Below are 228776 nucleotides of genomic sequence, written 5' to 3'. Positions count from 1 at the left end.
TACTTTGTTGCGCACGCTTCATGCTTAAGTTAGTTTGTAGATCTATATCAATAATAGAAAACATAATCAATAAATAAATTAGGATACATTATTATAGGTTAAACTACCCATCAGCAGATAAAGTAGTTAAAATTAGCTCCAACTTTACCAGCTGCAACATCATTTACTTTTGGCTCTTTTAGTATATTTTGATGCTAATATAGCATCATCAAAGTATTTCTACTAGTTCGTGTTTGGAGGGGAAACTCCCTGGGAACAGCTTCAACAGTAAAACGATGCTTGTGCACTTTTGCATCAGCATTAACCATCTAATAATAATGATGTAACACACATCAATGAGTGACAAGGGTATTTTTTCTGCAGGTAAAAAAATTACTTGATACTTTACATTTTGCTGATGATACTGTGCACCACTGGTGACAGTAAAACCTCAGGCTGTTTGCCTGTGTCCTAATTTCGTTCTGGCTACAGGTAGGTCACGCTGACAGACATGCTTATATGCAAATTTAATAGGACATCTCTGAGGCTCTCTTCTTGGACCTGTATTTTTATCACAGCAAATCCAACCTGACAGGAGATCAAGTGAAATATGGCTTTAATATTGCATTCGTTTGCTTGATTTGTCTGTCATTGAACCCCTGACATGCTTAACTATGACTGTATCAATTAATTTGTTTGGTGTTTTGAAGCACTCAAGCTGCCCCGTCTCCCGTCTGATTTTTTCCCTCATTAATGTGCAAATGTATTCAATGAGGTCCTCTAGAATCTAATCAGGCCATCGCCTCTAACGGGTCACCTGTGGCGTGAGTACAAAGCTTCCATTATGAGTTCTTATTGAGTAATTTTGCTCATAAGATTGCATGTGTACACACACACACACACACGTATGAAGTAGCATGGAGGGTGGCAGTACATAAAAAAAATCTGGGTCTGAAACTATTTAAGGAAAGTCTGGGTGATAATGTCACTGCATTGACGTCATCTGAGGTGTTGTTCTGGGGCGAGAGGAGATTTTCAGGTCAGTTTGTCTTGAAATATCAAAGACTCAGAGTTCTCAAATTAAGAGCTATGGGAGCTGGACTTGTCACCTGCTATATAGTTTCCCTTGAGTGCTTTTCATTTTTGCATCGACCCCAGACAGCAGCCACCTGAGAGGGTTTGAGGGGTCACATTTGACCAGGCAGGGTTACTCTATAACTGACTATGCCGCAGTTTGGCTGATAAAAAAAAAGAAAAAAAAAAAAAAGAAAAAGAAACACAAAGTTAAGATCCTTCAAACACCATCTCACTGAGCTGCTCTTCTCCAGAGGGCAGTTACAAATGAGATTAAACAAGCTGCTGCAAACCTGGCTTTGGAAACCACTGTGAAACATTTTTGAAGTTTTGTGAAAGGGAGAGAAGAGCGACATCTGCTGGCCACAGAGGTACATCAGACACTAAACTACAGATTAAGGACAGCTGAAGTAGAGGTTATCACTAATTTACATTGATTTTTTTAAAAAGGGATTTTTAAAAAATAATTCCCCAAAGCCTGATTTACTAGTGTCTGTCTAAAGAGTTCATCTTGATAGTTTGCACCTGACTTTCAAGCCCTTGTGGTTCAGATCTGAGTTTCCTGTGGCTTTATCAGCCAGAAACCACATCACCTCTGATGTTTCACACAGCGGATATATCATGTACATGAACTGAAACAAAGAGAAAATAAGCATCTTCATATATAATTTTAATATAATGTCAGAAAACATGGTTCACTGTGAAAGATCTTACATGTAATCTTTCACTATATCACCTGAAAACACATTAAAATAAGATAAAAGAACAGATGACAAAAAGAAGTCAATTCATTAATTTGTATTTATTTTTAGAAAAATAGAAAAATAATCTGAATAAAAATAGAGACAACTGTGAGGATAAATTATAGCTTGCCCCCACACCACTGATTCTGCTTGGCTCTGAAGTCAGCTTCAGCTATGAAGTGAAGCGTTTCTAGCCTGGGCTTCGTCTTTGATCTTGATGATGTTCTTTACCCACTCCGTGGACGGGTTGGCACAGAGTTTCGCACGATTCAACATGGTAAAGCTAAAAAAGAGACAAAGTTTGTTGTCAGTGTTGAGAGTCTGTTTCCGATAAATGTATTTTCATTTGTGAACTTCTGTAGATGCTGTGTGTTTGTTACCATTTGTTGTTTTTATGTAGTCTGTTTTCGTACTTACATGCCTACATTATGTTTACACCTGTTTAATTTTGTGCAGCTTTGTTGTTTAGCTTTTATTAAGCTTTATGTGTATGAAAACATCGAAAGGTAGTAAAAATATGTCAAATTGATTCTGATTTTAATTCTGAGATTAGACACTCACAGCACACCCTCCATTGGACACAGCTTGTCTGTGTACTTGTAGCTCACCACCCTCTTCTTAGGCAGGGGATGGGAGATGAAATTAAAGCAGCATTCATCTGGACCAAAGACGCCTGTGAAGCCAAGATACAGACAAACAAAAAAGAGAGAATTTAACACAAAGCCACTGAGTTAAAATAATTTTTTAAAAAATTGTTTTCCCTAGTCTTAAAAAAAAAAAGATATGAGAAGATAACACTTGATTGTTCCCCAAGAGAGAAATTAAGTAACACGATTTGTCTTTTAATTACTAAAGAAAAAAAAAGTAAAGTGCGGTCAGCTTACTCTGAGATGCCATGACAGTGAGGGATGACAAAAGCAGCATGCAGGCCACCAGAACGATAGGATTCTTCATCATCATCATCATCTTGTCCGGATGTTTTTCTGTCAGCGTCTGTCTTCTTTCTGTCCGTCTCTCCCTCAACCCCTCACTTTTATTATGCTGCTAGTCACTCGTGTGTGTGTGTGTGTGTGTGTGTGTGTGTGTGTGTGTGTGTGTGTGTGTGAGCAGAATACGTTCCATGACAAAAATACCCACCATAACCTGAAACTACACAGTCTGCAAACATCCTGCGGTCACGTGGTCAACGCTTCTCAGTAAATTGGGGAAATTAAGGGGGGGGCAGGGGGTGGAGGAGGACAAAGGACTTTGTGGCTGAGAGCACTTTTGTATTTCACAGTGCAATTGTGCATGAGCGTGTATGTGTTTGTGCAGTGTGCAGATGCGCTGTGGTCTTTAGCACCGCCCTGATGCTGCTTCATGTGTTTCATGGTTTCAAAGGATAAAACACGAGAGATGAAATCTTCAGTAATGAGTGTACACACCTTGACAAAAAAAGGTGCAGAGACCTACATTTATACATATCTCACAGGTATTTTATGAAAATCTAAGGCCATTTTTCACTATATTCAAATTCAGTTAATACTGACTACATTATTTTTCTTTTGAAAGCTTTGACCACATGGAGAATTGAAGGTAAAGGTTAGTGCCGCAGGGTTGAAAAGGATAAGTAGGTTTTTGGTCATCTGAAAAGCACAGGAGCTGACAACAATTAAAACACACTGTCATAGAGACTTTTAACAGTACAGTGATGACAGGAAATGAGGGGACAGACATGAGGAAGGCCCTGGATTGTTGTAGGTGGAGGCTGTGGTTCATGGTCATCACCTTACTCCCCTAAGCCACAAGTATGCCATCACCTACCTCCTACACACCATACGACCCAGTTGTAATCCACTAGAAATTGTTTCATTTTCTCAACCACATGGTTCAACCTGCATAGCATGACCACATAGTTGGTCAATATAGAAGATGCAAAGAGTGGTTAGTAAGTGAAATCACTTTCACATGAGAAATAATTAAATAATGAAAGTCGATTGAGGTAGGAAGGAAATTTTTGATTGACTTCACTGCATAGTTGTATCGGCAGCAGTTTAATTCTTACCCAAATGTTTATCGATTATACATCTGCTTCATTTCAAACTGTGGACCGAGTCTGTGTCTGCGCTGCTTGTTTGCTCAGTTCAGATGTTACATGGTTCTGCAACTAAAATGTTGAGAACAATCACTTTTCTTCTGGTTACGAGTCATTGAAAGTATAAAGACAAGCCGCCATAGTGATCAATTTAACCGACAGATACACACCGACGCAAAACCCCAAAGGCTGACTACAGCAGAAATCCACCATGTGCTAACTCAAACGGAAACTTGTGGTTTGTGACAGAGTCGGGGTACAACAAGACTGCACAAACATGGACGTGTGAAAACCAGTAGAGTAAAAAAAATCTCCCTCAGTAAGAGAATTTCACTCATTTATATTTACATACACTGATATTAGCACAGATAAAATCATTTTGGTGTGATTAACCAGAAGTACAGTAGATTAAAAACTTATTCTTTACAACTAGAAAAGATCTACACTTCACTTTTGTGAAATTTAACATGAATAGTGAATGAATTACTGGTTGTTATAAATTCAAATCAAAGATATTCATGTATGTCAAAACCATTCCAATCAGTTGGATCACTGATCTTTGGCAGTGGAGCTAAAAATGTGAATAATAATTAGCTTTTAACCGTATAAAGCCTTAAACCATTCAGGAAGCAACTTACATCACTTGGGTAAGTTTAAGGTTTGGTTTGGAAAATTCCAACCAACCCCCGCTCAGGGTTTGGGTTCCTACCAACCTGCTTAGGGGAGAAACCAACCCCTGAGCGGAGGCTGGTCGGAATTTACCAAGGTAATCAAATTGTTTTATTGGTCGTCTTGTTCAGTGTTGAAAATATCAACCTAACAGGTGTAATCATCTTAGTAAGTACCGTGTGCCGACCAACGCAGTCCAAACACAAATTAGTCACAGCAATTGTGTAGTTTTGACCTGTCTACTGACAGCTGTCATCCTCTACTTCACCTTCTTGTACTTAGTCCAATAAGTATTAATGCTCTCTTGATGAAAACATGTCTTCACTTGCTGATCCAAAATCCTGAATGCTTCTCTGTGAAGGTGAAACGATGACGCAACCATCCTGGATCACGGCATGATGGTTAGCACTTGCCACACAGTAAGAGTGAGTAAGTTTATCCAGGCCCCCTGTGCTCCTAAGCAAGTTAGGAGGCCTGGAGAATCCGAACAGTAAAACAGGTAAAACAGACTGTTTTTCATTTTGACTTACTTGTAAATATAGTTGAGATCCACATTACAAATTATGATTTTCTATTTATTACACAGCAAGCAATACATTGATCAGTCTGTTCATTTCAAGATGGTTTGTAGTTTTACCTGATGTCTTAGAGTGGATGGGGATGAGTGAAACTGGGATACAGAGATCTGTAAACACAGATCATAGGTCAGATTCCTTTCCTATTTCCTACCCCTAGGCCTCCAGTGCCTTTGCTCCAATCAAACCCACCTTCAAACTTGGCCTTCATTTTGATCTCAGTTACACAGTTGTTAAGTTTTGTGACTGTGTCTTGCACAGCTGTGGCACTATCGAAGGCTAAAAAAGAAAAATCTGTCCACAGACAGAAAGACAGACACACATATAAACAACTCTATTCAAAACCTCTGCCTCTGTGGTAGGTGTCTCTAGGACCATGTTTTACCATAATGACACACACACATACAGACACAAACTCAGAAGTTGAAAGCAACGCCAGCGACACTGTTGTAGCTGGTAATCATCTACAACCAGGAAGACTGATTATACGTCTCACTGCCTTTAACCTCATCACGTAACAAAGGCACATGTCTCAGGGTCAGACTCTCAGGATGCTGCAGTAAGCAAAGCAATGGAGCAAAAAAACAAGGTTCACACAACAAAAACAATGTGATGTTTTCAACCAATTAACACCATTTGTGACATGAAGCTAGAAATGTTACAGTGACTGCTGACTGACCACTGGGCGGCAGCAGAGTCATATGGAGAGCAGAGGAGAAGAACACCCTGGGTCCATGTTTCTCTTTTCTTTCTGTTTATTCCAATCACAGCTCAGTGATGAATTTGTTTGTGTACATGTATTTGTATTAGATCTGACACCAGAAAATTCGGTAGATTAGGCTGATCTGAACAGAGAAATTGCGTCTTAGACAAATTATAGAGGGAAATGTGAAAGCTCGGATATTTTCACTCAGAAACGGATGAGAGTGAAAGTGCTTTTGTAATTTTTTTTTAATCAATCATCTTCAAAACCACAGTCATTCATGTGGGTCCTGTGCTTTCATTAGCAGTGTGTGTTTATATTTAAGGTCTGTGTTTTCTGTGAACACATCCTGTTCGTCAGTTAAAGAGGAAAATGTTTAGAAAACAATGTCCACCATCCCCTCTCTGCACATCCTCTCCTCATCCTGGCCCTTGACCAGCGCAGATAACAGACGCTCATTCATCAAGTGATACAGCGTTTGCTTGGTTTTCAATCAGAGTCCTGGTTCACCGGGACAACTAACCTGCCCGCAGGAAAAATGCAGGACAGTTACGCACACACAGACTGCAAACCAAAATAAGAGACAATTACAGCACAACAAGTCCATATATTAAGCAATAAAAGTCTCACCAATGGTGAAAAATGGTCCAAACAAGAATCTGGATATAAGAAGTGAAATGGCACATTCAAAAGACTGAAAGAACACAGAATGAACTAGTGAATTAACAATAAGAAAAACAGTGGATGTGTGGACTTTAAATAAAGGAATTATTTTACAACTGTTGGACTGTGTAACTCCTGCCTCAAATGCATGTGAGTGAAATATCACCTTAAAATCCACTGAAGCTGCACTCACATGTTTAATTTTGAAACATACTCATAACAGTACATGGATGACTAACTTGAATAGAAATGATAGTAATGATTAGTTACTGTCCACGCCTGAGTCAGTCTGGTGCCTGTTCTCCCTAAAAAAAACACAATGTACTCTGATAACATATCAGAGAATTCCTCATTCGGACAAGTCTTACATAACAATGATGAAAACATAGTTCACACACACACCCACACACATGCACGCACACACGTAAAAAAAAAAAAAAAACATGAAAATCAGCAAACTTTGGATGATCTGAACAGGAGGGGGCTTCAAAACACATATATTCATTAATACCTATTAGCATAGAAATGTGATTAGCACAAGAATAACACCTCCTCCTCCTCTGCTCAACTATTACGTGATGATGACTGACTGAAAAGACACAGTACAGTGTGAATTTTAACATTAAAATCAACTTCTTGAATTGGCATTTGGCCCAAAGCAAAGAGTGACTCTCATAGGACTTACTGATGAAAACAAATGATTAAAAAAATCTAATCTAAAATTATCATACAGCAACATCCTGGAGGTTACTTTTCATGTCACTCAGGTGGAAACCGTAATACATGGGGGAAATATTGGATCACAATAGTGAGATATGTTGTCTTATCGTTCTGTGGAACAAGAATGTGAAATATTGTTGTGTTGTTTTCTTTCCCAGGGATACTGTATCTCCACACAGGCTGTTACACAACTGATGCTTCTGAATGAAGCTGATGTGATGCTTTGTAAGAGACTTTAGAAGGTGATCATGGAAGACTTTCTTAATTTAACATAACAATGGACTTTATTTGTCCATCCCAGAAAAGACACCGTCACTGTCACAGTTTTAAAAGTTTAGTTAAATATATTCCCTCTCCAAAGGTATAAAGGTTAGTCCTGATATGCTTTCCTGGTTTCCAAAGAATAATGCTTGTTATTCCAAGGGTCAAAAGGTCAGACTTGTTTGGCAAGAGTTACAAAAGAGAGCTGAGATGGGCATGTAGCATTCAAATAAGTGGGCTCAGTGAATCCACCATGACTGCGCTTGTGCCAGTGTTTCTGTGCATGCACATGTTCGTTCGTTTCCATCGGATGCTGACCTCGTCCATGGCCTCTGCTTAAGCCAGGAAGAGGTTCAAGGAATGGCCACCAGGACCTGGGGTTACTTTTAACACACAGACAGACACACTAATTGTTTCCTTCAGTCACAGGATACAAACATGGCAGAGACATGTGACCTGATACCGATTCAAACAACATGTGCAGTGTCACTCATTGTCTTTATTTTGGATCCTTTGTCACAGGATTTCAGTTACCTACCCTCAGCTCAATCAAATTTTTGTATTTGCAGGACACGGTTGTAGTTATCACCAAATACAGTTTATCCACCTTTGTAATTACTATTAGATTCATTACTGGGATGTAAAAATATCTGTCACTGATTGAATTCTTCACACACGCTCAGTAGGAACAATGTTGTTGTTGTTGTTGCCAGTGCTGATATATGAGAAAAGTCACCTCCATGCCTTTAAGTTAGATGAAACAGAACACCCCAGCAGCCATAAACTTTCAAGTCAGACCTGTGTCTAATTTTTTAAATTAAATTTGTCTCCTGCTTTGTTTACCATGCCCTGCTCTCACTCTTTGTGTCACCATGGAGACAGAGGGCCATTAACAGCAGGGTGCCAACCTTGTGACCACTCCACCCTCAAGCACACACTCACTCGTTGAAGCAGCGATGAGTTGTGACCCGGGGAGAGTCGTCAGTGGATGTATCAGTGTCCTCTGCCGCCGTGGTCTGAGCCTAGTTCAGTCAACAAACAAGACCAACAGTTTTTGGGAGTGGGAAGCTGGTGAGGGATCAATTCACTGTCGCTGCACGACAGAGTTCTCTTGTTTGGGGGAGCTGCCTGCTCAGCGGGACCGGTATGGTGGGGAGGACGGTATAAAGTTAGAGCTGAACGATTTTAGGAAATTATCTAATTTAGATTTTTCTGGCAGATATTGTAATTTCGCTTTGTCTTCAAATTAAGCTTCAGTGCAATATTCACAATGTACAGTAACATTTACAAACATGGCAGAGAATTACATCATACCATTAAAACATTAAATGCCCTTACTCTAATGCAAGAATTTAAACTAAAGTTAAGAATTTATTTCAAACATATTTAAGAAACGTGCATGTACATTCTATGAAGTCCTTGACCAACGGCAGTTATTTTACTATTTTCGCTAAACTTTTCACCGGACTTTTTCGTCGTGCAAATACCTGTGGTGATTTTTTAAGTGTCGGTATAAATTGGTTGCGTTCCCGCTGGATGTTGCAACTTTAGCACGACAGGTTTTGCACAGTACCTGTTTCTGGTGCACGACTGCAGCCACAAACCCGAAACACTCCCAAATGACCGACGTGATGTTTTAACTGAGGATTTAATGCTGTAACTCAGCGTCTGATCCACCTGAAGCCATTTCAGTAATTAAGCAGCAGGTGCAGCAGGTTACACTGATTGCGTTAGCGCGACCTGTCCACGAGCAGTAATGCCGCTTCTGATTGGTGAGCTTGGCAGGTAGGGCGACAGCATGTATGTGTAAAATAGTTAACACAGCAGATCCTGGGTCAGTTAGGAGCACTGCAAAAAAACCGCAGCTTTGGCGAAAATGATAAATCGCTCAGCCTTACTCCTAGTCACTGAATGTTCTCCTGGTGAAGCTCATCGCTGGCAGGTGAAGCGAAGCAGATGATGACTAACTGTTAGAGGTCACACACGTCAGTGTGCAGGCCATCTCAGGCCAGACTGCAGTGCTTTAGAAGTGAACAGAACTGGAGATGATAAACAGGAAAAATGGTGTGTTTAGGGGGAAATATCTCACTTTTACCTGACAGACAGAAGAGTTCATCAGTTTAACATGTGTAGGCCTTTCAGGCCCAAGTTTGAATTCATTTTAAAATGAAGCAGATCTGTGGAAAAAAATACATTAAGCACACAAGAAACATTAAAGTTATATATTGTGTGCAATGTTGTTTTAAGTTCATAATGTGCATGTACCAGTGAACACTTTGTGGTCTCTAACACATGCACTTACATAAAGAACCTCTGCTGTACTAAAGGATGTAGTATATTAGCACATGTCATGAATGCAGTTACATGTCATATGCAGTGGTTACTGAATGTCACACAGTATTGGAGTTAAAATAGTTTTGTCAAACTTTCCGTTCTTTCTCTATTTCTCCTTTTCTGACTTGTAGTTGTGCTATGACATTAGCCTGTGTTTACAACAGTCATGACAGTAGTGTGTGTGTGTGTGTGTGTGCTTGGGTGTGTGTGAGAGAGCAGCATCCCCACCCGGTGTTCTGACATACCCATTCCCTTGGGTGTCTGGGTGTATACATTTAATCCTGATATATAGCTTCCTCATGCATGCCTCTCCACCAGACAAACACACACATCCATCACATACATTCACTGCTCGCAAACACACACACGCACACACAGTTCAAGATATACTGTTTCCCCCCAAAATGATAAGATACCAACCAAAAACAGAAACAAACATGTTTCAGCTGTTTTTGACTCGAAATTCTTTTTCCTCTCTCCATCGTTCTGTCACATTTCTCCACAATCTCCAGGAAAGACAAAAATACTTTACTTAAAATAGTTAACAGTTTTTCCCCTATCACTTATTTAATTTAAGGGGGGGGGGGGGGGGGGGGGTTGTGTCTGTTTTATGATCAAGGGACAGGCCCTGAACAATGACCACTGCCATGCCAAGTTATACATAGTTGCTTGTACAGTCTCTGATCTTTTTTTAAGTTATCTTCCAAATCACTAAGATCTGTGAATACAGCTTTGTAATCACGTTTGTATCATTGAAAACTGCACTGCTACTGCTGAAACTGCTCGAGGTCTTTTAGTTAAATACGACTAATGCTAAATTAAAGATGACACTTATGAGACAGATCAATGTACATCAAAATATCAACATTAATATATAGTGGAGGATGCGTGGGTTGAGTTAGTGTGTATCTCTGTGTGTGTGCTGTGTGTGTGTGAGGGTCAAGGTGGGACAGACAGGAAATGGTGGACAAGAACAGAACTTCCTGTGTGAGAGGAGAGAGTTCTGCATCTTCCCTGCATGTGAGTGTGTGAATGTTAAAGGGGTCTTTGTGTCACAGGCCATGGGGATGCTTTGACTTCCTGTCTCACACACAAACACACATATGCACAGATGTGCGACTAACATACATACAATACTTGCTTGCATTTTCTTACTTACACATTCATACTGTAGTGAAAGAACCAATAACTCTCATTTACTTACTATCACAGATAGAAAATCTTCTTAACTGAATTCAAGATAAGGATGAACCTCTTGAAAAAGATCATCCACCCTATTTTTCTTTAGATGGAGCTATAATGTATAACCCCTGAAAATCATTAATAAATATGTTTGATTTTCTATATAAATATATTGTGCATTTTTTTGTTGTTTGTTTTTAGGGTTCTCTAGAGACACAGAAAAAAAAATGTCTCATTCTAATTATAGTCATCTCTTAGCACACAGTATTTAGTAGACAGCTTACAACAAGCATCAAACAGTTCTGTGTGTCTTATACAGGGAAAAGCATGACCAAGCACTTTTCTAAAAAATAAAATCCATTATATTTTCTTTGTTTATTGTTGTTAGTAAAGTTGTCTAATTTGAATCTCATGACTTGCTCATAAGATGAATTATTTCAGATTGTTTAGGCTTCTGGAGTGACTTTACTGTAATTTCATTAAAATAATTAAGAATATAATCAAATTTTCAAACCTTTGCCTCATTATTGAGTTAGTATTCCTGTTTGTCAGACAAGACATCATGTTACAGTGGAAAATCATTATACGAACCAATAGTCATTTCATTCAACACTTACATTGCTCCTGACAAAAACAACAATAGAGCGGCGAGTTGAGTAAATGAATTTTATTATGCTTTTAGACTGTTTATGTAGACAGGAAAGCAGTGACATACAGATTAAGCAATGAACCACCCACCATCTCAAAAACAGACAAAATATAACACCAGTGTTTCCACTTAGCATATTTACCAGTAGACAGGATTTCATGTTGCAATCCGTCAGGATATGAAACCAACATGCCAGATTCAAGGACTTTGCTTTGCAGAGAATCCATATTCAACACGCACATATTTTACTGCCTGATCTGGGTCGTCGATGAAATATGAGCTAGTGATGAATAAAGCACACAAGATGATGAGGATGATTTCCAAAGCTGTGTTCATGGAATGCAAGCAGCCGACTTATGTACATCAGATTCACAGTAATCGCACAGGGAGGGGCATCAACGGCCACAAACTGGAAACATTTCAGTTAAATTCGAAAGCTCAAAATAAGTAAATACTGTCTCACTCCCAACACACTGGTGAACATTTCTTATCATATGGGAATCCAATTTTAGTTAGTTTACTTTCACCTTATGATAGAGACTCATTAAAACTACGGTCCTAACATGAAATATACATACATATACTGGCATAATGCTACAGCAATACATCAGAAACATTGTGAAGAAGAATTACATTTATTACATGTGTACAATTTAAATATATGGAAGAGAAAGCCAATTTTTTTTTTCTTCAAAAACAAAGAGAAAAAACAGTTTGAAAAATGTGTTGATTAGTGTTTGTTATCATCACAAAGTAAGAAAAAAAGCTGTGTGTGTTGGACTCTGGACTGCAAGGTTGGGTTAGTGAACAAGAACTGGTTCATCAATTTTCAATCAATAACCCCCTGGAATAACCCCAACTCAGTAGCCTGTGTATTGCTTAAGACTTAAAACATACACATTACATAAAATAACAGTTACACATGTTCATATGCATACATAGAACAGTCAGGATGTGCCCACACAGAACCATGAACGTCTGCACATTCAACATTCAAAGTCCTCACAATACATTTATACTGAGAATGTCAGCACACTGTGTCCAAACAAAACCCATACTATAGTTTCATATTATAGTCACAGTATTTTTCAAACATGTAAATGAGATTCAGAGCTATTTAAAAATCCTTGAAGAGACAAACCACTTAACATTCTTAGCTTCTCCCCTGCTTGTTTCCCCAGCAAGGAAACATTTGCTCCTCCACTGCGAAATGTCCTCTTAAGGTCCATCCCACAATAAGCGATGGTGATGTCTTAAACTCCATCCCACACACAAATACCAACATCAGCACATCACATTTTAAAAAGTTAGTAACTGATTTAGACTATTTTCTTTTTGTGTTAACTCGAGGTGTGACACAGCAAAGTGCTCTACTCTCTCATGGTCAAAATCCAAACCGAGAATGGTGTTCATTTTCTGTTTGTGTGTCTGTGTGTGCTTTTACACACTGGTATGTTTGTGTGTATTCTCAAGCCATTTGACAGGAAACCTTTGTAGCTGTTTAATATGTCGCCATGAAACAAAAGCCAGAATACTCAGCAGTGCCAGGAGACCAAAAATAATGCAGGACCTAGAGACGCGAGAGCTGTGAAATGTTTTGGTTGTCGTGTGAAATACTGCAGTCGAACATGAGTTTACTGTGCTGATCAGAAACAATAATATAATAATACTTTGTATTATAGATAAAGTTTTAATGGGAATAACCCGTTTATTTGCATTTTTATACCCATCCTCCACAGTAATCCTTCCAACAAAATGTTCTTTCTTCCTTCTTTTTGTCGTCACGTTGTTGCATCTCTCCCATTTTCTTACAGTAGTTTCTTGTTTTAGACTTTTAATTTGTTTTTCTTTACTAACCAGAGTTATCAGTTGTCCAAACATCTCTAACGCTACCTACCTAACAACTCTTCTCGTGCAGATCCAGTTTTTCTACCCTGGTAAAAGCACTGCAGAGATGTTGCATTTGAATCCAGAAGTTACTAGAACATGTTACCCTGTTGACACGTCAAATCCTGCAGAGTTCTGTGTAAAAAAGCATTACAAAGTCACACAAAGGTTTACAGTCAATTAAGATTCATTAACTTGACTATATTCTAATTCAACTATTTATTCTAATATTTGCCTCTTGAAGGTAAGGAAAGACTGCAGATGTGGGTATGAGGCAGCAGGGCAGGTTGAGAGTTAGAAATGCGGTCTAATCTTTCAATTTGAAGTTTTTTTTTGCTATAATGCTACAATAAACTTCCTCTTTTAATGGGAATAATTTTTCTCCAGGGTTGGGGGTGGGGTTTAGTTACAGCTTTTGGAGCAGGGGTGCTGGGGTAATCTTACATTTACTCTGGTATTTTCCTCTTAGATGGGGGCACCAGGTGTGCAGGCAGGTCTGAGGGAAGTTCATGTCCTTCCAGTTTCACTTTTATCAGGTGATTAGCCAATGCAAACTCCTCATCATCCAGCATGCCATCCTTATCAATATCTGCCAGCTTCCAGATCTTTCCCAGCACTGTATTGGGCAGTTTTGACTTCACCATCTCCTTCTTGGCATTGGCTCCTGTCACCTTTCCATTGACAGGAGATAATGTGTAGAAAATCTCATCGTAAGCCGGTTTGTCACGGGCAACGACCCACTCTGCTTCATCTATGCCCTCACCGGCTCCTTCGCCATACCCATGGCCGAACGGGCCGTCCAAAGTGCCATCAAACGCACCGCCCTTCACAACTGGGTTAGGGCGCTGTGTTTCTTCTTGACGGACCAGGACCATTAGGCTAGCAATGTCGTTGGCTAGCATGTCGTCAACTGCCTCCAGGAGTTTGGGCTTCAGAGGCTGGAATTTGGTGAGATCCTGAGCCAGGAGTTGGTCCTGGAAGACAGGAAACAAAACAACCACAAGTTTTAAGTCTCATCTGTCTGAACCTTTATCTATTAATCTACATTGCTTCACTCTTTCCTCTTTACCTGCATCTTCTTCAGATTTGGGAAATCTCCGGGTGATATCTGATGCTCTCTTTCAATGCGTTTGTAGATATCTCCCAGACTGCCGATTAGTTCTTTCTTCTTGTTCTCCTTCCCGAACACAGAAGGCATCTCCTTCTTCAGTGAGCTGATGATGTAGGCATGGACCTGCACATGGGAAGTAAAACAGCCCCATGTACTCAGCAGAAATTCACTGGGACAGTGACTAAACTGGCCTCCATAAAGTTTTATAGATTTCAGTTCCAGTTGATTTGGTGACACCTGATAATAAAAGACCCACATATCATCTAAAATATATTTTATCATATATTTATCACAAATTAAAAACACTTCATGTTGTTGATGTGGTGATTTGTGTGTGTGTGTGTGTCCCTGAATCCATCTTGTGCCCTTGAGGCTCATCACTGCACACATACACACACCCTATCAGCTGTGAAACAGGAAAAATGCACTCACACCGTTTGAGTGTGTGCACATGTACATCCTCTGTTTCCTCAAACTACAACAGGCGGCGGGGCTGTCGCCTCTCATACCTGACTTCCTGTCTAGAGAGGAAACAGGAAATAATTCACTCAGAGGAGAACAACCACATTTGTCTGGTTCTATTGGTTCTGTGACAGCGACAGGCCTTTTCTGTCAAGGTTAACAGCCGGACAGGGTGGAGAAGGTGAGTGAGTGATAGGAAGAATAAATAGGAAACACACATACACACACCTGTGCTGAGAACTGAAACATGTCCCTGTCAGACGACAGCAGGAGGTCCATTATTTTTGCTTATTACAAACATGTCAAACTCCTAATCCTTCTCTAGAAGCAGGAAAGGTTGGTTACAGATATGTACCAGTGCTTATGATCCACTATTAATTACATCCCAGGACCCAGAATCTCCTATAACTACTGTAGCTACAACTGTGCCACAGCCAGATTCTCTGAGTGGAGTGGGTGTGGGTCTGTTTCTTCCCCTCCCCATGTGCCTTACCTTGGCTAGTCTTGCCCTCTTGATCAGATCGTTGAGTTTTCTAAGAGCTGCATTTCTTGGTAAGGACTGAATGTCCTTAAATAAGTCCTGCTCCTCCGCCTCAAACAGCTTCCTGTTGTCAGGGATCAACAGAGGGTGGGACCAAAATGAACCGATGTAGACGCGGATCACCTGCCAGTGAGGGAGCCAAAGAGGAAATTAACAGCAAGACCAAAAAAGGATAAAAAAGGACAAAAAAAGGACCAATCCAGCCAAAAGCATCAAATTGTTGGCAATTTTAGGCAATGAGTAAGTGTCCATGTTGATCAGTTTGTTAGTAAATAACCAATAATACACATGAGTTTAATACTGGCAAGTGACAGGCCAATATTGGATGGAAACAACAGACTGGCTCCAAGAAAATTTTTTATCAAAGGGAAAAATCTAAACAAAATAAAAAGGCAATTTTTTCACAAGGAATTTTAGAGACCAATTTAAAAAATTTATGAGAGGGAAAAATGTTCCAGGATGAAGATAATTAGGCAGAAACAATAGTACATTATATCCAAAAGGAGCTTGAGCTCAACCAGTGTGGTGATGAAGCTTTATCAATAAAGCCTAAGGAGGCTGTGATTCCAGTGTTCGGGTAGTTTTTTGAAAGCAATGTCATTTCTCTTTTTTATTCAGCATCAGTTGCACGAGGGTTTTGTGGGTGTGAACTACACTTGCTTAATGACACTTTTTCTTTTTTAAACAGTTCATGCTTACTTTACCTCAGGTGTGTTGACTATTTTCCCCAGCGACCACATCAGAGCACCGTAGACCCTCATCAACTGCTGGGTCTCTATCTGGTCCGCTTTGTTCAGCACAACCCTGAACAAAACAATCGGAGAGAACAGCTGTGACATTCACAACCAATTCTTACATTAATATTACTCACGTAAGGTTTATGCACATATACTACTACTTTGTGTACACTTAAAGATGTCTTTATGTTGAGCAGTTCTAGGTTACCTGATCTTGTCTTCGTGGTTCTTCAGGGCCTTTATCACCTCGGAGAACTCATCTGAGATGTCCAGTTTGTGGGCGTCGAACAGTAATATGATCCTGTCCACTCGCTCCGCAAACCACTCCAGGACAGCCGCAAAGTCATAGCCTGAGAAGGGGAGGAGGAAGAAGAGGAGGGAGGAACACGAGAATGGAAACAAACAAACATACAAAAAAAAAAAAAAAAAAAAAGACATTGGGGTATGAAATAAAAGGTGGAATGAAGGTTTCAGATAAGGTGATGGGAGGGTTGTGATAAAAAGAGAAGTAAGAAGAGAGAATTAATTGTGTATTCTTCCTTTCATTCTTCCTCTCTCTCATCTCCTTTCTCCCATCCCATACTGCTGTCAACATAGGCATTTGAACTGGTCGTATTATAAACCAGAATTTAAAGACTGAGACAGTTAATGCTACTTTTTAGGTTCAGGACATCACAACAAGTTCTTATGCTGATGATCAATGTTATCTGTTACCCAAGAACTGCAAACATCAACTGTGATGTTGCAACACTCCAGAGAGAAAACCATTACAATGGCTTCAGGTCACAGAGGAGGCAATAAGAAGGACGCCCACATTACAACATGTTGAGAGAAAAGAACGTCTGTTTACTAATGGAGATGGTGCTGCCAAGGTTCAAACTATGTGGCTTTTAAAACGAAATAATGAGGGGGAAAACCGCAAACTCCATAAACTTTTAACAATTTACTTTGCATCATAAACTACACGTTTGTTTTTTTTTTTTTACTTTTAGAACCCTTCATGTTATACGAGAGCAATGCAATCATGGCCTTTTGAATGAATTAATGCATGACTGAGTCAATGAACGAGCCAATGCCTCCATAAAATTAATGCTTAAATAAATGAGTCATTGACTGAGTCTGTCAGCAGGAGTCCATCATCGACTGCTTTGACTTTCTATCCTGCTCAAGGACTCGTACCTGGAGAAATTCCACAGGATATGAGAGGAGAACAAAGAACAAAGAACAGAATGAAGGATTAGTGATCTAAAATTTCTAAACCAACACCGAAGAATACGTAAGAGATGCAGAGTAAACCTGTTACAGTAGAGATTATAGGATAGCAACTAGGAGGCATTTGCTGTCAGTTGGTAGTGGGTAGTAGTTTTATGTTAACACAGTGAAAGTCAGATGGATTTTTTTGAAGAGCTATGTTTGTGAGTCATTTTCTCCCTTCAAGCTGCAAAGTAAATCTACAGGTTTTATATATGTTATCACTTAGAACATATCGAATTCTGATCTGCACTCTTCCTCCTCACAAGGAGGTAAACTCACTATACAGACATAGCTGTGATAGTAAAAATCCTTCTTTTTAAAATATAGTGAACTGCTGCTATTGCTACTGCACCTCTGCTCCTCCCAGTAGTAGAACAGTTTTCACACAGGGTGAATGATTTCTACAACAGCCTAGCAATAAGCATGTAAAACATGGTATCTGGTGTCTTTTTGTCTCTTACGAGCTCAGCTGAGAGGAGACAGAGGGCACACTGCTGCTTGAGCAAAGCTGTAGAGTTCCAAAAAAAAAAAAAAAAAAAAGTGAGATACCTTGATATATTGAATTTTACTGGCTTGTTCTTCACAGAGTGCACTTTTCACATGGAGTGGGGAGAAACAAGACTAAGTCAAAAGCTCTGGTTGGACCTTATAAACACTGCAATTTCACAGCACAGCACAAACAATTCACTTTAAAATTTATCTTTGAGTTTATGAATACCTACAATGAATTTTACAAAGCTGACATTTTAATCTCAAAGTGGCAATAATGCATGGAGTATTAAAAAATAGAGAGGAGAACATAAATTTACTTCAAAATTTGATCTTTCAGTGCAAGCTGAAATTTTCAAGCACTGCAGAGGAACACTCTGGGCCAAAAACCTTAGGATTAATCCTCTGTGGAACATGAGCACCCCTCCCTAAAAAGTAACTGTAGAAATATCTCACTCTAATGTTGTTGGAGATATCAGCTGTCGTCACCATTACAGGGCAGACAAAAAAAAACACTAAATTTTCAGAGAAATCTCTTATGAGTAAAACCAAGAGAACGAAACAGTGACTCGAATTAAAATATCCAAGTGGCTACCTAACAAGGTAAACTCAGGGACCAACATATAACATTTTTCCCCAAACCATGTGATAAGAGTTCTGTGAAGAACATGTAACAGTCCACAAATTCTTTAAAATCAAGATATCATTTTGTTTAGCCTTTTTGCAACTAGTTGATTCCCAGATTTATTTTCAACAGTACCTCCATAAGGACATCTATGTAGGCAGCTATAGCCTGACAACTCCTCATCTAGACACACACACCCACACACACACAAATGAGACAACAGATAAAAAAAGCAATCAAAGCAACGAATGAGACACAAAGCATACTAATGTTGTACATACAAATGAAACATGAAAATATATTTGCACTAAACAAGTGGATGGAGAAGGATGAGTAGAAAATGAACACACACACACAAACACCACATTACACACACAGATTTTGTCCCCAGAGAAAACACAGCTGTGCTGACTCAGTAAAGGTTAACTTTAGCCTGTATTTTTTTTGTTGCATCTATCAGACAATAACGGCAGGGTCACACCTCGCTGTGCAGTGTATTTGGTTTGACAACATATTCAAGGAACAGTTGGAGCAAAAAAAAAACAGAAAAGAGCAAAGAGCTGATGTGGGTTTGTTTCAATTAAACTACCTCCAAATATAAACAAAGTCTGAAATTCTGTTTGTGCTGACAAAGCATTTGTTCTCTGGTATTTCTCAAGAGAACAGATGCACACAACAACGCTCTGATGACAAAACTGTTTCCATGTTCAAGCTCTGTGGAAAAAAAAAACAAAAAAAACCCCAAAAAACCAAACCCTACTATGAAGTAATGTGCTGAACCCAATGACCATGATTTGTTCCTTGTTTTTATTTAGACTCTGAAACTGCATATGTGCGCTTGCATATTGCATCATGTTGACACATGATGAAAACAAGAAGATCATAATCTGAGTACTGATCATTTATACTTACAAATGAAGGTAATTAAATACATACAAGATTTCTATTCCAACAGCATCTGCTCTCAGTCAGGCCCTTTATAGACCAAGTATTAATATATTTAACCTGTTATTTTATACTGATATAAGCACTGTTACAACAGATTTAGAAGCAAGCATGAAAGCTTGCTCATTACCATCTCTTTTCTTGTGATACTGTGAAGTGCGACTGATTATAAATGTACTGTGATGACAGTCAAAACTACAAAGACCCACAGAGCCTGAGGAATTACTTGATATAAAAAAACATTAAACAGCAGCGCAAAATTAGCACTGGCTGCTTTTAACAGAGAAAAAAAAACAAAAGGAGGGAATGGACAGAGGGGGAAAAAACAGAAATTCAAAGATGGACAGAGAAAGCCGGAGTGAGGGAATGTGTGAAAGAATAAATTATAGCTGTCTTTAATTATCCAAGTTCTTTTGTTAATGTTAGCCGTTGGTATGGCAATGCCAGCTTTTAGCTTTGGGAATGCTAGCCATGCCAGACACATATCAACCTGGAAGAAAGCCGGGGAGATCTCTTGTAAGCCTTTCAGGCCTAAACTTCTCTTCACACTCTAGTCTCTCGCTCTCTCTCTGCATTTTAGTTCAACACCACAGCTGGGATCTGTCCCCTATTGGTTCAATTCAGTTCAAAATGTAGATAAGTAAAATTTTAAAGTCAATTAGTTTCCAAATTTGGATAGAAGAGTGTTTTACTTGCCAAAAAAAAAGTGTGAACTAGAGAAAATTCCCATGAACTGACCTGGGTGTCAAGACATAAACACCAGTGGGTAAGAAAAATGAAGCATGCAAATGTAAATACGTGGGATGAATCAAGAAAAAAATGATCTAATTAAATGTCCATGTGACAAAATTTTACATTAATTTCGCTTGGCCCTTAGCTTGCAGCTTCAGCACATTGTGTCATGTTTGTTTATATGAAGATATTAGATTTAATTTGATTGCAAAGAACAAGTAATAAAAAACATCTGTAGTTCCCTTGGTTAGCCAAAACTTAAACATATGTAACTACTTCTAACTAAACTGCAAGTCCTATTATATCTGCAGCTGTTGATATTATAGAAGTTCAATGAATGAAAGTATCTGAACACTGTTTTAAATTCAGTACAGAACTGTGCAGTATTGAAAATGTTAAACCTGAATTGTGTGCATACAGTAAATGTGTGTGTGAGAGTGAGGGAGCATTCACAGCTGACCTTTTTTGTCGCTGCTTCCTGTTCTTTGAAATGAATGAAGCATAATCCTCCTGATAGCTACTAAAAGCTAAAATAAACACACTCACACGCGTGCGGCCAAAGGAAATGCTGACATTGTTGTTCAGAGCTCAGTGGAACCAGGGGGCTGCAGCTGAATGGGTCCAGTGAACGAACACAGACACACACACACACACACTCTCTCTCTAATATAAACAGTGGAGGATGAAAGTGTGAGCGTCTCGAGTGTGGTGTCTTACCTCGACTGATTCTTTGTTTCTCCCCAGACAGAATCCCTGGTGTGTCGATCACACTAATGCTTTCCAGTACTGGGTTAGGCAGCTGGGCGCACACAAACCTACACACATGAGGAGAGGACAGGAGAGGAGACATAAAAGTTTCAGGACAGAAGTGTAAAACATTTTAACAACAAACATCATCCACACCAGACCTCTAAGTTTCCCTTCTCTCCTTCTTCTCCTCTAACTCTGCTGCTCTCCCTCTCTCTCCAGCTGAATAAATACAAACAGGTCAGCAGCCGTCCTCACTGTGAACCCCCCTCCAATCCCCACTGACAGTCAGTGCTGTCTCCTTTCAGCAGCGGTGGGCCCTCACAGTGAGGACACTACCGCAAGAGTAAGGAGTTTTTGGCAGTTTCCTTTTTCCAGAAGGATGACTCTGCAGATATGACTGGCTGTGTGTGTGTGTGTCTCACTCTCTGTCTGTCTCTCTCACACAGCCATTAACAGAGGAAAGCCTGACCAGTGAGCAGAGGGAAATTCAATCACACAGGAATGTAGAGCTGTGGTGTGGATTCTCACTCTCACTTTCTTCGCCAGACTCTTCCTCAGTCTTTCATTCCACATTCACGTACTTCACCTTGGGATAACATTTTGTCTTTTCAGTGCACACTCCTAAGATATCTAATAACATCTGCCATCAGTACTTTAAGAACATGTGTAATAGGGTTGAACGATCTTAGGAAAAAAAATCTAATTTCAATTTTTCTGGCAGATATTGACAGAAAATTACATCATACTATTAAAACATTAAATGCCATGACTCTGATGCAAGAATGAAAACTAAAGTTAAGAATTGTTTTCAAATGTATTTAAGAAACGTGCATTAACAGTCTATGAAGTCCTTGACCAATGGCATTTATTTTTTTTATTTTCGCTAAACTTTTCACCTAAACTTTTTCGTCGTGCAAATACCTGTGGTGATTTTTCAAGTTTCGGTATAAATTGGTTGTGTTTCCGTTGAATACTGCAACTTTAGCACGACAGGTTTTGCACAGTACCTGTTTCTGGTGCACGTCTGCAGCCTCAAACCCGAAACACTCCCAAATGACCGACGTGATGGTTTAACTGAGGATCTAATGCTGTAACTCAGCGTCTGGTCCAGCTGAAGCCATTTCAGTAATTAAGCAGCAGGTGCAGCAGGTTACACTGATTGCGTTAGCGCGACCTGTCCACGAGCAGCAATGCCGCTTCTGATTGGTCAGCTTGGCAGGTAGGGAGACGGCATGTATGTGTAAAATAGTTAACACAGCAGATCCTGGGTGAGTTAGGAGCATTGCAAAAAAAACCGCAGCTTTGGCGATCACATGATCGCGTTGTCTGAAATCGCACTTTCGATCAGAAAACGAGAACTCGTTCAGCCCTAATGTGTGAATGTGTATGTGTGGGCACTTACCTGTTGAGGAATGCATTTCCAAATGCGTTCAGCTTTCTGAAGGGCTTCTTGGGGTCAACCACCAAAGCATTTCCAGGAACGACTCCTTCTGTGTCGCCGTGCATCACCGCGATGAAGGAATCCGTGGTGGGCTCCGGGCCAATCCGCATTCCAGGAAAATCTTGCTCCAACAGGTAGCTGGAGGCGAGATAACACGACATGGTGTTAAAATAAACAAGACGACAAGAGACGAGATGTTTTCGATAATCTATACACGGTGTAAGGATAAGTCAACCGAAGAGGTCTTTTTGTTATGCAGAGATCGTTCTACCTGAGACACTGAACAACAGTGCAGAAGACAATGTGTAGCATAAGGAGACATTAGAGGATTTTAAAATAACTTTATGAAATATTAGCATTAGGATTACATTCGTTTTTTAAGTGTGTAAGATAGGGAATTTATGCATCCCTTATAACTTTTATATCATTCATATTACTGTTGAATCCCTACATTCATCTGGAGGCAACAGGACAGATGTGGGCTCTTATTTGAAAGAAGAACAGCATGCCTTTCCACAGTGATTAAGCTGAAAGGAAATTGGTCTGGATGGTACGAGCGCAATTCAAAAATCACCAGAAAACTGGTCTGTCTCGAATTAAGAGCCGCTGGAGCAAAGATTAGGGGAGCTTTACAACATCATAGGCTGGACAGTTGCCATGAACTGCCTCCAAAATAAGCAGAATGAAGTTTGTTGCTAACCAGGAAAAGTCCCTCTGGAGGACAGTTACTTGATCAGGTGAGACAAAGACAGGGGACGCCTGTCAGTCAACGCCCCTGAAAACTTATTTTTCATCAGTCAGCTCCTTACTATGAGGGATGGGATCCTACATGGACATGACATTTTCTCAAGTCAACATATTGAAGAAGAAAGAATTAATCAATATTCTGCAGCATGATCTCAAACCTCGGACAGACCAGTGCTGGCATTCCCAAAGAAGAAGAATTTGGTTCAGCTCTTCCTACTTTGACAAGACAAATGGTCAAACTTACTGGCTTGCCACAGGCTTGTTTTCTCAGTGATGATAAAAAACAGCTGACTGGAGTGAAAAAAGTTTAAGGGTCACACAGTCTGAATTTATGCAATTTTGGGTTTTGACTGAGCACATTTTTCAGGAGACCTTCAATATATTTCTCAAATTTGTGAATGTGTTTTACAGCAAATAAATATTATTTCCAACTTAAAACCGATGCTAACATTTGACCTCATCTGTAACTTCTGCCATGGCAATTCAGTTGAGTTACATCTCACATGTTTTAAGTGTTAATATGGTGACAACACACATTACAAATGAAGATTAGGGTGTTTCTGTTGAGTTTCACAACCCCAACAATGTGAACACAGGCCGTAAGAGCGAGATTTAGGCAAGAGATTTACAGCTAAAAGGGCCATAAATTTCCAAGTGTGAGTGGGGGATACGTATGCATTTTAACTGCTACCAGATGTAAAGATGGGTCTCTTATACATCTTCTCCACAAACACACACACAGACACCTTGTCAGAGGAGCCAGCAGTGCCTGGTAGAGCCATCTCTCTGTGTATCTCTCTGTGCTGTCTGTGGGGAGGCTGAACATATGTGCATCTATCAGACTGCATGTTTGACTGCATGGAAAGTGTGTGTGTGTGTGTGTGTGTGTGGAATTCACATACAACTCAGCTCACATGCATACCATTTCTCACATTCTGTGCAGTTTGTTTCCTGTCAGGGAGATAAAACTGAAAATTCACAGGCACAGACTTCACCAACCCACAACCTCAAAGTTACAGTTTATGAAATTTAAAGCACTGAAGCACCTTATAAATCTACCTGTGATTACAGAGAACAGAAGACTGCAAGGCCGGCCTGAATAACATTTGTCACCACAACAGTATTTTACTTTATGACATTCCTGCTGCACAATAAAATGTGTGCAGTCCCCTACAAGGAAAACTTGTACTTGGGACAAAAGTGAAAAATCAATAATTTCATCCCAAAAATGACGACAGGCTCAGATTACTGACCTCTGAATCACTGCCAAAGAAGACGACTATATTTCTCTCCATTAGCGTCTCTTCATCCATATCTCCTTCTTTTAGATATACATTAACATTTTAACATTTTTAAAATTAACATCAATCCAATATAAAGTCAATACTATCATTATTGTTACTTCTCTTGTTAAAATAAATGCACAGACCTCATTTTTTTTTCGCAGGAGAGTCATGAGCCCAGCTTATCTGAGCACAATTGATTCTAACCTGCTGACAAAGTACAAAACAGCCCTCACTTGTAGTTTAGGTGAGATAAACAAAACTGACAGAGCAGTCAGCCACATCCTTAAGACCTGCACTGCTCCCAGATCCACAGTGAGAGCATGTGATATGTGAAATGAAAGAGATGCTGTCACTGCAGCAGCTCTGACCGAGGGTTACTCAGCAATTTGTACATTCTTCATCTTACTGTTACAATGCCAGCGGTGAAGGGTCAGGCTGCTGAGTGGTGGGGAAAAAGCAAAAAAGAAAGGGGGTGGGGGGGGGGGGGCACTCGCAGACAGAAGAGGAAGAAGAGAAAGCTGGGATGTCTGCTCTGTCCCATCTTAAAGCAGGAAGTCACTAACAGCATCCTCTCTCTGGCTTTCAACTAATTACTTACAAGGCTCTGCAAGCGTTTGTGTATTTGTAGCTGTGCATGAGTGCTTGTGTGCGTGTGTGTGTGTGTGTGTGTGTGAGAAAGGCAAGATGTCAGCAGCAGTCCAGCAGTTCAAAAGAGGCCTAACACCCAGCTGCTAATATCTCTCTCTCTGTCACACACACACACACAGACACACATCCTCTATGACAGTTTGATTCATTTATTCATAGAAAAAAGATAAAATCCAAGTTTGTGTACTTTATTTCCCACTCATTAGAACAAGGACTAGGAGAGGGATCCTCAAGACCTCCTGCACCTCGGGGCCCGGCAGCTCTGCATGGGGTCAGAAGTCGGGCTCCTGCGTCCACTCAGTACTACAGTGATTAGCAAGAAAATCTTACGGGGCTGTTTCTGGTGACTCCTCAGACTAAACACACGCAGTTCATGAACATTTATTTAGAATAAAGAATTCCTTTTATTTTCAACACATCCTGATCTATGCGATTATCTGTCAGTGAGTGTGATCATCCATACACAAACACACACACCTCGTCAGGGAAGGCTGCAGGCAGTGCCAGACAGTGCTGCCTCCATATGCATCACGTTTGTGTGTGTTATGTTGGCTGTCATGTAAAGTTTTTATGGATTCAATAAAGCTTGCAGAGGTGTGGCTTCAAGCAGTTGGGTAGTTTTTTTTATGTGTGTGAAAGGTAATCTCTTTTCCTTCTTCTTTTCAAATTCTTTTTTTTTTCATTTTCTATAGCAATTCTGTTTTGTTCAAATTAACTTTATGGTGTAACCACTGCACTCCTCCTCTTCAGTCTTGCTGTCAAACTGCTTCACTGCTAAAGCTGAGAGAGGAAAAAGAGTCAGTTTGGGTGTGTCAGCCTCTCCCTTTCTATCTTTCTGGTGGCCTCTGCCTCACGTTTGTGTGAGTCCTTTTTCCATATGAAGCTCATCATATGCATGTATGACTGCATGTGCTGCGTTCTCACCGTATGAAGCTCGTCTTGCCAGTGGAGTACTGTCCCACCAGTAAGACCATGGGCTTGTTGTCAAAGTCAGCATCCTCCAGAGCCGGGGAGTGGAACTCGTGGAACTTGTAGCTTTCCTCCAGTGGTAGGAGTTTGGTTTTGTAAAGCTTCTTCAGACCTTCACTGACAGTCTGAAAGACTTCTGGCTCCTTCTTCCTCCTGTCGTCGGTTCCAAGCCAGCTGAACATGGTTGCCGGTTGCCTATTATTGGACTAGTAAATCCTTCAATTTGTACAACTAGTCAAAGTTGTTGTCTGCAAATTTGTTGTGTCCTTGAGGGATTGGATGTTTGTCAGCCGGAGATTTCCCCACATATGAAATAAAAAGAATTCCAAATTAAAAGGCTGTTTCAAAATTTCTTATGGATTAAAAAACAAATAACTTAAGGGCCCAAAGTGGTTAGCGACAATTTCTCTTTTAAAAGACAGAAAATGTTTGCAGAGATAATTTATCTCACATCTGTCCCAGAAAAAATATGTATAATGTATAGATGATAGAAATAGTCTCTGTTCTGCTATCCTAAATGGGTGGTGACAGTTGGTTCTTGATAGTGATACTGAGGTTTGGCCTGATTTTATATTCGGCTCAGTCGGGCTGATTAAGGGTTTGGTCTCTGGTAGTGTCTACAACCAAAAGAAATCCAAATTGTTGTGTCTATTTATCAGAATCTTAAACCCTTCAAATGCACTCTCATCGGTCCATCGGTCCTCCTAACTCCAGGCCACTTGCGCTCCTGGGCCGTAAAAACACTACATTCAGTGAGTTTGATTTTGTTTACCAGTCTATTTCGGCAAATAAAACACTCCCCAAGAAGATCCTAAATCGATCTGCTCATGCACAACATCACGTTACCGCTATTGAATTTCGTCCCAGAGCTAACAGAGGAATCCCAAAAATGATGCACCGAGCTGCTGTCAGCGCGCAACCACCGTTATTGTTCAACCGCTGCCGCTCGTCTGTCAACAAAACAACCCCGAACCTCCTCAGGGTCAACTATTATTTCTGTCGTTTCCGAGTCAAGAATGAAAAAAAAAAAAAGAAATAAGAGCGATCTGTTTTGCAAGCGCCGAGGGTTATTTTCTGTCACAGCACTGCGCTGAATGTAGCAGCAGCTGATGTCCTGCAGCTCAATTTAAATGCCGAGTCGAAGGAAACCCGAGCCCGCCGGAAGTGCCCAACGGCTGGCAGTCCGACCCACCGCGGTCCCCGCCCCAGTGATGCGGGAGCTGAAGCCGGCCGGGACGACGCCATGATGGATGAGGGAGACATGGAGGACCTGCCGTTGAAACACAGCGCGCCACCTAGAGGTTATGAGATGCTTTATGTTTAGCTCTGTTCTATTACTTATACTTTACTACTTCACAGGGGTACATGTTATTCATAATATTCACAGTATAAATAGTAAATCGTTTTGTCAGGAGATGATACCAGGTTCAAAGTATTACTCTGCAAAGACAGAGCAATTTTAAATGTGAAAAGAAGTGTCCTTGCTTTTGCTCTTACAGTAAATTTCATGATGCCTGTTTGCAGCGTGGCCAGCAGATGTCTCTGGTTACTCACCAATTTCAACTTGTAGAGGCAGATGTCAGAAATGAAAGTTAAACATTAAGCATGTTAATATTTTACAGCTGTAAATTCATCCTGACAATATGCAAAGCTGACAATGGTACAAACCTCTAAGGAGATAAGGGAATACTGGTAAAAGAATAAGTGGTCTTTATCTTTATAAACAGAACAGAACAGAATTGATGTAACAAGTTTTTTATTTTTTATTTTGAACTTACAATAATTTTGTTTTGCAACATACAAACTTATGACAAAAATATCCTTTTTTAAAAAATTTCCCAGAGTAAAACAATTTCAACAAAATGGATATAACTTCATGCACAAAATAAATCAAACTTATCATCACACTGCAGATAAGCTGAATGGTTTCAGAAATCCCTCTTCCTGTGGCTTTGGATACATGCAGGTTACCAGACAGGAAGAGATTTTACGGTAATTTCCAATGTCAGACTATGAGACAGCACAATGCTGATAAGAGATGGTTAGAACATAGCATGTTTACAACATCCTTCACTCATCATTTTGAGCAGTTATAAAAATTTGTGAACAAGACTACAAACAATGACACGTAGAAAGAGGAACAACATTAACAAAAAAAAAACCATTGTGATTTGCTTCATTGCTACGTGGTGGAACATCATCTATGTGGCATTCTTCTGGATGACAAAGGTACAAAAGTAAAGTGAAAGTATGTACCATGTGTCAATCATTACAGATTCTTAATTATTATTTTAAGTTCACGGTGGTAGTAATGGAATGCAGAAGTGACAGTAGCAAATAATAAAGTCGGATAACCTGTAGAAAAACTAGATGACGAAGTGAAGCTGTTAATTTTTTTTTCTGCAGACAGGAGTATGTTCCTGAGCTTTAGAGAAGAAACAAAAGATAATAATATTGATTGATTGTCCCTTTTATCAGTATAAAGAGAGAAAATTGAGGCACACTGTGGGTCAGACAGCTTCATTATTTATAAAAAACTTGAATTAGTTAAAAGAATAGAGAGTAAAGTGCTAGAGCTCTGCCTTCATCATATATCAGCACATTAATCAATAAAAAAGGAATTCATTACATTATTATTAAGCCCAATTTACACCAACATACAAACAAATACTGTCCAAAGGTGTTTAACAAGAACAGTTTAAGTCAGGGGTGTCTAAACTGTTCCACTGTGCAGCTGTGTGGCTGCAGGTTTCTGTTCCAACCAATGAAGAGCACACAGTTTGACCAATCAACTGAAGACTGAGATCAGTTGATTAAATGAGTGAAGTCTGGTGTGCTGGTGCTTGGTTGGAACACAAACCTGCAGCCACACAGCCCTTTGTGGAACAGTTTGGACACCTCTGGTTTAAGTGCTTTACCTGGAACTAAAACAGGGACAGACAACACATAAATGCATATAGAGTTTCTTGATAGGGTTTTTGTACTACCCAAAATCACAGAAACAGCATAATGTAACAAAAGATTTTCAGGTTTTCAAAACCATTCACAAAAAAAAAAAAAAAAAAAAAAAAAAAAAAAAAAAAAAAAAAAGAAAATCCACCATTTGTTATTTTGAAGCTGGTTTTAGAGGACCAGTCCAGAACAGTCCATCAGTGCTACATTAGGTTGAGATATGATACAGTGCTGATCGTGGTGTACATGGTTTCAATCAGGTAAAAGGCAGAAGAATACAACTACAAATCATAACAGATTAACAATAATACAAATAAGAACACATATAATAGTTTACCCAAAACTGAGGTGATTATCGGTTGGTTACTTCATTAGTATTAACATTGATTAGTGTGATTTGTTAATCAGTAAACTGTACGCCATGATGACAACAAAGCACATTCAGAGATGCAAAGGTAACCCTACAACAGTACTAAGTGCTCCTAAAATTTTGATATTATTACAAGTGCCTAAAAAATGAAACTGATAGGTTATGATTTTGTATAGCAATATATTCATGATTTTTTTTCTCCATCATGATATGGCATTAAGGTGGATAAGTGCAGAAGAAGAGCATTTTTGTGATAATGGAGTTAATATAGTGATGAATATCATCTACTCGTCCACTGAAATTACCAAGTTCCATTTGCTCAAAATATCATTCGCCTCCCATCCTGTTTCCCCACCTCTCTCTGTCTCTCTCTGTGCCTCTGTCTCTTCCTCGGACGCTTGTCTGACAAACACATTTTCCAACTTCAGTTCCCCCTTCACGGCATTCACCTCCTCCTCCTCTCCCCCCATCCTGTCCTCGCTCCCTTCCTTTCGCTGTATCAACCCATCCAAGCCTCCATTCTCGTTAAATTCCATCGCCATCTCTGAAAGCACTAGTTTCCTAGTTTCAGGATCCCAATTAACACAAATAGTTCCTTCTTCCTGCTCCTCCCCCTCATCACCCTCTTCCTCTATACTGTGTGCTGTAGCTAGACTCAAAACACCATAGTCATCTGGTAAGAAATCTGACTGGTCAGTGTTAGAGGTAGGTATGTCTGGGAAGTTTTGGGAGGCATAAGGAGAAAGAAGGGATACTTTCTCACTCTCTCTCCCTTCCTCTACGGCTCCATCTGTCTTCTCATCATCTGTTCTATCCATCTCTTCCCATTTCCCTACATGCTTCTTTGTTTGTAGATTTAAAGGAACATGGAAGAGGCCAGTTTGGTTTTTCTTGTTTAGAAATAAACCTGGACACTCTCCATCTTCCTCCTCTCTGTCCACCTCTCCCTTAGTTGCTCCCTGAAAAGACAGTAATGATCCCTGGGTTTGTGTCAGTAAAACTGATTTTGACTGTGAAAATGCCTGCGCCTGTAAAAGTGTGCTCATCTCTGTCTGTGAGTGTATCGGCAGGTGTGTTTGCATGCATGTGCGGGTTGACCTCTGTGAGAGGAAGGACTTTGCCTGAGAAGCGTAAACTCCAGCAAAACCATCCTCAACTCTCAACGCTTTCTGCTCGTAACTTTCTCCTGCTGTGCATTTCTGGCATTTACCTCTCAGATTATTCCCATCTTCTTCTCTATCATGCCTCCTCTCTCCTGGTCCCTCCTCTCCTCCGACATTCATTTTAGAAGCTACTACTACTCCGTAGTCAACGGACAAATCATCAGGCTCTGAGGGTGTTTCGGGCCTCTGGGGGGAGTATGCCGGTGGTGGATTTACAATGCGTTGCTGCCACGCAGGGAATTCAGGGTCTGAAATGGCGCTGTCAGTGTCGGATGGCGACTCGTCTTTGATGACACTGATGAAGATGAAGTTGAGTTCCTCAGGTGGGAACGGTTGATGGGAAGGTTGAAAAAAAGTTGGGCTCTGGAGGTTGAAGGAGAAGGAGTGCGTGATTCAAAGACTGACTATTAGCTTTTGAAATTTTTGTAATTGTTCAACTGTAACCGTAATTGTAACATAATCAAATTTAGAGTAAATATTATTTATCATATACTGTATCGATTCAACACTAAAATGAAATCACTTCTTAAAGGGTCCCTCCAGGGATTTATTACTGCAAAAAGCTGTATCAACAGAGTCCAATATATCCTGAGCACGGGTCAAGGTCTGCAAACACTGTATCCTACATTTGCTATAATGTACCTGTACAGTGTCTTTTGTTAGACTCTTTTTGTGCCTGGTAAATTCCCACATCTTTCAAATTCTACCGCCCAGTTTGTAACACAAGCTTTCCCCCTTAATAAAGGAGTTCTTCGTATCCAAGCTGAGATAAACAGTTATTTTCTCAGGCTTGACGCTGCCCCTCCAGGGGCACAAAAGACATTTTCACAAGCTTCTCTATGACAAGTAAACTGATCCTCATGCACTTTTAAACCTTTTAACACACCCCCACCCTGGAGACACCATATTTTCAAAGTTTTACTTGCATACTCTGCATTGTACCTGAATTAATTTTTTTGACAGGGTGTTCATTTAGAAAATGGAACAATAAGTATGAAAAGGTTAATAATCCACGCTGACAAGTTTTCATTACCTTAAGGACAAAACGTAGGCAAAAAATTTGTTTAGGGTGCTAGGGTGTGTATTAGTGCATTTGTGTGTTTACATTACCAGTGTATCAGGGCTCTTCTGTCCATTGCCCATAAGGTAGTTACGGAGAAAGTAGCCAATCACCATAAGTGCACATATGCACAAAGATGGAACAACAATACCCCAAACCACCCTCTGCAGGTGACCAGTCATAGGGTCTGGAAGGAGACAGGAATCAGGAACATGTCACACAAATACATACGTGTGTGTACAGATTCATGAAGAGAAGCTCAGTCACAAAAATTAAGCTCTCTTTTGCTTCGTTATCATGCTTAGTCACATTCCTTTCTACCTGTCAAACAAGGAGCTAAATATTCTTCTGTCTCACACATTTGCATTGTGGTTTTACCTTGAGGTGTGGTTATGCAGTGCCATGCTGAGGACTGGCATTGGACGGGCATGGAGAGAAACCTTGTTTTGGCAGAGAAGCAATACTCTGTTTCATAGTCCATCAGCTGATGTTTGTACAGACCGGAGACCACTGGAATATGATGCTACAAAACACACAAATAAGAGATTACTCAGTTACTTGTTCTATGGTACAGAATAACTTCAGGGGTGCTTGATCTAATGCCCTGTACATGCCAGGAGGGTGGGAGAACCTAGGATTTGTATATATTTCTACTCACTGTCTGGCCACGACGGGCATTGTGGATGGAGAGGTTGTAAGTCATCTGGGGGTATACTGTCGCCAGGGAAACCACTGGGGTGTGGTTGTCAGGCTGATATCTCATTGGCCCCGTGAGAGTGATGACGGCATCATTGCCCTCAATTTCCACGGTAACCAGTGGAGGGCCAAAAGTAACTATACGAAGAGTCAAAAATATCTCATTTTGGAAGATTTAAAATATTGGAATTTCATATGTCAATTCTAAGTTACCAAAAGGATTAAATAATTTACCGTCCAACTTTGGGTCAAATCTTCTATGTGTCAGGGCCCATTTGGAAGATGCTCTCCCGAATGCAGCACGAACTCTGGCGTGGTATCCCTGCTCAAGATCCCACGTCTCATTGCTCAGGTCGCACCAGCTCCGCACTATGTCCGTACACCGTCTCACCGCCCTCCAGTTCACCCGTCTTCCTTTACTTCCTTCCACACTGTCCCCGTAGCTGGGAAAGACATAGTAGGCTCACAGATAAAAAGGATGACTGGTCTGAATCTCTAATAAAAACCGGCCTTTTAAATTCTCCCTGAAGCAAGGAACTTCGGGTTATATAGGCTGCTTGTTAGTTCAGGCTACGTTTGTCTTTTGCTTCTACCGTCCTTTCCTTTCTCAGCTTGTCTTTGAATGTGTTTGAAAACAAAATTATAAATTTTATGGGCAACACTGTATACATACATGTTATACACTGCTCAAAGAAACACTTTTTAATCAGAGTATAGCATCAAGTCAGTTAAACTTCTGGGATATTGATCTGGTCAGATAAGTTGCAGAGGGGGTTGTTAATCAGTTTCAGCTGCTTTGGTGTTGATGAAATTAACAACAGGTGCACTAGAGGGGCAACAGTGAGACAACCCCCAAAACAGGAATGGGTTTACAGGTGGAGGCCACTGACATTTTTTTCCCTCCTAATCTTTTCCGTTTGTTTTTCACTAGTTTAGCATTTGGCTAGGGCAGGGGTTGGCAACCTTAAATACTCAAAGAGCCATTTGGACCGTCTCCCACAAGAAAAGAAAACACCCGGAGCCACAAAACCCTCTTGACATCTAAAATGAGGATAATACTGTATATATCGTGTTTTTTTTTTGGTTGTTTTTTTTACCTGTATGCTATGTATAAAAAATATGAAATCAAAATGAACTGCTACAGAGAACACGAAATTTTATTTCTGTATGTAACAAAAGCATTTTGAACTCCGTACAAAAGACGCTTGGTTGATGCTAACTTTCAAATAAAATACTCTTTATGAAATAAAAAATCCAGACTTTATCGCGTGTACTGGAACGTGCACTCCGCTGTCAACCTGTTGCCGCCAGGTGTCGCGACCTCCACGCTCGCCTGACCTAAATCCAATAGAACATCTCTGGGACATTATGTTTTGGTCCAGCCGGCGCCGCCAGGTTGCACCTCAGACTGTCCAGGAGCTCTGTGATGCTCTGGTCCAGATCTGGGAGGAAATACCCCAGGACACCATCTGTCATCTCATTAGGAGCATGCCCCGACATTTTCAGGCATGCATACAAGCACGTGACGGTCATACAAACTGCTGAGTACCATTCTGAGTTGCTGCAATGAAATTTCAGCAAAATAGACCAGCCTGCTGCATCATTTCTTTGAATTCTTTGAATTCAGCCCTCTGTAGGTTGATAATTTTCATTTCCATCAACGATGCGGTATCCTTTTGTTCCTAACACATTACCCAGTCCATATCAGTAGAGATATCTGGCATGATTTTTTTCCCCATTAAGATCGATGTGTTTTCGAAGTGTTTTTTTTTTTTAACTTACATGGCATACTGCACTGTAAAGTTTGTGTCCTCAGGCGTATCATTTCCTGGGGACCAATGCAGTATATTTCTGAGATTCACTGAGGAGAAGACAACGTTGATGGGGCTGGGAAGAGAGGAGGAGACTGAGGAGAAATAGATCAGAAGTTTGAGAGAGAGAGAGAGAGGGGGGGGGGGGGGGGGGGGGGGGGGAGACATACATTTAGTACGAACTCATGTTTGTCATTAGAATGGCAGCTGGTTATGCAATACTTTTGGAGAACTTTCCTGTATTTACAGTAACACACAAATACTTGTAAATGCCTCAAATAAAAAGTGATGACTACTGCTGTTATCCATTGTTTCTCCAACACACTGAATGTATAAGAATGTGTGCTTTGATAGGCTCATCATTAAACATATTCATTGGATGCCAATTGGTTTTAGTACTTTTTACGTAATCCTGCTGACAAATAAGGAAACCAACAAACAGACACAGTAACAATCATAAAATCACAACTTCCTTGGCAGAGGTAATAAAAAAAGAGAACTGTAGTAAACTGAACATGAAGTGGAGCTTGACACGCTACAAATGTGTACACAACCAAATGACTGCAGGTTGCTGTTACTAAACAGTTTTATTATGAGGGCCTACTTCATTTGGATAAATATTTAAAAAAAAAATGAATTGGACCAAAGGAGATTCCTTGTTATTTTAACTTAATAAATATTAAATCATATCTGCTCCACTGTGAGTTTCCTATTAGATTTCAAATCACATCTGAATTTCACTCTTATGAATCTGCAGCACATTTCGCCATATTCAAAAGAGCGTGTAGGCTACCCTGCAATTAGAATTTTCAATAATTAATCACTGCAGTGATAGTCTAGATTATTTTTTTTTATTTTTACAACACACACACACACGTGGTTTCGTCAATCATTAACGGAAACAAAACAGCTTGAAGTAGCCTACCGAACTATAATACATGCATACTATAACAGCTGCTGCTTGTCATAATGGGAATAAGCCTAACGTCCCCTATAAGATAAGTGAGAAGAATACCGATCATCCTCGTGCTGTTTGTTTAATGCTGTCCTACCTGTACAGTGCAGAAGCCCCAGGTTCAGAAAAACGAACACTGTCCACATCTCTGTATGGAGTGGTCATGTTTTCACAGGAAACATTTTCAGCCTGCGGCAGCCTCTCAGCTACTCCACCGGCTGGCCCGTCGGGTCTGTGGGGTCCGTCACCTGTAACAGTACAGCACACCTGTCCGTAGCCCGATGTGTCTCCAAGCGATTAAAAGAAATTTGGTTAAATAACACAAACACACAAAGAGGAAGTAAAAAAGAAAAAAGAAGTGCGGTTTAAGTCGGGGTGGTTGGAGAGCCCATTTGTGACCAACCGACCGGTAAAACCTCGATGGTTTACTGTTAAGTAAAGCAAACAGTCCCGACAGGTTTCCGTCAATAAGGAAGGAATGTGACCACACTTGTTTGTGCACATTACACCTGTGCAGTCTCTCTCTCTCTCTCTCTCTCTCTCTCTCTCTCTCTCTCTCTCTCTCTCTCTCTCTCTCTCTCTCTCTCTCTGTGTGTGTGTGTGGTGGTAGATACCAGCAACAACAGGTATCTACAACATTACAAAAACTAAGCCTGTTAATCATTAATGGATGAAGTAGCATTAAAAAAGTCTGATATTTTTCTACCAAATGTTTTGAAATACAGGTATAAAATAAGTGAACTGCGTAAATTTAGGTACTTTCTATCACCTAGGCTCACTAAAGCTATAAAATATGAAACTATGACACACTTCCAATTAAAACAGTCCATTTAATTCACTATAAATTTCATACACTACCTGGTCTGACATTCTTGTTTTTTTTTTTTTTTTTTTTGTTTTGTTTTTTTTACATTTTAAATGACCATTAGGAAGTAAATTTCCAATGGTTTGGTCAGGTCACTTTTTTTCATCTAGAATCTAGATGTGATATCTTTTTCTGGGACAGGCCCAAGATGCAGGCAATTAAACTATCTGAACAATCCTGCTGAATAAAAACATGTTCCACAACTGCTTTGCGGGTTACATTGAAATCTCAGCTCTGCACCACGCCTTAATTACGATTAATTTCAGTGGCTATGCTAAAGTGCAAAACACAAAACATGACAAGACCAAACCCCCCGCAAAAAAAAAAAAACAAAACAAAAAACAAAACAAAACAGACAGCAAGTGCTCACATTAACACTCTCTGTAGGCGCATCTGGTGACAAACATGTGCCGCCACTGCCATTGTCTGCAATTCACATAGCCTAACACGAAGGTTAGACATTTGAGCAATATGATACATGTTTGTGAAAACTATAGTTATCATACACTGTAAGTGCAGAGAAGTCGGAGTTACACATAATGACGACTAAGCGGAACTGTGCAGCTTCTGCCACTGATGTGTCTCCGGATTGTTTTTGCTGTTGCGCGTCTCGCGGCGCATTCTTTCCGGCGCCTGTTAGCATTTAGCTTGTTGACAGGATTGTCTGCGCTCGATGAAAGGAGTAACGGGGTTGATTTGTGTGATGGTGTGATTAAAAAATTGACCCAGTTTTGATGCAGACATGGCGCTTTCGATGGAGACACAGCTCCAGAGCATATTTGAAGATGTTGTGGTAATTTACATCTTTATGAGCTGGTTTTAAGGCTAACACTTTTAGCTTCTCCGGCAGCGTTAGCTTATTTCATTAACTCATGGTGGTTTTGCTAATAAAGACTCCCAACAGCGTCTCTAGAGTTTGTTTGTATGAACAGTTACGTTGTCCAGCGTGCTAAAAGTGTAACAGCTGAGAATATAGCGTTTTCATCACTAATGTTTGGCTAACATTTCAAAAACAATGAAGGCTTTAGACTTTGTGCATTGTGTCTACAAGCTCTTCAAGTTAATGTCTGAATTCAGGTTCTTAATAGTCATTCATCGCGTTATTTTTTAATACGAGGATATACTCACGTTTACAAATGAAGCTAATTCTGATGGCATGTTACATTTGAAAAATTGTTTTCATTTTCAAGCCAACTTTGAATTTTGTCGTGGTTCTTGCTGACAGTGATATTGAAGTGGGCATCTACCATTCACATCCTTTAAATATTATCCAAACTTCAATTTATTATGCTATTTTTTGGCAATTGACATGCCTGTTGAGTGTGAAAAGAATCATTGAGACAGGGGAGTATCACTAGATAAAGGATCTAGAATTGCCTGTTGACTGTTGTTTTGTTTAATAGCCTCCCACATGATATTTTCTCTGTTTTTTCTCTTTTCTCTTCTCCTCTTAGAAAACTGAGATGATAGAAGAGGCCTTTGCTGGGTAAGATGACTCTAAACACACAGACACACCCCTCCTGATGCTCTGTTGTCATTTAGTTCAGAGTTTGATTCGTTGAAGATATTTGTTTTATTGTCTTTCCATAAAACTGAAAATGTACAGACTGAAAAACAGCTTTGTTGTGGTTTAGGATGTTTATGGACACTCCAGAGGATGAGAGGACTAAACTGATCAGTTGTCTTGGAGCCTTCAGACAGTACTGGGGAACACTACCACAGGTCTCTGCTAACACAGAAACAGACACACGTTTGCACATAAGCTGATGAAGCTCGTGGATTTTTATTTTTAACCACCTCTATGTCTCTCTGCAGGAGTCCCATGAACAATGTGTACAGTGGATAGTTCGGTTTATACACAGCCAACACAGTCCCAAGAGAATCTCCTTCCTCTATGACTGTCTCGCAATGGCTGTGGAGACCAGCCTGTTACCGCCTAGGTAGAGACACACTCATAGACACACCCACAAACTCTTTACAGGTGTTTGTCTGTGAAGTTACACTCAGGGTCTATGCAGATATATTTTGTGAAGGCAGCAGTATCACTTTCAGCTGTTTCTTCAAGATATAATTAACACAGATGAATGATCCTTATGGTTTATTACATTACTAAAAACGTAAAGTATAAGTATTCATTCATATAATATAAAAATAAAAATCTCATTAACATGTATCTGCATTCATCTGTTTAAAGCTGTGAGATAACACAAACACATTGTGTTGGACCTCTTATGTATTATCCTGTCTGTTTGTCCTAATTATCCATTTAATGAATCTCATTGTCTCTCTCTAGGATGGGTGTGTGTAGCTCTGATAAGCTCAGACAGTTTGGGAGTGGGAGAGGACTCAGCTGTGGGCGTTAACGTTCAAATTGATCCGCAAGATCATTGGAGGAGTTGACTACAAGGTCTCTGAACACACTCACACATGCGAGCACAGCTGAGATGAGTTAATCAACGAGCTCAGTGATGAAGTCCTTGAAATAAGATGTTTGTCCAGATACAACAGAGTTTGTTCACTCTTTGGAGGCTGTTGTTGACAGAGAGATCAGGCTTCTAGGAAATTGCAACCTATGTCAAACATTTAGAAGTGGTTTAAGCTTGTACAACGTAATCTCAAAATTCCAGTATCTAATCCCAGAACTTTCTAAAGGCTCAGTTCCTTTATCAGGCATCACAAAAAATGTCAATAAATTTTCTCTTTGCATGTGGGGCCTTCTGAAAAGACAATTTTTAAAATTGAAATCTTAAGTCACTCAAAATGTTTTAATCTAAGGTGTGTGTGTTTGTGTGTTTAAGGGTGTCCGGGACCTGTTGAAAGCTGTTCTGGATAAAATTCAAACCATTCCTACCACTGTCAGCTCAGCTATAGTCCAGCAGCTTCTTGCTGCCAGAGAGGTACCTGTCATTCCATCTTTTACTTTTTCATTCATTTCATTTATTGGAGTTTCTTTCTGTTTCTGTGGCTTGTTAGAATAATTTTCTGTAAACACACCAAATCTTTCAGTTTAGTGTTTAAGTTTACATGAATGTTAATGTGTATTTTAGGTAGTAGAGTATATCCTGGACAGAAATGCCTGCCTCCTGCCAGCCTACTTTGCTATCACAGAAATCAGAAAACTTTATCCAGAGGGACAGCTGTCACACTGGGTGAGTGCATCTCTCTTGTGCGTTGTGTGCATGTGTGCAGCCATATTTGTGTGTTTCTAACACTTCCTCTCTAATTGTGTCGTCTGCCCTTTCTTTTTTCTCTCGTTTGTAGGTCCTAGGCAGTTTGATATCAGACTTTGTGGACAGTTTCAGACCCACAGCCAGAATCAACTCTATCTGTGGTAAGAAACACATAAACACACACACACACATACACACTGGAATCTTACAAAATATAGATCAAAAAAATATAAAGTTTTCAGATTGATGTTTTTCTCAAGGGTTCTTGTTTTTTTGGGAATCTGATTGTTGTGCTGAAGTTTTAATGAAGTCCATTCCTTTTTGAAGCCAAAGTATGATCTAAGGGGGAAAAGCCAAAATTAACAACTTTAAAGACACAAATACAGATTTAGGCAGTTTCTATTGAGCAGTGTGTGGCTTACTCAACTCTTGCATGTTTGCCACTTACCACAGACTTGTGAATACAACTCATGTGATATATACCTGTTAAGTCATTTGAAGTGTGAATGTGTGTCCCTGCAGGACGATGCAGCCTGTTACCAGTAGTGAATAACAGCGGGGCCATCTGTAACTCCTGGAAATTAGACCCCACTACTCTTCGCTTCCCCCTGAGAGGCATGCTGCCCTTTGACAAGGTAACATAAGGTTATACACACACTTCACACACCTAAGCACACATTCCCAGAAGCATTAACAATGTTTATATATGTGTTTAATTTCATTTCTTTTTTTTTTTGGATTTAGGACCTGTTTGAGCCACAGACAGGCTTGCTGCGCTATGTGCTAGAACAGCCGTACTCAAGAGAGATGGTGTGCAACATGTTAGGACTCAACAAACAGGTAAAACAATCTCTCCTTCTCCCTTTGCTTCCACAGCATACCAGGCCGCCCCCGCCTGCTGTCACATTTCCTGTCCCTTTCACTTTCTTTATTGACTCTCCCCATTCTTAATCGTTTTTGCCATCCCAAACTCTCTGCTCTCTGCGATTCCTTTTCTGCTTTTTCATTCTTGTCTCACTTCAGCTTCTCCTTGTCTGTTGTTCTTTTTCCTCTCTTTCTCATCTGGTTCACATCTTAGTTTGTCCTATTTCTTATTCTGCAGTTTCTGTTTTTGTTCATATTGACCTGTTTTTTTTTTTTTCATCATATGTCCGTCTCTTTTTACTTATCCTCCACTCCCCAACCTGTTCTCGCTTGAACCTCTCTCCTCCCTTGTTGCTCTGGTAACACAGCTATAAAAGACCATATGTAAAGCAAGCCAATGCTGTGAGCTTGACCCATAATGCACTGGTGTTAGTTTGCCCTGTTGGGTTCGTGCAGTTTCAACTCAGCCCGTCTCAGTCATCAACACAGTTTTGTTGCTCACACAAAACTATATTCAAGGCCGTATATTGGATTTTTCTCTATATTTTAACCATCAACAAATAACCCAGAATCCGGTTTGCATGTGTGACTTGGCTGAGTTGACGCCAACTGTGCTGAACGGACAGTGAACAACCTAGCTCCTTAGTCACCACTTTCTCTCTCTGTCTCTCCTTTTTTTCTTCTCTGTTTCTCCTTCTGTCTTTGTTTCTCTCCCTTTCCTCTCTCTTTTGTCCTCTGGTTGTGTGTTGTGTTTGTCTGTCTCTCTGCCATGCGCTCTCTAGACTCTGAACATTGCCCAGGTATGTTGTTGTTCCTCTTCCTGGTCACCTGACCTGCCAACTAACCAGCCCATTGGATGCTTAGCTTTTGAGGCATAATGATGTCCCACAAGTGGAAATGTGGACCAAAAAAAAAGAAAGATAAAAGAAAAGAAAACTTGAAATGGAGTAAAGGGGAAATGCCACAGAGCTTGAAATGGTCACAGCAGGGCTTCATAGAGGTGTACTGAGTAGAAAGAGACAGATGTGGCCAGGTAAATACTGGGTCGGTAGACAAACAGGTAGATAAGCTATCGTAGAGAAGCAGCAGCAGGTTCCGTTAATAACATGATGCAAGTAAATTGTTTCCTGTCACATTTCCTTATCTCTGCTTTTAATACAGCTGCACTAAAATATATTGACTGAAGCCACAGATGGCCAAATATTTTCTGTGAATATTCAGTGTCACTATATTAGATGATATTCTTGGCAAAACAAGGAGTTCCTCCTGGGCTTTTATATATTACCTATTTTTTTATATATGAAAATATTAGGCATTATAAGGTATTAAAATAAATCATCCAACCCTGGATTGCGTAAGATAGCTGACACTGATGATAGTGTGCATGCCAGACTGAGACAGCTGTGGATTCTCTGGACTGCGGTTTGTGTGTGTTTAGTCTCATCGTATTTACTCTCAGCCATTTTCTACAGGCTGTGATTCCACCTGATAATCTGACATTAAGTATTTCTGACTTCAAACCCTGCTGTTGACATTTCAAGTCCTGCTGCACTGCATGTGTGGATGTAGTCTGGTCCGTGCCTGTTGTTAGCGAGGTCCTCTCGTGTCTGACCTAATGCTGCTGCTTTCTGTTGCACTGACCTGGGCAAAACTACACTGTGTTGAGTAAGTAGTGGTCTTGACTTGGGCAGCAGTATATGTTAATATAGTGTAATCACATTAATTAGTTGAAATCAGTCTTGCAAATCAAGAGACTTTGTCAGAGATCTTGCCAGCCTACCATATAACAAAATTAAACAAGTACAGTGCAATGGCTAGACGGCAGTAACAGGTAGTTTGTGCACCCCTTACAGTTCAGAAAAAATATCCAAAAGTCCACTGATCACTCTTATTATTATCAAATTATTAATTCATTTATAGTAATGCACAGGACAGACTGGTTGTGTTCGTTTTTACATAGCAGTCAGCTGTAATGAGTTGGATTACATTCTTAATTGTAAATTGATGGATCTTAAAAATGATTTTGTCTCACAGTCATGTCTTCTACTTTCAGCCTAAACTAACTTGTGATGCTTTTGTTGTTGCAGTATGTCAGCACACCTAATTCTAATGCAAACTGTGCCATCCAGTGTGAAGCTTGTCATTTGTAAAGGTCATGCTTTGATAACTCCACTCCTTCATAAACTCATTTATTCTCCAAAGAAAACCTCTTGTCTCCCCAGTTTAGAGATGGGATGATATTTTTGTTATGAAAAAGTTCTGAGCTTTGATATCAGCATATGAATTTAAAAAAAAAAAAAAAGAAGAAGACATGGCAAAGTGTGAGAGACAAAGCGAAATTCTCTTCCTCACACTCAGTTCTCACTCAGTTTTCTTGTATTTTGTATGTTTAATCTCGGTTTTGCCCAGGTCGGCTGACGAGTGATTCTGATTGGCTGTCTGACTGGATGAGTGGACTCTGACTTGTGTTGCATGATGTTCACTGGTTAATGATGTGCATTAATGACAGATGGTCAAGGCTTGTTTGGGCTTTTTGCTTCAGTTTGTACCTTGATGATTGTCACTGAGCCACGTCACCAACTGCAAGTCGCATCCAGTGGGACTGAAAACATGGAGGAGAAGCTTTTTATGTCAGTCACGAACGCTCCTCCTGTGGTGATTAATAAGATTACATGTTGACACGAATGCTGATGAAGTACCTGCAGTTCACTCAGAAATGGCAGCATTTTAACAAACCAAACGCAGCAGCAATCGACAAACATGTCATGTTGTTCTGAGTTTCTGTCATAATGGTGTTACATAAATAGACGTAGGATAATTTTTTTATCTACAGAAAGAGCTACTTAGAGGGGCGGTGCAGGTCACGATGGTTTATTGTAATTGCAGAATTTTTGTTTATTATCAATAGTTCACAGACTAAAATGATATTTTTCATCCAAACACCCAGGTGTTATCCAAAATGTAAGTACACATCTGTGTGTGGCTGATGACTGAGTTGCCACCTGACAAAGCCTTGCATCTACGAGTAGGGCTGTGATTAGAGTCAGACACTGACTGTCAGTGGCAGACAGATGGCATTTTTATTTGCGTTGCAAGCGATTACAGGCAGTGATTGCGATCGGTGGCTGGCTGACACTCATTTGGAGAAAAATGATTATTGTTGTGAAAGTTCACCTAAATTGTATTTTGGCGTAGATTCGCTGGTGTTTTTCTGGCTTGTTAGGAATTTGAATAAATAAAGAGCATCCTGCCAAACCAGGCTGCCATTAGTTGATATGATGGTAGGTGATAGGTGATAGATTATAGACCAGCCGCCTGTATGGTTTCACTGCTGGCAGGACACTGGTGTTTGACTTTAACTAGGTGAAAGCCGTTTGGTTGAATTTCTTTGTAGATGTGGACCCCTCTCACTCTCTCTCCGTCTCTCTCTTGCCCTCTTTCTCTTTATGTGGGTGTGTTTTGGGGCAGGGGAAGAGGAGTGACAGTCAGCCTCACAGTTCTTCTTCTTCTTCTTCCCCATCACCCCACCCTCCCAAACCTGTTAGCCTGCATGCAGGAATGCGTCGCACTGTTTAGTTCGATTTGGTGTTTCGTGTTGTGCCGTGCTGTTCTGTGCCGTATTGTGCTGCTCCGTGCCGTGCTGTGCCGTGCTGTTTGGTCCCTTGCTATGCTGTGTTCCAGTTCTGTGGGAGGGGCTCTGTGAAGTCCCACAGGTCAGAGATCCTCAGTCCTGCTCTGTCACTGTCGAGTGAAGTTAGAAGAAGTTTCTTCATGAAATTCACACATAGCTGAGGCATCAGTCCAGCACTGTTTTATAGTGCCATGTCTACACAGTCTTACACATGGTATGCCAACTCTAGCCCACGCAAAAGAATGCACTTGGCCCACATTTGAACATGTACTGTGTTTACTACATGGACTTAGGGCTTTAATATCTCATTAACCTGCCTTCACATCACTCTCTACCTCCCCTGTCTCTTCTTCTCTCCAGCCATTTTTCCAACTTTCTCCTCATTCCCTTCCCCTTTTCCCTTTCTCCTCCTGTCTTTCATTGATGGTCTCTTTACATGGAACAGTGCTAGTTCATATATGCCAGTGAGGTTCACATTACTAGAACATCTGGAGGTAAAGGTAAACGTGGAAAAGAGGTCACAGCCAGGTTTACCCAGCTGACAGAAGCAGGAAGGAGACGCAGTCCTGCATGCAAGGGATGGGAAAAGGTTTTTTAAGTCAGTTTCTAACAATGGCTTGAGCATCTATTAACATATTTTTTTATGTGTATATAAAGTATATTGATGATAACCTTCCTCTCATTCTCTCCCTCCCTCTGTCTTTCTTTCTTTCTTCTCCCCTCCTTTCCCTCTGTCCTTACATGTTTCCTTCACCCTTCTTTCTCTCTTGGACGTCTTTCCCTCCCTTTCTCTGTTTAACCTCCTCTCTCCTCTCCTGCCCGCCATTTCCTTTACCCTCTAACACTCCCCTCCTGCCCCCCTGCCAGCATAAGCAGCGTTGCCCGGTGCTAGAGGAGCAGCTGGTGGACCTGGTGGTGTACGCCATGGAGCGCTCCGAGACGGAGGAGCACTTCGACGCCGACATCGGAGGAACGAGCCAGCTGCTGTGGCAGCACCTCTCCTCCCAGCTCATCTTCTTTGTGTTGTTTCAGTTTGCAAGCTTCCCACACATGGTGCTGTCGTTACATCAAAAGGTGAGGAGGAAGATCGGAGGCAGGGAGTCTTAATGAGCCCAAGAATAAATGACTGAAGTCACACAGATGAACAACACATGCAGTATGTGTCACTTTAAAGCCACCACAGAGGATGGCGTGTCGAAGCAAATTATTAGTAGTGCGATTGTGCAGCAGATGTGATAAAATGGATTATGTGCACTGCAGTTTGCAGGCAGCTCAGGCACTTACATAACTGTCAAAAACAAATTGTTAGAATTTCTAATATTCAGTGAAGAGTTGTGTTTACTCCTGTCACATACGAACAACCCATCAGTTAAGTAAATACTGCACCAGCTCTGTAGACTTTCTGCCTCCTGGGCAATGTATGTAAAAACTAAACAAAGCGGAATATTCAAGGCCAGAGAGTACAATAGTATTTATTAGGGCTGAACGATTTCTCGTTTTCTGATCGAAATTGTGATTTCAGACAACGCGATCGCAAAGCTGCGGTGTTGTTGTTTTTTTTGTTTTTTGTTTTGCAGTGCTCCTAACTGACCCAGGATCTGCTGTGCCAACTATTTTACACATGCATGCCGTCTCCCTATCTGCCAGGCTCGTTAATTAGAAGCGGCATTGCTGCTCGTGGACAGGTCAGGCTAACGCAATCAGTGTAACCTGCTGCACCTGCGCCTTAATTACTGAAATGGCTTCAGCTGGACCAGACGCTGAGTTACAGCATTAAATCCCCATTAAACACAGCACGTCGGTCATTTGGGAGTGTTTCGGGTTTGAGGCTGCAGACGTGCACCAGAAAAAAAGTACTGTGCAAAACCTGTCGCGCTAAAGTTGCAACATCCAGCGGGAACGCAACCAATTTATATCGGCGCTTGAAAAATCACCACAGGTATTTGCACGACGAAAAAGTTTAGGTGAAAAGTTTAGCGAAAATAGTAAAATAACTGCCGTTGCTCAAGGACTTCATAGAATGTACATGTACGTTTCTTAAATAATTTGAAAAAAATTCTTTAGTTTTCATTCTTGCATTAGAGTAATGGCATTTAATGTTTTAATGGTATGATGTAATTTTGTCATGTTTGTAAATGTTACTGTGCATTGTGAATATTGCACTAATATCACTTTTTTTTAATCACGTTTTTCTTTTCTTTTCTTTTTTTTCCTCTCTGTCCTTTCTCTTGCAGCTTGCAGGCAGAGGTCTTATTAAAGGGAGAGATCACCTGATGTGGGTTTTGCTTCAGTTCATATCAGGGAGCATTCAGAAGAACGCCTTGGCTGACTTCCTGCCTGTCATGAAGCTCTTTGACCTCCTTTATCCAGAAAAAGAGGTACACATCTGCCAAGAATTTGCTTTGGTTTAATACGGTTGTTATTCCTATTGCCCCACTATATCTTGTTTCATGTGTTTTCTATCTAGCAGTTGGGTGTTTTTATTGGCAGTGTTATAGTTGCAGCTGTGGAAGTGGTGGTGCCAGGGATCATAATTTTATCTTATTTCCAACTTAATAGGTTGTACCATCAGATTAATCTGTTTTTTTTTTTTTCTCCCTCTTCAGTGCATCCCAGTTCCTGACATTAACAAGCCTCAGTCGACTCACTCCTTTGCCATGACCTGCATCTGGATCCACCTTAACCGCAAAGCTCAGAGTGACAACTCCAAACTACAGATACCCATACCACACTCTCTGAAACTACACCATGAGTATTTATCTTTAAAATACTAAATACCGTGAAATGTGTGCTTTGCTTTAGTATTTTTAAAACTGTGCTCTGCCATAAGTGTGTATTTCCAAAGTGTACCACAGATGGACCCTAAATAGTGAAATAAAACCCAAGCTTACCATGAAACTCCTACCATAATCCACGCAGACCCTGTGTGTAACATGATGACCCTGCCTCTGTCCCTCCTGTCTGTTAGGTTTCTCCAGCAGTCGCTGCGAAACAAAACCCTGGGCATGTCCGACTATAAGATCGCCCTGCTGTGTAACGCCTACAGCACAAACTCTGAGTGCTTCACTCTGCCGATGGGCGTTCTAGTAGAGACCATCTATGGAAACGGATCTATGAGGATCAACCTGCCCGGCACCAACTGTATGGCATCAGGATCAGTCACCCCGCTGCCCATGAACCTGCTGGATTCACTCACAGTACATGCAAAGATGAGGTATGGAGAATGGAGATGAGATGCTTCATTGTATGAATCGATACTGTTTACAAGGACAGTGAGTTTGACAGAAAGGTACTCAGGTGGTTTCTTAAAGACATTTCACTGTCTATCTCTGCATCTTTGTAAGTCTCAGTCTGCCTGTCCGTCTCCAGTCTGATCCACAGCATTGCCACACGGGTGATAAAGCTGGCTCATGCCAAATCCAGCATTGCCCTGGCCCCTGCACTGGTGGAAACATACAGCAGACTGTTGGTCTACATGGAGATTGAGTCGTTGGGCATCAAAGGGTTCATCAGTGAGTACAGTTTATATGTTGGCTGTGCTGAAAAGTGTCAGGTGCAGACATCACAAATGGTAATATTTGACCTCATTCTAGTATCACATCATTTTTTTTTTTTTTTTTTTTCCTTAGAGAATAATGGTTCTTTTTGACAGTGTTCAGCACACAAAGCATAAACACACACTTCTCATACTTTTTAGAAGCACTGATTATCAAGCAGTGTGAGGACGAAGCAAGAAAAATATGACCATTTGTTTAACTTGTCTTGTTTAGACTTAGGCTTCTTGTCTTTAACCAGTGTGAAGCACATTAAAGTTAAAATGATTCTCATTTGAATCAGTTTAGATCAAAGCCAAGATTTGAAAGAACGCTACACATCTGTTCTGTAAATATAAAATAATACAGACAAATCAACTAACCTTTATTAACAATAGTGTCTGTGTGTTTAAGGTCCTAGGTTGCATTGATTATCTCATAATGTTTCATAATGTTGATACCTATGAATTGATTTAGAGATCCTTCCCCTCTGTGAGTGAGTGAGTGAGAGAGACAGGTTTAAAGGCAGCAAGTTAACCTCAGCCAAGTCTCTCATGTCCCATCCATTCACAAATTTCTGTTGTGAACTTGACCATGACTGAGTAATCTAAAAATGAATGAATAAATAAAAGTTGAAATCCTTCTGCGTGTGTTTTCAGAATTTGTAAACGTGTCCAGTGTCTCCCAGCTCAGTTGGTATTCAGTCAGTAGTTCTTGAGCAGACTGGCTCAGAACTGTTGTTTGTCTCTTTGAGCCGACAGACACAAGCTGAATAATGTGACTCTTTCTTGTTCAGGCCAGTTGTTGCCCAACGTGTTCAAGTCTCACGCTTGGGGAATCCTGCACACCTTGCTGGAGATGTTCAGCTACAGGATGCACCACATCCAGCCGCACTACAGAGTCCAGCTGCTGAGTCACCTGCACAGTCTGGCTGCTGTACCACAGACCAACCAGAACCAGCTGCATCTGTGGTAATGTGCACGCACACATTCATGTATATACAACACACTCACTGTAACTCCCTACAGAATTAGATTCTATCACTGTTGATCTACTGTTATTACTAAAACCTCACAGCACACAAGATTGTATAAGTAAAGAAGTACTCCAGCACTGCAGCAGCTTAAGCTTAAGGTGTTGGTGATGACAGGAATTTATAAGCAATACTTGCTTATAAATTCAGTGGACTTGGATTTAAATTTTATTGCCTCTGGATTAATGTCATCATCTGCAGAGTAAAACTGTGAGAAAGATAACAGAGCTCTAGGCTTTAAGATTTTATTGTAACTATTATAAACTACATTGTTTAATTATGACAGTAAAGCCTGATTTGATATTATAATTATGCTGGTAGAGAATTATTGGCCTAACTCTTAACTTAATTACAGGTGGTTTGCATGTTAACCTCACAAGACAATGTGATGCCATACAGAAACACCCCAGACCACCCAGAAAATACCACTCATTTAAGCAAACACCTTGCATGTTTTATTTTTTATTTTTTTATTTTATTTTATTTTTATTATTTATTATTTATTTATTATTTATTATTTTATTATTATTTTTTTAATTTTTAATTTTTAATTTTTTATTTTTTTTTATTATTAGTTTTTTAATTTATTTTTGATGTTTGTTTGTTTGTTTGTTTTATTTATTTATTTATTTAGTGTGTGTGTGTGTGTGTGTGTGTGTGTGTGTGTGTGTGTGTGTGTGTGTGTGTGTGTGTGTGTGTGTGTGTGTGTGTGTGTGTGTGTGTGTGTCTCTCTTTCTTTAGTGTTGAGAGCACAGCTCTGCGGCTCATCACAGCGTTGGGGAGTTCGGAGGTGCAGCCTCAGTTCACCCGCTTCCTAAACGACCCAAAGACGGTTCTGTCAGCTGAGTCCGAGGAACTGAACCGAGCCCTGATCCTCACCTTGGCCAGAGCCACACACGTCACCGGTAGCACTCACCCTGGATTTATTTTTTATTTTATTTATTTATTTATTTATTTATTTATTTATTTTTTCTTCTTTTGTTCATCTGTTGGTTGCTCTGTCTTTCCTTTACTCTTTCCTTTCATGTTATTTTTTTCTGTTTCTGTCAATCATCTTGAAGTTTAATTGACTTGTCTGTCCCAGTTTTCCATGATGCATGGTCAACCTCTTTGTCTGTGTGCAGATTTTTTCACAGGGTCCGACTCCATCCATGGGACTTGGTGTAAAGACATTCTCCAGACCATCATGACCTTCACGCCTCACAACTGGGCCTCACACACTCTGTCCTGCTTCCCTGCTCCACTACAGGTGCACATATGGTCGCTTAGGCATGGATGACACTGATGCAAACTTTTTTTTTTTTTTTCTCAAATCAAATAATTTAATCCTGTTGTAATGACTCCAACCCCTCTCTTACCTTCAGGCGTTCTTCAAGCAGAACAACGTTCCTCAGGAGTCTCGTTTTAACCTGAAGAAGAATGTGGAAGAAGAGTACAGGAAGTGGAAGTCTATGGCCAATGAGAACGACATCATTACCCACTTCTCCATGCAGGGCTCGCCCCCACTCTTCCTCTGTCTGCTGTGGAAGATGCTGCTGGAGACAGACCACATTAACCAGATAGGCTTCAGGTGGGCTGTCATTATTTTGTCCCTGTTATTTAGACCCAGAAGTTACACTTTTACTTACTATATAGAGTAACTTCTACACAAATTGTGCCTACAGTGTTTTATTTTTTTTCACAACACTGAACACCAGTGAAAGTAATGAGGGTTGGTACTTATCACATTTCCATGTGTGGTGTGTATTACATGTGGTAATGATGCATCTCACCACTGATGTTGAGGCATTTTAAATTCACCACTAATTGGCAGGGGTGGGGGGGGGGGGGTCTCTGAGTAACATCTGTAGCTAATTGATCCAGTGGGAGACTACAGATGTTGTGGTGTTGTGCGATGATGACCTAACTTTAGCCTGACTTTGTGTCCCTCAGGGTGCTGGAGCGTATTGGCGCTCGTGCGCTTGTGGCTCACGTGCGCACATTCGCAGACTTCCTGGTCTATGAGTTCTCGACCTCAGCTGGAGGACAGCAGCTCAACAAGTGCATCGAAATACTCAATGACATGGTCTGGAAGTACAACATAGTCACACTGGACAGACTGATTCTGTGTCTGGTAAGGACAAACTCATGTACAGAGACATATACATCTCCTATAAGTGTGACAAGGATGATGTGTCATTCTGCTTTTCTCTCCTCCCTCCAGGCGATGCGTAGCCACGAGGGAAACGAGGCTCAGGTTTGCTACTTCATAATCCAGCTGCTGCTGCTGAAGCCCAACGACTTCAGAAACCGAGTTAACGACTTTGTCAAGGAGAATGCTCCCGAGCACTGGCTGCAGAGCGACTGGCACAACAAGCACATGAGCTACCACAAGGTAGGCATGGTTCAAAAAAAACAAACAAAAAAAACAAAACACACACAAAGTTTTAGACCAAAAAAAGTGTAATGAATTCTCAAGACAGCAAGGACAGATCTGATTTAAAAGCACAAAATTCAAGTTGTAAATTTACTGTGATGTTGTTCTCCTGCCAGAAATACCCAGAGAAGTTGTACTTTGAGGGTCTTGCAGACCAAGTCAACCCTCCCATGCAGCTCCAGCCTCAGTACCTGCCAATCTACTTTGGCAACGTGTGTCTGCGCTTCCTGCCAGTCTTTGACATCGTCATCCACCGCTTTCTGGAGCTTCTTCCTGTCTCCAAGTCTCTGGAGACACTGCTGGATCATCTGGGAGGGCTGTACAAGTTCCACGGTGAGTAGAGCTGTCTGAAAATGCGCAGCTGTGTAGATGAAAGTTGAGCAATAAATACATGGATTAAACATGACAAAGGGGGAAAAGGCGCCACCTGCTGGCATTCGTCTTTGGTTGTCCTAACTGGTTTGTGTTTACTGTTTATGTGCAGACCGTCCAGTCACCTACTTGTACAACACACTGCACTACTACGAACGCCACCTGAGAGACCGAACCAACCTGAAGAGAAAACTGGTGCACGCCATCATGTCTTCACTGAAGGTATGCACAGGAAAGGAGCATACATGGACCCATGTTCTAACAATGTGTTATTTATTAAAACCATACATTGTGTGTATTTTATATGTATTATTATTTATTGATTATTGACTTTTTTTCTTCTTCTCCTTCTTCTTCTCCTTCTTCTTCTCCTTCTTCTTCTCCTTCTTCTTCTCCTTCTTCTCCTCCTCCTCCTCCTCCTCCTCCTCCCCCTCCCTCTCCCCCTCCCAATGGTGTAATATTGTGACAGGACAACCGTACCCCGGGTTGGTGCCTTAGTGAGACCTATCTGAAGTTTGGCATGAACCCCAGAGAGGACAACGTGTGGATCCCTGATGACACCTACTACTGCAAGCTGATTGGACGCCTGGTGGACAATATCCTTCATTAATCTTGTCCTGTTGGTGGTGGACAGATCTGTCACTGTTCTCTGTAACAAAGTTACCCTGATTCTGGCTAGCAGAAAATCACAGGCCCCTGGGGAACCTGAATAATAGATTTACCTAACTGCCAATACTTCCAGTCTCCCTCGATGCATCTTGGCTTTAATGTGAGACAGTAATTGTACATCTGCAGTTAATTTAATCTCAGTTTATTTTAGTGCCGCCAGTGGGGTTGTTAAAATAGAGGAGAGTTATTGAAAACAAAGTGGAATCTGTGGAAGTGGTCCATGGACACATAATGCTTCCCTGTCACTATTAAACCTTGTTACCTCCTCATGTGATATTTACCCTCCTTAACTCTTTCTCACCCATGGCGGGAAAGTCACCTGGCCCTTTCCCCAACTGTGACTGGAGGTTCAACGAGTTCCCCAACCCTGCGGCCCACGCCCTGCACGTCACCTGCGTGGAGCTGATGGCTTTGGCCGTGCCGGGGAAAGATGTCGGCAACGCTCTGCTGAATGTTGTGTTGAAGAGGTATGATTCACAAACAGCACGTAAAATTAAATTTGTGTGTTAGGAGATGGTAAATATGCTTTTTAGTTTGTGTGGGCTGCAGATTCATAGAGCATTTCAATTGTCCATAAAATTATTAATTTATGTTCTCCTTTTAGCCAACCCCTGGTTCCCAGAGAGAACATCACAGCTTGGATGAATGCAATTGGACTTGTGATCACTGCACTTCCTGTAAGAAAAAACACTCAAAGGTCTTCACAGTGAAGTTGCATCGAGTTTGTCCACCATAACCACGTCTGCTCTCCTTTCCTCAGGAGCCCTACTGGATCGTTCTCCATGACCGCATCGTGTCTGTGATCAGCTCTCCGGCCCTGACGTCCGAGACCGAGTGGGCAGGTTATCCCTTCGCCTTGCTGGACTTCACAGCCTGCCACCAGAGCTACAGCGAAATGAACTGCAGCTACGTGCTTGCGTTAGCACATGCCGTGTGGCATCACTCATCCATCGGACAGCTGTCTCTGATTCCAAAGTAAGGAAGCCATAGTCGGTCTCCTGGTTTTTTTTTTTTTTTGCTTGCTTTTTTTTGCTTGCTTTTTTTGCTTGCTTGTTTTGCTTTGCTTTTTTTGCTTTTTTTACTTTGCTTTTTTTGCTTTTTTGCTTTTTTTGCTTGTTTTTGCTTTGCTTTTTTTTGCTTTTTTTTTTGCTTTTTTGCTTTTTTTGCTTTTTTTGCTTTGCTTTTTTTGCTTTGCTTTTTTTTTGCTTTGCTTTTTTTGCTTTTTTTTTTGCTTTGCTTTTTTTGCTTTTTTTACTTTGCTTTTTTCGCTTTTTTGCTTTTTTTGCTTGTTTTTGCTTTGCTTTTTTTTGCTTTTTTTTTGCTTTTTTGCTTTTTTTGCTTTTTTTGCTTTTTTTTGCTTTGCTTTTTTTTTGCTTTTTTTTTGCTTTTTTTGCTTTTTTTTTGCTTTTTTTGCTTTTTTTTTGCTTTGCTGCTTTTTTTTTTGCTTTTTTTTGCTTTTTTTTTGCGCTTTTTTTTGCTTTTTTTTTTGCTTTTTTTTTGCTTTGCTGCTTTTTTTTTTTTTGCTTTGCTGCTTTTTTTTTGCTTTTTTGCTGCTTTTTTTTTTTTTTTGCTGTTTTTTTGTTTTTTTTTTGTCCTCTTAATACTTTTTAGCCTATGTAGCATTTATGACTGTCATGTCATCATAAATGTATGTGTGTGTATAGATTCCTGTCAGAGACTCTGAAGCCCATAGTCCAGACAGAGTTCCAGTTACTCTACGTGTATCACCTGGTGGGGCCGTTCCTGCAGCGCTTCCAGCAGGAGAGGACCCGATGCATGTTGGAGGTACACACAGGAGTTTGACACAGATGTTTTAGATAACAAACTCAACTAAAAAGTATATATATATATATATATATATATATATAAAAGCAATTTTGCACTATAATGTTTTTCTATATGGCTGTGTTTCAGATTGGTGTGGCCTTCTACGAGATGCTCCAGGCGGTCGACCAACACTGCCAACATCTCAGCTACATGGACCCAATATGTGACTTCCTCTATCACATTAAATACATGTACACTGGAGACAGTGTGAAGGAGCAGGTAAGTTTTTACATTTCATTGTCTATTTTATTCACTACACAAACATGGTTTTCTAAACTGAACAGTAGTTATAATACAAGATAGTAATAATACAAGAGTACAACAAAAAATAATTGATTAAAGATACTAAGAACTGAGACAAGTGGAGACCTTAGTCACCCAGCTTTCAAGTAAGATTACATCTGTGAATTTGCTGCTCCTCAGGACACCGGTTTGTGTTCCCATTTTCCATTTTTAGTTTGAATCTGTCACCCTCCTGTGCATCAAGACAAATCCCCACCAGTGTCCAGGACTGACACAGAATTAATTAGAGGAGATGAAACTGAAGCTTTACTCTGGGCTTGAGGCTTAGATGTAGTGTCTACTTTTCAGATCACTGATTTAATGGACAAAGCCACTGCTGGACACTGAGAGTAGTATTTACTCAAGCTGTATGTGTTGCAATTTTGGGGGCTGTGATTCAAAACAAGTGGTGTTATGTAAATGAATGTTTTGAACTGGCAATTTCATTGTATCTTCATTGTACAACTGCTTTAGATAAATAACTGTACAGGTCAGTTTAAACCCAAACCATGTCTGTGGCATTTATTATTTATCCCTATTGGTCATTATTTACCTCATTATATCAAATTAGCCTCGTGTTGTCTGTGTATTTATCTCTGTACATCTTACTCTAGGTGGAGAAAATCATCATGACTCTGCGTCCGGCCATGAAGCTGCGTCTGCGCTTCATCACACACAGCAGCAAGATAGAGACTTCATCATCAGCTGCTGCTGCCGCCGCCACCTCCACTTCCACCTCCTCCTCCACCCCGCAGCCCCCTCCCTCCTCACTCTCGTCATCCTCTGCTGCTGCCTCGCCCTCCTCCACACAGCATACACACACGCCTTTGTAGGCGGCCTAGGTAAACACAGAAACAGTTACAATCATGACCATGGATGTTTACACACAGCACAGTTAAATATTTTGAGTTTTTGCAAATATTTTTACAGCAGCTTTTCTTAATTAGGATCATCAAGTAGCAATCATACAGGTTTATTGTACCTTAATAAACATGAACTGTGTAGAGCAGGTTGTCTTGATCATGAATTTTGTGTATAAAAACCATTTTATTTCCAAAAACTCAACTTGTTGCCAAGTGGGGAAAAAAAAGAAATGGTGGCTGAGGTAAAGGATCTGTCAGCAAACTGTACAGTAATATCCAGTTCTCATTACAGATGGTTATGAGAAAAGTTATAATTTTTTTTATTTTTCTGTCTGCAGTCATTTTTATATTGTACATTGATTACTTCATTAAAAAAAGATTTTGGTATTCTGGTCTCAGCTTTTTATTTGTTCTTCCTTCTACAACTTGTCTGTGTGGTTTAAGTCTTTTATGCACAAATGCAAAAGGAAGTTACAGAAAATCAGGCCCGATATAATGTCACCCAAAACAGCTTTTTTTTTTTTTTTAAATGCTGTTTTGTTTCTGGTGCCCTGATAACTTCAGCCTGCGGTTTGGCTGGATGTGAAAACCACACTGTCTATGCCATTTCCAGCTAACCTCCATCTCTCACACTCTGAAGAAACACCTTTTCTTTAGGTGAGTCACACTCAGGCAGGTCATGGCCTAGGCAACCCAGTTTCTGAGGGTGCTGTGCTGATCGACTGTGCCACAAAAAAGAAAATATACTAACCTGACACCAGCAGGGGGAGTCCGGCGTTTGCGGCTCCCTTCAGTCATTTCCTCTCAGTCATACCCAGTCACAGCATAGAGAGAGGAAGAGAGACATTAGAGACCCTATTAGAGGCCCCATTAGAATTTTTTTCCCTGTCTCTCTGCCAGAGGGATATCTCAAAAACATCTGAACAGATATCCTTTAAATTTGGTGGGAAGCACAGCTTTGAGCTTGGATTTTGGCAATGTGTTGGATCTGGGATTTTTGCCATTTTGACAACTGGCAATGAAACTAATGGTGAGAGAAAGACTTGATTCCAAATCCTGGGGGTATATTTGTTGGGTCAGTAAATCAAATTATAATTAAAGTGCTGCCTTTGGGTGTCCAGCAAGCTGGACAAGAGAAGCACTGATGATGCTTGCAGTCTCATTTCGCCATTTAAAGTTGGTATTCAATTATACATTTTTGCTCAAGCAGCTGTCTTTGTAGCAGCAAGAATGACATATGTATCATGAGGAAAAAAAAAATCAGACCTTTAAAGCAGCATTTAACATCAAAATACCAAAAAAAGATTTCTTTACTTTCCTCACTGGTTGAAAGTTTCAAGTTTCACCTCTGAGCATCATTGATGGGTGTGGTTGGGTGCGGTCCCACTGACCTTCACTTCCACTCCTTTACAGCTGGGTATACGAAACTGCACCTGCCACACACAACAAAACATGACAAACTGAAATTTTGACCTTATGATGGCGCTAAAAGAATCCACTCAAACCACAACACTAATGTGGCTAAAACACAGACTATTAAACACATTTTACATGGTTTTGCCCTCCAGTTATGTGACAGGCGGAGCCACTGTTGTGCCTATAAACCACACCCCAGAGTGCATGTGTACATCATCATCATCATCATGTTAGGTTGTGCTTCAAGCTTTAACACCATCAATCACTGAGATGTAGACTGTATGTAGGGGTCAGTGACAGGTCAAAGGCCTGTTTCGTGTTTTCTGAAGTGGCAAGATAAGACTTGTTTACTGCATCTTGGTGCCAGGACTAGTGACTAATTTGATAAGTGCGAACACTTTCCCCACTCCCTTCCTGATCAAGTCCAAAGTGCCAAGGTTGGAAGGATCCTTACACGGTCTGAAGTGTCACTCTGAGCCCGTTGTCCTCCGCTGAAGAGCGTCCTCATTCCCCTCAGCACAGTATTTAAATCTTGACAAAACCTGTTTACGCAGAAGAAAAATAAGACTAAGATCAGTCATAAATCCTACTCATCCGTGCTCAATCACATTACATCTTCACCAGGTCAGCTGTAACCGAATTACATGAACATTATGCAATCTGATGATCATTACATTAGAGACCTGAGCGTCTCTGGTGATTCTCATCGCGATGATGGAGCATATTCAACTCTTAGGTCGTCCTCGCTTTTGGCTTTGGTGGGAAGTGGCTCCATGTTGAGAAATATTGATTTTTAGTTTTCCAGACATGAAGCCTGATATCATCATTCCTCTTCATTAAAGTTTCATGTATACTAGGTCAACCATGACTTAATCACATGGCTACTAATGCTATGTTCTCTGGGCGTTTAATCCCATTCTTCTTTCTGTGCGCGCGTGTGTGTGTGTATGAGTCATCACGTGATCTCTGTATAAGGCCTGAGATATAGGTCAGGGTACATGCTGTTGGGCCTGCGGCTCACCCATTAAACTCTGGCCCTAAATGTAGCCTGGCAACATGCAGGTCTGTGGGATGTGGACACCATGGTCCGATAAAGCTGTTGTTACATATGTGTGTTTCTGTTTCAGTTCAGCTTGTGTTGCGTGGGAAACCCTGGTTTAAATTTAGTACAGCAGTATATAAGGGTTGTGAGCTATGTGTCATCATCTATTGATTCTGGACATGTAATTTAATTCTGCTTTATTCCTAAAACTGCATCCCTAGTAATCCTAGTTACTGTTTATGTTTTAGTATCAGTACTCTGATTTTAGAACTGAACATTTCAGGAAAGCAGCACATACATATACATATACATATACATATACATATACATATACATATACATATACATATAATAAATGATTATCCATTAGCAGGATGTTTGCATGATGTTCACATGATCCACCTGAATGATTACAAAACAAAAACAAGCGTTTCAGTTTGAGGAAATGATTGGTGAACTCAATGAGCTCTATCTACTCCAGTAAGAGGCAGATTACACTGCTTCCCACTCACTGCTAAAATACGTGCTGAGTGTCGAGCGTTCTCTCACAAACTCATAAGTTTGCTTGCAATCCAGCGGGTAATATTTTGTAAGGATAACTGGTAGGATTTATCACACCACACTGATAAAGTAGGTGGATATGCAGTAGAGTGTGTCACAAGCCCAACATGCAGGATGTAAAGGCATGTGACACACAACATAATACTAAGCATTTTCTATTAGACAAAAAAAAAAAAAAACTACTGACATTCAGAATGAAGTTTACTGCCTTTGGTGATCCCCTGGACATGACCACATCAAATTCACATCACATATAAGTTAATTTTGGCAATTCTATAACAAGCATAATAAGCAATCAGTCATACAAGTCATCACTTCTATTCATCTTTCCAGCATGTTTATAGTAATACTGTTCTCTGGTAAAAAAGACACACACACAAGTTACAGCTGTGAAACGTTGCCCTTTTTTGTTTCTCATCCTTTAAAAGGACACAAAAAGCCAAACACACACACACACACACACGCACAGCCTTGTAAATTCAATACCACAGTCACAAACAGTATGCACACTCAAGTCTTTCCTCCAGTCTTCCTCCTTCACATTCAATTATTGCTAAATGAGAAGCTCGGAGCTAAACACACATGCACAAACACAGAGCACTCCATTTCCTCATCTGGGGTTGCCATGGTAACCGGGTGCATCTGGGGGAAACTGAGCATGTCCCCAGCTTGCTTGCCTCTGACTGGAGGTATATATGAGAGAGGGAGACTCTCTCTCTCTCTCTCTCTCTCTCTCTCTCTCTCTCTCTCTCTCTCTCTCTCTCTCTCTCTCTCTCTCTCTCTCTCTCTCTCTCTCTCTCTCTCTCTGTGCGTGTGTGTGTGTGATGTTCTAACACTATCACTCTGAATCTTGTCTGACAATCTTATTTCTTTGACAGAGGTGAGAAGGGAAGGGGAGAGAAGTGGAGAAGGGTGATAGATTGACAAAAGTGACAGGAGAAGTTTGGGTGCTGATTGTTCTCCTTCCTGACACACAACTGAAAAAAAAAAAAAAAATGTGACCTGATCCATGACTGAAGTCAGAGCTGCAATCAGGCTGGGATGGGATTCATCATGCTTATGTGTGTATTTGAAGAATATAGTGCGGAGTACAATGGTGCCAAAGAGGAAGCAATTACTGACATAATTATCGTTTAGTGAACAGTAATTAGGCTCACTGTGGAGGACGGAGGCAGATGGACAAAGAGGGAACGTCACATTAGTTTATGAGTTTTACTGCACACCGTGGACAGTGTCCTTAAAAAGACAATATCCTAAATAAACAGATAAAAAAAATAACCAACCTGTGGGATGAGACCTCTTGTGGTGAGTCAAGAAAAGTTAAACAAAATGATGATGTTTTTCTCTATCTCCTTGCATTTTTTTTTCCTGTTAACTACTGGATACCTCCAAATTTCTAGGCCTCTTGAAATCAAGTACTACAGAATAAGAAACCATGATCCTAAAGCATAACTCTTCATGTACGGATTGTAAATACCTACAAGCTTAGCAGCCATGGAAGCCACGGCCAAGAAACTTTATAGTTGTTTTGATCATTTTGCTTACCGTTGCTCTTTGAGGAGTGTTGTCTGACTGTCCTTCGACTTGTTCGTGGACTCCCATCTCTGTGAAGGTCTAGGGCCCCCAGGTAATGATGTTCGTCAAAGGACACTACAAACATAAAAATTCAATAAACATGACCATTACAGATCCCATGTTGCTGTTTGTGAAATAAAAACACTACATATGCAAATCAGAAAACAAAATCTACCATTTCCATACAAATGCACTTCAGCTGCAGCTGTACTTTAAACCGCTTTGTGCTCTGCAGATTGCTGATTGCCAGCAGCCTGTTTCCAGATGATTGGAGCTGCTGTTTTCCAAAACTTTAAAACCATTATACAGAACAACTTTGGTGCAGTTATCAGTGCACTGATGCTGCTAAAAAAAAAAAAAAAAAAAATTGCCCATTAAACGATTTTAAATGAAATGTTCTCCAATTATGAATCTTAGGGACAGAGATTAAAGAACAAAAGGAAAGCTTTATTTTGGACAGACGCAATGACCAGGGCCTTAATCATCACGCTGCACATTTCCATCTGGGCACACACACACACACACTGCTCAGCAGATAATGAAAGAGAATTTCAAATGTTTTATTCTAAATACTTAGTCAGGCCTCACTCAAATAAGAGCTGGTGACTAATTTCTGTGACTGTGAATCATTTTAAATTCACTTTGAAGTCCCACCTGCTCAGCAGCATGTGCATGTGTGGCCAGATGGTAATCTGTATTGTGACGATGAAGGGAGGGGACAGCATCCTCATCTTCATCACTGATGATTAAGGGAGTGGAAAACAAGTGATCCTCTGTTGCTAGGTTTAGGTTGAAAGCTGCCCGAGGACAAAGTGAACATTCGGAACAATAGAAATCAGCGACATTGATTTGAAGAAATGGTGATTATTAGGCAGAATGAAGAGGTGGGGACTGACAAAGACAGTGCGATAAACATCATGATGTGACAAATCTGCTCCTGGTGCGTCCTGAGAGTTTTATCTTCTTTGCTGCTGAGCCTCTCTCTGGCCAAAACAAAGCTTGAACATATTTCACAGCCTGAGTCGGGTGTGTTTGTCTGTTCAGAGGAGATTTGGGTCTGTTGGTGTCTCAGCTGGTATGTGTGTGTGTGTGTGTGTGTGTGTGTGTGTGTGTGTGTGTGTGTGTGTGTGTGTGTGTGTGTGTGTGTGTGTGTGAGAAGCAGCCTGGACTCTGGTAAACACTTCTTTGTGGGTGCACCCTTGCCCATTTGTGGCTTTGGAAGTTTCTTCTACAGCGTCAGCAGTTAGACAGCAGCTTATATTTACTGATACTTTGTGAGTGTGTGTGTGTGCGTGCACTGCGTGGGTGGAAATGTTTGGGTACATTTGCAAGCGTGTATCTTGCTAATAAGGAGCAAATCTTTGAGCAGCTTTTATCAATCTGTAAATTCTAGTCACAGTGAGTTTTTCTTGACTGAGCAGGGAGGGTTGTTATTTCAGAGCCATCTTTCATGTCTGTGTAAAGTCAAACAAATATAATGTGGTTCAAACTGTTTTTAAGGCTGCATGTACAAAAAAAACAACAACAAAAAAAATCAGACCTCTAAAATAAAACCAGGTCTCAATTAAAATGAAGAATAATCATTTTTATGTCTGGTACACGATACAGCTATTCTTGCTCTCTGTGTTTGTTTTAATTTGCGGCGTTTCTGCTGCTCGTTCACACACGCACTCACACCCAGTCACCCACAGACATGCCTGGTCAGTAACAAAACACACTCAGAGGATGTTCACAGAGCAATTTGCTAGTGACATTTCTCTGCAGTGTAAATTACAGTGGTTATTAACACAGAGTCAACATAAATCTCAGTTGGAGGCTGGCAAGACAAAGGCGAGGCTGTCAGATACACAATCTTTGACAGATGACAAGAGACGAAAGCGATTCATCAATAAATCTTCAGCTTCCTCTTTGTATGTCACCATCTTCCCATTTCTAAGGACAGAGAGTGCAGATCCCATAAAATCACAACTTTTATGTTAAAACTGATTTTTTTTTTAACCTCCTGAAGTTGACTTCACTCAAAGTTTAAATGTATTTTGGATAATTTAAAGTAAATCACATACTTTACATCACTGCCAACCATTTTCCAAAGCATGGTGCAGGGTTTTGATGGTTTTCCTACCTTCCAGGCAACACAGTGAAAATTACCTTGCAGTTTTGAAACTTGCTTCAAATAAGCAATCCATCACAGTGAACACAGAGCATTTTAATTATTCTGTCAGTGTTACAGAATTATAATTTGATGATGTAGCCACAGGGGACTGCTTCAAAACACTGTCTTGGTGGATTTAGTGCTTGTAGGACACTCAAATACTCAAGACATGAAAGCTGTTGGCTGCTGACCAACATTTTTTGTAAATAGAGGAATCTATCAGATTCACAGCATTTGCTTGAGGTTTGTTGATGCCATAGATCATGAACGAATTTTGGCAGCTACCACAGAAACGGTGAATGTCAGAGCTTCCTGTGAGCTGAACACATCACCAGGGAAGTGTTGCTGCAAAACTATAATTTTGGTCAAAATCGAGGCACTCTGATCGATTATATCTGTGTCTTCCACAAGTTTCAAGTGTCTGCAAGTTGATGTTAATGTTTTACTTCCATGGACTGAAGCCAAGGCAGCACTAAGGGTAGAAAATCAATTGAGTGATAGTGAGTCATACTTAATTTGTAGTTAATGGGCTAAAACAAAAACTTCATTATGGTCCTTTAAATCTGTTCTTGTGGCTCAGGGAGAAACCACATGGGGTCTTTATTTTGCTCAGGATGTTTACATATGCTCTATACACAGACTTAATAAATGCCATAATGGTACCTCATTCTGGTTATCAAATTAAACAAAAAATTTTTATCGGTGTATTTTGTATAGCTGATACAGAAGAGTCAGTCTATCAGTTGATTGTCATTTAACCCAAACCTGATTTCATTCTGCTTACGAGTGTATTTACACACAAAAGACAGGCTGACACAGAAACTCAGATTACTTATTAACAACAGCTGCATGACTACATTAAATTATATTAAATTTAAATGAAAGATTTCAGTCCTGGCTGATTTGGCACCAATTGTAGTCAGCCAGCATGTTTTAATCATTACAGGTTGTAGTGTTCAGTTCAAAGCAAACACTCCGTGTGCACCAGTTAACTATGTCCTTTGATGGGAGGATAATGAACTCATAACTGAATTTTGTCTTCCACGTTAGATGAAATGCGTTGATGATTTTCTCTTCTGCATTACATCTAGCATGTGCAAGCACATGCTTGTGTAGGTATACAGATTTTAATTTCTCAATTGAACCAACAAACTCGCCAAGCCAAAGCTAAATAACCCTTTAATATCTACTGTGATTGATTTAATTTTTTATAACAGGAGTGACAGAATCAGTACAAGTGGTGTTTTCGATTCAGGGATTAGTGATCATTGTCCTATTAGTATTAGGAACACACACCTGAAGAGAACCGAATCACAAATTACAGTTGAGTGACATGAGAAATTTTAATGAACACCCTCTATGATCGTAACATTCACCTTAGGTCCGGAATTCATCATGCTAAATTAGCTTTAGATTTTTTTGTTTTTACAAAAACATTTTTCTGCTCTGAATAAGCATCATCTTAAAAAAAAAAAAAAAAAAAAAAGATCAGAGTGGAAATAGTCCATGTTTTTCCCTGCAAACTATCAATTATTATTCTTTACTAGAAACAAAACTTGGTCCCTCACTAAACGCACTAAAGAGGCATCCCACTGGGCTTCATTTAGAAAGATTAGGAATAAACCAACGTCCCTTGTGAGAAAAGCTAAATTAGATTATTACTTGAACTTGGTCTCCAGCTCTTATTCACACCCTGCAAAATTCTGGAGGCTGGTAAAATCTTATAATAGCAGTTCTGCTGCCTCCCTACCTACTCACATTACGCTTGATGATTGTTTAGTATGCGATCATAGTGAGATCTCTTCTGCTCAGATCATGTTCTTTAACAGACATTTTTGAGGATGAGGATAATAGATCCCCTCCTTCAAACACTGACCATCTTTTTATTAATCATGACTATGTTGCTGTTTCAGCTTACTCTTTGCTCTGTCTCTCTCAGCGTAGTTATTAATGCTCTTCATACTTTTGGATCCCAAGAATCTATTGGTGAGGACATTGTGGATCCCTTTAGCTTCATCCTTCTGTTCTACTAATTGCTGAGTAAGCAGCTTACATTTTTAACCTTTCTATTTCTACCGGCATTGTTCCCAGAGCTTGGAAAAATGCTCATGTTGTTCTCTTGCTTAATGGAGGGGATAGAAGTGATACAAATAAGTATAGGCCAATGTCCAAATTGCCCTGTTTAGCCAACATTCTAGAGTCACTTGCAAATTGTCAGCTCAAGGAATTTCTCACCACAAACTGTACTAAGCCCACATCAATCCAGGTTCGGGCCTACGCACAGCACTGTTTCTGCCATCACTTTAGTTGTGAATGATACTGTCAGTGCCTTGGATGAGAAAAAACACTGTGCTGCCATCTTTGTGAACTCCTCCAAGGCTACTGATCTTGGGAGGTCTGCTTTTAGTCTCTATGCATCAACCACTCTTAACAAAGCACCCCAAAATATTAAATCCATGATCAGAAATCTTACAGTTTCTGTTTGCTTTAACTTATTCATATCATCATTGTTAATGAGGGCCACTCCTCACTGACTGTTATATATAGGCGATTGCAAATATCTTGAATGGAATGAGGTATTAAGTATTATAGCTTTAGGGGGGCTGAAGAAGCTCATCAATGTAATCTGACAAAAAAGTATTTTTTTTTTTAATATAAAGATAACCTTGGGCTTGAATTTAACTTCCTAATATCCTGCTGAGTAAGGTTGGTCAGCCAGTTGTTGGGGAAATAAGTAACTGCTTTAAAGATTCATGTGCCTGTATTCAGAACCAAAACACAAAAAAACCCATACTTATTTAGAAAATAAAACAACCACCACCGACATTCTTTGGTAACACACAAGAACAATTCACTAAAAGGGACTTTTAACGCCCATCGTGTCTTTAAACAAACCCTCACAAAGACCTTCCTCAGACAGATAACCAAAGAAATTCAGTCCAAACATCCTCCTCCAGCCGTCACTGAGAGCATCCTCGCATTCTCTGTAACAGTTTGAAACAGCTCAGACAAGCAAACTCCTGATCCCTCTCACCCAGCTCATTCCTTTATTTGCTACCCTCTCCTCTCCTCTACAGTGCAGCTCCCTGCCCACTCACACAACCTGCTTCAAAAAAAAAAACAGCCTTTTCCCACTGCTGTATGGAAATTCAATTCATTAAAATGAATGCTGCCTGTCAATACCCACGTTTATGCACTCTGACCTACTGCTGTGCTTTTATATGCTTAATTTATTGTGTGTGTATATGTATAATGGACTGCTGATGTGTATCATCTGCTTGTTGCACTCAGTCTGTGATGGAGGACGAGCTGATTGCCAGTCTGCACCGAGAGAAAACCGCACCAGCTGCGTCTCTGTCATCACTAAACCTGAACTTAAATTGTGCTGCCAAGTGAAACCACAGTTACCTCCACAGAGAAAATAACACTGATTCTCTGAAGGGAGGAGCTCGGGATTTTCGATGTGTACATGCAGCCTGGGTGATAGGTTATAGCTTAACAACATATATTCTCCACAGTCTGATTGACCAGGCCACGTCTGCTGTGAGTGGAAAACCAGCAAGTATAAATCAAGCAAGAGTCAAGAGGCTCAGATGGAGGTGACATGATCAGAATGTTTTCAAACCAATTACCAGACTTTTATTTGACTTGCCTGGCACTGTGACTCGTGCTACCCACACTTACTATACAGATCAAATATTTGCCTTATTCCCAAAACATTACTTTAAGTGTGAACTACAAACCATGAATCAGTGTTTGTGTGTTACTCGCCAGCTGACAGCAGGTGTTTATCATGGCAAATTAACAGAAAATTGGCTTTTGCAAAGTGTTATTACAGTTTCTCAGGGATTGCAAAGCGTGTTAGGTGACAGAGAAGTCATTCACAGCTGCAGGTGGAGGACAAATTGTTCAGCTGTAAAACACTTTGTCTTTACTAACATTCCTTAGCTTTTAGACAAGCAAACAGCATACCACAACGTACAAATGCTCTATTACAAGTAAATATCCTGCGTTTGAAATGTTTGTCAGGTAAAAATATACAAATATTATGGCAAAAAAAGTAAAATGTGGAAGTATGAAAAGTGCTCATTATGCAGGAGAAGGCTTGTGGTTGTGTAAATATGGATCATTAGGGATACATTCATGTGTGAGAAGTATTTTAATGATGTATCTGGTTGAGGGGGAGTTCATATAACTACTTCATACTGTATACTGATGGCTAATTTAACCAATACAATGCATCATTAGAAGAAGCATAAAATGGAAATACTCAAGTAGAGTACAATTAAATCCAAATAACCACTAACCACTTTACACACAACATTACTGAGAAAATGTTTTGGAAAACCATTTCGTAAATTTTAAATCTAAAAGGCACTGGGCAGGAGAAACAGAATTTTCTTAAGACATTAGAGTGTCTGTTTGGTCTGCTAATATTTCTTTGTGTTTATTTCAGTGTTGAAATGGGATTTTTATTAAAACACTTTAAAAAAAAAAAAAAAATTCGTCAAGCGGGAAACACCTATTTCTTAGATGAATGGTTTTAAGTTGCGTATACAAATCCAAAAATTCCACTATCACTCAGGCTCTAATTATTGTATTATATCAACTGTGTAGCCATTTCTTCAGAAGACAAAAAAAAAAAAAAACAGTGCGTTCCTACTGGCGTTACAAGAGCTGTAATTTGTACTTTCCTTTGTGTATGACACAGAGAGAGAGAGGAAAGAGAGAGAGAGAGTGAGAGAGAATCATTTTTCCAAATAGATTCTGTGTATCTGTATGTGGGTGATGGGGGGGGGGGGGGGGTTTGCTTGTTCATATTCCAGTCATGTTTGAGTCACCTTCCAGTCCAGGCTCTTCACCACAAATAATTGCTCACTCTCTCCCTCCCCCTCCCTCTGCCTGCCCTTCAATTTCTTAAAATTATTATTGTGATAATTGCCAGCTTTCAGCCCACACCCTCACTGAGATGGATTCTATTTTCATGATTTTATTATTATGACAGTATATGTGTGTGTATTGTGTGTATTTGGCACACACTGTATGGTGTTGTCGATCGAAAGAGGAGAAAAAAAGTGAGATCTGTGAGGTGATAAGTATAGTAAACCTGCCAGACACACATATACAGTATTGAGCCACTGCACACACACACACACACACACACACACACACACACACACACACACACACACACACACACACACACACACACACACACACACACACACAAATGTGTTTAGTAAGGCAGATGGTGCTATGAACTGAGCCTAAAATAGAAAGAGAAAAGAGGGTAAAAAGAAAAAAAAAGGATGATATTTTGTCTTTCAGAGCAAAAGCAGAGAACAACCCTGTGGGCTTCACAGAGCACACGCGCAGACACACACATACACACACCAACACGCATACAAACTGCACAACACATCAAAAGTGCACAGTTGTACATGAACACTGGCCAAGTTTTGCTATTTTCTTGAATTTCTTTTTCCTTTTTTCCCTTTTAAAAAGTTTGAAATAATCCCATTACTTGGTCTGAATTTTTACAGCCAGCCACCATGTACTACACCATGTCCTGTCTAATTTTACTTTCCTTCAGATGAAACAGTGTGTTTGCTTCTTCTGGCCCAGCAGCTGTCATGACAGTGTATGATTACAGTAACTAAAAAACTGGTATGATAAAAGTAAACTTTAAAACAGAAATAAGTTCTTGTGCTGTCTGAGTATCAGCCTGTGTGCATATAAAAAGGGTATCACACCTCCAAACTTTCCACGAGTGCAACTCATTAGTGTCTCAAAACTGAGAAAACCCTGATCACAGAGCTACAGAAGACATTATACAACTGTACTTACAGGCTGAGTAGTACTTCTTATTGTTGGGCCCCTGTGGACTCCCACTATAACCCCACTTCTATTATTTCTCCAGGCACCCAGAAACCCACCAGTACTCTACAGCTGAACTAATTAACACCCAAACTGATTCTCCAGTCCTGAAAACATTTTTAGAATCGGAATAATGCCTCCTATCTCTATTAGTCACCTGCTGATGAGATGAAATTCATCTGCAGCAGTAAATTTGAATCACCAATATCTACTCAGTTTTTTGCTTTAATTTTCTTAGCCTTATGGTTACTACCCACTACATTTCACTACAGCTTTTGAGATATGCTGCCTGCAAAACAAGACAAACTGATGAAAGCAGAAGAATCTGAATCCCCAAGTAGAGCGTTGTCTTTGTCATGAAATCTGTTGTAAATTTTATGGTTGAAATCTAATATATGCCAACATGAGTGAACCAGAACAAATGTCCACACGTATGGAAGGATGTGACTCAGAGAGGGACTGTAAACGGGCGACGGCTGGGGGAGTAAATCCCAAAAAGACACGCTTAAGACGCTGCTATCTATCCTCAGATCCTTTCAGTCATGTTGGACAGGTGATTACGCATTTGCCCTCCATCCATCCTCCAGCCCTGTCTCTAGCTAAATCACGATGCCTTTGAAAGTCACAGTCGCAAAGCTGTTAACTCTCCACAAGTTCTGATTAATCGCACTGAATCTGCACCCTTCACAGCTCTGTGTCACACACAGGTCAGCCGATGACTAAATCACAGTATCAGACATGCGGCATTACTCCATGTGATTCAGTAGATTCTCACATTATGAGAGAAGCTGTGAAATAAAAGAGCTTGCACATTGGTAACACCCTGATGACCCCGTTTCACAGAGCTCACGCTGACTTTTTTTTCCATTTACTTAAAAAGGTCATCTTGATATAAGAAAGGAAGCTCAAGGAAAGATACACTTTGCTTTTCACTTTTTATGTGCTTTGTGTTTACTTGCCGTGATTTCAGTACTGCTAGTCCAACAGCTACGAGGGCGCCTTCTTCACCTCTGCTTTACACCTCCTAAATGTCAACAGAAGGAAGACAGCGGTCATTACCATTTGTCAAATGGCTCATTATCCTGAAATCAGCTGCTGTTATTCTGCCTGTATGAAACCCTGCATTATTTCTGTGCACTTGCTTTTACTGTCTATGCTTTTGTTTTAATTTCTAGATGTAAAACAGCTCATGGATCCAAACCATCCAAACAATTCATCCCTCACTGTCCACCTATCTGTCTCCTGCTGGTCATTGGGAGTCATGACATTACCTACAGATGTCCTGCTACAACAAGTTCATTAACTCACCTCCTGATGCTTTCTGTGTGGGGAGCTTCATATGATTCTGCCCTTGTTTCTTACTTCTTCTACCACTAGGGGAAAAAAAACAGTTCACAGATCCTTCATATATTTTTGTTTGTTGTCACATTGCACACAGGCACACAAAGACACACACACACTTACAGGTGACACTCACTCAAGTGGAATCACCTGTGTGTGCAGCTCTGAGCTCTGTACACCCAGATCTCTGCTGGGCAGAGCTAAGAAATGTGTAAAGTCGTCAAAGTAAGTGTACTAATAAAAAAGTGACCTGAACAAACAATGTTCCATTTCCACAACACTAAATCAATTCCTAAAACAACATAGCCATGTCTTATTCACCTGTCCTCTCCTCTGTCTTTCTCTTTTCAACAGAAACACCAGTTTAATTCACTCATTAATCACAGAGGTGCCACCTGTGTCACTGCACACTGCGCTAAGGTCAATGATGCTCACCGACTTCCTGCAGAAATTTCAAATTAAAAGGGTGAACATGAAAGAAGTGTTTTTTGCTTCAACCAATTATAAATGAAAGCCTAACACAAGCAACACAAACAGAGGCAGCATTCTCTCTTTTTACATGCCACAGAGCATGATGGGATGTTAATTGCTTAACTGTACAATGCAGTGGAAGCATTTGCAAACATGAAGAAAGTGGAAACAGTTTAGTTTTTCTAAATGGAGTTGAATGTTCTTTATTTAGTTTTATTACAAAATGGGATTTTTAGCATGTGCACCCTCTCTTTCATTGGCATTTAAGTACTGTGCATTGTTGTTAAGTGTTGCAGTTATAAACAGTTCATTTTGAGGACAATAATTGTATTTTTTCAAATACTGCCTCTTCCATTGAAGGAGCTGTTTTCCCCCCAAATGAATATGACATTTAAAAAAAACTAATGCCTTTCTTTTTTTGCCAGTTTTCCTTTCAGCTTTTGCATATTTCAAAAAACATTTGTAAGCCCATCAATTGAAAAGTTTTAGACATGTTTTACAAAGCCTAGAATACTGTGTTAGAAGACATATGAGGGCAACAAAGCATTTATTATTGCAATATATGGAAAACTTGATTTCTGTCTTGATGCAAACATACTGTAGATACACTGCACACACACACAATCTGTGGACCTACAACCACTGAGGAAACTACATGTACACCCAGACTGAAATCAGGAGACAGAGAGAAGGATATTGGTTTTGAATCTCATATCCTGTTTTATTGTTCAAATATGGCAGAACAAGATATACGACACAGTACAAACAACACACCCACGCACGCGCAGACACACATACACACACGCACACAGACAAAGGGAAAGACAAACAGAAAAGACAAATATGCAGAGACGTTCACACGCACAGCTCCGAGTTGTCATGATTGATAGTGACAAGAACTTCTCTGGGGAACCACTGATCAAACATCCCGCAGGTACTTTGTGAGCTCACACACACCAACACACACACACACATGCTCAGAGACAGATGAAACAACAGAATAACCATACAGACCAACAGGACAACTTGTGTATTAAAGGGGATTTTAAGGAGATTAAGGTTCCGGTGACAGTAGAAGATCAAAACAAAAACGTTCAAAGTCCACCTTAAGACAGAATTCACCTTTGTTATTGATGTTTCAATGAGCCCACAGTGACAGGACTTAAGTGGATTTCACAGGGATGAGAGCGCATTTTCCAGCTCACACCTGTTCGCACTAGAGGGAAATAAACCTCATATGGCTGAAAATCTGAGCTCGCAAACCGAGTCTCTCTTTCTCTGTGTCCATGTACACAGAAATTGATTTACCTCATAATAGAAATAACATGAATTCTGTCTTTTGGGTTTCTTTTTTTTTTTTTACATTTAACTCAAGAATCCAACTCTTTTCGCCACAGGTTAACATTTAAGAGACTTTATCAAATCTCACAGCAAAATGAGCCATCATCACCTACTCATTCACGCTGGCTAAAAATGTTACCTATGCAATGTCACCTTAAGCACTTACAGTTAAACAAAAATCACATCAATTTGTTTTAGTGACTGAAGGCCACTTTGAACAGAGGTGGTTTGATTCCACAGCATGAACATACTGTAATTACCTGCCGTCTGAAAACGAGACAATTAAAAACAGAAAATTATTTTGTACTTTGTACATAAGTGTCCATAATTTTGTGCTTTTTTTCACCTTCAAATGTAAACTGATTGCTCTTTCTCTCAGTTCAACATAAAATAGCTTTTCACTTTTTCCACATGAAAGTTCATCCTTCTAACAGGGAAGCCAGCTATTCCGCTGCAACAGCAAAGCAAATAAATAAAATAATTAAAAAGAATAAAAATAATATATTTAATGTCAGAGTGGACCAACTGCCTTTATCACAGCAGTATCATCATCACTTTGCTGTCAGTCGAAAACTTCATTTCTCAAGAAGTTTTTTAAAAAATTAAGACAATCTCCCTTAATTTCACAAAGAAGCCTGTGTATTTCTGAATGGATTTTATGAGCTGCGGGGTCAAACGCAGTGCACGAAAAAAACTATTTCACTCTCACATTTAACCATGAAAAAAAAAAAAGATATATGTGGATGGAAGACACTGAAATTAAGAGCCGGAGGGTTTTCAGCTGACAGCAGCGATTGTCTGAGTTAACCTCCCCCGACATCAGCATCACCATCTGAATAACTGCTTGGCTGTAACTGCTCTTACGTGTACAGTACTACAGGATAAAAAGCGCCTCGCATCAGCACAAATACTCCCAGTGAACACTGAGCCTTAAACAGCCAGGCTTCGGTCTGTGTTACAGACTTTAACCCAAACAATTTATGAATGGATTTAAAAGACAAGTAGATAATAAATCTTGCTTCAGATTCATTTCAGGAAAAAAAATGACAATATAGTGTGTGAACACAAAATAATTACATGTATATATTATATGATGACAGGAAGCTGAGCAATGAAATTAATGCCTGTGTCTAATAGTAATAACAACCTGCCATGTACAAAAAAATAGTTGTAGTTTTCATTGAGACAAGCACTCGGGTCATTAGTGAAGGTTTTGGCATTAATGGAGTAAAAATGCATTCTTGGCAGCTTGTAGTGTGTTATTTTTTAGCATCCCTAAATTAGAGTCTCCATTCCACCTGACGTGTTCTGTGAAATTAGCGTTATTAGAGGAGATCGAAATTCGTGTGATAGAGCGATATCAGATTTACGCACAGTCTGAATGTGCAGTGTTTCCCAGAGTGTTCATGGACCCGACAGAGGAGTCCAGATTGGGTTTTAAAAAGCTGGTATCGCTTAGTTACTGTTTTGAAAAATGAATCCAGAGTTTACAACGGACTTTATCTTAACTTAATGATTGTCTCAGTGCAGCCTCGGCAGGACCACGGTAATATATAATACTTAAAGCATAGCTGGGGCCACTTTCTTTTAACAACTTAGAATAAAGACAAAACTGCAGTTTGGTTTGCAGACAGACATCTCATGTGAAACATAAAATGAAATGCTGGAAGTTTAAAGAAGATTCATTTCCTGAAGCGGATAAATTGAAAGTGCTTTGAACCCAGACTTAGCGCAAAATACAATAACAAAAAAAAACAAAAAAACTTGCACAGACCAAAGTCCAACATACTGTACTTCACACTTAAGTTTGAAGAATCCAACCAGTCATAACATCGTCAGTCAAACCAGGCCTTTTCACATTTCCTCCTCAGAACGAGCAGATGAGTAATCCCTTGTCTATGAAGACAGCACTGATTTTGTTTTGTATTTTTTAAAGAAAACATATGCTCAAAAAAAAGTAAAATATTTTCTTCACCTGAAGGAAAAAGGAGGGTTTTAGTTAGAGGGGAGAAGAGGACGTTGAGTCATTTTTTTAAGTGCAGGTGATGGTAAACTGAGCTGTCTACAAAACATGATTTATCTTATTCTAAAAGGGCAGTTTGTGAGTGACAGGTCACAGTGTCACACTACGTGTGAATGTGTGTCTCTAGAGGAGTGCTTCACATATGATTTCTGGGTTTGATGTGCAAACACAGACCCACAGCAGAGTAAGGATCGAGGGGGCGGTATCCTCACTGTTAGATGTTAGTGAGTTAACTTACAGGCTTTGCTAGCTGGCCTGTTTGGACGGTCACCTAGTAGCACTGATCTTAAGCTACATTATCTATTTAACTAGCATTGTGCCAAGCTAGGTCAGGAGGGCAGGTAGCTGGCATGACTGGCTAGCCGTTATGGTTGGCTAGCTGGTTTAGTTAGACAGCAAACTGGGCTGACTGGTTGGCTGGTTCAGGCTTTCTGCCCAGAGCTTAATGACTCTGCCCCTGGTTAGCCAGGCCTGGCTGATGTTTTCTGGGCGGCTGGTTTTGCAGTCTCTGTACCGCAGTCCAATGATGTCACTTCCTGTTGTCTGTGGTGGAGTTAGCTGTAGTGTCTGTCTTTGTGGCAGTTTCCTCAGTGTTTCCAGGGAGCTGCACGGCCGTGGCATTAGGCCCACCCCCATTTTGAAGTGTCTCCTGTTTGTACTGTTGCAAGGCGCGATTGACAGCATCCTCAACCAATCTCCTGCTGACCCTCAGTAGCTCTGCCTCGTCGGGCTCGGACCGGCGACGCCCACCTGGGTAGAACAAACACAGCACAAGCATAGGTTAAATGTTTTTCATAATCAATCACAAACACATTCTGTACATGATCATACACAAATATAACTGCTTTGAAAGCAGAAAGTAACTATTAATCTGACAATAATAAATGACTATACAGTCGCTCATCGTAGAGTGAATCCAGCAACAACAGACTGGATATGGCAACAACAGAAAAGATGTGACAGTTAGGGCGCTGATGATAACAGATGAGGCAAACAGGCATCTAACAGCTCTCCTATACATGCATTTTGAATTTAATCTGCCTCCTGCGGTGTTTGAAAAGATAATTAATTCAACATGTAAACCTCCTCTCAGCACTGCTGGTTCTGCTCTTGCTATGGACAAAATGGCAGATAAGAAGAAAGAGAGACAGAGGTAGTCAGGCAGACATAAAGTCAGGGGGGGAAAAAAAAGTAGAAAATCAATAATTCATGTAGAAAGACAGTTGGGCAGGCAGGCTGTAAGATGGACAGCCAGCACTAAGCCATTCAGAAAAAGAGTAATAGAAAATCACTCAAGCATCCAGTCTGTCTGGAAACACACACACACACACACACACATTACTGCAGTGGTTCAAAAACACACTATAACCACCTCAGCATTTGATTACTGAGGCCAAACATAAAATCCCCAAGATAATCTTCTATACCACAAAATCCCACCGGGCCCAAAGGTTTGTTTATACTTGAAAGCAATGTGCTGTTATTCATTATAGAAACAGACAGAAGACAGAGCAGCAGTGAGACAGCGATTGAGGATAATAAAAGTTTGCTGAGGTCAGAATCTCATCCACAGAGTAATACAGATTATTTTTTTCCCATTCTGTAATAGTTTTCTTACTGTCAATGCTTGCTTCTCATTTTTGAGTTCTTTTTTGGCATATTATCCTTCCCCCTTAGAGGTGCACTGTGGGGTTTTTAACCCCTAGTAGCACAATGGACCAATGTTTTTCTGAGTGCGTCCAAGTTTGGCTTGGACCCACTCGACAGACATTCCTGAAACATGTGTTTTGGTGAGTAACACTGAATAAAAACAACAACACTGCTTATCAGAAAACTCCACACACACAAAGCATCACTGACAACTGCCTCTTAAAGGAATACAGCCATATACCATACATGAACCAGCTCTGCAGGTGTCTGCAGGTGATTGTTGGCACATTCTTGCTTCTATTTTACCAAATGTATCCCGTCTCTCACCCTCCAGGTCTTTTTCTGGGTTGAGATCTATTATGCAGACCACTGGAATAAATCACAGCCACTGTCACATGCATGTCACAGCAACATTTCACCACCACTACCAGCCTGTTCTGTTGACACATGCATTATGCATCCACGGATTTGTGTTATTTAAGCCAGAAATTCAGCATGCCGAACACAAACAAGTATTCGTCAGACCAGGGGGAGGCATATGTCGACTCATCCAATTACAGTCACCACGTGCTCACATCAGCTTTACTTGCTTACTTTTTGCTAAACTGATTTGTACCTAACATGATGTTCTGTTGTATTACATCTAACTCATGGTTTATTGAGTTGTGTTTTGTGAGGGGCCCTGTTGTTGCACTGAGATGGTATTTGATTACCTGTGGCCTTCCTGTCAGTTAGAATGACTCACACCTCTGACCGTGGTTTGATGAGGTATTTTTACCCTCAGGGCTGCAGCAGACTGAATTTATTCTAAATCTGCCTTTCTTAGTAAACTGCACTCTCTAATATGGTGAATTCCACAGATGCCGGCCATTTCTGAGTAACTGAAGCTGGAGCATTAGCACTAATGATCAAATCACGATCAGTCATTTAAATCACGTGACCAAACCCTTCCACAGGCTTTACATGGTATCTTAATGATCTCTCGTTCACGGCCACAAACCTTCGTGTAGTTCATTAGTGATGATTGGCTCCTAGTCTTCATATATAACAAATATTTTTTTGTTCAGGAAAAATATTCTTCAAAAAACATCAACATTTATGCAGGGTAATTTCCCCCATCTCTGGGAATGCTGTCAAGATATGTGTGGATTACATTTCAAAATAAAGAATTCAAAACTTTTAGGGGCCGTAGACACAAGCTAATTGATTTAGTTTATTATTATTAAAGATGCAGATATTATACAGATACCCCTATAGACTGCCTTGCTCAAGGAAACTACAGCTTTGTAGCTGTTAATGGACAGTCTCTCTCATCACTTGCTGCTCTGCTGCTGCAAAGCAGACCAACAGAAGCTGCTTTCAGTGAACTGAATTTAAACCAACATGGAAAGTAAAAATGCAGGAAATGCTAACAGGTACCATTTCATTGATTAAAATTCTGATTGTTATGAAAATTGCTCCTTTCTGAGAGCATTTCACAAAGTAATCATATATGAGTAAAGAAACTGATAATGATCATTTGGAATTTAAGTGTCATTATGATTACACATGTTCCAAGTGATCACTGAAAAAAAGACATTTACATTGTGTGTATCAAAACGATCAGTGGTAATCCAGAAGTTGCTGAAAGTAATCACATCATGACTCATCCTGAGTTTGATTGTTCTGAGGGATTACATTATGGAGAGCAATTTTAGCCCATAATCAGACGTAGATTATCCTAACTCTGATTGTGGACATACGACAAAAGGACGACATACTTGAGCGTTTGGCATGGAGCGGACTCTGAACCAAATCTGCAACACAAGCACAAACATCAAATATTAAAGAAAGACACACACATTCAACAAAAAAAAAAAAAAAAAAAAAAGATATTTCAGTGTCTCGTGGACTTCATGCACTCACGAAGCAGTACAGTTATAAAAGCCTCTTTGTCCATTAACATAAGGGAGATACTCTTAGTGCAAGACAGCAGTGATTTTAAAGATTAGGTTCTGACCCCTGGGCTACATGAAGACTACATGAGGACTTAAATGGATGCACAAATATACTGAAGAGATACTGTTAACCAAATCCACTGACTGTCATACTACCAAAAGCTGCAAGACTCTGCAGGGTAAAAATAGGGTGCAGGTGTGCACTTTCTGGGGCTGGGCACAGAGCTAGAAAGCCAGTCAACAGAGCATAATTTATTACACAGGTCTGCACATTGTAAAAATAACTTTAATAAAAAATGAGTGAACTGGAAAAAAAAAACCTTAGTCAGGTGCTGGAACCTTTTAATTCAAAGATGGAAGAAATGCAAACATGGAAAATCGTTAGTGTGTTTCAGATGAGGCAGCATTTTAGAGAATAAATTGATGAGATGATTTTAAAATATGAAGATTAGCAGAATATAGGAACAAAATCCTTCATTTTGCCTCCTCTCTCATTCAGATTGTTTCCTGCTGTCGTTATCAACATCCCAAAAATAGTAGCTTGCAATTTCGACCCTACAAAAACAGACTTCTACTTGACCTTAGCTTTACTTAGAACCTTGTCAAAGGTCTGTTTAAAGTGCGTGTTCGTGAGTAAGTCTTTTTTTTATCTGCCTGTTCAATTTCACCCTGACAAAATGAAGACCTTTATGATGGGGCAGTAAAGGTGCCCTCTGTACCTGCTAACACGTGCAACACACACACACACACACACACACACACACACACGCACACACACACACACACCTTTCTCAATGTGGATAAACTGATTCCACAACAACAAGACACACACAAGGATCTTTCTTTCTCAATTATATCACACACAAATACATAAGTTCAACAGTATCTTACACACACACTCACACAGTACACCCTCACACAATATCTTAAAGCACATATCCTCACTCACACTCCTTTGTTTCTGTATCCTCTACTCTCCATCTTGCATACTCCCTCCATCTCTACCACTCTGCCTCCAACCTCTTCTCATCTTTGCTTTTCCTAACCTCTCTCTCTTTATCTAAACCTTTTTTCCCACTCTCTCTCTCTACCTTTTTTTTTTTTTTTGTGCTGGCCGTGTTGTCATGGTGACGGGATGAGAACCAGACAGGCACTTCAACTTTTAACAACAAAGGAGGCTGTACTGACTTCCATCTGTTTTTTGGCAGGTTTCACTCTCTCTCATCTTTAACGGTCCTGTTCCCTCACCGTTTTTGTCCTCTTCTCTGTCTCTGTCTTTCTTTTTTCCTTTGCCTCACCACCTTTCTCCTCTGATTTCAATGAATGAAAAAGAGATGCAGAATTATAATATGCATTCCTTGCTTCACAGCCGCCGCCTCTTTCAGTGCGATGCTAATTCATATACAGCCAGACTAAACCTCTTAGTGCATATGGTACAAACCAAGCCAATTAGTGTCTTTAAATGTCTAAGCAGCAGTAACGAGGTCAGTTTAATGTGGAAATTGTTGTCTTGCCTGGGTAGATTCTGGTTAAACCTGTAGCGGAAATGAGATTAGTCCAGGAAATGATCTTCTCTCTGTCTTAAACCTTTAGCCATACTAGCAACATGGTCTGTCGGTCGGTCGACCATCTTGGTCCAACCTGAAATATTTCGACTAGGCCTGTAACTAACAAGAATTTTCCTTATTGTTTAATGTGATTAATTGATCATATACTTCTTTCATCCATCACCATTTTCCAGAAACCAAGCCGATGTCTTCAAGTGTCTTGTTTTGGCTGATAACTCATCCTAATCCAGAAACATTTACAATGAAAACTGGAAAAGCAGCTAATTCTCACATGAGTAGCTGAAACCAAATTAAAGGTAGCCCTGTGAGGCTACATGTAGCCAATTCAGCTAAGAAACTTGTTTGGCTATGTAAAGCCTCATAGGACTACAGGTATGGCTGTGGACTAAATTATGTTGAAACTTTAAGTGAATTTATCAGTTAGTAAATAATAATTAGTCTCAGTTGACTGTCCAAATGTTATGCCACTATGAGTTTGTTATTCTGGCATGCATCTCCTTTCTCCTTCCACTTTGTTGCTCTTTCTCACCGTCTCCTCTTCCCTCTCTGTCTCTAACGTGTACTGGTTTGTAGTCACTCAGACAGACAGAAAGGTTGTTGGTGTACAGATGCTTGCATGTTTTTGGGATTATGACTGTACACTTTCACCAAGCTGTGAGTCTGTACAGTGTCAAGTGACAACTACTGTGTGTCTGCTTTGCTTTTATTTCATTCCCAGCATCACCGCTCTGCCCTGTTTTACTTGGCCCTTCTCTCTTCTCCAGGGCACCACTCTGCTGTGATTTATTTTGTGCTATGTAAGAACCTTTTAATACCATTACTCCAAACTTCCTTAACACACCTATTTATCTTGCTCTGTAGCAGCTTCTTCCCCCAAATAACTTATAGAGTCCACTTCCTGGTTGGATCAGAGCTGACATTCTGCCGAAGTCTGCCAAAAACCTTTAGCCAGGCGCTTTCAGCACTTTCCATGATGGAGGTAGCACTTCGTAATGTTCTCTTCCAGCTGACAGTAGCTACTCTGGTGATGATACCCATACACAAGCACTTCACATCTACATGCACTATCAAAGGGACCCATAATAATCCCATTAAAGACCTGAATCAAATTCACTGGATACAGCAGGCTAACTGATTATGTTTACATCCAGCTTAATAATCTGCTGCTATGACTAATTTCCTCGTACTTCGAATCAGATGATTTCCTGAACGCTCTCGAACTGGTCTAAGCAGAAATTTAATGCAGCATTTGTGGTGAGAGGAGGAGGATAAATGAAGAAAAACTGGGCAGATGAGAGGGAGGAGGGAAAGAGGGGGACAAAGAGGAGGAGGAAGACTACAGTACAGTACGTGATGTGAGGAAGGGGGGGGGGGGGGGGGGGGTGAGCATATCTGAGCAACGCAAGGACCTCCTGATGTTCGATTGAGAAATGAAAAAGCAGAGCAAGAGGAAAAAAATGAAAGGGAGCGGGTGCATTTGAGGACAGAGGAGGAGGACGAGAAAGAGGGGAAATGAGGAAGAGCAGACCTTGAATATGGAGTGAAGGACGAGAACAGTGGGGATATATAGAGGCTGTGGAGCTGCAGGGTAGGTGGGGGTATAGAGCCCTGATGTCGGAGTGGTTTCCTCAGGAAATACCAGAGACTCTCTCAGACACGAGATACCGACTGCAGCCCAGTTCAAAAAATCTATATTTACACAGTATTCTACATGGCATGTATTCGACCTATCGACTATAAGCTGTTAATGAATTATTATTACTCAACGCCAGGTAGACTGTTTGTTACAAAATGCAAACACAAATGCCTAAATACATGCAGAATGACATCAGAAACACACCTACTGAAGATTAATCCAGTTAATTAAACATTTGGCTGGAGGCAGAAAGTCAGATCAATAAACCCAAGCTGTTATCCTTTGACTGGGGAATGGCTGATACACACTACAGTGCCCAAATGTCCTCATCACATGGCCTTTGAGGGAGGAACTAATCCCATAAATGCCCCAAAGACACTGCTCTGAAGACACTGCGAATGCATGTAAAATAAAAATTTAGAGAAAGCAAAAGATAAAAAAAACACTAGTAGGAGATGCTAGGATTAAAAGTCTGCAGCTCTGTTTATTTCTCAGCAACATTTCTTAAATGTGGCCTGATTTGCCTGCATTTTAGTGAGTTCAACGATAGAGAAAATTTTTTATATTTCTGACAATCTCTCCCTTGTGGCTGGCGTCAGTTCCTCTCTACTAGTGCGATAATCGACAATTCCATGGCTGATAAATTCCCTCTAATTGAGAAGGTGAACGGCATCAAAGCTCTATTTTCACACTCACACCTTTAAAACAATGTAATAAGGAGGAAGAAGACTTAAAGAGAGACTGAGGCTGGATGTGAAACAACATATGCAGGCGATGTGCTACCTGATGCCGTACCTTCATATGATCCTGAAAGAAACAACAACAGGATAAACTAATTTGGCAATAATGAGAACTGCTGGTAAAATTAGTTCATTTTCATTTTGTCCCCCTAATTTGAACATAATGACAAAAGGCAAACTGCCACCACTCCAGGAAAAGAGCCGTCGCATTAGGCCACACATTAAGAACAAGACAGTGGAAAAAACAGTAGAGCATAAACCAATTATGTTTGTGATTTGGCCTAAACACAACCATAAACACTGATGGAAATATCATTAGTTTTGCAGGAATTTGGCCATAAACTAAAATAATGGACACAATCAAAAGTCAGAGGATCATCAAATTGTGTATGATCCATGACTCTCAACTGAAAAGTCAGGGGATGACCAGAGAGGAAAGGACACATGCTAACCGGAGAAAACACATACTACGCTTTGATTTGACACCTTTCAGTTCTGTAGCCTGGTTTCATAGCACACCTGAGCACAAACTAGTGTGTGAGCTAACTTACAGCTCTTGGCTCTATCAGCTCAGCACAGCCCCACTGTGACTAAATGTGATATAGTGTGGTTTCTGCAGGGGGTTCGGTGGTATAAACCATGACATTATTATACACTTCAGATCAAAGCAACACAAGGAATCACATGCCTCTGCCTCTCAGGATCTCCCCTCCGTCCACGCCTTGTTTTTGACACAAGAGTGATTTCTACCACCTAAGTCCACAGATGTTACCCACTGTGGCTTTATTATGTGCTCGACGCATTTATAAAGAGAATGGAGTGTCTGGCCTGGTTCTGAAACATGTCTAGCTTAAACTTTGTCTGGCCAAACAGAGATTGGCTGTGATCCAGTCAGCCCTCAGCACAATCAAAAAGGGGGAGAAAAAGGATTGAAAGAGTGAACATTTCTTATTGATTACACCTTAAAAAAAAAAAAAGCAAGGGGTCAGTCGGTATTCAGGGATGGCTTTTTCTGCTCAGTGACCCGGCTCACGGAGCTGTCGTTGCCTGTCAGACTCACACTTATACACACACTCTCCCGCAGACCTCGGGAATTTTACAGCACGGCCAGTGAATGTGGAAATTTCAGTGTTTTCACGTTTCTTGGAAAAAGAGACTGGTGCTGTAGTGGAGCAAGAAAGAGTTAACGCAGCGAGGCACCGGAATGAAAGAAGAAAACTTGGCAGAGAGGAATGAATGGGAGGAAAAATAATGGGATGAATTAAGCAGTGCTGCACACATCTCTTTCCCTCTCTCTGCTCCCTACGCTACCAGCACTTTTTTCTCTTTGTGCATCACTCTCCTTTGTGAAAGGTTCATAAATACCACCGCGTAGCTGAATTTTTAACCGTCTTTATTTTATGATTTCACGGCTGTGCAAAGCTTGACAGCTAAAAGAAAAAAAAAACATACTTCCTCATGTCTGTTCTGTTGTTACACTGTTAATGCAGGTGAACAGCTCATGAAGTGGCCAACCAGAGGCTGAGCCACCCTCCGCTCGCTTATTCCAAGAAAGCCGAGTCCATCCGTGAGGAGCAACGCTGCCTTTATCTGACTCTTATTACACAGAAACCATATATAATGATAAGGGTGGAAATAAAAGTTAAGTGCAAATCAGATCAGTGCTGAAGGGAGTGGTGCTGTTTGGCTGTGCACACTATCCACGTGCATTAGTACAAAGAAATAGCTGCCTTAAAGCAAACTGTTTGAAATATTAGCTGAATTTATTCAGACACCTGTCAACCTGCTCACTAAGGTAATATGAAGTGTGTATAACAAGAAAAGAGAAGTGGCATAAACAATCGCTGCCTCTCAAAGAGTGAAAAGACAACTGCTTATTACAGTACAATTTAGTGACTGCTCTTTTTTTTATGCAGCTTTATGATGCAACAGATTCAGTTGTGTTTGTCACTTTGACACTTGGCAGGAAATCTCTTTGACATTTCAATGAGAACTGGTGGAAACTAAGACTATAGGCCACGGGAGGACTGATCTGATGCTGACTGCACCTTCGTGTAGCCGTTTATAAAGAACTGTATGGTTTTCCCTGACTGACAGAAAATCGATCAGCAGAAAGATTTACAATGAATAAATCATTACAGCTGTTCAATGAGGCTGAAATGGTAAGGATTCAGTCATTTCAGCTTCTCAGATGCTGAGATCTGCTGCTTTTGTGCGTTCTTTATGAATATAAATTGAACATTCTTGGGTTCTTCAGCTTATGATCAGACAAAATAAGACATCTGAAGATGAAGATCTTGGACTCTCAGAGCCTATGACTGACAGTATTCTCTATTTTTCTGACATTTTACATATTTAACTGAGAAAATAATCAACACAAAATAATTAATAATGGTAATAGCAGTTAGTTCCTTAGTTAATTCCTTGGTCCCTACTTACTTACTGCATCCCAACAAATGTTTTTTTACAGTCATCCAATCTTCAATTAACTTGCCACATATATCGATCCTTCTAAAAGCTAATTATTTATTTGTTTTTCTGTAAGTTTGTCATTGGCTTGACTTGGCAACTTCTGTCATAGTGCCAATAAAGTTAGCGTAACTTGACAATAACATATTAACTGTGATTAATGCTGCAAAGCATGCTGTGATAGGCCGAGCTATAACAGCAGCATACATTTAGATGGCTATACTGTAACTAGGTGGTCATGAGTCACACCTGACATTTTGCACAATTCATTCTCACACAGAGCTCTAATATTCCCAGGATATAAGTACCGTCTTCAATACTTCTGACAGCGATAACAATTACAAACGAATAAAATGAATAGAACTATAACGTCTCACACAGCTTTTCTTAAGCTAGACAATAAACACTATGATTGCCTGTATTTCTTACGATAATTAAGTGCGTTTCATACAAAGAAATTAATTCATCTGTGGGGATTTGTGTTTGCACATACATATCTAGTACTTTGTTGTGAGAGGTAGTGAGTAGTGGTGAGGTGTGAGTTGAGTCTGTGTTGAGTTTTTTTTTTTGTGTACTTTAAACAATGGCGCCTCAAATTGAGCGGATCACATTGGAGCTAATACAACAGTTACTTTTAGTGAAATGACTGCACTACAGAAAAGACAGAAGATGTCAGCAGAGATGGCGTGTCTGATTGAGGAGGGTGTATTTTCTGTTACATGTACGCCTGCTCAAAGACTTTCTACCAAGTGGACCAATCACAGTCGTTGCTATCGGCATCACCACACTGTGTAGTTACATTTCTAGGAAGCTTCACGTCAGGCTACGCCGCTGATTTTATGCAGAAGTATACTCTGGCCTTAATACCACTGTGTGACACATTGTCAAACTGGTCATGGTTGACTGAACACACAGACGCACTGCAAGCACACATACACACACGTGCACGTGTACTTGCTGTGCTCACGAGGGTTACTGTCACCACATCACAGGGGTAGCATCTGACCTACAGTACACACACTCCCCTTCTTTGTCTGCCTCCCTCTTCTTGCCTCCGCCTTTGTCTCAATATCACCATTTCTCTTTAAGCCCATTCCTCCTTTTCCCTTCATTAATCTTCATTCCCTGCATCACTCTTTCCCCCTCTCCCTCCATCTCTCTCCACTCAGAAGTAGGGCACAGTGGCTCGACTGTTTATAGCAATGCAGCTGCAAGCGGGGAGAGAGACAGAGAGAAAGAGAGAGACATAAGAGAAAACACAGGAGGGAGGAAGAGAAACAGAGAGAAGCAGGAAGAAAGAACACACAATAATATGTGTACATACAGCCCAGTATAACATTTCTGTCTTTACCAGATTAGTGCTTGCACAGAGCACACGTGTGCCCACATACACACCACCTATTTTCAAAATCTCCATTTCAGCCAGTGTCAAAGTCTGCGTTTATGACAGCATGATCAGTATAATCAGCATGACCGAGATCTTACATACAGCACGCACACACAGAGACACACACACACACACACACACACAACGAACAGGCCACAAATGACCGGACCATTTTATTGCTTTGTATCACTGTTTAACCATTAATCCAGAGGACAGCAGCTATATCAATATGAAGTTACTGCAATTTTCCTACTTTAACTCATAGAAAAGGAGGAAACTAAAACGTGAGGCGAAAACTACAAAATTGCAGTTTAAAAAAAAAAATCTTTCCTGGCAGTTGTAAGGGTGGTGGATTTTCTATTAGTTTAAGAATCTAAATAAGATCAATGTCAGTTTCTTGCACTAGAATGAAAACTAGGACAAACAAGTAACTGATCCAATTTACTCCCCCAAACACTACAGGGAAAACTGAATTCCAGCTCTATCGTCTGTCACCACAATCAATCTATACCACACTTGCTAAAAACAGACTGTCAGTTCAGTTTAATACAGCACATGTTGTGTATTGCAGTAAAACAAATTAGTCTGATACTTTTATAATGAAATAAGTTACTTGTAATGAACATTTGTAAAATGCCATACTGAAAGGAGAAATTGTGTATCTTTTATGCTAATAATAATAGAGCAGTAAGTAAGTAATAACAGAGAAGCAAGACTAGTTCTACACCTAAAACACGTAGTAGCACCAAAACTGAGGTGTACGTTCAACCAAAACCTAAATTAACCCTGATACAGCTGCTACAGAACAATGAGAGAGAAATCGCTGCTTAAAGCTGTAATCAAACCACAAGCTGGATCAGTAATTATCCTCTAGAGCTGATTTCATTCCATATGAGCTTAAGCAGAGCAGACAGTTTCCACTCTGTATCTCTGTCATCTAGTGGAAAATTTGTGCCTTTACTTTGGTTCCTTTATTTATCCATTTTAATTTTCGTTTAACTGACCACTGATGTTGTGTAACGACATACTTTGTTAGATAACATCAGTTATAGAGATGAGGAGATTCCTGGCTAATCTGTGCCACATGTTCATGTACGACAGGAGGGTGCTCATTTCAAAGTTACTTTAAATTCCCCCCCCTTTCACTCAAAAAACATTTCTTGCTTAGTGTTGCGTCACTGTCATGTTTGAGCTTCACTGTACAGAATGATCAGTGTGCAGATTTTGACTGTAGAAGACTGTAGTTTTCACATTCCTGTGTTTCTCCGAGTTCACCTTAAATCTCATGTTTAATACACGTACGCACAAAATTATTTTGTGAATTCACAACTAGTATGGAAGCCAACCATGGTCCGGTATGCAGCTTGCACAAGATGTGTGATGTGGAAACTTGAGACCTCTTGCACACATATACTGACACTTCAGTGAAGTGGGAGATACTTTGTGTCCAGGAGTTAAACTTTGCATATTGATAGAAACTGCACTTTTCTATGAGGGAGACGGAGTAGATTTAAATTCAAGAATTTTTTACAAAGTTACTGAATGTTTTTGTGAAAAATATATAACAGACAAATTATTATCAGCTATTATTATACAGCTTTTATATGTCTTAAAACCTGTCAGGAGGGCTCTTTAAGCTTTCACGCCATTCAGTGTATATGTTGAATCAATACAGCAAGAATGAAAAATAAAGAAAAAGAAAGCAGTTCCCCAAACATACAAAAGTAAGCTGATGATGGTGACAAAAAATCACAAAAAAGTTATTTTCCAGCTCCCCTTGTTCAGTTCTCCATTAATCATTTTTCTTTAAAGACCACTGATGTATGATTTAGGTACCATGAGGTGTTTTGACCACTAGTAGCGCTATGAAGCGATGCTTTTACAAGTGAGTCCCTGTTTTGTTTGTATCGTGCAGACAATTACACGATTCACAACTTGTGGGTCTCATGCCATTCCACTTATCGACAGCTGGGCACAAAGACGCGCAACAATGCATCAAATAAGGCAGTGAAGAAGAAAACTGCAGGCTAGCAGACATGGATGTAAAGAAATATGTGGTTTAGAATATTTTTTTAAAAATTAGCTTTGCTGACATTTAATGAGGAAGGAAATTGATTCAGCAGGTTTTTTTTTTTTACCTCAAGGATGCTTAGGGGATTTGGTGAGAAACACTGAATGTAAACATAACTTTTGTTTGTTAACAATATAACTCGACACAGCACCTTTAAGTTTTCATTGTCTGCAGTCAGCCAGAACTAATCAGCACAAGGTTTAGGAGCATCCTTTGACTTTATTACTCACAGTCGATATTTGCAGTAGGAGGACTGTGAGAAGACTTATCAGTAACTCTTAACTATTTCATCTGGTTGAAGAGGCTCAATACCAGACTGCACACAAAGCAAACTGCATGGTCACACTCTCTTACACACATGCACTCCTTGTCCATTTGTAGGTTGCACACAATCATGGATGTAGCTGTGCACACAGACAGCTGGCACAAAGCGACACACACACACACACACACACACACAGTGTACATTATATTCCTACATTACATGCACACAGTCTCTCCCACAACACACACCCACGCATGGAGACAGGACCAGGAGACACTTACTGATTTTCTCCTCGGCTTGGGAGAAAGGGAAGCAGCACAGCTGACCCATGGCGCCACCTTCCCTCTCCTCCTGTTCCCCTCTCCCCGCTGTTACCCCTCTTTTTCCTTTTCCCCTTGTTCTAAGACAGACAGATGGAGCGAGAGTCCAGCTTCTTCCCCTGTCTCTCCCACTCTTTATCTCCCTGTCTTCTCCTTTCTGTGTCACTCTTCCTCCCCCCCCTCGAACGACAGGCGACCCTGGTGGGGATGCAGGCAACAATGAAACCCTCCCTTTCCTTCTGTGCAGCCCCGCAGAAGACGGAGCAAGGCAGGAGACGAGGGAAAAAAATGAACGAGTGGCTCCTTGCTCTCGCTCTACTTTGCACTGACACAGGGAGGAGGGGTGTGTGAGTGTGTGTATCAGAGAGAGAGGGAGGGAGAGAGAAAAGAGTGGGAGAGGGAGGGAGAAAGAGAGAGAATGGGTCGAGCTGGAGTGTGTGTGAGTAGGAGACAAAAAAGAGTGTAATTTTTTTATGTGTGAAGTGGGGGAAAGCGGCGGGGAGGCGTGTATATATACATATAAGATAAAAAGTGTGTGTGTTTAACTAGACAGGGGACAGAGGAGGAGGGGTGTGTCGTGTCAGCAAGCTTGAGTAAGTGTGTATTCAAGAAAGAGACAGAGGGAGCACGCTTAGGAGTGTGACAAGTGTGCGAACAAGGAAAAGGGAGCGGTATATATGAGGAGACAGCAGACACTACTGTCTGTGTGTGAGTGTGTGTGTGTGTGTGTGTGTGTGTGTGTGTGTGTGTGTGTGTGTGTGTGTGTGTGTGTGTGTGTGTGTAGAGGGGGAGGGGGGCTACAGGCTCCACCTACACTGTAGCTTGAATAATGGTTGTTGAATAGCCAGCAGCTGCAGCCTGCTACTGCATCTATCTGTGTAATTTATGAGACCTATAATGGTATTTTGAGGAGGTCAAATATCCTCAAAGAATAGAAAAAGCTATTGAAATTCGTTGTCAAAAATAGGTCAGTTCCAAGGTTAAGTATGGATTACGATTAAGGCGGTGGTCAGGGGTAATGGTAGACAAAGTGAGGGTCAAGGGAATATGGGGACACGCAGAGATTATCTGCAGCTTCCTGTGTATATTCAATTTAGTTCATATTATCTCGTACGCTGCAGTCCTTCAAAAATGCTGCGAATGTAATGAATAATAGATACTGACAGTGTGGTAGAGCTTGGATTTACATCCTGAACCTAACTGAGTCTGACCCGATGGAGTCGGTCCAGTTCAGACTGTTTCTTTAATTCCACCTGCCTTGGATGAGCTCGGGCTTCAGTTTACTCTCCTGCATAATGAGTAATGCTCCTATAACAGCCTGACTGTGGTTTTCGACTTCTTAGTTTGCTGCCAAAGCCTGAAAATAAAGGCAATTACACTTAAGAAAAATGCCATTCTGATAGAAATGTAGGGGTTATTTTTAATGCCGAAATGATTGGTTGATTGGAACAAAATTTTGCAGCAACACTTCATGACTGAGAGTCATTTAGCAAGCTCAAATGCCAAATATTTGCTTGCCTTGCTTGTGTTTTAAAGTTGAGGATATTTAAAACATCGTAAACTGCATCATTACACAACCTATGATGGCCTTTTTCCCAATTTTTCTTTCATTTTAAAGACTAGCTGGTTTATTGTTAATGACAATAATTATTAGATACAGCCTTCATTACTTTAAGTGTATTTATAAAAAATATTAATGTTTTTTTTTCTATTATCTGCTGACAGGTCATGATTAGTTAATTCTAGTGTTGTGTTTGAACTTCAGAATAAGGGATTACTTTATTTAGGAGATGTCTTTCACTTGTTGATCCTTGTTTGCTCTGGGTTCGCCGCCTGTCAAACAGGCTCCATGACACTTTGTGAAAACACACAGTGGAACAGCACAGCATTACAAGCGTGCAAACAGCAAGTGACTCAGTCTTTCCTTGCAGCCAAACATCAGTCCACAGATAAGTATTCCTGATCAGTTTCTCTCTCGCCTCACTAATACGTGTTAACATGATGCAGTCGATACTTAATCCCGCTGCACAGCGTTGGCAGTACCGCCTGAATAGTTGCATAATGCGAGTAGCTGAGCAATTTAGATGTAATATATGTTGTTGTGCCTAAAAAGGCCAACATTCCCGCTCACACCCGGCTCAGCACTGCACTCTGATGTAATGATCTCAAACGAGCGCTCGCAGTCGGAGCTCAGTGTAGTCTGGCAGCATGAGTTGCTCGAGCTGATTGAAAGCTCTACCCTGGCAGAGGAAAGCAAAGAAGGATGAAAAATGTTTAACTTTATCCTGCTGGTGCATTAGGCATTATTGTACTACTGGTGAAATGGAGTTACAGTTTAATGACCGCTACCTGACAACGCAGAGCCAAAACAGATGTCTGACGTTTCTGCACTGATCCTTAAATGTACACCTAGAAGTACAATTTATCCAAAAAAGTGACTTAAGCATCCTTTTTTCTTAAATGGCTATTTACAAGATACTGCTTTACATGATTTTGTTGATTTGTGTAGCTGCATGAAGAGATGAGGATGCAGGTTCCAGGGTGATTAGACGCACTGATTTCCAACCAGCGGTTGGTTCAAGTCCTTTCAACAGCCCCCTTTCATCAGCTCTGCTGATGAGTCCTTCAGTAGAACAATGGATCTCCACCAGTTGCAGAGATGCTTATTCTATGGCTCCATGTGCAAAAATCGGCACAGAGGGTCTAGTTAAAAGCACATCACTACTCCGCAGGGTTAATGGGGAACTGCAAACAAGAGGTAAGGGGATGTGAGTGTGAAGAGCGAGGGGAATGCTAATGCAAATAACCACACACACACACAACCACATCACGTACATTGTAGTGCATGATGCACATTATGCACTGAGCTCAGCTGTGCGAGTAGACAGTGGAGCCCTGTCTCCAACAGCAGCATTCAGCTCACAGCTGCCACGTTACACACAAACACTCGCTCCATCACACACGCACACACAAACCGTGATGACTGCTATTTGTGGGGCTTAAGTGTTGTCATTGACGAGGCCCGACTGCTATTGAACGTCATATGTATTGTACCCATATATGTCAATGAACACACGCTGATCACTGTAAACACACAGGCATAATCTAAACGAATTCTGAAAAGGCTTTTTATAAACAGCCTGCAATTTGTGGATAATTTAACTCTCCTGAACACATTTCTTTTCTGAAAGTTCAACAATGAAACTACTTAGGAGCTATTCAGCTGAGTAGAAAATCATGTTACATGCTGTAATGTAGAAATTTGTCAGTACCTGTTTAAGAGCCATGTTAAACATGCTTTCATTTGTGCAGAGAGAGAGAGAGAGAGAGAGAGAGAGAGAGAGAGAGAGAGAGAGAGAGAGAGAGAGAGAGAGAGAGAGAGAGACGGCTGACGAAAACACTGCAACAGTGTTGACTTTGTTTAGCTGAAGGTCAGCTCTTAGTGTCTCAGTACTTAGTCACAAGACAGGTTATGCACACAAAAAGACAACTGCATGCTGCAGATAACAGGGGCCTGGTGATAAGGCTTACTGTTCATCATAACACTTGTGTGAATAATTAACTCTAGACATGCTAACATTCACACACACACACACACACACAGACAAGACAAGCGACGCACACATAATAACGTGTGTATGTCATGAATAATGTTGAGGGTGTGTGAGACACGCCTGGTATTTTAGCGTTTATACTAGAAATGTTTTTAGACATGGCACACAGGTATATTCAGAAAGTACTGCATGTCCAACAGTCAGTGTCTATGTTTGCTACATATAATATTTATTTCACTATTGTGTATCTGTCCATTGTCACTATATACACACTGCAAGTCATTCTGATTGCTGCTATGATAAACTACACGTGTGTTTGCAGCTACAGGGAACTCACAATGTTGTCACAACTACTAATCACTCATCCCTGCAGCTCCTTTACTTCCCTCTGTTTATATTTATTTCTTGGATCAAATGTTCGCTTGTGGTTCGTCGATTATTTGTCACAGAGGTGCAAATTTTCCATATAGATTACTGTTCTTCTCATGTTGCTGCGCAGAGCACGAGCCTGCCATTTGGCTGGCTTTATCAACGCACAAATTCTTGGACATCTAATCCGAATGACAAAGAAAAAGATTATTTATGTGCATCACGCATTTCAGCCAGGATTTAACACGCTGCAGTGTGTGATGTGGTGGTTCCATTGATGGTGTTTTGTGGAGCTCAGCAACAGGTGAGTTTTTCCAACTGGATAATGAATTGGCTCTGACATTTACCTTTCAATACCCCCAGACACCTACATGTAGATAAAGTGGCAAGATCTTCATCTAAGTTACAGTTTTGAACAAGCAAAATCAATCACTGAGTCCATATGGAATGCATCCTTAAAACATGAATGGTGCGGGCTGAAAAAAGTATGTCAATCCCCTGGCTAATGACTTCAACAAAAGCTAATTGGATTCAGGAGTTAGCAAACACAGAGTTCAATCAATGAAACACACTGGAGGTATGGGCTAAAGCTACTTTGATGTGTAAAAAACACATTCTGAGTTTGCTATTTGCAAGAAGCATCTGCTGATGTGAACCATGTCTTATAAAAGAGAGATCTCAGAAGACCTACCATCAAGATTTGTTGATTTGGATGAAGCTGGAAAGGGTTACAAAATAATTTCAAAGAGTTTAAATATGAAAATATGAAAACTGAAAACTCTGGACAACAGCTGATGGCTTAAAGGAATCATTGTTTAAGGGTTGAATTGAAAACTAAGGTCAAATGTATGGTGTAAAAACTGAAAACATCATCCCATCTATGAATTAAGGTGAAGGGAGCATCATGATCTGGGGCTGCTTTGCTGCCTCTGGATCTGGACAGCCCATCATCATTGAGTGTCTATCAAGGAACGCTACGTTATGGGTAATGCAGCAGGACAGTGACCTAAACATCAAAGCAAATCTATAAAAGAATGACTTCAAGCAAAGGAAATCCACCTCTCAGAGTGGCCTAGTCGGAGCCAAAACCTTAAACCAACAGAGATGCTGTGGAATGACCTCAAGAGAGCCATTCACACCAGACAGCCTGAGAACCTGACTGAGCTGAAGCACTTCTGTCAGGAAATATAGTCCCAAATTCCTCCTGAATGTTGTGCAAGTCTGATCCGCAGCTACAGGAAGCATTTGTTTGAGGATATTGCTGCCAAAGGAGCTTCAACCGCTTATTAAATCCAACGGATCACTTACTTTTTCCACCAGTACTGTGAATGTTTAATGCATCTGTTGAATAAAGACAGGTAATTCCAGGAAAACTAAGTACTTCCAAAGGTTCACATACTTTTTCTTGCCACTTTCGCTGTAGCTTTAGGTGGAAAATTATCACTTAAAAGCAGGTATGTGCCTCTAAATTAACATATCCCCTCACTCTCAAACAGAGGAAACCACAGGCTTTGTTCGTGTGTTCACTGGTTTACTGTGTTGAATTGATTTGGTAAACTTAATGTAAAACTGCATGTTTCACATGCATTCATGCTCAGTCAGCATTCACTCACACCCCACTGAACAAACTGACCATTCAGGCTCTTGCTGGGCTGAATGTGGCTGCACTGTGGTATTTTTATTTATTTATTTATTTATTTATTTATTTATTTGCTCGTCAGGTTGTTAAAGCTTCTGACTCAGCTGCACAGTATGTGGCGGTGGTATTTTTCTTTTACCGTCCATGCTGTGGGTTTGTATTTCTATGACATTTTGAGGTTGTTTGCATTATTTACACAACCTCTGTGCAAATAGAAACATTTCTATCATTGAAGCAATTACATTTGAATCAGAAAAGAGTACACTATGGTAATTTGGGGCTGTCTGTAAGATTTTCAACTTCTATTTTGCAAATAACCCAACACAGGACAATTCTCCTTTTCTGAAACCCCTATCTAATCTTCCTCTGTCTGTCACCGTACTCTGCTATTATTCCTCTCCCTTTCTTTCCATCGCGCCATCAGACTTATTCTTCGCTTGACCCATGGCGCCCTCCTTCAACCTCCCTTTAATATCAAACTTCAATTTGCTCGTCTGTTTAATGTCACCTTCACTCAGGCTCTCAATTTTCCCTCGTCGTCTGTCTGGCCACGCTATCTGCTCTTCTCATCCTTGCTATCTATTTAATTCTACTGCTTCTGCAAGCCTGTTCTCCCCTCCTCTGTCTCTCCTTTCTCTTCCCATCCTCATTTATCATTCTTGTTTAATCTCCCTTATTCCTTGCTCTATCCTCTTCAAACTCCCTCACTCATCCTTCCATACTATCTACTCAGTAGCTGATGCTTTTATTTGCTGCTTTCTCCTTCTTCTCTAGTCCACCTCTATCTCACTTCAGCCCTGTCTTCTCTAATCTGATTAATCTCACTCCAGCCCTGCTGCTATCCTCTTAACATTCACTATTGAAAGCCGTAAGTTGTCAGGTGCTTACCGTTTGCTGCGCCCAATGCAGACTTAGATACCAACATGAGATAACATATGAGGATACTATGTGTAAGCTTTTATGTTCTTGCTTTACTAATATTTGAAAATTACTAGCAGGGCCTTGTTGCTACTTGTAGCATCTCTGAGACCCTACAGATGCTGTCTCAATCAAGTTCTCTTAATCATATAGTCAGAAATTCTTGCCATGATTTGAACCAGAGACATGGGCCGCTAGCCTATTTAAACAGCCTAAATTAGTAGCGTTGGCAGTGGTATGTATTTGCAGTTTCATTACCCAGACACAGAGTATAGCTCCTTTTAAATGACCTGAATCGATTGTATTAGTGGTGTAGATGTACAAGCCAATGATGGTAGATTCACAGCCATTTTCCAGCTGTTTGTTTACACTTCAATAAGTTCTGCGTGTCTGACAACAAAGAGGCTGACGCTAATGGTTTTTCTCACTCTGCTGATCATAATTAAGGCCTAAACATTATGACGTGAATGCCACCCTACATCAGGCCCACCAGTCCCACCGCTGAGAGTTCTTCTCTCGCAATGTACATTTAATCAAGGCTTTTTAATTTCTATCTAACAACAAGCTTTCTAGCTGTTGGATTACCATTAATATTTCCTCCCCTCAAAAAGTACTTTCCTCCACTGTATAATTATGTCCTACGGAGCTTTTCAGGACATGAAATTACTTAGCCTTAATCGTGTTAGAATGTTATGCTGCGATCACCAAACAAACTTTGGCAATGCTCCTGTGGTCTGAGATGGATATACACAACGCAATACTACAACAAAGACCTTATTCAGTTGCTCCCTGTAACGAATTAGAAATTCAGATGCTCTCTCACTCTAATGAATTAGAAGAGAGAGGGAGGGAAAGGGAGAGGGGTGAGGGAGTTTTAGAGTCTATTCAATACCATTAATTATTAGAAACAGAGCCAGTAGTGATGCCAATCTTTCCACAGTGGGTGCCTTAAAGCAGGAACGCAGATAGAGCTTTCAATATACTTATGTACAACAAAGCTGTTGTACTTCCTTCTACTAGAAAAATAGGGAGAAAACGCAAATGAGCTGCTGAGTCCCAAGAAACAACTGGTCTCTACATAAAGCTTGAACTTGAAATACTGTTTTTTTTTAATGGATCTTTCATGCAGATGTTTGTATAATTGTTTTTTTGATCCAATTTTGCCATGTCACGGCGAAAAACCAAAAAACCAAACAAGCTCCAGTTTAATAACGTTACACTGCTTTTTACATTTAAGGCATCAATAATCGCTACAAACAACACTTAACTGCTCAATTCTAGTCCTTCAGATGTTGCAGTCTCCTGATTCACTATTTCTGCAGAGAGAAATTAGCCCACTTACATGCAAATTAGAAAATTGCATCAGCTGGCACTCACGGCTGGCGACCGGAAAATGAACACTGCCAAAGACTCGTTTTATTGGAAAAAGCCACGCAGCACAGTCTGTACAGAAGTGCCTGACCTTATCTGAATAAAATACCAAAAGGTCACAGAGCAAAAATCCACCTTCATCTGTCCTTCAGCGTCTGCTGTTTGAGTGCTATGCATTTGTAATGGCGTGTATTTGTGTCTGTGGGCTTCTGCATGTATATATTAGTGTCTTGACATATATATGTTTCTGCATGTAAAGCAGTGGGAGTGAGTTTTTATAATGTTGTAACAAAAGGTCACAACAGGCGCTACAGCGTAACTGACAGTCTGCTGAAAGGACATTATCTCCACTTCATACATCACACTGACCATTTGTTTATGTAAGAACACAAACATGTAAAGATGAGTGTTTCTAAAGCCACGACATTTTGGAACTGCCCTCTCATTTCTTTGGCCTGCATATTACCAAATGCTCACTTGCTACAAACATATTTTCAGACCAAACCAAAAGGAAAACTAAACATTTCTATATCTTCTTAAGTAACATGGTGGGTGATGAGCATGCAATGGACATGTCATCTCTCTCGCATATACAAACCCTTGTTGATTTATCTTCAATCTTTTGCTTACGTTAACATCACATTCCAACAGAGCAGTGTGTGGAACGAGAAAGAGGCTAAAGACTTAAGTGTTTTTACAGCAACTGAGTTATTAACTTTCATCCATCTGTCAAAACAGAAGTGGACCAGGCAACTCAACATTTCACGACCTTTCCCCTTTAGTATACAGACTAGAGAGGAAAACAGAAGATATGACATGAAAGCAGGAATGAGTTGTAATCCTAATTCACAACAACTGTTATGAATATACTGCACTTTCAAGTATCAATCCTGAAAAGTGGATATAATCAATATTTTTATAATACCAACGCATGTTAAAACAGTGTGACAGTACAAAATCCCTTTTTGTCGTTTCACCCCTTCTTCTCTCACGGACTGTATATTCTGGCCTCCTCCCTCCTCTCCACACACAACACACCCTGCTGAGCTGTGTATCATTTAGGGCTGAACGATTTCTCGTTTTCTGATCATGTGATCGCCAAAGCTGCAGTTGGTTTTTTGCAGTGCTCCTAACTGACCCAGGATCTGCTGTGTCAACTATTTTATACATGCATTCTGTCTCCCTACCTGCCAAGCTGACCAATCAGAAGCGGCATTGCTGCTCGTGGACAGGTCGCGCTAACGCAATCAGTGTAACCTGCTGCACCTGCTGCTTAATTACTGAAATGGCTTCAGCTGGACCAGAAGCAGAGTTAGGGGATTTAATCAATAAAACCAATAAAAACAGCACGTTGGTCATTTGGTGTTTCGGGTTTGAGGCTGCAGACGTGCACCAGAAACAGGTACTGTGCAAAACCTGTCTCAAGTTGCAACATGCAGTGAAATTGCAATTTCTGTCAGAAAAATCGAAAGAGAGATGTTTTCCTAAAATCGTTCAGCCCTAGTATCATTGGGCTTTCTGTGGATTATGTTGTACTGTGCATTATGGGACTAACATACAGACACATGCAATCAGACGCTGACCACTGTGCACCACCAGAAAAAGCACACTGAACCTCAGTGGCACACTGTGAGGAACAAGGATCTAGAGGAGGATAAACCCACCAAGAATCAGTTTAACCAGTAGGCATTTGCTTTCTCTGTAATTTACACAGTTTGATGGGAAGGTATCATGTAAGCGGCAATATCAGACTCAGTGGAGTACCACAGATGATACATGGACCTATTTCTTTCAAGTCTCCCAACCACATAAGGTCCATATTTCACGATGACTATGACTAACATTATTTTGATGCAATAATTTATAAGTAATTTCGGTGTCAGAATTTACTGAAAATTAACAGTATTCAGTGCAGCTGCCCTGTAATTTCAGTCATTCATGTTATTAGCCATTTCTCTGTCAAATCTGTTGAATTGTGAGATGAGGAGTCAATGATTTATTCCCTGCTGCATCTTTGTCTTCAGTGAGCAATAAGACTGCTGTTTTCTGGCTGAGTAATTGCTTTCCAATGGTGACAGTGTGCCATCACTCTCTGCTCAACATGTGTTTTTGGCTGTTGTTTAAATGACACAGACTTAAAGCTCGAGTGTGGATGCTGGCCACTGTCAACACACGCGTCTTTAGATGGATTGACTGTGTTTTTCTACCTTCAGCGTAGTGGCCACCGCAGGTGTGTCTGTGTGCATGAGAATGCAATTTATCCTAAGTAACCCTTCTAACTTTATCCTGTATTGATTTAATAGCATGCTGTGTGTAACGCCAATGCCTCAGAGGAGCTAATTTTATTATTTCAGCTCGACAATAACCAGCAACCAGCACGCGCCTTAATGAAGATCTCGGTTCAAAAAACACAAACTTTTCTCTGCAAAACACCATGTCAGTATTGTTAATTAATTTTCCTTAATTTAATGAATGTCCCGGTGGTGATTTTGAGAGTTGTCATTCTATTAAGAAGTGATTAAAGCTGAAAGAGAAGCAGGTTTAAACCATGCAGACAGTGTAGCTACACAAGTAGAAACTGCAGGATGAGCTCACGCAGAATTTCCTTTCATTTCCCAAGGTTCTCTGGAGTCAGTTGCTTTAAATACACCATCATGTGATCTGACGGAGAGAGTGGGATGGGAACGCATGCAGATAACAACAATCTCCTGGTGATGTGCAGTAAGTTTGCCTTCCTCTACTTTGTCATTAATTAATGAAAAAATCTGGGACATGTTAAAACATATTGTCAAAGTAGCACAAACTGTTAGCTCACTAATGTCAGTTACATACAAATATCTATTTAACACTAGCCACCCTAAGCTACTAGACCAAAGAGGTTGTAATGGAAAAACCACTTCTTCTTCTTATGAATTCAACTTGTCATTTATAAGAAAACGACTGTGATATTTTTTCTTTTGAAATTTACATAGACTTGATTTAAGAAGCCCGTTTAACTTATAAGCTCAAGGGTGACAGGCACTTAATTCCTCTCACTTCCTCCACAGACAGCAAGCATTATAACTTTGTATTTAAACCCTCCGCACTGCAACACTCTGGTGTAGACATTAAACTATAATATCAGGGAACTGGATGTGGTGCTCATTTTTACCTCTCGTGCATTTTAAATATGTATGTATTGTTGTGGAAAAACACTTGACAAAAACACAAGCTTTTTGATGATGAGAAGTGTGAAGTAAACATCCCCCTCCTCTGTCTCTCACTCCCACACACACACACATTGTCGCTCTTTGTCTCTCTCAGACAACCCAGTGATCCACAAAACATTGTGACAGCCTAGTTCCACTCATGCTGACAGCTCACACACACACACACACACACACACACACGCACGCACGCACGCACGCACGCACGCACGCACGCACGCACACGCACACACACACACACACCAATTAGTGTAGCTACTTGACAGTGGGACTTGGGGAGTCCCTGTCAATCCATTACATACTGTACCCTGTATACAGAGATTTGCATGTGCTTATGTTTACCCAGAGGTATACATTAATCCTGTTGCCTCCATGGTAACAGTGATCATTTATTCATATATTTATGTGGCTACTGGTGATCCTGAAAAACAAATAAGCATAAACACGTTTTCCTAAATATGTTCTTAAAATGATTAACGATTAACGATTAACGAAATCTTCTGCATAACCCATGTCTACGGATTTAAGGTACTCCAGTTACAGGATATTAAGCTAATTTTAAGCTATAATGGTGAAGTATCAAGCTACAGCTGGCATAAAAAAACATGTTCTGGTTTATCTGTCAGTTTACATGGTTGTGATTGTCATATCACTGGTTTTAATATAACCACAGACCGTGTTAGTTAGCAGTTCAAAGCAGGGATTCTCTAGACAGGCTTTTTGGGGGGCAGATACAGTCACTGCTTTCATGCCATTGCATTCAACTCAAAATAGATGCCATGGTTCCTGTTGTTTAACATTTTTACAAAAAAACAAACAGGCCCCGAAAAGCTGCCTCCAATCTAAGTGCACCATGTTGTACGACTGGTTTCACTGGGAGCAAAGATTCATTATGTTTTATAATCTGTTACTGTACAACCTCTGAAATTGGCTGTGCATCATTAATACCTTCAAAATTCTACCTAGGCTTTTTTTTTAAGCTGCATGCCTCTTTGAATCATAACAAGGCAGTTTAAATGATTAAATGGCATTGCTAACATTGATTTTTACATTTGTTTCAGACACGTGCCGTTAGGAAAGAGGAGACAGTGAATTTGCCATTATCCTTGCTAATCAATCTTGGCTCATAGCAGCCACAAAGCTCCACACTTGTTGCATCTTAAATCTGTGCTTGGGGTGTTGTTTTAGCTGGAGCAAAACGGGGTCAGATGATGTTTAACACAAAGTGTCTTCTCAAACTGTGATTACGACAAGTTGCTTTATCTGTGGCCATACAAAACAGATACACCCATAAAATAATCCTCTAAAAGTTTGTTTCAGAGATCTAATTCCCTGTTAGCTACTAAAATGCTGGTACAAGGCTCCAGCACTGGCTAGACACTAAGAGCACAAAGATACAGCCTGTCTGGCTACAAGTCCCACAGTGGTCAACAGCACCATCTCTAGTTTATGTGGGGCTGCACAGTAACATAATGTAAACTGCTCCATAAAAGGTCTTTTACAAGCTCGACATCAAAGGAGCACAAAAGACGCAACACAGAAATCTGCTGATTTAATTCTGCAACATACTGATACAATCTATGCCACATTTGATCCCATTTTATCCCATCCCACTGAACTGAGCACTTCTGTTCATTTAAAAACTCCAACTCCAGACCAAGTATGTGAGTACTGCTGCCAACACAGTCATAGCACAGCCCTTGAGTTTGATTAGGCCTGTTTGCCTTTCTTTTAGTTTCTGCTGAGCACACGAAGTTTGATAGTGTTACATAAACCTGTGCAAAAATATGCCACCCAGTCAAAAATCCAGAGATTCCATTTTTTTTTTTTAAACCGGTATGAAAAATACCACTTATACCAATCATTGCCACACAAACAACCTTTTGAAAATCTTTTATAAATTCAGTTTCAGGCATCTTACTGAATGACAGAGACACAAACAGAATGGAATGAATACGCGACTCCCCTTCAGGCTCAATGACAGGGATTAAAAATAAAACAAACAATTAAAAACTGTTGCAATTTTCTACCCCAAAAATCAGCTGCTACTGTGAGCAACTCCGCCCTGCCATCACAGGAAAGCTCACTGTCTTGTTAGCAAACAGCTCCCTCTAGTGGCTCAATGTTGTACCTGACAGGCAGATTTGCCACAGATGTCTGTACATCTATCTTTGTGAGGACACTCCTTGACATACTGCATCCCCTAACATTAACCATCAAAGATGAAAGCCAAACCCTATTTTATTCTAATTCTAACCCTAAAACCAGGCGTTAACCCTCTAACAGCCATTTTAATGTGTCAGAAAATGAGGACTCGTCAAAATGCACTAACCAAGATGTAGAGAAGTTTCAGTGTGGTAATATCCATCTTGTTGCTTCTTTTTCAACATGGAACAAAGATCCACCCGCTCCACTGTCTGGTCTCCAAAAAACCTGAGTGTTTCAGTGACAGGGACAAAGAGAGTATTAGGAAGTGTAAGACAGAGAAGAGAGTGTTGATGCCTTCAGCAGATAGTACAGACAGATGTCAATCATTATGGCCACTTTACAGCTGCACAATCACTCAAATTAAAACTGGCAACCAAAAACTACAGAAGTGGAAACAAAATTATGCAGTGTGGTCTGGTATGCACTTGAAATTCAAAGGAAATTGTAAGATCATGATAAATTTTAAGACACCAGTGAGTCACAAAATTGCCATAAACTTGCAACTGGACTTGTGGAAAAAGAGATTAGCGTCTTTCTTTCCTATTACTATGCATATATTGACTACAATGTGCTGCTTACATCTATAGCAAGCCTGCAGTGCAGACACAAAGCATTACACAACATCTCACTGCAGCGTACTGACCCTGGAAAATTTGTCTGTGTACTTGGCTGCCCCAATACGCTGCTAGTTATATGAAAAACCAAGCACCTACTTGTTACTATAGTCGGAGTAAAGGGCTGGATCCACGCGCTTTATACCCTGAGAAACACAAAGAAAAAGCTGTTTGTGTCATGTTATTCACACATTTTAGGACATGCAGATTCATTCTTGACACACACTCAAAGCTATACACATACACACACACACAGACTGGGGGAGGACAAGAATGCCGCTCATCAGGCGCCAGGCAGGATAAGATGTCATCAGGTGTCAAGGGAAAACAGAAGATAGATGCTGTCCTTCCTCTGTCTCTCACCTCCTGACCACTGCTCATCTCTGTTTATCCGTGCGTCCTCTCCACCCTTCCCCCCTTTATTCCCTCTTGTTTATATCTTTTTCAATTTCATAACCATTCCCCCAATCACTCCACCATTTTCTCTCTCCCTCATACTTTATCCTCATCAATCCCAATATAGTAGTTGGCTCTTAGCCTGACACCATAAACTATGACATTACGTACACTCACATTTCTTTCAAAATGCCACAGCAGACGTGTTATTCCCACTAGTAGTTTTGGCTGGAGAAATAACTTGGCATCTAACTACTGGATGACACATTTTACAGCCGCTGAGAGGTGAGGGGAATAAAAAGGACGGCTGGGGACAGAGAAGTAACACTGCAGCTGTTTGGCATTTCTCTCAGTTTGCTAAAAGACAGCAAGCTAATGTGGCACTGCGCATGAAAGCATGAAAACACATCATGCATAAAAATGCTTCAGCAAAGGATGAAAATGTAACAGTTTTTGTTTTTTTTTTTTTGGAGCAAGGGAAAGTATTCTCACTTTATCTGTTAAAACCAAAATGTGAAAGTGCGTGTAAGCTCACGTGTGCGTACCTGGGATCGTAGTTTTGATGCTCTGGACAGCTTCATAATGGTGAGGTGGGGTTCAAACCCTCGACTGTCTCCTTGCAGAAGACCCTGCTCCTCAAAACGCCTCCGCAACAACTCTGCAACAAACATATGCAAAGTTTCATAAACACCAAAAGTTATATAAGCAACCATTAATGATTAAAGCCAAAGAGGAAGGTTGTAATTCGACATAATGCAAAATGTTACCATATGGAGAAAGGACGGATGTGGCAGATGACCCCACAACATCATGTGTATGCCATACATCCACTTCCTCCCAATTAAATATCTCAAATCCTCTTTATGGACTTTTATATAAGCACTAATGGAAGACACAAATAGACGCTGATGGCTGAGAATGTGTGTCAGGGGATGGGAAAAAAAAAAAAGCTTTTTGCTGGAGTATCATTTTACCACGCAGACAAAGACAGTTACACTAACAACGGGCACAAACACACAGGCAACCTCCAAGGACAGACACACACACGGACAAAGACGCACACAACGATTGATGAGGTTTAAAGGGAAACCAAAGAGGTATTTTTAGAAGAGGGGCTGTACAGGGAGAGAAAGGTTAGTATATAATCAATAATAGAGGACGAGAGAGTCCGACTTCCTGCCTCATCCTAATTTTACTCTTCCAACAACAACAGCATGTGGACTGAACCCTAACCCTGTTTGTGATCTTTTCCAGTCGCTGTTTTGTTTTTCACTTCACAACTGTACATAGAAGTTTGTGAAAGGATCCATGTTAAAATCTAACTTGTAAATTTTCCAATGGCGTGGATTTACGATGAGCTGAAGTCTACATCTGCAGCACATACATGGAAATTTTAGTGTGCATACTGTGGACTGATGTTTCTATACATTAAAATAAATGTTTTATACACAGGTATATCAACGTGACTTCTGTTGTAATGTTATTTTGTTATGGTAACTTGTGTTTCATTATTTCATAGACAACAACACATACATATATTGCAAGTGACCTGTTGCCTCTGTTTAGCAGCTCGAGGGCGCGTTCTGACCAAAAGAGCTGCTGCATGAGCTGAGCATGCTTTTTTTTTAAAATGCCAAGCTCATGCCATACTTCACGTGATGCACTAATGGTAAAATTAATTTCCTAAACATCAAGATTAAAGGAGTACTTAAGCAGAACTGTTTCTATTAATACTTTTGTGACACACTTCAGGCTCTCTGCAGCACTAACTCAATCACTCAAGGGTCAGGGTTGGTTGAGTTTGACTGGGTCAATTATGGAGGGTCTGCCTCTTATGTCTGCTGAGAGGCACAGAAAGTTTGATGGAGAAGCGTAAATCCAATTAGAGGCCGCAAATTACAAGTTTTTAAGTAGGAGGACACACCCACCTCTACCGCAACCCTCTCTGGCAATTTGGTATGAAAAGTTAATCACAGCCTCTGTACCTGATCACCAGTGAAAAATGTCCATCTCTAAATGATTCATTCATTACATTTCCTATGTTATATCAAGCAGAGATGAAATGCCTTTTGGGTTTGTCTCAGCTTGGCCATTACTAATATGCCAAATGTAGCATTTGCTTGGATCTGGGCAGCTGCATGAGCAGCTACGAAATCCACATGAAAGCAGAATCTTAACATGCTGCTCCAATACTGCATGTTCAGTTAATTTAATATATATTTATAAAGACCATCAACTCACCCAGAGCCAGACACAAAGTACCAACACCTTATTTTCTGTTGTGAGAGTGTACACAAATGCAAGTGTCTACTATTAAAACAAATCACTGCATATTTCCATTTTAGCTGGTATTTCAGAGTGGAAATGGACAGCATTAAGCAACTGTGAGCTCATTTACTCTGTCTACACGTGTGTGTGTGAGTGTGTGTGTGTGTGTGTGTTTGTGTGTGTGTGTGTGTGTGTGTGTGTGTGTGTGTTTACAGAGTGAGAATCCTCTTAGAAATGTTGGCTTAATGTTGTTGCCTAAGGCACAACCCAAAAACATACACGCAAATGCTTCTGCATTTAGTCCCACTCAAGTACAATCATGTAAACGGACAAATGTAAGAAGACAAGTAGATGTATCACACACACACACACACACACACACACACACACACACAAAGTGAAAAGCGACAGAGAATAGACCACAGATATAACGTTATTTCACCAAATCCACTTATTCTGGTTTTAGAAAGAGGATGTAGTTACAATGGATAACAAATCAGTGCATGTGGTTGACTTACAATGACTAGAGTTTACATGCATCAGCACACTGTATGTTTTATTTTCCATTTAAGCCTCAAACTGGGCCCTGGCCTAGTTAAGCCTCATTTTCAGATACTTAGGGTATTTGCTTATTTCAGAGATTCTAATGTTTTAACCTGATCTCCAGGTCAGTCCAGGATAAAAGTCAGGCTTAGACCACCAATGAACTTAGCCTCATAGCCTAAAGCTGTCTAATTTGTGACCTCCCATAGCAAAGCCCCCATGACAGCAAAAAGCCACCCCATTCAAGCGTCCTTAAGAAAGAAAATAAACCCTACAACCGTCTGCCGAGCTCCTCAGCTGACCCCAAGTTCAGACCTCCCTCCACAGGGACACAAAAAACTCAAGTGATGTATCCCAGTAAAATTCAATAATGCAATTCATGTTCTAGCAAAACCCATCACAAAAAACACTTACAAAACAAAATGTAATTCAGTATTTACAGCCTATACATCAATGTGACAGACTTACAGAGGCGACAGACGATGACAGGGGAGTGAAAGGCTAAATGTTTGCCACTGACCTGCCAGGCTATCCAGTGTGTCTCTGTGTTGTCCGGGGGCCAGCCCAACAAACACCACCTCCTTCCTGAAATGACCGATGCCTGAGAAGGGCAGCACCAGATCCCGCCCACCCAGCAGCTCAGCCAATGACGGCTCGACCTGTGCCAGCACGGTTGCTGCTCTGAAAGGAAATATACACATGAATATACACACAACACACACTGACACACGCGCACACGCATGCCAATTCACAACTTAATCCTCTCTCTTCCTGCTTCTCACATTACATAACAAGAGAATCTAGTGATTATTAATGACACAATCTTCTACTTGATGTAGATTAAGCATCAGTATCATCACATAACATGGTTCCATCATTTCCAGCATTTCTCTTATGAAATGTTAGAATTATAACTTTACTCTGAAATGTTCATTTTTGTGCACAGTGTATTAGCATGCAGAGTGATTAATATGTATTTCCTAAAATCACATACTTGCGGGATTTTTCCACACTGATAGCACAGTTGTGTTACCAATATGTGTCTAACTGATGCATTTGACTATTGATTTTTAGTTGGAATAAAAAGCTCAGTCTACAAAAGCAGTAGCCTCAGTGACTGTCCTTCCTAAAACTCTCTTCAACAATATTTTCAAGGCTCATTACAGGAATCTAAAGCTGAAAAATGTATAGACCTATTGTACAGTTTTCCTGGAACTGCTGTGAGGAAGAGATAAAACAGAAGCTGTATCTAATGTGGCGCGCTGGTAATTAGTCACTGCAGAACACTGCATCCCTGTCTTCAAAGCACTGACTTCAGTCTGTCCATTCACTACTGCAACAAGACTGCGTTTGGCTATCTGATCTGTGATGTTATGATAATGTACAGAATCATAGGGAATGAATGGACTGGCATGGGAAAACATGACTGTGGCTAATTTGAGTGGGACTCTGTCTGCCTGAACTTCAGTCATTTTATTCTAAGTCATAGATCAGACACAAGGCATAACAATCAGTCAGTGTAGAAAAATAATGTACAGCATGGGTCAGTCAATCAGCTGATCAGTAATCATCTGACTGGATAAGTGGGTGCATTAGGGGAGGCACAAATCAATAATGAAATATATTTTAACACTGTGACATCATGTATTGCAATCAATTTTACCGATATACTGGCAGCAACATTGGAATCTGATTTGTTTGAACATTTGAACACTGAACTGTACATTCTGGTAGCCCAGCTTTTGCCAGCTAATTGGCTGTTTGACATTTAAGTAATGACTCATGTCCAAGTCCCTGTTTCTGCATTACATACAGTATGGATCCAGTTCAATGCAATATGGTCCACGTTCTTTCATTTCGGCTATTTTAGAAATCTGTAAAACTGAAAGCTTTTCTAAAAAAAAAAAAAAAAAAAAAATTAAGCCCATTATGGAATATATTTCTCTCTGAAGTTACACAGATAGATGTATGTTAGTGTATATGTTGGCATACGTTTACATCCACTCACAGGTCTATTTGCTCCTGATTGGCGAGATGGGTGACTAACAGAGTGATGTGGAGAGTTGGGACGGGGATCATGGCCTTGGCCAACTGGGGCTCCTGCTGAAGCATCGACTCTTGGACTTCAGTCACTGCTGAGCTTATCTGTCATTGGACAAATTCACTTTCAATGATCAGCAGTTACCAGTAACCACATGCAGTAACAGTTTGTCATTCCCCATGACCATCCCTCCTCATCTTCCAAGAATTTGCTTTGTAGGAAAAACCAGAAGGAAGGTGGGAGGAAGAGATTAATAGAGGAACAGAAGGGCAGCTTCTGCAGTTCAACATTACAGATGAGGGGTCAATACATGATGACCATGAGGGTCAATCAATGTGCCCTTCAGAGGAGCCTTTTGGTCAATACACAATAAGATTTCAGTGTCATCAGCAGTCAGGTAATTGAATGTTTTTTGTCAAACATGGAATTCGTCAATGATCTGGAGAGAACAGATAAGTCAGTAAGAATCAGATTCTCCTTGTTGGGAGGAGAATTCAAAGGGTTTCTGAAACAGCTTCTCTCCTCTTTACTATTATTGGTAACCCAGGACAAGATAAGGTAGTTTTGGGTCATAATAACAGAAAGTGGCAGATGCTAAAAAACTGATTAATTTTATTAGCTTCACAAAAACAACAAAAAAACAAAAAAACAAAAACAGAAACAAAGCAACTGGTCAAGAGAGGACAGCCATAATACTATCACTCTTATTGTAGCATGAAAAAGATAGGAATTGGATGAAGTATCAGAGTGATGTTTACATATGTTTAAGTCCATTTACTATAAATCTTTATCAATGTCTAATACTGCCAACTGTTGTCCAAAGCATAGTGTGAGCTGAAAGAAGCAAACGATTAACCAAAAAGTGAATCAAGTGACGATCAGCTGGCAAAGTGTTTTGATAGAAGTAGCTGTAATTTTGCTATAAACAGGGTAAAAGGTGTGCAGACTCCAGCATGATCCTTAAAGTATTCAAGTATGTGAACAGCACAGTAATTCCTTACCTGTGTGTTAGTAATAGGGATGGAGACAAAGTAGTTGGGTCGTTGGCTCTCTTTCTTTTTTTTCTTCTTGTCTCCGTCCTCCTCACTGTCCACTCGACCTCCACTGTCTCCTCTCTTCCTCTTTCTCTTTTTCTGGGTTGACTCAGGGTTGGGGACTACAGAGGATGGTCATTAGTTCAAACTGAAATCACACTCAGGTAGTCAATAATACCGTCAGCTGCGAGGTTGCAGCACGACTTTGTTAGTAAGTAAATCAGACCTTCCAGCCTTTAGCTTTCAAATGATTAACAAGAAAATCAAACTTTTAATTCAAAAAATAATTAAAATATGACACTAATGTACATACATCCTAGCTCTTTCCATGTGGTGGGGCTGGTCAGAGCAAATGGTAGCTCTGACATCAAACTGTCCAAAGCATCAGCTGAGTTGAGCTTTTTCTTCATAAGCTTCTTCCTCTCCCTCCTCATCTTCCTCTTTGTCTTCTTCTCATTTGATCCTGCAGCAGCTGGCAAGAACAAAAAAAATTGCAATACAACAAACTCACACACTGTATATGTATGAATATGGATACAAAAGCTCACTCGTGCACAGGCGATGAGCATGGTTCAAGACTACACTGAACCTTCTTCTGCACAGCTCAGTGGCACAATATATTGATTGGTATGTTCCCCAAAAGGAAAACAACTATGAGGACAGTTTTGAATATTAAGTTTTGAATATTACAGTGAATATTAAGTGAAAGACTGTACTGAAAATGGTGTAGTAAACCTATGGGTGTATCTGTTCATTGTAAACAATATTACAAATCAAGAAGCAGGACTGATTTGTTGTATGTTTAATTATTTTTAAATTTAAGTCTAGTTAGTCGTTCATTAACAACTTTATTTGACTTTGCAGAAATTTTTATACATGACAATATTAACTTATAAGATAAGATGTCATGATATAAAATTACACGTATCATGTAGGGCTGAACATTTATCATTTTCTGATCGAAACTGCGATTTCAGACAACGCGATCATGTGATCGCCAAAGCTGCGGTTTTTTGCACTGCTCCCTACCTGCCAAGCTCACCAATCAGAGGCGACACTGCTGCTCGTGGACAGGTCGCGCTAAAGCAATCAGTATAACCTGCTGCACCTGCTGCTTAATTTCTGATATGGCTTCAGATGGATCAAAAGCGGAGTTACAGGATTTAATCCCCAATAAGAACAGCACGTCGGTCCTTTGGGAGTGTTTCGGGTGTGAGACTGCAGACGTGCACCAGAAACAGGTACTGTGCAAAACTTGTCGCGCTAAAGTTGCAACATCCAGCGGAAACGCAACCAATCTTGCATTAGAGTAAGGGCATTTAATGTTTTAATGGTATGATGTAATTTTCTGTCATGTTTGTAAATGTTACTGTACATTGTGAATATTGCACTGAAGCTTGATTTGAAGAAAATTGTGAATCAAATCGAAATATCTCCCAGAAAAGTTGAAATTAGATATTTTCCTAAAATCGTTCAGCCCAAGTATCATGTTAGAGGATCGGAGAGGTTCAGTCATACTGAAGTAGTTTGGGCAACATGTTAAACCACTATCCATTAAGCTGCATGCAAATGTTAATCAAGCTACACTGAAGTTGTATTCAGGTTACAAGCACTTGTAAAGACAGTTTGATCTCATCATATGATTTCATCTGAATATGAACGTGTCAGACCACGCAAAGGATGTGTTTACTAGTCTCTACTGTTTACCAAGCCATTGGCGCACCTGATATTTGTTTGCCACATAAGCAGCATGTGTCACTTTGCATGCTGATTTTAAATTATGTGGAAACGCTGTCCATCCAGCACAGTGTGGCACTGCCTCAGCTGGATTTTTTTGAGCATACCCAATCAGGGGGTTCACTCTGTACTGTGTAGCAATTTTTGGCGAACGCAGACATTATCTCAGACAGTCAGTACTACTCACTAGACACAGTGGAGGCTCCAGCGTCAGCCGCCCCTTGGTGGACTTCCATGCTGACGGCATCCACCTGGCCTGGAGTCATCATTTTCTTCTTCAATCCCTCACCTTCTATCCCTCTCTCCTGTTCTACTACATCTTTGCCTTCACCACCTTCTTCACTATCTGAGGCGATCCTAGTGGTGTCTTTGCCATAGGAGATACTGATTGGTTGCATGTCACACACTTTTGGCTGATACAGACAGGTCTGTGCTAGAGCCTAAAACAGAGAAGAGGGATGTAAGCAGTTTTTGCTGACTGAAGTGAGGAGAGCATGAGTGTTTTTTCTACCAGGACTTCCATGTCATTACCTTAGGTCCGAACCGGTGTGCAGGTGGCTTAAGTTTGCAGTGATTGGAGTGTATGTGATGCAGCCTCGGAACTGATACTTCATTGACAGCAAAAATCCTCTGTAAGCAAACGCTTTCTGAACACAGCGACCTGAGGCTCAACAGGACGCGACCGAGGAGCATGACACGAGTGTGACAAACTTTAACTAACGTGCAAACTGACGTTGACAGTCAGCTTGTTGAACACACTTCAGTTAACTGTAGCTAGCCTAAACGCAAAAAAGAAAATATTAGCCTTCAGCTCTCTTCAGGACGGTTACAGATGAGAAGCCTCTGGAGAGAGAGACTTTCTCTCTTTGTCGCTAACACCTGTTGAATTAAATCAAACTGCCACGCTGAAGTTAGACCGAGCTAGCCAGCTGTTAGCTAACTGTCTCTAACGGAGTTGTGCTGCTGATTAGCAAAACTAACCTGAATAATATTTTTGACAACTTGGTCTTATATAGTTGGTGCAGAAAGCCAGTCGATGGCAGTCTTTCTAAGAAAATAAGTCAAATCAATTAAAGGGCAATAACATTTAAGCACACGCGCTAATTTAGGGCACAAGCCGGAAGCGGCTTCTGTTTGTAAACAGTGTCAAACTTCCGGTCTGATATTTCAGAGCAAAATTGCTTTTCTCTTTTCAAAATAAAAGCCCCTAGCAGTTGAATTATTAAAAAAAAAAAAAAAAAACAACACTTTTGCACAAAAGGAATTAACTTAAAGAATTTAGTTAAGTATGTTGAGTATAGGTGTATGATAAACCACTTCATTAGACTGAATTATTTAAACAAGTTCAATTCTGAATGTGATATACTACAAGTCAAAACTGTCCATCTGTATTTTGGCAACTTTTAGCCCAGTTATCATTGTGGGCACTAGAAATCAGCCATACTTTAAAACTTTACTGTATGTACGAAAGTAAATTTACTACACGTTATGTGAAGAGAGGTAAAACATGTAAATATTTACAAATCTCAAAGCCTTTAATGAGCAGAGTTGATTTTTGTGTTTGTTTTTAAATGGTAGCCTCTACATGGTTTATGTAGTTTATGGTGTTTGGTCATACATATGATACCATCAGAAAAAAGTATATTTAGTAGATAAAAAGTGAGGAATCATTCAGTCATTGTAACCATGCTCATAATTGAAGTTTATTGAAAGTATTGCACCTAACAATCACACATTTTACATGCTTTCTGAGACATTCAGCTACAGCAAAAATTAAAGCAAATATTCAGTTTTCGATTTGTATCTGTATTTTCCCTTTATTTGTGTATCTATTTATTGATTTGGCTCTCTTAGATCAATACACAAAGTTGTCTGGTCACTGGACTGTTTAATCTCTCAATCGTACATTCAAGTCTCACCATACAGTATATAAAAACTGTTAGCCTTATGGTACTGTTTCTTTAAAACAAGTTTAGTTGTATTTGTTGTATTGGTCCATTGGCTTACAGAGCAAACAGCAGCACAGCTCTATTGCACAGCCATTGCACATTATCAGCAGTATAAAGCCTTGCTTCCTTTTGAGCATATTTCAAAACGGCCCTTTCCATAAGCTCAAATGCACTGAAAATTTTAAGTTCAATTGCAGGTCAAAAGTTCAATGTAATGTACTGCATCAAAACGCTTACAGGAGTTATTATATTATCATTGTCTAAATGAGTAAAAATGTCCAAAAGCACTGAAGTCTAACATGTAAAATCTGATGAGGTTTGATTGATAATACAGTGTTGACATGTTGCATGTGCATAGACACAACACACTACATGGTGGTAGCTTTAGAAATGTAACAGTCTATGTGAAAAAAAGAGCCTTGGTATCCTGTACTCTGACATTTTATATTTATACCAATTATTAGCATACTGACATACACAAGTCAAGATCCATCAAAGATTTGGATTCTCAGTGTTTTTTGTTTCTAATGTTGATACATGATCATCATGATTTATGATTTATTGTCAGATTTGGAAACCATGATGACACGCTGGTAGGCATTCTGAATAAACCCCCACTGTTGGGAGCCAGCTCAGCTCCAGGCGAAGCACTAACACCACAGTGCTTCAGTAATTCCTTTCGTATTTCTGAGGCAGCTGCATCGTTTTGTTCACACTTTAATAACCCATTTTTTGTCTCATGGTAGAAAACATTGACCTGCGACACAACGTGAGTACCGTCAGTCCATGTTCTCCTAGAGGTTGTGCACTTGGGATCACGTGTATGATGCATTAACACCAGAATGACAGGTTTATCATCTGTGGACAGCAAAAGAGAGTAAGGAGCATGGGACAGTTAGAATGGAAAACTACAAGCTCAAAAATGTACGCTAGTGAAAGAGTTGAATGCAATTCTGAGACACTGACCAGAAATGATAATCAAGAGATCTATATTTTTTGTGTAATGGTAAATACCATAAAAGCCTCTTATACCAGTATATCAGCATGTTGGTAACTTAACATTGATCAAATAGGTCAGAACGTACTTTGTAATTCCAACCAAATGGTAAACAAATGACTGTTTATTCAGCTTCCTGTTCAATATCAGTGGGCTGAAGAAACACTTTTCCTTACCTTTAACACAAGTCATCGCTGCCTCAACATCCGACCCAATGCGTGAAACGACGGGGCAGAAGACAATAACAATCTTGCAATCCTGACTGCTTTCAGTAAACTGAACCTTATCTTGACCCTTATATTGACCCTTCACTTGTTCCATCAGCTGCAGATGGGCATCAAAGGTTTTACCACTGACAATCATCTGGTACTTCACTGTGGCGAGAGAAAGAAAAATGGTTGTGGAGCTAAAACAGATGTTTACATTTACAAGAACTGAGTGAACCTCAGTAGAATAAAATGATTCTTAAAATCTCTTGTGCTATGTAGGTCCTCCATCCAAATCCAGAGAAAAAAATATAAAGCTTTAAAAGTTGTTTTTAGAAACTACAAAGTAATGTTCATTATGCCAGTTAATTGATAAATTTAAGCTTGTTTCATACAAACAATAACAATATCTCATAAGGCCCAGTTAGCCTTGTGTTCCACTTCTGCTACTAGTATGATCTTCATTTCTAGTTATAATGGAAAATAATGGAATGTAGTTATAAAGTACTCATTAAACCTGTCACAAGAGTAAGAGAATGAGATCTACACTCAAGATTTACAATCAAGGACAACAATATGTTCCTCAGCGTGGGGAAAACCAAAGAAATTGTTGTAGACTTCAGGAGAGGACCTCTGCAACACCCCTCACTGACCATCAACGGTGCTGCTGTGGAGAGGGTGAGCAGCACCAGGTTCTGGACCAGGTTCTGGACCAACACCACCACATCACTGGCCAAGAAAGCTCAAACACGCCTCTACTTCCTCCACAAACTGAAGAGAGCAAGAGTCCCACCCCCCATCATGTACTCCTCCTACAGAGGGACCATTGAGAGCATTCTCACTGGCTGCATCACTGTGTGGTATGGAGGCTGCACTGCCTCCTGCTGAAAAACCCTGCAACGCATAGTGAATACAGCTAGCAAGATCATCAGTGGTCCCCTGCCATCCATCATGGACATTTTCCACACCCGCCTCACCCGCAGAGCCATCAGCATTTCTGGTGACACCTCCCTCCCCTTACACACCCTCTTCAGCCTCCTGCCATCAGGGAGAAGGTACCAGAGTCTCCGGGCCTGCTCCACAAGACTGTCATACAGCTTCATCCACCAGGCTGTCAGGAAGCTGAACTCCTTCCATTACCTCCCTCCTCTTCCCCCAGCCCCTGGACCAAAATCCAACTTTTCATCTGCTGCTAAGTAACCATCTCCTGTGGACTACTTTATTTATTTTGCACTTTATTCACTAAATGGCACTACTGCTAACTATGCTGCTGCCACACTGCACACTCTGTATTGTACATATGTTTTTCTTCTCTTTATTCTATTTTATTTATACCAGAATATTATCTGTACATAGGTTTTACTATTCTAGCTTTTTTTTTTGCTAATGGCACTTCTCACTTGGTGAAGGAGAAACAGTTTGATTTGCCTGTATGTCCTGCACATATAGCGAATTGACAATAAAGAATCTTTGAATCTTTACCTTGTGCTTCTTGGTTACTGGGGGCCAGTGGATGACAGATGTCTGAGTCGCTTGCACCTGCCAAAGAATCTGTTGGGCACAATGACACAATGCACTTACTGACTCCAGATCTTATTAAAAAAAAAAAAAAAACCCTCTGGCCTAAACCACATAGAACTGATTCACCTAACACCAATATGTGTTAGGGTAAATTAAATTAAACTGGTGCAGGCTGGAAAGATGTTTTCTCTGCAACCAGAAGGCTGCGGTCTGTGATATAATATTGTAAACCCATAGTTCACTGTATACACACACACACACACACACAGACACATACACACATATGTGTTACTAAATTTTAATTAGTATCATAGTATTTTAACACATAACGCGTGTGTGTGTATGTGTTAAGATACTATGATACTAAATTAAAATTAAAACTTCATTCTAACCATTGTCAGGTTGTGGATCTGCCTGATTTTTCCAGATGTCCTCCAGGTGATCAATATGAGCATTCATGCAGCACAGCACATTCTCCATTTGAGTCTTCGCATCCTTCAGAACATGGATGTAATCAGCCAAGAGCTCCCTATTAGTTGGAGCCATAGCTGGAACAGGTAGAGTAACAGGTTGTGTGTGTTAGAGTTTGGATGACGATGTACTAAACATTGCCTCCATCAACATGGTCTAAAAACAAAAAAAAACATGGCAAAGTGAAAGTAACTAGAAATGCTGTACATACACCTCAACAGTTCATTTAGAAAGGGCCCTTCCGGTTCTTTTTGGAGCACATTCTGAAACAGAAACAACACAGCACAGAATGATAATAACTAAGAATTTTACCTGTTTATTGTGCAGCTCCTGATAACTATTCACTATCCATATTATTTGTCTCTATTTGCACCTTTCTCTGATCAGACCTACACACTCGTTAGCTCCTTACCTTTTTGTGTATGATATCGAAGATTTCCCTTCTCAGTCTGAGGTTCTCAACTCCAGGAAACAGCTCGTTCAGGTCTGCTCGATTCAGGGACTGGATATCTGAGTCACTGACAAAGCCCGCATCTGCAGAGGTGCAGGTGTGTTGCTGAGTCAGCTTTTCTTTTCTTTCTTTTCTTTTTTCTTTTTTTTTTCTTTCTTTCTTTCTTTTTTTTTTTTGGCGGATTATAACAGAGTGATTCAAATTCAGCTCATCACATTTCGTTTTCAGTGGTTTAAACACTCATCTGTGCTAGTAAAATGAACATACATCACGGTTTGCTTGCAGTCCCTGCAAACATGGTGACTTACGTTGGAGTACAGTAGCTGCTCCGTGATATGAGTGCTTTATTTTCACCAGTAAAGTTGACATGACTTCACCTGCAGAAAAAGAAAGCACAGAAACTGAGGGGAGAAAACAGATCGGAGATATATCACATAGATCTTTCTGCAGAATTAAAACCTGTCACTGATCGGTGTGGACTGCGCGTTCTTTAAGCTGACCTTAAACTCGATCGGATCTCACGATAGATGACTGACTCCAGCTGTCAAAGTGTCAGTAACAACAAGTGTTACTCAAGTTAGCAGTCAGTTATTTCTTCAGAGAAAACGAAAATCCAAATCGTATTTTTTCATCAAGTTCCTAACTGCAAACACAATCTTTCCGTCTATTTTCAAGAGAAAGTGAAACTTACGTCGCGCCGTAAAAGGTCCCGCCCTGTCTGAGGTTGTTGTCTAAACCGGACATGTGAAAAGAGAAATGTGATTAACAAATGTGTTGATATTCATTGTAAAGTACTGTGACATGTAACTTTAGTTATTACATATAAATTGAAGCATGTGTCTGTAACATGTTCCATAAACATAGGGTCAGGATAAAAATCAAGATGCAGAGTAAAACATAATTCTTATTATCTATAATAGAAAAAGTGGCAGTGGTAACACACTCACACTTGGGAGTTGCATGCAGTTTTTTCTAATCTATTTCCTGCCAGGTTGACCAGGATTTCCCTGATTGGATCAGTCCAGTCCTTATGACCTCCAGTACAGAACAGAAACACAGTATCTTCACATGTAGTGTAAAACCAGCAGGGTGCAGCACTGTACAAGTTTTATCATTGCACTGCAACATTTTAACCTGCTCCAAAAAAAATTAGAGCCACAACTGCTGCATTTTGTTTTAACCATTTGTAAAATTATATTCACCATTTTCTATACATGTATCAATATATAGATGCAGTGGGAAGCCACTGCATCTATATATTGAAAACCTGTTCACGGTTCAAGGCTTTTGGGTAGAAGTATATTTATTGTGGTGCTGTACATGAACATGTGCCTTCTTCACAGTTAGCCTAGGCTACTGTCAGCTCATTGAACTTTGTCTTACTCCACAGACTGACACTGTACAGCATATTGTGTGTGTGTGTGTGTGCTTGCGTGCGCGTGTGTGTTCAGACGGTGTGACCTTATTTGTTTCTGACGCAGTGACACAAACAGCAAAGTAATTCAGTTTTTGGAATTTGGATTAAGTCCTTTACTCAGACAAGCTGCTGTGTTCGAGATGAAGTGAAAACAAAGGCAGACTTTTTTTTCCCCCTTTTTTGTTAAGTCCAGTGTCATTCACCAGTGTGTCTGCAGGTGTTGGAAGCCGAGTCTCTTCCTGGAGCCCTTTTGGCAGACACTGACAGTAGGTGAAGTGTTTTTCTCTCCTGTGTCAGACTCTCTGCAGGTGGTGAGGCAGCTCCTGGTGATTCTGCTTAGTCTCCCTCATGTATGATGGTGGAATGAAAGGCAGCTTTGCGTGGATCGTCCCATGTAACATAGCGCTCTCTATATAATGACATGCAAAGTCTGTTTGAGACAGTGGAAATGTGTGACTCCTCCTCCAACAGCTCAGCATTGGCTGCTGAGAGTTTTGACATTAGATTCAGTCTTCGAAGCCTCTTCAGTGGCATCTTGGAACAAAACACAAACATTAAGGATGCCAACAGAGGGATTAAAGCTTTATTTGCAATGAGTACAACTGACGTTTTTTGATGTTTTCAGTCTTTTTGGAATTTGATGAATGAATAATTGAAAATATTGGTTACTTAACCACATGTTTAGCTGCCAAGTCTGTTCAGCAGTCTTCATCTTTTACAAGCAGTGGCAAACTTTGGCCAGAAGATGGTAATTGGGTATCTGGAGTCCATCTGTTTGATCCAGCAAATGCAGGAAACTTAATGGAGAAGTTTAAGGGCTGATTTGGCCTCCAGCCTAACTTTTAGATCAAACCAAGTCTGCAGTGCACCAGCTGATTTTAGGATGTTAACACACACAGATGTCTCAGTCTTATTTGCTGGTCTCATTTATGACTATCAAGATTAAATAAAACATGTTTGATTCTAAGAGAGTACGTCAAGGTTTATTGAGCACTTTTCAAAACAAAAGTATCTCATAATGAAGGCACCCAGCACAAAATGTCAAGAAGGCAGGAAGACAGCAAACATCAGATCAACAAAATTTTAAAAAATGTAAATAACATCAAACAAAAAAACTGAAGGAGTCTAGACAATCTTTTTAAAATACGATTATACAATAGTAAGAGATAAACCATTACAAAATTTATAATAATATGTAATATATATACATAAGATGAAAGTCTGTTAAACTTTCTCTGTGTCTTTACAACTTAAATAAATTGAGTTTAGAGATGTTTCTTTAAAAAAGAAAAAGCATAAAGTTTTGTGGTGTGCTGATAAAAAGTTTCTACTGTATATTCGGCCATGACTCAGAAATGTACCCGTTAGCTTCCCTGTAGAGTCTGCGAGCTGATCATTAAAACGGTTAAGACTCACATTCATTCAGATTTGAGAAGTGTCATCAGAAGTGACATAAATAGCAGCGTACATCTGAAAGCATAGATCTTCTAGCAAAACTGCTCTCGTTTCAGACCACAGTTTGTTTGTTCAGTTATTATCACGCCCTCCGCCTGCTCCGTCGCCTGTTCTGTGCTGTTCAGGATTGACTTTGGATGCTGGAACACAAAGGCGAATGAAAGCAAACTTGACACTGGCAGAAATGTTTGCAGATGAGCTTAGACTCCTGTGAAATGATCAGAATTATCAGACTCTTGTTTAGTTTGGATTGATTCATGATAAAAGGGATTACATGCATTGCGAAGTCCCTTGTGTGCACTTCAGTTACTTTACTAAATAGCAGTGGAGTGGAGACAGTAGTATCTTGGCAAATAATGTAATAATGTGTGGGAATGTTTTTCCATGACAATCCTCAATTCATGCAAAAAGTCTTTTGGCAACACAAAATGAGAGTAGACTGACGTTTACCTAATAATATTCGTTCAGGGAGGTGGAATTGATTTGCAAGACAAGAAGGAATAAAGGATCAGATTGACAAGTCTTGCACCGTACCAGTGGCCCTACTGAAGGAATCGCATAAAATCCATCTGATTTGGAAAAATAATTGAAGAAAAGTCTATAATTCTACCATAACAGTCAATTAAATTCAAAAGATAATCAAAAATGTGTCTCATGACTAACAATTTTTGCCATTCTCTACAGAGAATGCTCTGCAATTTCCTTGTACAGCAGCCACAAAAAGAAAAAAAGGAAGCAACAGCTGCAGAAAAAAAATTATCTTGATGTCTGTGCATACTGGATAGAGTAGATGTTAACCTTTGGATGCTGTACACAAGGAATGGATGTGGAAAGACAATGTCAAGTGGAGACAAGAAAATCTTATGCATTCAGTCCTTTGATGTGAGATAAGGAAAGATGAGACGCTGCTGTAAAACACGGAACCAATGATGCAGCTCATGCTCCTTCACACCAGGAGTCTGATCTTTTCCTCTTAACACGCTCAATTATCGCAAAATGTGATTTTCTCTCATCCAGGCAGAAGCAACATGTTAGATTAAAAGTCAAGGCTTTGAAGACACAAATTCTCGCACGCACACACACACACACGTGCACACACTTGCTCACAGTCACAGACACTGCCCTCAGTTATTATGCATTCATAAATCAAAAGGTTGTGACGGGAATTAATCTAAAACGATGGCGAGTGTAAGTCACCGGATGCAAATATGACAGCTTTATTAGAAAACTAGATTGCTTGGATTTGTCTGAATTAATGTGACACTTTTTTTGATTAAATAGAACACCCCCCCCCCTCCCTCCCCTCACTCACTGAGTTTGGCTGAGGGGGGCAGTTAGGCAACAACCGAACAACAGAGGTGGCTCATTTTGGTTACCTCTGTTGTCTGTTCCCAGGGTAACAGACAATACAGCAGTACTTTTTAATGATGTCTAACTATGTTTATAGAATGAGCATGGACTTCACTGTGAATAAATCCAAACCGCGGACTGTCTATGATCCAGAGAAAATGAGAAAATTGATGAGAGTGAATTGTTTTTCATGTTAAATGCTTGACATGCTCATTTCAGCGCCTCGTAGCTCTTCACCTGAAGTCAAATTCTCTGTCAGAGTTTCAAGTGGATGGGCGGGATGTTGACTAAAAATACTGGTTCTGAGGCTGAAATGATTTGCCAATTAATTTGTCAATAGTCTATCGACAGAAAATTGATGCACAACAATTTTTCAAACAGATGAATCGCTTCAATTCATTTTTCAGGCAGCCCACAGTCAGGCTGGTGGCTCTGTGAGCCTGTTTTGCACTCTGGTGCTTTCTGCCAAGTGCTGACATCAGCATGGCAACATGCTCCCAATGACAATGCTAACATACCAGTGTTTGCCATGTTCACCATCTTAGTGTGCGGGAATGCATGAATGTCTGCACAAAATTTTGTGACAATCCATTCTGTGCTAGCTTTTCTATGAACCACTTGTGCACAAGTTGGTGGAACAACATCAAACTGCTCAGTCTCTCTAGTCTATCTAGTCTATCTTACTCAATGTCTTTCTTTACTGTCTCAATGTTGCTCTTCCTCATTATCTCTCTCTCTCTCATGCTTTTTCCTATTCTCTTTGGTGCTCACTCACCCTGCAGCATCCTCTATTTTCTTCTGATAAAGGTTGCCAGGAAGGAAGGAAGGAACATGAATAATTTTTCAGATGAAGAGTTAAATCCCTTCAATCTGACCTGTCAATTCAATTTGATCTCTTTTACAACAAACACAATCCTTAAATTATCCCCTCTCCCACATGCATTTACGCAAAACATGAGAAGCAGGAAGCAGAAAGGATCAGAACGGGCAAAATCTATTTTAAAAAATGAGAGGAAGTCACCTCTGTGAGTCAGAGGTGACGTGATGTATTTGTTGAAGAGACAGGTTTTTGGGTTATGGTGGATAATAGGGAGTGACTCTGCTGATCTGACTGGAGTAAAGTCATTCCACCTTTCAGAGAGGAGGAGGCGTGGGGGCAGGGTGGGGGTTGATAACCAGCCTGCTGCAGGGAGAGGAGAGCTAAGTGGCAGGTAACGACAGAATGCAGATCACAGGCCGACGTGCACAACTAGACTGTGGCCTGGAGGTTTGAGCACCGGAGTTTTGTATTCGATACAAACAGCCTTGTGATGCCAGAGGTGGGACTGCGGGATGTGTGTGTGTGTGTGTGTGTTTGGGGAAGAAATCTGGATGTAAGGGCTAAAGAGTGCTTTGGGAGTCGAGCCAGGAGGGATGTTGCAGCAGCTCAGCCAGGGTGAAAAAAGCATGAAAGGAGGGTTGGTTAGAGTCCCTCGCGAGGGGGGTGGGGGTGGGGGTTTGGTACAGTGGATGGCGTAGACTGCAAACCTGCAGCAGCGCATCTATGATGAACAGTGGGTACAGTACATCTTAAGAACAAATATCTGTGCATCGCTGCAGGTAGAAAAAGCCCACTAAAAACCCACCAAAACACAACCACCTTCAGTACGAGTTTCATATTTTCTAGGGCTTAGCTGCAGCTTTCAGATCATTCAAACGTCTCTCTGGTGAATAAAATCCTTCTGCCTTCAAAAATCCTGCATTGGTAGACACACACACTGAATATTTCAGACTGTCAACCATGTTGGAGCCACAGCGTGAGCCATTTCTTCATTTATTTCAAGTAAAAGAAATCAAAAGCAACATTACAGTTACAGGTCTTTGTGTAGTTGTCATTAAACATCTCATAGCACTGTGTTAAATGTGGGATTGTTACAAAGCATCTCATATATTAGAAAATCAAACTATTTTTCTCTCTCTCTGCAATCTCAAAGGGTGTGGGAGCGTCAACTGATGACTTACTCTCTTGTTGGATTCTGCTGTGCAGCTGCTTTGAGTATTAGTGCGTGTATGTTCTTCTGTGTGTACACGTGTGTGTGTGTGTGTGTGTGTGTGTGTGTGTGAGTGTGTGTGTGTGCGTCCATTCTCCCACTGCTGTCTTCACAGCAGGAGCCAAGCTTCTTAAAGAAAACACAGAACATCAAGCGACAGAGAGATTTGGTTTGTGCGTGTGGATGTAAGTCGCTGCATTTGTGCTTTTGTACTGTAAGTCCACGTGAATGCACATGTATAGTATTTGTGTCTGTGTGTTGTACTTTTGTATGCCAGTAGGTGTGTATGCCGGCGCGCGTGTCCGCATGCCTGCTTTGTGTCTTTGCGTGCGCCCGTGTGGGTTGTTGTGTGTGATAGTCATGGGAGTGTGATTCCTCTGATCACGACAGCAGCATGGAGAAACAGATTACCTTTCACTGCTGCGATGACAGAAAAGTGCTCTCAGGTTGACAAACCTCACCAGCAAATTTAATATCCTCCTCATTTCACTGACAAACACTGGGCTACAGAACTTGTATGTGAAGTCAGATTGAATTTGTTTGTGAGCATAATGCTAAATAATGTCACAATATCTTATTATTCCATTTCTGGGAAAAAAAAAAAGGTGAACACAGTGTTGTGCTGAGCTGCAGAGGGCTGTGTTGTGCTTTTAAACAGATTGCACCACTGTGCCAAATTCAGCTGTGAGAAGATTAAAATGGATCTCCAAAGTATTGATATAGCAGAAGGATTTCTGGCTGGGAAATTATAATTTACAGCAGAGATGCTGGTTGTGTGGTACTACCAAAGCATTGCCAGTGCTTTCAAATTAAAATAACATGCTGCACTACATGAACAGATGACATAGTTTGAATTAGAGTTGCACAGGGGCCAGTTGGAACAAAGAAAACTTACTTTTAAAGAGAGATTTACAGGCATTGCTTTTCTGTGCTTCTAGTCACTGCATGTGCAGTGCAGTGTCTGCCATGCTTGTCTGTGCTTTGATAGATTGTTATTTTCATTATTGTATTCATTGCATTCCCATGGTGTGCTGTGTTTTACTAGAAAGTCATTAATTCTGCTGTCTTAAAATATGGTGAAATATACACCCTTCTCCCACACACATGCACTCTCACACACAAATGAATGCATTCGTTAGCAGAAGTTGTGCTCTTCCTAAAAGTAGTACCCTCTGTTTTACCTCACATCACCTCTTCAGTGTCAGGTCCTCTTAAAATGCTAGTTTTCCCCACACAGCTCTGTCCCTTTAAAGAAATAGTTTGACATTTTGGGGAGATGCGCTTATTTGCTCTCATGCTGAGAGTTAGATGAGAAGATTGTTGGCAGTCTCGTAACTGTACAGTCAAATACAGAGCTGGAGCCAACAGCCAGTTATCTTAGCTTAGCAGAAAGACTAGAAAGGGGGCAAACAGCTAGCCATGGCTTTGTTTGAAAGCGCCTGCACATCCAAAACTTGCTAATTAACACAGTATATTTTATCTGTACAAAAACCAAAGTGTAAAATGACATGATTTTACAGAAGTATAAATGCCGCCTATACATATAAGTAAAGGTTTAACATTTTTTGTGCAGTAACCTGGGCAAGGCCATATTCGAATTTGAAAAGCCCACAAATTTCCTGCTGGGACAGTAATAACAGTAGCAGCAGTATGGTACTGTAACACTGGCCACTCATAATCCAGTCAAATGTTGGCTTTTGTGCTTAGCACTGTGTTGTGTGTAATATTACCATCTAAAGAGTTATTAACGATGGGGATACGACGGTGCATGTACAGTAAACAGCTTATTGTGAATAAGAACTCAGCGGGATCAGGGGCAACTAACCAGAGTGCTGTAAACACCGTCTGTAAACACACTCTAGACTTTTGGCAACATGAAACTCATCATGGAGAGAGCGTGATCAAAGGCTGGTGGCACTGCTGATCCTGAAATCTGTTTTGGATTTAGAAGAAGCCCCGGGAAGAAGACATCAGACATTAAAAAGGCTGCTGTCTCAAATCAAAACAGAACTAGAGCCAGAGACCTGTGAGGCTGCATTATACGTACTGTATGTAAATACATTCTATTTCATGTACGTGAAGAGGACGAAAGGTCCTGAATAATTTATCACAAAGCAACGCAAGTGCAAAATTTAGACAGTTGTGTTGTTATGTGTCAAGCAGAGAGTTCAGCAGAGTTCAGTGATGACTCTGCCACACACACACACACACACACACACACACACACACACACACACACACACACACACATATATATGCACACTCAGATACCCACACATTTCCTCATACATTAAACTGAAACTGATTCTGAACCAACCCAAATCAGAAGCGAGCAACCTCTGCCACATGCTACACAGCTGTAATGACAGTCTGGACCTGGCAACCCAACCAGCCCTCAACAGCTGCTCATGTCTGATCTTGTTGGCATGGAGGAGGGGTCAGGATCTAAATCTGGTAACCCGAAAGAAATAGAGGAGGAAGTGTGCTCCATGTTTTTGGATCATTAGTACAGCTTTCATCAGAGTTTTGTAACTCGCTCTTCCTGCAGCTGCCAATTATGGTCCTGTACACACTGTACACATCCTTCCTTGACTTAACAGCCTTTTTGGTTTAACAACGTTTATCCATTTTTGTATAGTCATTGTAAAAAAACTGGACATTTTAGATCAGTGTTGCATTCTGACACTGAAAAAAATACAGCTGCCCTTTCAGATTCAGTGTTCCCCTTAAAAACTGTGGTTTCTTGGAAAAATATTTAGAATTTGGAAGTGACAACCTGCAAGCTGCATTTAGCCAAAATACGCTGCACACTACACACCACCATCAGCACCATCAGCTCTTGCGATGTTGCGATCAGAAGGTTGTAGGTTCTAATCCTCAGGTCCTCTTTGCTCAGCCTGTATGAGGCACACCTTCTTCCTTATAAACACTTCATGTTTACTTGAGCATGGTGAGCACGTGTGTGCGCGCGTGTGTGTGTGTGTGTGTGTGTGTGTGTGTGTGTGTGTGTGTGTGTGTGTGTGTGTGTGTGTGTGTGTGTGAACATTCGACCCTGAATCTCATCATGTAACCACTACAACCTGACTGCAGCTGTGAAAAGAAACGAGTCAATACTCCATTCTCTCTCTTTTTTTCTTTTTTTTGGAAATGAAACACATCAAGGTTAAAAATTAAGCACTGAAAAACACTCCTCTTGGAGACTGACGGTGACATCTGTTATCACTTTTATTGAATATTTAACACTAACACTGTTTCTTGGTGAAGGTGTGAGACAGACAGATTATGTCTGAAATTGAAAGACATAGAAGAATACATGTCGTACATGGTGTAGATGTGTGTGTATGTGTCATTTGCACTTTATCATTTTATCATACCTGTCTGTGTACACGTGTGATCTCCCCCCCAGTGTGGTTCAGCTCTGTGTTATACACCCAGCCCCCGGGCTAGGGTTGCCAGGTTGTGTAAATAAATTAAAGCAACAAATTATGTTTAAAAGCTTCTCCCTCAGGCCAGGGAAATCTAAGATCCATTATTCATGGCTTTACTGGAAACTAAAGGCAGGTGTGTGTGTGTGTGTGTGTGTGTGTGTGTGTGTGTGTGTGTGTGTGTGTGTGTGTGTGTGTGTGTGTGTGTGTGTGTGTGTGTATCAGTATTTTTTTTTCCTTTTGTCAATTATTCAAAGATTAACTGCCCTTATCCCATCACATTATCTTGGTGATGAGACTGAATACCATTTACATTTTGATACCAGTAATGAAAACCACAACAATGGATGCTGATCTTCAGTTTCTTTGTGCAGTAAATGGAGAGATCCTGGTCACCATCTAAAGTAAGAAATCTTCAAAAACTATGACGTAGCACTTTTCCTATGCATCGACAAAAACGCTGCTTATCAAAACTGCTTATTGAAATTGTTTCTTGTAGAAAATATTTCAAAGCATTAAAAAAAACATGATAAATGTGTTTTGAAATATTTTATTTTATTTGAAGGTTAAATGCTTTGTTGAATTTCTGAGGAAAAAAAATAACATGAATCTAAGAAGTAAAACTACAGAGAAGCACTACACAGGCAGCAGTCTTTTCCAGGTCAGATGAGTTATAAGTCTGCCAACACATCCTGGCCAGTACACAGATCTGCCCCAGCATGTAGTCTGTGCAGAAACCTCCGCTAAGAGGAACCTTCTTTGTACAAAACCAGACCATCCTGTCTTTTTTTCTTCTCTATTATGAGTCTGTGTTGGATCAAATACAGAAATAAAATGTTCATGCATGGTTAAACACTGCAAAGAAAAAAACAAAAAACAAAAAAAACCTCCCTAATTACTGTAATGTCAGTTATTTAACACAAAAACTACAGTGAAAAAAACGACACATTGTGATGATGAGACATGGACTTGGCCAAGACATAGTCTGGCACCTAATCCCTGTAACACAGAGTGTCATTTTTTATATTTTTACACTTATAACACATGAGTGAATGAGCCTTAAAGGTGCCAGTAGGTGGATTTTATTACCTCTGGACAGAGCCAGGCTGACTGTCTCTCCCTGTTTTCAGTCTACATGCTGAGCTAATGAGCTTCATAGTTACTTTACAGACACAAGACTATTGGTATCAATAGTCTAATCTAACTCTCATCAAGAACGTCCAGATGTCTATTTCCCAGAATGTCAAACTATTCCTCTGAGTTACAGAACAGTAATCATTACAGTATATAATTGCAATCCCATTCCCCACAGTATATTCCCCTTTTTTATTTGGTTTGTACAATCAAGTGTAATTAAAAGTATTTCATCAGTTTACCTATAATTCTGCACTCAGCCATCGTCTGGAAGCTGCTCAGCTCCCAAGCAAACCATCACCAGAGCCGAAGAGGTGTTCATTTGTTGTTGATTTACTTAAACTGCGATGAGAGTGCGTGAGTGTGTATTGGAGACGATGGAGTGTTTACTTCCACAAATCAAAGGCCCCCTTTTTCATTAGCATCTCCACAGAGAGTCATAAGCTTATGTAAGTGAATTCATCTTCACATCCGAGTTGTTGTATATTTTCCGACAAGGTTTTCCGTCGTGTTGTCTGACCACTCAGGCTGTGTCAAGAAATATAGAGAAATTTGTTTTTCTTGATTGGAGGTTAATATATATTTTTTCTTTTACCTTTTACGAGCAGTCCATTGTATCGGGAGACGTCTCTTGTATTATGAAAAATTGCCTGAAATGATTTCAGTCAACAAAATCTTGCTAAACAGAGTCTCAACAAATGCTGATGCATAATGTAATGTATTTACATTATATAACAATGTAATTTATTGAATCTACTCCCTGTACAGTCATAGAGATTATCTGCTGCACTGATACATTCACCACAGTGTGGTTAAGATCCATTAGAGGCACAATAAAGTTAGGATTTCACTGGAATTTCATTTTAGTTTTATGATAATTTCATTATACCAGAAACACAGTCATACAATGCTGATTGCAAGCCGGCTCGTTTTAATTAAAAATGAACGTACCCTATTTACATTTTGTAAATGATAAAAAATGCATCCATTTATGGCTGCAGGCGACAGCGAAGATGATCTGAAAAGAAGGGGCAGAAGCAGAATATATTTGTCCAGAAAACACAGAGAGTACTTGACCAAGTGCTTAACTCAAACTTTTACCAAACAATTCGTTGGTGTTATCATCCCTTTCTATTTCCAGTCATGAAAAGATGAAAATATGCAACTGTGTGAGAAAAATCACTTTGAAATGTTGGTAGTAAAAATCTAAAAATCTTTCTCCTCTGTCTTCTTTGCTATGCCTTTGCTTGCATTTGTTTCTCTCGCAGAAGTGATTTGGAAAGGCGGCCGAGTTAGAACACCTTCAATATCAAGAAGGGGATTTCTTTTCTAATAATTATTGACATTGATTGACAACATCGCTGATGTTTTTGTGGAAGAGCAGCAATCATCTGTTAGGCTGAGCTGAGTCAGGATGGCTTTGTCCTTTTCTTGATTGATTTGGTGCTGTGTTTCCATCAGTGTGTGGATGCAGCCGGAAAAGGTGAAACTCATGTGATTTGGTTTTGCACACAGAAGACTTGATGTAACATATGCAACTTATGCTTTTACATTAGTTTTCATCTTACATGTCAATGCATCAATAGCAATGATCCAGTAACAGTGACAGGGACCATTTTGATACTCTAAGTACGTTTTGCTGATTCTACTTCTGAGCAGTTTTGAATGCAGGACAATTTACATGTAACTGATGTATTTTTATATATTGAGGTGTGGCTGTGTTTAATTAAGTGAATGATCTCAGGCTCAGTGGCTCAGTGAACACAGTCGTTGGTCAAATCTCATAACTCTGCACTCACCCTCCCTGCTTGGAGTCTGTTCTCTCTCTGTTTGTTTGGGTTTCACTAAGATGCTCCATTTTATTTATTTTATTTATTTTTTGCCACAGTCCACAAACATCCAGGTTATGCGAGCTGGAAAATCTTCATCTAAATCATTTGTATTTCTTATTTCTGGTTTTGCAGTGGTTGCATGTTGAATTGCTGTTCTCATATGAGGCAGTATCAGCTGCTCATATATCTTGCTGGTGATCTCATGCTCAGGCTTACACTTCATTTTTCTTATTTCTTCACCTGTTTTATTCAGTCCTGTTTTTGTTTTTAACTGCAGGTATTGCAGTCCTCCTTATCTCAAGAAGAATTATGAATTTGCAGTTTAGTGTTTTTTCTTTGCCGCCCACCATCAACCACTTCTCATGTTTTAACTCCCTGCTGAAGTTACGCTGTCTGATACTGGAGGAGCCCAGTACAGGGAAGGTGGTCCTTATCTGCACCATGTCTGCTTCACAAGCGTTGGGTTGTCAGGCTGTTGCTGTTACCTTAGAACTTGCCTGATGTCGACTTGGGGTCTTGTTAGTCAGAGGTCACATCGGACCGATGATTAAACCAAATCCAGAAACTCCAGAAAACAGTGCAGAACAATAACATGGAGAATACTATAATGATGTTCGAGCCATACAGAGAAAAGGAACCAGAACCCAGGAACTTAAATTAGCAGTTTTTATTCATCGAATTCCAGTTAACACCAGACAGACAGAAAGAAATATTGCTGTGATATACTGTACATCCTCCTCCTCTGTCCATGTCTCCATGTTTCTCTCTTTCGTCGCTTGTTGCTGCCTCGAACTCTCTCCAGCTCTTCATACATCTGTTTTTGTCCTTTCTCCACAACCTTCTCTTTCAGAGCTCCTCAGAATGAAAAGCTGAAGGAAAATTAGACATTCATCAGTCCCAGTTTTTCATCAGTCGCACTTATTGCAGGTATAAATATCAGTGGAGGAAGACTGATGCACATGCAAACTACTGACTGTAACAATTTTTCACAGAAAACATGCTCCTTACACGTAGTCATTTCCTTGGCCAATATTACTGAACTTATCAAGTAATAAATATTAGGCTGCCTGTGTAAAGGAGCATGGAAGTGCCCCAGTTCAAGTTTTTAATTACATTAAATTGACAGTATTTTTAATGGAACGCTGGTTTTGATAATTGAATAAAGAAGATAGGATGGAAAGTTTGTTTTCTGCCTAATCTATTCCCACAATTTTGCAGGATGAAAGGGCATCATATTCATTATAACTCTGTTAGTCACCGAGTGATTACTCTCTGACAGCTCCATCATTACTATTATCTGCACGGCCCAGGTTATCAAGATTGAGCGTCGACAGTAAAAACATCTGGTTTTAGCATTTACATGAGGACACGATGTTTGAGACAGTTTGCTTTTTAGTACATTTACATGCAGATTAATAGTCCTTCTACACTCAGAATATTAAAAATGTTTCATTCATGATTTGGTGCGTGCAAATGTCATGTCCTGAGCAAGATGTTAAGTAGGGTAAGCATGGATGGATTATGAAACAACAGGCCCCAGGGCACAAAAATGTAAAAGGCCCCCCACCCACCACACTCTACATAGGAGCAAGACTCGCAGACGGAATACATTATGCTGACTTTGTGGTCATTTTGCATCTCTTTGTAGAATTTCAACTGACTTTCCAACAAGAAATGTTAACAGCCACTTAAGCTCCCAACCCCTCGGGCCCCTGGGCCTGTGCCTGGCAGGTCTGTTCAAGTAATCCATCCATGACGGGGACGCATCTTATTCAAGATATTTATGATGAATCATCTTTGTTATTAGATGGTTTATTAGCATGAGCTGATGTTTTCTTACATGTGAGGGTTTCAGTTAGCTGGTGAATACCTTCCTCCTCATCATCAGGAGCTACCAAACTGGCTGCAAACGTCCAAATCATCTCCAACCAATCGGCGCTCTCCTGAGCTGCGACATCACCAGGGACTCCAGCAGGGCTTGATTTAATTGGACGAACAACACCTGAATAAAATAGAATAAATAAATACACCAACAGAAAACAAAAGAACAAAATCTTGTGAAAACAAAACAAACAAACAAAAAAAGTGAGTGTTACAGTACAAGCAGTATATACAGCATATAAGAAACACAGTAAACTTCACTAAGATACTATCTGTTAAATGGTGTATACATACTGCATATGTATATACATGTATATATAAAATGGACATGTAGGTATCTATGTTAGTTTCTCTACCCCATGCAGCTGCTAGAGCTCACACACACTGGCATGATTCATTTTGTGTTTATTATAAGTCTCAGTTCGGTCACAGCAGGTTTCCAGAGAGAGCAATATTGTACGTTGTTAGATATATTTAAACTTAGTATGAGGGAGTGAATGTGAATATGAAATGTATGACGGCTCAGAAGTTTCTGCTTGCCTCTAGCCTTCAAACCTCTCTTGGCGATGGCAGGAGGAGGAGGGAGACCTGACAGGGAGAGACACATGAACACAACATAAACAGAGACAGTGTCGTGTGAAGTGTAGATTACAGGTTGCATAAAGAAAAAAAAGGAAAAAGGGAGAGTGGGAGAGTGACACAAAAAAAAAACAAGAAAAAAATTCACAGAGCTGTAAAGTCGTACAGAAGAACAGCGATCAGCGGCCTTCATCCCACTGCATGTTTCATGTCTTCAACTCTTCACAGCCACATGCTGCTTTAGATTCATACCCTCATTACAATAATACCACAAACATGAAAAAAAAAAAATCACACACGAAACAAAGTTTTCATCATGCAGAACATGCAAGGACACCGCAAGACACAGCGACAACACGACAAGCGTTCCAGCAGCATTTGAACATTTCCAACACATTTCTAATCTAATATTTCCACCGCTGACATTGTCTGTCCTCACATGAAGCAATGTCACCTATTAGCTTTTGGTTTCTGTTCCAGCAGTGTGAAAATAGCACTTCAACATCAGAATAAATACACTGGTACCACTTTGTAAAGGGTTTGTAAGTTGCAACTAATGACTTTATTAACGCCTAATAAATTCGCTAACGCTTTAGAGCAGCTTTTCATTTTGTCAGGTTGGTTAACATTAACATTGCAGACTTTTGTATAACTATACAAATACTTATTTTAATTATTAAACAATTTATGAAATATGACCGACCGACATTTATAATTGTAAATAAATGACAGTCTCAGCTTGTTGAACAGTGAGAAACCTGTGACGCTTTTTGATCACTTATTAAAAGCACTAACAACTGCAGGCTTGACAGCTAATTAGAAAGCTACACTCATTACCTTTTAGTGATGATTTCATTAATAACTTGACAATCAATGTCTCACCAGACAAGGGGATTTTTAACAAACTGGCAACTCAGAAGTTGTTCTTTTTGATGCTTTTACAACTTACCCCTAACACATGATTCATGATGATTCATTAACCAATAATAATTAGATATAGATTTATAAAGAATGTCTTATGAGAGAGTGGTACCAACATATTGGCTTATACATGGTTGTTATTGTCTGTTTTGTAGGATCATTCCTTCCACAGCTAATTTTGCCCACTCATTACTGAACACAGGTGTTGAACACACTGCAGGAGACAGGTGAAGTCAAGGTTCACCGGTTAACAAAGTCATAGCAGGCAAATGAGGCATTTTAAAGCCTTTCAGCTTGACAATTAAAACAAAAAATGATCATCATTATGTTCCGTTTTAGTCAGTCTTTTGTACTTTGACCCCTCTGAGCTCTCCACAGTGGATTTGTCCCAGCAGCTGCTCTGAGTGCTTCCGAAAGCCATTTTTTCTCATTTGCTTGAAACTTCTGGCTGTGTGTCACAGCTTCTTGAGCAATTTATTAAAAAGTAATTGCTGTGGCATCTGTTTCATGTTGTATTGAATTTCAGAAGTGTTTTGATTTTATATTCAGTCGATACAGTGTTCACACGGTATGGTATATAGGACGACTTGCTGCTGAGGGACTGTGCGGCCCAAATGTTTAGCTGCACCTCTGTATCTGTAATAAGCCAGGTACAGAGGATAATACTACAGAGGATGATACTCATACTTTGGTGCAAGCTGCTCTGGCCACGGAAATAATGAGTCTGTTCTCACGGTCGTGTTCTGGTTGGTGGCATTAAAACAAACTGTGATTGTATAGCTGCCGCTGCAGTGCAGGTGCTTTGCATTTTGTCTCTCTGAGGAAAGGTGGGAATTAGCACATTCATCGCTTCTCTGTGGGTATTATGATGACTCTTGGCTCTAAAGTGCTAAATGCATTGTTTTGGTTGTCTCTGTGGATCTGTTTAATTTCCCTATCCCAGCTTTATGCCCGTTTGTTCCCCCGTGTGGAGGAGTCATATAATGGATCCTCATAAACAACTGATTAATGCACTGACATTCCTTTGATTGGCACTTCAGACTCAGTGCCAGAGACTCCAGGAATAGAAGGCCAGACCCCCACCCGTCCCGGCTCCTGTCCCCCCCCCACCCAAACCTTCTACCCTCTGTCTTTCTTTCTCTCCATCTCTAATTCATTCATGTCCCTTTTCTTCTCTCTTCTCTCTTTAAATCTATTTTCTCTCACTTCAGTCTCACTTTCATGTCGTCTCATCCAGTGTCTCTCTCTTCTTCTCCTTACTTCCTCCCTACCTTTCTGCCTTTGTTTTTTTTTTTCCGTTTAGCAGCCACATCAAAATGATAAAACTCAAAGTAAAGAGATGAAAAATACAAATTGCGCAGCAGAGATGAAAAAAAAATAAACAAACAACAACAACAAAAAAGAAACCCAAGGGGCTCTGAAAAGCCTCTCAGAAGAAAAGAGCATAAAGTAGCTGGAGGAGACACATCTGAGCTGGATAAGAAAAGCTAAATGATACAGAGATTTGTTTGTTCTTTCCTTCTTCCCTCCTTCCTTCCTCTATTTTTCCTTCTTGTTGCTCTTTCTCCCTGTCTTTCTTTCCTTCCTCATTTCTTGCTCCCCTTCTTTCTTTCCTTCTTGCAGTGTCATTGTCCCTGACATGACAGTGAATGATATTGTGGACATGTGGCATGTGTCAGTTTTAGGCTCCATCAGTAATGTCTGAGCCGGAACATAAATCCTGCGTGTTCCTCTTGTAACGTTTCCATCTGTCTCAATCTAAGTAGTTTTCCTTTTCAAATTTGAGCCTCTGTCTCTCTGTCAGAGGAAGAAAGAACAAGGGTCTGATAAGGTGACTGTCTCCAGTGCTGCATCTTTGTCTCTCCTCCACCTCCTTTATTCCTCTGGCAGCTCTGCATTTTTTTATCCTGCAGCTTTCTATGCAGTCTGCTTTTATCTCTTCTGAATTACTGTATTTTTCTATACAGTATATCTATGTATGTCTTCCCATTTCTATATCTGTATCATTTTCTGGTGTAACTTTGCTTGTCTGTTCTCTACACACACACACACACACACACACACACACACACACACACACACACACACACACACACACACACACACACACACACACACACACACACACAAACTCTATCTCTGCTTTTTTCATGACAGGGAGAATTGCATTTCTTCTTAATTGTCCAAAAATGTCTCCTGCTGTTTCATTTACACACTCTGGCCTTTATTGAAATGTCATGGTGGAAGAAAAGCCTTGTGATTAAAAATGCAGCCCAGCATTTTGTCATTGTCAGCTTGCAAATATTTGCTTCAGGAAATGGAAGATAACTACAATGTACGGGGGACACTTCTTTGTGTGCTTTTCCTCCTCCGTTCAGGTCTATCCTTAGCCCTGGGAGAAATGTTTCTTGGAGAAAGGATTTGTAAATTTTATTGATAACTCTGCGTGAGATGTCGGTGATAAATGAATCAGTCTCATTTGGGGAGTCTGTGTTCCGTTTTCTCTGTTTAAGTTTTCTTGGATTATCATGTTAGCCACATCAGCTTGAACATATTTGTCAATGTCAGCGGTCACAAGACAATAAATCTGCAAAACTGCACAAACAATTCAATCTGAAATCCCTATAGGCCAGCACATTTACAGTTGTCATGAGACACTATTGTCATACCCAATACCTAGATGTCTATTTTAAGCCTCAGGAGCACACAACTTCTTTGTCACTGAGAACTGTTAGCAGGTCCAGAGAAACAGCACACACGTTGTGTTATCATGCACTTTAAGCTTGGAATAGAAAATACACGGACTGATGACAAATTAAATACAAACCCCAATAAATGAGTGAAACATAGCAAATGCAGATTCATCCATACGGGCACAAATGATCACTGAGGGGTTTGATCATTTCATAAAAATGTTGTAAAGCATATGCTTGGCCTTCCTTGTCACCAGATCTCAAATAACATAGTTGTACACCTATTCAAAGTTCTGTGTTTTGTGTTAGACAGCACTCTCCACTTATCAGAAAAAATAAAATGAGGGAGAACCTTACTGAAGAATGCTGTTCATTCCTGGAGAAGCAATTCAGAGACTTGTAGAATCAAAAGCACTGGAGCTGTTCTGGAGGCCTGTGGCAGCCAAACACCTCTCTAAACTTAATGTTGTTTTTCCATTAATTTGCCATCCATCTGTAGCCAAGAGGCTTATTAAACACAGGCTGTTTGCACCTGACAGCAGACCACAACAAGAAAACAATCTAGTGAAAAAGCAAATTAGGGAAAGTTTCATATCAGGAAACAATTGTCTAAGGGCAAATCAACACTGAATCACTTACTCTAGCATGGTCAGCTAGTAACACCAAGGTCAGCAGTGGTCTTTCCATGTTCAAAACAGAGGATTACTACAAGCGTCAGGTCACCCAAATGTCTCTTTTCAGAAAAACAAAACAGAACAGAAACATTAAAATTTCTTGGTAATATCAATTAATTCCAATGAAATCACTGTAACCAATGGACTTTTTCACATTTAATGCAGCTTTAGCAAATATTGATCCATGAATTTGCATTTTTGACCAAAAGCAAGTCTTGACAGTGTCGACCTTTGAGAGAATGAAATCTCTCAAATCAGTGGTATCATGGGTCTCTGCAGAAGTTTAGCTTTTGAAAGTTGGTGTAAAACCCTAGCTATTCAAAGGTTTCAGCAAATGGAGAGTGCTGAGTTCTGTCCAGATTTAGTGTTGATTTACCCTTGAAAAGGTCAGAGCCTCACAATTTCAAACACTGGACACACACTGGATAAGGATCATCTCAAGTCTCACTGCTCTGTCACAGGCATTGTAGCAGTCTAGTGCAAGCAAGCGGCGCAGTTAAACTGTTAGTGGTTTTGTTGTTGTTTTTACCAGGAGATAAACACACGGGGTCGTCACAGTATGATGTGTACTCTTTGGATGAGATGGCACGTGATTGACAGCATGAGGATGGAGAAGAGATGAGGTGGGGGGGGGTGAAGAAAGGAGGAGAGTGCGGAGAAGTGTTAAAGATGAGTGTGTTGGATGTGTGAGCCAGGACTATCATTACACTGTAGGATAGTCCAAGTACATGGCGATGTGTAGTAATTGTGGGAGTGATAAAGAACAGATACGAGTAGAACTGATAGAACGGTCGTTATTACAGTACATTAACTAAGCACTGAAATACACCTGCTTTGTGACAAAATCAAAGGGATTGATTTTCTTTTGTGTTTGGAAGATCGGCAGCAGTTTGACCTTTGTGTGTCAGATCTGTTTAGACCTACAGTGCTTGCTGCTTTCCCGTTATACTTACCGTTAAAGGTTACACAAGAAATTACAAATTATTTAATTGGAAGTGTAAACATTTTTCTTTCTGAAAGATCATCACATCAAAAGATGCACGGTTATAACAGAAATACTTGTAGTTGAGGCGAAACTGCAACCCACCGCCCTTTCACATACTGGTAAACACATTAATTTGTGATGATGTTGCCATCAAACATAACTGTTTTCAAGGTGAAATTAATACTTTTACTGAACTCTGTCATCTGTGTTCAAGCTCTACATCTGAATCAGTGGTAAAGGATTTCCCCCCCCCCCCCCCCCCCCCCCCACAAGTCTGTCTTAAAACAAAACCTTGCATATGTACATTGAAAGAGCTGTTGGTGTCTGTGATTGTTCCTCCTGTCCATCCGTACAGCTACCAATAACCTTTTCAATGCACATGCATTTTTTAAGGTACTCTTTAAAAATTGTGAACCAATCCTTGAAATTCCAAATCAGTTATAAATAATCTACTTTAAGTTCACTTTGTGAACATTAACATGCATACTAATAATTTGATCCCATTGTAATATCTCAGTTAAAGCTATAAATTAATGGTTGGAACTGTCATTGAAATTTACAGTAATAATCTCATTGCAGCTCCTTAGTCTGGGTAATTAAAGTATTTAATAGCTGCAGCAAATTCACATTAGCACAGCTACGTTTATTTTTCGGTCTTCTGATTTCTGGGGGAATCAACCCCGATGCTCTGTTTACAGAAATAAAACAATATGCTGAAGCGCAGCATGGAGGAATCTGACAGCGCCGCTGCTGCTCTTTCTCCTTCATCCTGTTATGCTGCAATCAGACGTTTCTCATTATCTCAAGATATAACTTAATGGGTTTGTAGTGCTTTGTAAGCCTGATCACGGTGCCAGTGAGCAGACGGTCTTAAGCAGAGCTGAAAATGTTTGAAGGAGAGATCTTGACTGCTGCATTTACTTTAATCAATCAGTAACCTAGTTGCGATCTTTGGGAAATTCATTTTCTGTTATCTCATGACAATGAAGTAATTAAAGCGTGATCACAGAAAATGAAATTTGATCACTCAAGACAATTAAGTCATGCGCTGGAGATAACAGGATTAAAAATATACGAGGAAGCAAAGTCACTCTCAGCTTCTGTGGAGCAGCAACTGTCAATGTATAGAATTTAAAAAAAAAAAAAAAAAGTCCATGTGAGATGAATCATTTAACTTTAATCTACTTAATGTTTTAATCAAAATGAGGACTGATTACCCCCTGAGACTGTGTTATTAGTATGCATGTTCACACCAGGAAGTGCTCTTCCAACCCATTCTTTCAGTGTGTGAGTCAGACATTTAAGTGAAAATGAAGAGGAGTGGATAGACCTCAGTATGTACACAGGTGTATCACTACACTGGTACATAAACTGTCAAGTGTTAGCGCCTAAGTGAGTGTGAGAATGCCCTCCGAAAAACAGTGTGTGTCATTTTCAGCACATTTGTCTGTCAAGTGACTGGAAAAACACACCATGTGTAACTTTAAACACAACCAGTGTTCAGCACAGATGCTGGAGACATTATGATGTTATTAGCATGTGCTGAAAAGAAAAATGAGATGGTGTGTGTCCCCGTTATTTGACACAAGGACATTGCTGAAAATGACAACCTTGGCGAGAGCGCGTCCACTTTTGAAGTTTGCTTCAAAAATGTCTGAAAGGCTGTTGAACAATGCTCAGATGAAAAATGGATGTGTGGATGAAATGTGAAAAATGGGTGATGCATGAGTGGAAGGAAAGTGTCACTTAGGCACTGTAAATGATTACAAGCACAATACAGTTACATTTTTATGGACGCATAATCACTGAGAAATGGTTAAAAATTATAATTAAAAAAATTCTAATAAATAGGAAAGTGCAAAAAAAGAAATCTATTAAGATATGTTACCTGTGAGAGTCTTATAATCGAGTAGATCAAACAGGACGATGGCTACCCCCGACCATGTGATGATCAGAGCCACCACCAGCAGCCACGCCATCGGTGAACTAAAGGTCAAAATGACATCATCTAGAAACGTCCTCTGATGGTTCCGAGCTGAAGGGCCCGCCTCCCTGCTGCTGGTCTGACTGCTCATTGGTGAAGAGAGCTGGGGGACGGGGAGGGAGGGAAGAAAGGAAGAGAGACAGATGGTAAAGTTTTTGGAAGAAGAGTGGAAAAGGTTCAGTGTGTGGATGACTAAATGAAATACTTTTCAATTTTCAACAAAATAAAAAGGAAAACCGGATTCCACAGATAGTTTAGGTATCAGACACAGTGTGTTTACCGTATTGACATTTAATTAAAACCACAATCTTCCCTGAACCCTAACCAAAGTGCTCTTGGTGCTTGAACCTTATCGCATGCAGGACTCAGGACACAAAACACCAATCTAAAGGGACAAAGTCACTTTGTAAACTTTCCCTCTAGCTCGACCACCTCTCTGTGCCTTGCGTGTCGTATGAAAATGCAGCATTCAAAATCCAGACAGCAAGATCATTTCCCATCACAACATAACGGGGTAAACAAATTAGTATTTCATAAACAGAATTTCTAGGAGACGTGGTGCTTTTCAGTGCAGGGTGAGTAGTGCTCTCCCACGATAACTAAGCTGACCTTTATGCGTCGCTATCCATTTAAAATTTTGGGAATACATGCGACAGTGAGTACCCATCAGCTTTTGACAACATGCCCTTTTAACTTTAATTACATCATCTTGTCCCCGTTGTAGAAGAAAAGACACAGATCCCACAGTGTAACATTTTTTTTGATGAACCAGTACTTGTCTTCAGGTCTCTGTGATTGCTAATTGAGGCAGTGCTTAATGGCGACACGTTGTCTGGATGTCTGTCCCATAAGGACACATTGCAACTGCAGCAATAGCTTGGTTTTAATGTTTTAATGCTGTTTTCTGTAGTTAAGTTTTCTCTAGTTGACACTGATAGCTGCAGATACCATGTGAGTGTTGAGGCAGTGGAAGGTCCACTTCACCTTTGGGCCAGAACTGAGTACAGCACAAGGTTTTAGGCTGTGGTGCTGTTTCATTCTAAAAGCACAGCATGAAATTTACATTTTCCCACCATGCATTCACCCAATTTCTGTAACTTTAATCATTATATGAGTAATATCTACAGCATGTGTGACAGCGTGTCTTTTCCATTCATGTTACCAGTTCTTTTGATTAATGCACCCAGCAGAAGTTTATTCACACAAGTGTCAGTGAATCATTCAAGTATGCTCTGTTTTCTTTTTTTTTTGTGTGAGGATGAGAGATATAAAGAGGAGAGACGAGCAGGAGAGGAAAGAGTGGGAGAGAGAGCAAGGAGAGAAAGACAGGCAGAGATTACCCGAGGTGACGAGGAGATTAAATTCCATCTCACTTTGAAAAATCTGCTCTACAGGACAAATGACTTCTCTAAAGAAAGTTTTCATCATTTTACGACAGTGGGGCTGCGCGCCGTAACATGATTACGTTCCCGTGTTAGGTTGTTTGTGTTCATTACGTGGCGTGAAGTGATGAACGCCTGAGATGATTTATTTCTTCCTTCTGTTTCCCTGCCTGCCTCTCACACAGCTTATCTGCGAATGTGAAGTGATAGTTACTCCGGTGTGGAGTTCTGAATTAAAACAGGAATGACTCATCTGGATGAAATATGTCCTTCTTAAGATTATTAATGAGGCCCTGAAGGATGATGATCCACATGAGTCCTGAATGCTCTGTGCTGGTCCAGCTGTAGTATTTAACACCATTCATTATGATAGACTGGTTGACAGAATTAGGCAGTGATTTGGCTTCTAATGATCTTCATCCTCACTGCCAATCAATGGAAACTCAGCGTAGATCTGTGACATTGCTCCTCTGTCTTCTCATGACCTCATACCTCCAGGTACAATTCGGGCTACAATTTTCCTCACTATATATGCTACTGCTTATGAGTGAAACACTTCAGTAAATTAGCCATATTATAGCCTATTATATGCAGCCTGTGAATTCAAAAACAAAAGAAGGTATGCTCGACTGCAGACAACAGCAAAAAAAAGCAAGAACCCTTTGGCATGGCTGGATTAACCTGCCACAGATGGTAGCATCATTATATGCCCAGAGATCAGCACTCCCATTCTAGATGCTACCTGGCCGCGGTTTATTGACGTGTAAATTAGTTTGTGGTTTGTGTAGTTTGTAATTAAACACCACTTTATTTCAGGAAAATTAACCATATCAGCAGAATCAACTGGGTCTATCTCTCTATCTCTCTATCTCTCTCTCTCTCTCTCTCTCTCTCTCTCTCTCTCTCTCTCTATCTATCTATCTATCTATCTATCTATCTATCCCAGGATGCTTGTATAATGTGAAGAATTGACGTGTTTTGATTCAGTAGCCGGTCTCAGACTGACCTTTCTGTTGCCACATTCAGATAACAAACTACAAAATCAATTTAACATAATTCTGTCCACACACTCTTGAATGTGCTCTTGTGTGTGCGTCCGCTTCAAGAAAGCTAACCATTGATCTGGTGAACGACCACTGGTGGTGTGTGTGTCAATTAAGAAGCAGAGCCAAGAGCGCTTCTGTGCGTGTGCGTGTGTGATATAAAAGCCATTGATCTAGTGAAGCCCAGGCAACGGCTGGTCAGGCCAACATATTGATCCACAGCAGGTAAAACAGTCACGATGTTACAATGACAGAAGGCTGGAGCACAGTGGAAATGTCCCACAGTGGACTGGAAAGGGAAAGCAGCACTGCGAAATCATCCATTTCACCATTCTTCTCCAAACCATGTAATTATAGTATAGTCGTCTTATGTAGCCCGTGTTTTATCACAGTGAAGTGAGTCACAGTCTGCAAACAGTTTTACCTCAGGTGTCTGTCCCTCTTTTCAAAGCCAGATGACCCAGCCCACCTGTTGTTACCACACGCACACACACACACACAAGGACACCAACTGCTGCTGCTGCCTCCTCCACACCGAAGGAATGAACAGAATTAGAACGATGTGGGTGCAGGCTACTGACCGGCATTTGAGGGCAAATGGAAGGTGACAAAGGCACGGTTAAAGGAGTGAGTCATTTAATGTGTCCGTGTTTGTTAGCAGCAGTACACCAACTTTCTGACACAATAAGCATGGTACTGCTTATTAAATAATCCTGTTGGATATCACCACCAGTATTAGAGAGTACTGAGTAATTTTACACAAGTACTTAAGTTGAGTTTTACTTAACTTTCCTGATTATTTTCAGTTTTTCTGCTGCGCTACATTTCAGTGGGAAATATTACACTTTATAGTTTTTCTGGCAGCTACAGTTGATGTAAGATTTTACATTAAAAATAAATATAATAAGCTAATAAAATACAGTACATTGTACAAAGTTTGTACTGGTACAAACTTGGTTGCATTTTGGCAATTACTTGATGATGTCAAACAAAAAAAAGGGGGAAAAAAAGATAGTTGATCATCTCAACATCAGAGAGAATATTTTCAAATGCAATTGTTCCCAACCTGGGGGTAGGGATACCAAGACACTGAGATCTGAGAGATCCCAAGATGATATGAGGTAAAAGAAAGAAAACATTTTTTTTTTCTTGTGAATTACTGGAAGCTTTCAACTTTTCAAGCTTCCAAAAATCATGGGGGACAACTAGATATTGCTTCAGTCAAAGGGTTCACAAGCCAAAAAGGGATGGGAATCACTGGTTTAACAGATTTGTAGGAGAATGAGGTGTGAACTGTAAGGTTCAGGAAAGGGTCTGTGGGTGAAATGTTGCTTTTTCGATACATTTAGTACAGACAGTGGGTGAAAGTTGACCACCTTTTTAACAGATCATTTTAACACGTGGTAGGAAAAGGAAATGATGTAATAATAACAGGAGCTATTGGCTCATCCTGTACCTTATCTTTAATATAGACTATGGCACATTATTTTGGTTTATTTGGCCAAAACATTAACATTCCTTAAACACCATATAAAGTACTTTCAGTTCTCAACCATATAAAGTTATTTTAAATGACAGTGAGAAAGAATAACTGTGTTGTCTGTGCATTGACCTCCAGCATTCAGTACCGCCAGTATCAGATCATTATTATAAAGTTCAGCCAGAGTGAAATGGATTTTAGCGTACCTTGGACGTGCTGGATGTTCAATGATAACCTTCAGTCCTTCAAAGGCTCAGGGAAAAGCAGTGTTACCATAGAAACAAGCATGAAACTCCTTCGTTAAATCCCTTTTGGCCCCAGTCGAACGTGAGAAAAGATGATGGAGGCAACACTCGAATCCGGCAGCAAAAAGCGCACAGCAATTGTGTTAAGCTGGATCACACCGGGGTCCAAAAATACACTAAAACCTCCCCCACGGGAGAAAATGGAAGGAAATCCAGCGAGCACTCTCTCAGTTTATATTGTTCTTGGTTTTTTCAAAGTTGTTCTTGAAGGTTTCAATTTGTGTCCAATAAATTATTGAGTCAAAGTTTCTGAGATTCTGTTTCTAGCCTGTTAAGTTGCTGGAGAGAGTGAGACAGAAACAGAGAGAGACAGCTAGAGAGCAGCAGGGGGAAGGGGGCTGACCCACTGAGACTCACCCTGCCCCCTCTGAGGGTCCAAAATAGAGAGATCAAGAAATGGAGGGGAGGGAGGAGGGGAGGAAAACAGGGTGTAAAGGAGCAAAAGATCAAGGGACAGAGAGGAGAAAGAGAAAGGAGGAAAGAATAAAAGCGAGGAGATAAAGGTCAAAAAGTCTCCTGCGCTATGTGTCTCAGAAACACAGAGCTTATTAATCATGTTATAATGATGGAGGCAGAGGCAGCTAACAGCTGTGTATCCTCCTCTCAGAGGCCCATTACTCCATCCCTGACCTCACCTCTACTGACCTGTTCAAAGTATCAAGGCACTTCCCTTACACCTGTGATGTGAACCCCATAGCACTTTCATTGTTTTGTTTTTTTAAATTCATTTCATTATATGTTTTAATGTAGTTTAACAATATTAAATGAGTGGTGGGTCCTCCAACAACAACAGTGCCTGTAGTTTCACCACATATATTCACTTTGTGCCCTTGACGACAACTTCAAGAATAAAGTACGAAGAACTTTAAACTTCTAAGTCTTCCAATCCTTCCTGCGCCTCCTCCAAGGGAAACATATTTCCTCCTAAGTGCCCCACCTTGTCAAACAGAGGTCAAAGCGAGGAGTAAATAAGTGAATAAATATCTAGTCGAGCCCCATGTGAGTTTTAAGCCCTGTCAGAACCAGTTTTTGAGGCCCAGTTTAAAGGAGGGTGTGATATGTGTGTGTGTGTGCATGTGTCTATGTGAGAGAGCAGTGGGAAGGAGTAACCTGACCCCCAGTCTTGCCCTGGGAGCCTGCGCTGCAGAGGCTATAATTAGAGATACAGACAGCAGCTGGTGTTAACATTGGACTGGACTGCTTTATATGTAGGGCGCACAGAGGGGGCCGAGGGCTGGGGGACACAATACACACACACACACACACACACACATACACACACAAACAAAATTCTATGGGACTGTATAAAAATTGTTGGAAATTACATTATTATTATTATTAAATTATTGGCTCTAATGTTCATTCTGTCTTAGCCAAGCTGCTGGTCACATGTCTTCATCTCAGCCACCTAATCAATGTTTACTCTTGGCTTGGTTTGGAATTTAGTCCAGATTTTTAGTTATTTATCTGTCATATCATTTATTTTTTGTCAGATAGCTGCTATGCACACACAAGTGTGCACACCCGTGAGAGATGCTCTGATGAAACCAACCATCCAAAGTAAATCTGATGAAACTAACAGCAATCAACAAGAACAACGTTTGTGTCTGCTCTACAGTCCTCTGTGTTAGTGTGTGTGTGTGTGTGTCTGTGTCTGTCTGTGTGTGTGGTGGTTTTTTGTTGGTTTGACAGAGAGATACATTGATACAGCCTGAATAATTCTTCCTTCCATCTGTAACTCAAGATATTGAAGAGATAAAACACAGAGACATCCTGGTAGCTGTGAGAGTTTGGAAGATTTTATCAGCCTTTTCTTCTGTGCATCACACACATCACAGTTCAGTTGAAGGATATTTTTGGCACTTTGAAATTCTCAGGGATGACGCCGGAAGAACTTCACAGGTTCCCGGGGTCTGGCTGAGGTTCAGAACCGCAGACAGCGACAGAGGCATCAGGTCCTGCTTGTGCCAGTTCAGCACCTGGGATAGCGAGCGAGGACAGACTCACACCTGTGGCTGCTGGGAGACACAGCTGGAGCTGATCACGACCAAGGAGCCATTTCAGCATCACCAGAGGTGAACTGTCACACGTCCAGCACCACTTCACTTGTCACATAGACTCAAACCTCTAAAGCTCTGCATACTGTGAATGCAGGATTCTAAGTTCATGCCTTTTGTGCCTTTTAAGCTTGAAGAATTTCTGACAGTGACAGATCTTTTGTTGGTTGTAAGTTAGAGACTCAATTTTAAAAATACTTTTACGTGTCTACAAATCGCCTACAAGGCCAAGACCGAATTATGTTTCTGGCATGTTTTTGTTTGTTTACATAAGAACTGACCCTCAAAAACTTTAATTTCTTCTGACTTGAGCCTGCTGCCTCTTCAGGGTCAACACAAAACACAACACAGAGAAGCTGTAGCATTTATGCTGCACATTATTTGGAACAACCCCTCTAGTGAGCTCATGCACTGCCCGACTGCGACCATGTTTTAATCTAAATCCTGCTGGCTATAACTGAACTTTTGTCTCTGATTTGGGTTTTGCCATTTTGTTTTTACCTCACATTAATATTTTAATTGTGAGACTTTTTTTTGTCTTATCTTGTCTTATTTTCCATCTGCAATTTTCAATAATTTATCAACTTCCCTAACCTGTCCACCCTGTCCTGAAATCTTCCAACTGAAGAAATAAATAGCCGAATAGCTGAACACTGTAGTCTTCAGTAAATGTTGCAACGTGTGGTTCAGTGATGTGGTTTTTCATAGTTTTTGGACAACGATGGGGCAACGTGGCACAGAGGAATAAGATGTATACAAAGTCGATGCTGGTTAGTTGAATCAAATTGCTGGTGGTTTTGGTCTTTCCATGGAATTTACTGGGATTAATAGAAATCCAGCACATCGCCAGCCTTATCCTTTAATCATTCATTAGGAACTGATTAAAAGTAAACTTTCATCCCAGGGATATTTCTCAAACAAGATTACATATTTATCAACTATTTAGAATTTATTATTTATGCAGCTTTCTTGATATTTCTCCAATCTAGGACTTGAGGAACATTTCACACAAATGCCTTTTTCATGATAAACAGTTTTGACATGTCTTGTTTTCTCTTTCAGTGTTTGTTCTCTGTCTCTTTGTAGTCGTTTGACCAACTTTCCAACAACAGAAAAAAGCAGCCCTGATGGGTCCCCTGACCTCTTCAGGCCCCTGGCACTGTGCCCTGTCAGCCTGTTCAGTAATTCCCTGACTGCACTTGAATGACGTTTGTCTGACACATCGTTTTTGTTGTACCTGTTAGCATAGAAGAGATTACACATGTATCATTCTTATTGGTTTGTGTAATAAGTTTGTGAGACCTCCATGTAGACAATGAAGTGTCTCTTACAGTGATGAGATCTATACTTGTCTTCACTTGCCTAATTATGACACATTACAGAGTATGCTACAGAAGACTACAAATTCCTCATTTGTGTGTGACTTTAACTTATTTTGGCTCCACAGGCTGGCTCATGCACTGTGTGTTCTGTTAGTAATGCTGCCACAGGGCTACAGCTACCTGTTTTTGACTCGCAGACAGCTGCAGGCCTTTAACCAGCGGAGGACAGTGAGGACACAGAGTCTGTGATTAAAACAGAAGTGAAGAACACAATAGTCACATATCAACCATACATCTCTGTCTCTCCAAAACACTCTGCTTCTCCATTACTGTCTGACTTCACCTTCCCACACACTTTGTCTTTTCTTCTGAGTCGCTCTCCTTTCTCTTCTTCCTCCTCCTTCCGTCCACACTTCTCTCTGCTTCTCTAACTTTATGTCCTCCTTTCACCCTCACCTCTTGGTGCTCTCTCTCTTCCTCTGTCTTTCCCTTAGTCACTTTTTCTGTGCTGCTTTTCTTCCTTTTATCCAGCCTGTTCCATTTGCACATTTCCCCTTGCCTCGCCTGTGCCCCTGAACTTTCTTCCTTCCCTTCCATCTTTGTTTCTCTTTTCACCTCCTACACTTACCTCACTCTTTCTCTCACCATCTTTGTTTCTCTCCTTCCCCAAACACACACACACAAACACACACACACACATTCAACTCTACTTATTAAATTAGCAATAATGTCACCATGCTCCCTCCCAGGAGGCCAGTGTTATTGACTTCATTATGCAAATGTAAACCAGCCCAAAGCTATACTACTGATGGGATAAGACATACACACACACACACACGCTGTTTGTAGGCCGAGCATGCTGGCCAGGAAAAATTTCTTGCTGTTTCAGATAATTATGTCAACCAGTGGAGTTGATGTGTATATTAGCATGAAATCTGCTAAATCCAGTGGGCCTGGGGCTTATTATATCTGTCTTGGAGTGACACTGTGTTGGTATAGAGTGGAATAGAATAGAAAATAAATTCCCACAATGCAAAAATTGTTTCTGAACTTATCATATTTTTAACTGGTCTGACTCCTTCAGATGGAAAATTGTTGTCGACATGACCTGTAATTGTTTGGTTGGTGGTTCGATATCTGCCTTCTCTTGTCCAAATGTCAACGTGTCCTTGACCAAGATGCTGATCTCCAGCATGCTCCTGATGCTGTATGTGTACATGGAGAGAAAACAAACTAGTCACTTTGAACAAAAAAAACATTTGCCAAATGAATGTGATGGTTATAAAACTTGTTTAATTTCATTCCATGCCAAATTATTATTATCATTATTATTATTATTATTACCAGATCTTAAAGGCTTTTTACAAATATATCTGACAGTAAAGAATGTGTTGAGTCAGGAATGCTTTCAAAGATTTCACTACACACATTGTGTAAATTCTGCTCAACCAAATCTAAAAAAAAAAAAAAGTCTATTTTACATTTGTGTTTGCTCTTCACTATGTTGTCCATGCATGACCATGCATCTTTAAAAACATATTTGGCTGTGAACAGCTCTTCAGTGGAAACAGACTGATGGAAAAGCAGGCCAGGTGGATGCACCCAACAAGCACCTGAATAGCCTGTAAGCTTCTGGAGTAATTTTGGCTTTGTCGCTCGGCCAAGAAGTGAGAGGCCTCTCATCTTAACTCTGATCTGCCGGGCATGCAGTTCTTTCCATCATACTGGCACGCGCTGGTCACAGTTGCCAAACCACGCTGGGTCTTGATACGAGTTCACAGACATGGAAACATATTGGAGAGTATACAATAAACACACATGCACGCATATGCGCGCACACACTGTCAAACACAGTATTGGCAGAGGCAGACCAGACAGATGGAAAGACAGCAGAGAGCAGGGAGGAAGTGGAAATTAAAGTCGCAGTGTCATGAAGAACAAGTAGAGATCAGGGACTAATATTACATATACTGACTGAATGAATATTAGTTACCATTTTAACAACATAATGTCATTTTGGCGTATTTCTCATGTTGGTCAGTGCACCATTTTGGCCCAGACTGATATTTCTCAACAATTACTACATGGATTGGCACAATATATTGTTCAGACTTTGTATGGTTTCCAGATGATGAAGCCTAATGACTTTGGTGATATCCTGACTTTTCATCTAGCGCCACCAGCAACTCAAAGTCTTCCCTATCCAGTGAGATATCTCTACATCTTCTTGATGGACCAGTATAAAATTGCTTGCTTTATTCTTCCCTTCAAAAAGCAAGTTTTCAGGCTGACTGGGTAAACAGATAGGGTGTCATATGTAACAAGCTAATTGACATGCACTCTGCCTTTTAGGAAAACTTAAAGTAGGATGAAAGTATGAGGGAAAAGACATTATTAGAAAACATAATGTTTTCTTTCACCTTTCCATTTATCATGTGTTAATAATTACCTTGAAATATATAAATTTACAATTGAATACATTTGAATAATAGTGAATGTCATGACAGTCTGACATGACACTCACCTCTAATAAGTAATGTTTGCTTTGGCTTTTGGCTAGCTTTGGCTATCTTACTTTAACTTTGCATGTTAGAATGCTCACATTAGCATTTAGCTAAAAACACTGCTGTGCCTGAGTGCAGTCTCACAGAGCTGCTCGGGAGACAACAAAGTACTTTTCGGAGACAAGAAATTAAAAAATAGGTCACAATAGGCCAAAACTGATAAAGTGACAGTTACATTAAAAGGAGAGCTGAATAAAAACAGAGCCAAGAGACAAAACCGCTACAGGAGAACGAAGTAAAGCATGTGATTTAACAACTGTTTCAAGAACCAATTTACTGACTGCTGCCTGAAAGGACGATGAACCAGTCTGACAGTCCAATACCTTTCAGTCTCGGTTCTGCCAGGCGAAGCTTTTAGCTAGACAGGCACACACCTTTATTTACCTATTCTATTTACAGATGCTCTTTCAGTCCATCTGCAACGACAGAGACAAAAAAGGTAAACACAGAGCTGAAAATTTTAACCAGTTTGTCCACACCTGAGAGTTCACTTTCCATGTCAGCGTTTAAAGTTTAAGGTACATCAGGTGTTTTCCTCTTAGTTATGTTTACATCTGTGCCAGTAAGTTGCATTTGACTCTGAAAACAGGCTGAGAGCAGACAAAGTCTTTTCAAATGGTGATTTAGTTTTGAAAGAGATTATGAAGTGACCATTTATTGACTGACTGTGTTAGAGACTGAAAACTAAACTAACTGAATCACTCCATCTGCCGCTCTGACTGACTTATTCAGTGCAGCAAATGATATAAAAACAACTATTAAACACAGTTATTCAGGGAGACAATGTTTTAGCTTCAGACTGTCTGGTCAAAAAGGCATTAGAAATGAGGAGCTGTGCACCAGACACCTCATGCATTTTTAACCAATCAATATCCTCTTTTCTACATCTCTTTCTCTCCCTCTATCTATCTCTCCATTTGTCTCTGTCCATTTCTTTCTTTCTCTCTACTGTTGTGTTCTATGTACTGTAATTGTTTTCTTTTTTCCCACTCTGTTGCCTTTTCTCCTTGAATGGCTGCAAAGTTTATTAATTTGTCTCGTCTCTCTCATCTCACTGATGTCTGATCTATCAGTCCACTGTCTTCCTCACCTCAGTCTGTTGTCCTGTCTCTGCTCTCTTTCTCTTGCTCATTGTTTTTTTTTCTTTGTGCTCTCTTTCATCATGTCATTAAAGACTAGGGTTGTAAATGCCCTTCCCCATTTGACTAACTTTGGAAATTATCTGTCCCGGTTTACTTTGTCTTAATTAGAATAAGTACACGGTCTCTCTGAACACAGATTCCAGACTGGGTGCAAAGACACGCAGGCATTCAGAGGCTCACTTAGCTACCCCATTAATTTCATTATTATAAAAATATTAAAGCTTCGGTCCAACAAAGTAAAACAATCCATGCAGATAGTTTAGGCTTCATTGGTCAATTTTTGCTGCCGCTACAAAACACAGGCAAATATTCTTCTTATTATTAGTATTAAAATGCAAGACAGGCTTTAATACTAAATAAGAAGCAGAGTTTGATAGTAAGAAGAGTCTAAATGTGCCCAAAATGTGATCTAACATGAGATGGATTGACGGAGACATTTTTTTCTCCTATTTTTCCTATCCTATAATCCTATTTTTTATCCTATTGACACTAATATCAATACAAAAACAGTTACTGCTATTGATTTTAACATGTTGTGACCACAAGAAGTGAGTGGATTTTTTCTGTAAGTTGGACAAATGTACCCTTAAAAAACATTCACACCTTTTTTTTTTAACGATGTACAAACATTGTACTGCAGCACTCATTTGTAATTGCAAGCATAAACACTAATGAGTGCACATGTGAGGTAGCTCAAAAGCATACATCCTCATAAGGCTGGAACACACCAACATTTTCAGCCAGCCTACAAAGGACAAACTTATTTTCTCAGAGGGGAAACTCCTAAAAGGTGAAATCATTTAGCACAAAGCAACGTCCATCTGGGGATAATTTAGTGGTTGCTATGCATTTACAAGAAAAAGTTTTTGTCTAACAAAAAAAAAAAAAGAAAAGCAGAAAGCATGTTGGGGTGTTTGCAGAGGCATTTCTGCTTCAATTCAAAGTGGATATATAGTCTGTAACAAATGTGGATGTGAGAAGGAAAGCCGTCCTTGAGAACATTTTCTGTTATTACAGAAAAAAATGCAGAAACTGCAGATTTAAATGAATAGAAATTGACCTAGGGCTGGATTCTGTGATAGGACTTAAAGCTTGTTGTGATTTACATTATACATTTAGACTCTTTGCTTTTGATAAAAATGACAAATGCATTGAACTGTATTGAGCTCTCATGAGCTACTGCTGCAATATCCAGCTCTAATAGCACTTACAATTCTGCCTCAAGGCACACACACACACGACTGAATACATGAACTCACATGAGCACGCACGCGCACGCACACACACACACACACACACACACACACACACACACACACACACACACACACACACACACTTGGCTCTTAAGAGGGTAAAATGTTTCTTCAGACAAGGAGCACAAATAAAACTGAATTAGCTAGTGATTCATGGCATAAATGTCTACATCTACACAACAGAGGAAAAACACACAGTGATGCTGCCTTTGTTTTTGCCTGGTAACATGTAGGAGCATTTCACACACCTGTGGTTTGTTTGTTTTTTCTTTTTTTTTTGTGTACTTGCTAAGGACGCACATTTGTGTTTTGTAAAAAGATTAAAACAGATTTCTTAAGGAGACTTGCATTGGAGTTTAGTGGGGTCAGTTGTGTCTTGTCTGCTGTTGAGTTTCCATGTCCTTGTACAAAGTGAACTGAATAAAATGTTGAGGTGTTACATTGTGTAAATGGACAGAATTTCATTCGCTTCTCATTTTGCAAAGTCAAAGCAAAAATAAATAAATAACTGCTTTGATTGCTGGAAAGAAAGAGGACTTTTCATCTCTTAGTCTACAAGCAAAATTAGTGAGAATAGAAAGTAGTCAGAAGCACACTTTCTACTGTACTACAAAAAGCATCTGAAGTACCAGTGAAGGGATGGGTGTATTTGTTCAGCTGTTGAGTTCAAATAGGTCTTTCCTCCTTTAATTACAACTATAGTGTGAAATTGTGCTTGACATGTAGAGTGACTTCTTGAGGTTATCATATATTCTGATGGGGAGCATGATGAAGTACAAGGTGCATGCTGCTGTCAATGCCAATGACTCTGTCAGGAAGAAGACTGTGATGCTGAAAACTGAGTGTCTTTATGAACCACCTTGGAGGTGCTGAGCCAGCAGCTAAAAGCTGCTCTCTTGCTGCACAAGCACATCAAGAGATTAGGAGATATTTGCCAAGATGTTTCTCAGTTTCGACCTTATCCTCTCTGCAGGCACCACTTCCACTTTAATCAAAACTCAGTTTAATAACAAAGCAAAATGTGTTACATGAGTCTTTATACAGTATTCATGTTTACTCTCTGTACACAACAGCAGAACAATGAACTGGCCACAATTTAAGATTATTATTTGTAGCACACATTGAATACTTACCTGTCTCTTCCTCTAATGTGGATTCATGTTGTCAGACCTGTCCACACTGTTGACGTCAGTCTGCAGAAATGTGTGAATTTGTGCCATGTCTGTATCTGCCTGCTCTGTCTGAAATCTCTTTCTTCATCTTGCTGACATGGAGCTGCAAATGGTTCCGCTTTTACCAGACAATGAGGCTCTCCAGCTGACTTCTTATCTGTGCTTTCTTGCCCTCACAATACCCCCTACACTTAAAAAAAATGTTCACTGAGAGTTCAAATATTTTGAAAATGTGGGAGCTGCTGCAAGAGGTGACTTCACGCACACAATGAACTTATTATATCTGTTAAATAATGATTTATCTGGTATCTATTATATCTACCATCAACTGTGCCAGCACCACTTTATCAGGTCAAACAACCACTGCAGTTGAAGGAATAGTTTGACATTTGTCATTTTACAATGTTTTTTCTTTCTCTGTTTACCACGGTTGTGAGAACACAACTTTAACATAACTCCATCTCTATTTTCATTTCTCTATTATTATCTGTGTTAAAAATACAGATTTTTCATGATCTGTATTTTTCTTCTTCAACTTTTTTTCAACGAAACGCCAAATAGATCCCCTTGTGTTTCACTTTCCCTCCTTCTTCTTCTTTTTCTCTCTCTGTCATTTTTCTTCTCTTTCCATCTCTTTCTTTCTCTCTGTCCATACCAACCTGTATCTACATTCTGTCCATCCTTGGTTTTATACGGGGTAAACAGTACATATGAGTCCACAGTGGTTCACTCACTGTAACTGATATTCTGCATTCATATAGGCTATTTTCAACTACCTGGCCGCACAGTTAGATTGTTTTCAGATAGGACAAGGTGTGGGAGGTATAGCATGTCAGAGTGGCAGAAGGTCTGTGTGTGTGTTTGTGTGTGTGTGTGTGTGTGTGTGTGTGTGTGTGTGTGTGTGTGTGTGTGTGTGTGTGTGTGTGTGTGTGTGTGTGTGTGTGTGTGTGTGTGTGTGTGTGTGTGTGGCTGAGATAGCCTGGCAGCAGCCGGCATCTGGTGACATCTGGTCCAGACAGATAAAGTAATAAACACGTACCCGCTATCTGGAAGGAGGTGTAGCCTATTGCTCTCTCTCTCTTTTTCTCTCTCTCTCTATCTATCTGTCAGTCACTCCCTCGCTCTCTTGGTCACTTTTTTTCTGTCAAAATCAAATCCACATGTGCTTCAGTGACATGACAGGAAGGCAGTATGTGTTGGCAAAGCAGCACAGTGTTTCAAATGACGTAAGTAAGTGCAACAACAACTGATAACAATGAATAAACAGTAACCTGACATTGTATTTACGACGGTACAACGTGGCGTCTTGTGTTTCTGCCTTTGTCCTCACTTTTTTCAAATGTGTATTGTTTCCCTTCTTTTCCTCCTTTCTTTCTTATGGGCTTTCTCGTTTGCTTTTCTTTCTTTTTCACAGTCCAGTGAAATCTGTAGTTTCAACTGAATTTAAAATCACTGCTTTACTAAATGGAAATTTGAACTTTTTCAAAGACAGCTGAACAACTCCATCTGTCCACAAAGATCACATCGTACAGTTGAAAGCTCCAACACGTCTACTGAGTGGAACTTGTGGTGAGATGTTTTTTTTTTTTTTTGTCAAATGCTGTTTCTGAGGCTGAGACTGAGCTTTTTAAATTTAAGTGCTTCTCTTGATTCTTCTTCATTTGGTTGGGTTTGTGAAGGTTCATTTGTCAGATACCAAATTGTGTGCAGTGATAAGAAATGTGACATGCTGCAAATGTCATGCTACAAGACCTGTGGGAAAATAAATATTTGAAAAAGAGGATATGAACATAAAATAAAAATAATTTTAAAAAATTAAAAATGCCCTACTCCATTTCACGTGGAGCAGGACAAAGGATTCACCAAACTGACAGACAAGCTCTTCATAACAGCCAGTCCTTGCTTGCCAATTTTAGAGCACAGCCATCTCTTTTGATGGCTCTGTATTCGGGATTCATCAGTCATGCTTTTAAACAGTTGACACACTGTGTAGTTAAACTTTGATATTTTTTAAATTACTTGTTAAGGCAGCAGCTAACAGTTTTCATTAACACCAAATTGTCTGATTATTTCCTTGATTAAACAAATGTCAGAAAATAGTGAAAATGCTTATCACAAGTTTTCAGGGCCCCAAGGTGACAACATGAACTGTTTGGTTTTGTCCAGCCTTAAAATCCAAATATGTTTAGTTTACTAACAGAGAACAGAAAAAAGAAGTAATGGATTTTTGCTTTAAAACCACCTTGATGTTTAATCAAGTTGTAAAATTGCGGATTAATTTTTGTGATTCACCTTCAGATTAATTAACGAATCATTTTTAACCTTTCTCATATTGTGCCATTAGCTTTTATGTTCAGCTGAAATTTGTGATATTCACCTGTGAGCCAACAAGGCTTCACCCTTAGGTGAACCAAGGGCAAGGTCTAACTGGTCAAAGGCCACAGGAGCTCAGGCCCAAATGACCAGGTCTGTAACCTCTGTGAAAGTCCAGATGATGTGTGACAAAGGGGAAATTAGAGAGAGGCTGAATTTTTGAGCACATAAAAAAGGCAAAGGGCACATAAATGATAAAGGGAACTCAACGGAAGGAGAGAAGCAGGGAATGACATAAAAAGAAAGGTGGAGGATATTAAAGATAAAAAAAGGAAGAAGTTCAGTGGAAATATGGGCGGATGGGGCAATGGATGGATGACTAAGTAGGTAAGATGATAAATAGAAGAAGGGATGGATGGATGAATGGGTGGGTGCTTTGACACATGGCCCCGGGGGAATCAACCATTATACATGCCACTGTCACTCAAGATTAGCGGCATAATTAAACTCCTGTCGCACTGCGTTTTGTTTCGAATGTGTGTGTGTACGTGCATGTGCATTTGTTTGTGCATGCGTGTGTGAATCTGAATGCGTGTGTTGTTTTCCTGGGTGTGTGTGGGAGGGGTAAGCTATGACAGAGATTGATGGTGAGGGGAAAGCAGGCCATTATGTTGTATAGCTAAAGCAGTGATAGCCTCTACACCTCTGTGTCTGTTTAAACTGCTGGCCATTTTATAGGCGTGGCACAAGTGACCCCCACAATGCACACACACATACACACACACACACACAAATTCCCCCACCTTTAATTGGTGGAAAGCTGCTTGTTTTCAGGAGCCTTTTGTGGCTTAATTTGGCTGTAGTCTGCTGTGGTGGTGCCTTCGCTGAACTCCAGCCACTGTGGGAACAACACAAAGCCACTGAGCTAAATTAAGTGTCATTCACAAATGAGGCAATCACCCTCTGAAGTGTCGACCCCAGGCTCTTTCCAATAATTGACAGATAGTTGTGAGCAATTATGCACCCCCCCCCCCCCCCCCGCCCCCCCCCTTTTATTTTATTTTAAAATCCAGCCTTAAAAGCAGGTTAACCAGGAAACCCTTCAGCCTTCAGTTAAGTGAATGAGAAATGAGGATAAAATGATTATCTTGACAACTCAGACAGGACACTCCAATGCAAGACAGAGAGGGGGAGAGAGAGCATAGTCTCATTTATTATGATGCTTGATGGTTGAAGGCCATGTTCTTGAGCAGCTGCACTCCCACCAAAGCTACATCTCCCTCTTGTCTATGTTTGTGTGTTTCAGTGAGTGAAAAGAGCCTCGCCGCTCCCCTGCCGAGCGGAACATCAGCCTCATCAAGTCAGACAGAGCCAGCTGCAACATGGATGGATGTCAGGCCCCTACGCCTTCAAAATAAAAGCACAGAACGTGCCCCTGTCCATCATTCCAAAGAATGAAAAACAATACCTCTATATATATTTATCTTCCCAATGTCTGCTCAAAATGTAACCAAATATGTTTTACAGTCATTTTCTTTTATTTAAATCTTTATAATGCGCATGAATAAAACTTGGCTAGTATGCCTAAGCTATGTTTTCCATTGTATCCCTCTATAAAAACTGAGGGTCTATGATTTCTTGCAAGGTGCATGCACAGACTAGTTCAGACTTGGTGCACAACTGAATGGATAAAAGAAACAACAATGTCTATCATTTTCACATGAGAAATAAAGAGTGGTCTCATATGTGAAAGCCCTGTTTTGTGGATCCCACCATCCGTCCTCAACTTCCCCCTAACTCCTACCCTCCCTTCTTTGCTCTTACAATTACTATGGCTGCTAGAGGTCGCCTAACCTTTGATCCTAATAATCTACTTGCATAAGTTAAATATGGGCTTGATTTTTTTAAAATAATACACTCTTAAAATGTTACAGTATCAGCTACAAAAGTGAGCACTTACATAAGACCCTGTTAAGCTTGCAAGGAGGTGAAATGGGCCACTCTGTCCTAGCTACTCCGCAAAAATGTTTATGTAAATTAAAATGCAAAGTCCAAAAAAGATATTTAAAGTAAACACAATTCTGTGACAAAAACATTCGGTTATTGAATGGTGATTTATTGATTTATTTTTACAATGACACCCTTAGCAGAGACGCTGATGAAATGCATGCCACTACTGCTGTGATTTCACGTTGTCCCCAGGTTAGGAACAGCTAAACTGGGGACTTTTATTTTGGAAATTCCATCCGGAACCGCCATGTTGTTGCCTGGTGTTTGATTTGACAGATGGCAGGCGGGAGACGCTCCTCTCGGCTGTCTCCCTCGGTCCGTTGGTCCATCCCGGTTCCCATTGTCTCTCCTCTCCACTCCTTGAAGACAACCCCAAGACGACAAACTAAAACTTAACCCTCATTTCGCCCATATCGCCTCTTGTGCGTTACGTTGAGAGACTTCCCTCGACCTGAAATTTCACCCTGTCTGTCTCTCCACCCGAAATGTGGGCATGCTTCTCTGTGTTTTTTTTTTTCTTAACATTGTAGAGATTTTCTCGCTGTACCGGAGGAGGAGGCACTGAATGAACCGACCAACGGCTGACGGGGCTGACAAAACGGCGGTTGTGTTGTGGAGCTGATGGGGAGATGAACCGGAGGAGGAGGACTTTACTAGCCAACAGAGACGCCGAAATCAGCTTCTAGTGGCTGTTGACATATCAGAACGTCCTAGCAAAGAAAAAAACTCACCATTTTCTGAGTGGATAAAATTTTAAAAAAGCAACTAAGGCGCTGGATTTCAACCGCAGGTTTGTGGATAAGAACAGAAAAGAAAAAAACCTTGTGCTTGGTTACGGTGTGAATGAACAGTGAAGGATGTTGCCGCTACATGCCCGCGACTTCCCCTGAGAGGAGAGGAGAGGAGCTGGTCTGTGAGAGGAGGCAGGGACCACTTTCACTTGTTTTCTCCACCCTAAAACAAATTAGGCTGTTTCAACCAGCCAAATCCAAGTGGCGCTTAATCGGATTATTAAACAAAAGACTGTCTAATCTGGTGAATATATCCATCTAATCTCACCATCTCTCCCTGCCTTTTTAAAAAATATATATATTTATTTTAATCTTTCAGTAAGTGGCTACTGTACAGGACCGTGCCAAGGATGCTACTTATCGAGGTAATCGTCGACCGGACTTTGTAGTCTAATAGGTGATGACTGGACAAGTGGACCCTTTGTGGACATAACTGAAGAGTCACTGTAACCTTTGTTTAATGCAAGAGTCCCCTCTTAAACCAAGGTAGTCTTTATTTGAGACTCACATTGTCAGAAATCTGACTTAATTCAGTGTTTGTGGCCAGTAAATCAAAATGCACCACACTGCCTGATTTATCCAGCTGCTAAATTGCCCTCAGTTGCAGAGGCTTGGAAAGGGTTTGCCCACACAGCCGAGCTCCGTGGATACATCGAGAATAATTTGTGGACTTGAATCATCCCCAAGGCCCCACCTTCCATCTTTGATCCCTGACCCCTGTGTGTTGGAAATCCAGGGGACCACATTTCAGGCTGTTAACCTGTCAGCAGCTCCTCCATTTGAATGAAGAACTAGTCTTTCATTTCCCTGAGCTCCTGTGAGTACAGGAGCTGTTCTCTTAGGCCGAGCAGCCAGCACCTCTACCTGGGCTGCCAGCCAGCCAGACGGCCCTCCGGGGGCATTTTGGATTTTTGAAGGTCCAGCTGGAGATTTGGGAGTTACCCACGAGTTTCTTCACCACGTGGACCGCAGGAGAGAAAGCGGAGGACGCCATGGGGTGCTGTAGTGGCAGGTGTACCTTGGCCTTCATCTGTGGCATGCAGCTGGTAAGTGTTAAGATTGCTATTGATCCTGTAAGGGGGTGGCTAAAAGGGAGGATCAGTCAGGAGAAAGAAAAGATTTTTTTTTAAAAATCGTGTAAGAGTTCAACAGCAACAACAAAAGAACAAGTTATAGGGAATCAGCAAAAACACACCTTTACCCTGGTGACCAGACACGAAGGAGGGGATGGGTGGATGGAGGGAAAAAAGATGGATGACTGAGAAGTCAGATTTCAGAAGTTAATAGGTGTGTAAAAAGGTCATGATACAAAGTAGGATCTGGGTTGTGGGACAGATTGAGGAATAGGTGGATTGAATGGATGAATGGCTGCTGGTGGGAGCTCTAAGACTGTACTAAGTGTCCTGATGGATAGATGGAGGCAGGGAGTGATAAATTCAGACACTGGAGAAAAAAAGAGGCATGGGTGGATGGCTGGCAGATAGATAGATGTATGGAGCAGGTACAAGTGATTTATGGTTAAAAATATATGGATTAACGGAATAGGAGGAATAGACATGATATAAACACATAGCATCATCATGCTGCCATTCTCTCTCTGTGCCTGTCTCGCTTTGTATCTCTCTTTCTCCCATCACCATCTGTGTCAATGGAAACTGGTGCCAGGCAAGACAACAGGGAGGGAGGAAGGGATGGGTCTGTAGGTGTGTATGTGATGCATGCACGTGAGGATGTGCGAGAAGGGACACAAATTATTTCATTAGTTCAGTCTTGTAAATTCATAAAAATCAAACGAAAAATCCACCCCAAAAGACCAACAATGGAATGAAGCAGCAAATGGCATCTTGGTGGGTCCCTTTTGTCTCCTACAGAAAAATGGCCAAATGTAGATGATCTTCTGTCAGGTCAGTACATTTCAAGGGCAGCTGTAGTACAGTGGGTTTTATTTTCAGGGAACTCTTCATTTGAAATGTTTTTCTACAGTGTTCGTATATCAATCGTATATAAAGAAATGCATCACAGATATATGATGAGAATCTTAAAGCAGCAATAGGAGATGTTTTTGGCTAGGGCTAGTGGAAGAAGCTACAAACATAACATTGACCTAGTATGGCCTTATAAGCCTAATATTTGAACATATGAGCAAACAATTCCCTGTTTACCAAACATATGAATTAATTTAGAATCATGTTCTTGGTCAGTGGACTAGGCTTCTTTTAGCTTTGTTTTGGTCTCCAACAACTCCTGAGATAAAAATATTGCACTCTTCAGCTGCTAAATGCTCCACTGTGTTCACCGGCTAGTTGCTAGCTTTGTCTTTCTGTTGCATGGGGGTGCGCAGGTAACGTACAGCACATTTATTAGAACCTTTTTCGCTGTCAACAGCTGAGTGCAACAGCTGAAAACAAGATGAATATCTGTGGGCTTGTCACTACAAGCATCGTGTTTCACATTGCAGACATTAATTTGACCGATTATTCATGAAAAAAGTTTAATTAGGGCAGCTTTAATAAACCATAATACAAAGGACCCACAAGACATTTTGAGTGAGATGAATGGCTTATACTTTTTCCCAGCAGTAAAATGTTAGTTGCTTGCTGTTACTATTACAATCATTACAAAGCTCTTCATCTTGGCTACATGTAAAACCAAAGGAGCATTTTTACTGTACTGTGTATCAGCAAGTTACTGACAACCAACAGCTACAGTAGAGCGATATATTCAGCCAGGATTCTCTGGAGGCTACCCAGGGAAATGAAGGAAATCACTGCCTTAAGTAGATGCAGAGGAGAGAGGTTTAAGCAAAGTGGTACCACTCATCTGAAACTATATCCTGAATCTCTTTAAACCTCACACACTGATGATATGTAACAGTGTAAGAGGATTTTCGGGTGGAGTTTTCCTGCAAGTCTGTATAGAAACTGAAGGTGTATTGTAGAATGGGACACTGTATATGCATGTGCACAGATGCAATAAACATGAGCAAAAGTGCTTGTGCTGTAGCATTATCAGCTCATGGAGTCATGTACAGTAGGTATGTGCAAACTGAAGACCTGTTGTCATATTGAATAGGCCACTGTGACTGACATAATACCCTGTGTGTGTCAGCATCTAAGTGTGTGTTTGTATTCAGCACAAAAAAATTATATGAAAATCACCTAATTTACCGTAGGATATTAATGTGAATGACCCTTTTTGTGTGAGTGTGTGGTTGTAGAGGGCCCATTGTGCTGTGAAATGGGACATCGCTGTGCACGTTTTCATTCAAAAACAGCAAGAACAACAGCTGCTTAAGTCGACATGTCTACTGTAGGATGCCAATGAGATTGCCACATGTGCTGTACATGCGTGAAACACACCATTGTGCTGTAAATGGGGATGCTGTGTATTTCCGTAGGTAAGATAGAGGGAGCGTTTGTGTGTGTGTGTGTGTGCTTGTGTGCTTGTGAATGAGATGCTGTCACAGTGATAGTCATTGTGTCTAATGCGGTGGAACTAATGCTATGCCATAGTCAACAACATGTCTTGCTCTGCTAACTGTTGTAATAGCTAAGCCAGCTGATACCACTACTAGCCGAGCTGGAGGTCTGGCACTACTGTATGTTACAGTTTGGCCATGCACAGTTAGCTGTGCTGTAGTTGAAACCATTTAGACACTAGGGTCCTGATGGTGAAATCCTTGTCTTTGCAAAAAGCACAGATCCTCCACATTGCAAGAATGCAATGATACAGATATTAAGATATTTTTTTATGCGCGTTCTAGTTCTGTCATTTCCATAGTTACTCACAGGAAACCACACTGCCCACAGTCCTCATTAAAAGCAACCTATTTTACCACAAATTAAAAGATAGCCTTTTGCTCTGCTACTGACCTCCCATTGGACGTAACTGTTTTTACTGTGTGAGCTTCTACCTCATAGTTGACCTCGCAAAGTAGAAAACTGGCCAGTGTGAGGAACTGATATCTCTAACTATAACTTTTAACAGCTGTTTTTCTCTTGCTTCATTAGCTAGGTTAATTGCTGAGATAGCTGATGTCACTATAGCTGAGCAGAGATCAATGATCCAAGTTGGGGATATGTCTACTTCACAGCTGACGTCACCATGTGCCAAGTACAATTAGTCTCGCCAGGTGAAATTATGCCATCTTGTAATCCTAATTAGAGTAAATGTAGTGTATTCCTGTGTACAAGGTTTTTTTTTTTTAAAGTTTCCTTAAAGGTCACCAGTCAATTAAAAAGAATTGTTTTCTGCTTTCCTGCAATAGCTGTTGGTGTTGGTTAATTTCAGTGTGACAAATCTGCAGAGACTTGGACAATCTTTTTTTTTATTTTTTTGTCCCATGTCCCGTTTGAAAGTAGAGCTGCAGCCAATGATTCTAATTTCATTATCAATAAATCTGCCAAATGTTTTCTTAATTAATCAATCAATCATTTAGTGATTAATCTCATATCATTGTCATCATTTGGGAAAGGCTGAAGGGGTGATCTCTCTCTTGGACAGACACACAGTCCACCAATTATGCACGGTGAGACAAAGATGACATGCGTGTTGAGCTCTATTCTCTGCCTCATTGCTCGGGCTGTGAGTCACATACAGTCTTGTGAGGATGAGAACTCAGAAGCGCAGAGTCTACAGATTCTGACAAGATCTGAACCATATTTTTGTGCTGTGATATTGCAGAGATATTAATAGAAACGTTGTGTAAACACTGAATGAACGCTTTGCTGATTTTGTCCAAATGACGTGTTGCAGCTTTATGGGCAGTTATGTGCTAGACTATTTTTTGGCCACACGCAGTTACTTGCTGGAGTCATGCTGTGAGGCTACAAGGCAAACAGGGGAAATGCTAATAATTCACTGCACCTGGCCAACAAATAGTCCCACACAAAATGATGTGATACAGGCACGAGAGTGGTATCAATCTTATTGTCTGCGATGGCTCTCGACAAACGAGTGAATAAGGGTATTTCCCAAAATTTTGATCTTTTTGTTTAAAAGTCATGTTTGGAAAATTAAAATGGGAGATTTAAAATGGGATATTTAAGTCCTAATGAGTCGGAAAATAATTTCCTTCATTATTCAGTTCATTTCAGTTCAACTCACAAGGTTTCCAAATGGCAGCAGGGATGATAAGGTGAGAAAGATGAAACACATGCTAACTGTAAAACGTGTCAGAGTGCGGGGAGCTGAACAGAGAGGAAGATTATAAAGTTGGATGGTGCAAAACAGAACAGAGCAAAAGGATCATAGCAGATCAGATGTTGTTTGCACACACCCGCACGCACACACACACACACACAGATACACATATGCCACCTCTGACTCACTTACTGTGGCGTTGGTTTGTGGTCCTTGTTGCTATATCAGTCCACACACCCACCAGCTGCTGTCACAAAGATGATGACTAAATCATCCAATGGCGTGATAGGTAACAGGACGGCAACCGGTGGCCTCGCTCCATTGGCTGGTTTAGAGGAGCGTGTGCAGGCGGTTGGTAGGTGTTAATGTTGATGGAACGTTAATTATGTTGTTGGTGTGTAAGTTAATTGAATAGAGTGAATGGAGCAGAATTATAGCCTTGTAATTCAATGTAGTGCGTAATCACAGCAAGATAATAATTCATAATCCAATAGAAGAGATATGTAATTGATCTTTCAAAAATAAAGCACCAGAGAATAGGACAGACTGTCAGAGAACTGTTTTAGCTGGAAGTGTAGAAAACATTTTTAAAACATTTTTAAAACAAATTTTCAGAAACATCAGTTAAAATCATAAAATGTTGGAAACAGTAATCTTTGTACCAGTGCACAAGACAAAGACTGTCTGCATGCATCAAGGTTGGACATGTACAGCAGCCATAGGCTATCTGAGACGCAGTGTTTGTCTGTCTGTGGCAGAACATTCCTGTGACATTTCCACCACTGAGGGACGTAATGAATAATTTACCACATGGAAGCCACGACATGAATGCAGAAGTGGTATCTCTGAATGTGTGTTACCTGTTTGCAAAACAGTCACCACAGATTAATTGATGCTGACATGTTGGAAATTAGTTATTTTGACCTAGAACTAATTGACAAAACAGCAATTTCTGCAACTTAAAATGAAACTGAAAACATTTACTGGTGGCATTGTTTTCAGAAGTTCTCTTGAATTGGTTTGCCGTAAATTCAGATTTTGCAGTTTTGAAACAAGGTTCTCCCACTCAGTCTGATTCTTGCTTAACTCCCATGTCATTTTATTAGTGATATTCAGTCACAGTTATTTTGTAATATGCATCCATCTCACGCTCTCGGTTTTTCAGCTTTTTGAAGCAAATCCACTTTGAGAGTATTTTGAGTTGAAAGTGAACGCAGCTCCTGCACTCTGGCAACAAACATAATCTTCAGACCTCCTTCTTCATCGCCACAACTCTGTGAGATAAAAAGGCTTTGCTATCCTTTATATACAATGCTGCTTTCAACAAGGGCCACACACAATCTCAGCTCTGAGCCTATAGATTTTCTGTCGCTTTTTCTTTTCCGCAGTCTCTAATTTGTCACTTGCTCTACCCCCTGGTCTGTCTTTTTATATATGCCCACTCTCTGTACGTATGTGTTTTTGGCCTTTTTCATTTCTTTATCGGTATCCACCTCCTCTCTCTTTCTGTGTTTGCTCGGAGGAATGCAGCCATCACACCTTGGCCACTGACTTGACTGGCAATTCATTCAGTGTGTTCAATAGAGTCTGTGCACAAAACAAGCTCTCACCTACTGTTCCTGTTGAGGTAGTTCCATTGTGCCAAATAAGTCCAACATCAGACCTTGAACCTTGTAGATCAGTGCAAGCTGCATTCATTTTGTTCAGGCTGTTCTTGGTGAATAAGGTGTATTGTACTTTTCTACCTTTCAACTGTCAGTAAAACACACTGTCTTGAAAAATGCCGGCTTTTTGAGAAATTGCTGGTGAATATATGTAATGTGGTTTGGAGACAGTGGTCACTTAGAACTGGAAAAAGGCATTTTCCTGCCTTACACATTTTTACGTGTCTCTTTTTTCAAGTGGACGTTGTAAAGTAACTTTTTGCTACACCCCAATGCCCTTACATACCATGCCTTCCAAGTGTTGCAGTAACAATTCGTATTTCAAATCGAAGTCAACAAAAGCAGGTTTTGCATTTGGTGGCTGACGTTACGACTGTTGCTAGCTGATTTTATCAGTTGTAGCTAGTTAGCTCAAGCTAACGCTAATGCAAAAACCTCTTGGCATGCTAAAAGGTTTAAATTACATGTACAAGGCAACAAGTTAGCAACATTAGCAGCTGATGATCCATAGAACACCTGGAAATAAGGAAAAAAGCATTGTGACTGCAATTCAGGGTAGAGCTAGTTTGGAGTAGTATTATAGTATTATTTGTAAAAATGTAATTTTATGCATTTCAACATAACCCTTAGATGGTTTGGGTGGTTACTAAAAACATACTTGGACAAGCAACATAGTGGCCTAAATGTGCATGCTGTCATACAGTATGCCACGCTTTTACAAGAGAAAAGGATTTGAAGGTGAGGATTAATCAGTGAGTTTGGCAAACATGTGATATCTAATGCATGTTTTGCTGGAGCTGCTGGAGCATAAGTTTACCCAAACTCCTGAACACTCCCGAACTCTGGTACCTTAACCTGTAACCCCACATAATGATATAGTTAGCTAATGACATTCCCATTGCCTAAGGAAATAACAGCAGGTTACTATTGGAGGCTAGGATTGCTTACTGCTAATGCTAATGTTGGCAGCTTACACAAGAGCAGGTAATGCAGATTTAATGCATTCCTTACACTTTCATTCTTGTATTTTTGGAGTTGGAAAAGTTAACAGAAAATAATGTGATGCACCAAACTTGCTTCAGCATGTGGTGAAATCTAAAGCGTGATAGAGTTGTTGTGCCTAGTTACAGCCTCACTTTTTGTGTGTTTGAGAGTCTCTGAGTGTATCCTTTGAAACCAACACACCATATTTAATCATAGCTTTTACATGGCTTTACTAGTTCATTTTATCTACAAATGGTTGTAAGGTACAGACACAGCAAAACAAACAAAACAACAGGACAGTCAGCCTGTACAGGAAACGGTGGTTAAATTGTGACCTTTTTTTTTTTTTGCCATGGCACAGAAGTAATATTTCTGCTGCAAAAATGATATCTGCAGTGGCTGAACTGTCCCAAAACAATTACAGTGCTATTGACAGTCTGCTTTATAAGTAGATGTTCAGTTTATTTCAGGGCACAATGTTGTGATACACATTATTGTAGGTCAGGCAAATGGATGTACTCTGTTCAAGCTAGCTGATGTTTTTAATTTCTCAGTCAGGACCTCTGCTTCAGGACACTAACACAGAATGAAAATAATTCTTCTTTTCTTAGTTCTCAGCAGTTTTTAGTTTATTTTTGACAGCAATACACTGTGTGCGTAAACAGATCTGTTGTTATGGTGAACAGTCATCTCTAGAGATGGGTCTGAAAACTCGACATGATCAAAAGTGTCTCTGTCTGCAAATCCAAAAGTTTCTTTGCATTAGCAAACTTTTGTGTTCTACTAAAAATTAAATCAAATAAAATAATTAGCTGGAACCACCTGGATGTTATTTCTATATCGCATCTAATTTAGCTGAAGCTGCCGAAGATGAAAAGTTTCAACATCTGGAATGTCTGGAGTTGTGGTAAATAGTGAGCAAATAATGCTGTATATACCGAAAGCTTCCCTGGTGTACTCATGCTGTTTGGTTGTAAATGTAATACCACATTTGTTGTTCTGAAAAAAAGATCCATCAGCCTAAGAAGTCCATCAAAAAGCTGTCAGTAAGCAGCACAGAATTCTGCACAACCTGGACTCTTCAAATTCAGTCAATATGTTAAGATTTGGAAAAAGACCAACTTTTGAAATGGAAAATGTGTCCAGGGGCTGAGCAGAAGGCTGTTAGAGCCTCCTATGCAGGATGTTTTACTGCTGCTGCCTGATGACAATGTGTATCACAAAACATCTGGAGGTGACAGAGCCTCTCTCCAATGACCCTTCACCAATTGATTTCTGATGACTCAGATAGAGTGTCGGAAACATGTAGTTGTCTAGATACTGGAGCGCCTACTCTTACCTCCTGGTATCATATTTAAGTCAATTAGTCGCTTGTGCTACTGATAGATGTAGACCCTCCCACTGTCTTACCTAGCCTGTGTTCCATTAGCATCTGTTATTCAATATGTTCTGTCATACAAAGATTTCCTTACACAAGCCTTTTCTTAAAGGCTGAAACATGTACCTGGGTTTTCTGTTCGTACTTTAAGCTAAAGATATGTTACTTTACTGAATGTAAACTTTAAGATAATTTTAGCCTCATTTGCTTTTTAAGACATGCTGATTTCATTAAATTAGGTTTGTGAAGTCAGTTACTGTGGCCTCCTCTAATCACAGAGCAAAAGGAAAAGTCAGGGGATCACCAAAATCATTAGGTATTATTCTCTGGGGACTATGAATGTCTGTTAAAAAAAAAAAGAAAAAAAGAAAAAATCATGGAAATCGGTTCAATCATAGATGTCAAGATATTTCATGGGGTAAGTGAAAACTTTGACTTGCTCTTAGTGCTAGAGGACAAACCAAGAGATCCCATTCTGGGAATGATGAATGTCTGTATAAAATTTAACAGCAATCTGTCCAATAGTTATTTAGATGCAGTATTTTACTATGCACTTAAGTGGTGGACCAGCTGACAGTGTGACCTCTGTTAGTTTCCTGTTGTAAGAACTTACTGTATGTGTTACTGCACAGCCACAAAATATAAAATTAGAAATATTTGCTCCTTTGGCTGCCCACAAAAACGAGATGCCTGTAGATTGTAGTGTTTGTCCACAATCCTTGGGGTATTAAATTATAACAAGTACCCAAAAGAGGACACACACTTTCTTGTGACACACCCTCAGAAAACAGCAGATGCAGGCTATTTTAATAAAGTTGTACCCCTTAGTTAAAGATGAATGTTCCTGTTGTGTGCAAACTCGAAGTACTTTTAGATGTTAACTATTTCCACGAGACTGATTCACCAGCACCAGGCCCAGTGCAACACCACTGTTCTACTGTGTTTTCCTTTGGAAAGCTTTCTCATAAACTGCAATTTTCCACCCTAGATGTTTTTATTGTAAAAACAACATGAGTTTTTCTCCCAGTTGAGATTGTGGTATGTCTTGTAAAAGCATTCAAAGGCGCACAGAAAGGGTGCAAAACTATGATACTGTATCAGCTCACACTGTCATCTTAAAACAGTCTGTGGAACTGTGGCAAAGTGGAATCAGTAAAAAAATGAAATCTTTTTATTCGAGTTGGAAAAGCTGACTCAATCTATATTCCTCCACAGCTCAGTGGAGGCTTTAAATTGAACCCCTACACAGTTGGATTATTTGTTCTATAGTGACTGTTACTGACACACACAGTGTGAAATCACATCCACCGTATAGACCACTGTTGTGACTCGACAATGGACTGCAACGTAATCTAACAACAAATACTGTTAGCTATCACTGAATACTGTGAATGCAATACTTGATTAGCTTAGATAGATGAAGGTTTTGGTTTAGGGCAGGCCAGACATTTTATGTGTTGCTTTGTCCAGATATACTCTGCTTATGAGTTACAAGTTGGTGGGGCAGCTGCTTCTGAGACTTTTTTTCTTTTCATGATATCCTCAATTTAAGCCTACACTCAAGACATTTTAACCATTTAACAGTTAGGGATCAGGCTTGATAGCATTTTATTAAAGTAAAAACCAGTATGAATCCTTGTGATCCCCTTATGGCATCTTGTTAGGATTATCATTCAACATTTGCAACACTATAGTTTTAGTGGCAAAGAAACATTCAGTGCACTTGACACTCATGCAGTGGTGTTACAGAGTGATGTGTCTTTTCATCAACAGTCTTTGGCTGGATACAGACCCCAGATGCAGAGAGCACATTGACCAGAGAACCGCCAGAGTTTTTGTTTTGGCCATTATAGAATTAAGGTTAATTGGCTGCAGCTGATCTAATCCTGATGTCATTTTAATGTTTGATGTTTTTCATTGCTCTTTGCTAATTAAAAAATAGGAAAGATAAAAGCATTGATAAGAGATTGGTTAGCATCAGTTCAATGAATAGGAGGAACACGCACTTGTAGTTAACAACTCACATTATGTTTTTACATACAAGGACTTGTACAGTTACCCTTTTTTAATCAAAGAACCAGGTGTTTTCTGATGTAATTGTTCATCTTTTGTACTGATGAGTCAACTCGGAGAGTTTTATGTGTTCCAACTGTGAGTCACCTCTTATTGTCTATGGAAAAAATGAATGGGACTCGTCTAAAATACCTCCTCCCCAATCACAAGGCATGAGTGTCCACTGCCCCTCATAATTCTACATTTCAGTTGCAGGAAGCTTATCCTTTGCAGAAATGGCAGTTATTTTATCTGTGATTCAAGAAACAAAGAAGGAGCGTATCAAGCAGCAAACACAATGGTGAAATTGTTCCTGTAGCGTATGAGAAAAAAGTAAACAACCAAACAATGAAAAATTGTACTTGTTTGAATCCTTCAAAGCCTTCTTTAATTTGTGTCATTAGTGAGTGTTTTTATAGAAATAAATTTTCAATACCTCCCCAAAATCTTCAAAACCTTTCATCTTAAACTGCAGCTGCGGAGGGCACCGACTAAGCTAGTGCAGCCAGTTACATTCTAACAGGCTTGTTTCTTCAGAGCAATCTTGTGGCCAATTTCAATCTTCCTGCATCATTCAGAGTCCTGACCCCATCTTTGAAAATCGCCGCCGGTTTCGTATCGACACTCAGCAGCGGAGAGTGAGAGGAAAGTGAGGCGACGACATGCAACAAAGGTCATGTACTGGATTGGAGCGAGCGATATCACAGAGCATGTGTGCCCCGCTGAGCTGCTAAGATGTGAATCAGCGGTGCTGGAAGCTGACCTTGTGCGTGACCACTGCTGATGGATGAGCTGAGATGAGGTTTGGCCATATACTGCTGCCTCAATATTTACACACAGGTAGTAGCAGTCTGACATAGAAGGTGGACAGACAGACACACTGACAGACACTTCCTGTTTTATTTTAATATACCTCGAACAGTTGCGGTGCTGACTTTCTGTTGCTTGCTACTCCTATATTGTTATTTACCCCTCAAGGTGAAACACTCCCCTATTGTTCTCTGAGAACTCATATCCTGTTGATGTAGTTGTTGCTATTGTTGTTGTTGCCGTGAATCCTGGTATTCCGCCTGCGCAGTCGTTTTGATCTTACTACATCAAAGGAGTGCTTGAATTATAATGGAGAGCAACTGCAAAGCAATGCCTCAAGCTTCATTACACATAATTATGAGATGGAGATATGACTGGTGTCAGATGAACACCTCCTATCAGGAGAGAAAACAACTGTATTTTCAGAATGACACCAATATTTTGTTGAGTCTAATAGATTTTTGGGGGGGCGCTGGGAAAGTTGCTCAGCACAGAAAGGAGTAGAAAGTTATCAACACTTTATATTTAGCTGAAAAAGCAAGAAAAGTGAGTTACAAGCTTTTTCTATCTGTTTCCTACAGAAAGAAATCCTATTTCTACTAACAATGTAGCCGCCCTCCCATCAGCAGTAAACTTTCTCCTGATAAAACATCTTCTTAGACAGTCTATAAAGTTTATCAGTTTTACAGTTACATAAACATGGTTGGGAACTTGTAAATTTCTCTTATGTCTTGTTTTATTCTGTTCACCATCTTTCTTTTCTTTGGTTTCTTGTGCTGTTCCACCCTATTTTTCTCTTTCTATATCATTGTTGCCCTTGTTGCCTTGTAATTTTTCTCTCTGTGTCTCTCAGTCGTTCTCTCAGGCTTGCTCTCTCTTTTATTCTCCCTTTCGCTGCTCTGCACAGTCTCTCCCGGGCCATTTGAGTTGCTCAGGGAGCTGTGAAAACGATGTCTGTGTGTCTTTGCGTCTGCATCCTGTTGGGAGTGCCTTTGTGTGTCTGTGTCTGTGTCTGTATATATGTGTGTGTGTGTGTGTGTGTGTGTGTGTGTGTGTGTGTGTGTGTGTGTGTCTGTGTCTGTGTCTGTATATGTGTGTGTGCATGTGTGTGTGTTCACGTGCAGGGACAGCGGAGGTAGTGGAGCGTGTTAAATCTTGCTGTAGAAGCCCTTCGACTGGGACAAGGAGCCAAGGGAGGAAGGGAAGAATGGATGGTTGGATAGATATATTCTTAGAGGATAGATGAGTGTCTGTGTGTGGATCGATATTGGGATGGAGGGATCGAAATTTGGATGAATAAATGGAGAAAGGGCTGGGGAAGATGAGTTGGAGAGGCAGGGGAGGGGCAAATGATAACAAGAGAGGATGGATAGATGATGGATAGATAGTCAAGATGTATGGATGAACAGATGATTAATGGATGAATGGGTCGTTTAACACTGCAAAGTTATCAGTAATGACCATAGATGGCAGCCAGTGGAGAGAGCCAAATATGTTGGGTGTTGACTTTGTGACAGTGGAGCAAATAATATGTATGTGCTGTAGTCAGACAGGAGATAGCAGGACTCAGAGTCTGTCCATTGCAAAATTAACCCTTTGGCTGACTTGCTAAGGACCACCAAGCTAAATGAGGAAATCAAAAAGACCCATTAGTGGCCTTGATGCTCTTTATACCCAACTGGGCATCATAGAGATATGTGGTTGGGGATGGGGTTAGGGTGTTTTGAGGTTTAGCACTGCAGGAAACGACTTTTTGGAGTGAGGGATATGTTTGGGTTCGGGTTAAGGTCAGGGGGAAACACAAATCGATGGGGAAACAGACTCACGGTAAGCCTGTCCACGTGGCTGTGAGGGTCCACGTGATGTGAATTTCATCTTTTACCCATGTCCACGTGTGTCTGTACTGTCCCACAATTTGTGACCATGGGGACTTGTAGGCCAAACAAGCATGCTGACTGCACACTCACTATGCTTCTCCTCTTCGAAGCTTCTCATGGACTGTATCCCCAACCCTCACACACACCATTTTATCTTATCTTATCTTATAGACCACACTGGCCTTAATAGATCCACAGTGTGGGTTTGACAATATTGCACTATGAGATTTTATTAGAAAATGTTACAATGGATGCATTTTTTGTAGGAACTGATAAGTGAAAGTGACATTTGCTGTCTTTTTTTCAATTGAGCTGTGTCCTCTTCATTATCTATCATATATATATATATTTCTGCAGACAGACATTGTGAACGGAGCTGGTGGAAGTCTCTTGCTAGGTCACAGGCTCATACATTAAATAATTTGAGAGAAGATTCTGTGACAGGAGAACTGTAATAAATTGCAGGGTAACTTATATTGAAGGGATGGTTTGTTTCTCTTGTAATGATCTTATTACATTTTTAAAATGATTGCTCGAATGGCAGTGATAAGGAGCAGCTGTGTCAAAACTGAATAGAGGTGAAAGAGGAAAGGAACACAGCTGGTTGATTAACAAGCTTTACCCCACTTTTCCTTTTGCTGTAGAGAGTTGTACTGATTTTCCAAGAGACAGTTATGTTAAGTTTTTCATCACTGATTCCATTTTTATAATCCGAGACAAGCTAGCTAGGCCACTGGAAGGATCCCACCGATGCCTTCAGCTGTTTCTTTTGTTCGCATGACTTCTCTCGTCTCTATCTCTCAAAAATCTCCCTTTTAATATCAAGCCTTTCCTTTGCTTTGAGGTGACTGGCTCACAGTCAGAGGGAGTGGATCATAGCCAGGAAGTGACAAAGTTTTGAGAACAGGCCAAGGCTAAATGTTATTGTCTGGAAAAAAGTTACCGACTGGTATGGTTTGTGACCTTTATTGATTTATCTACTACATGTTTACCGTCAATCGTCAATATACACTCTTCCTCAGGCCTTGACCTTGACTCCATCCATCCGTTGCTGTTGAAACACGAAGAAACTGCATGCTGTCCTGATACGTCCCTCTCCTGACAGCTAGAACCCAGAATCTGTACTGATGCAGCTCTTACTGTTCTTGTGCAAATTAAGTATTAATTATTTTAGGAGCTCATGAGTATACAATGAACAAACCTCATATGACTTTCAAAATACTTTTGACACTGAGTGCATCTAGTGCTGATTAGCATGATGACAAGCAGGTTGTTGCTTTAGGCAACAAGAGGAGAGCTTTAGGCCATTAACATACCAAGAAATAAGATATCACCTCAATTTCATTGTGGGAATGGATAAGAAGAGACCTTTAACATGCAGTTTTACATAATAGAATGATATCTCTCTCTTACTCTTTCTCCTCATGTTACTGCAGATGTCACACAGTTTAAGTTTCTTAGTTATTTTTGGCCTTTCTTTGGGCTTCAGTGCAGCAACACAGCAGATGGTACACCATGTTTTGCCTGCAATCACAAGGAAGTGTAGCGCCACGCCTAATGTGATTATATCCAAAACACACTGTCTCTTTGTACTTCTTATGTTTAAAAAAAAAAAAAAAAATTATGCTTAAAAAGTTATTATCATGACCTCTCTCATATTTGGCAGTATAATTTGGAAACAGATGTCCTGAATGCTGCATTTTACTTTGTACTGAGGCTGCAAACTGGATGGCAAGGTCATATTTACAACAGCTGCAGATCATCGCACAATCAGGCAGTTGAACAGCCCTCTAATTTCAATTTGTGGATGAAGCCTTTATGAGAAGGTGCATTTAGGTGGAAAAATGTTTCTAAGATGGGTTCATTGTAGAGCCATTACATTCTGCACAAAAAAAGGCACACTTGCAAATGTGGGAGCTTTAGTAGATTTCAACTGCCTTTTTATTTGCATGATGCTGAACGCTCACCTCACCAAATGTCCCCTAAATAACAGATTTCAAGCTTTTTTCGATATTTATGTCACATGTTTCTGGGCCATGGTGCCTAAAAAACTGCTGCTAAAGCCTCAGAACATCTGGCCCAGAGTGTTCTCAAGTTGTTACTGTACAACTGAACTTATCATAATTAGGCCAAAAAGACCCTCAAGTGGGACTATAGAATAAATTATAAATGCTGAAACTGTTTGTGTCCAACACATTTGGTCTGCTGGCACAATAAATGGCTGGCTCAGTATGTTTACAGGAATATACACAGAAAGACATGTTGCCCCTTTCACTGTTACATGAAACATATAAAAACCTTTTTCCTGTGAAAACAGCCCTTCTTTTTACTCTCTACAGTTTTTCCTGTACTCTTTTATGAGGGATAAGAATCCCATTTCCCCGTGTGTGCCCTTCACCCAAAGCCTGGTCATCATCCTCTTCATTTTAAACCTTTCTCGCCTCACTCCATTGTCTGCTCTGTCGACCACACCTTCCCCGGTGCAGTGTGGTAGGTTGTATTTCAAGCAATACAAGCAGATGAGTAGCTGGGTTCAACAGAAATAGTTCAACACAATACACTGATTATTCACCTTCTTGTCTGAGAGTTAGATAAGGAGATTGATACCTCTCTCATATCTCTGTGTTATGAATAGATCTACAGAGTCTACAGGTCATTAGCTTAGTTTAGCATAAAGACTGAAAGGAGAAATGTCAAAATGAGATGTGCTTTTATTGGGAGTCAAGTGCAGCGACTGTTTCTGGGTCAGCAGCAGTCAGGTGAAGCAACATCCAGGAAACTCCGCTGGTAGGCATATTTTTAAACTTTTATGCTATGCTAAGCTAATCCACTCCTGACTCATGCTTCATACTCAACGTACAAACTTGAGAATGGAGCCTATCTTCTCATCTAATTCTTGGCAAAAAAAGAACATTTCCTGAAATGTTGAACTATTCCTTTAAGATTGATTCACTGTGGTTGTTAAGTCACTTTAGGAATATAATTGCTTTCTACATCTTTACTGTTTTCTATATTTAGTTAATTGTTTCTGGGGTAACAGCTATATTTTTTTTCTGATTGGTGAAACAAATTCTCCAGTAAAAAGGTGGAATTGCAGTGAGTGTTTGACATTTTTGCTTGATAAATGATCTAAACAATGAAACAATTTTATGGAATTGTTTCTCATAATGTCTGTTACCTAACTGATTAATCCTCTAATTGTTTTAGCACTAATCTTGCCCTTTATTCAACTAATGCGGTAAAAATCCCTGAGTCACCAAAGTCTTCCTTATAGTTTCTTCTGTTTCTTATGAGACACTTTAATATCAGGCATGTAGATCACTCCCATTTTGACAAGTGCATATGTGTTTTGAAAACAGAAGATTAAGCACATCATTTTACAGCCATGATACTTGTTAGCCTTCCTACATAAAAAAGATAATGGTACAAAAGTGTGTTTTGACAGGAGCTATTTTTTTTTTTTTCCGTGATGGGTCACATTTTCACTGCCGCCTGCCAAGGTCTCCCGTTGCTCCTACAAAAGCTGCCATTATTTTTGATCTATAAATATATTACTTGGGTATTTGTTCTTTCTCACACACATACAAATGAACACACATTGTCATGCAGTGTACAAAGTCACATCCATGCACTGCCAGGCATGTACGTGTCAACATAAAGATGCAGTCTTGGTGTTCTTAGCTCTGAAGTCTTGCAATATAAATCCAGAGAATCCTCTTCTCCTTACACAGTCCCTGAGGGCACCAATGAAGGAAGAGTTTTGTTTCAGTTTTGAATCCCTTTAAGGAGCAGAGAAGATATTGGGTGATCTGTGAGAGCAGAAAGAGCTCAACATTACACTTTCATCTTTACCTGTAATCATTTTTCTTCCACCATGCATCCCTCTCTCATGCCCTCCTCTCCTTCCCTCTCCTCCTTCTCCCTCTCAGTATGAATTGATTTAGTCTTATTACCTTACACACCTGCCCTCTGGTTTGGCTCCACTCTTATCTCCCTCTCTCACATAGACACACATATACCAACTACTGCCTTCTTTTTTTATTTTGTCTCCCCCTGCTCCCTCTGTCATACTCTCACATACGCAAACACACACAGACACAGTAATCAGATCCGGCAATCTCTTGTATTTTTGAATACGGCAGCTAAAGTGAGATACGGATACGGTCTCAGCTTTCAGCTCGGCTCGCGTATCAGCATATCAGCCAAACTGTAGTCACGTCGCACCAAAATAGAAGCACAGTATGTTTTTGAATGTAGGAGACATGGTGGTGGCAGCAGTGTTCAGCATGATTGTGTGCGTGTGTGTAAGAAAGGGAGTCCACACAGTCTTGTGTATAGGGCAACACAAGCTCTTGCTCCAGTAAGTAGCATGCCATTTATACCGACAGGGTTAGGGCTTAAACTCCCACAGCGCCACCTGTATGAAAACTGGGCACATTTATGATATTATGCGATATTCTTGCACTTCAGGTTAAAATACCACAAATTAGAATGCATGAATATATACAGTATATTGAACATATAGGGCAATGCATTTGTGGGAGTTGGTGTATTCTGTAGACACATCTCACTGTGTAATATCGTTCCCCATTATACCAATAGAATGTGATTTAAATTCAGTACAAGACTTTGGAGTAGTATAATAGTGTTCAACAGCTCCCCACGCCTACTGTAAAACAAAAAAAAATGTCATTTATCAGTTCCTTCTAAAGTGGCCTGTGTTCTGTACATGACTGAAACATTACTCATATCTGATGAGCCATGTCTAAGGTAAGGTATGGATGTGTTAGTTAGAAAAAGATGGTGGTTAGGCAAAGTATTTAAATTTATGTATTTAAAAGAAAGTAAAAGAGTTGACCCACCCATCTCCTTGACCTACTTGAATAATTTTGTGTGGCGATAGAACAATGTCATGCTATGCCCAACTTTGCCACAGAGACGACAAAGTAGATGACAAAGACGGCAAGAGTTGTTATTGAGGTGTATGAGACAGTTTTTCTGTGCGTTCAGGATTCTGGAAGTAAAAGTTTGCTTCATTTTCTCCATAGACACTGTTAGGTGTCTGGCAACTGGGGAACTTCTAAGGCTTAGATGTACAGGAAACTCTCCTGCTTGAATCATCAATAAAAAAAGAGGAACAACCCGTTCTTTGATTTAAAAAAAAAAAAAAGTTAAAGGTACAAGCATGTGTATGTAAAAACTTTGATTTTGAAGTTAACAAGGGGTCCCAGGGTGCATTTCGTAGGAAACATCCATTAACTTGAGCTTAAATTTTTGTACTGCACAAGTTAGGACAACTAGAAGCTAAAGATTGTGTCTTTTAGAATACTGATAATACAATCTTCAACTTGAAGTAATCCACTTTGAGATTATTGGTCAATTCTTGGTAGAATTAAACAACTTTGCCATTTCATAGAACAAATCAGTTTTTGAACAGAGAACATTTTTTAAAAACACAATCATTGTCAAATGTCTGCACTGTGGATTTTCTTTTTCACCTTTGCTAGAGGTGTGTGTGTTGGAGCTTTCTTAAACTTTTCTTAAACTGTGATAGAAAAGGTTGCTTGTGTTACCTCTGGCAACAACTGTTGCTGTGTAGTCCGCAGATAATTGTACGTCCAACTTTTTAAAACCAGACCAAGGCCAAACTGTGTCTTTAACACTGTCTGTTTTTATTGGCTTATCAGTGATATTGCCTCACATTAGGTGTGACATTTAAAATCTATTCCGTACTGGGACAAACTGTGAAATCCATATCATTGCATGACACATCTCTACCTGTTTACAGTAGTAATTATACTGCCTGTCTGACAGATGCAGGAAATTTGAAAACTTTAAATGAAAAACACAAAAACATGAAACCTGAGCAAACATGAACACAAAGCGAGTCTCTCCTCTGAATCCAACATAATCATTCACTGAGTCTGATGAAAGCAAGCCAATATCATTTTGCAATCTGTGAGCCTTTTGCAGTGCGGAGGACATGATTGATTGAAATAAAGGGAGACGATGCGTAATGCCGACACCGTCAGCTGTCCAATCCCCAGAAAGGATTTTATGATTGATGGCAGGCGGTAGCATTTAGAAGTCTCACACCTCTGCACTGCGCTCTCAGCACTCACGGTGATTACATCTGAGTGTGTGGGTGTGTGTGTGTATGTGTCTGTGTGTGTGTGGGTGTGTGTGTGTGTGTGTGTGTCGGAGTCAGTGTGTATGAGATACGTAGGAACAAGAGAAATAGAGCAGTGGTGTTTGTGTATGAGTCTGCATGTGTGGGGTTGATTACAGTGGCAAGCGTCTGCCTGTTTGCATGTATTTGTGTGTGTGTGTGTGTGTGTGTGTGTGTGTGTGTGTGTGTGTGTGTGTGTGTGTGTGTGTGTGTGTGTAAAGGTGATAGTGCAGTAGTCTGTCCATGTGTGATCGTGTGATTGTACGTGTGTGTGTGTGTTGCTGTGGAAACCTGAGTGCTAGTGGTGATAATGTGGGACTAAAGGAGGGAGGGAAGCAGTAAAGGACAAGTGAGGATGTAGCAGAAAGGGATAGATTGAGGGAGAAGTAAGTAAAGGATTGAGGGATGAATAGGAAGGAAAACACAAGTAAATGTGCACCAGACAAAGTGCAAGGAAGAAATGGAAGGTGTGGAGGATGGATGGATGGTTAAATAAAGCTGCAGCAGATGGTGACAGAGAGACAAGGTGGTGTGAAGGGGAGGAAGAGATGGATAAGGACAGAAGGATGTAGGAAGGAAAGGGTGGATTTGAAAGAGAGTGAGGAGTGACGTTTGAGCAGAGATGTAGAAAGATGGGTCACATAGAGAGAGGAGGAAGGATGGATATACCAAAAGAAGGGAAGGACACATTAAGGTGTGGCAGAAGGGAATGAAAAGGTGAGATGGAGAGAGGGAGGGGAGGAGAAAAGAAATGTGCTGATGGGTAGGAAAGCTTTAGAGATGTGTTTACCGCAAGTGATGTAGTTACCGCTTGTTTTGACACACACACAAAAAGTAAGCAAAGGACATTTGTGTTGAAATATGAAAACCTCCTTTTAAGCGGTGATGCTTTTCAAAATTTGACTTTATTTGATAGATGGCACGACAAACAACAAAATGCTATGGTCAAGACTTGGGTAGGTTAAGGCACAAAAAAAACTGGGTTAGGTTTGTGAAAAGATCATAGTTTGGGTTAAAATAAGTACTTTGTCAACGTTAATGGACTGTCGTCGTCATGGTTACAGTAATAAACACTGGCTTAAGGTCATGCAATACAGCTGATTGTCGGTTTGAAATGGAAAACATACACCAGTCTCCTGTGTTAAAGGTGCATGTTTTGGTGACCTGAACTACAGTGGTTGCTAGGGTGCAGTAAAGGCTTTAATCTGCTCCCCTAACTTTTGACAAGAGAGTGAATATGCATATTTTCCAAAACATCAAATTGTTCCTTTTAAAACTTCTTTGCCATAGCCTTCTCTAATCACAGACACCTCTGTGAAGAAGAATAGTCTCTCTAACACTTAATCTAATGGCTCCGTGTGTCAACAGATTGATTCTGTAGTAAATGCACAATGGCTCGGCACAGACTTACTTACTTTGTTCCCCACAAGAACAGAAGAAAAAAATGTTATCATGTGGTTCATCCAAAAAGTTCTTTGTATGAAACAGGACAGGTCTCTGCTCACAAACAATTCTCATCCACTGACAGTTATGAAGCTGGAGTTCAGTTTTAGTTTAAGCTGGTTCTTCTCTCTAAATACAAGCTAGTTCTTGAACGTAATTCATGTGAAACTATTTTGCATGTTTAAAAATTCAAGGTCCAAAATTCTCTTTTTCTAATGTCATACTCACATTTTTCTTGTGTGTCATTACAGCCGCCTCCTTGAATAATGAGACTGGCAAAATTACTGGTTTGTGTTTTTTTAAACACTCAAGCGCACAAGTTATTTTAGATTCTTGTTTTTTTGATTAAAAATGCAGATTGTGACCCTCAAAGTGATTGTGAGGAATGAATCATCCTGAGGTCTGTGTGTGTTTGTTGTGCTAAATCATCAGTAACGGCTGTATGAATATGAGTGCGTCTTTGTACAGAGATGCGCTGTGCATGTGAATGAATGTGTGATCTGTGTCACCGTGTGTGGTTTCAGATGTAAGGTCAGTGACAGGGCAAACAGCGCGCTAATGGAGACTGGTGTGTGTATGTGTGTGGTTTTCAGCAGAGTCAGGAGGGCACAGCAGGATAGGTGAGATGCCACTTAACTAATGTGTAGCTCTGTGTCGGGTCAATAACTCCCTAGGTCCTAGTGCTAGGCATTGCATACTGTGTATAGTCACCTGTATGTTCAAACTTTCTCAGTTCTGTTAAAGGAATTGTAGTGTAAAGAGCTGTGGTTGTGTTGCTTTTTTATTCCTGTCAGTAACTGAACAAAAACAGACCACGCAATGATGTAAAAAAACAGTAAGGGCCTGGCCACTCATCTTTGTGACAGATTTGCTTGTAGATGTTTGGTGATGCAGAGACTGTATTTGCAGGGCTAGTTGGTGAACTAATGTAGCTGCCGAGCTAACTGTTCACTCATTAGCTAGCCTGTTAGCTTGTCAGCTTAGCTCCGTTGCTAACGGAAAAATAAGTGATAGTTTATTCAAAAGACATATTTGTATCACTGACTCCTGTCTCATAACTGTCTGCTAACCACTGCTCTTTTGTGGAGCAGTTTCAACTCTGATAGAGGACGTTTAAAAAAATTATAAATAATTCTATTAATAAGTTTGGATAAGTTCCTCCATTTTGGATATCATCAGGAGCAAAGTGATCACACTAAATTTGGGTACTTTAGATCAACATTCTTTTTAATGATTTGTATTGTAAGCAATGATGATAATAATTTGGGGCTCAATAAAAGGAAGTCCACCCATCAGTACAAAATATAGGTCCTTATAGTAGCAGCAGCACTTCTTGTTGGTGCACAGAAAGCAACGTGTGATTATTTAGTAAAGGAAAAATTCACTATTGGTTTCTTCTTCTTACTCTTAACAGTGTCAGTGTGGCAGGGCTCAAGCAGCTCCACGGAAATAATTTCACTAGTTTTTAACTCCCAATTTTCAAGAAAAGAAATTACATCTCTGAAACTTTCCAAGCACAAAAGAAGAGCCCCATGCTGAACCCTTAAATTAAGTATCAATACCAAAGTAACTTTGCTAAAGTTTGCTTTGCTGTGCAGTTATCTTTATCGTTAGTGATTTGGGAACCATTTCAGCATTGCACAGCAGAATTCATCTGACAAAAATCTTAGTACTAATATTGAATTCATAGTTACACACAGCTCAACAAGATAAAACTCATCCATGAGCACTGCATGTGCCCATCACGGTGTTGTGTTGGCAACCAGCTGCACTAAACAGAAAGTGATTTGTGTAACTACACCAGTGTATATTCATGTGGCTGTCAGTGGCTTCTCAGCATTAAATGCATTTGATAATTTGATAGGCTGTAAGCTGGTGTGAGTTTATATTGTCTGTTTAATTTTTTATTAGATACAGAAACAAGCCCAACAAACAGTATAATTTAGACCTTAAAGATTTCCTCTGAACTTATTATAACTCTCAGATCCATGTTCTATACACATACCATTTAGTGTTAATGACATTTCAATTTAATAAACGTCCCACACTATTGCTGAGTGGTATTACACATTAGTGATTCAGTCTTATTATGATTATTAAAAGAGGAAACTGAGCAGTTAGCAGGCACAGTGTAGCATCAAAGACTTGCCCATATCCCAATAAAGAGCAAAGATTTTAATAACAATAATTACATTAATTTTAAATCAGTTAAGTTTACCACCACATCATTCCTTCCATTAACTTAATGAAAAACAAACATATACACACACACACACACACACACACACACACACACACACACTCTGACACACACTTGTTCTTTCTGTTTTTCTCTCTGTCTGTGTAGAGAGAGAAAAAAACATCAGTAGAGACTTTGTAAAAGCTTTTGTTTGGTGCAGGCGGACAATGCTGAAGCTGGGATTTTTGTTTTTGCATTATCTTTATGTAGCGTGACAGTCAGGGAGGCAACTTGGCTTTGGGAGGATGGACACAGATGCTGAAACACACAAAGACCGACACACACATTCACGCACACTCTTGCTGGATTGAAGTGGCTGATAAATCACATTACAGTAAGAGCATTTGGAGGACCACACAAACAGTATTGTAGGTAGCAACTCCGGCAATGTGCACATAAACACACATACTCTCACACGTATAAATTTCTTTACTGGGTTTAATATGATATACAGCTGAAGCAACTACTCATTTAACGATAATGATAAATGTTTATTTGTTGAAGTCAGTTTTTGGGCAAATACATTATAGATTTCCTCTTTCTTCCAGCTTGCTTTCTTACCGTATATCTATGAATGAAATCAAATATCTTCATGTTTTTGTCAGACAAAACAAGCACTATAAAGGCATCATCTTGGGCTCTGGGAACAATGAATTGTTATGCAACAGTACAGAAATAACTATTCAATGAATAAAAAAAATTAACTGACAGATTAATCAATACTGTAAATAATCCCAAGATGCAGCCCTAATATAGAATATCAGTTTATTGATCGGTGTCCTTTTTTGTTACTGCTCTGATTTCATCTTGTCATGACTCAGTGAGCACCTGCAGCCCCACTCGGTCCCACAAATAAATCAGTTCCTGTGAAGCTACGGCAGCTACCATGTATAAAACAAATCACTGGTAAATTAAGGATTTGTAGACATAATGAGTGAGCTACAGGAGACTCACACTGGCTCTGTACTGGAAACCAGGCCAAGTATGCAAGGAAGCAGAGATCAGGCTAGTTCAGCTTAACCCTGAACTATAAACATGTTTGACCTTATTGGAGAACGATGTCTGTTTTGTGTGTAGTAGCAGGTAGTCTGCTGATGGGAAAGCTGCGGAGGCTTCCAGATTTACAGCGTCATAATTGGCTTAAGTGCAATCTGCTCGTGGGCGTTTTTGTACAGTAAACACACAGACGAGCCTTCATGTCCACATGCACCGGGAGCAAGTGCTGGCTGGATGTGCTCCACTGACAGTGAATGGGCGATCAGCAATGTGGCCTCAACGATAGCACCCAGAGTAATATTATGGAAATATGGCCACATTTTCTGCTTCATAACAGTGAGCAGGAGGAAATAAAGCGCCTGGCGCCCATTGATGCTATGAGCGCTGCAAGCACAATGAAGCTCATTTAAATAAGGTGACAAAGTTGGCCCGCAGTTCATTGTCAGCTGGGACACCACAGGTTCTTTTCATGTCGCCCATTCAGCCTGGGACACAAAGTTAATGTAGTCTTGGCCCGCAACCCAGACACAATAAACCACTCTGATGCTATTGTCTCCTGACTTACTGAAGGAGCTGAAGCATTTTTGGGAAACAGCTTATGTTTAGAAAGTCTACCTGACTGTTTTCAAGCTGCAGTCAGTTCTCAGATACAATAAACTGACATATGAATCACACCCTTTCATGTTTTATATCATTTATTGAGTCAAAGTAATCCATTTTACCAGAAAGCTCAAATTGTGAAACACACACTCACTTGTGTTCTGCTCTTGTACACGTGTATATAGACACAGATGCACACACCACAACCACCAATGATGTGGTTGATTTCATTTGGTTCCCATGAGGTTGTTCAGAGAGAGAGAGAGGCCAATATCTACTTACCATTCTGTGTGTGTGTGCGTCTGTGTGTGTGTGTGTGTTAATGTGTGTTAATGTGTTTGTGCGGTCTTAATGTTTCTTAGCCCGCTGGGCGTCCATCTGTGGGTTTGCCTGGTGTCATTTCCACTCTACATATCCCACTACTTCTCACACACACACACACACACCCACACGTACACTTAAAATACTTACTAAACTAAGCACACACCACACGCACTACCATTACATTGTTCATAAACGAACACACACCCCTCACACAGACACATGCACTTAACACACACACAAAATAAGAGCCCCTGGGTACAATAGAGGTGCCTCCTAATACTTCCTATTTATCATGCAGCAGTTGAACCCCCCTCTTTCTAACGAGCACACACACTTACACACACACAATCTGTCTCTCAAACACACACATTTTATTCTCATAAAAGCACTGCCTGCATAGATCCACCATTAAGATATAAGAGTGTACGAACAGAAAACCATTGGTGGGCTGATAATTCATTTACAGACTGACTGAGGAGAGATGATACTGTGTGTGTGTGTGTGTGTCGTGCATAGTAACACAGAAACCGATTAAGTGAGGGAGGGAAGGACGGAGGCGTGGGGTGAGAGGAGGAGAGACAAGGAAAGAAAGATAATGGAAGCGGAGGCAAGAAGGCGAGGGAAAAAACAGCTCATAGCAATAGTAAAGGAAGAGGAGAAGAAGAAATGGTAGAGGAGAGAAGGAGGAAAGACCAGAACACGGGGGGGGGCGGGGTGGGGGGGGGGGGGGGGGGGGGCAAGCAAAAAACAAAACAGAGGAGAGGGGTTTGTGAGACAGGAAAGAAAAAAGCGTGAGAAGAGAGAAAGGGAGCACCACTGGGAGGGTTGAAAGATAAAGAAGGAGGGAAAAAGCAATAAGCAGAGGAAGCCCAAGCCATTACAGAGCCAGGTGAGGAAAAGCAGAAAAACAAAACTGTTTGCACAAATTGTGTAATTCCTGAAATCTGATTGAAACCACTGTAGCTTTACTACAGTGATTCCCACGTGTGTTTCCACAGGGCAGAACAAGGTTTTACCCCTAGCAGCCCCAAAAAAATCTATCACGAGGTTTTGATACATGTATCAGAAATATGATTGGAATTTTAAACAACCCCTATTTCTCCATATTTGAGTAAGCTTAATCCTATCAGTAGCTCCCATGAGTTCAGTCCATCTCTGTTGTATCTTTCTGTCTTGTGCTTTTGTCAAAATCGGTCCAGTTTAGATCAAAGTGGCAGAGCCGATAAAACGTATTGAGACAAAACTGAGCATTTCACTCTTTCTGCTTTCCTCTGATAATGTCACCGTGTCTTTGGTCTGGCCAAAAAAAAGAAAAAAGAAAGAAATCTGACAGACTGATTGAGGAGGTTTTCAAAGGATGCAGCAGGGAGACAAACAGATGGACAAGCTTTCCATCAAAGACATTAAATTTGCTACTACATAGTTTGATTAATAAGGCAGAGAGAGAGCATCAGGAAGAGGGTGACCAGGCGGGGGGGCACAAAGACATAGAAGAGACAGAAAGGATGGAAGAGGTAGAAAATGACAGGTGCATTTCTTTGGATGATGTATGATATTAATCATAATCAGTTGGTCAATCATGCTAAATAACTGTAAAGAGCTTCTGCTGCAACCTGCAATTATTACTAATGACATATTCAGCTCAGTATCAGCACAGGGCCAACACACAGAGACACACACACACACATTTGTGTTTGAGGCAGTCTAATGTTATCTGATTGATAGTCTGCAGAGAGAGAATGTCCTCCAGCCCTGTGTGTGTGTGTGTGTGTTTATGTGTGCGTCGGTGCATTTTTACGTATCCGTGTTGTCTGGCTTTGTTTTGTGTGCATGCTTAACCGTGTGTATTTGGGTTTGTGTAGCTGTGAATGCTTGTGGGTGTACTATTGTGTGTGCACCATTCAGATGCCACTGCTATAAATAACCCTCCCTCTGTCTGTGTTTGGGGATGGGGACATGCCATTAATTGTGCTTCACAGTTTGAGGTTATACTCAGATCTTTTTTGACCAGCTACAGCTAATTTGATTGGATGAATGAACCTCTAGTCCCTTATGATACCAGCTGAATTTAAAATTCATGCAAAGAAATCAGTTTATGTATGCTGGTTGTTCGTTTTGTCTAGTGTATTTATTTGGTCAAAATTGTATCAAAGAGAAGAAAGAATTTTCTGTCAGGGTAGCGACAGAAAGGGTAGCTACATTCATTTTCTGCATTTAACACTGCAATTGTTTTTGTGGAAATATCTACTGATTGCAGTAGAGTTGAGGTAACCAAGAAAACTAGCTTGTTAAGTTACAGTTACTGTGCATTCATGCAAGGTCGGCTGAATTCCAACTTAGGTTAGCGATAGTCACGACAGATTAAAATCCCAAATTGCCTACTTTTGCTGTATTACATATTTTGTAGCAGTTTGTCACCAAGTGCAACCAGATACAGTGTGTAGCTCATGTTAGTGTTACTACATTTTGGATTAGATTATATGTGACTGTCAGTGGTGTGCATTCTGCCGACAGTTTGTTAACATGTTTGCAGTTAATTTCACAGAGGAATCAATGGTGTCAGACATTCCTGATACTACCCTAGTCTGGTTATTTACTGTCACCACAACTGGTCCTATGAAAGAGAGAAAACAGATGTTAGGCAAACATAGTGTGTGTGTGAACTTCCGCTCTCCATGTAGAATACAAACCTAATAGCACAATGGTTCCTCCCAAATGGTGAACTTTGTACAGGAGTATCAGCCAAAGGGGATACAGGCTATACAGGGCTATGATGTGCTCAGTCAGTAGCACACCATCGAAGTTGACAGCGCATCTCATAGCAGTTCTGGTTCTCAAGTGTCAATCAGGAATGCAGACTTAGAGACTTAAATTTTAGAGTTTGTGCAGATATGTCCAAAAAAAGGTTTCATCCTTTTTTGAAAAATAGAAACATTTTGCTGCAGTATAATTCTAATTACTTTTCATCACCTGTTATTCAATTAGTTCAGTTATCCTTCTCAAGACATGTCAAATTTATTATATAGGCTTCCACTGGGGTCTGATTTTGGGAAAAACAATATTCCATACCACTTCAGTTCCGACAACATTCAGCTCTGTTTCTTAATGACACTAAGCAATACCATCCTCGCTCCCTTTTAAGTTGTTTTGGGGATATTAAATGTCCTTCAGCTACATGACAGAAGATTTTCTTATCGGTTCTGACAATTCCCTGGTAATTTCCTGGGGCCTCTGTCTATCTTTTATTCTTCGGTAAAACACAAACAGTTAAAATTCCGCCATTAGCAGTGGCTTTTTCCACATAACGTCAATAGCAAAGATAAAACCTTCTCTTTCTTTTGGAGATCTGGAGACTGTTTTACATGCTTTTATTATCTGATGTCTCAACTGCTGCAAGTCCCTTTATTCAGGTGTCAGTGAGTCTTCCCTGTCATTCCTACAGATTATACAAAATGAAGCAGCGAGACTTCTGGTCCCAAGAGACCAGATCTCCCGTGTACTGGTCTCCCTCCACTGGTTACCAGTCAAATATAGAATTGATTTTAAGTTTCCACTGATTCCCCCCGGACCGTTGAACAGCGTGCCTCTCATTGTCAGATCTTCTCCAGACCCACCTTTATGCCATTGAGTCTCCTCAAATTTGACTGTAAAATTAAAATAGTTCTTATTTATCTTTTTAGAGTTATTTATCTATTTATTTTTTCTTGCACAGTAAAAGACAAAAAAATAAAAAAGAAGTGAAGAAATTTGAATGACAAAAGCAGGATTTCAGCCAGATTTTTTTTTTTCCATTGTTGTTTCCAGGCAGAGAAAGCAGCATCCAGCTGACAGAAAACAAAAGAGCACTGGCAGAAATAGATAGAGACAGAGGGGTGGACAGACACAGACAGAGAGGGAAGATCTGTTGAAATACCAAACTGATTAGTCAGTGTTTCTGGCATTTAAATGCCACGTTTACATAAAGAAATGTTTCCTAGGAATATTAATCACTATAGTTAATTCACAAGGAGATGTGAAATGGATCCATGGTGCCCTTGGCGGGAGAGAGGGACAGAGAGAAGAGGCAGTGAGTGGCAAATACAGAGGCTGCATTGGCAGAATGGTGTGTTATTGGTATTAATGGCAGTGTCATAAAAATAAGAACTACTGTATCCTGAAATGTTAGTTGAGTTATTTTTGTTATTATTCTGATACAAGTCTTACCCTTCTTTATTATCAGACAAAGATACAGCTGTGTTAATGACTCTCAAGACCAAGTGGTATTCAACAAACCATGATGGGACCAGCAATACACAAGACATACCATTTATTTAATGGCTTTTATCCAAAGTGGCGTAGAGGGAATACAAATCTTTCAGCATACAGTAGGTTATTTCAGTGTAAAATGGAACCTTTGGCAACGTCATCTTTTAAGTCAATGGTCCGAACACAGCACAGCCCATTGAGTTAATAGGTGAAATCATGTTGTCTACCTTGAAACATCTTCATCTTGACTGCTGGGCTGAAAAAGCCTCTCAACATGTGGCACCATGATGCTATTGCACTTGTTTGAAGTGAGAACGAACTGAGCATGTTCCAGCATCGCAGCACTTTGCCAGTGCCACTCTAAGTTGAGGGAAAAAAAAAACGACAAAAGGACCAGGAGAAGAGAAGCAGACACAGTAACAGTGAAAGGGAATTCCCTCTGTGGCATTTCTGGTTAGGTAGTAGAAATAAGATTTACGTTAGGTCTGTCTGTCAGCCTTTCCAGTGACATTTCATTTAAATATGTCGGATGTCCATGGGACCTGAATTGTAGTTACAATTTGTTCAGGTGCTGGGTCTTATTGTCGCAAATTAGGCGAGAAACTGAATTTTGCCTGCGGGCCAGCAGTTGCTCATCATATTTCTAAGTAGTCTGCCTAGAGCTGGAGCATGGAGATGAGTGACCATAATGACAGCCTACGTCTGGTCCTCTACAGCATAGCTTTCATTAACACACTGCCATCTCGATCCATCTCAGTTGTTCCACATGGCACATCAGGGTACTTACAGGGTGTTGCTAACTGGCTAACACTGCCTCCATCCGCTCTTTCCATCTGTTGATAGCCATGGCAGCCAGATATATAAAAACTGACAGGCCAACAGAAGTGCAAAACAGATGAACCAAATGCATATAATCTGGACAGGCATCTATGAGGTGTGACAAGTGCTGATTTAGACTGATTTGTTGGGGCCAATACTTTTGAGATCAGATATTGGCCACTCATGCAGTGTACTTTAATTATGACTGATGGTCTTCCCTGACAGCTACATAAAAACAGTTCATAGAAACTGCAAGGACCTATGTATACTTTCACATTGTATAAATTCTTTGGATTGTTAAATGACATGTAAACTTTCAATCTTCTTAATGTAAAGGCAATGTGTCCCGTCCCCTTGAAATAATGGCTTTGTTAACGGCACCTACTATAAGGGGCCATCTAGTGTAAATAGTTTAAGTTTGAATTTCATTGGTGTGTTCTGGGTACATTCACACTGAGCTCCAATTCATCTGGAGCCTGGAGCATGTGCAGTAATACTTCAGTTTGTCTGGCCAGATCAGTGCCATTCGAACTCTGGTGCAGAAACTGCCTGAAGTCACTGGCCTTGAACCTTTTCCAGTGGATTGAGGTGCTGTTAGTTTCTACCCTCTACACATTTTGACCCGTGTTTCGACCCGCAACTTTTGACCTCTTGAGTTAATCAGATCAATTTTATAGTGAGTGAAAATTCATGAGCTGTACTGATCATCACTGTTACCATTTCCCACAACACATTGCAGTGTACAGCGCAATGTGCTGTCTCCAGTTTCCAGTAATCTTTCTTTGACGCATAGAATTTAATAGATAATGTCCAGTTTTAATCTAAGACCACCTAAGACCACCTAACTTAAGTAATTAATAAGAACTTTGGTACTTTCTAACAGGGGGAAAAAACAAGACACTGCTGCATGATAACAACACTTAGTTAATTTCCTGGAAGGCGGTGTGAACAATTAACAGATAAGGTGCAAATTGCAACAGTAGATCTTTTCTGCCATGATACAGCCCAAAGAAAAACAACTTTAGATGAGATTGCTTCTTAGGTGTCAGCTTTGACCTGGGTCTCTTTCGACCAGCATGTGGATTGTTCGATTCATCCCTGATTTTTCCAGATAAGGAATATTGAATACTTAGGTTTATTGTGTCACATCTAGTCAACTGTAAATCCCTTTTCACTTCTGGGCCACCTTGTTTTCAAATGATCAAAAATGCTGCCACAAAGCTTTTGACCAGATCCTCTTAAGGGGCCAGGACAGGCCATCAGGAGTGTTTGCTGGATGGTCAAACAGCTTTGGAAATCACTACCATTTCACCCCCTCTTCCAGTGTGGCTGTTTGGAACAGCCACCAACACTCTTGTGGGTCAGATGACAGCATACAAACCAGTTCTTTTCAAACATAACCTGGCACTTAAACATTTCATGTCACATCCATCTTGACCTCTACATTTGCTTCCCATCAAATTTAGAATTCAGTTCAATCTCTGTGTGATCATTTTTAGAACTCTGCCCACTGTTAGAGATATCCTTCAGCCTTATACCATTAGATCTCTAAGGTCCTCTGATCAAGGCTTAATGTTTGCTCTTCACTTCAGACACAAAACTAAGAAGTGTGCCTTTAAAGCTTCTCCCCTTCTTTTTTTTCCTGTCAAAATGAAATTCCTGTGTAAGTGTTTTTACTGGGTGTGGAAATAGCCAAATTTATAGATTCCGACACACATTTTAGTTCCAGCCACGAAACATTGGTTCTTTCCCAGAGTCGGTTTTCAAACACCCATATTAATGTGGGTGTATTTTTTTTTTGCCTCACCTCAACATGTAGTGCTGTAGAGCCAAGTGATGAAATGTTAGCACATAAAAAAAATATTAAGCCATATCTTGATAGTCTCCTTCATCAGCCTAGAAAGCTCTTAAGATCAGGAAATTTGAAAGGTGTACCACAGAGCTCAGAAGGAGCTTAACACAACTCTCTGGAAAGTTCAGTCTGCTCATGCCAAGGTAACCATCAGCTGTATGAGTCACAAGTATTATACCAGTGCCTATTCCCATGGAAGCAGTGTTATAAGGTTTATGACCACAGCCCTAAGTATACCAGCCTAATGGCCATCCTGTAATGTTAATTTAAGTGGAACTCTCAGTTGGAGTTGTGTGCAGTCTATCTATAGCTGAGTGAATAAGGACATTATGGCTATTACAGATATGATTGAATAGTTGTGATGACAATGAGTGGGCCTGGATGGGGGAAATTGGATATTTAATGGAGAGATTTTCACCTTTGATCATCATTGTCTCTTTCCATCTCTGCCCTTCCTCCATCTCCCTCTTTCCTTCTCTGCCATATGCTCCCACTCTTTCGCTTTCCCTCCCTTCCTTCTTTTCCCTACGCCCTTTTATCTTTTCCCCTCTCGCTTTGCTCGCCCCATCTTCCCTGCCGCCTGTCCTCTCTCTCTGAGCCCTAAGTAGCCACAAATGGTCCCTAATAGCCTCCAATGGAGATGAATTGATCGTTGTGTGAACTGAATCGATAGGAGAATGCTTTTGCTGTACACAGTGGGATACTGCGCAGGCAGGCGGCCTTAATTAAGTTAACAGTAAACCACGATTGCTTTGGAGTTTTATTAGGAGAATAAAGTTTATGATGATTACAGAAACAGAAGAAAATTATGGTTTTGGAGTAAAAGCCAAGGAGGGAAAAACAAGGGCACATATTTACCTTGATGTGTGCCTGATTTGCTTGGATGTTGCTCCTTAGTCGTGATGCTCCCTCTCTGACTCATAAAGTGTTTGTTGGACATTTTCTCACTTCCTCTGCCTGTTTTTCTCTCCACTCCATCCCTGCTGCTTTCCATACCTCCTCTCCTCTACCATGTCTTTCTCCAGCTTCTTCTTCTCGCTATCTGTCTCACCGTACCCGGTCTGACCTCAGCTCCTTCCCTTCACCCCCCCGCTCTTTCCCTCCCTCTCTGTCGTCTATAATGGGATGAGCAGCAGAATTTGATCAGCAGTTTTTTAAAGGTCACAGAACCAAGCGAAAACTCTCAGCCAAAGCACCGAGGGAATGAGGGAGGGAAGGATGAGACTGAGGAAGGGAGGAGGCAAGCGAGAGAGATAACAGGCCAGCAGAGTCAAGGGAGGAATGGGAAGGAGAGCTAAGGAGAGAAACATCGCATGGAGAAAAGACACAAGGTGGAGATGGAGACGAGAAGAGAGTAGAAGGAGAGGAAATGAAAGAAAGGAGTGGATGGCAGCGCAGTAATGGAGGAAGGAGATGGAAGAAAAGAGAGATGAGGCAGATGAGGTAATTTGCTGTTTTATGACACAACAGATGAATGCATATTAAATATGTAGGAGAGGAAGAGGAGGAAGGAGAACAGGGGGTGACAATGAGAAGAGGAAAGAAGAAAAAAGGTAGGGAGGAAATGAGAAGATGAAAGAAGATTAGCAGAGTGAGGAAAGAGTGGGTGGGAGAGGGGAGAAGGTAAAGAGGGAGGAATGGAGTGACAGAGAGACAGAAGATGAGACATTTTCACTTCTCTCACCCACTGCCTCTCTGTCATCTTCTTCTCTTTCCTGACAAACAGTCAGATCTTAATCACCTCTCCATCCCTTCAGGCCCCTCTCATCAGATCTCTTGGCCTGTCTCTGTCTGTCCCTCACCGTCTTATTCGCTCTCCTTTTCTCTGTCCTCTTCTTCTGTTTAAGATAAAAGACACTTTTATCGCTCTGCAGTGTCTCATAATGGTCACACAGTGCAGCTGTCTCCCTGTCTGGAGCAATAATAATTCTTTGATATCATTCTATCTTTCATTATCAAATAGACCAAAATTTTTTCCAAGCCCACTGAAGATTTTTCTCCTCGGCTCCTCTCTACTGGCCCTCCCATCACCCTCATCTTTCTGCTGCCAGTCTATTCCCTAAGTGTTTGAGTGCGAGTGTCTTTCTTTATCGCTTCAGCCGCATGTCTGTGGTGTGTGTGCATTTGTGTGCCTGTGGCAGAATGTGTTTGCTCATGGTGTACAGAAATGTAAGTGCACACACACATGCACAGGTATTTTTAAATTTTTTTGAAATCCTGCATCTACCACTATAAATAACCAATTTCTGTCTCTCTTTGCATTTTTAAAGAGCTATTTAACACCCCCTGAAAATCTTGCTTTTGCCGAGCTCCAGTGCTTTACCCTCTCGCCTTGATGTACATGTAATAGTGCAGTTGTTTGGTTTTTGAAGTCCTTCCAAGGTTCAAACATTCAGAAAAGGTTTTACATCTAAGTAGACCTGGCTAGTTTGAAGAATTGATCACTTCAGCTCACATTTATTAAGCGATTACAGTGGTATTATATCAGAGGTATACTCAACATTAGTGAATAATATTTAAACATCATTATGAAAATCAAAAGTGGTGTTTATTTATCGATATTTATCAATAACAGCTATGGTTATCCAGTTAAGGTAACAATGATAGACAGACTTCCATTTTTGGAGTGTGCACTACTCAGCTTTGCTCTGTAGCTGCTTAAGCTAACATTAGCTAACATAGCCCTGAAGTCAGGAGGTGTTGTTTCAGCTCTTTTAAGGTAATTAGCTTAAACCAATACGATGTGCTTAATAATTTATTTTGATCACTATGCCCACCAGTTATCCCTTATTTATACCCGACAGCTATTGAGCTCCTTGCTAGTTAGCTGTCTGAAACTTGAATGAAGCAAGATCACCACTCTGCTGCTGTTACCAGCTGAAAGTTTCATGTTTGTCAACTCACAGGATCAGCTTTAATTAGCAACAGCTGGGTAAATGTGGTAGTGATGTGTCAGTGGAGCTGCTGAAAAGCTAAAGAAAGACTAAACCTTTCACCAACTACAGCTTGTTAAGACATTGTTAATTACTTTATGTAAGCAAAATCCAAGCTCATGGGAGTAGAAAATTGCTTTTTTTGTAGAAAAGTAGATAATTGTTCAGCACTAGCCAAAACCTTAAGTGTTAAGTGATTTTTTTTTTCCTCTTTATTTAGTGCCACTACAATACAAAACCATTTTTATGTCACATTAAACATGGGAGAGGCTGTGAGAATGAACAACAGGATAGTGATGTATGCACTGTAGCTCTTTAGTCAGTCCCTCAGCTAACCGCTGCATTTGGGAAACTCATGCTAACAAGAGCATGAGCATCAGTCTAAGCTAACAAAGCAGTAGGAGGAATAAATATTCTTGTTCCCTGAGGGATTCTGTGCTGACATTAGACAGATTGACAGAAGGCTGCGTATCAACTTGTTTTCTGTGTTTTATGAAGCACACACACTGTACAGTACATGGATTCATAGATGCTTTAAAGCCATTCACCATGAACTTCAGTATTTGTTTAGCTATATATGACCACTGCCCATCCTTGTCAGCTTTAAGATGGACAAAAAGCACTCTGAAAAATCAACACATATTAAGACTAATGTGCTGTGTGCACAGGTGGATGCACAGTACAATACATACCAAGTTAGACAGGCTGAATGTAAACATCCCTCTGCCCTTGTGCTTTAAGAAGCTCAACTGAAATGAACATCTCTGTCGGCAGCATCAAAGCCTGTCGCAGCAGATCCCAAAGGACCCGGCCAGCCAGCTTGAAGCTCCACCTGTACAACGCTCAAGCTTTCATCAGCTGCACATAGCTTCTAGTGACTATGCTCCGTGCGCATCTCTCCATTTCTCTCCCCCTAGAGTCATAGCTGTTGAAAGGCCGGGCGATTTCACACCTTATTTTGAGCTTCTGTCATTTGACACATGCAAAGGATGCTGGGATTACGGCAGTGGGGGCTGTGCGCGTGCTTTGTCTTTTGTATGTCAGGACAACTCAGTGACTTAATTACAAAGAGTGATGTACTGAGGCAGCTGAAGTTAGTTGTTTTGCAGCTGAGCCATGTAATGAGAATTTCACATCAAAAGCTGGGTGTGGTGTGAAGGAACAGATGGTCTGATTTTGAATATTGCCCTTTATTGGCTTCCATATTAACCCAGGTTAGAACAATAGACACCAGCAAAAAAAAAAAACAAAAAAAAAAACACTAGTTTTTATTCTCTGACCATTGAGGATATGTGTTGTAATGACCGGGACAGATCAATATTGTTGTTACCTATGGTGTACAAACCAATTTTTTATCCCTGGTATCAAATTTTCTCTCCTTCTCTTGTGTTTGTGTGATTTATCGTGTGTTTTTTGGGGGAATGTGTGTGTGTCCCAGCTGGAGTGAAGGCTGTTTATATTATTGGCGATGAAAGAGGGGCCCCCAGGGGCCTCAGTAATGGGCTGGGAGGCCTCTGACTTCTTATAATGGCCTCTGTATGTGTATGTGTGTGTTTGTGAGAGAGGCACAATTGCAGCACAATATAATTGTCAATGGGAGGACACACTTTTACATAATAAAATGAAGCTGATACACAAAGAAACGCACAGAGATGGATCCTGTCAAAGACAAAGAAACACAATGTCTCTCTCTCATACTCACACACACACACACACACTCACACATTGTGGTGCCAGCTGAGCCCAGTGTGTCCAATAACAGCAGGTGCTGTCAAGTGCAAGCACAGCAGACTTGCCCTGACATGGAAACACACACACACACACACACGCGGGTGGACACACACGGGTGGATGCACACATGTCAGCACACCACACTCTCTTTCACACAGCTTCCTGTTCTTGTAAATCTCACATCCAATAAACATTCTCATATTTAAAACTAATGTCGGATAGGTGTAGTTTATACAAGGTTACAGTTTATGTGTGTGTTAGTCAGTGTGTGTCTTTATGTGTGTGCCTGTGTATGTGTGTACCTGCTATCTGGCTGTGGAAGGCTGTAGTGTTGCCATATGGTCTCACATTAGGGCACCCTAAACTCAGCCATCCAGAAGTTTGTGTGTGTGTGTGTCTGTGTGTGTGATTGTGAATAGAGAGAGTGTAACAGAAATTAAAGCCCTTGATTTGAGATGTAATCTGTTGGTCTTTAAACGCCGCCAGCTGATAGTATACACCAGTAAATGTCAGTCTCTTTTCTAAATGACGCTAATAATGGAATCAGTGACCTTCTTTCTTTCTTTCTTTCTTTTTTAATGTACCATTTTCTTTGTCTCTTGCATTCTCTTTGTCCTCCTCTCTCTCATGCTGAACGCGTGTGTGTTAATATATTTAGCAGTGCCATATCATAGGCTGTGCCCGACTTCATTAACCACAGACAGGGGATAAATTAAAGGGAAAACCTGAATAAATGAGAGGAGAAACATAGCGAATGCATATGCTTCCACACAGGTGCACCGCATGATAGAATTAAGCAATTAACATTCAATCACGTTCTTTGGCATGTATAGAAATGCTGAGCAGGCCCAGTTTATGCTGATTTTGTATTGAGTTAGAAAGAGGGAAAGATCTAAGTGACTTTTAAAGAGGGTTCATTGTTGGGGCACAGATGGCAGGGGCTTCAGTCACAAAGACCGAACAGTGACGAAAGTGGCATCTGCGTTTAGATATGTGGGAAAGATGTCAGTAAACAAGGTCTGAAATTGTGGTCAGCAGCGCACATTTGATGACCGTGATGCTTGTGCGTTCAGACTGAATGACGGTAGACTCAGACACACACACACACACATTCACAACCCTGGGAAAATAACACAAATGCATAGATAACTGATAACTGGCCGCTATTCGTAAATACATTGTCTTTAACCAAATGTACTCTTGAGTAAGTCTGTTGTTGTAGAACAGACATGGCCATCATTTAAATTCTAACTAACCCTAGGTTTCCTGAAGATCCTAAATGGGCTCAAGATACGATAATTGGAATTTGTTGTGAACAGGGTTGTCCTCAGCTAGAGAAATTATAATGGTCTCATGTGCTTCACTCCACTGATTAGCTGATTTAAAAATAAATATATAAAATTTAGCTTTAGTACCATTGTTCTCAACTGAGATTTTCATTTTGATCAAAAACGTCAATCCGAGCCCAAGGAGAGAGAGAGATAGAGAGATAGAGAGATAAAGAGATAAAGAGATAAAGAGAGAGAGAGAGAGAGAGAGAGAGAGAGAGAGAGAGAGTCACACTGATGGGTTTACTCTTCACAGCATTTTTCACCTCTGTTCTTTTCTATTTCTCCTGCATGTTCTTTGCAGTGACAGCCCACAACTGTCAAATATTTCATAGAAAACACATATTGTTGATTTCTTGCCACTAAACTCCTCTCTTCTCTCCTCCCCCTCCTCCCCCTCCTCCTCTTCTCAGGTCAGTGTGTTGGAGCGTCAAGTGATAGATTTCCTGGGCTACCAGTGGGCTCCCATCCTGACCAACTTCCTCCACATCATTGTCGTCATCCTGGGCCTGTTCGGCACGATTCAGTTCAGGCCAAGATATGTCACTGGGGTGCGTTGAACTCTTGAACACACACACACTCTGAATATTCAGTGAGAAGATTCAGATAATGAAAGGGAATGAAAGTTTGATCGAAGCTTATAAATTCTGCCTTCCCTCCTTCCTTCCTTCCATCAGTCATTCATTCTTCCCTGCCTTTTTACACACACACACTCTTGTAGCCGTGCTATCCATTTTCTCTCCCTGTCTGGTTTGATTCAGGTGATTGGTTGCTTTCTTTGCTGCTTTGTTTTTGTTTCTCTGCATCTTAACAACATCAAAAGTGAAGCCTCCCTCTGTCCATTTCTCTCCATCTCGCTCCACTGTTAATGTTGGCAGCTTGTTTTCAGCTTTAGTCAAATTTTAGTTCTTCAGTTTAAGTCATGTTTGTCTCATTTTCATTATGCATTTTTAATTTTTATGTCTTCAGTGCATGTTGAGACTACATTTGTCGCCATATTTGTCTACCATTACCATGGTTACAGGTGTCTCTCGTAAGGTGTCCATGTCACTCTGCTCTGCAGTAGTACAGACTGACTCACCTCAGTAAATCCAGACAGCATTTCCACACTCGGTCTGTTTGAACAGAACTGCTCTCTCTAATCTAATCTATTACTGTCGTCCTTGCTAACCTGGCATTACTGCAGCTACCTGTGCTGTTCACTGCAGAGCAGTGAGTCATTCAGACGCTGAATTCACTCACCTGTTCACTGAACTACTGTTCATTTTCTTTAGTTCAAGAGGAGACCTTATGTTGTTGGATAACATCAATACTGGGATCTTTAGTGAACATGTAGAGGATGATTTAAATAGACGGACAGCAGAGGAACTGTACTAATCAGGAGCTACAGTGTGAGATTCCACAGATTCAGGTTGTTGAATAAGACTTTGCAATAAAACTTGTCCATTCATTTGTTTTTCACATTGTTTAGTTTTTGATTCATTGACGAAAAATGTAATATATTTCATCAAGTTCTGGTTTTCAAAGGTTACTTTCTATTTAGTTTTAGGCTGGTGTTCGTTGTGACAAACAGGTCGTCAACAAACATTTTCATTAACAAAATTAACACAGTCTTGCTTGCTCTGAATGCAAGACATGAACATGATTTTTTAATTTCCCAGAAACAGCCTGCCAGATCTTGTCTGCCTCTGACTTTCCTTTTTCTCTCTCTCTGTCTCTCGGCAGTACGCAGCCTGGCTTGTAGTGTGGATGACCTGGAATGTTTTCATCATCTGTTTTTACCTGGAGGTCGGGGATCTGTCCAGAGTAAGAAAACATTTTCTTGTACTATTTCTGCATCCTTGTCAAGTCTTCTGCTGTACATGTTCAGAGTAACAACCGCTGGCAGGATTTCTGGAGTTCACGTGGATCTCTAAGGCCCACACTTACGCTTGTATGTCAAGTGTCTCATGTCAAAATCCAGATGCAAGAATAAGGCTGGCAATGTTCTATATTTTCCTTTTAGCCTACAAATCCCATAACAAGACCAAAACCAGAAATGAATTGATCCTACTAACTAAGTATTGCCTGTGTAACTAAAGCCTGGATTAGCTTACTCCTCTGTTCTTGACTCCCATTGTTATCCAAAAACTGTTGAAAACACTTGAATGAGCCACACTGTTTAACCGAGTGACGTGTTCCCTCATCACCATGAAAATGGGAACTGTACTTTTTTTAAGTCAATCCCACATACACTGTCCTGCTGCCATTAATATTGACTAGCAAGCCCAATGAGTATTAATCTGCAGCTGAAGATGGTCCCCCAAAAATTAAATGCACTATAAACTGCTGTTTGAATAATGTTTGTTGATTTTTTTTTTACACAGCTTGGAAAGATAGACTCATTTATAACTTTCTAACATCTGGCTTGAATGTGAAAACAAATTTTCTTGTTGTTTCCATTTACACTTTTTTTGCCACCAGATACCTGGATGATCCATGAAGTGGCTTGGTGCAAATTCTCAGCACCTGATTTACAATGATGCGTGAAAGCAAGTCAGTTCTTTGCATTGTAGTTATATACCGATACAGACATAAAAGCAGCGGTTGTTAACGTCTCTACTGAAGTTTGGCCTTTCTGCAGTAAAATTTGTCGATTTTAAATACAGATTATAAACTTGGAAAATTAATTAGGGCCAATCAGCGCTTCCATAAACAGAAGAAATCAGTTGATGGGAGTGCTGATTGGGGCTGATTACACTCTGTGGTGTGGTGTTGAAAAAAACTGTAGTTTTCCCATCACAATTTGCTGTAAATTACTTGTTCTATTGGACAGTTATGTAACATGTCTGCTATCCATTTGATAGATCACGCCAAATTGCAGCTATAGCACCACATATCATCGCTCCTAATCCTCATCTTATTGGTATTCCCAGCTTTTCGATCTTAATTAGTGCTAGTTTGGAGTGAAACGTAATTGGCACATAATCTTCAGCTAGTCTCCCTGTCTCCTCCGGTACTCACTTAATGTTCCATACACTCATCCCCTGTCTGCCTGCCCTTTGCACAGACACACACACCTATAGTTATATCTTTGTGAGGACACGCATTGGCATAAAGCCTAACCCTGACCCTAACCAAAAGCCAATTCTAACCTGAACCCTAAAACCAAGTCTTAATCCTGTATCACACTGAAAATACAGGCCTGCCTGCCATTTTGGAAAGCTAGAGAACAGGTCGTGAACATCTGGGAAAGCAGCATAATAACTGGTCATAGGTTAATTAAAAAGAATGAAATGAATTATATCACCACATTTAGAATTTATATTCTATTATAAAACTGTATGAGTCTAATATTTCTCCTCATTTTATTAGAAGAAGCCTTTTTTTAAAGGCCTCAGCTTTCCTGACCAAAATCAACACATCTGGTTTCTAACGAGGGTGAAGCAGCCACTTAATTAGCGACACCTTTATCAATTACCTGCTGACCAATCAGAGAGAAGCAAGCTCAAAGCAGACGCTGAACAGCTTGTTTTTATGACCAGAACAGTTTGCGTGTGCCTCGCTCAAGAGCATATCAACCTTGACCCAGTTACTGAGAGAGAGGGGAGCCACAAATGCCTGCTTCTCCCCCCCTTCCCAGATTCACCAGCTGTTGTATGAGATATGAATCCATCACCTGCCGTTCCAGGGCTTGTTTACTGACCTGAGGGTTATTATTACACTGGACCACATGTAAAACAATTATGGCTATGATTGTTGCCACTCAGTTCAAAAACCGAGAAACAGAAAATATAAAAACCAGAGTTACACAGCAAAGTGTCAAATTAAATGCTATGTTAGTATAGTGTCTTTTTTCATTTTGGTTAGCATAACAAAGGGTACTATTTTAATATTGCAGCATTAATTTTATCACTGAAAACTATGACGAATAATTGACAACCTTTTTCTTTCACAACAAAAATAGGACTAAAACTGAATAAAAAATAATCTCTGGAAACGATAACCTCTTTAAAATTTATGACAAGTTCAGAAACAAATAGCAAATGAGCGATACTTTGAAATCAGGCGTTTTATTTCAGTAATGTTTTGTCACTGCCAGTCAGAGAACTGGTTCTAGATGCATCCACAATCAAAACCAACAAAATAAAAACAGCTGGAACAAAACATGAAAACAGACAAGTTACAAGCTAATGTCGCATTATCGAGAGCTGAGGATGCAGATAGAGCACTATAACATTTCATCTGGCTAATTTTTGTGTTTACAGTCAGCAGACTGTCAGTAGCAATGAGTGTAGGATTAATCTAGGCTGTCAACCAACCAACCAAAGTGTCCTCTAAATGTTCGCCAAGGGATTATTACTGTGCTTATGTTGTCCAGCGTTTTAGCTCTTTGTCTCGAGTTAAACCTACGTAGGCTTTAGGTAGGGTTTGGGTAGTGTTGTAGATGATACTAAACCATGTAATAGGCAAGAATATCCAAGATGTTGACAAGCCTCAGACTTGTTAGCTTACAAAAATGTAAAAATACATAAAAATGTACTCTTTGTGGCCTAAAACTAGACTGAAACTAAATAATCAAATGACCAAAATGTGACTGAAACTCATACATTTTTCTTGTAAGATTAAGACTAAAACTAGATCAAAATAAGATGCCAAATTAACACTGTGCTATTAACATCAGAGAGACGCAAACAGGTTCAAAGTTAAAATGTAACGTCATGATAGCCCAGCAAAAATAGATGCTGTGGGTTTAGATTTGGGTCACAGAGGATCAGAAATACATGGTTTATTTAGATATCAAAGAGCAAGATGAGTATGCACCATAGCGACATGTTTTTCATGCTTAGCCTCGCCTCTTTTGTGTACCTCGCATACTGGATCAGAATAACTCATTGGTATGTCATAAGGGCAATGATGGTGTGATCTGTGCTTCAAGAATACTATGACAGAAATGAAAATCTCTCAGTCTCCATCTCTGTTCCTTTCTGATGCCGACTCTCTCCCTCTCTCTCTCTCCGTCTCTCTTCCCTCCTGCTGTGCTTCACTCTCTTCATCTCTCTTCATCTTCATGTAATTCATCCCTCCTCTCCCTCTGCTCACCCTATAATCAAGTCTTTTTCATGTTGTTTCGCAAAGTGCCACGCAACTCTATCCCATGCTCCTCTTCCGTTCTTCTCTTCACCTTCTCACCCCCTTTTCATTCACTCTCTTCCTCTGTACTTCAAGTGTCAAGACATGAGGAAATCTGCCCCCGTCGAAAAGGCAGTGCTATTTATGGTCAGTAGGAATTCATAATGCAGGGCTTTATGTATTGGCCAGAACTGTAAATGTGCCAATTTAATACATTACTTTATACACTCAGGCCATTACTTTGGGGTCACAGGACAAGAGTGATTGCGATGAACTCTATTTTTCTTCATTACAGAGATCTGACATGTTTCTGTGTATGAAAGAGGCAGAGAATGACCCTCACTTTGATTTATGCCTTGTTATCAGTGACTCTTGGATTTGTGCTGCAGCTTTGATGTAATTTTCCAGTGCTAACACCCTGTTTTATCCGTGAATAGACCTAATATCCAGATTGTGCATCCCGATTGCCAGCAGCGTAGGTTTATTAGAACAATGATCAGACTGTCAGGGAGGTAAGTGAATACTTAGGCTTGGCCCCACATTATAAATTAATGTAATAACATTTCCACTTTATTAAAGAACTGAAAATTTTGCAGACAAAGACAACAAATCCATGCAGTTCAGTGCATGGTGACAGACATGTTTGTGCTCTCAATGCTTTAGTTTAAGAGTGCAGAGCACTCTTCACAGACTATTTGATGTTCAGCAGGTGAACTGCAATTCCTGCTGTTTTGTAGCGCATCTATAGGAAAGTCATGGCTGTAAAGGTTTGCCAAACACCTCTGACATTTCTTCTTGATAAGGAAAGTAAACCCAAGACAGCGAATGGAGAGGTGGGAGAGACAGCGAAGAGGGGGAAATGTGTCAGAGTTTGTCAGCGCAGTTTGAAGTCCAGAAGTCAGGCGGACAGATGGACGGACATTGGGGGAACACATGGTTGAGATGATGTTAAAGTGGGTTTGATGAGACATCATGGCACTGAGTAAACAGGACATCGTGAGAAACATGTTGCGTGTCAGTGATGAGTCACTGATATTGTCCCATGTGTGCAGTTGGGTTCTAACTATGTCATATGTCCCTAACTTTTTTTTTTTATTCATCAGTTATTTTGAGCTTGACAGTTTGTTCGCAAGATTACAAACAGCAGTTGACAAAACAATCTCAACTTCTTCCGTATCACACGGTTCTCATCAGCAGACTGCATGTGCTCATTTGCCGTAGACATGCAGATATTCAGACTTTCCATAACCCTGAGCATCTGTAATGCTGTGCTCTTTCATTTACTACCTCCCTCTATAATAGACACTTGATAGTCAGAGCAGTAGGTTTGAAATTGCGGTCATTTATCAATCATCATATAAATCATCATTTCGTATCATCACAGAAATTACACGTGATACCTCACCTGTAATTTTCACATTCATAAATTTTGTCACATTGTATTACGAGATTGCTGACCGAACGTCTATTTTTGTGAATAAAATGTCACAAATTGTGACGAATTACAAGTTATATAAACCCAAATGGTATCTTAAGCCTCCCATACTGTGTACTTGAGATGTACACAGTATGGGAGAATGAGAATGAATTGTACCGAAATGCTTGTCAGATGGTCGAACAGCATGTGACACCCCTTTCCACCTTCTCAGCTTGAATTTGGAGTGGCTCTGTCTGAAAATCTTTGTTAAGTTTCTGAAACTGACACTCCGACAAACACGCCCACTTCAGGCAGAGATTGGCCAGGTATGTGGAGGTGTGAAAGTGGGCTGGATTTTGATTTGAACTTCTCGCTTATGCACCTTTTTCATTCTTTTATTTTTCACAACTACTTACTTTACTTTTTTATGTTTGTACAACCAAGTGTTGAGAAGAGACCACAAGTATGCACTGCAGATCCTCATTTGAACGAGAAGGCTTTATAACCATGCCTTTGAATGCGGCCATTTGAAGCAGCTATAATATATAAGTATACTCCATTCTTGTGTGTGGAGCTTTAAATAACAAATGTTTGGGATTTTAACTTACCATGAAGTTAGGAAGCCAAAATTGAATGAAAGAAAACTGATTATGTAACTTTCCCAAACAACTGTTTGACAAACTCCTTTAACACCAGCCTTGTTACGACACGTTTGCCTTCTCAACCGTTTGTATTTGATAGAACTTTCTATGAAATGTGTATCTTTGCCTCCCATAATGCCCTTCTGGAGCCCCAGAGGCAAGATAAGGTGTACATCCTGCCTTGACAGTAATTTGAGTTTAAGCCCAAGATTCACACCATATATCAGTCTGTCACACTCCCATCCTTCCTGTCACTCGCTACCTCACTATCTAATATAGCAGCAATGCCATAAAAATTAATCTTTAAAAAGATTTCTGATGTGGCATTCCTGACAGATTTGGAGAGGAGCCTGTGGAGAGAGGACTGTCACCATGTTGCAAACACACACTTGCATATTCACATCAACTCTCTCACACACAGTCTTAGACAGCTAACTGTCAGTAGTCCACTGTGTCATATGAAAGATGCAGCCACCCTCTGGGCGTCAGATGGCACACAGATACAGACACATAGATACACACATATTCCACACTCAGCTGTCAGTCATTTACTGAGGGGGTGGGATACAGTGAGGGACGGTTATCCCGCATGCATCTTTGCATACTGTATGTGTGAAAATGTGTGTCTCTAAGTGTGTACTGTATGTGTGGGTGCATGTGTTGCTGTTTGTTTGCTCTGGCAGTAGTTGGAGATCCTATCATTCATTATATCAGTCACAAGAAAACGTAGGGGGACACACAGTTGCATATATGTGCACACCAAAACCAGACTGTCTCAAAACAGTGTCATTTTGAATCCCACATCTGTCCAGGCTTCCAATCTCAGCCCACAAACACACCATGGAGCTGCGACAGAGAGAGAGAGAAAGAAGTGACCACTGGGAAAGTGCTGGAATGGAAGATAAAGATGAAAGACTGAGAGAAGAGAAAGAGGGAGAAACTTAAGAACAGTGAAATATTGGGGGTAGACAAGGGAGGCATCAGGGGCGGACAGAGAGACGGAGAGGTTTAGACAGGCAAAAGTATGATAGGAGCTATAAAAGTTGACGCGCTATGGGATGAAGCCACATGTGAATCAGTGTCACTTTCAAGAGAAAAAAGAGAGAAGAGAAGGGAAGAGGGGGGAAAAAGTAGAAAATGAGAAAGTTAGAGCAACAAAACCTCTTAGGAAGATAAGATCGCCTATCTAACAGAAAAAAAAAATCAAATATGTCCCTTTCGTATCAATTTCATATCAACATCAGTAGTCGTCAGCGCGAGGGCAGCTTTTTACTGCAGGATAAATTGTAGAAAAAAAATATGACAGTAAATCAGACTGCAAACCACCCAATTTATCCCTGAAGAAAGTAAAAAACAGATTGCCGGGGCCAGTTTCAATGCTAATAGTCACTTAATTTTACTCCCCTCAGTATTCATTCACCACCGATTGAGACGATGAATGAGAGGATCCAACACATTTAATCATAGACGTTCTAGTTAAAACCTCCACCCCGATCCTCTGAGTTAATGCATCAACTCTGACTGTGTTTGATCAATGGATGCATTTGTTGAAATCATGGCATGAAATTGCCTTTTTTCATCAACATGTCTCTAGTGGGACATTCCTACCAGCCAATTTTATAATTTGAGCCCTGAGCTATTATTATTGGTGATTCGTTTTGATTATTCATTCTTGCTGTATAGTTTCATGTGCACCGGCAAGAGTTAGTTTTTACTTGTTCAGACAGAACAAGCTGATTGAACAGAGATTGGCTGTATGCCTCAATAGATAATGGATTTGATTGACTTGACTGCCGCAGTCAAACTTGTTCCAGGGCTTGGATGGTGACTTGCATTCATTTCAAGCCTTGATTGTAATGGATTTAGCCTGAGTGTGATAGCAATAATGTTTGTTTTTATTGCAAATGCTATGGAAAACTGCTAAACTGCCTATACTATAAAACCTGTTTTATGTGTACTTTTTGAAGTCTTGGTTTAATGAGCTTTCTCAGAACTGAAGAAGAAAAGGGTCTGAAGAAGGTCCTTTGATTGAAACATTAAAGGATAATTCTGGTATATTACAACTTGGGTCTTCTTTTGTAGTTTTGGCCATCATTGGCATTGGTCATACTAAAGTTGTACCCACTAAAATAATTGCTGAATTTTGGGAATATGGCAGCCTCGCTACATCTCAGTCCAATGGTGCAAGATTCACAAGTACAGTAAGTGAAAGTTGATCGGTTAATAAAAGACCACAGATGTAATATATCAGAAGTATTATTCCACACAACAAAGACGTATTATCATCTTATAAAGTTGATATGGTGAACGTATTGCCTGCAACATAAGCATTAATTTGTAGTCGTGCTTATGGCTGACCAGTGAATGTAAGTCCAATATTACATTTCATTCTCCTTTTTTTCTGTGTCTGGGTCTCCACCAGCTTCTTAAGGAAGCATTTTGCCTCTTTGGCTGCTAAATGCTTCACTATGTTCACTGCTTAGTCACTCACTTTGTCCGCCATTTGGTTCTGGGCAAGTGGTGTAAACAAGGTTGATGAGAGCAGCGAAGATGAACAAAGCCAAGTGTTACAGGCCGTAAAAACTAAAACAACAAGCTGAAACACACAAAAATCATCTATTGAGCTGAGGAGTTCCCTGTGATCATCAAAACAAGCAACACTTTTCACATTACACATAGTCATTTAATCAATTTTTAATGTAAATACGTTAATTATTGCATAATTAACATGTAGCTGCTTTATTTGTGTGCAGATATTCTCCTATTCATTTTTATTTTTCAGTAATTTTTCAGTATACCAAAGGAATAGTTCTGATTTATTGCATAAGGTGTGCCTGCAGGGTTTAAAAAAGCCAATTAACCCATTGAAAGCTTGAATTAGCAACCCCCATTCCTCCAAGCAGTTGTGGATCCCACCTGGGGTACAGGGAGAAGCACTATAATTGGCCCAGCAATATTAAAGATCGAAGGGGTTAAAATGGTTATCTTGAGGCATTTGCTTTGAATTGGTAATGGGTTTGGTGTGGTTAAGGTCAGGGTTAGGATCTGAACTTCATCTATACACACCACCCACCATACAACACATATGCACACACACACACACACACATACACACACGAACAATTCCCTTACACCCCCAACCAATCTGATAGGAGAAAAGTGCTTTAGGCGTTATGGGTTAAGGCCTCATCTAACACCCATGGGAAATCACAGCAAAACAATGTAGGGAGATGCACCGTGACTGATGATATTGGTGTGAAATAACACAGATAGAGCGACATAGGGAGAAAGAGCCGAGAGAGAGAAAATAATAGAAAAGAGGATGAGGCCACAGATAGAGATAGAGGTTTAGTTAAATAGAGTGAAAAATTGACTTCAGAGAGAATAAAGCTAATATTGTCCCCTCCCTGATTTTCTGCCCTTTAGTTTGATGATCTGGTGATCTCTGTGGCTGCCTGCTGGACGGACTGAAATGACCGACAAATTGACTATTGTTGTCTGTCAGAATGTCAAGCTGAATGTTTTATATACTGTCTGTCTGTCTGTTTCACTAAATGACTGATGGAGCTTGAATTGTGTGTTGAGTTTATGTAAAAAGGCGTTCGATTCTGTGTGAGTCTTTGTGTGTTATAAGGTGTGGGTGGGCATGGCATGTGTGTGTCCAGGGAGCAGATGCTGAAGCACTCATGGGGAAAAACTGGCACTTCCTCCCTTATACCATCCATCCATTCATCCGTCCATCCATTCAGCCATTCATCCATCCATCCATCCATCCAGAATATATGTGGGTCTGGAGACTTAAAATTAAAATTTTCTCTGTCCTTCAAAATGGACTTGAATGTTGTTACTCATGCAATACAATTATTACTTGGTAGTATCCAGTCCAGACAGAGTCTAGAGACTGGACTGGACTGTATTAATATATATGCATGAAAAACAGGGTTAATAGATAAGAAATAACAACATCACATCAGCTCTAATCAGATTTGGACACCATGATGTTTAATTGTTCATTTCCTAGTTCCCCTTTAGAGCTTTTATTTTTTCCCTCCGATTGTCTGTGCTTTTATTCTAACTGTTAAAATAGTCTCATATTTATCTCCAGGTTGCATTAAAAGGGCATCATTCCTCCCTTGTTGTCTGTCAGCATCAGAGGAAAGACCATCCTGAGTGGTCTTTTCCCTCCCCATCCCTCCATCTCTTGGGAGAGGAAGACAAAGGAAAATAAAAAAAGTGGGAAATTGGGGGAAATTGAGAGAGACACTTACACACACACACACACACACAGAAGGGCGGAGGCAGAATGAGAGAGGTATAGAGGTGGAGAGAAAGGCAGAGGAAAAGCAGATGTGGCTCATTGAAGCGTCACTAGCCCACAGTCAGAGACAAAGACCTGAGAGCATGAGTGCATGATCCTCAACTAGCACACTGGAAATTATAGACTGTGTGTGTGTGTGTGTGTGTGTGTGTGTGTGAGGGAGAGAGGGGAATAACAAGAGAGGTGAGACACACGACAAGAGGGGAGGAACTATATGGAGGAAATATGTGGAGACACTGGAGACTAAAAGTCAAAACTGGTGCTTTGTAAGAAACACATGTACACACACACAAACACAGTTGGAAATATTAATACAAGTCTAGCTGATATTTTTTATTTGAGGTTATAAGTCAAACAGGCCATTCATCAACAGACAGATTAACATCTCTAAATTATTTTTGGATCTATGGCTTCATAATACTGGTGGGTTAAATGCTGCAATGCTAAATAAATTCCACCATATAAAATCAATATATCAATGCCAGTACACAGCTGCAATTTAATTGTTTTGTATTCTACTGGTGAATATGGAGTAATTTGAGTTTTTCCTCCAAATCCTTTGTGCAGGTTGTGAACACTACAACTCTCCGTATGTGGATTATTTGTTATTACAAAAGCGAAAGCACTATCTCCAAACACTTGCTTCGGAAAAATAGGCTTCTAATATATTTTTTTCTAATATATATATTTTTTTTTACTAGCACATTTTCTCCATCTGTGTTGGTTGAGCTTGTTGTGTTTTTTTTTTAATTAGTAGTACCAGTCTAGTTCCACAATATGTTATAGACCCTGTAGTCTCAATGAAGTCCTCAGACATGGTGCAATGGAAAAGGAAAACAAACATGCACGCTGCTTTTCTAGGCCTCTTTTGTTGTTAGATGTGTTTATGAGGTTTTGTTTTTTTTGTTAGGACAGATTAAACTGACAACATATAATGTGTTAATGTGAGCTTTAGAGGTGCTAGCAGTAGATTTTGTTCGCTTTAGATAGAGCCAGCTTACCCTAACGGTCTCCTTGCTCTAGCTTCATATTAACAGTACAGATATGAGAGTGGTATCAAGCTTCTCATCTAATCCTTATTTTCTAACATGTCAAACTATTTCCTTAAAGCAGGCACACTGAATCTTACTAGCAAGATTAACAACTGATACACAGTTTTGAGAAGGGATGAGACTTTCTTTCCCCTGTTTCTCTTGTTATTTTTTCTCTCAACCTGAACTATTTGCTGTTAATAAATTTTTTTTTGCTAAAACACTTTTTAAAGTGCTCTCTGTGCTGTTTTTTTTTTATACATTTTTCTCAAGTTGAATTAAGTTTCAACTTCTTTCATTACCATAATCTACAAGCGGTTAACACATCTAACCTTGCCAAACTAACAGCTTGACTGAGTTTGGACACATTCTTCTTCATGTCCCTTTTCATGGCGTTCACAAAGTGAGAGAATAACAGCAGCAGAATTAGTAGCATTGCATCCTGCTTGGTCTTGGATGAAATTTTTCCAAATTCAACTTTTCACAGATAATTACTTTTGTGTTTATGTGTGTGTGTTTGTTTGAGAGGCTCATTAGTAAAGTACTGTTACAGACTGCGCTGAAATAATTATTACCCCCCTCCCAACCCCATGGTGAGAACAGCGAAAGATAGAGAAACGAGCAATAAAGAAAAGAGGTGAAGGAAATAAATATAAAAAGAAAGAGAGAGGAAGAGAGGGAGAAAGATTTGGAGCAAGGCAGTGACAGTAGAAGACAGATGGAGGGAGAGTGATGGCAGAGAGGGGGCAAGAGAGAAATTCAGAGAGATTTTACTCATTAAAAAGAGGAGCACAACAAGGGGAGATGGCATTAATCAGAGCTCTGTGCTAATGAGGCATTTACTCATTACACTGAAATAGAGAGAGGCCAAGGAAGAAAAAGAGGAGAGAAAAAGGGGAGGGGCGGGGGAGAGAGGTAAGAGAGACCACAATATAAATTAATAGAGGAGAACAGGAAAAAATTAACTAACAATATGAAGGGAGGTGACAGAGTCGAGTGTGGATGTGGTGGGAGGATAAGTGGGGACAGGTAAAGATAAAGATGAAGTGGGACAGTGTAGAAACAGACAACATTGATTCGGGTGTTGATGACAGAGCAGAGTCTTTGTTTAAAAGCTCTGTTAAAGCTCTGTTTAAAGATTTGTGTTCCTCGCTAGAATAAGTTACTTTAAATACTAACAATGTGGTTACTGCTGCAAATTCGTGAGGTCCCCTACCTTTATAGGACTGTTTGGCCATTTGTTTTAGTATGAAGCAGTTGTTAAAATTGAAAATGTACTTTCTTTAGCTTTTATAGTTTGGTTACCATTTCCATAAGATAACTGCTGTGATACATGGCTTCCTTGGAATGAAAAGTAATAGGATTTTGATATCTGATTTTGACGAAAATCAAAGCTTTATAAATTATTTATCATTATAAAAGATGTATCACCACATAGAAAATTAGCAAATAAGCTGAACGTTATTTCTGCTTTCAGCCTGCTTTTAAATAACTTTTCATTTCACTAATGGAAAAGCTGCACAAGAGCAAACACACATGCATGTGCGTTTATGGACATGTGTATTTGGGTATCTGTGTGTGTGTCAGGGCGTTTTTCATGGCTGTCTGGTGAATGATCTATGTCTCTCCTTGCTAAGTGGAGTCGTTAATATGTGCATTATTTAAACCAAGACGACGATCATAGCTGATTTATTGTGCATCTTTCAGGCTTTTAAAATTAAAATGATTGAAGTGGAGTGCAGTGTAACTGCAGGGGCAGCTGCTACTGTATGTGGTCTTTCTGTGCTGCTGTGAAGTAGAACAGAAACAGTGAGGAACAGAAAATGTTTATTTATTTACTGGCTGTCAGTTGTGCTATTCTTTACAGCTTCTGGCTGTAATTTTAAGTTATCTCTGTCAGTGACGGGGCTGTTCGTGCTGTGGTGGGTAATCTGAGCAAATAAAGAGAAGAAAAAGACTCCATATCTGTAGAACAGCAAGAATAAGAGTCTGCACTTAATGTGGAGCGATGCATACGTTACCGGTACTCCGATGTTATTACAATTCATTTTGACGAGGAACATGTATGTTCCACCCAACAATTTGTGGAGAATAGTTGCAGAATGGTTATCACTGTGAACTGGAAATGTCAGCCTCATGTCAGCACTAAAGTAAAAGTCAGGGGATTGCTAGAGAGTAAAATTCATCCTCTGGGAACAATTACTTACTTTTCCAAAATTTCACGACAGTCCATTTAGTATTTGTTGAAATGTTTCAATCTCAGTCTCTTAAGTGGTTGTTTAACTGACTTGCTAGCATGGTTATGAACCCTATCAGTGATGCTGCCTCTCATTTTTTAATGGCTCCCATAGTTTTGCGACTGTCCCGCTTAAGGAGAAATACATCAGAAGAACAAATCATAACTGTGTTGCCTAAAACCATAACACTAGCATTTTAGTTACTGACCCGTCACTGGCACCACGACACAAACCCCATCTTTCTCTCAGCCTGGAAGCATTATACAACAGCTTTTGTTGCGTGAAGAAATACCAAATGAAAACCGGGCTTCTCTCAGTCTCTCCTTTTTTCCTCTCTCTTCCCTTCTCTCTCTGGCCTCTTCCCATCATTCTTCTCTCTATCTCACTTATTGTCCTCATCATTACCCTGCATGTGCACAGTTGAGATCTAATCTGAATGGTCCCAGATCATCAGAATTATAAATCTGAGATCTATTTTTAGCTCTAGCCGAGCCTTCTCCCTTCTCTCGTTCTGTCTATCTACCTCTCAGACCTGGATATGACAAACAGTTTGGTTTTAATTAAAACTTGGTTAAAACCTGCCCTGACATTCAGCCTGCCTCTGCCTCATTCCTGATCTGTCTTCTGTCAGAAGCTGTAATTCAGCTCACTTTCTGTCTCTGTCTGTCTCTCTCTGTCTTGCCAGGACTCTGACCTTGTGCTGACTTTCAACCTGTCCATGCACCGCTCCTGGTGGATGGAAAACGGCCCAGGGTGCAGGGTGACACCCATCACTCCTCCCCCCTCCTGGGCACCCGAGGACCACCGATATATATCTATATCTGGCTGTCTGATGGATTTTCAGTTCATAGAGGTGGCTCACTCCTCGCTGCAGATACTCCTGGCTGTAAGTACTTGAGCTAAATAAGTACTTTCTAGTATGCACTGTAATTTCAAACCCAAGTACCTGAATGTAGTATACATGCTGTTAATATCTGGGTTTATGGCTTTAAATGTCCTTCTAACTAATACGAGTACCTGTTGCTCACAGTGCTGCTGTAAATATTAGACATTTCAGAAAAATGAGTGTAACATTTTGCAGAACAACCTATTTTGCTTGACTTTCTGATATGAGACAGGTAACATTTAACCTGTGTTGCTGGAATCAGGATGTATTTAGCCTAGCTAGCATAAAGCTAGGGTGCAAGGGGAACTAACTGTGTCCCCTTGCTTTGAGTATTTACATTGGTTTGGTTTGGGGTTTTTTTGGTGTTGCTTTTTGCCAGTAAGTTGTAGCGAAACAAGCTGTAACACAACACTGACACATCATCACCTTATAAACTTGTCATTGCAGACAAGTTAGCAAACCGTTCCTTATGTATACATCTACCAGACGCCAAGCAACATTACCATTCATTTGGAACCAAGGTTCTTTCCACAAAACAAATTTAAGTAAATTTAAGTATTCACTCTCGTCTAGCTGTTGGTCACCACCAACTACTGAGGAAAATATCAGGCTCTTTAGCTGCTAAATAATCTACCATGTTCACCGGCTAGTTGCAAACTTTGCATGTCTGCCTGTTGCTGCTGGAAACAGCGCTGACGGGACTGAACCAAAACAGTAAAGTTGGGTTCTGTAAACCAAGGTTTCACTGTGAATGTGTTTTTGTGTGGAATGGTTAAATACAGTGAAGTTAAATTCTGTACTTTGTGTGAGAGAGTGCTTTCAAATGATTGCACTTATTCAATTGACGTTCTATACAGTTACACTCACTAGCACATTAAGTTCAATGTATTCTAAAGTGTATTACAACCATGCCAACTTCTTTTGTCTCTGGCAAATGGTTAGGGAATGGTGGGTGATTGTGCAACTTTGTGGTATCTGTGTTAGAGTAATATAAAGCATCTAGGCTCCATTAAGTTAATAACTTCATATCCTCATTAACATAGAATGGGCTGGATAAGCTGCTTTAGAGACTCTCCCTCTCTATCTGAGTATTTTTGTCACTTTTTGTCTCTCTTTTGCTCTTCCTGTCTTATTTCATCGTTGCAAAAAACGATTTTGTTCTCTCTGTTTTCCTCTGCCTGTCTCTTACCCTCGCCCTCTGTATTTCCTCCTCTACTGCACTGTCAAACTGTGATAATTAGCGGGATCAGAAGAGACAGCGGAGAGAGAAATAAAGAGCGGGAATGAGGGAGGCCTGTCATTTTTCAGCCTAGTCTTCTCTGCACTGTAGCTCTGGGTTTTTTTTTTTTTTTTGGTTTTTTTTTTCTGGGTGTAAACATGCATATGAATACAGATGCAAACGCAACAAACAAACCGACACTTTAATGTGACTGCATGCATCACTACAACATCACAGAAAGAGAGAAAGAGTTTGGGAGTTTTAGTCTACCTGTTTCTTTTATTTTTATTCTTCCTTCCTCTCTTAGCATGACTGTCTCTCTCACCCTCTCTTCTCATGCACTCTCTGTGTCTCTCTGTCAATCGATAGTGGTACTTATAGTGTGGCTAAGCGCCAAGCCACCACACAGCTGTACCAGTGTCTCGCTGTAATTGGTGTGTGGAAACACTGTCATGCTCCATGAGCACACACTCAACAGTCTGACTGGTTCACTGTCTCACTGGCTGGCTGGTTTACTGTAATTGGTGGAAACCCTGTCAGGTTGCTTAATCACATACATTCAACCAGTCGACTGGCTGACTAAGTGAGGGGTTAGGGTTTGGTCGGGTTGAGCTGTGAAGTGACTGGTTGTGTGCATGTTTACTGATTAGTTGTCTGGTTAACTCATGAACAGTTGTGACTTGTGGGGGCAGATGTTTTCCAGAAATCAAGGCAATCAAGAAAAAAAAAAATCTCCAACTAGGACATGTCAGGACGGTGTGTGGAAGTCAGAACAGCCAGTGAGACATATGCAGCTGTCAAGGTCTTCAGCTTAGCATGTGTGTTTCTTTTTTTTTTTTGTTTGGCTGGGTGGTCAGTTGGGTATGTGATGGACTGGTTTGCCTGTCTAACTGGCTCACTGACAGTGTGATTTTGTTTCTGGCTTACTGAGTTACAAACTCATATGTTGTAGAAGTTCAGATCTGACCACACCGGGCTTCTTGGACATGGCTCATATAACCCTAACCCTGGTTTATATGTTGAATTGTTAACTGGTTAACTGACTGGTTTGCTGCCTGCTTTGCTGACTGTTACAACAATTTACTTTTTTTTTCTTTTACTTTTTTTTGAAGAGTTTACTCTGTCTCTTTCCAGTTTGGTGCACAGCAGGAATATCTGAAGTGAAGCCAACCATAGGGCTTCTCCAGGGACATCCAAAGAATCCTCAGTGAAATGTAGGCTAACGCCATCACTGCCAGACTGTAGCACAGTAGGGGAATGTGCAAGTATGAGTTCTGTGATTACAGGTTTTATCCAGCTTTATTCTACCTGCTAATAGCACAGATAGAGTGATAATTAAAAGATATTTCCTATTTAAAAAAGGCTTCCAAGATAAGGTTGCTGGCTCTGTGGTCTAGAGTTCATGCCTGCAAGTAATTTAAGCGATTAACATAACTTCAGAGTGGAGGAACTAATCAGCGAAATCACCTACTGTTGTTTTTGGTAGGAAAGAAAACCTGCATACACTCAGCCTTCCACTGCACACAGTCAAATAACCTTGAAAATTATCATTAGCTACGCCTGCTTGTTCACATGCTACACGTTTTATCAACACTGAGCAAGCTGACTGAGAGAATGTGCACAACTTACTTTAAACTAAATACTGAACAATATCAACACACATAACAAAATATATTGTGCTCCAAATTGGCTCGTGTCCTTGACATATTTTTGGTGTAAAATCCAAAATGTTGAGATAAATATAATTGCCTGTAACTAGCCGGCAGTAACAACTTTATTAGGTCTCTATTATTAAGTCACTTAATATAAAATAAATAAATAACACAAAAATGCTGAGTTGTAATGATGCTCTCACAGACTCACATAGCTCATTTAATGATTTCATTTCTAAGCCAGTGAGGTTAGAAAGTTATAGTACAATAAACACAAACCAAGAAAAAAAAAAGAAAAAACCCAAGGCCTGTCCTGTCACTATAATCAGTAAGATGCCAGTGGTTTTTAATGGCCACAGCCAAAAGGAAACATACCCTGGATTCTAATACTTCAGTCAGTTAATCCATTTCAAATGAAATCAACAAATGAGTGTTTACACATTGTGATTTTTAGGTTTGCTTGTTCATCATTGGGAAAGTGGGAAATCGAGTCATTAGCATATGGAGTGTTGTTTTTATTTTAATTTTTATTGAGTGAATTGAATGTGACGTTGTTGTTGTTGTTGACACCAGACAATGATTTCATGTTTGGGTCAAATTGTATTCATGGAAGCAGCACTGGGGACCAGATTGGTTTTCATAGTAGTTGTTATTCAAAGATCAGGGAAGAGAAGGGAAAGAGAAAGAACAATGTATGAGAATTGAATGTCAGTCAACCAAGGAAGCCTCTGTGCTCTGCAGCACTAATCCCATATTTGCTGAAGTAAAATCTCTCTTTTTTTTATTTGTTTTTGTTTTTTCAAATTAAGACAGGTAACACTGAAATTCTTAAATCAATTAAACGAAAGCTTGCAACAAGAAATGGTAGATGGCAGCTGCAAAAACAGCTGTGACATCCGATGAAAGCAAACATCCTTTGCAGGTGAGCGAGGTTGATACTGGATTTTTACTTCATTTCTGTTTCATTTATTGTTGCTGTAATATGTGTGCAGAGTTTTACACTAGCATCAAATGGCACAAAGAGATCTAGATGAACATGATTAGACGTAATTATTGATTGAAGTATTACAGTGATTTATTTTTCAATGCAGCTCTGACTCACTGACAAAATATGTTCATCACAAATAATTTACAGAGAGCATGGGGGAGGAAAGTGGAGTAAAACATTAGTTTGAGTTAAAGGGGACATCATCAGCACATAAACAGATTTAATCCCATGGATGTGACACCTTCATCACAGTACAATTTATCTGCAGGGGAATGATGCAGCAGTAATGGCTTCTTTCATTTGAGATGAATACATTTTCATCATAGAGTAACACATTCACTGCAAAGCAAGATTATCAGACAGATAGACAACAACTCTACAGTTCCTCATGAGCATGGAATATTGTGGGGCTAAAGAAGAAGGCAATGGGACAGAGTTCATTATGGATCTAAATAATGTCATTATATACTGAAATGTTGGTCATATATCAACCTTTGAGCTAATTTAGTTTTACAAGTTTCACAGACCTTGAGGGAGATGATTCGGTGGCATCAGCACTTTCCACTGTGATTGTTTTGGCAAAATGCAACCTCATCTTCCTCCTTGGTGGAGGACAAACTGCGTCACTGGGTGACTGACCTATAGCTGCCTTCCCCTGGCATCTGTCCTTGCTTTTCTAAAAGGTCTCCTCCCGTGATGCTTTCCCTGGATTTTTGGTCTCAGGATATGCAGAACACATAGTGCAGGTTTTCCCTTCCTTATCGAACACCAGCTGTTTGACATTCAACTAATTTCTCCCTGAGCTCCTTTCAAAACTTCCAGGTGTTCTCAGAATCTCTGCTAAGGGAGCATTTGGGATTTGATTATTGTAGGGGAGAATGATGATTCAGTTATCCTTACTAGTTTAATGGCATTTCCTTTCCACTCTGGTAATGTAGCCCTACACTTTTATGGGCCTCTTGATCATTTTAGGCACAGTGTTATCTGTCAGGTTTTTAGGAGAGCTTCTACCTGCAAGACGACTGCAAAATCTAGTAATAAATCTGATAATGTACAAGTATCCTGACACTGTAGGCTACATCCTTACTTAACAAGCACTTTAAATTCCTACCGTACCGTATTTATTACTTTGATTTATTTGTTACTAAATGTCATAGAAAATAACTAACTTGTATATCAGGATCTCATTGTAGTGCTTAAAGGATTCAGTTATTTACAGTTCAAATTTTCAAAGTGCATTTTTTGTGTGTGACACACACTGGACAGGTCATCAATATATTACAGGGCTGACAAATAAACACAGACAGAGGACTGTGCTAACCACTGCAACGCTCCATTTTTATTTTCATTTCATTCACCCAATTCACTTAATTACTGTTATCACCGACAAATCTAATATTAAGGCCAAAATGGGAGCCATGATCACACTCCCAAAGAAGCTGTGGATAAACTTTCAGGTTTTTTTTTTCAGGGTTCAGATTGAAAACATGGCACGGTGCCTCGGTACAAAATGGCCAAAGCTGGGAATACACTGTGAAACTATAGAGTGTGTCTGCAGTGCAGGGAGCCCACTTAGCAGTCATCATCATTGCAAACGTTGGTTCAGAACATTCTGTTCAAGCTTTAAAGGGAAAAGATGTTAGTCAACTATTGTGGAGAGGCAAGAACATTTGACAGTTTATTACCCATACCATTACTTCCCACTTCCCTTTAGATAATGTCACTTGGTTTTGCTGACTTACTGTTGTATAACTATCTAGATTTGCTGTATTTACCATGGCAACAAGCACCTGCTGTATAGTATGTTTAAGAAATGGGCTAAAGACTGTCCTCATGCCTCCTGGAATAGTGTGTGACGCCCGTGCACATAAAACCCCCTAAAACTGGTTTCTGCTCAGAATGAGGTGCCTGCCTCTGTGAGCTGAAGTGGTGAACAAGTTACTGCTTGTCAGACCTATCAGGTCAGGGATCCTGTCTGAGTCCATGCTGAAGTGGTGCTATTTTCATTTACACTCGTCACACCGAACATCCTTCAGTTGTGCTGCGGTAACCAGGTAACCCTAATCCACAGACAAAATGAAACATAGGGGAACTGGTGTCTGTCACTTTAATTCAGTTCATTTACATGCAGGCAGAAGCTGCAAACCGGGAAAGAAATGTTGAGAACAACAAATACTTTTGACTTTTTATTTCTCACATCTACAAACTGTCAGTCACCATTATTACCAACCTGTAGTTGTTAATTCTTCATTTGCTCCTCAAAAATAGTTTGGAACTAGAAATGAAAATTTGAGTGTGCTCACATATGGAAATTTGCAGTTGAAATATTTGAAGTAGTTGAAATAAAACTGAAAGTTGAAGTCAGGTGAAATACAACCAAAGCTATAGTGTCAATTTCTCATTTCACTTGGCAGCAGTATAATAATCTGAATGCAGCGAGCTTCAGTGTATGAGTCACTGCAAACAAAATAGACAAGAAAAGGAGTTACCTTCAAAGAGAGTGTCAGTGTCGTATGAATGCAACGCTGTGGGCTGAGAGATGTTGATGTCTGTTTGGATGTATTTTGATCTAAATCTTAGTCATAACAACACCTGGTCCTGGAGATTTTGTTATGTACTTTTGATATAAAATATTTTTTCGGTAACTTCAGAAACCCAAAGCCCTAAATACAAAACTTTTCAGGGTTCATGAACAGGATAGTCCAAATAGAACTGCAGACACCAAACCGACTCAAACCCAGAACTCCAACAGTAAACGCGATAAGGAGCACACACGTCATAGCTAATATTGGTGCACCCTGGCTATCGGGAGAAGATATAATCAGAGTTATTGTAAACAGGATATTATGTTTACATGCAGCAACACCAAAACGGAATACTTGAGTATCCAGAATATTAACAGGATATTGATGTGCAGGGAAACGCGCTCTGTCACAGCTGATCAAATGTTCTCTATTGCAGCGCGGGGCACGGCTCTCTGCACTCTGTTCAGTGGTGCTAACAAAACTGTACCCAGAAGTCATTTTCAGAGGCAATGAGCCTGCAGAAGATAGAACGGGCTCTGGATCAGCTTTTACTCCATGTGACAGAAAAGTCCCCAAACTCTTGAAAGTCTTTTAAACAACATTTTGACTTTGTAACAGTTAAAGTCTTGTTTAAAATGAATACCAATAATAAATGATTTTAGCTGGAGTGGCAGCGGACAGGGGAGGCAGTCTGTGGCTTGAGTGAGGTCATCTTAATCTTTTAAAATAAAGGTATTCCTCTAAACTCCTGTCAAAGGTAGCGACAACTGAAATTTTGCTGCCAGTGAAGTTTATCACCTTCTTTGACCAGTGGTAATTTTTCAAGGCATTTCTGCTCCATAAAACCTCCTATGTTCTCCAGATTGATTTTCTCGTCACCGTTGATCCCCATGCTGATACTGGCAGCTTTGTCTTCTTCCAGTATTTGGCTCAGTTTAAAGTAAATTCATCCCCCACTGAGCAAAACACTATATTTCTATGACTCATTTACTTGTCAGAGACAGGAGAGGAGAGAGGGAGAGAAATAAAGAAAAGCTGGGAGGGGGGGGGGGGGGGGAATAGTGATGTCAGGGAAAGGGAGAAAGGAAGAGAAGCAGGAAGCTGGGAGGAAATAGTGAGTGAGGGAGAGAGAGTATGAGAAAAGGGTGGAGAGAGAGGAGCTTTGGGAGCTGAACATTATTTAGACTAAATGAGGTCAAGACCTTGAGATATACGCTGAATCTCAAATGTAGTTGCACACATTTGCAGCTGGCTGTGTGTTTACATGCTTGTGCATGGATGTGTGTGTGAGCGTGTGTGTGTCCATGTGGTCGATAGAATACCAACCAGGTCAATGTCATTTTCCTTCACTTAAAGCCTTGTCTGAGGAATAAGGCCTCGTTATTCAGGATATTCAGTATAAGATGTTAGTTCAGTGCTTCATACAAATAGAAATACTTCCATCACCGTCTTCATGTATCTTCTTCTCCTCCCACATTTCTTTTCTCTCTCTGTCTCTCTTTCCTCCTGTATGATTGCAGGGTAATAAGGTCACTAAAATGCTGACCCTAAGTTGACCCAACCTTCCTGCGTCTTTGCTCCAATCAGCTACCTCCTATCAGTCGCCTTGGTAACAAACAGCCAGTGGGAGAGCAGATCAGAGAGCAAAGGTGTCCTGCTAATGTGGACTGCTGTATCGCTGTCTAAACATTGCACGCGCACACACACACACACACACACATGCGTTTAATGCCGTCTTTTTTGGGAAACAATCACAGCATACAAAAGAACGTCACTGTAGCCCCCTTTTAGATAGTTCCATCTGCAGTCTGTTCAGTCCATTGTTTTCAGGTTTGTGAATGGCCTCAAACAGATGTGAGACCATGAGGCAGAACAATGTGAGGTACACCTCTGTGTTTGGTTACAAGCCCGACACAACAAAGCCCTGTCAGACTGGGTGGTGGCGTGAGGTGTTCGTTTTGACGATGACGACAGAAACCGAACTATCTGCCCTGATATTTATTTTTGTGTGGTTTTAGGATGTGTATTAAAACAATGTCAGTGCAGCACTGAAACCATAACCTTGTGGTTGTCATTGACAATGCCAGTGTGTGTGTGTGTGTGTGTGTGTGTGTGTGTGTGTGTGTGTGTATGTGTGTGTGTGTGTGTGTGTGTGTGTGTGTGTGTGGCCACTGATTCAAGTGCTCTATTTTGGAGCAAAATATCAGTGCTGCTCTGCTCCACTTATACCAACACCTGTTCCAACTAATTGTTCAGTGTCCATGCCTTCTCTGTTATCTATCTATCTATCTATCTATCTGTCTCTGTCTGTCTGTCTGTCTATCTGTACATCTATAAATAAAAAAATAATCCCTCTTCTGTTGATTCTGCTCTCTTTGTCTCTAGTTGGTGGGGTTTATCTATGCCTGCTACGTGGTCAAGCTCATTTCTGAAGAAGAGGATAGCTGTAAGTACACAGGAATACACAAGCACTTACATACATGTATGTACATGTAAGCAAACATTAGCTCCACGAGTTGGTTGAAAACGCTGCCATTGGCTGACCTTTTAGCGTTTCCAGCAGGCTTGTTTTATAACAAGAATTTAGTAAAAGTGTCTTAAATATGTGTTTAAATGGCTACATGCATGATATCATACTAAAAAACTGAGACTAAAGCTGCATGTCCCAGGCAAAAGGTTAACATCCTCAGCTGGAATGTTAGAACACGAGGAAATGAAGAAACAGCAATGTTTGTGTATTGTAGTGTAGAGATAGTCCAAGTGTGATGAGGAAAAATGTAAGATCAGAGTGTTATTAGTTCACGTACTTGTTATCTCCACAGCCTTCATTACTGCTGGAGGTAACTGGCAGTTTATGTTAGAGCCTTTAAACACACTGTTTAATCCATTCCTTTCACTTATGTTTTTGTTTGGGAAAGGTTAAAAAAATACAGCACCATCCAAACTCTTGAAACGCCAAGTGTTGCTCTTACCACAGCTCCATGCACACCACTTCAACATGTGGAGAAATACAAAACTTGACAGACTGGCCTTGCTTAGTTATGTTTGCTAAGCTATGACTGGAAAATCACTGTTTGGCAAGGTTTAGTGAATGAATTTGGAGTGGGGGATATATTTGTTTAAGTAGGTGTTGGTGGTTTAAGTTCATGCGACTGGTTCTTCTGAATTCAGAAATCAAGTCAAGCTTGTGAAAAAAATTCAGTTGCTCGTGTTTCTCTCCATCCTCCTTTTACCAGCTCGTCCTACTGTTCATTCTCTTCGTAACAAAGCAGCAGGATTGAATGAAGCGGTCTTGGACTTTACCGGTACAGAATTCAGTGTGAAACTTGTAGCTTCCAGGTTTCACAGCTGGGCTCATTCATTTACAGTAACACATGTGGGAGAAAGAGACGAGAGTGGAGGGCGACGAGAACTTGATGGATTCATGTTAGATCAAAGTCGTCTTTCATTCCTATGTCTCTCCCACAAACTTCCCCCTTTCAACCTCCATCACCAAGCAACAGTCTTGATGAAAAACGAAGAGTGGAGACTCAAAGAGCAACAAGAAGATATTCAGCCCATCCATTCACACATCATTTATCTTTATTCAGTTTTTTTTATCAATACATCACTTCATCAATACAACTATGTTGATTGGGAAGCGTGCAATTTTTACAGTGAAAGGCAATATTGACTATCATTTAGTAAGCATCTTGACAGTCTAAATGAATTGCATTTCAAGAGTAACACAAATAAGAGACGAGAAAAATGAGGCAAATCAACATGTTAATTCTGTGATTGTTGTATTTTAAATGCAGTGTGTGTCTGTCAGCATTAACTTGAATGAGCCCATTTACCTGAGCCCATCAGTTTAGTTATTCCATTAAAGTAGACGCAGCTGTTCTGCGGTAGGATCAATACCCAAGCATGTCTTATTCAACACTGGATTGAGGATGCTGTTTGCTAACACATAAATATTGATAGGTAATAAATGCAGACTGGATCAGTGGAAATAGTTAGACGCTCTGAGGGTAGACAAGTTTTCCTTATTTCCTTCCTGCCCAGAGAAGATTGAGGATTGAGATTGACAGCGGAATTTTTTTTTTTTTCTTTCTGAGACGCAGCTGTTATAAAACCGTAGGGGAGCACTGGATACAAGACCTGCTACTGCTTCTAAAGGCTCTTCATGTGATAAACAAGCTCTGCGTTCAGCGAGCTCACAGTTAAATATTAAATTGTCTGATTGTTAAAGATTGATTGTTAACACTCTATTTATCCCACGTTTATGGAGTATAATTGAGTTTCAGGGGTTATTTTGAAATGAGAATTTTTAACACTATACTTTAATGAGCTTTGTGATGACAGGAAAGTGAAAATGCCACTTGTTTTGTGTCTAAATAATTAATGTCTAACAGTTATTATTTGGCCTTTTGCTTAACTGTTTTACTCTGGCCCTTGGCTCTCGCTGCTGCACATTTCTGCTTGGTTTGCACCCCGAAAGAGAACTATTGTTGGAACTAAAAAACAATTTCAGGTGAGACAGAGCTAGAGGAAGACATGGAAAATGCTGATTTAAACAATGATAAAACATTCTTTGTTTTACTGTTACAACTGAAATCTTAGGAAGAGACTTGAAATTCTAACATTTACCAATTAATTTCTTGTTTAAAGCCCTTTTTTTTCTATCAGCTTCTTACTGTAAGCGGTGGGCTTCAACAGGAACACACAATTTTCTGTGTTTGATTTTTTTCTTGTCTAGTCATGAATGTTTAATATTTTAGAGGAAAACATAAAATTTGAAACCATGTTTTCAGGGGCTTTAACAAATTCAGACACATTTCATGTCTATAAACCATCAGCTAACCATCTGTTCATTCAGTCCTTAAACTACTTATTCTGTGTGGAGCTGGAGCCTGTGTTAGCATACTTGGCACAAGAGGCAGGGCACACCCTGGACAGGTCTGTCATAGGCCTAACACATGTTGACCAACACATTCACACTCATATTTTGCATGTATGGGCAATTCAGAGCTTCCATCCACATAAATTTCATGTCTTTTGACTGTGGGAGGAAACAGGAACACACAGAGGGGAACCCACACAGGCATTGGGAAAACATTCACACTCTACACAGATGAGCGATAATAAGCTACATGAGTCATTTTCACACTTCTTCTCAGGGGACAGATGTTATCAGAAGGAATCAGGTCTCAAATTGAGGTTTCAGGCCACTAATAAGGCTTAATGAATATGTACGCGACGGCAGCGTCATGTCACGTGCATCATTTTCACATAACAAAAAGATCATTTTCTCCACAATAATATGGGGATCCATTGTAATCTTCATGTTGTCGAGCCTCAAGTCCTGAATGTGGCTGCGGAAGGCGCTGCGCAATAATGCAGTCTGGGAGACTAAACAATAATCAGGGAGCTTAGTGGGGAAAATGCCTTGGGTGAAGACGCTAATACTCACTGAGGACCAATGAAGATTTTGAGTTGCTGAGAAAGCTAATTACTCTTATAATTATTCTGTGCATGCATGAGTATATGTGTGTTGTTGTGTCTGTGTGGGGAGATTAATCATTATAGTCAGTCTTATCTGTCTCACAGCTACTCAAATGTGTCAGACAGATTCTTATCAAACACCAATAACACACACGCACCCCTTAAGATTATTAAAGGAATCTTTGTATGATCAGTCTTTGTGTAAGTGGATGTGTTTTGGATCTACAGCCAATAGCAAACATTCACAGCTGAAAAATAACGGAATACCACAATAATGCAAAATAATTTGACTGTAGCAATTCAGGAAATCTCAGTTTCACTGTTTGCTGATCGTGTCTTTTTACAGATCAAATTGAATTTTTACAGATCAAACTGCAGTTTCTGGTTTCTGAAGAGAATTGCTCATGTTCTTACGTGCTCATCGGACAGTCCTGAGCCTTATGAATAACATATCTGAATTGTTAAATTGGGCCACTACAACTTGATAGGCAGCACACTGACAAGGTTAGGGGCTCCATTTCCTCTTGTGTTCAAAAGGTCGTGCATGGCAGAAACTCTGCTGAGACTATTTGACTGCAGCATGAATCAGCAGGAAACCCTTTCCGTTCACACCGGGCCATTCCTCCTCCACAAAAGGATCCACACAAAGAAGGAGTGCATCAAGCACAGGCAATGGCTCTGCATTGTCTGTCTGAACAACAATAATGAGCCGGATGATTATAAAATATCACCATATTGCAGCAGTTCAGGAAAACCGCTGGTAGACAAAGAAGATCATCTGTCGACCCGTTGCGTAGTATAATCAAAATTTCACATGCATACATTAAGAGGATTAATGAGGATGTGTGAAAACTCACAGCTAAGGTGTAGTGGCATATAATGATTTTTTTTTTTACACAATGCCAACAGAATTAAAAGAACAAGCGAAGAAGAGAACAGATAACATGTCAGGTAGACTTGAACAACTCTTAGGAGCTCCAACACCAATAAAACAAGACAAACCATTTTCATGAAAAATTTTTACACTGATAAAAAATTTGGGGAAATATGTTTATTTGCTTTCTCGTTAAGTGTAAGATGAGTTAATTCAGCTGGTTAATTCAACTTTGCATAAACACTGGAAGCATGAGGAAACCAGTAACCTGGCTCTGTCCAACGATAAAATCCTTGTACTAGCACCTCTACATTTTCAACGACAAGTTGTGTAGTGGAGTGGTATAGATCCTCTCATCTAACTCTCATCTAACTCTTGGCAAAAAAACAAATAAGTGATTTTCCCAAAATGTTGAACTATTCCTTTAAATCGATCTGTTAACCCGTTTTTTTTTTAACTCTGCCAAGTTGAAGGTTTTCACCCCTGCCTGTTTGTCGGTTTGTTTGCTTGTTGCTTTATTTGTCAGCAGGATTACGCAAAAAGTACTGAACCAATTTTATGCCAAACTTTGAGGAGGGATGGGATGTGGACCAGGGAAGAATCCATTAAATTCTGGTGCGGATTTGGTTTAAGGGGCAGATCCAGGAAGCGTTTCCCACATTTTTGTCTGCTCCTTGGGAAATAATGTTGCGATCTCGATGTATAATATTCATCCATATTTATAGTGCTGAGATGTATGAGTTTGTACAGTTTGGTGCAGATCCTGATAATCCAGAACGGTTGGAAGAAAATGCTGAATCTGCATTATACACAGGGTTGTATTTACTATGCTTTATGACAAATGAATCATTTATGTTATCTACTACTTTCTTTTTTTTTTTGATTATCAGAGTTAGACAGACGTGTGTAGAGTTGTTTGGCCTTGGCAGAGGTATATGCTCTACTGAGTGCCATTCTAGTTAATCTATGTAATTTATAATGTTTTAAAACAGTGAAACAGAGTAATCTGTGCATTTGTTGGAAATCAGATTGCCTGGCTGTGCTGGCTCCAACCTGATATCTGGGCTTACTGTGTATCCCTCCTTATTGCAGGCCTAACATAAACTTATAGCTACTTTCATCTCTGCAGTGACAGCAAGAATTCCACATTGTACTTGATGCTATAAAATCTCACTGAATAAATAAGAAAGTCTGCTGCTGATCAAGGCAAGGAAGTACCCTTTTATGAGCTCTACAACATCAAAGTAAAAAAAAAATATCATGGCTTCCTCTCTTCAAAAGTTCAGGCTCTCTACTTCAGTCTGAGGAAAGCAACCACCTGCTGGCAGCTCCTCAGCCCAGCAATCTGTGGAGCTATCCTGGATAATTTAGGACTTAAGAGTATTCTCAAGGCATAAATATATCGCTGCATAAGTCTTAGTCTTCTGCCTAAAAATAGAATGAAAATTTGGATTTTCATACAGTTCTGGCCATATTTTCACTCAAATCAGTTTCATGCCTACAAGACTGATTAACACTAAGAGCAGTGATAGAGGTGGTGTTTCTTGTACGAAATGTACTATTGAGATCTCTGTAGGTGTAGGAAGCCTAATGCGGTGAATCATCTGTGGTGGGAGGTTCCCAGCTGAGCATACAATTTCTCTAATTGATTGGGGTTTTTTTCTGTTGTTGTTTTTGTTTTTGTTTTTTGTTTTCTTTTGTGAAGTTGATTTTATAGGAGGGTTCGACTCATACGGTTACCAGGGGCCTCAGAAGACCTCCCACCTTCAACTACAGCCCATGTACATGTAAGTATAGTTATACTCTCTATTGATTTACATGTCTATAAGTGCTTTGTTGAAATACTTCAGCTGTGTTTTTAATAGATACATGCAACATTATGTAGTCACTCAATCTTCCTAAAAGCAAGGAAATAGGCTTTAGATTTGCAAGTGGGAGGCTGACAGTTCTCACCATCTTAAATTCAACAGCAAACTGTGTTTAGAGACTAATCTTCATCTGTGTTTGATATCTTGAGGTCTGCATAGGATGATATAAACACATTCTCGCTGCATCAGCATAAGGTCTAATCATTTATCAACCCAAGGTCTCATCAGTTATCAGTGTTGTAGCACTTTTATCACTCCCCTCACACATTGCAAGTAAAGGAGGCGGGGGGGGGGGGGGGGGGGGTGATGAAAACCGTTGTATCCTTGATGTCATCCACGCTGAAGCTGTTTTTCATAATTTGCTTTTTTTACCCACAGTGAATCCAAATTCACAGTGAATCCAAATTCACTGTGGGAGTATTATTATTGCCGTGCTACAAAATGGATTTTGTTGTTTTGGAAGCTTTTATTTTGTATCGCTTTGGTGATTTCCTGAGACTCAAACCATGGATTCCAGTTTCAACAAGATCTTCAGCTATTCTTAGGTCAAAGAGCCAATAGGATGACACTAAATCAGTCCAGGTTTAGACAGCCCCGCATCAATCTCTCAGCCTCACTTTGTCCTGTGAAAAGTACAGAGCAATACTACAGCGGTGTGGCAAAAGCTATGAGACAGAATAATGGTAATTCCACTGATGTGCAGCCGACAGGTTATCAATAACTGTTTTTATTAGAAAGAAGAGCTGCAGCGAATTAGGGACAGATACAGATGGACGGAGAGAGAGATGGACAAAGAGAAATTGAGATCAAGATGGGCGAGAGAGTAGTGGATAGAGAGGGAAAGAGAGGGAGAGAGAGACGAGATGATGAGAAACACAGTGATGGATGAAACATAGGACTAAACAAAGAAGAAAGGCAATAAAGGGCCATTCTGTAGTTTTATACGTTCCCTGTGGAATCCATAACACAGATCATCAATCATCGACCCCCGAGATAATGGCTGCAAACACAAACACACACTTACACAAGAGCTGGAGTATGAATACACATATCTACTGTATGCACACCCAGACGCAAGCACTTAGGAGCACACACTCAAAACACTGTGTACTGTATACACAAACGTCCTGGCACGCACAGTGAATGTGCTGATAGACGGCTTGTGCTTATGCACACATTAATGTTCATACACATGTATATATGCGCACACACATACACAAACATCATCAATATGCTATCATTGTTCCCCAGCTGTTGTCCCCTCACTTTGGTGTTTATTGGCTCTGGCCAGAGGGACCAATAAAGCAACATCAGCTGTACTGTCCCAAAGGAAATCTCTCTCTCTCTCTCTCTCTCTCTCTCTCTCTCTCTCTCTCATTCTCAATCACAAGACACACACCCAACCACCCTCCCTCCCCCTACGCATACACATACACACACAAACAACTTCACAGTAATCACCACCTCCTCCACATTTACGCATTGCTTTGTAAAGAAAACAAACTCTTGTATCAACTTATTGTTGACCTCTCCAAATGTGTTACTTCTGTTCAGTGTAATGAGCATAACAGAGTTAAGCATAATTTCAAAAGCATCATAACACATACAAATAGATTCTGTTACTACTACTAATAATATTAATTCAGAGTGGAAATATCACGTTCCTCTCTGAAATGCTATTTTATAGGGTTCCTATAACTGATGTTTCATTTCTGAACCTTTTGTTTCAACCTTATGATTGACTGTTAGATAGTTTGTTCAGTTCCTCAGGAACCCAGGACACTGAGAATCACATCAAATTAGTATCAGTGCTATAGCGGGAAGTTTCATCTAAGAAGTGTATTTAGTAAGTAAGTAGTAATGTGTAGGTTTTAGTAAGGTGTGTTAATGAAACAACATCATGCAACTTTTGCTGAAGAGCAGCCACTGAGGATACAGTTTATGGGTTAATGCTAAATGCTAAACCACAGCTACTGCTACTTCTCTTTAGAATTGAGCTAAAATGCTGAAATATTATAACAGTAGTGTAAGTGGAGAAGAATCATACGGTCAGAAAACTCACCCCAAATTGTCCATGATAAAGTATTTACTTAAACTTTGCTAACATAAGCTAATATTAGCCACAAAAAGCTACTGGTCATACCAGACCAAATATTTTTGTAGCAGAAAAATCTTAAGTGTGCTGAGCTGAGCTACGGTGTGTTTTACCACTTCTGAATTTCCTTTCTAAGAGGAAGAATGTGCTATTTCCTCTCTCAAAAGGTATACACTCTCACTTGAAAGCTCTGTCTTTAACACTGTGTCAACACTGATATTGATTATTTTGGCAACCAGACAAATAGTTAGCATTTTGTTCTTGCTTTTCCTGATTTGTTTTTCTTCTTATGTATGTTTAATATTTGGGGGGGCAGGTATCAGAGAGCCAGCATACCCGTGAGAGTGTTAATCTGTCTCTTGAGTGTTATTATCTTTCATGAAATACACCGGACAAGTGCTTCTGATGTTCTCATCAAGCAACATTATGTTGTTCAGTGAATTACTTTATCAAGGACGATACTGAGTAAATGCACTGCTTCCCATTTCATCACAAGCCTTTTAACCTTCAGTGTTTTCAATTATACCTCAAAATTTTCAAGTGGCTTAAAAATGGCATAAAACATTGCACTGTAAGACAACATCACGTATACTGTATGTTCTTTAAAGTGGCTGCTCAGCATGCCTTTGAATAATGACCTGCCATTAGGAGCAGTTGTTTTTTAAGAGGTTAACATAATCATTTACCCTTAAATCTATACTAAAGCACTAAAAGGGTTTCTGTCACTATTTCATATAACCCTCTCCTCTCTTCTCCTCTCCAGGTCAAAGTAAAACCAAGATATACTCCAGGAGTGCTGCCTTACCAACCACCACTGCTTAACACCCTGCTTTTACTACTCCAACTGTATTTTAATAAACAACAACTGAGACACAGACAGGCAGACGGGATACAGAAGACACTAAAATATTCTGCGATTCAACCAACAAATCTCCTTAGTACTTGGTCAGCTTCCCTGATCTGCCTGTCTGTTGTTTTTAATGCAGTTAGGTCTGTTCCTGATGAAACACTGGCCTCGTGTGGTTGAACGTGGCAACTGCAGGACATGCGTTTTTGTCTGACTCTGAGGGGCACAATCTGGAGCCAATGACTCGCTTCCTCGTGCGCTGTTGGGTATCTGCATTGTGAAAGAAACCAAGGGGAAGCAATGGGGGCACAGCTCATTGCTGGAGTGTTTCTACAGCCTTCCAGTGAGAACTCATGGATTTCTGCTGTCAGAGAAATGTTAACACGGAGCCCTATTCTTTTATGCTACTGCAGAAATCAGTTGCTTTCTCAAGTGTAGCGGTATCTAACAGCTCTCAAGTGCAGATATGCCTGACCAAAGAGTTTGAAAAACCCCAGAGACACATCCCTGACACAGTAGAACCTGTTTAGCCGTCTCTGGAACTTTTTTTTTGCTCATTGTGCCTCATAGATTAGACATTGGACTTCAACCAAACTGACCAAGCATCTCCTAACAAGACTACCGATCAAGGAATGTCAGACTTCATTTTTCTAAGATTACTTCATGGTGCATTTGGGTAAGAGCGACAGCAAAGACGGAGGCCTGATATAAATATAGGCTGGACTCAAGCGCGAGTACAAGCTACACATTTTACTCTGTTGTTTCATCAAAAACTCTGAATGTTAAATAAGAGTGTGATGTGTAGATTTACATATTAACATCACATATGTGCATGTGTACAGGAACCAGACACATTCACACACACACACACACATACACGCACACACACAGGCATTAAGAAATGCATATGTGAATACACGCATGCACACACACATGCACACGTCCATATAACAGATCTACAACCACTTACCTTTTTTACTACTAATGTGAATCTTAACAATGTTTACAACAGGAATTCTGTCTGTTGGACAGAAAGACTGAACACTCAACTGACAGGTGCAATAGGCTGGCAGACTGGGAGACAGACAGGAGACTCAAGAGAGACAGTGTTTAGCTGCAGCATCCCAAAGGCCATGGGGTGTCTTCTTCCATGTTAATACAGACAGGACACTAGATGTGTTTCTTTCGTCTCTTGCTGTCTAAATACTTTGTCTTCCATCCAAGACAGACAGGTAGAGGGAGATGTAGACAGAACACGGCAGAGAAAACAACCACAGAAGAGTGACTGAGGTCAGGCAACAGTTTTCCATCCACCTCAGTCCTCTTGGAGACACCACACCCTTCTCTTTCAGCTGGCAAGTTTTTCCTTTTTTTTTTTTTTTTTTTTTTTTAATTATATTTGAAAAAAAAATGCTGGAAGCCAGATAAAGTGCCCAATCAGCCTTATCGTCTGCAGCATCCGGCTCTTTTTAATAACAGAAATAGTTCAAAAGCAGCCAAAATCTTCCACAGGCAATGCTTATACACAGAGAGAGAGAAGACACACCCTTTACAGAAATGACAATCACAGTCAAAGTGGCCTGAATCTTGTCATGGATTGGCATTTTTGTATCATAAAAAAAATGTGACGAAAAGTGGCATGAGCATCACGTGTGACCAGAGAAGCCTGGGCAATTATTTGA

The 228776-nt window shown here is 40.2% G+C and overlaps 8 protein-coding genes across 12 annotated transcripts; 2 read left to right on the top strand and 6 right to left on the bottom strand.

Annotated features, from left to right (window-relative positions):
- Window positions 1-1836: 1836 nt before the first annotated feature.
- LOC121199768 (C-C motif chemokine 5-like) lies at window positions 1837-2814 on the bottom strand. Its single transcript, XM_041064701.1, has 3 exons — window positions 2681-2814; window positions 2358-2469; window positions 1837-2079 (listed from the first exon to the last, which is right to left on the bottom strand). The coding sequence occupies exons 1-3, from the start codon at window positions 2760-2762 to the stop codon at window positions 1965-1967; spliced, it is 309 nt and encodes a 102-aa protein (XP_040920635.1). The 5' UTR covers window positions 2763-2814; the 3' UTR covers window positions 1837-1964.
- Window positions 2815-11629: 8815 nt separating this feature from the next.
- Window positions 11630-27334, bottom strand: ehd3 (EH-domain containing 3). Its single transcript, XM_041064318.1, has 8 exons — window positions 26206-27334; window positions 22562-22738; window positions 21127-21224; window positions 16573-16714; window positions 16332-16431; window positions 15580-15750; window positions 14583-14747; window positions 11630-14487 (listed from the first exon to the last, which is right to left on the bottom strand). Exons 1-8 carry the CDS (start codon window positions 26430-26432, stop codon window positions 13960-13962), a joined length of 1608 nt encoding a protein of 535 aa, XP_040920252.1. The 5' UTR covers window positions 26433-27334; the 3' UTR covers window positions 11630-13959.
- Window positions 27335-29319: 1985 nt separating this feature from the next.
- il20ra (interleukin 20 receptor, alpha) lies at window positions 29320-35698 on the bottom strand. Its single transcript, XM_041064807.1, has 7 exons — window positions 35355-35698; window positions 34274-34397; window positions 32726-32934; window positions 32454-32629; window positions 32174-32318; window positions 31846-31982; window positions 29320-31098 (listed from the first exon to the last, which is right to left on the bottom strand). Exons 1-7 carry the CDS (start codon window positions 35401-35403, stop codon window positions 29857-29859), a joined length of 2082 nt encoding a protein of 693 aa, XP_040920741.1. The 5' UTR covers window positions 35404-35698; the 3' UTR covers window positions 29320-29856.
- Window positions 35699-36759: 1061 nt separating this feature from the next.
- med23 (mediator complex subunit 23) lies at window positions 36760-55169 on the top strand. The gene is given in 31 exon segments (XM_041064530.1): window positions 36760-36915; window positions 37577-37608; window positions 37757-37844; window positions 37938-38061; window positions 38416-38453; window positions 38455-38529; window positions 38921-39019; window positions 39170-39271; window positions 39384-39453; window positions 39815-39927; window positions 40037-40132; window positions 44655-44861; window positions 46022-46165; window positions 46394-46539; window positions 46756-47001; window positions 47157-47299; window positions 48117-48291; window positions 49095-49258; window positions 49478-49602; window positions 49718-49923; window positions 50286-50466; window positions 50557-50727; window positions 50886-51102; window positions 51254-51363; window positions 51611-51737; window positions 52112-52277; window positions 52415-52487; window positions 52571-52785; window positions 53475-53595; window positions 53725-53856; window positions 54534-55169. Coding segments are annotated over 31 exon segments (4176 nt in total). The 5' UTR covers window positions 36760-36864; the 3' UTR covers window positions 54753-55169.
- A 14755-nt stretch (window positions 55170-69924) lies between these two features.
- On the bottom strand, window positions 69925-109642 carry LOC121199891 (A-kinase anchor protein 7-like). 3 transcript variants are annotated; one of them, XM_041064875.1, is made up of 10 exons: window positions 109054-109642; window positions 108710-108962; window positions 107099-107257; window positions 106753-106907; window positions 105719-105855; window positions 104231-104391; window positions 101445-101557; window positions 100603-100649; window positions 100014-100114; window positions 69925-73331 (listed from the first exon to the last, which is right to left on the bottom strand). In XM_041064875.1, exons 1-10 carry the CDS (start codon window positions 109213-109215, stop codon window positions 73111-73113), a joined length of 1509 nt encoding a protein of 502 aa, XP_040920809.1. In that variant the 5' UTR covers window positions 109216-109642; the 3' UTR covers window positions 69925-73110. The 3 variants fall into 3 exon arrangements, 1 of the variants encoding a protein (XP_040920809.1); XR_005896476.1 differs by lacking the exon at window positions 69925-73331 and adding an exon at window positions 92821-92831 and having other exon boundaries at window positions 99562-100114; XR_005896477.1 differs by lacking the exon at window positions 69925-73331 and adding an exon at window positions 92821-92831 and having other exon boundaries at window positions 99769-100114.
- A 540-nt stretch (window positions 109643-110182) lies between these two features.
- si:ch211-245h14.1 (uncharacterized protein LOC563420 homolog) lies at window positions 110183-114825 on the bottom strand. The gene is made up of 8 exons (XM_041065224.1): window positions 114618-114825; window positions 114426-114494; window positions 114079-114200; window positions 113878-113929; window positions 113588-113743; window positions 113157-113225; window positions 111645-111842; window positions 110183-111329 (listed from the first exon to the last, which is right to left on the bottom strand). The coding sequence occupies exons 2-8, from the start codon at window positions 114484-114486 to the stop codon at window positions 111016-111018; spliced, it is 972 nt and encodes a 323-aa protein (XP_040921158.1). The 5' UTR covers window positions 114487-114494; window positions 114618-114825; the 3' UTR covers window positions 110183-111015.
- A 12587-nt stretch (window positions 114826-127412) lies between these two features.
- Window positions 127413-141039, bottom strand: trdn (triadin). 2 transcript variants are annotated; one of them, XM_041063762.1, is made up of 6 exons: window positions 140589-141039; window positions 136382-136580; window positions 134038-134079; window positions 129182-129229; window positions 128601-128762; window positions 127413-127629 (listed from the first exon to the last, which is right to left on the bottom strand). In XM_041063762.1, exons 2-6 carry the CDS (start codon window positions 136566-136568, stop codon window positions 127607-127609), a joined length of 462 nt encoding a protein of 153 aa, XP_040919696.1. In that variant the 5' UTR covers window positions 136569-136580; window positions 140589-141039; the 3' UTR covers window positions 127413-127606. The 2 variants fall into 2 exon arrangements, with proteins under 2 accessions (XP_040919696.1, XP_040919697.1); XM_041063763.1 differs by lacking the exon at window positions 134038-134079.
- A 15267-nt stretch (window positions 141040-156306) lies between these two features.
- On the top strand, window positions 156307-227145 carry nkain2 (sodium/potassium transporting ATPase interacting 2). 2 transcript variants are annotated; one of them, XM_041064564.1, is made up of 7 exons: window positions 156307-156360; window positions 194314-194451; window positions 195626-195706; window positions 209342-209542; window positions 218312-218372; window positions 223990-224071; window positions 227011-227145. In XM_041064564.1, exons 1-7 carry the CDS (start codon window positions 156307-156309, stop codon window positions 227018-227020), a joined length of 627 nt encoding a protein of 208 aa, XP_040920498.1. In that variant the 3' UTR covers window positions 227021-227145. The 2 variants fall into 2 exon arrangements, with proteins under 2 accessions (XP_040920498.1, XP_040920499.1); XM_041064565.1 differs by lacking the exons at window positions 209342-209542; window positions 227011-227145 and having other exon boundaries at window positions 223990-224075.
- The last annotated feature ends 1631 nt before the right edge of the window (window positions 227146-228776 follow it).

Source organism: Toxotes jaculatrix, chromosome 19 (genome assembly GCF_017976425.1).
Source record: "Toxotes jaculatrix isolate fToxJac2 chromosome 19, fToxJac2.pri, whole genome shotgun sequence".
Lineage (NCBI taxonomy): Eukaryota > Metazoa > Chordata > Actinopteri > Toxotidae > Toxotes > Toxotes jaculatrix.
This window is presented reverse-complemented; position numbering and strand designations above follow the sequence as displayed.

Coding starts and splice junctions, on each gene's coding strand:
- LOC121199891 (XM_041064875.1), bottom strand. CDS start 109,215: ATGCTCCTCGGTCGCGTCCTGTTGAGCCTCAGGTCGCTGTGTTCAGAA. Junction 108,963..109,053: donor CACACCGGTTCGGACCTAAG/GTAATGACATGG, acceptor TCTCTGTTTTAG/GCTCTAGCACAGACCTGTCT. Junction 73,332..100,013: donor TGAAACTTCTCTACATCTTG/GTTAGTGCATTT, acceptor TGTTCTACCCAG/GTGGGCGTCGCCGGTCCGAG.
- nkain2 (XM_041064564.1), top strand. CDS start 156,307: ATGGGGTGCTGTAGTGGCAGGTGTACCTTGGCCTTCATCTGTGGCATG. Junction 195,707..209,341: donor AGGTCGGGGATCTGTCCAGA/GTAAGAAAACAT, acceptor CTGTCTTGCCAG/GACTCTGACCTTGTGCTGAC. Junction 209,543..218,311: donor CGCTGCAGATACTCCTGGCT/GTAAGTACTTGA, acceptor CTTTGTCTCTAG/TTGGTGGGGTTTATCTATGC.
- ehd3 (XM_041064318.1), bottom strand. CDS start 26,432: ATGTTCAGCTGGCTTGGAACCGACGACAGGAGGAAGAAGGAGCCAGAA. Junction 16,432..16,572: donor AACCACGAAGACAAGATCAG/GTAACCTAGAAC, acceptor TGTTTTGTTCAG/GGTTGTGCTGAACAAAGCGG. Junction 14,748..15,579: donor AGAGGGCAAGACTAGCCAAG/GTAAGGCACATG, acceptor TCCCATGTGCAG/GTCCATGCCTACATCATCAG.
- LOC121199768 (XM_041064701.1), bottom strand. CDS start 2,762: ATGATGATGATGATGAAGAATCCTATCGTTCTGGTGGCCTGCATGCTG. Junction 2,470..2,680: donor CACTGTCATGGCATCTCAGA/GTAAGCTGACCG, acceptor TTGGCTTCACAG/GCGTCTTTGGTCCAGATGAA. Junction 2,080..2,357: donor TGTCCAATGGAGGGTGTGCT/GTGAGTGTCTAA, acceptor TCTCTTTTTTAG/CTTTACCATGTTGAATCGTG.
- trdn (XM_041063762.1), bottom strand. CDS start 136,568: ATGAGCAGTCAGACCAGCAGCAGGGAGGCGGGCCCTTCAGCTCGGAAC. Junction 134,080..136,381: donor CGATTATAAGACTCTCACAG/GTAACATATCTT, acceptor TCTCATCCAAAG/AGTACACATCATACTGTGAC. Junction 127,630..128,600: donor GCTAACTGAAACCCTCACAT/GTAAGAAAACAT, acceptor ATTTTCCTTCAG/CTTTTCATTCTGAGGAGCTC.
- il20ra (XM_041064807.1), bottom strand. CDS start 35,403: ATGTGGACAGTGTTCGTTTTTCTGAACCTGGGGCTTCTGCACTGTACA. Junction 32,935..34,273: donor TTTACAGTGCAGTATGCCAT/GTAAGTTAAAAA, acceptor TGTCTTTCCCAG/CTACGGGGACAGTGTGGAAG. Junction 32,319..32,453: donor ATGCCCGTCGTGGCCAGACA/GTGAGTAGAAAT, acceptor TGTGTTTTGTAG/CATCATATTCCAGTGGTCTC.
- si:ch211-245h14.1 (XM_041065224.1), bottom strand. CDS start 114,486: ATGTCAACTTTACTGGTGAAAATAAAGCACTCATATCACGGAGCAGCT. Junction 114,201..114,425: donor AGCAGCTACTGTACTCCAAC/GTAAGTCACCAT, acceptor GCACCTCTGCAG/ATGCGGGCTTTGTCAGTGAC. Junction 113,930..114,078: donor TCGATATCATACACAAAAAG/GTAAGGAGCTAA, acceptor TTTCTGTTTCAG/AATGTGCTCCAAAAAGAACC.